At 40.0% G+C, this 288,358-nt stretch overlaps 1 protein-coding gene and 1 long non-coding RNA gene across 2 annotated transcripts; one reads left to right on the top strand and one right to left on the bottom strand.

Moving 5' to 3' along the window:
- Positions 1-69,616: 69,616 nt before the first annotated feature.
- LOC142144321 (uncharacterized) lies at positions 69,617-73,515 on the bottom strand. The gene is made up of 3 exons (XR_012689684.1): positions 71,890-73,515; positions 70,585-70,839; positions 69,617-70,341 (listed from the first exon to the last, which is right to left on the bottom strand). It is a non-coding gene; the product is annotated as an uncharacterized LOC142144321 (long non-coding RNA).
- On the top strand, positions 73,332-273,373 carry TBC1D32 (TBC1 domain family member 32). The gene is made up of 34 exons (XM_075202997.1): positions 73,332-73,719; positions 74,410-74,603; positions 105,471-105,632; positions 110,470-110,647; positions 110,921-110,992; positions 111,414-111,539; positions 113,850-113,928; positions 114,717-114,820; positions 114,930-114,991; positions 117,995-118,130; positions 121,162-121,221; positions 121,507-121,606; positions 135,381-135,518; positions 136,191-136,283; positions 140,713-140,855; positions 152,605-152,729; positions 156,103-156,304; positions 168,886-168,968; positions 179,694-179,832; positions 181,290-181,377; positions 183,575-183,693; positions 183,924-184,043; positions 189,658-189,746; positions 203,078-203,194; positions 207,190-207,298; positions 208,579-208,672; positions 215,886-216,008; positions 218,164-218,247; positions 230,014-230,080; positions 231,991-232,106; positions 233,436-233,590; positions 238,119-238,259; positions 255,134-255,322; positions 272,946-273,373. The coding sequence occupies exons 2-34, from the start codon at positions 74,446-74,448 to the stop codon at positions 273,057-273,059; spliced, it is 3,885 nt and encodes a 1,294-aa protein (XP_075059098.1). The 5' UTR covers positions 73,332-73,719; positions 74,410-74,445; the 3' UTR covers positions 273,060-273,373.
- The last annotated feature ends 14,985 nt before the right edge of the window (positions 273,374-288,358 follow it).

Below are 288,358 nucleotides of genomic sequence, written 5' to 3'. Positions count from 1 at the left end.
TAGGACGGTAGCTGGGGCAACAGGTCGGGTCCTTGTTAGGTTTAGGAATCACCACTATAGTGGAGCGCGTGGATTCCGTATGGAATTTACCCCCCATCATAATGGAATTAAACAGATGCGTCAAATGAGGGACTAGTTCTTTGGAGAATGTTTTATAATAAAGCATCATAAAGCCATCAGGGCCGGGGGCTTTGGAGTTCTTCTGTGACTTTAGTGCAAGGAATACTTCTTCATTGGAGATAGCCTCGTTAAGAGTAGAAGCCTGGCGGGAGGATAGGGAAGGAAGAGAACAATTATCTAAGTAGGTATTGATGGCTTGAGGGGGGGCTTTAAATGAAGTTTGGTCCTTATGAAGGTTATACAGATTTTCATAATATTTGTGGAATGTTTCATTTATGGTCCTAGGATCGTAAGATAGGTCCCCTTTTTGTTTCTAATTGAATTGATTATTTGGGAGCCCCATTTGGCTCTCAGTCTCCTGGCCAACAGAGAATCGGCCTTGTTGCCTTTTTCAAAAAATGTTTGATTAAGTCATCTAAGCTGGCGTTCTGTTCTCTCTGCGAGAATTGACTGAATTTTGCCCCTAGTCTTTTGGATTTCTTTCAAAACTGAATGGGAGTTAGACTCCTTATGTGTTGTTTCTAAATTTTTAAGTTGATGAGTAAGTTTATCAAGCGTTGCGTTACGTTCTTTTTTCCTGCGGGAGGCAAACTGAATGGTCCCCCCCCCGAATGACTGCCTTGTGGGCTTCCCATATAGTGGAGATCTGAATCTCTGGGTCTGAATTGATTTCAAAGTATTTTGTGATAGAATCAGATATGAGATCTTTAAACCCGGGGAGTTTAAGAAGAGTCTCGTTCAATTTCCAGGAGGTTCTGCCCCGAGGGTTCTGAAAAAGGTCAACCGTTAATGATAATATAGAGTGGTCTGACCACGTATTGGAAACTATATCAGCCCTAGTTATATGTTGGAAGATGTTTGAGCAGCTCATAAACATGTCAATCCGGGAGTAGGTTTGGTGGGGAAAGGAGTAGAATGTGTAGTCCCTTGAAGAGGGATATAACGCTCGCCAGATATCAAATAGGCCGGCCTCAGTCACTTGTTTTTGCAGATGTTTTGTATGTGAACATGGGGGGGAGGTGTGCCTAGAAACGGATCTGTCTTGAAGGGGGGACATAACAGTGTTAAAGTCACCCCCGAGTAAAAGCAAACCCTTACGGAAATGGTGTAGTTCCGAGAAAAAGTGTGTGAAAAAATCTGTCTGACCTGTATTTGGCGCATAAACGTTGGCAAAGGTTATATCTAGATGACCAATTTTTCCCGACAGAAAGAGAAACCGGCCCTCAGGGTCGTCCTTAACTGCTGACACGACAAACGGAACTGAACTGCGGAGAAGAATGGCAACACCATTCCTCTTTGTTGAATGAGAGGAATAGTAGGCATCAGGATATCCTCTTGAGGACAGGGAAGGATGGCCACCCGCTTAGAAATGAGTCTCCTGTAAAAAAATTATATCACCATTAAGTTTTCGTAACGTATGGAATAACATAGAGCGCTTTTGAGGTGTGTTTAACCCTTTAACATTAAAGGAGAGAGTTGTAAGAGTCATGATTGGTATTCTTAGGAGAAACACAAAAAATAAAGATGTTATCCCTCGAACTTGAGTACAAGGGTGGAGGGGTTGGGGGGAGGGGAGCAGGGAGTGGGAAGGGAAGGGAAAGAAGAGTAAAGGAAGGAGGAGTTATGAAAGAAGAAAGGCAAGGGTGTAGGTTCAGGCCTCAATAGCAGAGGAGAGACCTACTAGGACAGTGCCTAAAAAGCTATATTAACTTAAAAAACAAGGCAAAGTTTGCCTATTCAATTATCAGAACCAAGGCACAGAGTTCGGGAGTGCGTGTAAAATATAAACTACCAGATAAACTGCTAAGAAAATCCCAAGGTATGCGGGTGCGTAGCTAGGAGGACAGGATACGTCCCCCGCCCGTACATAAATAACATAATAAGGTTAAACCGAAGCTAAACTTGTAACCAGAGACAACAATATCTACGGTAATTATGAGAGCAACATGAAAATATTGACATTTGTTAGAAGAATAAAAGAAGATACAAACAGAGCAAGGAAAGGCACAATATTACTTCACGTCTCCTCTAACAGAGACATAGATTTACAAATCAAGGAGGTTGTTGCGAGGAGCTCTGGGCATCGCCACCCACGATCCTGTCAAGACGGAAGAGATGGAGCCTGCGGAGTAAGTCTTTTCCTTCGTTCAGTGTTCGGATTGACTCTTGACGGCCCTCAACTTCAATTATCAAACGAAAAGGGAAACCCCAGCGGTATTTGTATCCATTTTCTATAAGGATGCTGGTAACCTCCCTGAGGTCGCGTCTCTTGGCTATCGTTGAAAGGCCAAGATCTTGAAAAACTTGGATACGGGACCCTTCGTAAAGAGTATAAGAAGAATTCCGAACCGCTTTGATAATAAGTTCCTTGGTCTTAAAGGATAGTAGTCTCAATATCGCATCACGAGGGGGTTCGAAATCTTTCGGGCGTGGTCTCAAGGCCCTATGAACCCGTTCGATCTGCATTGGGTGATTGGATAAGGCAGAGTCCAGAGAAGAGAAGAACCTACTCACATAGTCCTCCAGATCCGTAGGTTCCACTGATTTGGGGATGTTGCGTAATCTGAGGTTATTGCGACGTTCCCTGTTCTCCACATCTTCCAGCTTGTCCCTCATGAAATCGTTGTCCTTTAGCAGGAAATCTATATCTTTTGAGGCTTCATTTTTGAATGTAAGTGACGACTCCATCTTGTTTTCCAGAACCGAGGTTCTTTTGGAGATTGCGACCATTTCTGTTTTGAGATCGCCTATAGCATTCTGAAGATCAACGGAAAAGGCGTTAGTGCGCTCCACGATTAAATTTCGTAATTCAGCAAAGTCCGCCTTGGTTGAGGGAGAAGCAGTGGTAGGAAGGTCTCGGTCGCTCTGGGACTCCGAGGGTGAGTTAGGAGAAGATGAAGTATGTGCTTTGTCCTGACGGGAGAAGTGCTGAGTTATCTCTACTGGTGCGCCTTTGCGGCCTTTACCCGTAGATTTATTCATGTTAAGTGCAGAATCTCTGGGAAACCGTTTGCTAATATTGAGTATGAGGCAGACGGGCGGGGAACAAACCCATGTGGGTTAAGTGGACATAGTAAGTTGTGGGACAGTTAAGCAGAGGGGTAGTATCTACCCTAGTTCCCTGCTGTTAGTTTTCTCTCTGGATGGTCTGGTGACTCTAATATGACTCCAGGAGAGCCTACCAACAAATTTTACTGTGAGGCTGGAGTGCGATGGTCTTCTATGGGGTGACTTGCAGTATACAGCGGTTGAGAGGGATCAAAGACTCCTTTATGGTGTTCCACACCTGACTTAGAAACCCAACAAGAGGTGGGTACGGCTGAGACCACCAGTGTTTGGGGGACTTCTACTACAGCAGTTCGGAAAGCATGTAGGGAGACTAAACAGCGGGGGGGCCAGAAACATCAGGCACTCACCCGGATACAGCATAGGGCAAGCGGGCCCCTAGGACAGAGGTGGCCAGTGGGCTTGTAGCACAAAAAAAACGACAGGCTGTTGGAGCAGGCAAGCGGGTCACCACAAGGGGGAGTACATCCGTCGCTTCTAACTCCTCTCTGAGTTCCTCCTCCTTCCCAGCAGGCACCTCTTCCTGTTGAGTTCCGGAAGTGAAGGGGGTAATGGCGGCCGCGACTTCCGGATTAGCATGGCCGGGACCTTGAGTGGGGATTCGTCGCCAGGCGTTTCACAGGACGCGAGCCGGGAAGCCTTCAGGAACAGCACTCCAGACCAACAGTGTCGCCGGAGCCGGGCTGAAGCCGCGGGGTGGTCGGGGACAGCGCTGGACAGGCGGGAATTCTCTTGGTTTGTAGGATGACGCGCCGGCAGAGCGGCGAAGCAGACGTTGAGCGGGGGGGGACAGCACCCCTTGGGCTGCAGGAGAGAGCCTCCAAAGCGGGAGTCCGCCTGGGCTGCAGGGTCCAACGAAGGCAGCGGGGATCGCTACGCGGAAGCTGATAAGGCTGGATCAGGTAAGAGTGTTACCTCCGATCGAGGAGGGTTTTCTAATACCTCACCGGGGAGACAAAAACGGGTCTTGGAGGGTAAATTTAGACCGTTATTGGGATATGTCTCAGGAGCTCCACAAGAACGTGTCCTCTCACTTTGGCATCCAAGCCACGCCCCCCTGCCTGGGTGATTTTGAACCTTGGATAGGTACTGGTTAGGCCAGCTCTGAGGCGCAGAAGGTTACATTAAACCCGGTATCATCACAGCTACCAATAGTCCTCTGTCATACCAACAGTAAAGCATCCTGAAACCATTCATGTGTGGGGTTGCTCCTCAGCCAAAAGAGTGGTCTCACTCACAAATTTGCCTAAGAACACAGCCATGAATAAAGAATGGTACCAAAACATCCTCCAAGTGCAACTTCTACCAAACATCCAAGAACAGTTTGGTGGCGAACAATGCCTTTTCCAGCATGATGGAGTACCTTGCCATAAGGCAAAAGTGATAACTAAGTGGCTCGGGGATTAAAACATTGAAATTTTGAGTCCATGGCCAGGAAAGTCCCCAGACCTTAATCCCATTGAGAATTTGTGGTGAATCCTTAAGAGACGGGTGGACAAATAAAAACCTACAAATTCTGACAAACTCCAAGCATTGATTAGGCAAGAATGGGTGGCCATCAGTCAGTTTGTGGCTCAGAAGTTGTTTGACACCATGCAAGGGGAATTGCAGAGGTCTTCAAAAAGAAGGGTCAACACTGCAAATACTGACTCTTTGCATAAACTTAATTTAGTTGTCAATAAAAGCCTTTGACAATTATATTAAGTTTGTGGAAACCAGTATTTGTGTCATTCTCAAAACTTTTGGCCATGACTGTATATATATCGATCAGACACAACATTAAAACCACCTGCGTAATATTGTGTAGGCCCCACTCGTGCCTCCAAAACAACTCTGAACCTTCGAGGCATGGACTCCACAAGACCTCTGAAGGTGTCCTGTGGCATCTGACACCAAGACGTTAGCAGCCGATCCTTTAAGTCCTGTTAATTGCGAGTTGGGGTCTCCATGGCTCGGACTTGTTTTTCCAACACATTCCACATATGCTCGATAGGATTGAGATCTGGTGAATTTGGAGGCCAAATCAACACCCTGAACTCTTTGTCATATTCCTTAAACCCTTACTGAACAATTTTTACAGTGTGGCAGGGTGTATTATCCTACTGAAAGAGGCCACTGCCATCAGGGAATACCGTTGCCATGAAGGGGTGTACTTGGTCTACAACATTGTTTAGTTAAGTGCAATGTGTCAAAGTAATATTCACATGAATGCCAGGACCCAAGGTTTCCAAGCAGAACATTAACCAGAGCATCACACTGCCTCTGTCTGCATTCCTTCTACCATAGTGCATCCTGGTGCCATCTCTTTCCTATGTAAACAACGCACATGTGCTCGGCTGTTCACATGGTGTAAATGAAAATGTGATTGATCAGACCAGACCACCTTCTTCCATTGCTCCATGGTCCTGTTGTGACGCTCATGTGCCCATGGTAGGCACTTTTGGTCGTGGACTGGGGTTAACATGGGCACTCTGACTGGTCTGCGTCTTCGCAGCCCCATTTGCAGAAAACTGTGATGCACTGTGTTTTTTTAAACCTTTCTATCATAGTCAGCATTAACTTTTTTAGCAATTTGTGATTCAGTACCTCTTCTGTAGCAGAAAAGTCACACAAGTCCAAGGTTTTGGTACAATAGGCCTCAGCCAGTTTTATTAAGCAGAAAAAATAAAGAAAACAATAATAAATACCTTGCCTGTCTGGCACTAACTAAACGCACAAGCACACCCTCTTTCCTGTAAAGGACCTTGTGTCCCACACACATACAAAGACTAACAACTGGTCACAATTTGCAGTGCCTCTTAGGAGGCATCCAACTTCCTCTGCAGGTTTGAGAGAGCCTGAGACTGCTCTGATGACTTTTAAACATATCTTTCAGTTACAACAATAAATTGGTCTGCTGTTAAAGCCATCTGCATTTTAAGTTTCCCCTGCAAAGTCGACGACTAGCAAAATCTGCTATTTTAATACATTTACCCCTCTCCCCTCGTGCACCCTTCCCCCCCCCCCCCCCCCTCCGGACTGGGCCTTGTAAATGGAATCCACTCTTCTCTCTACATTTACACCCAAGGGAACCTTACCAGTTTTTCCAAAATCATAACATAGTCTTTGGGATGCTTTTCCCAAACACCAGCAATCTCCCTGGGGTTTAAAAGCATATAAGACAGATAGCCTGGGACATACATACCTGTTATAAATTAAAAATGTAGGTGTTATCTATTGCTGATTAATTTCTATAAAACAAAGTCACACCTGTACCAATTATATAAAAAAAATAATGTGTTGCAAAACAAACGTAATGCACAATAATATTAGTGTACTAATACATCTCACACAAAAGTAATTAGAGAATTAATATATTAAAATGAACTAAAACATTCCCTCCGGAAATGTAATGTATGACCCAGTGGGGATAGTAAGAGAATTTAGGGACTTCTACTCTTTTATTTACAATCTTGATGCTCCCCCCCCCCCCCTCGTCTGGATCCCCTGACCCCTACTTTATCTGATTACCTTTCATATACGCTCCTTCCTAGAATTACCACCACACAGCAATCTCATCTGAATGCAGATATTACTCTGCCTGAGGTTATGGCAGTGATCAAGTCTCTGAAGTCTTCTTCAGCTCCTGGCCCTGATGGCCTTACCCCCCAGTACTATAAAAAGTTTGCCAAGGTCCTCGGCCCTCACCTGACCAAATTTTTCAACGAGATACTTGGGGAGCCTCCTTTGATTCCGCCACTACTAGGGCAAACATAACCGTTATTCCTAAACCGGGGAAAGATCACTCCCTTTGTGCTAGTTATAGGCCCATCTCATTACTGAATGTAGACCTGAAAATATTTGCAAAGATTTTGGCCTCTAGGTTGAACCCACTGCTCCCAGAACTTGTCCATCCTAACCAGGTGGGCTTTATCCCAGGGTGTGAAGCCCCTGATAACACTAGAAGGATAATCGACTTAATTCATACAATAAATAACAATGGTCTTCCTTCTCTCATCATGTCACTCGACGCCGAAAAGGTGTTTGACCGCATCTCTTGGTCATTCATGGAGGGAGTGCTTCGAGCGATGGGATTTACAGATAGATTTTTGACAGGTATTTTAGCCCTCTATCAGTCCCCGTCAGCTACTGTGTCTGCTAATTGCCTGACCTCGACGCCCTTTCAGATCACGAATGGCACTCGCCAGGGATGTCCCCTCACCCCACTTATATTCGCTCTTGTTATTGAGCCTCTGGCCGCTAGAATCCGAAATAATCGCGAAATATGAGGCATTTAGGTGTGCCCCTCTATGCATAAGATCGCTCTGTATGCGGACGACGTCCTACTGTCTATTACTAACCCCAATACGTCGGTGCCCCCTCTCTTAGATGAGTTGGACCTTTATGGCTATTTTTCAGGCTATAGGATTAATCCAGACAAGACAGAGGTTCTGGACTTTAACATAATGGCTACAGACAAGCTGCTGCTGGAGCGCTCCTTCCCTTTTCAATGGGGTCGCCACAAAATCAAATACCTGGGTGTCTTTATCACTAAACACTATCGACATCTTTTTCAAGCTAATTTTCCCCACCCACTCCACCAAGTAAAAACAGACCTTACATTGTGGTCTCAGCTCTATATCTCCTGGATTGGCCATATTAATGCTGTCAAAATGAATATCCTTCCAAGGCTGCTGTACTTTTTTCAGACTCTTACCATCTGCATCCCACCATATGTTTTTAAATTTCTGCAATTTCACGTCTCTAGATTTGTCTGGTCGGGTAGACGGCCCTGAGTCCGACTCAAGGTGCTACAGAGGTCCCCGCGGGGAGGAGGCTTGGGGATTCCTGACTTCCGAAGATATTATCTCTCTGCCCAACTCGCTCGATGTGTCTTGTGGTCCAGTCCGACAGAAGCCAGAGTTTGGTCCAAAATTGAGGCTGAGGGTCTGGGATTGCTCTCTTTATCTTCTCTCCTATGGCTCCCAAGATCCCGTCGCTCTAAACGATTGTTGCTTCATCCAGTAGTCGCACATTCTCTATCCACTTGGGATTCATCATCCCAGAAATTTGCTTTGTCTCCCCATCCCTCCCCGGTTATTTCGCTATTCAACTCTCCGATATTTCCCCCAGGTCTTCATAACAGCGCATTCCAGCCGTGGTACTCGCGGGGAGTCACTTACCTTAATGATTTATCCACATCTGCAACTTTTCCTCAGTTTTCTGAAATCACATATCCACATTTCCTCAAAACACTTCTATCAGTTCTTGCAACTCCGCCACTTTCTGTTACGAGCCGCGGCAGTGCCCAGCCACCGCGACTCACTCACCTGCGTTCCGGCTGTCGCTATGGTGACCGGGACGTCATTTCCGGCCATGACCAGGCCGTTGCCGGGGCAACGGGCAGACGCCTCAACGTTGCGTCCCGGCGATGAGGAAGCCGGGCGCATGCGCTCATTGTAGATTCTAGCCTGTGGGCTGATTATCCTGCTCATTAGCTAGGCAGGGGGCTGTATCTAAATTCAGAGCTAGGCTCTGATTGGTGGCCATTAGTACTTAAGGCAATGAGGTCTGCTGCCTCATTGCCGGTTATAGCTTCTGTGCTCCAGTCTGCTGACCTGCTTGTTCCTGCTCTAGTCTTCTGAGACCACTTCTGATTTACCGTGTATTACCTTTGGCTTTGAACTGACTCTGCTTGTGTATCCTGTGACCCTGATCCCTGGCCTGTTTACAATTTCTGCTATCCGCCTGTGACCCCTGACTCCAGCTTGTTTACTGATACCGCTGTCTGCTTCCGGCCCTTGACCTCTGCGTGGACCTGACTCCACTTGCCTGGGTTCTCCCCAGCCGGTACACACTTCACGACCCTCTGTCGGTCTGCAGCCCAGTCTGTCCCCACCATCAGGGGCTCCAGTGAACACCTGACTGGCAGAGTAGATTGCGGGTTGTGTTGTGCCGGCTGGAGGGGTTCCTAACACTTTCATAGTATTGTTAAAGATCGTCTCCTATCCCGACCTCTCTCCACATTTGAAGCCCTCTGTCTACGCCAATCCTCAACCAAAGGACTAATTTCAACACTCTACTATGAACTTGCTCCTTCCTCTTCAACTTCTAGGGCCTCTCATGAACTGGCTTGGGAGCTGGACCTTGGTGAGGAGCTCTCGGAGGAGGAATGGTCTGAGATATACGAAAATGCTGCCTCTAGTTCCATCTGCGTTAGAATCAAGGAGAACGTCTATAAAGTGTTATACCGATGGTACTATGTGCCTTCGCGTTTAAGCAGAATTCTCCATGACTCATCTGATCGGTGTTGGCGAAGGTGCTCCCAAGAAGTCACATTCCTCCACATATGGTGGTTGTGCCCAAAATTATCGGGCTTCTGTGTTGAGATTAGAAGACTGATTAATGCAATTCTTCAGGTGGACATTCCCCTAGAGCCCAAATTCTTTCTACTCCCTCTGGGGGCTCCCTCGGCACACCGACATCAGAACAAACTGATTTGGCATATTGTTTTGGCAACTACCTACCAAATAGCGGCAGCCTGGTGTATGCAATCCCCTCCCGCATGCAGTCTATAATTAATAGAGTCTGGCAGTCTCAACGGATGGAGTATATGAGCAGCATTATTCGGAACACTTCGAGAGCTTTCACCAAGGTTTGGGACCTATGGTTAGCCTTTTTTCAGGCGTGCCCACCCTTTACTTAACCCAGTTCTAATACCTCACTTCTTTTTTGGACTTCTCCCCTTCTACAATGGATCTAGTCACCTCTTTCCTTTCTTCCTTTTCTACCTTCTCTCTCGCTCCTTTCTTCCTCTATACCCTCTCTTTCCTTTTCTCTTTCAACAAAAACTTTGGGTCATTCGCTACTACTACATTTAAAGGTTCGTTTGACTTAGTGTTTCGCATGTTCAATGCTGAACATTGATTTGATTACTTCTTGTCTCTTTGTTATAACTGTATTCACTTTGTCAATCGTCTCTTGTTGTTATATTGACCTTGCAAAATAAAACTTTAAAAAAATAAATTAAAAAAAAATGAACTAAAACACCATTAATAAAATTGGTCAAAGGGATTCTGTAAAAGTCTCTCAATGGTGCAGCAAAACAAAAAATGATGACTTCAGAAGTGTACCAAATGTGAAGAGAATAAAAGCACAAAAGAACATAGTGCTCATTGTCTTGAATTAGAACAATAAAATCGTAATAGTTAAAACACTTACCACCTCTTTGAGGTTTATACTCAGTGTAAATGATTAAACTGTGATCTACTTTGAAAGCTCCCAGGATATAAAAGAACTATTTCTCAATGCCAACTCAATGAATGATGAGAGGTTCATGGCCACTTTGACTGTCAATGACAACCAGAGCAGCTCTGATATGTTCTTAACTCCACACACATTTTTTTTATTTTTTTTGTGTTGTGTGTGTGTTTAACATCAATAATTTTATTAGATTTTTAGTGTTTCAGGGGAGAGGGTACATAAATAAAAACTCTGTACCCCTCCACACACATTTCTTGACAAAGTCACCTCCAATGAGACAAAACATTCAAACTACAAACAGTTTTTGGGAAGCCCTGGGCTTCCATATTTCTGTCACGGTTTAGGAATTTGGATCCTAGGTTTGCCTAGATTAGCACTACTCCAGTGAGACGGTTTTCACTAGAGGCCGCCGAAAGGCGGTTTGATCTTAGCTGTGTCTATCCCGCAGGTCGCACCCCTCACTGAGAGTACCAGGCTAAACCCTACCGATGAGAAGCGATTAATTAATAATCAGAGGTTTCAACAAGGAACCATGGAAGAAATTGGAAATATGGAGGGAGGCAGGTTATCGTAATTTAAAACAGACAGGATAAATAACTCAGGAAATAGTGTAAGGGCCAATAAACTGAGGAGCCAACTTCATACAAAGAACCTTGAGATGTATATCCTTGGTGGACAACCACACCCTATCTCAAAGCTTTGAGACGGGAAGTACCCGTCGCTTCTTATCTGCTGACTGTCACGGTCACTAAGATTCTTGACCCAGAATTCTGCCAGTATTTGTCACTACCCTCGAGGCGCGGAGTCCAACGCAGCAGCTGGTCTTCTCCAGGGACCCCCTCAGGAGGGTTTGGGTTTTAGCAGCACCACTGCGCAGGTCGCGGCCCTCAAGCGAGTGCGGCAGAGCAACGGAATACAGCAGAGGAATAGGAGGATAGGACAATCTGCACAATGGTACGTGATAAGGCGTACAGGAGACGTGGATAAAACTTAAGAGCAGCGGAGAGGTGCAGATGGCTGACAGGAGGTTGATATCACCGATGTAGAGATAAGGTCTGGCCAATAGGAGATGTGAATAAGTTCAATGAACGGCAGGTATTTCCCACAGTGGTGTCAATAATTATCCGGCCAGTAGAAGAGATAACTGGGGGTGTAATTATACTCAGCGAATGGCTGGGATTTACCACGGAGGTGGCGATGATTATCCGGCCAGTGGATGAGATAATAAGAGATGTGTCACACTGTAGGCCTATGAAGGCTGAAGATAATTAGACACTAACCGGTATTGGCGTAACTGGTCAAACAGGCGCGGAGTCTAACGTACCCCTGGTGTTCACCAGGGACCCCCGCAAGGAGGTTTGGACTTCGCAGCCGAGAGCACGCAGGTCGCGGTCCTATTAGCCAGTTACCAGTGTAGCGTAGAGAGGTCAGACGGTTCCGGGTCACAGCAATCAGGAATATCAGGTACAAAGGGTAATCCAATGGAATAGTCGCCAAGCCGAAGTCACAGTACAGAATGGGTCACACAGAAGAGTAGAATGGTCGCCAAGCTGGGGTCACAACAGGTAATCAGGAATCAGAATACTCAGGAGTATGGAGAATAAGGAAGCCAGGAACACTGGTGGTGAACCTGTTACTCTGGCACCCTAATGGCGCCAGAGACAGGTTTAAATAGAGGGCTGACTGTAGTGATTGGCGGAGAGGAGGAGGCGGAACTGGTAGGAAAAGCGGCGTCCCGTTGCCTAGCAACGGGACTGAGAACAGGGCGCATGCGCCTGTCAGAGATGACCTTAACGGGTCCTTTCTCCTGAACTCCGGCTGCTATACCTTGTGGGTATCGATCGATAGAGAGACAGACAACTTCAGATGTTAGGCTGAAAATGTATCTGGAGATGAACAAGAGGATGGGTTGCACTATCTTGATATGTTTAAAGCAGCCAAAGATTAGAACCTGCAAATGGACAGGAGGGAATCCCTACCCTCCCAAAAAGGGTTGATACGTAGTATATCGGGTTCTGGGCGCTAGAAGTAAAGCATGTGTGGCGAAAAGGAGAGTTAATGTTATTTATTAAACATATTGTAAAAAATGGATGCTCCGGCCGGAGCCAATGTTGATGTAGCAAAGACAATATGATGACAGTACAAAGATCAAACAAGTATATACATATATGGACAAATGGTGAAATAAAATCAGTCCGTGCACATAAATGTCCACTGGGTTTGTAAACCCGTGTTGCAGATTGTCCAATTTGTCAATAGACAGATGCCCTTTCAGCCCTGTTAAAAGAGATGTTGAATCAAATGTTCCAAAAGGTACTAACATTAATTGAGTGCACTAAGCGGACCTGGAGGTCATATCCATGGAGGTTTGCATGAAAAGAAAAAGAAAAATGTCCCAAAACAATCTGTGTGGAAATCCAGGGTAACTTACTTGATGTCGCTCGGTGGAAGATGTACGCTGAGCGGGGGTCCCTCCTATGGACTCACAGTGTCTCCTGTCTATAGTATATACAGCAGTACAAGGTGCAGACACAAAGCCTGTGTTTTACCGGAGGTAGCGTATGCACGCTAGATGAATCCCTCGCAGACAGCTGTTCAGTGGGTTGAAGTTGATGTTACTTAATAGTTGATGTGCGCTGAGTGGGGGTCCCTCCTGCAGACTGATAGCGTCTCCTACCTTCAGTTTATGTGATGATGCAGGGCGCAGACACACAGCCTGTGTGTAACGGAGGTGGCGTATGCACGCTCTAAGTATCCCTCGCGGACAGCGGTTCGGCAAGATGAAATAAGCAATCTAGCATGCTAGAATGAGGAGAATGAATGAGTAAGGCACTTAACAGTGCTATATGGATAGGTGTGGGTGTAATCAACCAATGCGTTTCGCTCGTGGCCAAAAAAGGCAGTGTAACAATCCCTGAGGAAGCTTACTGCCTTTTTTGGCCACGAGCGAAACGCGTTGGTTGATTACACCCACACCTATCCATATAGCACTGTTAAGTGCCTTACTCATTCATTCTCCTCATTCTAGCATGCTAGATTGCTTATTTCATCTTGCCGAACCGCTGTCCGCGAGGGATACTTAGAGCGTGCATACGCCACCTCCGTTACACACAGGCTGTGTGTCTGCGCCCTGCATCATCACATAAACTGAAGGCAGGAGACGCTATCAGTCTGCAGGAGGGACCCCCGCTCAGCGCACATCAACTATTAAGTAACATCAACTTCAACCCACTGAACAGCTGTCTGCGAGGGATTCATCTAGCGTGCATACGCTACCTCCGGTAAAACACAGGCTTTGTGTCTGCACCTTGTACTGCTGTATATACTATAGACAGGAGACACTGTGAGTCCATAGAAGGGACCCCCGCTCAGCGTACATCTTCCACCGAGCGACATCAAGTAAGTTACCCTGGATTTCCACACAGATTGTTTTGGGACATTTTTCTTTTTCTTTTTCTTTTCATGCAAACCTCCATGGATATGACCTCCAGGTCCGCTTAGTGCACTCAATTAATGTTAGTACCTTTTGGGACATTTGATTCAACATCTCTTTTAACAGGGCTGAAAGGGCATCTGTCTATTGACAAATTGGACAATCTGCAACACGGGTTTACAAACCCAGTGGACATTTATGTGCACGGATTGATTTTATTTCACCATTTGTCCATATATGTATATACTTGTTTGATCTTTGTACTGTCATCATATTGTCTTTGCTACATCAACATTGGCTCCGGCCGGAGCATCCATTTTTTACAATATGTTTAATAAATAACATTAACTCTCCTTTTCGCCACACATGCTTTACTTCTAGCGCCCAGAACCCGATATACTACGTATGAAAATGTATCTGGTTCTGACAAGCCCTAAGTCAGAGTAGCTTTATTTATACATAGTTACACAGAAAAAGGGAGATAAGGAATACAAGGTTTATGAAGGCAACTTGTCCATGTCAGCAGTTTGTGGGCATGACGAAAAGCAGATGGTCTTATCTCAGTCACGTAGGCCTCAAGTGGGGGTCGTGGGCTCCTGGTACAGAGGCTGCTGGATGTGCACATTCTTGAGATGAGACATGTTGACGAAGAGAAAAGAATGTAAGGCAAAGTTCATAGAGAATAATCTGCAAGCTGCAGATTATTCTTCCTTCAGCAGTAATTATACAAAATGCATTACTTTAAGAAGTTCATAAAATGTATATCTCTCACATAAACCCCTCTTTTTATCATTTTTATAATTGCCCTGCCTATACTTTTGGTGTGCATGAAGCACTCCTGCACCCGACCTACTTCATTCAATTCAATGGAACCTCTAATAGGCCCTTAGAGGATGGTAAAGGTACATTCAATCAGGTCTATGGTTCATGTACACCTAATTCTTAAAAATAAAAAAAAAGAAAATGGGAAAGACTGAGGGGGGGAGAGTACAAAAGGGCCTTAAAGCTCAGAGAGGACGAGGTAAACCTCTGATACCGGTTTGGGCTTCACATGTCTTTTAAGAGACTTTTTATTCAGAATGAGATCATTTTTGCACCTTTTCAAACAGCATTGGAAAAAAACATAAGCTTAGTTTAGAAATGACATATAGCAACAACAATAAAGCGAATATCTTAGCTATCCATATTAAAATGCCTGAAATCCATGTGAAAATACCTGTGCCCCAATTGCTAGGATTTAACCATGAGAAGGCTGATGTCCACCAGCCATCATTTACTGTATCGGGGTCAAAATTTTCTTTCCTGAAATTCTCCTTATTGAAACAGTATTTTGGTCTGACTCCATTCGTGCCTAGTTTTACTACTGTGTATCTGGTGGTTTTATACTTGTGGCTGACCATGCGTCCACATGAGAAGTTTCCCTCTCTCATTTTAGTCAGCTCTTCACTACTCAAAGGTATGGGAACCAGGGCTATATTTTTACTGATGGAAGGAGTACGAGAACATACCCAGCAGTTGCTGGTATTGGTTATTTGACTGATGGCGTTGTGCAAGTGTGCTATAACATTCTCTGGCTCTTCTAAATTAGAAAAGGCTGTAGGAAAACATAGAAAAAGAACAATTTTTAAAAGGACCTTACTCCCCTTCATGGTTTTTCCTGGGTCACCGTAGCCTTTTTGCAGTGGCTGGCGTGGATCCAAGGATCCTTCCCTTCAAGTTTCACAGAAGTGGGTGTAGTCAACAGAACTTGATATGGCCCCTCAAATCGTGGTTCCAGAGACCTCCTCACGTGTCTTTTTACGAAGACGTAATCTCCTGGCACCAGGGCATGTGTTCCAGTGCAATCCTCTGGATCTGGGATTGAAGAGAAAACTCGAGAATGTATGTTAGTGAGGGACTTCTGTAGTTCTTTCACATAACTAGTCAGTTCACCTTGGTGTTTCACTAGAGATTGTGGAAAATAACACCCTGTCTTTGGCGGCCCCCCAAACAGTATTTCATAGGGGCTCAGCCTGTGTTTCTTATTAGGTGTTGTCCTGACTGAGTATAGGGTGAGGGGAAGGCATTGCAGCCAGGGCATCCCTGTGCTTTTCATGGCTTTCTGTATTTTGAGCTTGAGAGTGCCATTTAGCCTTTCTACCTTGCCACTACTCTGCGGGTGGTAGGGGGTATGGAATGCTTGAGCAATCCCCAAGTCTGACATGATAGATGTCATCACTTCTCCTGTAAAAGTAGTACCTCTGTCTGATTCAATCACCTCTGGAACCCCGTATCTACATACTACCTCAGATAGCAGCTTCTTGGCTGTATTTTTCGCTGTGGCTTTGGATACCGCCCACGCTTCCGGCCAATTAGAGAATAGATCAGTAGCTACTAGGATATATTCATATATTCCACATTTGGGTAGCTGAATGTAATCTATCTGTATGCGCTGAAAGGGGTAGAGGGGTTTAGGTGTCACCCTGGGAGGTACTGTTACTGTGTGACCAGGGTTGTGTGTGTTACAGATGGCGCAGGCCTTTACCAGATTACTGGCAGCTGTGCTGAAGCCTGGCACGATCCAGTGTCTGAATACAGTGTTAATTATTGCGTCTTTTGAGACATGGGAAGGCCCATGCACTAGAGCAGCCAGTGTAGGAAAAAGGACTCTAGGGAGACAGTGTCTGTCTGTTGTGGCCCATATGCCCTCTATGTGTTCCGCCCCCCCTCTTTTTCCACTCCTCTCTTTCAGATACAGCTGCTTGCTTTTGGAGGATTTTTAGCATTTCCAGATCTATAGGGAGGGTGGGGGGTGTGGTGGACACTAAATAGTGTTGTACTAGCGGTAAGTCTGCTGCAGCTCTTGCAGCCTGGTCTGCTAGTCTGTTCCCTCTTACTTCCATAGTCTGCTCTCTGGTGTGTGCTTTTACCTTTATGACTGCCACTTCCTTGGGCAGTTCTAATGCAGCAAACAACCTCAAAATGATTTCTGCATTTTTAATGGGTTTACCATTAGAGGCCATAAAGTGTCTGTTCTTCCAAATACTTTGGTAGTCATGTGCAACCCCAAAGGCATATCTGGAGTCAGTGTAAATGTTAGCTGTTCTCCCTTCTGCATACTGACATGCACTTATAAGTGCTTCTAATTCAGCTTGCTGTGCTGATTGACTTGGAGGGAGGGGTTGCTGGAGTACAATGTCTGTTTCTATTGTAACTGCATAACCTGTTTTGGGAGAGCCCTCCTCATAGTACCTGGACCCATCTACAAACAGAAGTAGATCAGGGTTGCTAAGAGGTGTCTCTTTAACATCCCCGGGAGGTTTAGTTTCCAGATCCATTAAGGCTAGACAGTCATGATCACAGAGAAAATTTTTTTGTTGTGTTTCCTGCTTTGTCACAGCCTCAACACTCTCTGTATTGTCTGTGTCTTCAGCAACACTTCCTGTACTGTCTGTGTTTGCAGCATCTGTACTGTTACTGTCTGTGTCTGCAGCATCTATACTGTTACTCCCCTCTTTTATATCCATGCAACTTGGGAACAATGTTGCTGGATTTAAAACTGTGCATCTTTTTAGTGTAACGTTTGAGGGTGTCAGCAGTGCTACTTCATATTTAGTTAATCTAGCCACTGAGATGTGTTTTGTTCTGGCTTGATTTAGTATTTCCATGACTGAGTGTGGTACCTGAATGGTGAGAGGGTGATCCAGCACTATGTCTGCAACTTTTTGTAGCAATAAAGCGGCTGCTGCTACTGCTTTTATACATGAAGCTGAACCTCTGATTACAGGGTCTAGTTTTCCTCAGTAATACCCCAAAGGTCGTTGTTTACCACCATGCTCTTGAGTTAATACACTGTGTGCAAAGCCCTTCTTGTTCATGGCAGAACAAGTTAAACGGGAGTTCATAGTTGGGGAGCCCAAGGGCTGGGGCACTTGTGATTAATTCTTTAATCATTTCAAAGGCTGCTTGTTGTTCAGCTGTTCACCAAAATATATTGCAATCTTCTATTCATTGGAAGTTGGATCAATGCAATCTGGATTGCCTAAATGGTCTCTTTTTTTTTTTTTTTTTTTCCTCCAGGAGATCTGTGAAGAAAAAACTTTTGCATAGAGATTAACATTTTTTCCACTAGGAATTACAGTAACTGTTATTAATTCACATTGAACAGCTGCTAATACGACACTTGTTTAAAAGTTTCTCTTTGTAGCTTAACTGTGACGCTATGCGTTCCATGCAATGAAAAACTGATTTCCTCAAAGAGGCAGTCCCCAATATCACAAACAGGGAATGTCAAAGTGACGAGACCTGGGCCGATTCACCCCTATTTCCAGATTCTGTGATTTCCATGTTTAAAGTACAAATATATATTCACGCTCACAGACGACATTTTATCTCGTAACAATTCTTTATGGGCATAACAAACCCTCCTGATTTCTGAGAACATTTATCAGCGCCATTTTACACAGATAAAAACAGCTTGTAATATCTCTCCATGTAAAGCTCACTCCCACAATTCTCAACTTCATTAAAGAGAAAGCTATTTTTCTCAAAAAAAAAAAAAAATTACTTTGTTCAAATATAGAAACGGCTTGTTGGACCCCAGCCAACTTTGTTCTGAAACCAGTAATAGTGATAATGTACATTATTTACAGTCTTGTTACGGACCAAAGACTTTAAAACTTCTTTTGCATCTCTTCAAAAACATTACATTTACAACTGTACAGCTTTTTCAACCTTGAAACATGTCTCTTGTAAAACGGTCAAGACAGACAAACACGGATCTCCCTCACACACAGTAAGAAGGAGATAAAACTCACATACAGAGAAAGAAAAATTAACTGCTATCTTCCAGCCTACTGCTGTGGAACTACAAGTCCCAGCATTAGACTAAATACACATTAGCTTCAACATGTTACTATCAATCAGCACTCCGGACATATTTTTCCCTCTTGAAATATTGAAGCAATGTTACATACATTTTCAGATAACAAAAAAACAGCGTGCTTCTTATCTCAACACACTGAAATCTTTTACACAGACTAAGGGAGGGGCACATCTCACTCTTCAGCTGTGCAGCATTAAACATACATTTTTAGCACACAAAACCTACTTGATTCATTGTTTTAGTCATTATATCATTTAGCTTGTGATACATTTTCTATTTCATCAGTGTCACTTAAATTTGTTAACTGTAACATATCACAACAATCATTGTCATTCTCTAATTCTTCTGACATTTTACACCATGCAACACATCTGTCAAAATAACCTTTTTCTTTCAGTGCTTTCTCATTGTCTTTAATTAGTTGTTTCCAAAATGGAACCTTTAATGTACCGGTTTCAGACACCCCTGCAGCTTTGAACAGTTTTCTCATTCTTTTTGTGAAATCCTTGCCTTTATGCTTTCGCATATATTCTATGGGGTCTAGATCCCCGTACTTTTTCGGATTTCTGTCCTGTCTTGGACCCTTTATTTCCCATGATGGGATTACCTTATGGTCCAATATATTTTAAATGAGAAAACTTTTATTTGTTCCTGTCTTGCCTTACAACAAGTTTGCAGCGGGTCTGACTTTCTGAATGTTCCTGACTACTTTCACTAAAATCCAACAAAAAACACAATCACGTATACAATCAAGATTATTTGCAGGGTCAACTGTGTGATCTGACTGAGTTCTGTGGTGTTATTCATGTGTATAGATGTATCAGGTATATGGTATAAAGAAGACAATATATCAATACATGTAACAATACAAGACAGATTACACACAAGTACCTTGATACTCTTAATAGTATCTGTTGCCAGAGTTCAGGGATCTCCGTCAATCAGACTGCAGTACCCTCGAGCTGGGATAACTCCCCCTCCACAGAGACAGCTCTAAGAGCAAAAATAAAGCTTTTTACTTACCAGCGCTGGATAAACGTCTGTCTGTCTGGAAAGGGAGAACCCCGTTGTCGGGAGGTCTGATGTATTGGAGATCCCGGACGAGCACCACTGAAACTGTCAGAGATGACCTAAACGGGTCCTTTCTCCTGAACTCCGGCTGCTATACCTTGATGTATACCTTGATGTATACCAGATGTTAGGCTGAAAATGTATCTGGTTCTGACCAGCCCTAAGTCAGAGTAGCTTTATTTATACATAGTTACACAGAAAAAGGGAGATAAGGAATACAAGGTTTATGAAGGCAACTTGTCCATGTCAGCAGTTTGTGGGCATGACGAAAAGCAGATGGTCTTATCTCAGTCACGTAGGCCTCAAGTGGGGGTCGTGGGCTCCTGGTACAGAGGCTGCTGGATGTGCACATTCTTGAGATGAGACATGTTGACGAAGAGAAAAGAATGTAAGGCAAAGTTCATAGAGAATAATCTGCAAGCTGCAGATTATTCTTCCTTCAGCAGTAATTATACAAAATGCAATACTTTAAGAAGTTCATAAAATGTATATCTCTCACACGCCCGAGTACCCGGAAGCGGAGTCCCGTGGCAGCTGACAGGAAAGTCAGACGTCCGTTCCCCTGTATGACAGGGGATCAGCGGTGACGGCGTCTGACAGTACACCCTCCCCTCCTCTCTCTCGGAGAAGGATTAACTTTCCTCAGAAATTTTGCAAGGAGACGAGGAGCATGAAGGTCGGCTTCCGAGACCCACGATCTCTCCTCCGGACCGTAACCTTTCCAGTGTATTAGATACTGAGGTTTGCGCTGGAAGAAACGTCTCTTCAGGATCCTCTCAATCTCGAATTCCTCCCCTAGAGATGTTTTAATAGGTGGAGGAGGAGCAGGTTCTCTGAAGAATTCGTTGAGAATCAGTGGTTTCAGCAATGAAATATGAAATGTGTTATGGATTCTAAGAGACGGAGGTAATGCAAGTTTAAAGGAAACAGGATTAATGACTTCTGCTATGGAAAAGGGACCAATGAACTTAGGAGCCAATTTCATGGATGGGACCTGAAGTCGAAGGTTTCGCGTAGACAACCAAACACGGTCTCCTACCCTCAGGACTGGAGCAACTCTTCTATGAAGATCAGCCGCTCTCTTCTGTCTCTGTACTGAAGTAGACAGTGCTTCTTTGGTTTGAGACCAGATTTGAGAGAAGACATGGATGAGAGTATCAGCCGCTGGTACTAGAGAAGAAGGAGCTTCGGATAAGAGAGGAGGAGTGGGATGTCTGCCGTAGATAATGAAAAATGGAGAACGCCCAGAGGAGGAATGTAGAAGATTGTTGTGGGCGAATTCGGCCCAATATAGAAGATCATTCCATATTGTTTGATGATCAGAAGCAAAACACCGTAGGAAACACTCCAAGTCTTGATTCACTCGTTCTGTTTGTCCGTTAGTCTGGGGGTGATATCCGGAAGAAAATTTGAGACTGACTCCAATCTTATTACAAAAAGCTCTCCAGAACTTAGCGACAAATTGTACTCCTCTGTCAGAGATGATCTCTCGAGGACATCCATGAAGACGGAAGATGTTCTTTAGAAACAAATCTGCGAACTTAGGGGCTGAAGGAAGACCTTTACAAGGAGTGAAGTGTGACATTTTTGAAAAGCGGTCTACCACGACCCAGATGGTATTGTAGCCATTGCTTAAAGGGAGGTCGGTGATGAAGTCCATAGTAATGCTGGTCCAGAGAGAATCCGGAATAGGCAGAGGAAGGAGAAGACCAGGAGGGCTCTGTCTTGGCACCTTGTGGCGAGCACAAACCGAACATGCAGATACGAATTTTTGAACATCTAAAGCCAGTTTAGGCCACCAATAATATCTGGAGAGGAATTCTTTGGTTCTCTTGTAACCGGCATGGCTGGCAAATTTGGACTCGTGAGCCCAAGATAGTAGTTTAGAGTGGAGATGAGGTTCCACAAATGAATGCCCTGGAGGGGGAGAGGTCACTGAAGAATTGGTTATGGCCACTGTTTGTATTGGGTTTAGAATCATTTTGTTGTCTAAACAAGTGAGAATACCATCATTATCAAAGGACCTGGAGAGAGCATCGGCCTTGGAGTTTTTGGAACCGGGACGAAAGGTGAGAATGAGTTGGAACCTGGCAAAGAAAAGAGACCAGCGAGCTTGACGGGGGTTAAGACATTGTGCTTCCTGGAGATAAGTAAGATTTTTATGATCTGTCATGACCGTGACGGGATGTAAGGCACCTTCTAGTAAGTGACGCCACTCCTCAAGGGCAATCTTGATGGCTAATAATTCCTTGTCACCGATTCCATAATTTCAGTGCTAGAGAATTTCTTAGACAGGAATCCACAAGTCTCTAATGTTCCTGAAGCAGATTTCTGGGAAAGTATTGCTCCAATCCCGACTGAAGAAGCGTCCACTTCAATAAAAAACGGTCTCCCCTGGTCTGGCTGTTTGAGTATAGGGGCCGAAAGAAATGCTTCTTTAAGATTTTTGAAAGCCAATATGGCTTCGACAGGCCATAGTTTGCTGCAGGCACCTTTTCGAGTTAAAGCTGTAATAGGACAAATAATGGATGAAAAGCCTTTAATGAACTGGCGGTAATAATTGGCAAAGCCGATAAAGCGTTGGGTAGCTTTGAGACCAATAGGTAATGGCCAGTTGACAATGGCCTTCACTCTCTGCGGATCCATCAGCAGGCCGGTGCCTGAAACTATGTATCCTAGAAATGAAACTTGTGAACGCTCAAAAAGGCATTTCTCCAGTTTGCAATATAAGGAATGTTTCCGGAGACGAGAAAGAACAGTCTTGACATGGAGACGATGAACATGTAAGTCAGATGAAAATATCAAAATATCGTCCAGGTAGACAATCACAAATTGATACAAAAGATCCCTGAAGATCTCGTTGACAAAATCTTGAAACACTGCTGGGGCATTGCAAAGTCCAAACGGCATGACTAAGTACTCATAGTGCCCGTCACGGGTGTTAAATGCCGTTTTCCACTCATCGCCCTTTCGAATGCGGATTAAGTTGTAGGCCCCTCTGAGATCTAATTTAGAGAAGATTTTGGCTCCTCTAATCCGGTCAAACAGTTCTGTGATCAATGGGAGCGGATAGCGGTTCTTGATGGTAATATCATTAAGATGGCGGTAGTCTATGCACGGTCTAAATGAGCCGTCTTTTTTTTTTACAAAAAAGAATCCAGCTCCTGCTGGCGAGGTAGACTTTCTGATGAATCCTCTTTGAAGGTTGTCTGATATATATAAAGACATCGCCTTTGTCTCAGGCAGAGCCAGAGGATAGACTCTACCTTTGGGAATAGTTTTGCCGGGAATTAGCTCAATAGGACAATCCCATGCTCGATGTGGAGGGAGAGTCTCTGCAGTGGTCTTGCTAAACACATCAATGAAGTCTAAATATGGCTCTGGTAGTTTGAGGTGGGAGTCCAGAGAGATACAAGGAAGTTGGTTAGGAGGAAGTATTTTCAAGAGACATTGATTGAAGCATGAGGAGCCCCAGGAGGTAACTTGAGCGTGAGCCCAATCGAATTGTGGTGAATGTTTTCTGAGCCATGGTAGCCCTAAAATGATGGAGTTAACGGACTGTGGGATAACCAGGAACTGAATCCACTCTTGATGGAGAACCTCTACCTGCAACTGAACTGGAGCAGTAGTGTCAGTGATGGAACCGTTGCTGACATGGTTACCGTCAACTGCAGTAAGAACCAGAGGTTGCGGCAATGGAGTGCAGGGTATGTGAAGCTTCGACACCAGAGTGGCAGAGATGAAGTTTCCTGCAGATCCGGAATCCACAAAAGCAGAACAATTTAGGGAAGAGTCCGAAAATGTGAGGGTGACAGGCATCAGAAATCTGTTTTCTTTAGAAGGAGAGGGAGAATGGAGACATGAACCTAGAACAACCTCCCTGGTGTTGCCTAGGTGGTGAAGTTTTCCGGCCTCTTAGGACAGGAAGATAGCAGATGGCCGGATTCTCCACAGTACAAACACAGATGATTCTTGATCCTGCGTTCTCTCTCATCCCGTGACAGGCGAGAGTGTCCAATTTGCATCGGCTCTTCCACCGGGAGAGCTGGGGATTGAAAACGAGGAGCCAAACGCACAGTGCGACGACCTTGGACCCTCTCCTGAGAACGCTCTTGAAGGCGAATGTCTACCTTGACACACAGAGAGACCAAGTCGTCAAGCTTGGATGGAAGCTCTTGCGAAGCCAGTGCGTCCTTGATCGGATCTGACAGGCCTTGCTAATAGGTGGCGGAGAGAGCTTCATCATTCCAGCCTAATTCTGAGGCTAAGGTACGAAACTGAACAGCGTATTGACCTGCAGTTAAGGAACCTTGGCGAAGAGCTAACAAACTGGATGCAGCGGAAGACACACGACCAGGTTCATCAAATACCCTCCGGAAGTTCTCAATGAAAGTATCAGAATGAAGGAGGGATCCATCTCTTCGTTCCCACAGTGGCGAGGCCCAAGCTAGGGCTTGTCCCGTCAGGAGGGAAATAATATAGGCTACCTTAGCTCTCTCAGATGCGAAGTTTTCCGGTGAAAGTTCAAACTGGATGGAACACTGATTCAGGAATCCACGGCATCCTTTGGGATTACCGTCGTATTTCACTGGGGTTGGAATCCGTAGTGTTCTAGAGGTAGCAAGTACTGCGCTTGGTGGTGCAGCGGCCGGAGCAGGATCAGGAACTGGGGCTGCTGCCTGAGAAGTGCTCAGGGCATCCAAGCGGGAAATCACTCCTTGTAAACACTGCAAGAGTTGTGCTTGGTTGGCCTCCTGGCGTTCTACCCGTACTCCTAAATGGATGAGGAGGTCTCGGGATGAGGGTTCTCCGGTACCGTCAGTCATAGCCAGAGTAAACTGTCACGCTGTAGGCCTATGAAGGCTGAAGATAATTAGACACTAACCGGTATTGGCGTAACTGGTCAAACAGGCGCGGAGTCTAACGTACCCCTGGTGTTCACCAGGGACCCCCGCAAGGAGGTTTGGACTTCGCAGCAGAGAGCACGCAGGTCGCAGTCCTATTAGCCAGTTACCAGTGTAGCGTAGAGAGGTCAGACGGTGCCGGGTCACAGCAATCAGGAATATCAGGTACAAAGGGTAATCCAAGGGAATCGTCGCCAAGCCGAAGTCACAGTACAGAATGGGTCACACAGAAGAGTAGAATGGTCGCCAAGCCGGGGTCACAACAGGTAATCAGGGATCAGAATACTCAGGAGTATGGAGAATAAGGAAGCCAGGAACACTGGTGGTGAACCTGTTACTCTGGCACCCTAATGGCGCCAGAGACAGGTTTAAATAGAGGGCTGACTGTAGTGATTGGCGGAGAGGAGGAGGCGGAACTGGTAGGAGAAGCGGCGTCCCGTTGCCTAGCAACGGGACTGAGAACAGGGCGCATGCGCCCGAGTACCCGGAAGCGGAGTCCCGCAGCAGCTGACAGGAAAGTCAGACGTCCGTTCCCCGTCTGACAGGGCATCAGCGGGGACGGCGTCTGACAAGATGTATATTCTTCAGCGGATGGCTGGGATTTACCACAGAGGTGGCGATGATTATCCAGCCAGTAGATGAGATAATAAGAGATGTAGTTATACTCTGCAGATGGCTGGAATTTACCACGGAGGTGGCGATGATTATCTGGCCAGTGGATGAGATAATAGTAGGTGTAGTTATATTCAGTGGGTGGCTGGAATTTAACACAGAGGTGGCGATGAATTATCTGGCCAACAGGTGAGAGAGAGCAGGTACTGCGATGATCAGCGAGAGGCAGATATACCACGGACGTGGCTGTGAGTTATCCGGCCAGCAGGTGAGGGGCAGCAGGAGCTGCGATGAAAAGTGAGAGGTAGGTTTACCACGGACGTGGCTGTGAGTTATCCGTCCAGCAGGTGAGAGGTAGCAGGCGCTGCGATGAACAGTGAGAGGCAGGTTCACCACGGATGTGACTGTGAGTTATCTGGCCAGCAGGTAAGAGGTAGCAGGAACCACAGGAGAGTAGATCACGGCTACTACAGCAAAGTGAGGATCAAGAACAGACAATTAGGAAGGGGTCACAGGTGCCTTAAATAGGGGAAGGCTAACGGGTAACCAATACGGAGTGAGGAAAGGTTATAAAGTTCCCTCTGATCTGCACATGAGCAGAAGTACTCTCAAAATGGTGGACGGCTGCGGCGCTGTACAGGCGCCGGCAGAGTGGTGAGTGGCCTGGATCTAGGTTCAGAGATCCGGCGAGTGACACTGACAGCTTGTAGCGACTGGAGGATTTCTTTAGACAAGACCTTACTTGAGTCCAGATGGTGGGAAAACTCCAGTGTAAGGTATCAGCAGCAGGGACCAGGTTGGAGGAAGGTAAGAGAATTTTGGAAGCGGAGGATGGTGTCCATAGAAAACAAGAAAAGGAGAAGCAGTGGTAGACTCATTAAAGGCATTGTTGTGAGTGAAATCAGCCCAGGGTAAGAGGTCAACCCAATTGTCTTGGTTGACAGATGGAAAAGTCCGGAGGTAAGTCTCCAAATCCTGGTTCACGTGTTCGGTCTGTCCGTTGGATTGAGGATAGCAGGAGGAGGAAAGATTTACTTTGAATCCCAGAAGTTTACAGAGAGATCTCCAGAACTTAGAGAAGAACTGGACGCCCCGGTCATCTCGGTATTTCCGAGGGACAGCCATGTAAACGAAATGAAAGATCTCCTTAATGAAATGACATGCCAACATCGGAGAGGGGAGGCCTGCAAGAGGGATAAAATGGGCCATTTTAGAAAACCGATCCACCACAACCCATATGGTGTTACATTTCTTGCTGGGGGGAAGCTCCGTAATAAAGTCCATACTGATATGGGTCCAAGGTTCCCATGGAATAGGCAATGGGAGTAACTGGCCAGAGGGAGATTGGAGAGCCGACTTGTGTTGGGCGCAAATACTACAGGAGGAAACAAATTTCTTAACATCTGATTGTATACCTGGCCACCAGTAGCTCATGAAAAACGAGTTCGGTAGTCTTACGGGCCCCAGTGTGACCGGAAAAAAGAGTAGAATAGAAGTATTTCAGGAGCCTTTTGTGGAGGCTGGGAGAAATGAAAACCTTCCCAGGTGGAGAAGTAGGAGATTTGAACTCAGTGGAGAGTAAGAGACTTTTGGGATCCAGGATAGGACAGGAAGAAACGTCCTGCAATACAGTGTTCGAAGGAATCGCACAAGATAGTGCATCAGCTCTCTTATTCTTCTTCCATGGTTTGAAGGTGATGCGAAGATCAAAGCGAGAAAAGAAGAGCGACTACCGGGCTTGTCTGGGGTTCAGACATTGTACTGAATGGAGGTATAACAGGCATTTATGGTCGGTAAAATGGTAACAGGGTGTCAAGCTCCCTCCAAGAGATAGCACCATTCAGTAAGTGCGTCCTTGATAGCAAGCAGCTCCTTATCTCCAATGGCATAGTTCCTTTCTGCAGGGTAGAGTAGAAGGCACAAGGGTGCAACTGATTTTGAGGTGACTTCTGCGAAAGGACTGCTCCAACACCTACATTAGAAGCATCAATCTCCAGGAAGAACGGTAAGGGGGTATCGGTCTGCCAGAGGACCGGTGCTGAAAAGAAGGTATTTTTGAGAAACTCGAAGGCCTCCGAGGCAGCTGTAGACCAAGACTTGGGATTAGAACCCTTTCGGGTAAGTGCCACAATGGGGGCCACAATGGTGGAATAGCCTCTGATGAATCACCTGTAATAGTTCGCGAACCACAGGAAGCGCTGGATGGGTTTGAGACCGAGTGGAAGAGGTCAATCCAGGATTCCACTAACTTTATCAGGGTCCAATTCGCAATCCAGAACCAGCCACAATGTAATCAAGGAAAGGCATCTGAGGAAGTTCGAAGAAGCATTTTCTCAAGTTTACAAAAGAGTTGATTTTGGTGTAACCTGGAATCACCTCAGCTACATGAAGGCGATGAGAGAGAGATGTCTTGGGAAAAGATCAAAATGTCGTTAAGGTACACAACTACACATACATAAAGGAGATGTCAGGGTTCCCAAAGTAAGACCACAGAGAGAAAGAAGGTGAACTAAGTGGTTTCATTAGAGACGCAGGTAATACAGGTTCAGGATGCAATAACTGGTAACGCAGTAATATCACCAAAGATCTTAACAGCAAAATAGGCAATACTGTAAAGCAATGGTGAGAAGCAGTAGTCAGCAGGTTACAGGGTGTAAACCTCAGGAAGAAGAGGAGAGATAAGTAGCCTGCGGATTGCAGGATTAGATACCTCTGGAAAAGTGGGGAGATGGTTAGCCTACAGATTGCAGGGTCAGATACCTCTGGAAAGGTGGAAAAATGACTAACCTGCAGAATGCAGGGTTGGATACCTCAATAAAGATGATGAGACGAGTAGCCTCTGGGTTACAGGGTTGGATACCACTGAAAAGGTGGAGAGATGAGTAGCCTGCAGGTTGCAGGGTTTTATACCTCTGAAAAGTTGGAGAGATGAGTAGTCTGCGGGTTGCAGGGTTGGATACCTCTTGAAAGGTGAAGAGATGTGTAGCCTACGGGTTGCAGGGTTGGATACCTCTGAAAAGGTGGAGAGTGGAGTAGCCTGCGGGTTGCAGGGTTGGATACCTCTGAAAAGGTGGAGACATGAGTAGCTTCAGGTTGCAGGGTTGGATACCTCTAAAAAGGTGGTGAGACGAGTAGCCTGGAGGTTGGATACCTTTGGAAAGGTGGAGAGATGTGTAGACTGCGGTTTACAGGGTTGGATACGTCTGGAAAGGTTGTGAAATGTATAGCCTGTGGGTTGCAGGGTTGGATACCTCTGGAAAGGTGGTGAGACGAGTAGCCTGGTAATGCTGAAATACTTGAGAGCAGACAGCAGGTAAAGGCAAAAGTAAGCTGAGCAGGTTACCCTGAGAGGCAATGAACTGCAGAGAGCAAAAGCATAGAGATCCACATAGGTGAATAACTTAGGAACAGGGTAGATTAGCTGTGTCTGTGGCACTGGAATGAACAGCAAAAACACAAAGCCAGGTACATGGGTAAGTATAACCAGGAACAGGAGTCAAAGGTGAATGCTTCCTATCAGGTTGAGTGACATGATGATCTGGCCCCGACTGCTCGACGAGGCTGTCTTTTTTTTTTTTTTTAAACTCTTTATTTATGCAAAAAGCAGAAGTTCCACATAACAGATAATAACAAAAAAAGAAAAACATTTGAACGTAAGGGCCAAAACATGTCCATTGAGAAACGAGAAGTCAGGCAATTGACATATTGTTACACAGATTCCTAAACATAAAAAGAAGCAGTAAGTAAACCCATAGAAAGGAAATAGGCTGATCCAACCAAGGATGGTGGAGGACTCAACTGCCTTGGAACTCTATGTCGATGCTTGAGAGCAGACAGCAGGTAAAGGCAAAAGTAAGCTGAGCAGGTTACCCTGAGAGGCAATGAACTGCAGAGAGCAAAAGCATAGAGATCCACATAGGTGAATAACTTAGGAACAGGGTAGATTAGCTGTGTCTGTGGCACTGGAATGAACAGCAAAAACACAAAGCCAGGTACATGGGTAAGTATAACCAGGAACAGGAGTCAAAGGTGAATGCTTCCTATCAGGTTGAGTGACATGATGATCTGGCCCCGACTGCTCGACGAGGCTGTCTTTTTTTTTTTTTTTTAAACTCTTTATTTATGCAAAAAGCAGAAGTTCCACATAACAGATAATAACAAAAAAAGAAAAACATTTGAACGTAAGGGCCAAAACATGTCCATTGAGAAACGAGAAGTCAGGCAATTGACATATTGTTACACAGATTCCTAAACATAAAAAGAAGCAGTAAGTAAACCCATAGAAAGGAAATAGGCTGATCCAACCAAGGATGGTGGAGGACTCAACTGCCTTGGAACTCTATGTCGATGCTGCTTTTATTTTTTATTATTTAGAGAAAGAGATATAGGAGAAAAAGAGGAGGAAAAAGGGGAGGGGGGGTGAGGGGTGGGACCTGGTAAGGGCTTCTGAAGAAATAGCCTTTTAGGTAGCGGGCATATTTGCTTGGTGAAAAGAGTACCAAAAATTCCACACCTTTTTGAAATTTATAATTTTGTCGTGGAGGAGGCTGGTGATGTATTCCATAGTGGCCATGTACCACACACGAGTGACTACACTTTGGAGGCTGGGTGAATGAAGGGACTTCCACTCCTTCGCTATCTGTAGGCGAGTAGCAGCACAGATGTGTTGAACTAGTCTATCTGCCTGTTTAGTTAGGCCTTTGACCCGGGAGCAGAGCAGCATAACCATTGGGTCGGGTGACAACAAAATGTCTAAGATTCTTGTCATTAGGTCAGCCACCTGGGACCACAAATTTGAAACACTAGGGCATGTCCACCAGAATGAGCCCACCTCCCCGCATCCTCTCCAACATGAATCTGAAGTGCCAGGATATATTATATGAAGCTTTGCATGCGCTAGCTACCATATTGTATATACTTTAAATGTATTTTCTCGTATTAAAGTGTTAATGGAGATTTTGGAGATTCTCAACCTTAGCCGGGACCATCCCTCCTGATCCAGAACTCTACCAGTATCCCGAAGCCATGCCGCCTCAAACGATTCCGCAGTGTCAGTTTTTGGTTCCAGTAAATTATGATATACCAAAGATATTAGTCCTGAAGCTCCTGGCCTATACACACAGCTCCTCTCAAAAGGAGTAAGGCTACGTAGCTTGGAAGATCTACAGAGTGATTGAGTAAAGCCTCGGATTTGAGTGTAAGCAAAGTGTAAGGACGAAGGAACGCCCTTTTTTTCTCTTAGATCCGGGAAAGTGCGGGGAGCAAGATCTCCCATAGTGTGAGAAAACTGAGTGATACCAGCCTCTTGCCAGGGGCGCGAGAATGACCGCATGTTTCCTGCTGGAAAATCCGGGTGATGCCACAATGGTGTAAGAGGAGAACGAAATGAGGTGAGCTCCCACTTTCTATGGAGCTTGTCCCACAAGTTGAGTGTGAACTGTATGGAGGGGTGCGAGTAAACTGAGGCCGGCGTTTGAGCTCTGGGAAGCCAGGGGAGCGAATTCAGGCTGTGATCTGGTGTATGTGCGTTCTCTAGGTCGACCCATCTCTTGATCCCCGGAGCAGACTGCCAGGAAATGATATGACTAAGGTTAACTGCATGATAGTAGCGATCAAAGAGCGGTAGCCCGTATCCCCCTGACTGAGTAGATTTAGCTAAGCAAGACCTTTTGAGTCTCGATTTTTTTCCCTTGCCAGATAAATGTACCGCATAAAGATTGCAGGTTCGCTAGGTAAGTACCTGGGATTTGGATTGGTAAAGTCTGGAAAAGGTATAAGACTCTAGGCAGAACGTTCATTTTTCTAACACTAATCCTACCAAACCAGGAGACAAAAAGCGAGTCCCATCTGGCCAGGTCTCTTTTTATTGAATCAAATAAGGGGGTGTAGTTGGCGTGGAATAGTTGTTTGTATTCTTTTGTGATCTGAACCCCTAAATATCATAGCGCCTTTGGGCGCCACTGAAAATCGAACGAAGATTCGAGTATATTTTTGGTGACACTAAGGACTTGGAGCGAAAGGGCTCCCGATTTGAAGTTATTTATTTTATAGTTTGATAAGGATCCATATTCTTTAAGTTCTTTAAGAAGATTTGGGAGCGAAATAAGGGGGTTTGCGAATGTTAGTAGTACATCATCAGCGAATAAGGAAATTTTAAAATGGCGAGGACCAATTCGAATCCCTGATATGTCCGGGTTTCTTCTGATAGCGGCAGCTAAAGGTTCTATGCATAGAGCGTATAAGAGGGGGGACAAGGGACACCCCTGTCTAGTGCCATTGCCTAATGGAAAAGCCTGGGATAGGACCCCATTGGTCAGTACCGATGAGGTGGGGCGGTGATATAGAGCTTGAATGGCCGAGAGAAAGGCCCCGTTTAAACCAAAATGACTTAACATGCTGAACATGAAAGGCCATGAGAGTCTATCAAAGGCTTTTTCGGCGTCTAATGCCAAAACCACTGACGGGATCTTGTTCTGGTTAATATGGGCGATGATGTCTATAGTGCGTCTAGTGTTGTCTAAAGCCTGCCTGGTGGGGACAAAACCTACTTGGTCTGGGAAGACCAGTGTTGGTAAATAGGCGTTTAAACGATTTGCCAAAATTTTGCCAAAAGGTTTAATGTCAGCGTTGATTAGTGAAATAGGTCGGTAGCTGGGGCAACAGGTCGGGTCCTTGTTAGGTTTAGGAATCACCACTATAGTGGAGCACATGGATTCCGTATGAAATTGACCCCCCGTCATAATGTAATTAAACAGATGCGTCAGATGGGGGACTAGTTCTTTGGAGAATGTTTTATAATAAAGCATCATAAAGCCATCAGGGCCGGGGGCTTTGGAGTTCTTCTGTGACTTTAATGCCAGGGTTACTTCTTCGCTGGAGATAGCCTCGTTAAGAGTAGAAGCTTGGCTGGAGGATAGGGAAGGAAGAGAACAGTTATCTAGGTAGGTATTGATAGCTTGAGGGGAGGCTTTAAGTGAGGTTTGGTCCTTATGAAGATTATACAGATTTTTATAATATTTGTGGAATGTTTCGTTTATGGTCCTAGGGTCATAAGATAGGTCCCCTCTTTTGTTTCTAATTGAATTAATTATTTGGGAGCCCCGTTTGGCTCTCAGTCTCCTGGCCAAAAGAGAATCGGCCTTGTTGCCTTTTTCAAAAAATGTTTGATTAAGCCATCTAAGCTGGCGTTCCGTTCTCTCTGCGAGGATTGACTGAATTTCGCCTCTAGTCTTTTGGATTTCCTTAAAAACTGAGTGGGAGTTAGACTCCTTATGTGTTGTTTCTAAATTTTTGAGTTGAAGAGTAAGTTTATCAAGCTCATTACGTTCTTTTTTCCTGCGGGAGGCAAACTGAATGATATCCCCCCGTATGACTGCCTTATGGGCTTCCCATATAGTGGAGATCTGAATCTCTGGGTCTGAATTGATTTCAAAATATTTTATGATAGAATCAGATATGAGATCTTTAAACCCGGGGAGTTTAAGAAGAGTCTTGTTCAGTTTCCAGGAGGTTCTACCCCGAGGGTTCTGAAAAAGGTCAACCGTTAAGGATAATATAGAGTGGTCTGACCACGTGTTGGGAACTATATCAGCCCTAGTTATATGTTGGAAGATGTTTGAGCAACCCATAAACATATCAATTCGAGAATAGGTCTGGTGGGGAAAAGAGTAAAATGTGTAATCCCTCGCTGAGGGATATAACGCTCGCCAGATATCAAATAGGCCGGCCACAGTCACTTGTTTTTGCAGATGTTTTGTATGTGAAGATGGGGGGAGGTGTGCCTAGAAGCTGATCTGTCTAGGAGGGGGGACTTTACGGTGTTAAAGTCACCCCCGAGTAAAAGCAAACCCTTACGGAAATTATGTAGTACCGAGAAAAAGTGTGTGAAAAAAGCTGTCTGACCTGTATTTGGCGCGTAAACGTTGGCAAAGGTTATATCTAGATGACCAATCTTTCCTGTCAAGAAGAGAAACTGACCCTCAGGGTCGTCCTTAACTGCTGACACGTCAAACGGAACTGAACTGCGGAGAAGAATGGCAACACCATTCCTCTTTGTAGAATGAGAGGAATAATAGGCATCAGGGTATCTTCTTGAGGACAGGGAGGGATGGCCACCCGCCTTGAAATGAGTCTCCTGCAAAAAAATTATATCACCATTAAGTTTTCGTAACGTGTGGAATAACATAGACCGCTTTTGAGGTGTGTTTAACCCTTTAACATTAAGGGAGAGTGTTGTAAAGGTCATGATCGATATTCTAAGGAGAAACACAAAGAATAAAAATGTTAACCCTCAGACTGAAGTACCAGGGGGGAGGGGTTGGGAGGTCGGGAACAGGGAGTGAAAAGGGAAGGGAAAGAAGAATAAAGGAAAGAAGAATAAAGAAGAGAGGAAAGGGAGTAGGTTAGAGCCTCAAAGGCTGAGGAGAAACCTACTAGGAAAGTGCCTAAAAAAACTTGTGTAAGTTAAAAAAAAAAAAAAAACTGGGCCAATTATACCTATTCTAGTATCTAAGCTAAGGCATAGAGTTCGGGAGTGCGAAAAATATTAAAACTTAAAGATAAACAACTAAGTGAATCTCAGTATATGTGGGTGCGTGGCCGAGAGGACAGAAAGTGTCCCCCGCCCATCTATGGATAAAAAATAAGAATGAAACATCAGCTAAACATGTAACCAGAAACAACTAATTGAAAGGTGTACAAGAAAACAACATAAGTATGTGAACTTTTGTTAAGAAGTTAAGGTAGTATATAAGCATTTGAAGATTGAGAGAGGACAAAACAAATAAATATAAGTACAATGTTACTTTAAGTATTTACAATCAAAGATACAACTTTAAAAAATCATGGAGGTTGTTGCAAAGAGCTCTGGGAATCTCCTCCAACGGTCCTGTCTAGACGGAAGAGGTGGAGCCTTTGAAGTAAGATCTTTCCTTCATTAGGGGAACGAATCGATTCTTGGCGACCTTCCACTTCGATTATCAGGCAGAAAGGAAACCCCCATCGATATTTGTAGCCATTCTCTCTGAGGATGTGTCTTACCTCCCTGAGATCCCGCCTCTTGGCTATCGTTGAGGGAGCAAGGTCTTGGAATATTTGAATACAAGTTCCTTCCAAGAGAGTGTAAGGGGAATTCCTGACCGCATTAGATATAAGCTCTTTGGTTTTGAATGTTAACAACCGCAAAATCACGTCTCGAGGGGGATCAGCATCCTTCGGCTTAGGTCTCAGAGCCCTATGTTCTCGCTTAATCTCAAACGGATGGTTGGAAAGTGTGGAGTTTAGAGAGGAGAAGAATCTGGTCACGTATTCCTCCAGGTCTTTAGGTTCGACTGATTCAGGGATATTGCGCAGTCTGAGATTATTACAGCACTCCCTGTTCTCCACATCCTCAAGCTTATCTCTCATGAAGTCGTTTTCCTTGAGTAGAAAATCCAGATCCTTTGAGGCCTCATTTTGAAAGGTGAGTGACGACTCCATTTTGTTTTCCAGAGCCGATGTTCTCTTGGAAATTACAACCATTTCTGCTTTAAGATCCCCTATAGCATTCTGAAGATCCATGGAGAAAGCGTTGGTCCGCTCAACAATCAGGTTCCGTAATTCAGCAAAGTCTGCCTTAGTTGAGGGGATGGTTGTGGATGGAGGGTCCTGTTCGCCGAGGTTCCCTGAGGGTGAATGAGGAGGAGATGAAGTAGAAGCTTTATCTTGGCGGCAGAAATGCTGAGTAATCTCTCCTGTCGTGCCCCTACGACCTCTTCCTGCGGGTTTATTCATGTTGGATGCAAACCCGCTAAAGAGCTGTACACTGATGTTTGAGTAAAAAACAGACGGATGGGGGACAAATCCACGTGGTCTAGGTGGACATAACTCCGGTCTCCGCTATAGAAACGTTTCCAAACACAGGTGTATCAGAGCTGAGTGCTTAGGTAGTCAGTGATATGTCAGGAAGACAGTAGATAGGAGTTACTACAACTGTGTGTAGTAGTTGTAGGGAATTTCAGTGGCCCCTAGATGGCAATATAGCTCCACGGAGACACAAAACAGAACAGAGCAACCAGATGATAAAGTGCTGATTGTTAGATAACCAAAAGGACTCCAAAGGGTGGTAAGTGGGGCCACTGATACAGCATAGATGGTGAGCGGGCAGTGGACCCCTCTACACAAACCACACAGCTCAGCTGAGTGGGAGGAATATGGTGGGGAGTGTTACTCACTGCGCTGCAGAACGTCAGGGGACCTCCAAGTGATGCCCTCACCCTGTGGGGTTAGTGCTGAGACTCAGCTGCAAGCAGTGGGGGGGACCCCAATGAAGGAGCAGGATACAGCAGCCGCCAGCTTGAGTGGCTGATTTTCTGGCAGGGAGAACGCACTGCCTTTAGACTCCGCCCACCACCCGAAGTTAGGGTTGCCCTGAAACTTTAGTACGGGGATGCCACCGGAAGTAGGCCCCGAAATCGCGGGCCAGAGCGGGTCCGTCCGGGACCAAAACCGAGGCCCAGCACCTCCACAGCCGACTCCAGAACAGACCCTCCGCGTGGCGATGACGACCAACCGCAGGCCAGACGTAGACCACGGGGCCCAGGTGGAAGGTAAGCGGCAGAGAGGAAGCTCAAGGAGCCAGGAGGTGTCCCGGGGGATGTGCTGAGCGGGAACAGCCGGCCAGATGGAGGGGGAGGCTCCGAGAGGGTTTAACGATGGCCCAACCTCAATCGGGCGAACACGTGGGTCCGCACTGACGGCTCTTTCAGCTCCCCGATTCCTCCTATTAATAAGTTGGGTTTTTTTAACGGGGGGCTGTTGAAGTCGTATAATTGGATGAACGAAAGTATATTGGTTTAATATTGGTTTGCCGTGCATATTGCGAAGCGTACGCCACGTGTTACGTGACGTGGTGCGTTCGCACGGTAAAATACGCACGCACACACTCGCATTACAACAGTTAGTTATTTATATCATTTCATATTGGTTCTGTTACACTGTAATTCAGGAGCAGATAGTATTCGGTTTATTATTAGTCTATATATATATATATATATATATATATATATATATATAGTGATTATATGTACATTGTAGTGTTATTAAAGGTTTAGGTAATAGGAAAGGTGTCATGCCTGATATCATATTGAAGCCCTAATCATCAGCAGCTGTCCGGTGCAATCGGCGAAGAGATCGCACATTGCATACTTTAGTTATTGATATTAGAGAGTAAAACCTTTGTATGATACTGGCTATGAAAAGGAGCAGACCCCCTGGAGAGAAGACCCCCACCTTTGGATTCCTTAGATTGAATCAACCTATTACCTGTCTGGCCTGGACCCACCCAACGTCTGGACCTATAGAAACAATCTACGTCATCTCTATTGTTCACAATGAAACACTGACTGTATATATATTAGCTGCATCTCACTGGGGCTCAGTCAACTCTGACACAATATTCTATACAGAATATTGTCCATCGGGTCCCGTGGTTGCGCAGCGTGCGCAAGCGATTGCAGCGGTATGTATGTATTATCTTTTGGTATTGGCTGTGCTGTACTGTATTTTATCATGATATAATAATGTATTGAATTGTTGACCATTTACCTCCGTTAAAAATAAATTACTTTGTGCTTTGGACACACATTCAATTGATTGGGCAATGCTTATTTTAAAACGATAGAATTACTTTAATAATTTGGGGGCTCGTGAGCTTTGGAGGTTTCGTTGCCGATGATACGCAAGACCAACGGATTTCGGTTCCTCAACAAAGGGTGGAGACGCGTCATAAACGGGTAAGAACGCATTGTGTTCAAAACCTGAATTTTACTCTGTGTTGTGAAACCGAATGTCCGTTTTGCATTATCTAGGGCACGCTAACTAGAACCTAGGGACAAAAGAGAAAACTGTTTCTTTTTTCTGTCATTGTGCGTTTTAACTGTATTGCATTGCTTAGCGTATGTGTATTTCCTGCTGTGCGTACGCGAACTTCCGGTAGACTTGCCACGTGGTTAAACAATCGTTTTGATAGTTATTGTACGTGTATAGTATAATTACTTGTGAAAGCCTCTGAGGTATTATTACTGTTGTTGGGAACTTTTGATTTTCTGCGCAGAAAAGGTGTATAGTGTGTGATGTTGTAACGTAGATACACTGTTTTATTGTTGAGGTGCTCAGTTGCTGTCTGACGAGGCGGATTACCCAACTGAAGGACGGTATACAGGGCAGGTATACCGAATGCGAAAACGAAGTTTTCGCAAAAGCGCTACCAATAGATCGCAAGGTTTGCTAATAATTAGTATTGGTAGGCAGTGCGATCCGATCGCACCGTTAGTGCGAATTGGTGAAGCAGCTAGGAGGAATTATACTGGAAAGGCAGGTTGATTGTATTAACTTGCGCTCCCAGCGATAATAAACTCAGCAGATTTTTGTGGTTGAGCCAGGCTATCGAGGAGCTGATAGCCCTTGGGGCCCACAGTGATATTTCTGTATTAGGGATCCTCGCCAGGGGCGAGAAAAGCGAGTGAATGCGGCTAAAGGAAATACGTTCACCGAGCATTATAGATCTCTAGCGGTGAGTATAGCAACAGAGTTGAAATTATTTAGTGGAAAGAACAGAGCATTGCGGTGTGTCTGTGTTTCACATTTGGCCGGAAGGAACAGAGCATTGCGGTGTGTCTGTGTTCCGGGTAGAAAGTATATTGTGCAACATGGGTGCTAGGCATACGCTAGAGATTACCAATTTACTGCCTAAGGAAGGTCTTATTGAGTCAGCAAGATTTCTCAGGTGTGCAAAATATGGTGCATACGCAACTGTGTATTGTGACACGTGGGTCGAAATGACCAAAGATTGTGATAGGCCTTTCCCAACAACAGGGAGTTTTAATGCAGAGGTGCTAAATACCGTAAAAGATAAAGTACGGTTGATTAAGTCAACGAAAGTGAGAAATGCACATAATCATTGTTTAAAATCGTGGCAAATGGAAGGTAACACGTGGCAGAGCAGCGAACGCACAGCGGAAGTGAGTGTAAGGAAAAACACGTGTTCAGCGGAAACAAGCATTCCGGAAGTGTGCGTTGCAAAGCGTGGCGAACTGAGCGCAAACACGCCCCCGATAAATTCGGTCGGGGCGGGAAGTACAGCCAATACCAAAAATGTAAAAACTATAACTAGTAACTTGTATGTTGTTTTAAGTAACGTTAAAAGTAATGTTTCAGGACAAAGAAGAGGAACGGTCCCACCAGCAGGGGCAGCTGCTGAAAGTGGTGAGAGTAATGAAAAGGTTAACACAGGGGGAGACATCCATTTTACTGCAGCAGCAATTTCAGCAACTAGTTTCAGTGATTTGGTAGACTTACATCCTGTCTGCACAGCAGCAGTTCCCAATGGGAAAGCAGACAGGAATAGTGATGTTCCCTTAAAACATGTAGCAAAGCATGATCCATGCACTAGGTCTGAAACATTTTCAATTTTGTCTGATTTCCCTGATCCTAGGAAAGATTTGACCAAATGTCAGCAGTTTATTAGATATTATGGTAATGTGTATGAGCCAACTAATAACGATTGGCGAGTATTATTGAAGACCTGTCTTCCTCTCAATACTGACATACAAAAGTTCATTAAGGATTGTATGTTGGAGGAGGATGAATCCTTAACCGAGGATGATAATCAGGACAATATTAGACATATAATCACACAGTTGGCCACATATTTCCCAGTGATAGTGGACTGGAGTAAAATTTTTAGTATCCGGCAAAAAGATAGTGAAAATGCAGCAGACTATTTTTGCAGAGCTTTGATAGCAATGGGCAAATATACTGGGGTACCAGACATAAAAGATAATCTATATTACAGAGAGGTTGCTGTTAAAGTTCTAATGGATGGCCTCAGGGAAAACTTGAAAAGAAGGGTGCAAACTTCATTACCATACTGGAAAGGAACCACTGTAAGTGCTCTCAGGGAGTCAGCTATAGAACATGATAAAAGTATAAACGGAAAGAGACACTAAGTGATAGGGTAATGATGGTAAGTATCCCAGCACTAGAGGGACTGCACACACGACCACCAGCATACAACCCACATAATAAGAAACATATAAAAATCAGGTGTTTTAAGTGTAACGAAGAAGGCCATTTCGCAAGAGATTGTAAAAAAGAAGAGAAACAACACGAGTTGAGGAAGTGTTTTCAAGGCAATAAAATAGGACACCTAGCAAAACATTGTGCAGACATGACAGGGACGTGCTTCTACTGCCATAAGAAGGGACACATGAGTAGGAACTGTGTAGAGAGAAGAATGAATACCTGGGTTGGAAATCACATAGACATCCACAAAGGAGGCGTACACTTCTCTCAGAGGTTCCCCTTTAATTGATTGCACACTCTGTAACAACTAATATTCTGGGGGAGAAATATAGCCGACTCTAGAGTTAATCTGTGGTAAGCATTAAGGTGCAAAATGTAGAAAGAAACTTATTTTTTTTGAAAGTAATCTTTGTTGATTTTGTTTGTTTGTTTTATGTTGTCACATGTTTGTTTTCCTAAATCGCTAGCCGACGGCAAAGAATAGAAATGTTTGTTTTGTTTGCTGTTTTAAGATAACTATCTTGTTTTTCTTTTCACAGATAAAAGGGACACAAAAGAAGTATAGACAAGTGTTTAAAAGGGGTGAGATAGAGAAATAGAAGAATTACTCTTGAAAGACTAATTAACAATAGACAATTGGAACACTCTTTTGTTTTAGGCTGCAGTGACTCATGATAATTTGTTTGGCTGAGAATCATTATCCAACAATGAAGTATGTACATACTTTGCTCCAAAATATCGTTTTATGTATTTCAGAGAAAATAAGAGTCACTAAGAGTACATTTTTTTTCATTTCTCTATCGTAAATTAGAAAAGTCCGTTGAAAAGGTATGTAGTCAGATACCGAGTTCTTAATGAACAAATGACGGATGACACTGGATTGCACTGTTAAGAACCCCTAGTCAAGTATGGGGAGGGGTCATAGTTAGCAAATAGCTAAGGGGAACAGTGGAATGAATACAGCCATTTCCCCATAGAGTCAGAGTCCAATCCAGCTGTCATTTTGTTGTAAAAATCTCCCTTTCTACATGTATGTTTGTATTCAAACCTTTGTATTCCCATCATTCATTGCTTTCCTATTTCTCATTCTTTATACAAACGCTAGTCTCCCTCTCTCTCTCTCTCCCTCTCTCTCTCTCTACCTCTCTCTCTCTCTCTCTCTCTCCCGCTCTCTCTCTCTCTCTCTCTACCTCTCTCTCTCTCTCTCTCTCTCTCTCTCTACCTCTCTCTCTCTCTCTCTCTCTCTCTCTCTCTCTCTCTCTCTGCTCTGGTAGAGATAAAATTACACAGTCTCAACAATGGGGCTAAAACATATTTTTATATTTTTACATAAGACAAATTCAGAGATACACACACTAGATTGACATAAGTTACAGAAACAGTCAGGGGTTTTGTTTTCATGTGTATAGAAACTGCTGATTTTTTTTTAAGCAGAAAGGTTCTGTTGTGGAAATACGATTCATGTTTTATAGATTGCATATCTGTTTTGTTTTTTGTTTTTTTGTTTTGGTTCGTGCCTCCTGTACAAAAATGTGCCTTTTTATGGATGCACAAAGGGTGGAGACAGGAGATTGCTACAGATATGCATCTCTGTGTAGAACATTGGAGTAGGATTTTTACCACAAGATACGACATAATGTGAAACCCTAGAAAATGTAGAATTTTCATGTTTTATAATTTTCACTGTTAGACAGGCATGTACTGGATACTGTTATATTTGAAGAAAGTGTTATAGAAAGAGACCTCTTTGCCTTTCCCACTTAGTCAAGTAGCTGAATATGAGGTACTGAGAATGACATGTGAGTTGGCAGAGGGAAAATCGATTGATATACATTGGTCTTTAGCATTTTTCTAGTCTAGAGGGCGATGTTGAGGTGACTGAGAAATCGTTTTATAGCAATACCAGCACATGATTAGGACACTACATAGAGGACTTTATACAGTGACACAGTTACCAACTGAAGTAGCTGCTAGTAAGGTCCACACTTACACGCACAACCATACATGGCTGTCACACCAGGGAGAACATAGCTGTCAAATAGACAGCAGGGTTTTATGTGACAGCTAACAAATCTATGTTTTGTTTTTGTTTTTCGTTGTATTGTTTTAGTTTTAAAAAGGTGAACACACACACATGCACGCATACACATATTGGTTAATATAGGAAGATTTGTGTTACCCGAGGGATAAACTGTCTGGAAGGTGAAGAGATGTGGTGAGGAGTCTGGTGGACTCTGGAGAGATGGACAAGGTAGACCAATAGAGCCATCCCATATCCCTCCTGCTGATGGGTTTTCCTCCAGGTAAAACAAATACACGTCATCCAATTACCACCATGCAGGATCCTCAAGTATACACAGGTGTACCAATGAAATATGTCTAGGTAGAGGTGTATTGAAATGTGTCTAATGTATTACTGTTTCATACTCAAAGCTTTTGTTATTTAATGTGATAGTCCTAGAGTTATAATAGATGATAGGGGTATTCATGTTATTGATAATAGATGTATAATGTATGAGTAGTGGTAACAAATCACATACTTTCAGTTAGCCATAAACCAGTGTGAACATAAAGTAGTGGTACTCGGTAGAATGAATTGAATAGAATAAGAGTTGGAACTTGATTGAAGTGCCACTAGTCCTTTCCCGCTACTAAAAGATCACCCCTGGGCAGACTCCTAACCTGTCGGTTTTTGAAATGTTCTTGACCCCTCGTGAGATGAGATTGTAACTGGGAGGCTAGGTTAGACCTTGAGAGAAGGTAAATAGTGAGACAGTAACCGAGAACGTCCAAAACACTGTTTCCTGAAAGGTCACACTAACTGTCAGGATGTTGGATCGGGAGAGTAAGTTGTGGAGCAGAAATCTCTTAAGCTTAGGTTATTTGCCAGACAGGTACCAGGTGTAGGCTACCAGCCTCACGGCTTCAAGGGTAGCAGAGACACACTGGTGCCCATACCACCCACTGCAGAGGGGCCAACACTCAGAGAAGGGTCCAAGGGCACTCATGAGTTTGTACTGGAAGGCCTCGAATGCAGTTAGTAGCACCTGAGCCAAAGGCTAAGACTGTTGTCCAGCATGAAGTTGTAGTTTTTCCTGTTTTGTGTTCTCTCATTTCACTCTCTTCTCAGGACGGTTGATTCTTTTGATTATTAGCAGGTGACAGAGACTGGTTCGGGTAATGATAAGGAGGTGTTGGGGAGGAAGAAGTTAGTAGCATAATCAGTCCGGCCAATTACTCTATTCAATTCAGGGGTAAAGGAAAATTTGGAAACCTTGGAGCTTGGAGAAAGTGCGAGGGGCTATTGTCTGAGTAGCATTACGTCCGTAAGTACGGCGACCCCATGGTTAGAAAAGAGACACACCCAGCGATGCCAGTCCAGTAATATTCGGACTTGAGCAGGCATCCTTGAGAATGATTATCATTCTTGGGAGGGTAAGGTTTTAGACCAAACAAAGTGCTGGGCGTGCTCACACGTGCCTCAGTGATTATATCAAGTAGGATTAGTTCTCTTTCCACTAAATATTCTTGAGGTACCTGAACTATGGGTGGGAGGTCACTAGGGGAAAAAGTAGGACACCTAGGTCCCTTAGTCTGAAGTCTCCCAATGCTTTGCAAGCCGATCACTGTTAAATCTGAGCATTGAGAGACTGGGAAGAACGAACAGACAATAGCCCGCCCACAAGGGTTGATGAAAAGAACTGGTGACATTATTAGATGTGTGTATATTAACGCAAGCTGAAGGAGATTGCATATGACATTATTGATAGACATAGGATGATGCTATTGATGAACATGAAGTGTTTAAATGTATTCTGAGCTTAAAGACATGCGTTGGACAGAAGAACCTGTTAAACTTGAAGAACTGTAGTAGAGAATTCTGTATAGCTGATACACGTTCTACTGTACCATGTACCTTTCCAAATAATGTATTAAGTGTTTTATTGCACCCTTGAAGGGCATACAAAAAGTTATCTCCAAGCTCCAGAAGTGTACGGTTTATAGTAAAAGAAGAAGTCGTTTAGAGGATTAAGACTCTCTCTTATGATAACTTGTTTAGATCTACAAACAGTGTGGACATACACCAAAGGGGATTTGTATTACATAACAATGAAACGTGGTACTGAGATCCTGCTTATAACATCTTTAAGGTGATAGTTTATTGTACTATCAAAGGGTGGACTGTTGACGTCGTATAATTGGATGAACGAAAGTATATTGGTTTAATATTGGTTTGCCGTGCGTATTGCGAAGCGTACGCCACGTGTTACGTGATGTGGTGCGTTCGCACGGTAAAATACGCACGCACACACTCGCATTACAACAGTTAGTTATTTATATCATTTCATATTGGTTCTGTTACACTGTAATTCAGGAGCAGATAGTATTCGGTTTATTATTAGTCTATATATATATATATATATATATATATATATATATATATATAGTGATTATATGTACATTGTAGTGTTATTAAAGGTTTAGGTAATAGGAAAGGTGTCATGCCTGATATCATATTGAAGCCCTAATCATCAGCAGCTGTCCGGTGCAATCGGCGAAGAGATCGCACATTGCATACTTTAGTTATTGATATTAGAGAGTAAAACCTTTGTATGATACTGGCTATGAAAAGGAGCAGACCCCCTGGAGAGAAGACCCCCACCTTTGGATTCCTTAGATTGAATCAACCTATTACCTGTCTGGCCTGGACCCACCCAACTTCTGGACCTATAGAAACAATCTACGTCATCTCTATTGTTCACAATGAAACACTGACTGTATATATATTAGCTGCATCTCACTGGGGCTCAGTCAACTCTGACACAATATTCTATACAGAATATTGTCCATCGGGTCCCGTGGTTGCGCAGCGTGCGCAAGCGATTGCAGCGGTATGTATGTATTATCTTTTGGTATTGGCTGTGCTGTACTGTATTTTATCATGATATAATAATGTATTGAATTGTTGACCATTTACCTCCGTTAAAAATAAATCACTTTGTGCTTTGGACACACATTCAATTGATTGGGCAATGCTTATTTTAAAACGATAGAATTACTTTAATAGGGCACACAGATGAGGGTCTCTTTCAGGCACTTTAAGGGCTTGATGGACGGAGCTCCAACAAAACGTGTCCGTCCAATATGGCCTCCAAGCCACGCCCCCGGCGAGGCTGTCTTTTAAGGAGTAGCGGCAGGTGTATCCTGAGAAAATGAGCTTAGTTCAACAAAAAGGGAAACAGTTCAAGTGCCACATTGGCCCCTTTGGAGGCATGGTGGTACTGCAGACTATATATATCCAGAAAGTCCAACATAGCTCCTGGCAAACAAGAGCTGCAGGAGGCAGACCATGACAGTACCCCACCTTTTAAAGGACGGATTCCAGATGGCCAACAGACAGGAATCTTAGGATCGATCAAAGAAATCACAGTTGTAGTCTAGAATTGGGGTCCTGTTGGAGAAGTCCTCATCTAAGGATGGGATAGTGGTGGAGTTCATAGATGAGTGTCAACTCTACAGACAAGAGGTTACTGCAGGAACGATGGAAAGTCAGCACAGCAGACAAGAGGTTACTGCAGGATACAATGCAAAGAACAAAAAACACCCAGCAGGAGCAATGGAGCCAAGTCTAGTACCTAGCAGTTAACTTGAAAAACAGGCATCAGACGCCAGGAGGAGGTACCTTTTGAAATTGGAGCCCAAAATGTGTCAACCAATAGAAGCAAGCAGAGGAGATGAATTTATGCGCAGATCCGAAACGGAGATGGCAGCGGCCGGGAGAGGGGGCGAGCTGTCAGCGGGGACCAGGTAAGTGCGTCGGGCATTGGGTAGGCAGCCCGACTGCCCGGCGTGTGACAATTTCTATATAGCTACTAGCAACTAGATTCCTCTGACTGGCTAGTAGAAAGATGCAACATGAGAAAACCACGAAAAGGAGATTACCAACATCTCCCTCCATCTCACCACTGTGGCACCAGATAGCAGGGAATGTAGGCTGATCTAGAAACTAGAAATGTGCTTTTACCCTCGTGTTTCGGTTTTGAAACCGGTGTCGGTTCTAATCCAACTTCGTGTTTTGACTTTGCTACCGGTTTTGTCGAACTTTCAGGAAAGGTTTCAGTTTTGGATCTGAATTTCATTTAAAATTGTGAAAAATAGGTTAAATAATGTGATTTTGAGCTGTTTTTGTTCGTATTACTATTTATAGCAGTAACATTCATTTCCAGTCCTTTTTCTAATGATCCCTTCACAATGCTCCCAATTTTCAATTGTCTTACGGATTTTTAACTTTGCCATCATTGCATTTGCTTTTTCTGATTCAATTTAAACAAGAATAAACTGAATAGTGTTGATATCTCCCTTTCATTGCACGAAAACCTCCTTTGCATGTTCAGACTTACTATTAGTGTAATTGAATAAATAAATAACCACACTGACACCAATGTAAATTTGGGAAAAGGTCAATGTGACTGGATCACTTATGGATAACTTATGGTATAAATTTATGTAAAGGAAATAGCATCTTAAATTTCTGAGACCAGGGGGAGAAAATTAGTTTTGATCTGTTTTAACCTTTCTCTCTTTAACCTTTATATATATATATATATATATATATATATATATATATATATATATATATATATACATATATATATATATATATATATATATATATATATATATATATATATATATATATATATATATATATCTGATACAATAAGCCTTTGTTTAGAAAGCCTTTTGTCTATCTTGGTGTAAGGAAATGTCTTGTTTGGGTTTTGCAACTTTTCTTGGGGATTTCTTTTCTTTGGAGGAATGTGTATTCTGCAAATATTGGAAGAAAAGACTCAAGCTAATTGGACCCTTTGATGTGTGAGGGTCATAGGAAGATGTAATTAAGACTTGCTGTCAGATGTCCACTGTGTCCAAATTAAGGTGCAAGATATCACAGCAAGGTTTTAAGATATCACAGATAAGCGTAAATATTGTTAGCTTTGCAACACATTTAAATCTATGTTTTGGTAAACAGGTTACATCCTGATTCTAAAAATAGCCTGTAAGGCTGTGACGAAAATAGTATAAAAGGGGAGCCCTTGTAAACTGAAATGTATCATTCTGATGTTCCATCTGACCTGACCACTGATACCTTTAATCAGTGGAACTGTCCTTGTCAGGACATTGAGCAATAAACATCACTCTACTTCAAGCCCCTGCTTGACAACTTCTTCAATATTGCTGTAATCCTGTGACCTAGAGATTAGACCCTAAATATAATCCGTTCTCCGGCTGTTTCTGAGGTTTGGACTCAGCTCTCCAGTACCACTGCTCTGTCACTACCCAGCAGCTTTGGCCAGTGTGATAGGCCAGGGGGGATCCATCCACAGAACCCTGATCCATAGTAAGCGATCAGGGGTACCAGCCCAAGTGTACCAGCACGGGAGTACACTAGCAGCGACAGTTACCCAGAAGGAACGTGGTTCTAGGCGCCATAAACGAGTCCAGTGGTGGCAGCAGGCTCCTCCTACTGCGGCAGAAGGGGCGAATTCTGAATAATGAAAGGGGACGGTGGCAAAGTAAGCCCAGCCGTTTCCCAGCAACAACAGACAGGGTGGCATAAGCGGTCCATCCTAACACAGATTTCTGGTGGCAAATGGTGGGATAACCGCAGGCGGCTTTTCGTGAACCAATCAGGAGAGCCGACTTATTCAGGAGAGCAATAACCGCAGCCAGGAGAACACACAGGGGGGTATATGTATTAAAGTGCGATTTTGCAACTCCAGCGATTTTCTCGGGAGAGTTGAAACTCGCCGATGTATGAAGCTGAGATTTCATGCAAAATCGCCAGAGTTGTGCTTCTGTCAAAATCGCTATTTGCAAAATCGCCAGAGATCAAACTCCCGACTGTTTGCCACTGCAGCTATACAGCTCTCAAATGTATGAAGCTGCGAGTTAGCAAACTCAGGAGAGTTTGCTTCAAAACACGCCAGATACAACACGCTGCTTGATAGCAGCGTGTTGTATAAACACATCAATGTTACACTGCCCTAGCAGTGTTAAAACTGTAAAGAAAAAAAAGCGTGGGGTCCCCCCTCTTTTCCAGCTTAACCCTAGTGCTGCCTGACTAATGCTGGTCCCGTGAAAATCAGGGAAAAAATTTGCGTGGGGTCCCCCCGATTTTCACTTTACCAGCACTAGGCAAACCAGCCAGGGTTGGCGGCACTATAGCAGGGTCCCCCTGCCATAATGACTAACCAACCCTAGACTGTTCAGCGCTGGGCTGGATTCCCTAGGGAGTGGGGTCCGCCGAAAAAAAACGAGCGGGCCCCCTCCCTAGAAAGAACCAGCCCAGTGCTGATAGCACTAGGGCTCTTCCTACTACCCCTGGGCTGTGGGTAGTAAGGTAATACGTCGATAAAGAATGAAAAAAATAAATGGACGCCATTTTGTTTTGTGGAACTACAAGTCCTAGCCAGCCAGGTTGCCAAAAACAGTGCGGCCATGCTGCTGCTTGTATAACTACAAGCACCAGCATACCCACGGCAGCCAGGGCATGTTGGCACTTGGAGAACCACAAGTGCCAACATGCCCTGACATCCCTGGCTTGCTGGGACCTGTAGTTCCACAAAAAAAATGTTAAATAAACAACAGCACCCTAGTAAACACCACATCTATTTATTAAAAATAAAAAACCCACAATAAATACACTAACCACCCTCATTTAAACCACATCTATTTATTAAAAATAAAAACACCACAAATACTCACCAAAGATGTCTTCTTTCTTCTTCCAAAGGTCCGTGCTTGCCCCAGTCCCTTAATAATTATACTTCAAAAATGGCTTGAATAATATCTTTATCACTTCACCCAGAAGGGGCCCCTTGTTGATTAAAGTCTTCTTTGTACATCCCACGACACTATAATCTTGATTGAAGAAAAATAAAAAAACCTCTGGAGCCGCCGCTAACACCTCCTACTAGGCAAGAGGGCCGGTACGCAATGAACTTACGTTCGTTGCGTAAGCTATAACTACTGTATTATGTGATTTTCCCACGCTAGTAACGTAGCTCATTGCGCATGCGCTACGCTACTTGCGTAAGCTATAATACTGTAGACCCCCTCTGGATCCCCCGCTGCCCCTGTATAAGACGCACCCCGTTTTTAGACCCTAAATTTTTTGAAAAAAGGTGCGTCTTATACATGGGGAAATACGGTAACTCAACATAGTAGAAGCTTATGAGCAGGAGATAAGAGAAATGGGGACAAGAGCATGCCCCCCATCCCACGTCTATTGAGAATGCAGAAATAAGTTAATTTAAAAAGCCGCATGGCCCGGCTGTCTGTTACCAGCCAGGAAGCAGCCCTAGCATCAGAGTGAGTACACCACATCTGCTACAAGTCTCAGACAGTTCTCTTTACCCCGGGGTTGAACGAAGCTTACCCTGGGACAATGATTTTTCTGCCCTCCCTCCCACATAAATGTTTACAAGTTCCCTAGTTTAATTCAGAAGTGCAGAATTACGGCACAGAAAATATAAGGAAGACAAGGTAGGAAAGCTCTGCTCTTGGCGATCGATGAATGCTCTGGCAATGTATTGTGTACCTAATCTTTTAATTTTTGTAGTATGGATGCAGGACACTTTTGTCTATTTTCCAAAATGTCTAACGCTATTCATTCATACCAGTGACTATCCAATTACCTCTAACTGTTAATTTAATTACAGCTGCGCACCCGGCTGTCTGTCACTAGCCGAGATGCACCTCGCAGTATGGGGTTTCAAGGTGCCTCGTGCCCCCTGAGTAACCTGCAGTCCTGACACCTGCGACTCACGCCTACAAAGTAACCTGCAGTCTTGACATCTGTGACTCACCCAGTGCCTCGTGCCTCCCGAGTAACCTGCAGTCCTGAGACCCATGACTCATCCAGTGCCTCATGCCTCCAGAGCAAACAAGGTATTCTGACACCCGTGGTTTCTCAGTAGTGCCATACCCTGCTGACTTGTATTAGATGCCTTACCATTTATTGCATCACATCCCAAACCTGTGTAATATATAAACCACTTTGTTCCACTTACACTCTTTCAGTGGTCTTCATATTGGGAATCCTAACAGTAAACATTATTAATTTTAAATTGGACTGGTTGGGGAATAAGCATATTTATTAAATGTGAATGCTACTGATTTAATTTTTGGGCTGGTTGGGGGGGATTGGTGTAATTATTAAATGAGGGTGTTATTGATTTCATGTCGGGCTGGTTGGGGTGAGGGAGGACTAGTCTGTTTATTGATTGTTCTGCCACAGGAGGTGAATAGTATCTCTTTTACAAACATGGCCCAACATTTCAGGACCAGGCTAGGCAGCAAACTAGCTTTAGACATAAGCAGCAGCGCCAGATGGTCAAAGCTGCAAGAACAGGTAGTAGAGAGCGGCACAGGATTGTAGAGCGGTCTAGTGCTTGTAAAGGAATGAGCACACCCCAACAGTAAGATGACCAAAATAATGCAGCAATTGGAGGTATAATTCCTTGTAAATTATGTCTGGATCCTTTTCCCCTGCTTCGTAATGCACTAGGCCTTTAAAGTCTCAGTGAATCAGCTGTTCTAAATGTCACGCAATGATCTGGCCACTTCCTTAGGGAAATATATAATATTTTTTTATTTTTTTTTTAAAGTATATTTTATTGACAATTTTGTAGTTTCAACAGCATACAGGTTAGATTGCAAAACAAATAATTTGTTAATAAAAGTTAACTATCAAGAACATTGTTATAATGTTCAACATCAAATGAATTGAGGGTGGGAAGAAAAAAAAAAGGGGGAAAAGAGGGGGGGAAGGGTAGGAGGGAAACTCAGCCTGGCATCCTGTTGTCAACTAGATGTTTAGGAAATCCCTCTGCAATCGACATCATAATATCCTTTTTATCATTTAACTAAGACTTTGACTTTGATCAGTCCTTGACTGACCCGTTCCATAGATAGTCAGCCAAGGTTGCCAGGTATTTTGAAATTTAATGGGTTTATCAATGATTATACTAGTAATATGTTCACAACGATAAGTCTGCCAAATTCTGCTTAAAGTGGGGGGTTCTGCTTTTTTCCAGATTGCTGCCACTGCAGTTTTAGCTGCGTTAAGAATATGGCCCACAAGCACTGCCGTTTGTTTACTAGTATCAGGTTCAGTTCTATGTAGGAGTGTGTAAGAAGGGCAAGGGGGTAATTGTAGCTTAGTGACTCTGTGTATTAGATTATGAACTTTTTGCCAGATTCCCACCATTTTAGGGCATGACCACCATATGTGATGGAAGGAGCCCTCTTGCCCACAGTTCCTCCAACATAAGTTAGAAGAATCGGGATAAATGGCTTTTAGGCGAGTGGGGACCAAATACCACCTATACAACAATTTATAAGCATTCTCCTTAGTCTTCACACATATAGAGCTCTTGGCGACACATGTTCTGATCCTAGCCCATTCCTCCACCTCTAATACCTCCCCAAGGTCTTCCTCCCACTCAAGCTCATACCGATCCTTGTCAGGTTGACGGAATTCCACCAGGATGCTGTAAAATGTCGAGATTAAGCCAGTAGGGAGGGATTTCCTTACGCAAAAAGTTTCTAAGGGTGTAAGGTAGTAAATGGTCTTAAATGCTGGAATTGAATGATACAGGTGTCTTAGCTGTAGGTATTGGTAAAACCGGTTATGTGGGATACCGTGACGACGTTGGAGGTCCGCAAACTCAGGAAAGATACTTAAGCGGGCTATGTCTCTTAAAAACCTGAATCCACATGAAGACCAGAACTGATAAAAGGATTGTTGTTGACCAGGGGGGAAATCGGGGTTATTCCATAATGGAAACATAATTTCATGGTGCGTTACCAAGTGGAATGTTCGGGTACAGTAGTCCCATATCTGGAGTGAGAAACGGGTAGTAGGTAGGAGTGAGGAGAGGGGCGGTCGGTGTTTGATCGAGATCCATAAAAGGGTGTAAGGCGAGAGAATATGCATAAGGTTGGCCTCTATGTCAACCCATAACCTCGTGCCAAGAGGAGAATGGAACAGGACTAATTGAGTTAGGTGTGCTGCAATGTAGTACTTAGAAATATTTGGGAGGCCCATCCCTCCTTCCGAGGTTCGACGATAAAGCACGCGGGCTTGTACGCGAGGCCGTTTCCCCGCCCAAATTAATCGGGAGACCTGCTTCTGTAAGGTCTTTAGTGCAAGTGAAGGGACTCGAATAGGTAACGCCTGAAATAGATAAGGGATTCGTGGTAGTAAATTCATTTTAACCGCCGCTATGCGACCTAGCTACGACATATAAGTTGTCCCATTTCTCGAGATCTCTTTTAAGTATATTCAAGAGCCGGGGGAAGTTGGCCGCATAGAGCTGATTATATTGTCTCGTTAAGTAGATCCCCAGATATTTAAGTTTATCCGGCTGCCATCTGAAGGACGAGTGACGTTTGAGGGAATCTAATAAATGAGGAGATATATTAAGGGGAAGGATTTCAGATTTATCCATGTTAATTTTAAAGTTAGAGACTTCTCCGTATTTGTCTAGCTCTTTCTGTAAAGGGGGAAGAGAATCGAGAGGGTTGGTGATTGTCAATAAAGTATCATCCGCGTACATGGAGATTTTATAGTCATTTACATCCGTCTGAATCCCTACTATCCTTGGGTTATTGCGAATTCGGGATGCTAGTGGCTCCATTGTTAGAGCAAACAGCAAAGGGGAAAGTGGGCAGCCCTGACGGGTACCGTTCGCTATCTGAAATGGTTGCGATGCAGCGCCATTAGCCCACACTGCTGCCGTGGGGTTATGGTATAGAGAGGCTAGCGCACACATAAATTGTCCTCTGAATCCCATTTTTTTGAGGGTAGCTCTCATGAACGACCATGACACCCTGTCGAAAGCCTTTTCCGCATCAAGAGACACCACCAGGGCGGGGGTTCGCGACTGGTTAGCAGCCTCAATCAGAACAATTGCACGCCTCGTGTTGTCTGTTCCCTGGCGGGCTGGAATAAAGCCCACCTGATCAGGATGGACCAGCGCGGGTATCACTTGAGCTAATCTGTTCACTAATATCTTGGCAAATAGCTTTAGATCTACATTCAGCAGAGATATTGGTCGGTAGCTCTCACAGTGGCTAGGATCTCGCCCATCTTTGGCAATGACAATAATGTCCGCCCTGGTGGTGTCCCTTTCAAATTTTTTACCATTCAAGATTGCATTGAAAAGGGAAACTAGCATGGGTGCCAGTTCAGTTCTAAACTTTTTATAATATAATACTGTAAGGACATCTGGACCCGGTGCTGCTGAATTTCTAAGGGATTTAATGGTTACTTTAACCTCCTTTGTTGTAATATCAGCATTTAGTATTGCTATTTGTGCTTCTGTTAGACGAGAAAGAGAACATGTTCGGAGGTATTCAACAGTTCGTGTATGCCTAGTACCTAGAGGATCTTCAGACACAGGGAGGTTATATAATGTATTATAATAAGTTCTAAATCTATCCGCTATGGCCTGTGGGTCGTATAATAGTTGTTGTGTCTGATCCCTAATAGCGACAATGCGGTTACGGGTACGTTGATTCTGTAGCCTACGAGCCAGTAGTGTGTCGGCCTTGTCACCCTTTTCATAGAAACGCTGCTGGAGCCATTGAAGGGTCTTAGCAGCCTTCGCGGAGATTAGTTTGCCTAATTGTCCTTCCAGAGCCAGTATTTTAAGGTAAGTTGTACGTTTAGGATACTTCTGGTGTCGAAGAGTATGTGTTTGTATTGGGGACTCTAATTTAAAATATATATTTTTATAATATTTCTTATATTTTGATTCCAAGCAGAATGTAATCAAAATATAGTTGGTATAGTATAGAAAAGGGTTGTCCAACCCGCGGCCCAGCACGCCTGTAAATGTGGCCCAGAAGGAGTTTTGGTTGTGGCAAGGGGGCAGCACTCTTAATGGAAAAAAAAATCCTGCAAAAAAAAGAAAAGAAAATACTTACCTTGCGGTCACGTCAGCTGGTTCTCCGGCTCCCTCCCTTGTCTCCTCCTCCGTGCGGTGCTCGCAGTGAATGTCGGGCGTGATGTCACGCCCAACATCCATTGCGGAGTGCAGCACAGAGGAGTCACCCGCGCGAGAAAAACAATCAGCAGCACAGAATTGGAGAAAAGAAGAGAAGAGGACAGGAGAACAAGCCGATTAAAAGGTAAGTTAAGGGGGATTTTTTTTATTATTTCAAGGGATGCTGACCAGTGAATAAAAGTCACCTGGTCCTGGAGCATCATGGACCTTATCTCCCTGCTACATACTTCTACTTGTAATGCTAATGGGGCATTATATATTATTCTTTTTGGCCCATTATAAGTTGTTATCCCTTAACTAACATAGTGGTGTAATTAGCAAAACAGGTCACAATTTGGGGTCACAGTGGTGTATATGTCAGGTACCGCAGGCCTGGTCAGGGCACCCTGATATTCAATGCCTGGCTTAAATGCACTTTATTGATATTGCATCGAAACAATACAAAAAGTGATTATAGTATAATAACTAGAGAGGATTTTTTGAACAGGGCGATTGAAAGATAAGTATAGGGGGATTTGAAAAAAAAGTGATATATATATATATATATATATATATATATATATCACATCACTTTTTTTCTCATATATATATGTTAACTATGTTTTCTATGGTTTTTTGGATGATCAGCTATCGTTATTGTTAGTGTATCTTATGTGCGGCCCAAACCAACTCGTCGTCTTCCAATGTGGCCCAGGGAAGCTAAAAGGTTGGACACCCCTGGTATAGAACATAAAGCCTCTATACGTAAAAAACCTAAACAGAGTAAAAAATAAATTGATTTTTAAGGTGGTTCATATAACCTTCTACGTAATAAATTGGTATAATGCTGCTAAAGCCGCAGTCCCTGCTAATATGCTTGGTTGCTTTCTCAAATGGTCTTAGCAGTTCTGCATCACTAGTCATTGCCTTAGGTTAAAAAATAATATTTCCAAAGAAATGTAGAATTTTGCATTATTTATTTATTGAAAGCATTTTTTTTTATCTATGCAATTTTTCACATATAACCATGATCATATCATAGGAGTGATGGTGAGAAATAACTGTCTCTTTCTAAGGTTTAAGGAGTGTTGTTTATATTATTTATATGACCTGTTGAATTGTGCATGGAATTTCCTTGACATGGCCACAATTACTCCCCTAACTGCAAGCACAAATTGCATCCACTAAAAAAGCCACAAACATAGACATATGCAAAGCTGCACCTATTGCAAGATATGTTCAGATCTACAACAGTAGCATATGCGCCCGGTTTACGCCAGGCATATGTCACGTACCATTTTTTGCTCAACCAAACCCTTACTTTACTTGGCTAACATTATTTTATTGACAATTACATTACGTTTATGCAAAGAGTCAATATTTAGAGTGTTGACCCTTTTTTATGAAGACCTCTGCAATTCGCCTTGGCATGCTGTCAATCAACTTCTGGGCCACATATTGACTGATGGCTGCCCACTCTTGCCCAATGAATGCTTGGAGTTTGTCAGAAAATGTAGGTTTTTGTTTGTCTATCCGCCACTTAAGGGTTGACCACAAGTTCTCAATGGGATTAAGGTCTGGGGAGTTTCCTGGCCATGGACCCAAACTTTTGATGTTTTGACCCCCGAGCCACTTAGTTATCGGTTTCGCCTCATGCAAGGTGCTCCATCATGCTGGAACAGGCATTAGTCGCCACCAAACTGTTCTTGGATGAATGGGAGAAGTTGCTCTTGGAGGATGTTTTGGTACCATTCTTTATTTATGTTTTTAGACAAAATTGTGAGTGAGCTCACTCCCTTGTCTAAGAAGCAACCCCACACATGAATGGTCTCAGGATGCTTTACTGTTTTTATGACACAGGACTGATGGTAGCACTCACCTTTCCTTTTCGGACAAGCGTTTTTCCAGATGCCCCGAACAATCTGAAAGTGGATTCATCAGAGAAAATGACTTTACCCTAGTCCTCAGCAGTCCAATCCCTGTACCTTTTACAGAATATCATTCTGTCCATTTTTCCTGGAGAGAAATGGCTTTTTTGCTGGCCTTCTTGACACCAGGCCATCCTCCAAAAGTCTTCGCCTCACTGTGCGTGCAGATGCACTCACACCTGCCTGCTGCCATTTCTGAGCAAGCTCTGAACTGGTGGTGCCCCGATCCCGCAGCTGAATCAACTTTTGGAGACGGTCTTGGCGCTTGCTGGACGTTCTTGTGTGTCCTCAAGTCTTCTTCACGACTATTGATCTTTTCTTCTTGAAGTTCTTAATGATCTGATAAATGATTGCTTTAGGTGCAATCTTACTAGCAGCAATATCCTTGCCTGTGAAGTCATTTTTGTGCAAAGCACTGATGACTGCATGTGTTTACTTGTAGGACACCATGGTTAACAGAGGAAGAACAATGATTTCAAGTACCACTCTCCTTTTTAAGCTTCCAGTCTGTTATTGTAACTCAATCAGCATGACAGAGTGATCTCCAGCCTTGTCCTCGTCAACACTCTCACCTGTGTTAACGAGAGAATCACTGACCTGATGTCAGCTGGTCCTTTTGTGGCAGGGCTGAAATGCAGAGTAAATGTTGTTTTTGGAATAAAGTTCATTGTCATGGCAAAGAAGGACTTTGAAATTAATTGCAATTCATCTGATCACTCTTCATAACATTCTGGAGTATATGCAAATTGCCATCATAAAAACTGAGGCAGCAGACTTTGTGAAAAATAATATTTGTGCCTTTTTTAACATTTTTGGCCATGGCTGTACATATGCAAGCTAGAACAAGTGTTTGCAATCAACAGCGATTATAAAAATGCATTTTATGTACAGCTGACATTAATAACATCATAATAAATGTTTTTCATTTGGGGGGAATGAATAGCAATTTTTTTTAAAAAAATTAAAATTAAAATTTTTACAATTTTTCATTAATGACTATATTAGTTACAGGTGATATTAAATAGTTTATTTTTCTGTGTGTTCTGCTGGGACTTTATATTCCACATATGTATTGTACATATCATGCAGTATATTATCATACTCCGCGGCCCCCGATTCTGCGGTTGGGTCCCGACTTCACTGGCCCCCCACCGGTTTCCGTGGGTCCTGGTCGGTGCGCATTCCGTTACCCGTCTCCTAGGCTTACCAGCTAATGGGATGAATTGAGTGGAGTAATGGTATTTCATGCTGAGTGTGTGAAATGTGCCCAGTTTTGCTGACCTATGCAAAAATGTGATGTGGTTTTGCGGAGAGTGCACATTTCTAGTGGTGTTCCTTACTTTGCTGAAGGGCTTGCAGTTATTCCAAATTAAAAAAAAAAGACTTGTGTTGAAGTGAAATGTCTATATAATTTGTAAAAACACACTGTTTGCTAGCCCCCTCTATAGCAGAATAACAATATTACATTTTCAGTCATTTTATGTATTTTATTGCGTATGGGCTAAGCATTGCTTGTTGCTGAGAAAAACATATTGTATCTTATTAGTTGCAGCTGTTGTATAGGTTCTGAATCCAAATAGACTGAATATAAGCCTATGATTCATGGATAACATCAGATGGGCCTAATTATGAAAAAAAATTGTAGCTAGATCAGTCCCAACATTAATCTGGCAAACCAAAACATCATAGGAGAATGCAGGGTCATGAACTTGTAGATGATAAAATTCAAAATCACAGCTAAGCATGGAATATCAGAAAATATATTTTAGCACATTCTGTCAGTTGTAATAAGGGATCATAAATAATTTGACCTTTATAACATTAAAGGGGAGCTAACATGAAACATTAGCTGAAACATGTTGTCGGGCGAATGTTAAATAGACCATTTTCTTTACTGAGCCTCTGCTAAGCAATATAAGCTTTTGCAAAGCATTCTAGTCTGCATGATTTTGGCTCATAAGTGTGGACTAAATAAGTATACCAAGTGATCTACTATAGGATAAAGGCATTCAAGTCTAATTCAACCTATAAGTTCAACTTAGCTAACATTTGCCCCCAAATAACATAATTTTGGGATTCACTCTATATTGCAGAACATTAAAAATCTAATCACTATGCCAGTTTCTAACACATGCATCAACTGTATATAGTTCACTGTTCATCGGCGTGTAGCGCTGTGTATGATGCCTTGTTGTCCTGTAGAAGGACTTTGAAACTTTGGCATCATTGCATTTGCTTTCTCTGATTCAATAAAAATAAAATAAACTGAAAAGCGTTGATATCTGCTTTTCATTGCACCCAAACATGTTCAGACTTATTATTACTGTAATTGAGTAAATAAATAACCACAGGGACAGAAATGTAAATTTGGCAAAAGGTCACAGTTTTTATATAAACAAAAATGGTGGCATAGAGAGCAATGTGAGTCAGCTAACAACTAGTAGCAAAACCAAACAGTGGAAGGTCAGATTGCTATTACACCAATGGTCCCAGGATATAATCCTTTACAATGTTAGGGCTTCCTAGTAACGGTCATAAGCTTTTAGAACTAGCAGGAGAGGTCTTCACCTATAGCAGCCTCCTTACCAGTAGAGTTGGATGCACTCACAGGTACTTGGATGCCCCTAAGACAGGCTTGGCTAACCTGTGGCACTCCAGGTGTTGTGAAACCTCAAGCCCCAGCATGCTTTGCCAATATATAGCAGCTTATTGCTGGAAGAGCATGCTGATGTAGTTTCACAACACCTGGGGGTAAATGTATTAATGTCCGGATTCTTCAACTCCGGCGTGTTCAGCGTCTTCGGCGATTAAATTTAAAGCGGCGCTGCCTTGTAAAGGGAAACTTCCCTTTACAAGGCAGCGCCACTTTAAATTTAAGCGCTGAAGACTCCGATCTCGCCGGAGTTGAAGAATCCGGACATTGATACATTTACCCCCTGGAGTGCCACAGGTTAGCCAAGCCTGCTCTAGGACTTAACTCAATGTAGAAAAAGCTTATGAGCAGGAATCGGTAGCACAGAGATAGGAGAAATAGGGACAAAAGCGCTAAGTATACTCAAGAGGCGATAACTTAATTACAGCTGCGCACCCTGGCTGTTTGTCACTAGCTGGGGAACAGCAGCAGTGTAAGGCTTCCCAGTTGCCCTGGCATCAGAGTGAGTACACCTTTCTTGTGGACCACCTCTACTGCAAATCTCAGGCAGTCCGTTACCCACGGGCAATGATTCCCCCCAACGTAAATATTTATGACTCCCCTAGTTTATTTCAGAAGGCCAGCATTACGGCACAGATGTACCTTACTCCAAGGACAATGTTATCTTTAACTGCACCATTTAACATGGTGCCCTGTCATCATCTTTTAAATGTATATTAATGCCACTGTCCATAGCTGTCCACTGTTTTCTTAAGGAAGGATTTTGTAAATCTGCCACCCGTGCATTTGCTTTCTCCAATTCAATTCTAAAAATAATTAACCATATTTTACGGTTCTCTAAGTCCATCAGATAGCATAAATCATCATCATCCATCATATCTCAGTTTATAAATGTATTCTTCTTTACCAGGTCAAAATGTGTCCTTTTAGTTTCTCTGAATGTGGACTTTCTAATACATTGTCAAGACATGTTTTGGACAACAAAATCTGCATCAATGTAAGTATTACACATACCTGCATGTGTGAGAAAGGCTATCTTTTTATCTCTTTTACATATTTCTTACAAGTCACTAATAGAACATATAAATATAATTTTTATACATTCCATTTTTATATACATGGGTCTTGGTGACCAGCTCCACTGCAAATCTAGGGCAGTCCCCTTTACCCCGGGGTTGAACATTGCTTAACCCAGGGAAATGATTTTCCTCTCTCCCTCCCATAAATATACACAAGTCCCCTAGTTTTATTCAGAAGGGCAGCATTATGGCACAGAGCATATAAAGTTAAAGTAGTTAAACGAGGGAATGAAAGCCATGTTTTTGGTAACTAATGAATTCTCTGGCAATGTGTTGTGTTACTAATCTTTCAATTGTTGTACTAAGTGTGCAGGACATATTTGGCTCTCAGTATCCTCATTTATTTATATAGCGGCAAGGTATTGAAAACCATGCTCTTGGCAACTGATGAATACTCTGGCAATGTATTGTGTGGCTAATCTTTCAATTGTTATAGTAGGGGTGCAGGCCACATTTATCTCTTAGGATTCTCATTTATTTATATAGTGGCAAGGTATTGAAAGGCATGCTCTTGACAACCGATGAAAACTCTGGCAATGTATTGTGTGGCTAATCGTTCAATTGCTGTAGTAGGGGTGCAGGCTACATTTATCTCTCAGCATTTTCATTTATATACATAGCGGAAACAAATTCGGTAGCTCTTTACAATTGTGAATCTATTTGTGTAAATATCTACTGATGCCTCTGTCAATCTAATGACCCTCCATAATGCCTGTATAAAGTTTTCAAATGTAGTGTTTGAGCAGCATTAAGCTTTTTTTTTTAATTTAATTTATTCAGTGGGCTTGCTTCAGTTGGTGGCATTGCAGATGACATTTTCTTTTGCAGTCGCTGCAATGTTCTACATGTGGTCAGGGGAGGGCTGGCAAAGTTTAGCCCGGGGGGGCAAAACTTAGCTTAGCAGGCTATTTTAAAGGAAGCAAAATTCAGGTGGTCCAGTGACCCAGCCCAAGGTAGTCCACTATTGGACAGGCCCTGGGGTCAGATGCCCCCCTGCCCCCCAGCCCAGCCTGCCCCTGCATGCGGTCATTGAATGTTGAAAATGCCCAGAAAAATCCCTCTACCAAAAACTCCCTTTTTAAATATATATTTCACTGAATGGCCCTTCCTAAATATAAATGTATTGGGAAATAGACAATATTACAATGTATAGCCTTTTTTGGGGGGGTCTAGCTGCGTGTTGACCTTGACTAACAGCCTTCCTTAAATATAGATTTCACTAAATGATTCTTCCAAAATAAAAAAGAATTGAAAAATACATAACAGTAGAATATATAGCCCTTTTTTGGAGTGTGCTCCTTTGTACTGACCCTGACAAGCACCCTTCTTTATATGTAGATTTCAGTGAACCCTTCCAAAATATAAAAGTATTGAAAAATTGAAAAGATTAGAATATATAGAGTTTTATTGGGGTGTGCAACTGCTGCTGAATCTCACATGCAAACACCCAGTTTTTTTCTAAATTATTTCAGTTGTCACTGCCACACACAAGATTACTTTCACTAGAAAAACTTTCAAGTTTAGAAGAAATCTGTTTTTTTTTTTGGTAATTATGCTGTTAATAGACTGACAACAAAATCACACTGTTTTTCTCGAAGAAATAAATATATACTAGTTAGTCCAGAATGACATCTATTAAACGCTGTATGTATAATGTCTAGTACTATTATATATGCAATGCATTAACAACAACCAGTAGCCACCAGATTATGTAAAGTGTATTTAAACTAGAAATTAAAAGAAATTGATCAGAAAACTATTGTAGCTGACTATTCTCTACAAAACTGCTTTACAATGTTACAGGATTCTATTGCTTTCTACATCCCTCTATCTAACCCTGAATGCTATATACAGAGCAGAGCACTGAAGCTAACCTCCTCCCTACACGCTGTCTGTTCTAAAATGACACTCAAGAAAAAGAGGATGGACTTGGATATATTTTTGTGCCGTGTATATATGTGTTTGTGTGTATATATATATATATATATATATATATATATAAAGCAAAAGTAAGAGACTAAACAATGAATCTGCTAAGGTGCACACACAGATAAGTATTGCACAGTATTAAAAGGGTGACAAAATATTCTTTAGATACATATGTGAAGGGAGAAAATTTTAAAATAATATTGGGTCTAAAAACTGAAAGGCTAGATATGTTGAAGGAGACAAACATGCACTATTTGTTGAAAATTCTAAGGTATCAACTAGACTAAAGAAAAAAAATATAGCCCACGGTAATGTATATATAAATACTATATAGTTTCTACAGAAGAGGTAGTACTTGAACTCTAAAAATGAAAAGTATTAATGAATGTCATTCCCCGTCTCTTATATCTCATACAGACCTTACCAATTCATGTTCCAAACTCTTGGTTTCAGGGCATCCAACGAACGGTGCGCGATTTTGTATGGTGTGGGAGACGCCCTAGATTTAAGTATGAGATACTATTTAGACGTAGACACTTGGGGGGCTTGCAACTCCTGCACTTCTCTTCTTACTATGATGCAGCAATTTTGGTTAGAATAATGGAGATGTCTGGTCTGATCATGTTTTAGAAAATCTCTTTTAAAATTTATTATCTCGGCAGCAAAGGCAGTAATTCCAGTGAAATGGAGATCCACCATGCCTCCGAGTATTCGGGACTGGTCTAATAGATTGGAACACTATAGGGTCATGGACGAGATGCACCTGTCAACCACAGACTTGTTTGAAATGTATTACGCTATCTGGGGCCCATGGATAAACCTTCTAGACTCTCCCGAGTCCCCGATCTCAAATTTGACTGATTGAGTGGTTGTGTTTCCACTTTTGCATATGAGGGTTGGCTTGGTTGGGTGGTCCATCTGGGGTTTGTATTGTACCAGGCAGATACACAACCTACTAGGGTAACAGAGCTTTAAACTAAATTGAAGTGTAAAGTGAGGATTTCTGCTAGACCTCCTCCCCCAAATGTGGTTTGCCCTTCCCTTTTTTCCCTTTGTTTGTATGTTATTTGTAATATTGTTACTAGTAGATTTGTGTATGGTATGGCATATCTCTTTTACAGGTTTTTGAGTACATTTTTGGACTGGAGCCAGGATGTCATGCTTTCAGTATTAATAGCCTACCATGCAAATTTGTTGATTGTGCATCTATAACCCGTCTATGTTGTTAAAACCCAATAAAAACTTAATTCATAAAAAAAAAAAAGTATTCACTGGGTCCAAATGGCTAAGAGAAGTGCTTGCAGTGACATTAACTCAACTTTTTTTGCTAACAGGTATAATGACAGGTAATTGTAGATTGCCAAATGTAGCTCCATTACATAAAAAAAAAGTCAGTTTGGAAGAATATGATAATTAAACACCTCAGAATCTCACATCAACAGTAAGAAAATTAATTGAATTACTTAAGAAATAATTGTTGACTATTTAGTGTTATAGCTTATTTTTTACCAATCATTATGAAGACAAAGACATAAGCCACAAGATCCAATTGTTCATTTTTTTATTTCATGCAAGCATGGGTGCAGCACTCTAACAAGAGTGTGAACAATAAACAATGCATTTGAACAATCTTATATACCTTTACTGTTGCTGGCCAGATTTAGACCAACATCGGGTGTGTTTTAGCACTACCTAATTCGAATTCGTCTTTGGAGGGGCTCACTAACATCTAGTTTAACCTAGTCTTTTTGTACCTTGGTACAGACAAACACGAAGAATGTGCCTTATCTCTTTCTTTGAACATACTATTCTTCCCTGCAGAATATTAACTTGTATTAACTATTTAAAGCATAAGCACATATATATAGACTACTTGAATTCATGCAAATTCCATTCATTAAATTTATAACAAGTCAAACAAATTACAATATCCAAGACAGTATGTATTTGACCCTAGGATAGTTTTGATAAATAGATCAGGGGGTAAATGTATCAAGTTGAGAGTTTTCCGGCGGGTTTGAAAAACCAATCAGAATCTAGCTATCATTTATTAAGTATATTCTACAGAATGACAGCTAGAATCTGATTGGTTGCTATAGGCAACATCTCCACTTTTCAAACCCGCCGGAAAACTCTCAGCTTGATACATTTACCCCCAGGTTGGATAAGTGGAAACTGCTTCTTTAGATTTTAGCAAGGTATTTTATACAGGATCCCACAATCAATTAATTTAGAAACTAAAATAATCATTGGATCTGCCTCAAAGTTAGAGGAATGGATAATGTTTGCCTAAAAGACATGATACAAATGATTGTAGTGAATGGTATGGAACACTCTAAGTGACTATATCCAGTGCAGTACCAGAGGGATCAGTAGTTGATCCTGTTTTCATTAATGCATGTATTAGTGATTCGACTTATGGCAGATGGTATAAAATGAATACATAGATCTTTAAACAAAATAGAGGAATGAACTAAATAGTGTCTTAAATTGAATACATCAACAATTAAAATAATGCCTACGAGACACAGACATCCTAAAATACAATAGAGAATGAATTGCAATGTAATTAGTAATGATGTCTTGTGATTCTCTATTATATGTTAATTTAAACTCCCCACAATCCAGCGTGCCTGACACATGGTTCTCGGGGTCCGGGAACACATGAGTTATGGTAATAGCACAAAAACATATAAATGCGCAAATAGTGCAGGAAATAAGCAAATTATTTGTAAAGATTTCACTTTTGCCAATGTAAACATACTAGTTCGGATTATTAAATGTAATGATTGTGTTTCCATAGTCCTCAATGAAATGCTGCCATCTTGTGTTGAAAATTTAATTTGAAAAACACTGCGCAGCACACACAAAATACAGTACACACTGCTCTACATTTTGTATAACCAGGAATTGAATAAAACTGTGTTTGGAAAGAAAATATGCTCATTAAAATGTTGATTGCAATAACTAACAGACAGGAAAACATTTTGGTCATAACAAAACAGACCTAACTATGCGAAAAGGCAAATAATTTGTTTTTATGTTCAGTGGAGATTTGAATCGAGGATCTCTGTGCTGTCTAGCATCAAAAGCACAATGGCAAATGCAATTCAACTTTTTTAATTGTTACATGAAGTGCACATAGTAATCCTTTGTATTCCAGGGTGTAAATGTATCAAGAGGCAATGTTTTTTAAGCGATTTAAAATTGCTGCAAATCGCGAGAGATCACCTGCGTTTTATTGTGCAAAGTCGCCATATGTTTTAACCTGCGATTTTGACATTGCAAAATCAAATCTCTGGCGATTTTAAAACAGCTATCCCGCCCGTGTTTTAGTCAAACTCGCTGGAGATTTAACACAAACTCTCTCAAGTTTCAACAGAAACTGAAATTCTCTCAAGAGTTAACAGCAAAAAAGCATGCTGTTTAAGCTATCTGGCCAATGTTAACACAACAGGAGACACAATACACGTTTTAAATATGAGGGTAATCATGATTTTTGTTTTAGAGGGGCAGAAATAATTATTATCTTACAGGGGACAAATTCTTTCATGATTAAATCAGTGGGCTAAATTTCCCTATTGATTATATGCAAGGGATTATTTATTTTAATTATATTAAAGTGGCTTACTATTTCATTACCAGTGGGGCAATAATTATAATTTTATGGTGTGACAACACTTACTATTTCCAGATGGTGACATCATATAAAGTACATAGTTGTGGCACTACAAGTGGCAGCATGCACGTGAGCACAAGTGAATGCTACCACTTGTAGTGTCACAACGTTTTATACTGAATCTTTATCGATTATTATGCTTGCTTAAATACGTTTTTGTGTATTTGGAGTAGTTATCTATGAAAGTCACAAATTACTTGTTTTCATTTGGATTGACTTGACCTCAAATCTAATGAATGAATGTCACAAACTGTAACAGATGTGCTGGCATCAGTGGCTCAGAAGCCTAGAGTTGCTTATATAATTAAGTGGGCACTATATAAGAAGTTTACTAGAAGTTAGTGTTTAGACATTTGCTAGATTGGCTGTAAGTCTAACACAAAGAAGAGTTAATATTGTGTGTGTGCCGGGTGCATTCTTACAGCATTAAGATCCAGTCCGTGCAAGGATACCTTGACAAGTGTCACAGATTTAGGGTATTTGCTTACTGATTTTTGCACTACTCACCCAAGAGGTGCGGAGTCTAACGTGTTCCTGGTTTTCACCAGGGACCCCCGCAAGGAAGTGTGGTCCTAGCTGCGGGAACACGCAGGTCGCGGTCCTCTAAGGGAGTAATCAGTGAAGCAGTAAATGAAAGCGGTGTCGTACAGGCCCAGTCCAAACCGTGAATTCAGGAGATGTCCAAGGGAAAGTTCAAAGCCGTAGTCAGGATAGCCGGGTCGAGGTCAGAAGCACAGGAGGAAGAGTCAAATATCAAGCCGAGGTCAAGTTCACAGGGAGCACAGAACAGGGGTAGTAAGTAACAAGCCGGGTAATACACAGGAAGCGCTGGAAACGGTACACAGGAACGCTCGAGCTAGGATGAGACCTAATACTCTGGCACTCTCCATGTGCCAGAGTGAGGCTTTTATACAGGTGCAGTCCAATCACTGGCGGTGGTGACGCTAAACACCACTGCCGGAGTTACTAGGAAGCGTTCCATTGCCTAGCAACGGAACGCGAGACCGCTGACCCGGAAGTACGCTCGGTTGCCTGGCAACCGAGCGCTCTGTCACAGAAGCAGACGTCCGTCTCTGTGCGGCAGGCATAGCACGGAGACGGCGTCTGACAACAAGTTATTAAGTCTTCTTGACCAGTTTCCAGTGTACCTGTTTCCTGTGTATTGACTTGGCTTAGTTTTGACCTCCATTGTTTGCTGCATATCATAAAGACCTTGATATTCATTCATGCATCATCATCACCTCGCAGCCAAGCACCACACTCGCAGCTTATAATAATGACATTGAGGAGCAGCAACCAACAGCTTCACATGTAAGATGCTGCAGGCTTCTTCTCCATGTCAGCTGCCAGCTGTCAATGTAGGGATGCCGCTGGAGCATTAGAAACACTGGATGAGTGACACTATCCAGTGTTTTAGGTGTCCACAAACCACTGGCACGCTAGGCAACTGCGTAGGGTCGCCTAATGATAACACTGACACATGGTTGAAGGTGTCCCTAAAGTTCTTCAACAAATACAATAATTTCAAAGGCTCACATACATTACATTGTAACCTGTTGCCTATAGCAATTCAAAATCTGCTTTATTTTTCACCTCTTTGGACCTTGCCTGTAAATCTTCATGAAAATATATCAGTAGAGAATTTACAAAAGTTTTACTATAGTCATGTTTGTTTTTTTAAACAAAATAAGAGTTTAGTATTTCCTCAGCATATAAGTTTACCAGCTGTGTGCAGTACAGGCTTAATAAATTATGATGCTTGTTGTCAGTAGAACATTTATTTTAAATTAAACATGCACTGATTTTTGTATGTTAAGGGGTATATCTATCAAGCTTAGTTTCCAGAAGGTTTGAAAAGTGGAGATGCTGCCTATAGCAACCAATCCGATTCTAGCTATCAGTTTGTAGAATGAACTAAATAAATGTTAACTACAATATGGTTGGTTTCTATAGGCAACATCTCCACTTTTCAAACCTGCCAGAAACTCTCAGCTTCATACATTTACTCCTTAGTATACAAAAAGCAATGCATGTTTAATTTACAATACATTTTCTACTGACTACAAGCATTTACCCCTAGGTATTTATTATTATATTTTTAAGTAATTTAACAGGCTTGTTTCCTAGTAAATTATAGACATGTCAATAGCCTCCTCTTACTTTAAGCCAATCTTTTTTTTTTAATAGTGTAAAGAGCTGTAGACATTTTTGCAATGACTACTGTATTTCAGAAACAAAAACTCAAGTTGTCAAACAAGGCAATGTCAATCTTAAATGGTTCACAGTGAGTGTCTTGTGGAAATAGCATTATGCAGTGATCTGAATGGTAATGCTGTGGATTCAATTTTTCAATTGGTTTGGTAAATGTGAAAGTTAAGATGGCATATCAGTGTAAAAATACAGTCAGTTCTAGAATTGGATATATTTTGAGTTTACATTGCATATAAATGTTTCTAGTAAATTACATTTTATTCATATAATAATCTTCTGAAATTGTTATAATATGCAACTCTTATTTTTTATAAATAATGGCCATTTCTTCCAACTTAGCCAAATCCATTGATTTTAGAGAACAGGTTTCTCTGTGTCCTCGTCCCTCTATTTGCTAGGACCCTTTAAATGTCTGTGAACTTGTCTTCGTCCCTTCCCCTCCTATTGTCCTTGTTAATGGAACCTGTGCTGTTTTCTTTATATTACTTGTCTAACGTGAACATAGTTTTCAATATATATATATATATATATATATATATATATATATATATATATATATATTTATTTGGCAGTGCTGTCCAACTTCCTTTATGTGGAGGGATTTTTTTATTTTGTAGCGCCAGATAGTATGGCTTATGCTTATCCTTTGTTGTATATCCTCCAAATATCTACCAATCAGCAGGTTTATTTCCTTTCTTTACATAGAATGTGTTTTTCCCCTTTAAATAGAATCATAATTCACCACAATTTGCCCAGTCTTTCTACATTTTTACTCCCTCGGGTGGAGACTCTTTGCTTCTACATTGAGAAGAGTGACATCCATGCTTTTCAGCATGACAGTGTCATCTTATTCTTGATAGCGTAACTGTCATGCTAATTATGTGTCTCTTGCCAGAGTCGCTTGCATATGCCAGAAGGCAAAATAAATAATTTAGTCATGAAAATAGTAACATACTAATTTAAAAAGTAATTGTGTCATAGCACTTTCTTACCAAACTCCCGGGTCAGACACGGATAATGAACACGGCTTCAACACATGTTGAAACCCAAACACTGCACTTTGGACCTGAGTATATCCCAAATCACCGCCTTTCACACTGGACCTTTGTCTGCCCTGCATTATCAAGCAGAACCATTAAAAGGGGACAGCAGAGGCTCATATATAGATGACATACCAGCGTCCTAAAGATGAATCATAAAAAGTGGTCAGTGACTGCATTGCTGTAATCATGCCCTACAAGAGCTATCAGCAGCTACTGTGCAGTATGGAGTTCCTGTATTATGGTGGATTCCTTCTCTTTATGGATGCAAATGACAGCTGAATGCATCTGGTTACAGTCTGTAATCTGGCCCAGTGTTATTTCTGCACATGAAGGGAAGAATTTTTGATTGAGGGCTAAAACTCAATGCCAATACTTAAAAAGAAGAGCCTTTATCTTGTCCACAATTGGCACCATACTCAAATTCAGTACTGCGACAAACAGAAGAATGTGGGTCAGAGAACAAAGTCATGGACAAGCTTTCTGGTCTACTGTGGAAGGTTTTCATGACGAGTACAGTATGGCGCACTTTCCCATGTCACGTGTAACATTTAACTATTTATTAAATCATCAACCCAGCTCTAGCAAAACAAACGACAAACTACAGAAAAAACATTGAACCAAGTAGGAGACTAGCCGTTGTGTTGTGCTGGTATGCAATCCCGAGAGAAAACCGCACAATTTTTATGTTTGTATGGGATGTCCACTGTTTGCACTCTAGTGCACAAAGTGACTACAGCATTAGTAAAAAAGCTGCACCACCGTTTCATCTGCATAGATGGGACACACATCCCAGTTACTACACCCAGAGACAACCCGGCATACTACAACCGAAAAAGCTGGCATTCAATTATTCTACAGGCTGTAGTTGACCACAATTTCTAGTAAGCATATTATGTTCTTGATGTGTAGGCTAAAATATAGCAAATACGTACTCTCATGTACTGTTATATATGTATACTACCTAAAACATATTCTTTTCAGTTTCACAGATGTTTACATTGGCTGGCCTGTTCGTGCACACAATGCCAGAGTTCTTTCCAATTTTAACCCATACCAAATTGCAGAGGAGCAACATGATGGCTGGCTTTTCCCACCTATACCTAGATCTACCAGGATGGTGGTTGAAAATCCATTTGGATGACTAAAAGGATGTTGGCGTTGTTTGTTACAGAGGAATGACATTGTTATCAATCTAATGCCAGATGTAGTTGCTGGTTGTTGCATTTTACATAATATATGTGAAATACAAAAAGAGCAGTTTCTTCCAGAGTGGAATATAGAGGAGGCTGTATGTTATCCCCGTGTTTGCGTGGGTTTCCTCCGGGTGCTCCGGTTTCCTCCCACACTTCAAAAACATACTGCTAGGTTAATTGGCTGCTAACAAATTGACCCTAGTGACTGTGTGTTAGGGAATTTAGACTGTAAGCCCCAACGGTTTAGGGACTGATGTGAGTTCTCTGTACAGCGCTGCGGAATTAGTGGCACTATATAAATAAATGGTGATGATGATGAGGCTGAACTGCCTGACAGTCAGTTAGATGCAGTCACCTATGAGGGAGAACGACCTAACAGTGCTGAACTCAACCGGAACATTATTACTGTAACATGACAGAAATGCTGGACACATAGACGTCATTAAGAATGACTGCTAAGGCACATTGTTTAGTATTTGCAAACCTTTTTTTTTATTATTGCTATCAAGTTACAACTGTGCAAAATTGCACTTCATATCGGTGTAGATCATTTATATTAACAAAGTTTACTTGGAAAACAGTAATGTGTTTAATTGTAAATATGCTTATGTACACAATACCCTATGTACCATGTGTTTCAAATAAGAAATGTTTTTAAAATACAAAACATTTGGAATGATTTCCACAATTGCAAATCACCAATATTTTTATAAAAAAATAAAACTATTGAAACTGCCGATACATCTTTACATGAGTATTGGGAGGAGTGTCCATTGTGCCGAGTTCAAAAGAACTTGGGCCTCCATCGTAATTGGAATAACTTGCCGCAGAATACTGTTGGGAAGGGTGTGGATGTAGTGTGGTGCCTTGCACTCTAGTAATCAAATGATCTAGGAAAGACATCTGACGCTCTCTATATTCTCTGCTGATACGCTCATTCATGATTATAAGTTGAGCCATAAAATTGCTTTGTTACTCCCGTTCATGCTCCAAGAACTTCTTCAGATAGGCATCTTTTTACGCCTACATAGCCAAATCCATCTCCCTTGGCTGCTCCAACATGGTAGACATTGCTTTAGTGGCTTGTTCCATCTCTGTGTTTTTCTTTTTCCTTGGTGGAACAGTATAGACCAGAGGATCCCAAATTTTCTCAGTTTGAGGCACCCTCAGGGTCTCCTTAATTTTTCCAAACCACCCTGAAGGTAAAATAATTACCGGGTAGTAACGTATTTAAGAAGTTGGGTCAAAATAACGTAAGAAGTATTTAGGCCCCTTCATCATACCACTGCGCCCCTTCACCATATAACACTGTGTCCCTTTGCCATAACACACTGCACCCCTTCACAATATCACAATGTACCCACTCAAAATATCACAGTGTCCCCCCTTCACCAGATCACACAGTGTCCCCCAAAGCTGTTTTTCTTTCCTTTACTTACTGTGCCCACTGACCTTCTTTCCTCTTTTTCTTCTGTCTTCTTTCTTGTTGTTCCCCTCTGCTGCTGGTCCTCACTAACACTGTCGGAGATGATGACGTCACGCCCGACAGTCAGTGAGAAGAGAACAGTGAGGAGGGAGGAGGATGATCCGGCGCCGCTGGATTAGTAATTTTTTTTTTCCCTCCGTCTTTTGCCGGTGGACAAGAAGCCCTGGCCGCGGTACCCCTGTGACACTTCGGGAACCACTGGTGTAGACTGAAAAAAAATTAAAACAACAATATTAATAATAACACAGAAAATCTGCAGTTAGGGTAACGCTAGGGAGGCATGTGCATGGTCAGTTTCAAGTCCTCCAAAAACGCTAACACTTATACCGCTTTCATACTGCCGCCCCGGCAATATCCCGGGTTTTTCAAGCCGGGTTTCGGAGCGTCCCAGCTCAGAAACACCATTCATACTGCACCTCGGACCCGGGAATTTCCCGGGTTGACCCCATTCATACTGCACAAGTCTGTGCCCTGGCAATTTGTGGGAGTCATCACAAGAGCAGTTTTCATTGGCTGAAAAATGAAGACTGGATGCTGATCCAGTGTTTAAATCCTGGCAGAAAAACCTGAACTTTGCTTCCTTTCACACAACTAGTATTTCCCAGACTTTGTACCTCTGTAATGTGGGATATCAGCTACATCAGACACCCAAATAAATACACAGCACTGCACTTTAATCAGGACAAGTAACCTTTAAAGGGAAATATACTCTATCTATTAGCATGATTTATATATATAAAAAAGTACAATAGTGATGGTATGCCTTCTCTATATATCTCCAATCATGTATACCCAATGTTATATTTATGTATGTAATAGCCATTAATAAAATTTCTGTAAACTGCCCTTCTTTTCATATACATTCTTTGTATTCTCCTGCTTTAAATCCTCCAGAGACAGGCAGACAGCCAATCATCTTGTTTTCTGTGCAACCCGGGTCGAAAAACCCGGGTTGCACCATTCATAGTGCAGGCAACCCGGGTCCGACCCGGAAATTACCCCTCGATAAATTCCGGGTTGAAGACAGGGTTTTTAGACCCGGGATTTTTGATTTGTACCATTCATACTGCACCAAGACCCGGGTCGTTTGAGCTCGCCCCGGGAAAAACCCGGGATTTTGGTGCAGTATGAATGGGGTATATCTATATAGCGTGGATATTTTCATTATGATTGAAAATATCCAGTGCAAAACGTATCACAAATAAGAACAACAGTGAAGCCATTATTAATACGTAGGCCTCAAAGGGAGTTAACTTACTGTTAGAATGCAAAGACTGTGTATCGGTCTGTTCCGCTGCTTCTTCAATACTACTCCCTAGGTCTTCATTAATATAGGAATCATGTTCACTATTATATACTGTCTCTCTTCAGCCACCATCTCTGACGAGGGCCAGCCAGCACAGCTGCTTTCAGGGGTTACACTAATGTTAGCACAGCTTGATGAAGAAAGGCAAATAGGGTTGGATAGGGCTGAGTTGCCAAATACAACGTTGCACAAATCATAATATGGCCACTCCATGCGGCCATTGCCAATTTTCTTTTTGTTGTGGTCATGCACTTCGCTGTATTGCATTCCGACGGCCTTGAGCTTGTTGACAATTTGCGCTGTGAGCACTTCATCCCCTGGTCTCTCATTATCTGTGCAATGTTCCCATAAATAGTTGCATCTTTCACTGTGACAGTAATTTGCTTTTTTATATCCTCCTCCCCTCTGACAGGCAGTATTTCTCTCTGCGTCCTGCCAATTCAACACCCCTTCCTTTCTGTCTTTCTGCAGTATGTAGAATGCGTTATTAAAAAGTGTTTCCACCCTGCCAATGAGCTTCTAATAACTGAACCCGGGAACACCTTTCATACCGCAGCATATCCAGCTCCAACCCGGGAATAACCCTGGTTGCGGACCCGGGTCGCATGACCCAGGTTGCCGCATTCACAGATATATGATCTGCGTTATTCCCAGGTCCATGCCTCTGTGTGAAAGGGGTATTACATATGCATGTCTAAATTGGTATTAAATAATGTTTGTGGATTTATGTTTCTTTTGCTTTTCTACAGTGTAGGGAGGATTATTAGACAAATACATTTCCCACCTTTGCAAAATTCCTGCTAATTGTGTTTTTGATCACTCTGAATGTAAAGGTAAGATGCATACTTACCCCATGTCTGCATGGTTTCCTCCAAGTGATCCGGTTTCCTCCCACACTCCAAAAACATACTAGGTTAATTGGTTGCTATTAAAATTGACCTTAATCTCTCAGTCTGTGTGTGTATGTTAGGGAGTTTAGACTGTAAGCGCCAGAGTGGCAGGAACTAATGTGAGTCCTCTGTACAGCGCTGTGGAATTAGTGGCGCTATATAAATAGCTGCTGCTGCTGATGAATATCCTCACTTATTAGCGAGTGTAAACAAATATTAAGTTCTCATTAGTCTCAGCATTGTAACTGCTAAGGTAAGAGCTACCACTCTAGTTTTTTTTATTTACTGAGGATTTAACAATATTTTAGAATAAAGGAGTTTTTCTATGTAAAAGGGACATTTTTATGAAAATCAAGTAACATAAGTGTAGTGTATTATCTTTAAAGCTTCTCACTTTAAAACTGTACTGACATGAACGGTTTATTCACACCCATCTCTTATAGTTAGTAGTTACGTTATTCTAATCTCCCGGCCGGCAGCCACCACTCCCGCTGGAGCCCTGGGAATCCTGCTCCAGGTGTTCCGCCCACGTCACACCAATGGGAACAGTTACTATACCAGGGGCGTGGCATGGGCACTCACACTGCCTCCAGGAGCTGGCAGCAGTGCGGGGGTGTTGGTACCCGACGCTTATTAACGAAAGTAAGCCGCACAGAACACCAGCTGTCAGAGACTGACAGTCAGTGTGGTTAATGGTTCCGGCACAGGGCTCTACTTCCGGGTGCCGGCGGTGGAGGGGGCGCCTCCTGTCACAGTTACTATGGTGTTACCATAGTAACTGCTGACTGGAACCTGGACACGGACTGCTGGCTTGCAATGTATTCTATGTTTATGATCGATATATGGATCTGGTAATATATTGGTTATAAACATCATTTTGAGGACAGAAGAGGTACATATTCATGATTCTCTTCATAGGCATTTCTCAGTTTAGACCTGATTTAAATGGTGTGATCTCCTAATGCATAAGTGTCTGCATGATTGCCATAATCAGAAGAAGTTTAACTACGATTTTGTTGTGCATTATGTATGGAGTTTTAAAATTACCAGCCATTCGTAAATCTATATGTGAAAGGTTTAGGAGATTATCGGAACTGAAGATATTAGCAGTAAAGGAGATATTTTCATACACACAGTAGTAAACCTTTCCTCAGACTTAAATGGATGATAAATATATGTGTATTTGTATGCGTGATTTAAATAGATATGCCTTTTAATTCAGTTCAGCATTAATTCAGCTCAGGTGGCAGAGCTAGCATTCTGCTCACTTTTTATGTCAACGTTTTTTATTGTATATATTAACAATTTATTATTTGCCTATTATTAATGCTTGCATTAGTTCGGATTTTTTTTGTTTAGCGCAAACCGCTTCAACTATTAAACTTTCCCAGTGCATTTACATCCACATTATCGCTTGTGACACTTAAGTAATGTACTTGCTCATGCTACAAGTATCACTAATCAATATAATGTTCTGTAAATTATATTGCATGTTTGGACGAAGCTGTAACCACGAAACAAATGTTTTCTATGAAACTGTCTCACAATTAATTATTCTTTTATGCATTTTTATACCCTGCAGCTTCCAGCCATATATGTGTGTGAAGACAGGTTGTGAATGATGGCTAGTTTTTCAGCTGAGGATGAAATCTCACTCCAGTCAATGGTTAAACAGCTGCTGCAGAGTGTAAAAGAAAGATTGACCAATGCACCATCTGCTGAATGTGCTGAGGAGATCCTGCTACATCTTGAGGAAACTGATGAACATTTTCACAAGTAATTAGATTGTTCACAAGTGTTAATGGTGTGCATGATTTTCATTATAAATTACCATTATATAGATAGTTACCATATATAGGGCCTCCAATTTAGTATGTTTTCTGTATGTGGTACTGAGTTGCATACAGATTGTTGTATGGAATTTTCATACTTAAAAGCAAAAATTCTCATTGGGAGACAGACATTGCTTATAAAATTTTGCTTGCAGGATCTTTGAACCATATACCAACATGTATATACTGTTCACATGGGAAGTAATGTGAAACATTGCTCAGAACAAAACATGACAAAATAACACTTGTCCAGTGAACTGAATTGTCTGGGCCATGTTTGACATTTTGTTCCACGAAAGTAACATAAAAGTATAAACAGTGATCAATGTGATTGTGTATCTGCAACATTTGTTTACATGTCTGTGTTCTGGAAGGAATGTGGCTCCTGAAGACTTGTAAAAGCACTTTCTGGAAGGTACACTTTAAATGGAATAGTAATACAAAGATGTTGAAAGCTATTTTGGCCCAAAAGGCAACAATGCCAAATAGGGCTCCCTGCTTATGTAGTTATACCAGCTTGTAAAACTGTTAAACCTTCAGTCTCTGCCAAGACATTCATTATGTAATGCTTCATAAAGGTATGAGATTATAACCAAACTGCCAAGTTGCTAGAGGTATGAAGTGTTGGTTATGTTGGTTGCAGAAATGGTTGCAAAAAAACCAAATTGACTTGAGAGACAACCAGCTTATTGGACTTTATTCTGCTGGTTCAGTGGCGTTTGTGTTACTACTAGTTACACTGGAAAAAGAAAGTTAACTTGTATCAAAGTCCTTAAAGGACTGAAAGGGTGAAATCCAAAGTGCTTCAGGCATTTATGCTGCAATCTACAATATGGATGCATGATGCACTTTGATTAACTTGCCATAGACCCTCAACTAGGTAAGAAACACTTACCTAGTTGAGAGACAGTGCGATGCGTGTCAGTCATTTCCTATCACAAGCTGGGTCTCAGTATATGATGCATGATACATGGGAATTCTCATCTTTTATTGGTGGAGGATCAGTCATTAATAAATGTTCCATTGGGAAAATATACTACCGAACTTGTAAATGCAGCTTATGCTATCTTTAATATTTGTACTTGCTTGATCTATTCAAGCTCGTTAATCTCCTTTTTGTGACTGTGCCTTCTAATTTCATATCCAACTAGAGGAAGAATCAATTGAAATTCTTTATTTTAATTGTTTGCCTTTCAAATGTATTATACCACTATAGAAATGTCAAATGCTGGAGGCATACTGCTAAAGGTAAGATATAGAAAAACCTAATATTTATTACGTGTATCAAAAAATGTGAAAAAAGTGTCTTAAAAGCATTTAAAATGACATTAGACTAGATATAAATATCAAACTGAAAAGTGCGAAAAACAGATAATTTGTATTGTCGGAGATCAATGTTAACTTTCGCTAACATCATGCTCTACCAAAATATAACGCATGATCAAAGTATGCCAATAGTAATAACTGGAGTTTTAGTAAAGTGCACTGTGAAAGCAGTTATGCAAGTACAGACCTACAGTCATAATCCATGTGCCACAGTAAAGAGCACAGTGCTACAAACTAACCAAAAGCAAAATGTTATGATCACATTACTGAATTAAACAAGCTTGAATATAGTGGGAGATTTAATACTGTGTCACTAACTAAGAGACACTAAGTCAAAGGTCCATTTGTTATAGTGACTATCTCAGTTCATTAAATATGCAGCACAAGTAAATAAGGTATTGAATTACAGACCAAATAATCAAAGTGCGCCTTCTTCCAAAATCCTCAACCAGCTCCAGCTCTAGACTGCTTGAGCTAGTTTCCACTGTAACAGGGAAACCACAACCATGGCGTACCCCTGCTATAATGAAAATCGGCACCAGGCTGGCGAAGGCCCACTCCTTGAGGCTAGGCACACAGCAGGACCCAAGATGCATTTGCATTGAAGAACTGTAATTTTGTAAGTTACATGGAAACTTTTAGTTTTTAATTGTAAATGTAGCAGCCATGTGGCCAAGAGTCATGCAGAATGGTACAAGTAACTTTTGGTATCTATTAATAGGGGTCTCAATGATGCCAGAACATTCGTGGGTATACAGTCTCCGTCTTTATTGGTATATTTAATTGACCATTTCACATATATTGTCTCTTGAATGGTGTCTCGGTACGAAGGTGTTGCTAAAGCGCACAATGTTACAAAAAAATCAAACAGGAAGATGATCTCTCGCCTCAGATCACAGTTAATGAATTTAAGCAGATAAGAACATAGTACAAAATACATAATTCAAATACTTGCTTGTTTCATTGTGTGTGTATATATATATATATATATATATATATATATATATATATATATAAAAAAATGAGTTGTATTTTACTGGCTTAATGTCTGTTCCAGTAACTGATAATTATTACCGTATATACTCGTGTATAAGCCGAGTTTTTCAGCACAATTTTTATGCTGAAAAAGCCCCCCCTCGGCTTATACTCGAGTCAATAAGTTTTCCCATTTTTTTGTGGTAAAATTAGGTGCCTCGGCTTATATTCGGGTCGGCTTATACTCGAGTATATATGGTATATAGAGTCAGCATTGAATTTTCCAAAGGAAATATCACACCTTTTAAATGGTTTTTAAGCATACATTATTTCCACTAGTTGTTTTTGATGTAAGATACATATGTAATATCTTACTTTTAACAGTGTGTCTCCAGTATTGCATGTTATTTTTTACATTGTTACTTGAGTGGCTCTTTTGTCAATAACCGTGTTCATGTAGGCAACCAATGTGGAACAGTAATTTGTGTGTATTTTTTGGCACTACAGTACTGAAAGATTTGGGGGTGGCTGATTTGCATTACGGAAGATTAAATGCATCAAAAAAAGTTTCCAGCTAAACTTGCCCCATTCATCAACAAGTGTAAAAAAAAATATGTGTTAATTGGTTAACTATTCTGCTGATTTACATCTTTGATTCAGATATTCCACTTTCATACTGAGGTAACCCTGACAAAATCTTGCTGATAGTTTTAAGATCTGTTTCTCTGTCTACATGGCATGTTGTTAGACTTGTACAACACTACTTTGAAGGTCTCCTTGCTTGTTATATACTTGACCACTGCCTGGTTACCTGATTTTGTTTTGAATCTTTTAATTCTTGGATTAAAAGTGCAACCACCAGTTATTTTGTGCAAAAGGTGATTTGATAACATAATTGCTTGTCTTTGAGGTCACACACATGTTCATTATTTCACATGTCTGACTGACCTCAATAGGCAGGCAGTATTCATGTTCTGTCATCTGTTTGATAATGATCGTGAAGATTGAATGCGTTCACTACAGGGATCAGTGACCCCTATCTTTACATTTTTCAAGCTGCATTCTGCACATAGTGAACCAATGCACAAGACCAAACCCCGGATGCAGTTTTTTGCAGTCGTGTTTCATTTAAGTATTGTAAGTGATGTGCCTAGCCTCAAATAGCTCTGATTCTGTCACTACCTAAATGTCATTAATATGGCCATATTTTCTGTTTTCGTTCTTCGTGTTTCGAGTTGTCTAAAATATTGTGTTTTAGGAGATGAAAATGGATTATAGTCCACTTCATAGGAAGATAGGTTACTAGCAGCTTCCTTAAACCCTGCTGATGAGATTTAGTTGAAGCAAATTATTAGTATCTAAATTATTGGGACATTAGAAGGTAAATTTTATCCCTCTTATATACTTTAAGACTTGTTGACTTCTTAATTCTTTAATTGTTAATATATAATCCACGGTGATGCTAAAATGTTTTAACTGTAATGTTGTGCATTGATCACCATTTTGTCACTGACGGAAACATAAATTTGAATGTCCTGTATTGTAAATCGGGCCAGTAAGATAATTTTTCTCAAAATGTTTAAAGTGCAGTGTTTATATCAAAATATAAGACTTATAGTGGTAGTCATTTTATTTTTTTTGTAAATGATAAAATTATAGGTACCACTGATAACTGCCATTTTTTAGCTCCACCTCCATCATTAAATGCAAAGCAAACATTGATGAGATAAACAGTTTTCTTCTTACTATGGCTTGAAATTCTATAAAGCAATTATGGAAACTATTGTGTACAATGGTCTTTGATAACTCGAGCAGTTTAAAAGTTCTTTAATCTGCCTCTTTTGACTGCTGAGCTGGTACTTCTTATTTATTATATGCTGTTGATTTATCCTACAAAAAGACAGATGTTGTTAGTACTTGTCCTGTGTATAGCTAGCAAAATCAAAACATGGGTTATTGGTTCATACAACAAAACATTTAAGCCTGCATTCCAGTGTTAAGGGCGCCTCACTTTAACTGACCTATATGCTTTAAGCACAATTAAAATGCAGTTAAAATCTGATGCACTCACCTCCCAGGTATAGGGGCTAACTTTTGATTTACCTTGCCTAGAATTTGTAACGGACTTACCTGATCCCCGCCGCTCCGTTCAGAAGCCGCACTTCCGCATCCAGGACCACGTGACCGCACCCGGAGGCGGTCACATGACCACAACCCAGAGGCGGGGATTTTGAATCCCCTTCAGCATAAAAACCTCACTCTGGCACTCGCTGAGTGTCAGAGCAACACTTACCTGTTCCTGGCTCCTGTTCTTCGTGGATTGCAGTGTCTTCCAGTTTTCAGTGTCTTCCTGTGTGCTGATCTCTGCCTGTTTGACTTCCCTGGTTCTCCTATCCCTGTGTACCGACCCGGCTTGCTGACCATTCTCCTATTCTTGTGACCCGTGTACCGAACCTGGCTTGTTGACTCCGAGTTGCCTTCTGATTCTGCCTGACTCCATTCCTGTGTACCGAACCGGCTTGTTTAACTCCGCTACCTCCGCTGTACTACATCTTGGGGCGAACCTGGGGACCGTGACCTGCGACTCCTGGCAGCGAAGCCCACCCCGCCTTGCGGCGATTCTTGGTGAACACCGGGGAGATCGTTAGACTCCGCACCTCAGGTAAGCCAGCGCTAATCAAGATTAGTAATATAGTATCCAGAATCTGTTACAGTTTGCTCTGACCATGGATACCACAGCTAAAGATCTGTTGGAGCATTTAGTAGGAAGGATGGATAAGCAAGAAGCTAACCAAGAGCAACTTTTAAAATTTCTCAATAGTTTATCTACTTGGTTGGATGTTGTCCTGAACACCCTAGTGGCTGGTGGATCACCTGGGGCGGCAGTGGCCCCTGTACCTCAGGCCACAGCAGCAGCTTCTTCCTCACAGTTACGGTTACCTAACCCACCCAAGTTCGATGGAGACCCCAAGTATTGCAGAGGATTTTTAAATCAATGCTCCATACAATTCGAGCTTTTACCAGGGAACTTCCCTTCCGAAAAAACAAAAGTGGCCTATGTGATTTCGTTATTGTCCGGTCAAGCCTTAGCATGGGCTTCCCCCTTATGGGAGAGGGACGACCCCATTCTACATAACTTCAGCGTCTTTTTGTCCACTTTCAAGAAAATATTTGATGAGCCAGGAAGGGTGTCCAATGCCGCTTCCGGCTTATTACGTCTCCGCCAGGGAAACCAGTCTGCGGGACAGTATGCGGTCCACTTCAGAACTATGGCCTCTGAACTTAGCTGGAACGATGAAGCCCTAGTAGCTACGTTCTGGCAGGGCCTTTCAGCCCGAATCAAAGACGAGCTGGTATCTCAGGAACTCCCTACGTCTCTGGACGATATTATCTCCCTCTGTGTCAAAGTTGATTTGCGTTTCAAGGAACGTAATTCCGAGAAGGAACAGTCTCGGCGTAGTATGATTCGTTTGGCCCCCAACTTCCAAACCCCTGTTCTTCCTCCTGAAGAGCCCATGCAACTGGGGAGGACCCGCCTGTCAGCCGAAGAAAGGGAGAGGAGATTTCGAAACAAGTTGTGTTTATATTGTGGAGAGAGCAACCATCTTCTGAGTTCTTGTTCTAAACGCTCGGGAAACGACAGCGCCTAACAAGTTCAGGAGCTGTATCGTTGGGGCTCTTTTCTCAGTGTCAGTCAGTTCCCAGTAGTAATGATTGCCTGTCTATTCCCATTTCCCTTCAGTTAGGACAAAAGACTTTCCCGCAGTCGGCTCTTCTTGATTCCGGAGCCGCAGGAAATTTCATCTCGGCCGCGGTAGTTAAACAATTTGCTATTCCCACACAAGCTTTGGAACAACCCATCTCTCTAATGGCCATTGATGGGGAAAGAATTCCTGAGGGGTCCATTCTGGTGCGCACTATTCCCCTACTGCTTCAGGTAGGAGCGCTTCATCGGGAGAATATTTCTTTCCTAGTAATTCAAAGATCTACCAACCCAGTCATCCTAGGACTTCCATGGCTTCGTCTCCACTCCCCCACCTTGGACTGGAAATCAGGTCACATATTGTCCTGGGGACAGTCCTGCTTCTCTCACTGCCTACAGAGAGTGGTTCCTCCGAATAGTCCCAGACGTTCCCAAGAATTTCCTGTGACTCTTTTGCCTGAACCATACCAAACCTTCTCTGATGTTTTTTGTCAACAAGAAGCCACTAGACTTCCCCCTCACAGAATCTGGGATTGTGGCATTGATCTGATACCTGGTAAACCCATTCCCAGGGGCCGTGTTTACCCCCTTTCCCTCCCAGAGTCTAAGGCTATGGAGGAGTACATCCAAGAAAATCTAAACAGGGGCTTCATCCGCAAGTCTGCCTCCCCAGCTGGGGCTGGCTTCTTCTTCGTAAAAAAGAAAGATGGGGGCCTCCGCCCTTGCATTGATTACAGAGGCCTGAATCCCATTACCGTTAAAAATCGGTATCCACTGCCACTGATTTCCGAATTATTTGACCGGATTAAGGGTGCCACCATCTTTTCTAAACTTGACCTCAGAGGAGCGTATAACCTCATACGCATTAAGGAGGGGGATGAATGGAAGACAGCGTTTAACACCCGAGATGGCCACTTTGAATACTTGGTCATGCCCTTCGGGTTATGCAATGCCCCGGCCATCTTTCAGGGTTTTATGAATGAGCTGTTTCAAGACCTCTTGTACCAATCCGTAGTCATCTACTTGGACGACATTCTCATCTTTTCTCAAGATCTAGTATCCCATCGCACTCATGTATTGGAGATCCTCTCTCGTATCTGAGAAAATCATCTATTTTGCAAATTGGAGAAATGCACCTTCGAGCAGAAACAAACTCCCTTCCTGGGATATATTATTTCGGGCACCGGTCTACAGATGGATCCCACGAAATTGGAAGCCATACTTGACTGGCCCCAACCTTCAGGCCTTAAGGCCACTCAACGCTTCCTAGGATTCTCCAACTATTATCGTCAGTTTATCAAAGGGTACTCTTCTCTTGTGGCTCCCATCACAGCATTGACCCGTAAATCTGCTGATGCTGGTATTTGGTCCACTGAGGCTATCCAAGCCTTTATATTATTAAAGTCTCTTTTTTCATCTGCACCCATTCTTCAACAGCCAGATTGTTCACGTCCTTTTGTCCTGGAGGTGAATGCCTCTTCTGTTGGCACAGGAGCTATACTATCACAGCGATGCCCTTCTGGAAAACTTCATCCCTGCGGATTCTTTTCCCGTTGCTTTTTACCTGCTGAGAGGAATTATGGGATTGGCGACAAAGAGCTCCTGGCCATCAAGTTGGCTCTCTCCGAATGGAGACATCTGCTAGAAGGAGTGCAATTTCCTATCACCATATATACCGACCATAAGAATTTGCTTTACTTACGCACTGCTCGATGTCTAAACCCTCGACAAGCAAGGTGGTCCTTATTCTTCTCACGTTTTGATTTCAACATCACTTTTCACTCAGGATCCAAGAATACGAAGGCAGATGCCTTATCTCGCTCTTTTGATCCAGCTGACATGGAATCCTCGGAAGATAATAAATTCATTGTAAATCAATGTCAAGTATTGGCAGCCACACACCTGAAAAAGGGTTGTCCTCCGGGCAAAACATTCATCTTGCCACATCTACGCACCCGGCTCCTTAACTGGGCTCATCACTCACTCTTCTCTGGGCATGCCGGCATTCGCAAGACCTGGGACTTATTGTCCCGAAGTTACTGGTGGCCTTCCTTGCTGGAAGATGTGAAGAGATTTGTTGCTGCTTGTTCCAAATGTGCTCAACACAAGACCTCTAGGAAGAAGCCTTATGGATGCTTGCTCCCATTACCCATTCCTGATTACCCATGGTCACAGATCTCCATGGATTTTATCACGGACCTTCCTCCTTCCAAATCCTGTACTGTGGTGCTTGTGGTCACGGATCGCTTCTCTAAAACAGCTCACTTTATTGCTCTTAAAGGCCTTCCTTCTTCCTCCTCCTTAGCCAATATTTTTATTAAAGAAATATTTCGCCTCCACGGCTGTCCTCAACATATTGTCTCCGATAGGGGATCACAATTCATATCAAAATTTTGGCGGTCTTTTTGCAATAAATCCGGGATTAAGCTTGACTTCTCTTCCGCATATCATCCCCAGTCCAATGGAGCTACTGAGAGAACCAACCAAGAATTAGAGAAGTTTCTAAGAATATTTATCTCAAGTAACCAAGACAACTGGGTGGACCTTCTCCCTTGGGCCGAGTTCGCCCATAACAACCATTTCCATGAGGCCATCTCTAACTCCCCCTTTTTTGTTCTTTATGGCTGCCATCCTAGACTACCCACCTTCTCTCAAATCTCATCTTCGGAAGTTCCGGCGGTGGACTCTCGGTTTCGTAACTTCTCCGCTATTTGGGAACAGACCAAGATAAATTTAAAGAAAGCAACCACTCGTTCCAAGAAATTCTATGATAAAAGGAGAAGAATGACTCCCAAGTTTTTCAGTCGGTGACAGGGTATGGCTATCCACCCAGAACATTCGTTTAAAGGTTCCCAGTAAAAAATTTGCTCCCAAGTTTATTGGCCTATTCGCTATTTCTGAGATTATTAATCCCGTAGCCTTTAGATTGAGTCTGCCTCCCTCTTTACGCATACCCAATGTCTTTCATGTCTCCTTGTTAAAACCGATGGTAACCAACAGATTCTCCACCTCGTCCAGAACTCCTCCTCCTGTTGTGGATCGGGATCAAGTCGAATACGAGATTAAAACTATCCTAGATTCTCGTAAAGTTCAAGATGCCATACAGTTCTTGGTGGATTGGAAGGGTTACGGCCCTGAGGAGCGCTCATGGGTAAGAGCCATTGATCTGCATGCTCCCCGTCTGCTTAAATTCTTCCATAAAAAATTTCCTTTGAAACCCTATTAGGTGTACGGAGTCCACCTTTATGGCAGGGGGTACTGTAATGGACTTACCTGATCCCCGCCGCTCCATTCAGAAGCCGCACTTCCGCATCCAGGACCACGTGACCGCACCCGGAGGCGGTCACATGACCACAACCCAGAGGCGGGGATTTTGAATCCCCTTCAGCATAAAAACCTCACTCTGGCACTCGCTGAGTGTCAGAGCAACACTTACCTGTTCCTGGCTCCTGTTCTTCGTGGATTGCAGTGTCTTCCAGTTTCCAGTGTCTTCCTGTGTGCTGATCTCTGCCTGTTTGACTTCCCTGGTTCTCCTATCCCTGTGTACCGACCCGGCTTGCTGACCATTCTCCTATTCTTGTGACCCGTGTACCGAACCTGGCTTGTTGACTCCGAGTTGCCTTCTGATTCCGCCTGACTCCATTCCTGTGTACCGAACCGGCTTGTTTGACTCCGCTACCTCCGCTTCACTCCACTGTACTACATCTTGGGGCGAACCTGGGGACCGTGACCTGCGACTACTGGCAGCGAAGCCCACCCAGCCTTGCGGCGGTTCTTGGTGAACACCGGGGAGATCGTTAGACTCCGCACCTCAGGTAAGCCAGCGCTAATCAAGATTAGTAATATAGTATCCAGAATCTGTTACAGAATTCCTTTCAAATGTACATTTCACCTTGCCTCCAATAGGATTTTTAAATATTCACAGTTCTGCATTTTGGTTTTCCTAAAGGATTGCTTAATTTTAATTTTTAGGGTTTAGATGTTTTATATCCTTTTTATCATTATAACATACTTTTAGCTGACATTAGTATCTTCAAAAGAAGAACTTGGTCTCTGTTATGCTGGATACACACGACAATGTTTTCAGCTGATTATCGGGCCAATCGTACTATAAACAACTGTTTTTATCTCAATTTATACACTAAAACAATGAACAATTGATGTTCCAAAGTGCATCTTATCATTTCATTTGATTTTTAAACCGGGCTAGACATCTTGTTCTTCTGTGGAACAACGTTGTTCCAATCTTGCAGTGTGTATGTCCTCCCGTCCAATTGCCTGACAAACTGCAGATAGTTCCTCCAACAGCGACGCCTTTCTGGGCATGTATATTTAAATTTATGATGTTGTCTCTACATCATGCAAATGGAAATAGTGTTCTTTTACTAGAGAAGCAATAAGAAACCTGCTTTACATGCTCCATATGTCATTTATGTGTTCCTGTATGCAATTGTATACAACATACATTATCACATGTGAAAATGCATATTCTCATTAAAGTACCATGTATTTACTGATGTGACGTATCCATCTGATCGTGTCTACTTTTATAATTGTACCTGTTGTGACCATTAATACGTCTGTGTATTTGATTTTCTTAACATAATGGCAGAGTATGAATACATTTTTATATATGTGTATTGATATGTCTACTTTTCTAATTGTACCTATTATGCCCATTAAAACCCCTGTGTATTTGATTCTCTTAACATAATGGCAGATTAGGAAAATAAATATATGGACAAAAGTATTCAGATGCTTGACAATTACACAAACAGGGACTATAATGACATCGTATTCAATATTTAAATACATATACTGTAATATGGAGTTAGTCCCCCTTTTGCAGCGAAAATACATTCCACTCTTCTTGGAAGGCTTTCCACATGATGTTGGTGTGTTTCTGTGGTTATTTGTGCCCATGCTTTTAGTAGAGCATTTATGAGGTCAGGCACTGATTTTGGATGAGGAGGCCTGGCTTGCATTCCATTCCAGTTCATCCCCTGTTCGATGGGGTTGAGGTCAGGACTCTGTGCGGGCCAGTTAAGTTCATCCACACTAAATTCATCAAACCATGTCTTTGTAGTCCTTGCTTTGTGCACTGGGGCACAGTTATGTTGGAGTAGAAAAGGTCCTTCCCCAACTGTTGCCACAAAGTTGGAACATAGTATTTTCCAAAATGGCTTGGTATGCTGAAGCATTAAGATTGATCTTCACTGGAGATAAGGGGCTAGCCCAAACCCTGAAAAAACAGCCCCATACCATTATCCCTCCTCCACCAAACTTCACAGTTGGCATTATGCAATCAGACAGGTAACGTTCTCCCGGCATCCGCCAAACCCAGACTTGCCCATCTGACTGCCAAACAGAGAAGCGTGATTCGTCACTCCACAGAACATGTTTCCAATGCTCTACAGTCCAGTATCGGTGTGCTTTACACCACTCCATCCGATGCTTAGCATTGATCTTGGTGATGTGAGGCTTGCATGCAGCTGCTCGGCCATGGAAACGCATTCCATTAAGCACAGTTTTGTACTTACATTAATGCCAGTGGAAGCTCAGAACTTTTCAGCTATGGAATCAGCAGAGTTGGCAACTTTTATGCACCATGTGCCTTAACAATCTGTACCCTGCTCTGTGTATTCACGTGGCCTTCCACTTTATGGCTGAGTTGCTGTTATTCGTAAATGCTTCCACTTTCTAATAATATCACTTACAGCTGACCATAGAATATCCAGCAGGGATGAAATTTCACAAACCGTCTTTTTGCAAAGGTGGCATCCTATCACAGTACTACATCCATATAGTATACAGTATTGTGTGTTTGTATATATGTGCCAGATATGTATAAAATCAAGCGCCTAGCAATTCAGTCTCCATTTGCAATTATTTGCACCCATTATGGACACCTGCGTCCATCCTTTGTCTGTACCAAAGAAAATGTTCTCTGGTTTCGCCGTTATTTCAGGCCTAGCTATCTAGCAAGCACATCCAATAAACCGGAAAGTTGTTTACAGTATATTTTATTTGTAAACATTATTCACACTTATTTAAACTGGATGTAAAAAATAAATAACAAACAAAAATAACAAAAATAAAAAACAAAATTGCAGAAAATCTTAAGCTTAATGTAGTCAATAAAATATTGTAAACTTCTGTAATTATTATTTTAACAGTTAATCTGGGTACAGGCTTCAAACATTACTTTCTCATACATGTAAAACAATTCCAGGTTATTTTTCTCCTGTGTGGACCTTTTTCTTCACATCATTTATGTTAGCCCTCTATTCTTTAAAATATTTGTTCAGCTTTTCCATCATCTCTACCACATTTTTTCCATCAGTCTGACCTCTTCTCTCCTTACGAACTTTCGTCAGAAATGGTGATGATATCTAAAGGAAGAAAGGAAAAATATTTTAATTATGTTTAACACATCATTGTTTAGAATGGGACTTCTACCATTTGCTCACCTTGGACACTGCTTGAAATCTCTTTATGCTGATGTCCTTCCTGGGTGTGTCCAGGCATGCTGTTGTGCTGGTTCATACCAACTGAAATATAGATGCCATTTTTAATATAATATTTTTACCCTTTTCAATGATGTTTAATTACCTTCTTTTGGTTCCTGTTTTATTTTTGAAATTTCTATGTCACTGATTTTTTTTTTTATAGTTGCTACAGCATCTTCAGTTTTTATTTTCAGGTTAGCTACGCAGCACATTGCATCGCACATTTTTCTTTCTGTAAATAGATTTCAAAGTTTTACCGATAAAACCAATTGTTATTGTTATTTTATAATTATGAACACTGTTTACTAACTAGTTCTACAAAGTTTTAATAACCGCTTTTAATACTCACTTTTTTTTTTTTTTTATTGTTCGCCCTGATTTTCCTCAGCCTTCTTTGCTCCTTATTCTTTAGGTCGGACCACCTTTTTTTGAATCTGAAACTTTGTTCTATTTTTACCTGTATAGTTAGATCATTTTGGTTATTGACTTTTTTCAATATTTCTTCTTTTGACAAGTGGGACAAAGTCCTAAATCTGTGCATGGTTGCCCACAAGTATTCTCACTCCACTGGTCGCATCCAGCGACACAACCATGGCCCCATCTCCATGCCATCGGTATATGGGTAAACAGTCATCTTAGATTTATGGCTATAGATTTCCTGGACATAAAGCCTGTTTGGTCTCAGTGAATCAGCTGGGAGATGATCGTTTTCAAGCGCATAGCGAGCACTTTAGCTAGAATTTTGACGTCTGCTGTCAGAAGTGAGATAGGCCTATAGGACTCGGGCAACAGCAGGACCTTACCCGCCTTAGGGATAACAGCTATCATTATCTCTGACATGGATGGTGCCAAGGCGTCCGCTTCAAAGAATTTGTTGTAATTGTCCAGAAGCATGGGAATAAAGAAATTGCTGAATATTTTGTACAGCTGAATGAGCAGTTCATCAACACTCGGTTCATTATTGGAGGGGGAAGCTCAAGCTCCTCTACAGTAATGGAAGCCTTCCACACCTCCAGGGAGAGCCTGGGGAGACTCATCTGGGCCAAATAGTGGTGCAGTTGAGGTGTGGAGTAGCCTGCCCTGGAGGTGTACAAATTACAGTAATAATCGCTGAACACAAAAGCAATTTACTCAGTTTGAAAGTGGGTATTACCTGAACATTCAGAGGTGGCAGAGACTGTGTTTTTTTTGCAATTCTGTCCTGGCAAGATATGCCATAAGACAACCATTGTTTGCCTCTATATCCATACACAGCGTGCCTGGAGAAGAGGAGCTAGTGGGTGGACCTGTGTAATAGATGGTCGGCCCATGCCTTCTGCACATGTAGCCAGTGATCAGGTGTTTGCACAGAGTGACAGGTTTGCTCCAGATCTTGACGGGTCTATTCCAGACTAGACTCCTCCTCCCTAGAGAACCTCTTATGGCCTTCCACTCGATTACCAGGGTACCTAAGAGAAAAGCCTCAAAGGCATTCCGGAGGCCAAGCGGTCTAACTGTAGTGACGTTTATAGAAAAGAACATCTTCCAGTCTGCTACTAGGTCACTACCTTGCCTCATTAGGGTGAGCCAGAACAGGTTGAGTTTCCAGAATCAAATGCTCGTTTTTGGGGTAAGGGCAGCGTCCAGCAGCCCCTTGGAAAATAGCTAACCTCTCTAATTAGTGGGGCGAGTGGAGATCAAAACTAGGTCTATGCGGGGGAAAAAGCATGATTGGATAGGGAGTGACAAGAGAAAATCTGCTCTGAGGGAAGGCCAGCCTCCCAAATATCAATCGGTTCCATGTCTGCTTCTAGGCTACTAGTTTGACAAAGGGGGAAGGGCACTTGCTCACCACTGGAAACGTCTCCCGCCACCTATCAATGACGGCATCCATGACTGCGTTAAAGTCACACTACATGTGGTGAGATTTCAATAAATTTGGAGGACTTCTTGAGCACCTTGGAGTTGAAGGATGGAGGGATATAGACGGCCAGGAGTGTAGCAGGAGAGATATCTATCAAGGCTCAGAGAAACACATAGAAACCATATGGGTCCAATTGCAACTGCTCGAGCACGAACTGCAAATTCTTCACCACCAGTACCGACGCCCCTCGAGTGCACAGAATGGTAGGCCCATCCACCCAGGACTTTTTAGGAGCCAATACTCGACCTCTCGCCAAGCGAGTCTACACCAGGCACGCTATGTCAGGATAGTATTTTATGGTCTGCGCAAGTACCAGGGATCTTTTAACTCTGTCATTAAGACCCCTTCCTTTCTGAGAAAGTAGCCGAAGGGCCCCCTGCCCCACCCCTATTTGAACCCTATATCTATATCATAGCACGGTGGCTAAGTGGTTAGCACTTCTGCCTTATAGCACTGGGGTCATGAGTTCAATTCCCGACTATGGCCTTATCTGTGAGGAGTTTGTATGTTCTCCCCTTGTTTGCGTGGGTTTTCCTCCGGCTGCTCCGGTTTCCTTCCACACTCCAAAAACATACTAGTAGGTTAATTGGCTGCTAACAAAAATTGACCTTAGTCTGTGTTTGTTTGTTAGGGAACTTAGACTGTAAGCCCCAATGCAGCAGGGACTGATGTGAGTGAGTTCTCTGTACAGCGCTGCAGAATTAGTGGCGCTATATAAATAAATGGTAATAATAATAATAGCATGTGTGAAGGACCTTGCATTGAGAGTTACAGTTGGACATATAGAACAAGCCATAAATGTTGGAAACATATCACCACAAAAATGTACACGTAAAATATTAGAAACTTAAAAGACTATGGGCTAGATTTACTATCAGGCGTGTTTGTAAACCCTCCGACTTTCGGCGGGTTTGGCGGCGGTTTAGCCATCGCCGGATTTACTAAGGCTAAACCCGCCGTCCAAACGGCCAGAAATTATGTTTCCAAACCCGCCTCTGTATAAAGCGCCATGACTGTTTCAACAATGTTCAACATACAAACAGCCGGATTTACTATTAGGGGGTTTATCAAGCCGCTGGAAAACCGCCATTCAATAGACCAAAATGAAAGCGCTGCTTGTGAGCGGCGAGATTGCTCAAACAGTGTGCTGTTTGAACTATTTAGCCATTTTTAACATAAGAGAGCCATTTTGTGCAAAGTTTCCTCCTTTAGGATTGTATATGGGAAATGGGCAAACTGTCATGTAATTTGAGGGTACTTATTTTTTTTTTTTTTTTCCACCCAGTATTATTGCATCCTATTTACTGATGTAAAGGATTATTTTTTTTGGTTTGCCAGTTGCAACAAATCCTCAAAAATACTGTTGTTTTTTCAAAATCAGGATGCACAAAATGTCATTACACTTTACCTTTACTTTAATGGTAATGCAATCCAAAAGTTACAAAATCAAAAAGGTGTTTCTGCCTGAATAAATCACAGTCAATGACAGTCTAGCGGCCAGCAGTTAATCAGGTGTGGGTTTTTTGGAGAATGGCATTTGCGGCGAATGTGGTGCATTCTGGACAGTGTATGTTTGCAGCTTTTTACCTGATGGAGGCAGTAAGTGCATACTATAAAGAACATATATTGTTGTTGTTTTTTTATGTCAGTGCAATGGTTTTTTTTATGGAATTTTTTAATAAAATTGGACCCTTTAAACAGAGGATAGTGTGTACTCCGGATGTTGTAATTGTGAAAATCCCTGGAAAGTGACAGTCAGAGGTCAATGTGTACGTAAAATTAGTGCATCGTTTTAAAGAAAACAGTATACTCTTGTTTAATGTGCAGAAAAGAAAGACTGATACCAATGAAATATAACTGCATTTATTGCATTACAACACAATAAAAGAAAAAGTATAACGCTTACAAATACATAACAAAACATTACCCAATAATACAATTTTTGCCCTAGCGCCGCCTTTTCGCTGGCATATCACTATGTTTTGCCCCACTCTCTACCCTCCCTCGCCCACCCCTGGTGCGAGCACCTCTCCTTGGGGGAGTACTATATGCCGATCTGCTTGGCGTACTAGCAGTACTGGTGGAGGCTGATGAAAAAGGTGCCGGCAAGCGGGCAATGAGTTCCTGCTGTAGTTGGCCTGCCAGCCGGATAACATTTGCATTCCCCTCGCGAACGGAGGAATGCAAGGCATCCACAGCCCCAGTCATTTGGGCCAGCTGCACGTTGGTTTGCTCCAAAGCGTTTGCCAGCCGGTTTATTCCAGCAGGGATTTGGCTATTGGAGCGGTGTATCCGCCTCAACTGGGCCGCGATTTGGGACATGTGCCGAGTTTGGCTGTCCATAAACTGACAATGCTGTACCTGAAAATTAGCTATGGATTGGGCCATTTCTCGCCCTGTATCCATCTGAGGAGCTGCAGCTTGTTGCTCGGATGACTATTCCGCAGGGCCAGGTGCTTGTTCCTGGCGCATAAACACGGGGACATCTACCATCTCTAAAGTGATGACTGTGTCTCCTTGTGGGTCATCAGTAGGTGACATCTGCACAGACTGGCGCTGGCCTTGCAGAGATGCTGAGGTTCCTGTGGTGAAATAACCAAGGTAAGTATATAGGAAATAACATGTTTGTAAATTGCATTCTGGTCAATGTACCCAAAAAAAAAACATTTAACAACCTAAGAATGGTTACCAATGTCTACCTTCAAGATTAGTTGTCCTCTGCGACCTGATGAAGGATGCTACTCATATGTTTTAGGAGTAAAATCTCATTTTGCCTATGCGTTACAGTGATGGGTTCAAAATGTCAAAAAAAAATTATGCTAACATTGAGGGTGTTTGTATCAAAATGCTGCAAGACCGTGCTTTGGGGTAAGCGAATACTATTTTAGGTCTCCCTCTGTGTAGTACATGATGGGGGATATAGACTAAACTGCGAGTTTGAAAATGTGGAGATGTTGCCTATAGCAATCATATCATATAACAATCAGATTTTAGCTGACATTTTGAAGAACGCAATAAATAAATTATTTTTAAAATCTGATAGGTTGCTATAGGCAACATCTCTAGGTTTCCAAACCCTCAGTTTAGTAAATGTTGCCCTTTGTTCTCATTGTAAACCATATAAAAATCACTAAATATAACATGAACACCAACATTTGTACACAAAAACATCCAAGTCCATTATTTCTCCCCCAAACAGAGAACACGCACCTGCTTGCTCTTCAGAGCCAGAATCTCTTGCTGAAGGTGGAGGTGTAGACCTTGGACTGGGAGTAAACTGGCGTCCTGGCGAATCTGGATGTATTAGACAAAGCATACAATGTATTTGCAGCAAAAAGCAATTTACAAAGAAATTTTTTTTCGAAAAAATGTGTTTGCAAATTTAAAAACAGTTCAAAAACCATTTTTTGCCCTTTACATACTGATTGTCTAAAAATGCCACTTTTAAGAAAAAAAACAAATTTTTTTAAAAAAAAAACATGTTTAAAATAAAAAAAGGCACTTTTAAGAAAAAAAAACACTTTTAATATTGTTATCGTAAAAACGACAAATAACTCACCAACTCCTTGGGCAAACGAGGGTGAATCTGTGTCTTGCACATTAATTCCCTCCACAATTTCACGGGGCATTATCTGCCGCAGCTCCTCCTCATAACTGGTGTATTCAATGCGAAGTGGGGGGCCACCACCCGTGTGTCTTGTGGACCTCCTTTCCTGGGCCATCTTCTCTTTAAGCCTCCTCTTGATGTCTGAGAAGCGCTTTCGGCAGTGAGCCACTGTACTCTTTAGTGGGCCCACCGCGTTCACAGCATCGCACACTCTCCCCCACAGTTGGTGACACCGCCTTAGAGGAGTCCGGGCTGCCAGGTTTCCTAGGATGACCTCATAGCAGGGAACTATGTGGTGCACCAGAACACAATTTTCGTCGTGGGAGAATCGGACATTTCTCCCTGTCTTCGTCTTCCTGCCCTCTCCTGACTCCTCAACCTCTCCCTCTCCCTCCTCTGCCCCCTCAACCTCCAGCTCCCTCTCCTCAGCCTGTTCTCCCCTCCTATCTCTGGTCATAATGACAAATAAATGCCAAACACAGAAAACACAGAAAGACTTACAAACACAAAGGACAAACTACACGAAATACAGACACACTCTCCATACAGGCACACACAAGTAACACAGACAAAGGACAAGTCAAATACAAAAAATACAAGACAGAAAATAAAAGAGAAAATAAATGTACAAAACAGAAAAATACCACAGGACTACTCACACTTCAATCAGATATCGCTCGCCAATCCACCAAACTCCAACTCTCACCAACTGTCACCAAAGCTCAAACCAACTAACTCCTCTCTCAAAACTCCTCAAAACCCTATCGGAGAAAAAAGTGTCAGGCCAGTGGTTTATATAGGGCTTGTGATGTCAAATCTCCTGACTTTGAAAATAGCCAATAGTAACAGGCCAGGAGACAGGTGTAATTTTCAAAAAAACCGCCTTTACACAAAAGCGCCGTCATTTCAAGCAAAAGCGCCATGTTCTATTCAAAGCCGCCGGCGGCTTTGAGCATTACATCCCGCCGTGACATCGCCGGCGGCTTCAAATTGAAGCTGAAATGCGCCCATTAATAAATCCGGCTGTTTGCAATGCAAACCCGCTGCGATGCATGGCGGCTTCAAGCCGCCATGCATCACGCCTGTTAGTAAATCTAGTCCTATATGTTGCATGAAAAGGAAAGATGACGGGGCTGTTCCTTGCACATGGTAGAGTAAAATGCATTAAAATAGCAAACCGTGATTTTGGAACTACTTCTAACAGCCTGGTGTTCCCCATAGTGAAAAATGGAGTGGCAGGAGAGTAGTTGTGGGGACACCTACATTTGCCCCAGGAGAATTAGATGACATGTTTTTCTGCACAACAGGAAGGGATTCACCAGCGGAGTTTGATAAACTATATATAAAGAGCACAGAAATTAGCACCACAGTATTGCACATTGCCACAAGATGGCAGTACAGCTCCACACCCACTTTCCACTGGATCTTATGGAGAATAAAAATGTATATAAGTCAAAGTCTGCGTCTAATAGGTGGCCTTCAGCAACTGGCTGAATTGTTGGGGCCCCCAAGTCGGTGGAATGGGGGCGGGGGACAGTGGTGAATGAGCACGCTGCAGAGGTAACAAGGTGTTCAGTCTATCTACAGACGCCACTTGCGAGCTCTCTATCGGGGTCTTTCGGGAGTCAGTGAGGAGACACAAGCACTGAGGATAATCAAGGCTGGAGCTTATTAATATTGAACAGTGCTGCTGATTCCGTCACAAGAAGGACAGGCACTCTCTCCCTGCATCTCGTCTCAGCTGTTTCAGTTGCCAGCCACACATGGAAAGGGGGTAGGTCTGGCATTCAGGATATTAGTGCCAGGGTGGAGTGCTGCAGGTAATGAGGGTAAAACTTTTGTAACACTGCCTACCTGGCCTTGGTCGTAGCAGGTCCACTTCCTCCAGCAGCATGGTAAAATATCCATCTACCGCCCTGCAAGCCAGCAGACTTGGGCATCGGAGGAACCCACAGACAACTGCATCAGTGATATGGCAGGGCCCTTGCAGTGATTCATGTGGTGACAAGCACCAGCCAGCAGCAATACGCAATGCAGAACCTGAGGGCTCCAGATAAGGTAAGAGGCCGTATCCACTCCTAGCTGAGCCACGCAGCAGCAGCACACAGCTCCACATTCAAGTCACAGTCAGCATACAGCTCAGACATAGCCCCAAGGAGATCAGGGTGATGTAAGGATCAAACAGGGCAAACTTTGGGAAACTTGCGGTAGGCACAGGATGTGGAGCCGGATAGAATAACAAGATAACTGTGGAAGAGCTAGCGCCATGCGACTTACTCCATGTCCTGTAAAGCTATGCCCCAGTAGGATCCACTTTTTTGAGGCTGACATAATTCTCACATATTTGCCATGTGTGGCACCACCACATTTAGGAAAATTCTAAAGTTTTTCAAAATCTTGTACAATAAATTGCCATTTCTCAACCATTGAAGAAATCTGTAAGAGAAAGATTGTTATAATGTTAAATCAATACAAGCATGTATTAACTAGTTTACATTTTGTTTTTAGTACACAGCTATCTGTTTTATCTGAAGCTGGATTCAGTGATGTGACAGAGCAATTTGGAACAACACCACATCTCACCCAGCTGACAGAAGACAGCCAGGAGAGTACAGACATATCCACTCGGCTTACCACAGATGGACCCACACAGGACACTTAAAGCCAGCCCGCCACAAGGAGATCAAACTGGCAGAAGGGAGACCATGAACAAAGTGACGTGTTACTAGAAAAATTATAGAGTCTGCGACCCAGTTAATGTAAAAGGAAGCAGAGGAATGCTTGGGGCAGCACTGGCAAAAAAAAATTAAAAAATGAGAATGTTGCTTATTGAGATGCGAATAGAGAAATAACGTTTAGTTAATGGGTAGACGACAGAAGCCAGACGAGTACCTCTCTTGCATACCTCTCTTCTACACCAATGGGAAGCACGAGTATGCATAATACACAGAAAGTTCATCATACTTGGAATAGTGAACATTACCATAATGAATAGCTATGACAACAATGATGGGATTCTTTTAATACTAAAGTTGTTTTTTAAAGTTTTTAGATGGTTTTTTCTGCTCTGTTTTTCTTAAAATATTATTTTTGCTTTCTCCAACCCATCTCTGCGGATCAGCACTTCCACTGCATTCTGCCATACATTGAAAGTGCATGTTTGCCCTCAATTCTCATAAATATTTGTTTTAGCTTTCCCATTTTTAACCCATCTCTGATGTGCAGAGATGGGTTCCATACCCCTCCTGCCCATAGGCCCAAATCGGTACTTCTACTGTATGTTGTTATACAAGTGCTTACTGCTTGTACAATGTATATATTTTGTTTGTGGTTTTTTTTTCAATATGTTGATATGTTCTGTTTCTAATTAAATTAAAAAAAGTTTGTTTTAAAATCAGACTATTTCTATCACCAACTTTTCATATATTGTCCATGCAGAATTTGTACGATTGCCTCACAGATCTTAGGTATAATCAAACCCATAGCTTGAGATGAGATAGTTGTGCTGTATTTGAGATCAGCTAGTGTCCTTCCTATGACCAAAAACCGTAGGGAAGCAGCCAGTCTTTGCTCTGCAGATATGGGTCTCCTTAAATGAATGTCCTCCTTCTGGATGAGTGGGGTGACAAGCTGGAGCAGCTCCTGGAGTGTGGAATCAATCATCCGCAGGAAATTCCTGAAATCATCTGGGTTGTTGTCCTGATTCTCCTGTAGCACGAGCATATGTAAAAAAGAGTCTCCAATAGAACCACTTCTTCTAATAAGTCTGAAATCACTGAATGTCCAGAAAAGAAGTCTGAAGTAATGACGGTTCACTTCATAATAAAAGATTAATAATAGCAGCAAGTAAAACATCCATCTTACTGAATGAGATTATACATCTCTGTTGTCTTCAGTCCAAAAGCTCTTCACTCCATTCTTCACACTTGATATTTATGGGTTACAAGTTACAGAACTAATTACATATTCATGATATTCTAACACGTACATTCCAATTTCTAAGAAAACACAAGATATCTTAAAGGAGAATCCTTCTATTCTCATAGTCCAGATGTATCAGTTACATCCTGGTGCTCGATCTTCATTGGTTGATTCCATTTCAAATTCAAAGAATAACTCCTCTTGCTTCATTTGAGTATTAGCATACTGAAAGCTACTTTCATTGTGTCAGCCCTTGTCTATATCAAAATGCCCAATCAGATACTTAAAGCAGTCCCTCTGGTTGCTATAGGATTACAACTCAGCACAATAGTTAGAACATACAATCTTGATAACACATTGCTGGTTAAGCTGTGAATGGCAGATTCTAGCATATGCAGTGTCATCCTTAATTCTAATACAGGTTGATACAATTTGAGCACTTCCAACAAGTCTGATACATTATTCTTCTTTCCCTCAGAGTAAGTTTGCAGTGTTCTTGCCATAGCGGGAAGCAACAAAGCACAAGCTTTTTGTTTGTTTATTGTGGCCATTATATTAAAATAAATTGTAGCAATTCTGCAGTTGCGGACAGAGTACAGTATCCTCAAAGATATCCAATAGATTGAATGGTTATGATGTATTTCCTTTTCCTGAATCTTTGATTGTGGGTGTTGTGTCCTCTAAAGTTCAGTCTTTTATTTAAATTTATTTAGCATATTGCTACTGGGAGGTCATATATCTGCACAGTGTATACAGAGTCAGCCGTTCGATGGTTATGAAAGATTAAATCATGTAAAAATCCATTTAAAACGTCTATATATATATTTGCATGCTAATCGGAACGTCAGTCATTGGTAAAATCGCTTATGATATTGCATTGTTTTAAATTTTCTGCAGTGTATACCCAGCTTTAGACTAGTGTTGCAGTTGTATCACTTAATTCTTGAAAAAGGACAAACTTTGTATCTCTGACTCTTATCCTCAAGGCCTCACTAAACAAATAGTAGCAGTAACAGATTCATAGGTTGCTGCTGCTACTTTAACTATCTTAAGAGGTTTTTCCTCATGTCTTCCTCAAATTGTCCTTACAGTACCACCACATTAGGTTCATTAATGAGGTTATTTACAGTCCTCTATGGTTTCACCAAATTTCTATAGAAAATAATGATACAGAAGAAAACTGGCGCCCATCTCATGGCATCACTGGTCACGAGCATCTTCTGTAGGATCAGTATCAAAATATTTTCTTGAAGATTCCTTATTGTCATTTACTTATATTAGAGTTTCTCAAAACCATCAGGACCCTTAACAGTGCAGGTTTTCCAGGTGACAAGGAAAATAATTATAACACCTGTGGATTTGTTACAGTGTGTCAATCCGTAATGAATATACCTGTGATAAAGGAAGAACTAGGTTTAAGAAACACTGACCTAGATCATGGCTTTTTAGATGCTCAGGCTCGGTTCCCCGAGAACCAAACATACCTGAACTTAGCAGATCCGAGTACCGGGTCGGACAGACTGGGTACTTTGACACTTTTTTGTAATTGAAAATGAGGCAAAACGTCATTGTTACGTCGTCGGATCTTGTGAGTTTTGGATTCTATAAGTACCGCCCTCCATGGTGATCCAGCGCCATTTCACAGAGGGACACAGAAGGGGTAGCACAGTCTGTAGAGCAGTTGGGCAGCAACACAGGTAGAATAGAAATAGGAGGGGGTAGCAGTGTTCTTCAAAAGTCTACAGTGACATTCAGGAGAGCTTCATTGCTAATTGTCATTGCTGAAATAGAATTAATAGGGCAGGCTTGGTCTTGTAAATCTGCAGTCCTATAATGTACAGTGTTATTTAGGTAACACACAAAGAGGAGAGCTCCATTGCTAATTGTCATTGCTGAAATACAAATACTAGGGCTGGCAGGCTTTTTTTATGAATTTGCAGTCAAAAGTGTTATCAAAATGGATTCACAGCAGTACACAGAAGAGCAGGAGCATCAAGCAGCTGCTGCCACCAGTCCTGATGATAGTAATCCCTCTACGTCATCTGGTAAAGCCTATGTAAAAGTGCATAGTGTTTTTAAGTCAGGGAAAGAAAAATGTAAAAAAAAACACCTTTAACTTGGTCAAGAAAAAAAAGACATGTAATCCAGGCAAAGTTATCTGCAGAAAAAAATAAAATTGCCAACATGCCATTCTACACACGCAGTGGCAAAGAAAGATTGATACCTTCGCCTTTCTCTATGAGTGCGAGTTCTGCAACTGTCACTGAGACATCTTCTTGTAAGGTCAGTCATGACCAAGCAAGACCTTGTCATTCGGACTACAAAAGTAATGTCCAAATACTTTTACATGTAAAAGCCGAGCTGGAAGAAAACACTAAGGCATTAGAGGAAAATGTATGTTCAGATTCAGAAATTACACAAATCCCTGTGTAGAGTCTATCCACGAGTGCTATGTGTAATCCTAACCATTCTGATAGTGTACCCATAAAGAAGGCCCCTTTCAGCATTTCTGCAGATGTGTGCCTGAACAGCCCAAGTGTAGCCAGTGATACACCAATTGAGGATGCCACTTTGGAATTGCAACAGGATGAGGGGGATATTTGTGTAGCCAATGGGGGCGCTAATGAGGATGTTGATGAGGATGATGTTGTTTCTGTAAGTCCTGGACCGGTGGAAGCTGGTTTGACACGTGATAATAAGAAGGCCATTGTCCTGCCTGGACATAAGAACAAAATATCCACTTTTTATGTGTGGAATTATTTTTACCCAAATCCTGACAACAGTTGTCTAGCCAATTGTAGCATATGTAAAGCCACAGTCAGTCGATGTAGGCACCTTAACCATCTAGAAACCTCATCCATGTTACGCCATTTTGAAGCAAGTTCATGGCAAGCTGTTGGGAAAATCAGAAACTTATGCTAAAAAAATAACAAGCAGTCCATCATCAGCTAGGACCCTTCTCTCATCTACATCCTGACGCCTGCAATCTACACCCACAACAGTGTCCTCATCAATATCCTCAGTAGCAATCGAAGTTAGTCCTGCATCCAAGTTGCTAAGGCTAGATGACGCCTCCACTATCCTGGATTCCTCAGAATAATTCTTGCGCATTAGTCCTACTGCTGCTGCTGCTGGGGGTGAATATTCATCCCAGAAGAAGACCAAGAAAAAGACTACTAGTAGTTTACAACAAGTGACTGTTAAACAATCCTTTGCAAGAGGAAACAAGTATGAAAGCTCTCACCCAGTTGCAAAGTGGACTACAGACGCCATGGCGACTATGCTAGTATTTGATCTGCGTCCAAAATACACTATAATGCAGCTGGTTTTAGACAGTTACTTGAGGTCTTCTGTCCCCGTTACCAAATTCCATCACGACACCATTTCAGTAGAAAAGCTATTCCTCATCTCTACCAGAAGGTTTATAAAAATGTAATTATTGGGCTACAAAATGCCATTCTACCCACTGTACACTTAACCACAGCTATGTGGACAAGCGGAACTGGGCAAACTAAAGATTATATGACTGTGACAGCCCACTGGGTTGGTGATTCGCCTTCACCAGCACGAACAGCAGCAGCAGCATGTACCCAAGTACGTCACATTTGACAGAGGCAGGCTACTCTGTGTATCACTGGCTTCACTAAGAGGCATACAGATGACAATCTGTTACAAAAACTAAGGGATGTCATTGCAACATGGCTTGTCCCGCTGAGACTCTCCTCAGAATATGTCATTTCTGATAATGCCACCAATATTGTGAGAGCATTACAGCTTGGTGAATTCCATCACATTGCCTATTTTGCTCACACAATAAACTTGGTGGTGCAGAGCTTTTTAAAACTTGACAGGGACGTGCAGGAGATTCTGTCTGTGGCCCATAAAATATCTGGACATTTCCGGCTTTCGACAACAGCGTGTAGGAGATTGCAGCAGCTTCAACAGCAATTTAATTTGCCCTGCCACCAACTTTAGCAAGGTGTAGTGACATGGTGGAATTCCACCCTGTATATGCTTCTGCGGATGGTGGAATAGCAAAAAGCCATCCACGCTTACTCCACAAGCCATGACATTGGGAAAGGAAGGGGGATGTATTTTAGTCAAGCACACTGGAGAATACTTTCCGTGTTGTGCAAGGTGCTGAAACCATTCGAAGTAGTCATCTTTGAAGTGAGTTCAGACACTGCTATCTTGAATCAAGTGATTCCCTTAATTAGACTTTGGAAATGCAGTTTGAGAAACTGAAGGAGGAGATGAAACAAAGCAATTACGCTAAGTATGTCGGACTTGTAGATCAAGTACTTTATTCGCTTCACCAGGATCCAAGAGTTATCAAAATCTTGAAATTAGATCACTACATTTTGGCGACTTTGCTTGATCCTCTGTTAAAGAGCTATGTCTTCTCTTTGTTTCCAACTGACTCAGATGTGAAGAGATGCAAATAGCTCCTGGTGAGCAAGATGACAGCTCAAGTGTTACGTAACAGGACGGCGTCTCCTCCTTCAGTTTCTCATTCAGCTGCTGCTACAAAAAACTTAGCTTTCCCAAGAGACCCAGCGATAATGCAGATGACTCGGCAGCAAATTTTGACATCTGGTCAGGTCTAAAATAATTGACCGAAAAACGTGACACCTCTGCCATAACTCCACTTGATCCTACTATCAGCATCCAAAGGATGGTGGAGTATTATTTTCACAATGGCATAGACACATCAGACGGTCCCTTTACATACTGGGAGCAAAAAAAGGGAATTTGGAGACCCATGTACCAACTTGCTTCGCACTGCCTAAGCTGCCCACCCTGCAATGTGTACTCGGAAAGAGTTTTCAGCACAGCTGGGAACCTTGTCAGCGATCCTCTTTGGAGGCTACTTCCTTAAAATGTGGAAAAAATGAAGTTCATAAAAATGGAAGGCCTTTCCCGTCAATTACATCAAAATACTGAGACTTCTGTAATGGTGGATTCCAGCGATGATGAGTTAATAATGTGTGGAGGATGATTTACAAACTGATGAGGTTGAAGATGAGGCTGAGGATGATTGCAATAACATTTTGCCACAGTAGAGTTCATTAACAGCACTTACCTTAGGTGCCTTAAACCCATTGTTAACTTGTTTTGTGAGGGCCCAAGTACACCAAGCGCTTCAGCCACTTTTGTTAAAGTGTGCATGTCTTTTTTAAGATTGTGAGAATGCCGGGTTTAACGTAACCTTCTGGGCCGCCTACCCGGTACCTATCCAAGGTTCAAAATCACCCAGACAAATATCCGAAATAAAACAAACAAGTTTATTTAACAAAAATGGTAGCAATAAACAGATTTAAATTATAACTTGCAACAAATAACACTACACTACAGTCTGGCACAGACAACATACAGGGTATAATGAAAACACCTCACCAGTATCCTTGTCACTTTCAGGGGCTGCTGCCTCTCTCCTTTAAGAGTACCAGCAAATGTAGTGGCCCAAAGTAGCTGTCACTCCGCTTTCGGTGGACACACAGCTCCCCAAGACCTGGAGAGGTAGATCGGGCAACAGCAGTACTCCAGGGACCGATTGTCACTTTCTTGTCAGGAGGCAGAGATTAATATATCTCAACGGCAACCTGACCTCAGCTATCACTCTGTAGTGAATGCCAATTTGCTGTCTTCTCTAGCCGTCTTTTAAGCCCAGAAATGACCTCATCAGCAATTCCTGGATCGGCTTGATTGGTCCTTTTTCTATGTTTACCTTTTCACAAGTAAACATACATGCAAGGAGATAACAGATGATTAACTCCTGATTTAATTAGGACAGGTATTTTTATGCGACTATACAGCAGGAAAGACACTCCAGACACACTTACATTTGAATACACAATGCCTTCTTCTGTAATTAAACATAGAGCTCAGTTTGTGGACCCATTTCCTATGCTCCCACACATAGATCAAAAGCTAAAGAAAGACAGTAGACCCCCTGGTGTGATGTCCATTCATACAGGACTGGTGGACAATAAACCTTTTTGCCTAGACTGAAACAATGAACTAGTCTGCATGTTAATGATACAGAGTGGCAGTTACTTCAAAACAGAATATACACAAGCTTAAATATGAGGGAACCAGAGGGCTAGAAAAGTATATGTTTGATAGTCCGCAGTCACTTCACAAAGATCCAACATAAGGGTGGGTGAGAGGGCCCAAGGACAATTCCATCTTGCACCATTTTTCGTTTCAGCTACCGCTGTGAGCCAATGTTACCTACATGTGCTATATACTGTTGTGTGCTTAGCAAAAATCTTAGACACCCATTGATGATGCAGATGACTCAGCACAACATTTTGACACAATAGACAACGTCTTGTCTATTGTGAAATAATTGACCATAATTAGTGACACCTCTGCTGTAACTCCACCTGATCCTACTATCAACTATCAATATCCAAAGAATGGTGGAGGATTATTTTTAATTTTGTTGAACAGTATAAAGACAACAGTTTTATTAACAAAGAACAATGTTGTTTGCAGAAGTAATGTAAGCATGGATGTCTAAATAGACTTGTATATGTATTACCTTCCACTTTGCTGCTGTTTGATCAAGTGTTTGTAATCTGCACTTTACATCAAAGGTACCTAACTAGATTATAATTTTGTGGGAATTGGGGCTGATTCGAAGCTCAGCGACGACCTCGCTTTTTGTTAGGATTTAAATTGGCTCTTTTTAGTGCATTGTCTGGCACCCTGGATTGGTGTGGGCCTGATAAAAGCACGCATCCCGGGGGGTCAGCACTCGTTGCCATCTATTAGCTGTAGAAATACCTCAGTTATCCAAGAAACACATGGAGCGATGAAATGAACCATAACTGGTTTCCTGATCCAAGGACAATTCCATCTTGTACCACTTTTCTTTTCTGCCACTGCTGTGTGCCAATGTTTCCTAGATGTGCTAGGAACTGTCGTGTGTCTGAGTCATTGCTCTGTCGCCTAGCATCAAGCCAGGTCGCTGCAGTATTTGTCCGAAAATGTATGAAAATAATATTGTGATCTGTGAGGTGGTCAAAATTGACTGCAAGTGACTTTAAATTAGTGTTATTGAGGTTAATAATAATGTAGGAACAAAAAAGGAGCAACATTCTGTGATTTTAGCATATTTTAGGAATTACTCTAAAAAATAGTGATCCAAAACCAAAACACATGAGGGTGGTTTTCCAAAACCAAAGTCAAAACACGTTGCTATCCCAGATCCAAAACCAAAATCAGTTCACGGGGGTCAGCGAGCATCTCTACTTTTTATGCAATCAGTACCACGAACTGCGTCTGTTAAAATCTCATCAAGTTAAACCAATTTTGCTTTCTAAAGCTTGCACAAAGGTAGAATATGACACATCACCTTGATTCACCGCATGATTCACAATATGAGGCTACAAAATAGAACATTTTAGAAAATGCAGTGGCAGTTGTTCCTGATTATTGGTGCCATCTACAGAATCCACAGAATGTTAATATGTTTTATAGTGATGCAGTCTAATCATGCATTCTCTTCATTTACTGCATTTCCTTCTAGAATTACCATTTCCATCAGCTCCTTTAGATGGACAGTGGGATTATAATAGATGAAAATCATCTAAGACCTAGACAGCGACCTTCTCAATGTCCTCATTATACATAGAGTAGACTTGTATGTATTTCTCTTTACAATTTGCAGTGACATTAGCCAATGATAAAATATAGTAGATAACCAAGGTTACTTTCAGCAATATCAGGATCATAAAGTTGCTCCTCGGGTGGTTCTTAGCACTGGCACCATTCAGAATCGAAAAACATAATTTTGTAGGTATAATAAATGCTCTGGCTGGAACCTTTTGTCAAGATTGTGCAGCTGCACTGGATTGCCTAAGACAACTTACACCTTTGGTCGGGGTGGAGAAGTCAGTAAACCCCCTTGGAAGTAAATGGAGCATGCAGCATATAAAAGACTCTGCAGTGCTGCCACCACTACCGACTGGGCAGGTGCAGCAGTGGGTAAGGGTTTCCACCCCCATAATTATTTTAATGCTTTTACTGGCGTTGTAAACCGCTAGTAAAATTGTGCTTTTTAACAGCAGTGACCTTAATCGCAGCAAACACGTCTTAAATACATATGCCTCCAAAACATCCCAGGCCACTACTTGAGAATGTAGTTAAAGAATTACTGCATATTTAATCTGGCCCATTGTTAATACCATGCTTTATCCGACTTTCAGAAGCAAAAGTACACAGATTGCTAGAAAGATTTAATAATATAAGTACATAAGAGTTTCTTGAATTTTTATGTTACTGAATACTGGAATACGAAAGTAACTTACATATTGTTTACTCATTGCACGGCAGTGGATTATATTTACTATTGTCAAATGATTTACAGGATGCCACGGTGAAGCAGCAGACATCCTGCTTTTGTATGGACATGGCGTTTAGACTAAAGGACGACCGGTCCAGTGCCATTTCAGATTGTCAGTCATCCTTCCATAATATAGTATTTTCTAAATCTTTCTTAAGTTTTTATCATTTAACAAAATCTGTCCAGCAATTATTAAAGTTGTGTTGTAATTACCTGCTCCTCTTTGCAGTCATATTTCAATTACTTTACTAGTAAAAATCTGAAAATGTAAATTGTACTATGATAAATGTTGGCAAATATGTATTATCTATATGTATGATTTCTAAATTCTTATATTTTCTGAATACACCAGTAGATGGCACTACAAGCTCAATCATGAAATCAGCTACTATGTGCTTCAAACTGACTAATTGTTTCCCCACAACCATGCAATGTAAATCTTGTCTTTCTGAGGGCCATTTTTTATCTGAGATACATTATTATCATTATTTAACAATTTGTTGCATTTTTACAGCTATGAGCTGGTGAAGTACCTGAGACATTACATCAAGAGCTGTCTGGGATCTGTGATAGAGGATGAAACCGAGAGATGTACCATTGCTCAGAACCAGGGAGAGGGCTCCGGATATGACACCCTTGTACATCGTGTTACCAAACGCACACGTGAATCTGAAGAGTGAGTGCAGCATTGTTTGCCACCAAATTAAACATGTGTTTGATTCAATTTATTTGTTAATTATCATGTGTTTAAATGAAGGTGAATGCAAAAGTAACATTTACTAACAGTGCATGAGATGCAACATCTGCACTAAACTATAGAACCAATTAGACATCGCTTTCATTGTCTAACTTTCACTAAATTGATAAAAACTGCTGATTGGTTGTTGTTATTCTGTGCAAGTTTTGCACCTAAATGTTATGTTAGTAAATAAATATTTTATGGGGTTTTTTGGTTTTGTTTTTGTTTTATTAGATTTTGACCATAAAGTAATACAACGCTGTCAATTGATGTGATCACATAAGTCAGTGTAACCAAAAGGAGAAGTTTTGATGTATGTACTATTTATAGCGATGTGGATCAGGTCTTGTAAAATTGCAGTTTCAGATTTTTATTATTATTATTATATTATCAATCTTAAGAAGCACATGTAGGCTGGAACATGTATAATTTACTATATTAACTTTTACACATTTCTTATGATGTCACGACGTATAAATAGCTTCCTAAACATTGATGACCTGTGCCTTAAATACCTTTTGATGAGGCTTAAAATTAAGCTAAACTCTAATTAAAACTTTTTTTTTAGTGCTGTTTATGAGGCATTTCTACAAACATGTAAAAGCGATTAATGGTACTTTTATGCAGATTTAGATTATGTGGGCAGCACAGTGGCCTAGTGGTTAGCACTTCTGCCTCACAGCACTGGGGTCATGAGTTTCATTCCCGACCATGACTTTTTCTGCATGGGTTTCCTCTGGGTGCTCCGTTTCCTCCCACACTCCAAAAACATACTGGTAGGTTAATTGGCTGGTATCAAAATTGACCCTAGACTCTCTCTCTCTCTGTCTGTCTGTGTGTGTATGTTAGGGAATTTAGACTGTAAGCTCCAGTGGAGCAGGGACTGATGTGAATGAGTTCTCTGTACAGCTTGCAGAGTTAGTGGCGCTATATAAATAACTGATGATGATGATGATGTCTATAATCTCATCTTTTGCTAATAGGTAGCTGCTAAAGTTTTGCCTTCCAAAATCAAGCATTTTTGGAATTCATTCAGTTTTCTTTGACACAACCTTAATGCACATGCACAATATATAATTAAATACATATACTACAGTTTTCCTCTGTTTACAGCAATGCACCAAAGGCAAGGCTACATTATAATGTGTGTGGGCACTTGGCCAGTTTGGTCGTCTTTTTTTTGGAGCAACCCAAAGCTAGTGTAGAAAGTTTTTACAAGATACTGTAGGAGTATATCAGGCCATTTAAGGATGATGCCATCAAATGCAGTACATGTGCATACTTGAATTTGCCCTAAAAAAAAAAATACATTTACATGTAATATGTAAATAGGAATGTATTCAATTTAATATATAAAGTGATATAGGGCAAGATATTGAGACTTAATCCTGTGCTTGTGAATTTTTAAATGGCCCCAAACATCCAGTTCTCAACTAGTTAATAGGGGTCTGTTCACATATTAGCAATGTATAAAAACGAATAATAATTAGGATAAATAGCTTGTTAGTTCTTGGTTTTTGTGCAGGCTTGTATGGCTAGGAAGATTTGCATCAATTTGGGTATATATACAATGATCTGTTATTATAGTTTTGGTTAATCCATATTACACTTTACAGATTAGTATCTAAACTGTGTTTGCCGTTTTAAACTGTATACAAAACAGCTTCTGCAGAATAGTTAACTTTTTTTTTTCATTTTTATGTTTTCTTCCCTGTGTTTTTGCAAAAATGCTTAAAGTTATCTTCTTAAATTGAAAACACCTGTCTGCAGACTTTACATAAATGTTGAAGAACAAATGTAAACATCCAATTAGTTTGGAAAATAGTGGAAACACCAAAGAGAATAGAGCAGTTTGAGTGGTTTAAGAAAACATATGCTGTGTGCTTTAGGAGATGTACTTCAAATAGCAAGCAAAGAGAAATATTTAGGCCTTTTGCTGTCATCATAATGCATTTTTTTCTGATTTTAAATATTTCTAGATATATATATAAAAAAAAAGAAAGGAACTAGAAACCTAACCAGCATTGAGACCTTCAGGCTTTTCATCCTTAATAAACAGAAGGTCTCTGACTGAATTGGTTCCAGTAATAATTTATTATCTCGAGATTTTAGAAGTGCTAACGAGTGGCTCTGAACAAGTAATTTGCCTGCTTTGGACTTAGCTCTCCTGGCTCAGTGTTAATATTCTGCAAATAGCATCACTTTCTTTAAGTGCATTCATTATGAATGCTAAATTAGTGGTCATACTTTAAGCATCAAAGCAATAGTGGTGTTTTACTTCTTGATTTAAATAAAAAATGTATCTTGCATTAACTTTATTTTTCACTTGACGCTGAATTTAACGTACAAGCTAGTTCTACAGAACATCTTGTAGCATAGACAAGAATGATATAATATTTGGTGCTTGTTTATTTCACAACTAATTACACAGCATTGTAAGCCACAGATTGTGTCAGCAGGGACTATATGAAATGTTTGTAAATAGGCAATAGGTGAAAAACAAGAGAAGCACAAAATAATATGATTAAAGTTATGTGGTGGTAACGCCTTTCCTGCATCATTCATCCCAGTGTATAAACTCAGTGGTTTCCTCCATGTCACCAGCATCTTATGTACTTATTTGTGTAATTTAATTCTAGTGAAACAGTTAACTGAATTGCATTAATGCAGAAGTCTGGCGTCAAGAAGTTGCTGTGATGAGAAGTTCTGTTATTTTGTGAACTTCAAGATGACTTTGGCAAATAAATGTTATGGCTTCATTCCTTATTTATTGAATGTAACATCAATAATGTTAAAATATTGTTTTACATGAAGAAGTTAGGAGGCTCCATATAAAATGACAAACTAGTAATAGCTGCACTATTTATTTGGACACCCTTTGTTTATGTAGCCCAAAACAATTAGCTAGAGAAATAAGAGCTAATGTAGAAGTTGTTCTTTTTTCCTCTGATTGACCACTGGATACGTAGTGACATCCATGTTGTGTGTCTAACAACTGTAATATCAGGTTAGGGACTGCATACACTGCACTCATCGCATGACCTTTGTTGAGACTGGATGAGCAGCTCATCTTGTTGTAGAATAGTCTCCAGAATGCGGCTCTACATTGTATACTAGTCACCAGAACGGGAGATTACTTTGTATAGTGGTCAACAGGTAGGGCTCTGTATTGTCACCAAAATGTGGCTGTAAATTGAACATTTATTCACTAGTTTGAAGCTCAGCATTACATTGAAGTCGCCAACATAAGCATGTACAGTGTATAGAAATAACCAGAATGGGATTTTTGCATTATATACTAGTCACTGGACCATACTGGATGCTTGGTTCTAGACAGCCTGTGAAATTTCTGAATATGTAAAATTAATTGATAGTCATTAATATAAATGTATGCTATAACAATTTAAACTGAGTCTGGTAATGTAGGTTCATCAAGAGTATAAACTCTTAACTACTTTTCGTAAAGGTGACATAAGTCTCTAGTTATACTAAGACTTTGAAAAAGGGTGTACACTTCTAACCAAGTGATTTGCATTCATTTTGTATGGGCCCAAACATATGTTTACCGATACAACATGGCACCTGTGAGCTTAAGCAGTTTGATAGGGGAGGGGCAAATACTATTTAGTGCAACTTTTATGCTTGCAATGCATCATGGTAGATGTAGTTTTCTACCTCAATCATTGCACATAGAGCTGTGATGTCAGAGCAGGCTGCACTTACTCTACTAGGACTACATTTCGAAAAGCTACAAAACCAGAAAACTTACTAGGTTTATAAAAATTCCTGAAAAAAGTGTTTTTTTTAAGGCACAATAAGAAACATACATTTCCTGAGCAATTATTAGCTTTATTACATTTAATATTTAAATATGGAATTGCACTTCTAAATTACTGTTTTTTTTTTATCAGGAATGCTTGGAAAATAAGATTTCCTGGGAGCACCATATCTAAATATATAATAGTTTACTTTCATCATCATCATCATCATCATCATCATCAGATATTTATATAGCGCCACTAATTCTGCAGCAAAATGATCCCTGTATTTCCCCTTACTGTCCTTGCATTTCTCTCTTGTTTAGCGCTTAGAACAGTGACTTTATGTGGAGAAACTTTAAGATTATGTGTGTATGACATTATCACTGAGCAGCACTTTTTATTTATTTTTTTTCTTCTCTGGTTCCATAACTTTCTGTATAACATATTTCAGACAATAGACCCCATACCTGTATTTTGAAAATGTTAAATTAATTATTTTGTAAAAATAAATATACCAAATATATGCAATTTGTGGTTTACATATGTTTGGTGGTTAATATTTTTTCCATATTAAATGATTGTTCCTTTTACACCACACTGTTCTTGCATGAGTGTGACTGTGGTCTCTAATCCTTGAGAAACTTGTTCTGCAGATGCTATTTCATGCCGACACTATTTTAGAATGCACAAGTGGATATATGTCCCCAAAATGACATTTTTGTACTTGTTATTTGTCCAGAATGTATATTGATCTACACTGAGCACCTAAGGTTTGTGTAGTTTATGGCAGATGTCCCCGTAGGCTTCATTAGTTCTACTTGGTACAAACACAAGGTCTCAGCTCTTTACCTCAAGAACTGTATTCAGGGAAGTACACTAATCAGATAAACAGATTGTTAGACATAAAAAAGAATACAAAGTCATTTGGTTGTATGATTCTCTTTGAATAACTTTGCATTGTATAATTTTGAAATTGTAATTAACATCAAGTATACATCTTGATCTATTTTAAGGTACACTGAGATGATGCTTTCACTCAAGACTGTTATGATGGCTGTCATAGAGACTCTACTTAATAAGTTTGAAGAAGATCAGGCTAAAAATAGAGAAATGCAGAAAAAAGCTTTGCATGAGCAACACAGCAGTAGATACACCGATAACTGCTCTGACAGCGATTCATCCTTCAATCAGGTAGGGGGACTTTCTCATTTTTGTGTACACTTGACCCGGATAAGAACATCTGCAGTGCACTTGCTAGATACATATATAATAATATGACACAATATTGCTCATGGAAGCCCCGCACAAACAGGGGGCTCTGGGTACAGACTAATCACGCTCACCCAAAGTCACCCCTGTTTAAACAATTGTCAGACATACCCCATACTACACTACTTATTACTGTAATTATTGAATGATGCATTATTTTTCTGTATTCCAATATACTGTTTTTTTTCTTTTTAGAGTTATACGTTTATGAATCAAGAACAATTGCAACTTATTGCTGAACAGTTAGACCCAAGTCAACCTGAGGAGGTATTGGTTGTTATTACTTTTTATCCTCATAATAAATGATGTCTGAGCATTATGGGAGATGCCATGTGACAGAAGTTGCCTATCCTAGTTTTATGTTTACTTATCTTTGAACGATCATTTGTTCTGTCATTTTGTTCTACACAGTGTTAATTAATGAATCCCTTATTTGTATATATACATTGTATTCACATTCTGAAATGTTCTGATTTATAGTGTAAAGATGCATTCATGAGTTTAGATTCCTTGTTACTTTTGTTGGCAGTTAGAATTTGTCTATTAGATTCTAGCTGACCAGGCAATATTTTCAAATACTCCGCCTACCTACTGATACCTAAAAATTATTATTGTTATTATTTTCTTTTTGTCTTCTTTTTTTTTTTTTGCTTTTCTTCTGTAAGTAGTATGTTTTCTTTCTCCAAAGGTACGGAAAGAGGCAATGCAAACATTATGTTTAGCTCCCCCATCTGATGTTCTGAACTGTGAGTGCTGGCATGTTCTTCATAAAAACCTCACTCTGTCGCTGGCCAACCCAGACTCTACATTCACCGTAAGAATAATGTTTTTACTTTATATTCCGACTGGATACTGGTTTCCCACCGGCAGTTGCTGCTGACCTCTAGCCACAGATCTACTAGCATTGTTTTCTTTGGCATTAAATGTTTTGTATTTATTTTTGTTAAAGAAATCAGCTAAGCAAACTGTGTACACTTTACAACCACTATCTTACACTATATGGAAATCTCATGTGTCCCATTTTGGTGTGTCTTTTATTGGAAGCTCTTGTTATAATAAATCTCAGAGCAAAGGTCGAACAGCAATGTGTGTATGCTGATACTCTTGAGAAATATAAGTTTTGTCTTAGATTTGCATCTCTAATATGAAATATTCTGTCATGTACAGCTGTAACCGGTCTGATACCTTTATCATATAGTCTTGTTCTTGTGTGAGTGTAGCATAAGCATTGTCAATATAAATATTCATATAATAACCTTTGCAGATTTGGGATCTATTATCCTGAAGGTGGCGACTTGGGTTTACTGGGTGATGGGTTTTCTTTCCTTTATTTGAAGCACCAAGACTATAAAATATAGTACAATTACATATAAAAATGACCCTTGCTTTTCCACACATTGCCCTTGGCATTCCTTCACAATCTCATTAAATTGTTCAGCAGTATTCCTAATGATGGCTGAATAAAAAAAAATACTTTGTGATCATGCCAGTGTATAGGACGAACTCACTGACGTCAATAATTTACTTTCTTTCATTTCTGGTTTTAGGGACTCTCAAGATAACTGGTTTTCAGATCAGAGATCCCATACATGTATAATACACAGCCCAATACAGCTAAGGATATTTGAACGAAGTTAGGGTATTTGGTGGTTGCTGAATTGAAAAATGAAAATAGTTTTTTCGAATTGGCTCTAGTTCTTGAGATAATGGATACCTTCATTTAATAGGGAACTTAGCCATAGCACGTGCATATGGGAATCTACCAGAACATTCTAGAAGGTGAGATAGGTGAATATTCTAGGTGTTCACTCCTCGACCATTCTAGAATATTCCCCCTCCCTGTATAAGTGATCGGTCACTCAACCAGCAGTCAGTTGGCAGTTGAACGATTTGCTTTGTCTATTGTGTTTTTCCTGTTTCTCATCCATGTAATATATTTCTATTCATGTAATTAGTGTAAATAAATTAAGTTTTATACGGAGTGATTGTAGTGACAATTTGTATATACAGAGTTTTTAAAGTAAGAATAAAGTCAGTTGGTTGGCAGGAAAAAAATCATTTTCCCACCTTTCCATATCAAGCTGGGACTAATAAAACAATTTGTTAAGAACTTGAAAAAAGATGGTGATTGCTTCAAAATAATTTTTTGGGCTAAGTATGGAAAAACTAAAAGCAGGAATCTTTGATGACCCTCAAATTAGTAAACTTATCAAGGATTCTAATTTTACAAAATGTATGAATGGTGTTGAAGCTTCTGCCTGGTGCAGTTATATCTCAGTTGTCAGGAACTTCTTGGGTAGCCACAAAGCAGACAATTATGAAGAACTGGTGCAAAACATGCCAACAAACTTTAAAAATGTGGGTATGAATGATCATAAGGTACACTTTCTCCATAGCCACTTACACAGATTTCGGGATAATTTTAGTGAGGAACAAGGGTAGAGGTTTCATCAAGATATAAAGGTGATGACGGAAATGTATCAAGGCATATGGGACAGACACGTGTTTACTTTTGTATGATTTGAGACAAGTTCAATGTGATTTGTAAGTAGGGTCTCCCTGACATTACATTTTTAGCATTTGTATGTTTTTCAATGGGGTTCCAATTATCTAAAAAATTTGAGCCAATCTAGCAAAACTGATGTACTATTCGGAATCAGCACCACAAAGTTACTCCAATATCACTTTATTATGATTTGCAATAAAATGAATGTTGACTAGTGTTATATATTGTGCTAGAATAAAATCCATCTGATATTATACTGTATCCTAACAATTCTGTATCCCTGCTTTATTAATTGCGGTAGTGACCACCTATTGCTGGCTTGCCTATCTATGCAGTTCCTTGTGAAGCTCCAGTAAGCGCTCAGCATGTTTCAGATTAGAACAGCATTTTCCAAGATTCGTTAGCTATAGAAATGTGGCTGAGCTTGCTGATTAAAATGAATACTTATTTATATATTTATTACATGTGTTTGAGTATGGGGCCATGCAATTTTTTTTTGTTTATGCATTGTTTGATTTTTTTTTTTTTTTTTTTTAAGCAGAATGATTTATTTCAGATAACTTTACAGTTTCATATTTCTAGTACCAAAATGTATAATATATTTTTGCTTGTTTGTAGGAAAAGATTTTGCGCTTTTATGCAAAAACGTTTTCTTCATCACCCCTGAATATGGCGAGAGAAGTCTACACAAGCTTGGGTATATATATATATATATATATATATATATATATATATATATATATATATATATATATATATATATATATATATATATATATTTTTAAACTTTCCTTATTCCCTTTACATTTTATATACATTTAAAAGGAACTGATTATGCATTAGGACTCCATCCCTAAATATTGTTAACAGTGAACTCCAGCATATTAATTAATATACTACATAGCTCTGTTTCCATGCAGCACAGAATGTTGATTATCTATAGTCATATGCTCATGTACATGCTGGCAGATTAGGGCATATAGTGCTGGATATGGGGGTTCCTTAAAGAGATGTATTTTATTTAACATTGCCCATGGCAGATCTTATTTTCTATGCATGGTAGCAGATGCACTAATGTAATTGTATCAGGTAGTTAATAATGTTTAGAACCACACTTGGCAAAGTAAACATGATTTTTAAAAGTTTGTTCTTTAAGATATATTATCTGTAACTTATTCTAGAAAAACTTGTCTCACAATTCATAGCACACTTAGCAATCTCCTACTTTAAACCGCATGCTAGGTAGTCAGATTTAATTGAATTTTACAGTGCGTAATAAGTCATTCTGCACACAGCAGAAGGATTTGACCCCTGAGGCTGTAGAAGCCCAAAATGTTGAATAATTCACATGTGCAGAGCTGCAGTTGTGTATATTACTTTTTTACTTAAAACAATAGGTTTCTGTACCTTATTACTCAAGGTATGTAGAACACAGATAAACAGTATGGTTTTTTTTGTTTTGTTTTTTTTTGTGTTGTTTTTCAGCCAAACATTTGGAATTGTCATTTGTTTCTAAGGAAGGTCACAAACCAATATTAGTAACAGGTGTAGACATCAACAATCCAGAAGTAGTCCGTACATTAAAAAAGGTAACACAGATCCTTGTTTGCCTTTATTTTTCTTTGCTGTTTATTAGCTTGCTTTATTTATTTGTCATTGTATTTTTTAAAATGAATAATTGTATGTTTGCTTCTTTAGATTCGGCTCTTAAATGATTACCAGAAGGAAGTTCCATCTTTCTGGATTCGACATCCAGAAAAGTAGTGTATCCAGAGTTATTATGTTTTACAAATTACCAAATTTATGTGTGTTTTATAAATGTGTTAATATACTTTTGTATTACATATCTTGTTTCTTGTGAAGTAATGCCTTAAATTAATATTCTGGCACTTTGCTACTTCATTACTAGCTTATTTTATGTTAAGACAACATTTAAAATGAAAACTTGTATACTCTGTAATACTGCTTTAGCCTGTAAGTATTCCCATTTGATGCAGTATGTATACAAGAATTAATAGTGTCAACCGGTGTACATCTTGTGCTATGTATTAACATTTGGAACAGCCATTCATGAGTGTATACTGCTGTGTACGATGTAAGCTAGTTTCTCATCTCAAGGTCCAGCTTCTGAACCTAAAAAAGTCACTGACAACACTGAAGTCTATGATAACATGAAAAGGAGGCAGCGGCTCCAGTTATCACAGGTTGGGGTCAGTGTAGAGGGGGGTTGAACATTGGGGAGCAGGATCCTGATGTAGGTATATGGGTCACAGAAGAAGGGGTAGAGGGAAGAATGTCAGGGAGCTTAGACGTGATCTGACAAAACCCAGTAAATATACCAAACTGGCTGATATTGGAGATGTTATCAGGCGTAGTATTGCTGCAGCAGTATACTTCTCCATGCAGTCTAGGACTGGCTGATCCAGCAAGGATTGATACAGAAATGCAGTGAAGACCGCTCACAGTTTTTTAGAATGTGTGCTGCTCATTGTATGCATTTACCTGTACCCACAAGGCATTGTGAAAGTGGCCGGTGTGTTATGTTTCAGCTAGTGACACACAGACTTCTGGCTAGATCACAATCCAAGAGAGCTTGAAAAGGTAGCAAAGCAGAATGAGGTTCTTACCTTGGTGCATTGTAACTACCCAGCTATGAATTTGGACATTAAGGGGTAAATGTATGAACATGCAGGTTCTTCAACACCCGTGTGTTCAGCGTGTTCGGCGATTAAATTTCAAGCGGCGCTGCATTGTAAAGGGAAACTTCCCTTTACAATGCAGCGCTGCTTGAAATTTAATCGCCGAACACGCGGGTGTTGAAGAACCCACATGTTCATACATTTACCCATAAATCTAGTGTTTCTGGTAGAGGAAACCAATATTTATCAATATTAAATAACAATTGCCTTCCACTGATGATGGGGGAACCAACTAGAGGCAGAGCATTGTGGGGCTTATTTACTAATAGAAAGGATATTATATCTAATGTACACTTAAAGTGGCAATTAGGTATTAGTGATAATAACATTTGACCTGTGTTTTAAAAAGATGTAGGAGGGCTACAAATACCGCACATTTCAGAAAAGCTAGATATGAAGCGATCTATTAAAGCTCATAGACTGGAATAGTGTCCTCTAAAACAGAGTTCAAATTACAAATTTTTATAAAACAAATTAAACAAGTACTGTTACAGGTATAGTATATGCCTTTATATCAAAAAAGCACTAGGGCTAAAAAGAAACCTATGTGGCTAAATAAGAAAGCATCATAAGCGATATGCAAAAAAAAGAGCATTTATAGTGTTAAATCTAGAAAGGACTATAGGGCATTGGGTAAATACAGGGAAAGCAGTAAAATATGTAAAACAAATCAGAATAGCAGTTATAGAAACTGTAAAAATGATTGCTAAATTAAGTAAGACTAACCCGAACATGTTTTCAAGCCGATAAATAGCAAAACAGTAAATAAATTGATAGTACCGGGCATTGTCAGATTGGGGCTTAAAGGTCCCACAGTGGAAATGCAATGACAGAGTCCTATAAAATATGACTTATCTCTGTAGGCATGTGGGGGCCTACTGGCATTGGGGACCACCAGTGACTCCCCCGTTATCATGGTGGGCCAGTCCAAAACAGCTACCAGGCCACTAAGATATAGACTGGGGAGATTGGTTGAATAAGATAAAGAAAAAACTGATCAGAATCTGAGACAGTATGTTATAGATAGGTAATCCAGAATTCAGTTGTTGGTAAAATATTTTAACGGACAATCTTGTTTGCGATGCTGTTCAACTTGATTTGTGCAGTTACACATAAAAAGCAATGCACATAAGTTATGACATGAAATCGGTTCAAAGCAGGATAAAAATAATGAACCATGAAACGGAACTATCACTTCAGTAATCCTCCATAATAATTTAGTCCTATATTTATCCTCCATAATAATGTTAGTGCATGCCAGCTTTCTTTGTGGTGCCTCATTCATTTTTTTTTAAATTTTGCTACATTCAATTATTTTTTGGCTCCAAAGCTGTTTATGTTCAAATTCCGTTTTGGATATTGGTGGTAAAGAACCAGACTATTGTAATTTGTAAAACACTTCTAACATACATACCCTAAGCAAAGGGGTGAGTTCTTATTTTCACAATATTAGTTTGTACAACAATATACCTGCAAAGGGAAACTGATTTAGTATGCAGCTATGCCCTTAGTGCTCGTTGTTGTTGAGTGTGATGGGAAACAACAAGGGTGTGCTCTAGTATATGACAACATTTTTTGGCCCATGCTAAAATAGCATATTATAGGAATACCAACTGATTGCTAGAAGACTGACAATCTATTTCAACTTTTAGTTGGTTAGTTTCTGGGCAAACTTGAAGTGTACTTGCTGCCTACATACTTGGACTTAACCAATATTAATGGGAAAGCAGCCTGTCCGTTTACTGGGGGACCAGTAGCATCATGGAAGAAGAGGGCACATAGGGTTCATTCCACAAAATAGCTACCTCCACTGTGTGTATTCTGTAAGTACACTTTAATGATGTGAATTATATTTGGCGTCTTGGAGACCCCCATCCCGCACACTTCACATGGACGTGCACAGGATGCGGGAGAATGGGCTGCTCTCCTGGGAGAGTGGGCAAATAGGATGTGAATCCAATCAAAACAAAAGAGAAAACTAAAGATTAAAGATAGGGACTTTATATGGAAGAAAATGTATTTCCTAATTTTCAAAAGTTTAATAACATTTTTCTCACCAATTAGGTACATGGAAGAAATTGTAGAGAGCACATTGTCCCTCTTATCAGTAACTCAAGACTCCACATCACAAATGCTATTGGATCCAGTGTTTTACTTGTCAATGATTGATACCAAGGCCTTGTGGTTCAAGAAATGGATGGTAATGCAAATAATATTATCTTTTATTTATAAAAGCATAACATTACATAAAGCTGTACATTGAGGGGATCATGATACAAATAAATTGCATACAATTATACAATTACATGAAAAAGATGTTGTTATAATCTCTTGTATGGAACCTTTTTTGTTTTCTTTGTTTGTTTTTTTTTTAACTTCAAGGCAGTAAGGTTATTTAAAAACTGATACGGATCCAGAATGCTTTTTTTTATCTGCACAAGTGCTCCTGTTTCTCTGGCTTAAAGGTTTTAATGCCAGCTTCCTGATCCTTAGAATTGCCCCTGGGAAATCAGTCTACACATAGTTCTGGATAACCTAAAAATGTACATGCAGAAAGAGTGAAACGTCATTTCAAAGTCCATACTATAACCACTTTAACTCCACTCCCTTTTGTTCATTTGGACTTCCATTTTTATCTGAATATACTACACTGTTTAACTTTGTTTATTAATTTAGTTAATATTTAAATTGAGGGAACTTTGGGATGGTATTTATGTTTGTCAGTTTTGTGTATTTAAATTTGTATTATAGTGTTCAAAGTGTGCCTAAAAATGCACTTTTCCACAGTGCATCTGGAAGGTGCGAAATTCCTGCTATTACAAGTAAAGGAGGACTTTTGATCTTTGGCTCCTCTGAGTCCTTTTGCGTAGTCGCAACGCCTGTGTACTCTCCTGCATAAAAGGGATTTCTCCTGAATGCACCCTCTTTGCAACTTTATCTTATTTAAATAATATCTTCCCGCAAAACAGTGTCATTTTTGCATGTGGCTGCAAAAGTAGGTGCACTTATACCCCTAACTCATACTCATCAAAGAATACAACGGAACTGTTTAACTTGACCATTTGGATGGTGATAACTTTTGCCTATCTGGGCCCATAAATTCATGCACTACTATTTACTGGCTGCAAAAGTAGGGGTATTCTAAGCCATATTCGGCAAAGAATGCTCTTTATCCAACTAACTCCACTTTTTGGATGGTGGAAACTTTTTCCAATCTCTGAACACAAGTTCATGCAAATCCACATAAAATGGGTTTATTTCTGCAAAAGTAGGCACATGACAATGCCTAAATGGAATATAATAATTTACCGCTCAAGTCACATGAATCCCTCTTGTTATGAAGTATAATGTGACTTGAAACTTAGAGCCTGGATAACTCCTTATACCCAACAGCCATCAAATAATAACTAGTACAGCGACTTGTAGCACTGCTAATATTTTATATATATACATGTAAATGCCTAAGAGAGCACTTGCGCTGCAGGTTTTTTAAGCAGTCGTAAATGAGCCTTAATCGCTTAGTTTGAATTGGGGATGAATTATATTGCTCTCTGCAGCACACAGAACAGTATGTACTACATGTTGCTTTTCCAAAACATTGTATGTGTTTATTTGGTCAATGGCATGACTACTTACTAAACAGGTCATAACTAGTCAAGTGTAGCTTTCTTCATAAAAGGTAAAAGAGCGGAGAGGTTGATGATTGTCACATAGACAATTATATTGTATATATGAGATTTGTGTTGTTCAAATATTTTCAGTCCTATAACCTGTTTTTCTCTGTTCAGTCAATAGTTCTCAGTCATTAGTTCATCTTCATGATGTTTCATGATTCTCTGAAAAATCTAACCTTTGTGTCAGCAGAAAGTCTGAATGGGTAATTACAGTTTTAACAGAGGCAGGTTATGTTTGCTGTAGGTCAGAATGCAGTAGCTGAAACATCCCCTAGTATTTACTTGCTGGTTTAAAGTGATTCAAACATAAAACTTTTCAGCAACGTGCATGTTTCACTTGACACCTATATTGATCAAAATACTTTTTTAATTTGTGATGGTAGTTGCCTCTTTAACAGTAATCATTTTTCTATTTGCAAGTAACCCTGTTATCATTATAATTGTTACCTGTTATTAAACATTGTTGGGGGGCATTTGAAGAATTAATCATGTATATTACCATATTGCTTAAAGGACCACTAAACTCCAAGTGGTCTATCCCCTGAGAGCTGAATTCATCCAGACAGGAGTTCAGGAGAGTCCTGTACTACAAAAAGAAAAGTTGAAGGCCCAGATCTAGGACCTAATTGTTGCCCAGTTTGAAGATATGACTGAAAGAGTAGCAGCTTTTGACTGCATGTATATCCATCTATCCTTTATTAATCTGACAAAACAGAATGCAGAAAAATCAGATTACATTGTTAATATCAACACTGTGTCACAATGAATATTTATAGGAGTGGAGTGGATTGTGTGTACAGGTAACTGGCGGTTTTCCTGGTTTACAGTGTGTTGGTGAATGCTTTATTGTAACAACCATCAATATCCAACAGAGCCATAAAATTTAGAATTTATTGGTAGAGGTCATTTTGTTTTCTTGTTGACTACCATAACATTGTTTGAAACGTGGCTCACAATTAAGAGCGCTGTAACTTGCAGGGGAGGAGGACAGGAAGATATGGATGAAAGGTTAAGAACTTGAAATGTGGACACAACCAACACCTATCTAAGGCAGTAAAACTCTTGTCAGTTGAATTAGCGAAGTGGAAAGGGCTAAAATGTTACATACTATAAAGATAGGTAATGAAAGGGAAACAGCATTTGCCTTATAGGTGTTTTTGTGCAGTGTACTTCACTTTCTCCTGTTTAATCAAGTACGAGAAGAAACAGGTTAGAGGCTAAGAACACTGATTGTATATTAATGGCATTGAGAGATCTGCTTGATACTCTTGTTTCAAAACCAGCATTAGTTTACTTTGACTTTAGATAAGAACAATTTTACAGCATGGACTACAATTGCATGTGCTCTGTAAAAATACAAAATAAATATTTATATTATGCACACTATACCTGTTATAATGTGTCAGATAATAACAGTATATATTATTCTGAAACATTCTATGTCAGAACAATGATCTTATAGCATGAGATATATTGGTAATTAACACAATTTTGGATTATGTCTTTTATCTTTTAATGCTATTTTATCTCTTGTTTGGTTTGCTGTGTATCTTCTAGCACGCCTATTACAGCAGGACTGTGGTGTTACGCCTTCTTGAAAAGAAATATAAATCTTTGGTGAGTAATTTTACAGAATTGGAGAAATACATGCTCTATCACATTAGTAACATACATTTTAAACCAACCAATAAAGCAAATGCATTTAACATTAGGCTTCAAACAAGAACACCCCTACATAAAACTACAGTTACTGGAGGTTTAGGACAAATTCTCAGCTACAGTGAAAAACTTTATTGTTGTCAAATGAAGGAAATAAATGAATTGAATTACCTAAAACTGTTTGTGTTTCTGCAAGCAAAAGAGGATAATTCTGATCTTTGGAATTGTTGTGGTGTCTTCCAGATTATTGCAGCTATTGAGCAGTGTTTCTATTATTATGAATCATCACAGTCAGGAGTCGATGAAAACACTAAAACAACAGCGTCCTCCCAGCCGTATCCTGGTGTGTATAATGCAGATTTGTTGATTTGTATAACCATATATATAAATAGAATACTCCTGTTTGTTTTCTATAAAATATCCAGGGATGGTAATTAGTTGTGTTGGATTAGCTAACAAAGCTTTTCACTTTTTAACCTGTGCCCACATCTTCATGTAGATATACTTCATTGTGTAAGGGGGCTTAGTGTACTATGATATGCAACTGGTGGAAAGAAATGGAACTTGTTCCCAGTCAAAACATGTCTGCTTTATAGCATAGTGTTCATGGCAAAATTTGGTAATTGAGGAGCCAGGGGACCTAGATGTTGGAATATAAAGTGCTCCATCTGCAGTTGAAGAAAACTTTTCTAGTTGTACTGAAACTGTACATCTGCATCAGCGAGACACACACACACACACATTTATATTCTTTTAAATATGTTGACACATTTTATGTCACATAGGCATTCACGAATTACATGAAAAGGTTACATGAATTATGTATTGTAGTATGAAATATAGTTGTTGTATATAGATTGGATAGGAAAGCGTAAGACCTTGTCAGTAGGAATGTTGAATCTTAGCATAAATTATTATGTAGAATAAGGTTAGTGGTGTATGACAGGGTATGGGGCTATGCCAGTGAAAACAACTTATCTATTTTAAGCATTCAGTACACAGAAATGGATTTGCACATAAGTATACCCCCTGGAACTTATCGGACATGGGCCCCTGTACCTTTTCATTTAGCCTTTTCATTGAACTGCACTTAGCCTTTCCAGATTGCAAACTTTAATTACCTACCATGCATTTTACACCGTGTGTTAATCTCCTTTTTCCCCCCTTTCCCCTTGTCATATAATTTAAATCTAAAATAGACAGAGTTAGAATGAGAAGCCCTACCTCTCGGCTTTATAAATATAATTGCTCACCTAATCATCAACTGTTTTATAAATGGTAACTGTATGCTGTCTGATGTCATTTTGATATAATGTTTTACTGCTTTTTTATTTTCCTATCTTTCGGTATCTATGAATAAAGATTTTTTTTTTTTAAATAAAATAAATTCAGGACTGGCCTTAAAAAGATATTTCTCTTTCAGCCAGTCGGGGGGACACTGCTAGCATGGGGTTGTATAAGGGGACCAGGAGGAGGATAGTTAATTAACTGTTTATTGTAACTTGCTGGCAGAACTCTCCTCCCCCCCCCTCTGCTTCTCAGTGTTTTTTAAGTACCCAAGGAGTTGGGCTTATTTATTACTGTACTGCTCTGCTCTTTTTTTACTTTTTTTTTTATTTCAGCTTTATTTTATTTTTTTGGGGTATGTGTGCTTCTTTGCAGCACACATCGTCTGAGCAGGGTCTACTGGGGAGTTTGTGAATGTCCACTTCCGGCCCTCCTCTGTCAGTCAGAATGAGAGCCACGAGGCTCTCCCTAACTGTGCATGTGATGAGTGATCATCCCCTTTTTAAGCCGCTGTTCTTCTATGCGGATTGGCGCTGCCATTCGACAGAGAGCGCTGTGATTCTAAGATGGCGGCCGCCATTTTCTTGGCTCATAGCAAATCCCCCAATCAGTATATGAGAGGGGGACTTGATTAGTACACTCCCTGTAAGGAAATAGCTGTCAGGAAATGCCCTGAGAGCGGCTTAACATTGATCTCATAGCAAACAACCTCACTGGCATTGCCAGCACACAGGGTGAAGCAGGAATGTCCTCTGCGGAATTAGAGGCACTATATAAATAGTTGATGATGCTGATGATTAATTATAGTTTTGTACATAGGAACGGTGGTTGTGAAATCAAACAGGGATATGGTGAAGTACTATTCTGGCTACATCCAGGTATAAGTTAGTATCTTCTGTTGGATTACACCCTCAAACCTTATGTCCTGTGGACGAAAAATAGTAGAATCTGTGTGACTGTTTGTTTTTGCGTTTTATTCAACCTGCTGGGTTTGTTAGTACTGTGGACCCTGTTAATGTCCGACAAGGGAAAGGCACCTCGGGTAAAATCTTTCACCTCTTCTAAGTGTAAGGCGAAACTTCCCAGTGGACAGTAGCACTGTGCATACTGTGAGGCTTGGGCCCGAGGTGAGCGGGTCCAAAATAGTGCATCACCGCAGGTGGAAGAACCTGTGTGAGCAACTACAATGGCGCAGTCGGTAGTGGCACTTGTTCAGCTACTAAGCAATCCTGCAGAGATTCCTGCACTCGCCGCAAATATCCCTCCTGCTCCTGTTCCACTGATCCCTTTTGGAACTGTCCTGATACCAGGTGCTTCTGAGGAGGTTAGACTGGGCCCCGCTGGCTCATCGTTTTTCCCAGTCTCCAGGGTATGCCTCAGGAGAAGCCCTCTTTGTCCACCTCATTGGTTAGGGGTCTGGACTGGTTAAATTGGTTCCTGGACTTCACCATACATCAGACACCATGCACACACCATGGGTTCCACCCATCTTCTTCTTACAGCCTCGGACTCAGAGGGTTTGTTTAAGGAAGAGGGTGAACTGATTGAGGACTCTGACTCCCCTTAGGTTGGGGACTTGGAAAAATCTGCCAGAAGTCAAAGCTTAGAAGATCTGGTCCTGGTGGTGCATTAGGCCTTAGACTTTTTAGATTTAAACGAACCTCAGGCAGCTAAGCCGGCTGACCCGGGTCATCTGTTTTACACTGCTGGCAGAACTTACACATCTAGTTTGAGTCGGCTTGGAAACAGCCAGATCGAAAATTTGTCTGGCCTTTAGCCAAAGGATTGAGACGACCCAATAGAAACAGGTGCCTGTAGCTAAATTTGCTCGCCATACAACTCATCCAGTGCTTGGTTTGGCGGCTCTTAAATATGACACCGACCGCAAGGTAGAGGACTTTCTCAAGTCCATTTATGTGGTGGCGGGCACTAGGGCGATGGAGACCTGGTCTGACCAGGTGGCAGAGAGTTTGCAGGACTTACTTCATCTGGCTCTGCACTTAAAAGAGGCATTGGGCTATCTTTATGAGGTGGCTCAAAATGCGGCCTGTTCTATCTCATCCATTGTATACCTGGGAAACGGATGCTGAGTCAGTCTTCACTATTTGGGCTCAGTCTTCTTTTTGCCAGAATTGGATACCATGTTCTCTCTGGCCATGGTAGGTAAGAGCACCTTCCTAATGGTGAATACCCCAAATCCTGTGTCCCTAGAATTTGGTCCTTCTGCAAGCCTTTTCGCAGTGACTCGTCCACCAGGGGTCCTGGAGGTAGATCTTTTGTGGCCAGGGGTCACTCCCCGAGGGGCAGGTCTTCATTTTCAGTAGGGCATCTGGAGCTTCATTTCTGATAAGCCTGTAGCCTGACAATGTACCTCCCCTTCTTGTGGCCCTGGGGAGTTGTGGGAATCCTGCTGTTCAGAGACAAATGGGCAGCTTCCTCCCAGGATCGATGGATTTTGGGGATCATGCAAAGAGGTTACATGATAGATCTTCTCGGTTCGGCCTCCCACCACTTTTTTGCCACTACTTTTACATCAGTGATTCTCCAACTGGTCACTTCATTTCTTTCAGCAGGTGTCATCTGCTGGGTCCCGGTGTGGCAAAAGGGCTGTCACGGGCACTAGGAGTCTTTACCCAGGGATCACCAGGTGGTAGGCTTACCAGAGCAATGTAGATGGTAATAGGGTACTCTGGTAGCTGGGTGATCACGGAACAGGAAACAGCAGATGATGAGATGCTCAGGAAAGTCTATGACTAGCAGCACTGGTAATATGGAGGTAATAGTACACGAGGAACTGTAGGACAAGGACACGTGAAGGTAGTCAGTGGTCTGCGATAGCAAGTTGTACCACTGCTATAGTGAGGGGGAATGTCCAACAGAAACGAGGAGGCGATGAGAGTCAGCGGTCTGCGGATAGCAAGTGGTACCGCTGTCTGAGTGAAGGAATGGAATCCAAGTGGAGGTATCCGGAGAGTCAGTGGTCTGCGATAGCAAGTTGTACCACTGCTATGTGAGAGGATACTGGAACAGGTGATACTGGAAGCAGGGATCAGTGGTCTGCTACTAGCAAGTTGTACCACTGAATATATATGTGAGGAGGTGCACGGGGAGAGACGGCAACACAGGATATACACAGGCACCTTATACACGATCCACAGTAACATGCACAATATATATAAATGACTGAACAGGTCTGCAAATATAGAAAGTCTCTTGAAGTAGTCCAGCACAAGTTAACACAGTCAATGATGGCAATAGACTCAGCGGATAGCAGACTCCAGAGGAGAACCAACACAGTCCAGCAAGATATGCAATACACCAGCACAGTCAATGAGAAGTATGCATACCGTGGTTCAGTAGCAGGCAGTCAGATAGGAGTGCAGCGATACCTGAGCGGCAGGAGGCCGGCTGGATGAAAAGTCCCAGGATAGATGAGACAGCGGTCTAGTAGGTGCAGCGCACAGATAAGAGACCAACAGGGACACGAATCCACAGGAATCAGTAACACGTGGAACTGGACTCAAGGAGGACCCAGGAGAGAGAAGATGATCCAGCAGCGGAGTAGTTGCTGAGATATAAATCCAATGCTGACAGGAGAGTAGACCAGCGGGACACGTGAAGGCGTGGAGAGCGGGTCAGCGGTAGATGGGTGATAGCGCGGTCAGCAGCAGCAGGACTCTGCGGTACACGGAGGTAACCAGTAGCAACCAATAGGTGTCAGTAGCGATGGAACACGGGAGAGCAGAGTAGACCAGGAGCTGTTGATCACGGAGAGTAGCGAATGGCAATGAGAGCAGCAGTCTCGAGGAAACACAGGAGAGCTGAGAAGAGACTGCAGTGCACAAGGGCAGCGGATAGGAATCAGCTAACTTGTCACGATGATGAACACAGGCGAGTTGTAGGCTGGAGGCTGTAGTGCACGGAAGCAGCAGATAGACATCAGCTAACAGTCACGATGATGAACACAGGCGAGTTGTAGGCTGGAGGCTGTAGTGCACGGAAGCAGCGGATAGACATCAGCTAACAGTCACGATAATGAACACAGGCGAGTAGTAGGCTGGAGGCTGTAGTGCACGGAGGCAGCGGATAGGAATCAGCTCACGGACTTGATGAGGAACAGGTGAGTGGATGTAAAGTAAAGGTTGGAGTGCACAGAGGCAGCGGGTAGGAACCAGCAAACAGTCACAGTGAAATATAATAGCGTGATGTGGATTAGAGGACTGTAGTGCACGGAGGCAGCGGATAGGAATCAGCAAACAGTCACAATGATATGTAATAGCGTTGAAGTGGTTTGGAAGACTGTAGTGCACGGAGGCAGCGGATAGGAATCAGCAAACAGTCACGATGATACAGATGATGGTAGAAGTGGTATGGGAACCACAGTAGTAAAAGTGGTTTGGAAACCACAGCGGTAGAAGTGGTTTGGAAACCACAGGAATCAGCAGCGCTGAAAACACGAGGAATACAGGAACACCTTCAGAGACTCATAGGGAATGAGACTCCAAGATCAGGCAACATGGTATTGACCACAGGTGCTTAATATAGGGAGTGTTGCCTGATCTGCCAATTGAGTTAAAGGGACATACACTGAAGTATAGGAAAGGGCTGCGCATGCGCAGACCCTCAGGATGGAGGACGGCCACGGTTCCTAAATGTCCGGGAAGAGGCACTCACGGTCCGGTGAGTGACAAGGGCCTGAGGTTCTACTCCAACCCATTTCTGGTCCCCAAGTTAGATGGAACTTTTTGACCTCTCCTCAATCCCAAGGCTCTCAATCTGCACCTTTGGGTGGACAAGTTCCGCATGGAATCACTACGATTGGTGATAAACGAGTTAGAGCCACACAAGTTCCTGGCCTTCATTGATATTCGCAATGCTTACCTTCATGTGCCCATCTGGGAGGGCCATCAGTTCCTTCTCCGGTTCACAGTGGGGAACTCACACTATCGGTTTTAAACACTTCCATTTGGCCTTTCCACGGTGCCAATGGTCTTCACAAAGATCATGGCAGTCATGGCTGCTCGGTTGCACTCTCAGGGGGTGAGCATTTTCTCTTACCTGGACAATTTATTGATCAAGGCAGACTTAGATCAGCTCCTGAGACAACATCAGAGTAATGAAACAACATGGATGGATCATGAATCTTGCAAAGTCCCACTTGGTTCCCTTTCAACGCATGGTATTTCTGAGTTTTATCCTGGATACAAAGGTAAAGGAGATCTTTCTCGCAGTCAACAAGGTGCACTCTTTTTAAATCACGATGAGGAGCATTCTTGCTGTCCATCTCCCTTCCATGCTCCTCTGCATGTGACTTCTCGAGCTGATGGTCTCTTCCTTCGAGATGCTCCACTATGCTGGCCCTTCAGGGAGCTCAGTCATTCCTTCAGGGTTCTGCGCTCCAGTTACAGACAGGTGGCTTTCCAGATATTGATTTTGGTGAAGCTCTTTGTCCTGGCAATATTCACAGTTTTCATTCCCGGTGTGAACAATTGAGAGGCTGACTATCGCAGCAGACATGCAGTAGTGCGGGATGAGTGCTCTCTACCTCTGGAGATCTATCAGGAGTTGTTCCACACATGGGGCCTTAAGCAAGTTCCGCCCGAGAACCATGGAACCCTTGGTGGTTGCTATGGACATCATGACCATGCGGTGGGCGTTCCATTTGGGATTCCTCTTTCCTCCCATTCCGATGATTCTTTGAGTTCTTCACTGGGTCAGATGGGACAGGCTTTGAGTGATACTAGTGGCTCCCAATTGGTCCCGACGTATTTGATACGCCTACATCCTACACATGACCTCCATGTGCAGGGTTCATTTTAACACCAGGACCTGTCTCGGCTGACTTGGCTGTTGAGATCAGTCCCTGGCGGTCCAAGTAGTTGTCCACCAGAGTAGTGGGCACTGTGCTGTGGGCCAGGACACCATCTGACTCTTTGCCTGCATTGACCACAGAGTGTGGTGTACCTACATAAAATGGTGTGAGAATAGGGCCTGCCACATGGCTTTCTTTTGGCTGTCCCGGTTCCTAGCTTTCCTACAAGTTGGTTTGGATGCAGTTCCCTGAAGGTACAGATGTTGGGTCTCTCTTTTTTTCCAAAAGTGACTGGCAGATTTTCCTAAAGTACAGACTTTCCTTCAAGGGGTTATATGGAATGGACATCTGCCATTCGACAGACTTACTTTCTGTTTGTTCTGTTTGGTGCACATAAACATGGCTGGCAGGCTACAAAGCAGACCATCGCCAGGTTGATCATGTCCACTATCAGGCAGGCCAATGTGACTGTCGATCGGCCTGTGCCTTGTCGTATTGCTTGGCATTCCACCCGCAACGGGGCCTTGGCGGCACAGCTCTGCCGGGCGACCACCTGGTTCTCTGTCCACACCTTTACAAAGTTGTATCCCTTCAATGTTTTTATGTCTTTGGACGCCAGTTTTGGATGTAAGCAAAAAGAGGATTTTTATACATACGATAATGTCACAGATTTAGGGTATTTGCTTACTGGTTTTTGCACTACTCACCAAAGAAGCGCGGAGTCTAACGTGTTCCTGGTCTTCACCAGGGACCCCCGCAAGGAAGTGTGGTCTTAGCTGCGGGAACACGCAGGTCGTGGTCCTCCAATTGTGTAATCAGTGAAGCAGTAGATGAAAGTGGTGTCGTACAGGCCGGGTCCAAACCGTGAATTCAGGAGATGTCCAAGGGAAAGTTCAAAGCCGTAGTCAGGGTAGCCGGGTCGGGGTCAGAAGCACAGGAGGAAGAATCAAATATCAAGCCGAAGTCAAGTTCACAGGGAGCACAGAACAGGAGTAGTAAGTAACAATACACAGGAAGCGCTGGAAACGGTACACAGGAACGCTGGAGCTAGGATGAGACCTAATACTCTGGCACTCTCCATGTGCCAGAGTGAGGCTTTTATACAGCTGCAGTCCAATCATTGGCGGTGGTGACGCTAAACACCAGTTACTGGGAAGCGTTCCGTTGCCAACGGAACGCGCGACCGCTGACCCGGAAGTATGCCCGGTTGCCTGGCAACCGAGCGCTCTATAACAGAAGCAGACGTCCGTCTCTGTGCGGCAGACATAGCACGGAGACGGCGTCTGACAGTACATCCTCCCTTACTTTGTTGGATAGATCTTTGTTCGAGGAACTGTTTTAATAGCCGTGGGGCGTGGAGATCTTCTCTTTGCACCCAGGATCTCTCTTCTGGCCCAAAGCCTTTCCAATGTACTAAGAATTGGTGTCGTCCATGGAGGATACGGGAATCCAGGATGCTTCATCTTCCGTAGTACGTACAGGAGCTGGACGATGAGGCGACTGATGAAATTTATTGAGTACAAGTGGTTTGAGAAGAGAGACATGAAAGACATTGTGGATCTTGAGGGAAGGAGGTAACCGGAGTCTGTAGGTTACTGCATTGATCACATGTGTTATGGAAAAGGGGCCAATATAACGGGGAGCCAATTTTTGAGAAGGTACTCTCAACTTAAGGTTACGTGTGGATAACCATACTTTGTCGTGAACCTGTAAAAGAGGGACCAGTCTCCGATGGCGGTCTGCTGCTTGCTTATAGCGTTGGGAAGTCTCTTGGAGTCTAGTTTTCGTATTAGACCAAATCTGAGAAAGGTTCCGCATGACATCCTCCACTGCGGGAACTGACGAGGAACCTTGGCTGGAAAAATCTGGGAGGGTGAGTTGGGAACCATAAACAATAAAAAATGGAGAGGCACCAGTAGACTCGTGATGATGAATATTGTGAGAAAACTTAGCCCATTCTGCTTGGTTATCTGAAGAAAAACATCGTAAGAAGACTTCAAGATCTTGGTTAACCCGTTCCGTTTGACTATTGGTTTGCGGATGATAACCTGATGAGAACTTGAGGTCAGACCCAAGTATTTTACAAAAGGCCCTCCAGAATTTGGAAACGAATTGCACTCCACGGTCAGAGATGATCTCACGAGGACATCCATGAAGTCTAAATATTTCTTTAATGAAGATAGAAGCTAACTGAGAAGCAGATGGTAGAGCAGACAAAGGTAAAAAGTGGGCCATTTTAGAAAATCTGTCCACAACAACCCAAATAGTGGTGCATCCATTGCTGGTGGGAAGATCCGTGATGAAATCCATGGATATGCTTTGCCAAGGGAAATCTGGAATGGGAAGTGGTTGAAGGAGCCCAGAAGGGGCCATTCTGGGGTTCTTACAACGGGCACATGTATCACAAGAAGCCACAAAACTTTGTACATCTGAATGTAGTGTCGGCCACCAATATCTCCGACGAAGAAATTCATAAGTTTTCTTAACACCGGTGTGTCCTGCCAATTTGGAGGAATGTGCCCACCGGAGAGCTTTGATTCGTAAATTAAGCTCTAAAAAGGAACAGCCACTCGGGGGTGTCTTGGCCGTGGTTTTGGTAAGGGCGATAACCCTGGTCGGATTTAGAATGGGTAGGGGTTCCAGGGGAGTACAGAGATCTGTGTTGTAAAAAGATTGAGATAGAGCATCAGCTCGGATGTTCTTGGATCCTGGGTGGTAGGTCAGGATGATGTTAAAGCGTGCGAAGAACGATGCCCATCGAGCTTGGCGTGGATTGAGGCATCGAGCCTCGCTGATATAAAGCAGGTTCTTATGATCGGTAAGAACTGTTACTGGATGACGTGAACCTTCAAGTAAGTGTCGCCACTCCTCTAGGGCAGCCTTGATTGCTAGTAACTCTTTGTCACCAATTCCATAATTCTTCTCGTGAGATAAAAAATTTTTGGAAAAGAACCCGCAAGGTAGATGAGAACCGTTTTTGGATTTTTGGAAGAGTACTGCCCCAACACCTATAGCAGAGGCGTCAATTTCTAGAAAAAAGGGTTCAGATTGATCCGGTTGAGAAAGGGCTGGAGCGGATGAAAAGGCCTGTTTCAGAAGATTAAATGCCTTTAGGGCGTCCGAAGACCAATTCCTGGGGTTGGCTGATTGTCGTGTCAGCGCAGTTATTGGTGCAATAATGGAAGAGAACCCTTTAACAAATTGTCTGTAATAATTAGCGACTCCAATAAACCTTTGGATGGCCTTGGTGCCCTGGGGAAGAGGCCAGTTGGTAATGGCAGACACCTTTTGTGGGTCCATGCTTAATCCTGCTCCGGAAACAATGTACCCAAGGAAAGAGATTTGTTCCACTTCAAAGATACACTTTTCTAATTTGCAGAAGAGTTGGTTAGTTCGTAATCGGAGTAAGACTTCCTTAACGTGGTGTCGATGGGAGGCAATGTCTTGGGAAAAGATTAGGATGTCGTCCAAATAGACAACGACGAAGTGATATAAACAGTCTTGGAAGATCTCATTAACGAAGGATTGGAATACTGCGGGGGCATTACTAAGCCCGAATGGCATAACTAGATATTCAAAATGTCCGTCCCACGTGTTAAACGCTGTCTTCCACTCGTCTCCTTGACGGATCCGTACTAAATTATATGCTCCTCTGAGATCTAGTTTGGTAAAGATGCGGGCTCCACTAATCTTGTCGAAAAGGTCCATAATAAGGGGTAATGGATAACGGTTCTTAATAGTAATTTTATTTAGTTGCCGATAATCAATACAAGGGCGTTAGGATCCGTCTTTTTTTTTTACAAAGAAGAATCCTGCTCCGGCTGGAGAAGATGATTTTCTAATTAACCCTCGGGCTAGGTTTTCAGATATGTATTGTGACATAGCTTGGGTCTCTGGTAAGGACAGGAGATAAGTCCTACCACGAGGAATCTGTTTTCCCGGAAATAATTCAATCGGACAGTCCCACGGGCGATGGGGTGGAAGAATCTCTGATCTTTGCTTGGAGAAGACGTCCTTAAAGGCTAGATAGACCGAAGGTAATGTACAGGTTTTAGAATTCGTCTGAGTATGACAGACTTGAAAGCGTGGTGAGGAGATACATTGCTTATGACACTGCGGGCCCCAGGAAATAACTTCCGCACGAACCCAGTCAAATTGAGGAGAATGGTTCCGGAGCCAAGGAAGACCCAGTATCAGTGGGTTAATTGACTGCGGTAACACTAGGAATTGGATCCACTCTTGATGTTAGGCTCCTACCAACAATTGAACCGCACTCGTGATGCTGGAGATGACACTGTTGCTGACACGGTTACCATCCACGGCAGTGAGGGTAAGCGGTTGGGGCAGATCTTGGATGGTCAATTGGAGCTCTGAAGCAAGAGAGGCCGAAATAAAATTTCCTGCGGCACCGGAGTCCATGAAGGCAGAGGTTCGTTGGGGTCCTTTAGTGGTCAAAAGCTGGACAGGCATGAGAAACTCGAGATTGGAGGTGGAGTAGGGAGTGGAAACGGTGACTCCTAAGACGGCCTCCCTCTTACCGTCTAGGAGGAGGCGTTTCCCGGTCTCTTGGGACAGAGACTTAGAACATGACCAGACTCCCCACAATATAGACATAATCTCTGCTTGAACCGTCTCTCACATTCTTCAGACGTTAGTCTAGAGCGGCCAAGCTGCATAGGTTCTTCTGTGGAAGATATGGGATTTTGAAATTGGGGAGCCAAACGGGGAGTCCGTCTTGTAGAGGACCTTTCTGAAATTCTCTCTCTGAAACGAAGATCGATCCTGATACATAATGAAATGAGGGAGTCCAACTCCGAGAGGAGTTCTCTGGTAGCCAGTTCGTTCTTGATTTGGTCGGTAAGACCCTGCCAGAAGGAAGCAATGAGTGCTTCATTGTGCCATCGAAGCTCAGAAGAGAGGGTCCGAAATTTAACGGCATACTGCCCGACAGACATAGAACCTTGTCGCAGGGTTAAGAGGCTAGATGCAGCAGATGAGACTCTGCCCGGTTCGTCGAAAACCTACCGGAACATGTCAATAAAAGCCGCGGAGTCCTCCAGCAAAGGGTCATTGTGCTCCCATAACGGGGAGGCCCAGGCCAGGGCTTGCCCACTAAGTATCGAAATTATGAAGGCTACCTTGGTACGTTCCGAGGAGAATGCTGAGGAGTTACACTCAAAGTGAATGGCACACTGGTTAAGGAACCCTCTACATCTTTTTGGATCCCCGTCAAACTTATCTGGGGAAGGTATTCTCAGTCCAGTAGTGGCGGCTGGAGGGGCAGCAGGAGCCACGGGAGCCGCCGCAGATGGTTTCGTAGGAGGAGTTTGTTCCGCCCGTAGAGAGTCCAGGCGAGATAGAATTCCCTGCACACACTGGAGTAAACGAGCCTGGTCTGCCTCCTGCTGTTCCACTCGGCGACCCAGGTGGATAATGAGATCCCGAGTTGTAGGTTCACCTTTTCCATCTGACGTCATGGCCAGAGTATACTGTCACAGATTTAGGGTATTTGCTTACTGGTTTTTGCACTACTCACCAAAGCGGCGCGGAGTCTAACGTGTTCCTGGTCTTCACCAGGGACCCCCGCAAGGAAGTGTGGTCTTAGCTGCGGGAACACGCAGGTCGCGGTCCTCCAAAGGAGTAATCAGTGAAGCAGTAGATGAAAGCGGTGTCACACAGGCCGGGTCCAAACCGTGAATTCAGGAGATGTCCAAGGGAAAGTTCAAAGCCGTAGTCAGGGTAGCCGGGTCGGGGTCAGAAGCACAGGAGAAAGAATCAAATATCAAGCCGAAGTCAAGTTCACAGGGAGCACAGAACAGGAGTAGTAAGTAACAATACACAGGAAGCGCTGGAAACGGTACACAGGAACGCTGGAGCTAGGATAAGACCTAATACTCTGGCACTCTCCATGTGCCAGAGTGAGGCTTTTATACAGCTGCAGTCCAATCATTGGCGGTGGTGACGCTAAACACCACCACCGGAGTTACTGGGAAGCGTTCCGTTGCCTAGCAACGGAACGCGCGACCGCTGACCCGGAAGTACGCCCGGTTGCCTGGCAACCGAGCGCTCTGTAACAGAAGCAGACGTCCGTCTCTGTGCGGCAGACATAGCACGGAGACGGCGTCTGACAGATAAATCCGTTTCTCTGATTCCATCTGAGGGACACTACGTTCCCTCCCGTCCACTCTTCTGCTGTTTTCTGGTTGCTGGTTTTGTTCCTTTCCTTGGGGCTTTTTAATTACACAGAGCATCTTCAGGAGGTTGCCGAGGGGAGGAGTTCTGTCAGCAAGTTACATTATCAAATAGAAATGGATTTATTGTAAGTGTAAAAATTCTCTTATTGTCTTTATTTGTAGTATACCTAATATTGTAATGGGAGTGCCAAACAGTGTGTAAGGCTTAGGCAACCTGTAACTTATAGTTTTATAAAAGTGGGAGAGATTTCCTGTATATTTCCTTTAAATGATTATGTCCTATACAGCAGTATGTAGTTGTTTTAATAGATAGCGTAGAAAAGCCATTGAGGGTCTCTGACAACCAGTTTGGCAGCCTTGCATTATACACAATATAGTTTAAGTATGTTAGAGCTGCAATGTCACAGCCCATGACATTTTAACAGGATTTTGAAGTTATACATCAGTTTAGTATTTAGCATTTGCTCAGGAACAGTGTTCTACACAATTTACTAAGGTAAAATTGCTGCATGAAAATGTAAATGCATACTGTGGATTAGTTAATCAGTTAAGTCAATATTCTATTCCTTGAAACTCTTTCTGGGGTTCTGTTGACTTGTGTGTACATTTGTCCCTTGGAGCAGTATACATGATGGCTGGTAGGGAATATTTATTAATCCCATGTTCAGTTAGACTGGTAATTTTGAGCAAGACTACGATCTTATTTGACAGAGAGTGAAAAATCTATAATTCTCTGTGCTGTTGATGTCAGTCAGAAGGAATGTCACATTTTCATGTGCATTTAAAGAACCTTAATTATGTGTCTTTCTCCTGTTTCTCTCCAGGCACTAAACAGAAGACGTTTTACTCCAGAAGAGAATTGCATTATTTATACTTTGTTCATTCACTTAGTCTTCTTGGAAGACTACTGATATATAAGCATGGCAGAAAACTGTTTCCCATAAAACTTAAACACCGAAAAGGTAATTAGATATTAGGCAATGATACAGTAAATATCACAGTAATAATAATTTCTTTAATTGCTTTCTATACATTCGATAATATGTATGTACATTATGGGGTGGTGGTGGGGCTTAATGGCACAATTAAGTCCCGCCCCCACCATTCAATGCCGTTAATTTCGGCAAATGCGGGAGGTTTGCCTACCCTTCCGGGAGGACTCCCCGACATTCAGGAGCCTCCCGGCAATTCTTGGAGAGTAGGCAAGTGTGTGTGTGTTGTAAATTTGATAAATATTAACCTAATCAATCTACTGAGTACTATCCTTTAAAAAGGAAATTTTGTGTGATAAAGCAAACTTAACATAAATATACGCATTATTATCCCTTACCCATACCTGCAGACCCACCCTTTGCGTCCTTTCCCTATAATTATATTTTTATATATACGTTGCTGTGACATCACTGCCTGGCCGTGTGAGTGACTAAACCAATCCATACAGTGTATTATTGTAAAGCACATCTACAATGCTGTTAACCTTCTGCATAAGAATAACAGAGAATATGATGGATTTATTAAGTTAACTATAAACTCTTGATTTAGTTCAGGTATATTATTCAGCTCAGCAATACATAGTCTTTGATATATGTTAATGTCAAATTGTGACTTTACTTGCACTTCAATATGTGTTTCAGAAATGGTTTCTCTGTCTGACCTGGTAGTGTTGTTTATACATATTATGTTGTATTGCCCAAATGGTCAGAAGAGGACTCTTGGAGCATATGCAGGTAAGTTTTGGTTTACAATTTATACATTGCAGACTAGAGATACATTTTTGTTGAGCTTACACCTCGAATGAATAAATGGAAACACAAATCTAGTTATTTTGGTTAATCTTGTTCTTTTGTCAATGTACTTTGAAAACAATTGTCGTTTTTGGTGTACTGAAAACAATCCATAGACAGATAGTGGCTAAGGGTTCCTCTTTGGGAAGTTTACATATTTCGCCAAGTACTTCAGAGTGAACCAAGACAGATGTTAAATAATAATATTGAACAATATTTTCATTTCCTTTATATTAACACTAAATTAATAGCAGTCAATTGAATTAAATTTCGTTCTATTGCAGGTCTGCTTAAATAGCTATTTATCAGGGTATACAGTAGATCAGATGTTGAGGATGTACCGATTCAAACAGTACTGTGAAATAACGTGCTTGTATATTTAGTGGAGCATTTTGTGGCCTTGGATGCTGGGGATGTGCTTATCTATCAAAGAACATGTATAAATTTGTAGACCAACTTAAAGCTGTATTACCAACTGGAGCTCATTAGCTCCTTCCTTACCCTGGAACCCCAAGGGTTGCTCCATGCATCCTTTTTTCAGAGGACACTGTGGTCCATCTCACAGCCTCAGACAAAAATGGACATTGCAGCTACTGCTCACACCCTCCTTCCAAAGCCATTTTAAAATGGTGAACAGAAATGTACATCACATGTATTTTAGGAATCTGTAAAAATGTGGCTACAAAGTATTTTCTTAATTTTTTTTCTAAATGTGTCTATTTCTGCGCCGTTCTCACAACGGTTCACATCACTATTCTGATTTTGGAAAGTGTTGCATTGGTAATGTAAATGGCGGCTATAAAATCATTTCAAGTCCTGCCTTCTATCACTTTTGGTGTACCATACTACCTTACTTAATTTCAATTTATTTCACTAAAATACTGCGTTAATATTTTTAATAACCAAAAAAGGGTCAGCATAATTATCTGTACAATTTAATATCTTTATTACATTTGCAATCATGCAGATAAAAATGTGCTTCTCCATGTAAAGTTTGTTTGGTTGGTGATAAATCTATGAAACAAAAGTAAAAATACAGAGAAACAAATTAAAGGCCAACGCAACTTAATAAAAAAGAGTGAACCCCTCCCCCTAAAATCAGTGTCTAACACCGGTGCTATAGACTAGACTGATTTCTGCTAAAGTAGTGAGAAAATGAGCCTTTGTCATAATATGAATCCAGATCCTGCCCTATCCCTCTATTACCACATTATTAGTCTCCTAATTCGATAAGGAATCTTCTTTCTGTGGCCATGAATTAGGCCACATATATCATGGATTAATTTAATTAACCTTAATGAGACTATACACGAACAGCCGAAAAGAGTGGTTTTCCCATGCTCCAGCCAATTATATGCAAGCTGCTCTTTATTCTAATAAATATGCATGCTGATGATCATCATATTCAGCACATATCTTTTACACCAGACCTTTAGGAGCCACATCAGATACACCCAAGTGGTTTACCTGGAGATATGGTCTACTGTAAATAGGCAACATCTACAGGTGGTATACTGCACTTACGTGTGCACGCTCCTACTGTACATAGCTTGAGATTGCACGTCACTTTCCAGCTTCTCTAGCTACATGGAACTCAAGATTTTGCTTTTGTTTATCTTACATGTGCTGTAAAATAAAGTTAATTTTACGCACCCACTGTTAAACTTCCACTTCTCAATCAAGTGTAGCTGCTTGACAGATGTGTCCGTGTGTATGCAGGTGGTAATTGAGGCTCACCTGGTGTCAGGGCTGCCATCAGAAACTGTGGGGCCCAGTACTAATTAATCTGGCAGCCCCCCCCCCTCCCCATACATGTGCCCCCCTCTTTTTTTCTCCATATGTGCGCCCCCTACCCCTCATCACAGTACATGCCTTCCCCCAGTCTCTCATCACAGTATATGTCCCCCACCCCATCACAGTAAATGTCCCCCTCTTCCCTCCCCGCAATCACAGGAAATGTTCCCCACCCCTCCCCCCCAAGTAAATGTTCCCCTCTACCCTCCCCGCAATCACAGCAAATGTTCGCCCCTCCCCTCCCCCTAAAATAAATGTTCCCCTCTCCCCTCCCCGCGATCACAGCAAATGTTCCCCTCTCCCCAAAAAGTGAATGTTCCCCTCTCCCCCCCACACTCACAGTAGATGTCCCCCTCTCCCCTCCCCGCAATCACAGCAAATGTTCCCCTCCCCCTAAAGTAAATGTTCCCCTCTCCCCTCCCCACGATCACAGCAAGTGTTTCCCTCTCCCCAAAGTAAATATTCCCCTCTACCTAAAGTGAATGTTCCCCTCTCCCTCCACAATCGCAGTAAATGTCCCCCTCACCCCTCCCCGCAATCACAGCAAATGTTCCCCCCTCTCCTTCCCCCCAAAGTAAATGTTCCCCTCTCCCCTCACCGCAATCACAGCAAATGTTCCCCTCTCTCCTCCCCGCTACTCACAGACTGGGAGCACGGCTCACCGAGATGACTATCAGAGCCTGGGAGCTGCAGCATCGCGAAGGAGAAGAGGCAGCACATCAGTCAGATTGAGGGGCCCGGGCAGTCCAGGGAGCCCGGAACAGACGGAAAGACCTGTCCGGGCCCTGTAGTCTGCCCGGGCCCCTCACAGCTATACTGGCCATACCCCCCTGATGGCGGCCCTACCTAGTGTATTAGCTGTACAGAGTATATGCTACTGTACTGCGAGATACGCATGTAATGTTGTGACAGAGATTGTTGGTAAAGAAACTTGTCCAGCAAGGGGAGATGCAATTAAGAGAGACTGTATGCAGTCAAGTAAGTACTTATTGGAAAAATAAAGGCCTTTATGTTACTTGTATGCATGTATGTTCCAATTAATACTTACATACTTATCATCTCACTTTACAGTAGCATATGCTCAGTTAGTACATCTGGTGAGTTTCCTTTTCCATTTTCTTATATGGGGACGTTTATATAATGTCAACCAACTACACTTTATGACACTACCTTGCTTTTTTCATTTAGTTTTATATGTTTCCATTGCAACTAATTATGATGACGGGTACAAGACATTTTTTTCTGCTGCACTCATTTTGTGCGCAACATAGTACAAGTGAGTCCCCAATTGTGAACATATTGGTAATTTTTCATCTCCATTTGGTACATGTCTGCATCCCACTCCTTTGTTTGCTCTTTTACTGTGGTTGATGATTTTTGTGCTTTTTTGTTCAAAGCATAGACTGTATATATACTATAGTGCTAAATCTCTGCCACTACTGAGGATGTTTAAAGTGGAGGTCTTTTGTGTGTGTAAAAAAGATCTGCCTCTCACTAAACCAGGAATGCCCCTAAATGTGCCTAAATGAACACCCTTTTTTGACGCACTATTAACCATCTTGTTCTCAAAAGAACTAAAAAAAAATTGACTTTTGACATTCTAAAACAGCATTTGCAGTGCGGGTGTCACTCCGCAGTCCAAGTGACCCGACGGCTCCCCCCTCTGTCACTTACCTCCTCCGCTGCTCTGGCAGTCGCCGCGGCTCTCCTCTCCAGGCACCATCTTGCTGTTTCTTCTACACTTGCGCGGACCCGGTGGCTGTCATTTATCCATTCATTTACCTTGTCTGACCTATCAGCTTTGCTGTTTAAAGCGCCTCCTGCATACTCTGGGTGCCAGATCTTCAAGTATCTTCTCCTGATCAGACGTTTGCTACTATGGCTCCACTTCTCCCTGTGTCTGCAGAGCATTCCTACCTGTCCTGCTTCCAGTTCCCTGGGTGAGCATTCCTCCTTCCAGCTGCAGATCATAGCACCCCTCAGTGATCCTTATTCTAGGGGCTTCAAGCTCCCCAGGACCTCTGCATCAACTACAGTTGCAGAGTCAACACCCATCCATGTGAACCTTATTCTAGGGGCTTCCCAGCTCCCTAGCCTTCTTGTCATTCCTAACCGACTGGCAATCTCTCCTTCAGCAAGATCCTTTCTCCTGTTTCCTTGTTGTCACCTCGGTTTCACTCGTCACCCTCCGTGAGAACAGCGACCTGCGGTTAGGGAGCCGCAAAGTACAAACTCCCTTGCGGGGGTCCCTGGCGAATACCTCCCTCTCCGTTAGAGTCCGCGCCTCTTGGAGTAGCGCCAATTCGAGCAGACCGTACGGGTATTTTCCAGACCCTTTGAGTGTGACATTGGGGAATGTTGTTTTACAGTTTCTTAAATCATTTTTCTTAGGCACATAACGCGATACTAAATCAAATTTGAGAACTAATGTTTGCTATGTGAGTATCAATTCTTGTGAAATGCTTAGAAAATGTATTTATTGATTTACCTACATTTGTTGACACATCATAAACAGACGCCTCCAAAACATGTCTATTACAATGGTTTAATCATATATTTCCTGATATTTTACTCATAGACAGTTTTGCTCCAGCGAGTTTGGCTATGGAGGTCCTCAGAATGCTTTGTGACCGCAAAGAATGTGCCAGTGAATGTTTGTACACTGGGGCTATTATAGCGGCCCTAATTTCTCCAATACAAAAACTGCTGAAAGGAAAGAAGGTCAGTAACTGAATGTTTTAATGCAGTTATGTTCTGATACTGTACATATGAACATCATGATTAATTGATAATCCTAGCAATTTAAACCTGTCATTCCATAAAAGTTGGCTTGAGTGCAATAACAGTGTCAAAGTGCACCTGTCGCCTACAAACAGTGTATACAGCCATTGTTTAGACTGTCCAGTAATAATGAGAAGGCAGTTAATAATTCACAATATTCACAAGGCACTGGTTCCTTGTGAATTGAGATGCTGCATTCTCGTGAATATTGGTTCGACCCAAAAAATGTCTGCCTATACTGTTTGTAATAAAATATGATCAAAATGCAATATTTTAGTATGTTATCTAACATTATATAAAATTTAACCTTTTCAGTTTTTTTATTACATTTTTGTATTTTATGTATTTTTAATGATACATCCAAGTGGTGCAGCTACTTCCACAGCAGGAATTGTTACCCCTATGGAGTCCGCCAAAGCCAGGTTACCTCCCACGCAAAGAACCTCTCTGATCCCTCCAAGTCGAGCCTTTATAAAGCATGCACCGGACCCACTCATGCTCAGATTGGGACCTACTCTGCACTTTTGAGAGCAGTGCAGATACCTGGGAGGCTAGTGCAATATAATGATGTTAACTGAACACCATGTTCTATTGAAAATAACACCACTGTCATTTTCAGTTTAGAGACACAACCCTAAACCAATTCAAATTAGACATGTGAGTTTTGAGATTACAACATAAACAACACAATCCCTATATACAACATATATTAATGAGGACTGTCCACAGACGTTTTAGAACGCACTGGAAATAAGGAGTCCTATAATAACCTTGCTTCTGGAATTTAGAGTAGGGTATCTCTTACAACTTTCTATAGAGTTCCTGGCTCCCCCATTAACATGTATGTACTTCATACTTGCCTACTATGGCTCCCGAATTTCGGGGAGTCCTCACGGACTCCCGGAAGAGTAGGCCAAGCTCCCGCATTTGCCGAAATTCACGGCAGTGAATGGAGGGGGCGGGGCTTCACCACATCATTAAGCTCTGCCCCCTCCATTCAATGCTGTGAATTACAGCTTTCTATAGTGGGGGCGTGGCTATGGTGAAGTAACACTTGCCCTCCTCCTACCCCATGTCACATGACTTCTCCCCCAATCTCCCGGGGGAGAAATCTTAAAAGTTGGCATGTATGATGTACTTTGTCCTCTTGACACCTAGGGCCTCAATTAGAGTTTTGAGCAAATCCAGCTAAAGGGTACAAATTTGCACTCAGACGAACAATGTTGCAATGCTAGGGGCGAAATGCAAACTTTCTTGTATGCAGGCATGTTTAATAAATATTACCTTTGTGCTAATTTGTGCGAATAAACAGAAATGGAGAAAAAAATATAAAAAGCTATTCCAAAATAGAAATGTAGTAGTGTGTGCCTCTTTTCATACAATTAAGGTTAAGCTGACAAATAAACAAGTCGTTGACCACAAAAAAGCTTTTTGAAATAATGTTATTTCAGAAAACAACTTTTCTCCTTCATCCTATCTGGGGGACACTGCTACCATGGGGTTGTATGAGAGAACATGAGTTAGGCACTCAAATAGTTAACTAATTTAACTTCCTGCCGACAGGCTATATTTCCTCTGTAACCCCCTGCAAACCTCTGTGTGTTTTGAGTGCCAGAGGCATATGACCTCTGGTGTACTCTTCTTGCAAAGATAGGCTTTTTGTTTAGCTGATAGTTTAATTTATTTTATTTGTTTTTAATAGCGGTTCTGGAACAAGCACACTACTCACAGTTTTCAGCTGAGTAGTAGCAGTCACAGTGAGAACAGCAGAGGCTTTCACTGACTGCATTTTTTTCTTCCCTAGAGATGATGTCGAGTAGAACCTGTGGTCATATTGTTCTGAGGACTGGCGCTGCTCTGTAGGGCATAGAGTGCCGGAATCCAGCATGTACTGATGCTGATGAGCGGCACAAAGGCCCGTGGTCACATAATTTCTGAGGACCAGCACTGCTCTGTCGGGCATAGAGCGCTGGAATCCAGCTTGTGCTGATACTGATGGGCGGCACAAAGGCCTGCGGTCACATAATTTCTGAGGTCCGGCGCTGCTCTGTAGGGCATAGAGTGCCGGCACTCGGCATGTTTGCAAGTGCCATCTTGGGAATGTTCCAAGTCCCCTCCTCAAGTGGGGGATGGGGGAGGAATGGATCTAGAGCACAAGACACAATTAGGGGGGAGAGAGAAAATTTACTACTGTTTGCGGGCTTAGCTCTGAAAGCCCTGCAGAACAGAGGGTATTTTAAGAATGAAAGAAATCTAGGCAAGGTAGACTGACAGGGAGGAGTTAATAGGGAGCTCCACCTGCCTTCATCAGCATTTTGGTTTCTTCTGGAGGCACCAATCCATTGCTGAGCACGGAGGAATCTTTGCAGTCAAACCAAACACATATTGGCTGCTGTCGGATTCCCTCCTGTCTGCTAGTGTTAGCAGGAAGCTAAGTATCTTCTTCTTTGCCTTTCTATCTCACATTGTACTTGCTGCCTTGTATGAAAAGGGGAAGTATATTGTGTACTATAGAGATTATAGTGAAGTTGATACATGTATAATACATTGAGGTTGACTCACTACATTCTTTTTTTGGAGGGGGTGGGGGTTGTGTGTTTATATTAATAAAGAAAAGAAAAAAAGCAGACCAACTGGTTTATTAGAGAGAAGCCTGCATTTGGTCAGCATTCTCAGACTGCCAAGGAGGAAAGAAGCAGTCCAGTGGAGTGAAAAGATATAGAAATCTCCCGCTTTTCTGCAGCAGATTGTATGTTCCCAAGAGGGAAATACAATCGAGGCAGCCAAGGCTATAATTCAGACTGGACATTACTGCACAGGTTTTTCTCCTCTCCAAATCATTTTGAGCTGGTCCATGGCCATCTAGGAGGGCTAAGTACCTTTTTCTATCATTATTTACACATTATAAAAGAAAATATGCACAGTGTTTATATTGTGATAGTGGATATATGTATGCAGTTGTTTGGAATAAATATTGTGCCACATAAACACATTTTGTACCTAGGTTGCTAAAATACAGAGTATACGTTGGGACATATGTGCATGGGTGTAAGCTTCCTAGTGGACAGTCAGACACAGGGGTGGTTTGTGCAGGCTGTGGTGCAGGGACCGGGGGTGAACAGGCCCAGGTTACTGCTCCACAGTAGTTGGAGGACCGACATGGGCAGTCACACTGGCGCAATCCGTGTCGGCACTGACTCAGATGCTTGCCAGCAGAGATCCCAGCATTCGCTGAGGTACTGCCCCCGGCTCCCACCCCTTTAGCTCCGTCTGCTGCACCATTTCCACCAGCAGGTGAACCTGAGCCTTCTTGGTCAGTCATCCACCTCCTCTTTCAAAGGCCCCTCTCAGGGAGAGCCTGCTGGTACACTTCCTTAGTTAAAGGCCTGGATAGGTTAAATTGGTTTCTGGACACTCCCAGAACCCAAGCATGACACTGCAAGCGTCATAGGTCTACTCATCCTCTCCTCGCACTTTCTGATTCAGAAGAGTCTTCGGTGGAGGAAGGTGAGCTTCTTGAGGATTCGGATTTCCCCCTGGTGGGTGATATGGCTGAACCCTCAGGGAGTCAGGACATTGAGGATCTGGTACTGGCAGTTCGCCAGATATTGAATCTATTGGATCTAGAGGAACCTTGGTCAGACCTAGGTCTCTTTAAGCGCAGGAAATGTCATGTCTGTTTTCCAGCATCAGTGGAGCTTACAGAGATAGCTGAGTCAGCTTGGAAGTAGCCAGATCATAAGTTTGTTATACCACACAGATTTCCAGTCCTTTATTCCCTGCAGGCGTTAAAAACGGGCCGCTGGGAACAGGTTCCAAATGTGGATATGCCAGTGGCCAGGCTGACCTGCCATACTACTCTTCCAGTGCCGGGTTCTGCGGCACTCCCTGATGCCACTGACCGCAGAGTGGAGGATTTTCTTAAATCCATCTTCCTGGTGGCAGGCGCCTCACTAAGACCTATGCTGTCTTCAGCATGGGTCGCCAGGCAATGGTGACCTGGGCTGACCAGCTAGTAGCAGGGTTACAAGACTCAGATCTTCTTCCCTTGACTCTACATTTAAAGGAGGCCTCTGGTTACCTGTATGAGGCTGCTCAAAATGCAGCCTCAGTTTCCTCAACTATCTCGGCATCGGCAATAGTGGCCCGTAGGACTCTCTGGTTCAGGTCCTAGGATCCCGATGCAGAGTCAAGAAATCACTATAGGGAGAGTTGGAGGGCAGCCAAGCACTCTCTACAATTATAGCCATGTCCCCATGCATGCTGGTCACGCCCACTGGCGGCATGGTGTGGAAACACCCCTCTGCAAATCCTGCATTTGCGCCTGGGGGGGCGTCCATTGTTGAGAAGCCAGACCATTAGGAGCAGGTCCTCTGTAGCCAGAGGTCATTCCCAGAGAGGTAGAGCCCTATTCTCAACAAAACATCCAGACCCCAGGCTCCTAGACAATCGAGCAGCCTGACTGGGCCCTTCCCCTCTCTGTGACCGCAGGGGTAGAGGGACGCCTGCTGTGGGTCAGAATTCTTGGAGCGTCATTCTCCCAGAACTTGAATAGAGGGGTGATCATTCAGGGGGTCAGCATAGCTGTTTTTCTAGGGTTGCCCCCCCCCTTGTTCTTTTCACATAATGATGACACTAAATTGAAGCCAGGTTGTCTCTTTGCTTCCTTCAGCAGAAGTCATCTGCCGGAATATGTCCAGGAGAAGGTTCCCTTCACTCCCTTAGCCCCTCAGACCTTTCCTCAAGAGATGGCTGGGCATGAAAGTTTACACTCTTCAGATGCAAATCCCCTGGGGGGTGGGCCTAGTCTCTCTACTTCCTGTAGGGCCCCTTGAGCAGGCAGAGGGACTTTCCTTCCCTCACAGAGCCCCAGAAGTTGCGGCCTTTCTAGTGCAGCTCCTGGTGAGCCTGAGGGTTCCCGATTGTCCCCATCGGGTCCACAGACATTGTAAAGGTAGCAGTTCCAAGAAGGTTTCTGCTCTGTTGAGGCCACCTGTTAAGGCAGGGCCTGGTTCTTTACCAGCACTTACCTCTGTGAGTTTTGATGGCATGGTCTTTGAGGCCATACTCTGGCGGTCCAGAGGGCTTTCCTCCAGAAAGGGATTTATCGTAAGTATAAAAATCCTCTTTATAATTAGAACATATTTAAAAACACAAAAAATTTAATATTTGATCATAAAACACACTTTCATGAAATTTCACACTACATTTATACTACTTTAATAATTGGCCATACCTTTCTCCATATCTTCAAACAGTCTTAGTGGTATATTTACTAAACTGCAGGTTTGAAAAAGTGGAGATGTTGCCTATAGCAACCAATCAGATTCGAGTTATCATTTATTTAATACACTTTACAAAATGACATGTAGAATCTGATTGGTTGCTATACCCTAGGCAGCATCTCCACTTTTTCAAACCAACAGTTTAGCAAATATACCCATAAGACGTCTCTCTTTTAGGCAAGTCACTTTTTTTTTTTATCTTTCTTGTTTTTGTCATTGTATGCCATTTGTATGCCACAGTGCTGTGTAATATGTTGACTCTCTTTAAACATAATACCTTTATAAAGCACCTTACAAAAAGAACCTGAAGACAAAGTAATATGCAGTTATTATAAAATAGGCTAAAACAGCAAAAAAGAAAATTATACCATTACACAATATTTATTCTCTCTCTCTTTCTCTCTCTCCCGTTTCTATTAAGCTATATGTAATTTAGATTTCCTGATAAACTGAAGACAATAGCAACAATTACATATGACAATGTTTCTTTCTCTGCCTTCTTTACTACTAATAGAATAACCCCTATTATTGTAGACATCAAGCATCTTTTGGTTAATATCCCATGCAGCTCTTATTCTTATCTCATCCCTTGTAACAGCCTTGAAGGAAAATGTGTTTCACAGTGACAGAGCAGACATTCAGTTCTATAGCATGTCTAACATGCAGGGCTGATCCCCACTGTGAAGTGGTTTATGTACCTGAGCTCTGCTTTACTGTTGACATCCACCACTGTGCTTGGAAAGGACAAGGTTCCGTGCTGACTTTGAAGGCATGAGTCCTTTTAAGCTGCAATGAATTAAAAAGGCATGGAGTGGCTTGTACCCTGCAATGCATTATATTTGACAAGCAAAATGATATAGGAGAATAGTTAGGCATTTCTATTCACTCAAACTGTAAGGTTGGCCTCATTTGTATTGATAATAGCACTTGATATTTAAAGATTACCTACCAGCTTTTGAATAAGATTTTCTACATTAAAAACTGTACTTCCTTTACCCCCTGCACCTGACATTAAGACTTTTTTCTGCCCTTGCAAAAGTGTAAACCTGCAGCAAAACTATTTCTTTTGTGTGTTACTTTGGGGATTTAGCACGTAAGTGTAAGTAAGTGTAATTGTTTGGATTCGCAGAGCACAAGATGGAGTGTGGGTTTTGCAAATGTTTGAATGGTCTGATGTAAGGAGTTGGGTTGATCAGGGATGTTCCTTACTGGATGCTGATTAAATGCACGAGTAGGCTGTCTTATACACCCATATGTTTTGCTGGACAAGATTATTTAACTGAGATAAAGTGGTAGAGAAAGCACATTAGGGGTAGTTCCCTGCATTATATATGGGCCTTCCAGTAGCACTTACAGAAAAGTGCATTTCTAGGTGCAATATGAACAAAAAAGCATTCAAATAATGTAATTAGAAAAGGGAAGAGTACTTAAAAATGAGCAATAATATGCTGGAGGCTGCTGAAATGATACACAATGATTATGATTACTATCAGCAACACTAGCTAGCCGCTTCAGATCAGCTTATTGCGACTTGAACCATCTAGCTGATTCATTAGTGGCTGCTATATTTGATAAAGTAGTGCCTGTCTATTCGCATTACTTAATTGATATTTTCATATGTTCTTTAGCAGGAAAGAAGATTCACAAATGATTTTTATATGGGGAGCCAACAGATTTGTGTACTTAATTTGTATTTGTATTTTTTGTGTTTTGTAGTTATTTATATGTTGTATAGTAATTGTGACTTGTGAAGAATATTCTCTCTTGTATATTTGACACTTCGTTACATTATTAGATTGTGTAAAAATAGGGTAATGTGAAAGTCGCATTTACCAATAACCCTATAAAGCCACATCTCTGTGCTTTCTCTATACTACAATGTTATGTAGTTCTACACACTTGTTTCTCCTGATGTAAACATGGCGAATATGCTAGTGATGTATACCTGGACACATCGTGAGATGGGACAATTTGAACATATTTATGTAAATGCCCTTTTTCATTTGTGCATCTATTCCTGCTTATGTTCAAGGATCAAATGTAGTAAAGCAAAAAATAACAGCACCTGATTATAAATGAAGATAAATAAGGCAGTGTTTTAGGAGAAACTTGGAAAGGCTAAAATTAATCAATAGGTTGGTCTGAATGAATTAGTAAGTTTGACTTTGAAGGATGTTTCACTCCAATACATATTTTCAGTTGGATCCATAAGGTTTGTGTAGATTAGTTTTAGAGCACCAAAAAGTGGCACTCTGAAACTGCTACAAACCGGCAGACATGTGCAAATAAAGAATTAGTGCTAGTAAGTATTTTTGGCAGGTTATAAATTACCTTTATTTGCTTAATCTCCAGTGATCTATTTACAAGGTGATCCCTTGGGTCATGATGATGGACTCTCTTGCTTTGCTAAGTGTTGCTCTTCTCTCATGAGAATATGTACGAGGAAACATTCTCCATCTTACTTCAGGGGGTAAATGTATCAGGCTGCAACACCTATCTCTCCCAAGTTGTACAGTCATGGCCAAAAGTTTTGACACAAGTATTGGTTTTCACAAAGTTTGCTGCTTCAGTGTTTTTAGACCTTTTTGTTAGATGTTGCTTTGGTAAAATTACAAGCATTTCATAAGTGTCAATTGCTTTTATTGACAATTACATAAAGTTTATGCAAAGAGTCAAAATTTGCAGTGTTGACCCTTCTTTTTGAAGACCTCTACAACTTGCCCTGGCATGCTGTCAATCAACTTTTGGGCCACATACTGACTGATGACCATTCTTGCCTAATCAGTTTTTGGAGTTTGTCAGAATTTGTAGGTTTTTGTTTGTCCACCCGCCTCTTCAGGCTTGACCACAAGTTCTCAACGGGATTAAGGTCTGGAGAGTTTCCTGGCCATGGACTCAAAAATCCACTTATATATCACTTATGCCTTTTGACAAGGTGCTTCATCATGCTGGAAAAGGCATTGTTTGTAACCAAACTGTTCTTGGATGGTTGGGGGCAGTTGCTTTTGGAGGATGTTTTGGTACCAATCTTTGTTCATGGCTGTGTTCTTAGGCAAAATTGTGAGTGAGCCCACTCCCTTGGCTGAGAAGCACCCCCACACATGAATGGTCTCAGGATGCTTTACTGTTGGCATGACACAGGACTGATGGTAGCGCTCACCTTTCCCTGTCCGGATAAGCGTATTTCCAAATGCCCCAAACAATCTGAAAGGGGATTCATCAGAGAAAATTACTTTACCCCAGTCCTCAGCAGTCCAATCCAGTCTTTTGCAGATTATCAGTCTGTCCCTGCTGTTTTTCCCAGAGAGAAGTGGCTTCTTTGCTGGCCTCTAAAAGTCTTTGTCTCACTATGCGTGCAGATGAACTCGCAGCTGCCTGCTGCTATTCCTGACCAAGCTCTGTACTGGTGGTGACCCGATCCTGAAGCTGAATCAACTTTTGGAGACGGTCCTGGTGCTTGCTGGACATTCTTGGGCACCTTGAAGCTTTCTACACAACTATTGAACCTCTCTCCTCGAAGGTTTTGATAATCCGATAAATGGTTGATTTAGGTGCAATCTTACTAGCAGCATCCTTGCCTGTGAAGCCTTTTTGTGCAAAGCAATGATGACTGTACGTGTTTCCTTGCAGATAACCATGTTTACCAGAGGAAGAACAATGATTTCGAGCACTACCCTCCTTTTAATGCTTCCAGTCTGTTATTCTAACTCAATCAGCATGACAGAGTGATCTGCAGCCTTGTTATCGTCAACACTCTCACCTGTGTTAACGAGAGAATCGCTGACCTGATGTCAGCTGGTCCTTTTGTGGAAGGGCTGAAGTACAGACCAAGGGCTAAATGTATGAACCTCCAATTTCTGGATATCGGCGACTTTGCAGGTAAAATTTAAAGCGGCGATGGCTTGTAAAGTCAAGTTTGCCTTTACAAATTTAAATTTTACCTGCAAAGTCGCCGATTTCCGGCGACTTGCAGAAATCGGAGGTTCATACATTTACCCCTAAATGTTGTTTTTGGGATAAAGTTCATTGTCATGGCAAAGAGGGACTTTGAAATCAATTGCAATTCATCTGATCGCTCTTCATTTCATTCTGGAGTATATGCAAATTGCCATCATAAAAACTATGCCAGCAGACTTTGTGAAAAATATTTGTGTCAATGTCAAAACTTTTGGCCATGACTAGTCAAACTCGCCCGAGTTTCAACAAAAACTGAAACTCGCCCGAGATTTAACAGAAATAAAAGCATGTTGTTTGAGCTATCTGGTCAATGTAATAACAGGAGGCAAAATGGAAGTTTAAATAAAGTATGTTTTTTGTTGAGGAGGGGCAAAAATGATTATTATTTTTCTTATGGGGATTTAATTAATGATTATATGTAAGGGATTTTTTTTAAAGTAAATTATTATATTGCAGTGGCTTAATATTTCATCACCAGTGGGGCAATATTTTTATTTTGATGATGTGGCAACACTTAATATTTCCTGATGGGGACACCATTAAAAGTACATACTTGTGGCACTAGAAGTGTTAGCATGCACATGAGCACTTGTTGTGTCACAAGTATGTAGTTTAAATGGTGTCCCCATTAGGAAATATTAGTGTCATGAGAAAAGAAAAATCTTACCCCACTGGCAATTAGATAGTAAGCCAATATATTTAAAAAAAATAAAAAAAAATACATATATTCATTACAGAAATTTACACTCATCACGTGTAGGCGTTGAATTTAACTTTGGTAAGGAACATATTTCATTGATAAGTATATGTCAAAATAAGATGCATCTCAAGGGGAAGGGTTGTTTAATGTGCATCTAATGTCCCATACTATACTATAATGTATTTTCACCTGAGTGCCCGTTATCTGCCTCTTGAAGTGCAAGAGGCTGCTGGTGTTGGATATATGCATCTTAAAGTAATTTTGCAATTTGGGCATATGAACAGTGCAACGCATTTTATAAAATGTTCAAAAGTACAACATTCTAAAGCATTTACATCTAATGCTAAATTAAACAAATGTAAATAGTTAGTTGCATACAGATGTTGCACAGAAATGCCAGCATTCAATGCCTGTTTTTGTCAGAGGATAATAATGCAGATGGCTAAGAATAGCCACAGGCACTTTACTCACCCTCAGCTACAATAGTTATCCTGCTACCTTAAATATTAACTGTTCTCCACACCTCTTTTTTATTGTAAACATTTGGCCAGGCTCATCGTTACCTTCTGTTCCATTTCATTGCAATTCATTTTTTTGTGTCATGTTCTCTTCAATGTACATTACTACGTAATATGTTGGTGCTTTATAACTAAAAGATAATAATAATGTAGCACATACTGTAGACTGATTAAAAAACATTACAGAAATGTGCACAACTAGTTTATTCGTAAAACAATTTGTCCCCCGTAAGCTAATTTATAAACAATTTTGTCCCTCTAAAACATAAATCATGATTTACTTAAACTCCCATTGTGCCTTCTGTTATATTAACATTGCCCAGCAGTGTAACAGTGATGTGTTTGGAAATCTCGCCTATAGAAAGCAGCATGCTGTTTCTGGAGATTTTCAATTCAAGCTCAAGTTTGCAAAATTGCTTCATACATTTGGCGATTTGTATAGCTAGAGTGGCCAAAAATTCGGTAATGTGGTTTGTAGTAATTTTAAGAATCGAGTTCAGGCTTCAAGATAAGTACCAACAGTGTTGTTTTTAATGCATCTTGTAGATCAGGCCTGTCCAACCTGCGGCCCTCCAGATGTTGTGAAACTACAAGCCCCAGCATTCTTTGCTGGTAGACAAGCAGTTGATAGCTGGAAGGGCATGCTGGGACTTGTAGTTTCACAACATCTGGAGGGCCACAGGTTGGACAGGCCTGTTGTAGATAGTCCTTGTTTATTCTGAAAAAATTATCTTGACATGGCATAAGATTGTATTCTTGCAGCTTCCAAAAGATGCTAATGTAAAGTTAAATTAATTTGTCTTTTTAAATGTGGTTTTAAATATTTTTAAAAGCTAATTGAAAATATTTGTTTTTTGGGGGAACATCCTGTTTTTTGCAAAAAAAAATCCCTGTTTCTGACGGAGTTTGAAGTGTGTGTTTGTGTCCTTTTTCGGTGTTGGTTCAGTACCTTATTTTAAGCGATTTCATGTTTATTTCTGAATACAGCGCTGATGCAGTAATATGCTCTTCCCATATGTTTTCTAGCTATAAACTTTATTTACAGAGATTGTTATTCCTTTTTATCACATTTTTCTTTCTAAGGCAGTATAATAGCTAAAGCTGCTTTTGAACATGTCATTCCTGCTCTTAATGAATGTGTTATTCTATAAACAGTGCGTCTGTTTCTATTTTGTTTGATGCTAGTTTCTAATACACTTTCAATTGATGTCTTACTGTTTTGTTCTTAGGTTCACTTGAACTGTGACGGAACTACACTATCCTTCATTGCTGATATTTTAGCAAGGATTGCTTCTAGTGAAGCAGGGCTTTCCCTTCTTCTCTATGGAGAAAAAGCAGATTATGTCAAAGACTGGTATGGTTTTGGAATTTTATGCTAGAAACATAAAGCAATAAAATAAAATTTTGGGGTTTGATGATGCTGTAATTTTGCATGGGTGAATGGCGTGTTCATTGATGAACGGTGGTATTAAAGGAAGGATCTCTCCACGTCACTCATACTAACCTGCTGAAGTTTGAATATTTGTTCAGTTAAAATGTAAAATTTACTCATTCAAATCTGTGAGTGGTCAGGTTTTCATGATCAGTTCACATTCAACCGGTGCTGGAGGAACACAGGATTATTGATCTAAAATAAAAATTCTTGGGTTAGTCCTTGTAAGATGCCGCACTTTCTGTAAGGAGTATATGTTTAGGCACATATCCCTTACCTCTCTCTCTGTGTTCTGTTTTAAATCTGGCTGCGTATTGGTTTCATGCCTGTCAGCAGGCACTGGATTTAAGTACATTTTGTGCGTGTTGGTGTGTCCGAACAGCAGGCTCTCTATTGTTATAGACCTGGTGTTTCTGCCCCTACCTCTCTGCACATGATATTTACCTTCAGCATGTATTTTAAACTTGCACCCATAATGAATGCCTGGCCTATAACTCACTATGTCTTTTCTCCTCCTAATATTATTCTTGTTCTTGCTCTGTGGTCAGTGTAATTAGTCTGGGATCCTTTATCTTTAGGTTACTGTTAGTGAATTCCATCACCTCTTGGTGGGTGTCCTGGTTAAAGACCAATCACCCATTAATCTCTGTGCCATATGTGAGCCATCATAAACTTACAGTCTGTGTGCAATGTAGATGATTAGATCTGGTGCTAATCCAGATTGGCGCTGGTCAATTAGAGGTGCGGAGTCTGATGCACTTAGCTGCCGAGAGCTTGCAGGTCGCATTCCACTGGTCTGCCCCAAGATGTAGCACTGTAGGAGGAGAATGGCAGTAATAGTAGTAGAAAGTGAAAAAGTATTCGTGTAGTCAGACAAGCCGAATTTGGTACACAATCGGTAGGTGGTCTCAGAGTGGGAGTGATCTGAGTTCGGTACACGATCGGGTGGCAAAATCACAAGGGCAAAATCACAAGGCAGAGTACAAGGTCTAGATAGTCTGGTACAAGGAGTCAGCAGTGGATAGTCAACAAGCCGGAGTAGTTCACAAAACGCAGGAGAACAAGAATGGTCAGACATTCAGCACTGGTACACCGGAGTCAGGCAAGGAACTAAGTAGCACAAGGAATCCACAAAGAGGATGAAGCCAGGAAGCAAACAAGTGAAGTTTTAAAAACCCTAGCAAGTTTGAATTCCCCCTCCTGGGTTGCGGTTATGTGACCGCCAATACCCAGAATTTTGACTCGAACAGCAGAGAGACCAGGGCTGGAGTGTGGAGCGGTAAGTCTGTAACACCGTGACAGTTTATTTTCCTAGTATTAGATAGAGGAGGGCTAAGTGGATAACCAGTTACTCTGGGGTTTCAGATCTTTTTTTTAATTTATTTTATTATAGTTTTGCCTGTTTTATTTTTTACTTTTTTGATGTGTTTGTTTTACTTGTTTTCAGTGCCACCTCCTCCAATATTCCTAGAGAGGCACTCTTATGTTGGTTGGCACTGCAGTTTTTCATCTGGGATTTCCTTTACATAGTAAAATAGTTCTAGGTGAACTATGATGACCCCAATACATAGTACAGCCACTTGTATTAAGAGGTCATCCCCTCTAATTGGCAAGGATCCCTGATAAATAAAAACACGTGGTTCCCTCTTTAAGCCAATGATAGCTGCTAATCGACAAAATTGCAATATAATCAAGCTGGCTGTACTGTTTATGCAATATAGCCATTTCTTGCTCTGTGTGACAGGGTCCAGAGATTAAATTCCCTAAAGCCCACCTTGTTAGCTCCGAGCTGGGTTTGATCTAGACTTTTTTTAGGGGTTGGTTTACCATGAACCTCGTAAGAAAAATAAATCTCTTTTAAAAACATATTTGAAATTAAATTTGGTAGTAATTAATCTATGATTAGCATTGTAACTTTCAACCATATGTGAAATGTTTTCTTTAATCTTCTTCCTGTCTGTGTCTCCTGTCTTACTCCCTGTCTCTCTCCCTGTCTTACTTAACTATCTAATTTCTTCTACATGCTAGATCTGTTTATTTTCATCATCCCTGCTGCAGTGCAAATCAAATCCTGTCTTACCCTGGGTTAAATTCCATAGATTCTTTCATGCAGTGAATAGTGTTTTAGAGTATTGCTTCCTTGCAGGAAGTAGCACTAGGGGATTGCACTCCAAGGTTGAAAAGGAGCTGTGTAAAATACAGGGGAACAGATTATCAGAAGATGATGGAAAATTTAGAAAAAGTTGAAGGGGGTTTAGGGAAGCATAATAACACAAAGACTTCATTTAGTAGATACCAGTGCTGAGAAAGGGGTGGGGACTATGACTGAAACTGTGTGTGGTGTGTCCATTCGTTTATAACGTCGATTTATCAGCAACAACAAAAAGAACACTTCAAACTTACACAGCACTTATTTAAAAGGTGCTGAATTGGTTTTTTGGAGCTTCTTGCAATTGATGGGTCATCTGTGGGAAGCAAAAATGGATTAAATTCATGGCATTAATAGTTAAAATCACTTTGATTAAGAAAATAAACAATGCCTGAAAACTTTTTACAAAAGTACTAATAGAGCTATTGTAACACTTCTGCCTTATGATCCATCTGGCTTCTCAATGGAGAAGTAACCTCTGTATTTCCTTTGTAGCTTTGAGGGGGGTGAGTTTGGTAAGTATTGTAGGTGTGAATAATGTTCTAATCTGTTTTGCAACATACCTCAATAAAGTACGGACACTGTAAGCCATTTTCAGCAATGCTTAAATGTGTGATTATTTATGTGTCAGTACGTGATGTTCAACTTTTGCATCAAGGTGGTGAGTTGTCCATATTTTCTTGCACTGACACGTGAAAATTCTGTTGCCCACTGTCTTTAACGGTGACTTACACTAGTTGAAATTAGTTTACATGGTTGCATTTTCCCCTTTAATAAATGACCATGCAAAAATGTGCTTATAATTTGCAAAATATAGTCAACAAATAATAAAGCCAATATTATTAGGTATGTTTTCACTTGACAAGTACTTTTCACTCACGAACTTGCTTACTTAACCAATATTTCTATGGATAGCTGCAATAGCAAAATTCACCTCATTCATTTTAGAGTCAATCACTCTAAACTTGCCCTCTCTCATGATGTCATTTTGAAAATCCACCTATTGAGAAAAAAAAATACACTTTAGGAAAGGTACACTTTCTTTCTCCCTATGAGGTTTATTTAATCTTATTATAAAGATCTGCCTTTTCTTTGCGTTAGAGTTTATATTGTTAATCTTACCTGTGGACAATTATGTTATTTCAGTAATGCAGGTGCTCATGTAATCGCCCACTTTTCCAAGAAGCTTCTCAATGAAGATATTCCTGTCTTAACTGAATCAGACTTGTTACCTGTGCTGAAAGGATCATTCATATTTGTGTGTCGCCAAATGTACCATACATGTGAAGGACTCCAAGTTTTAACTCCTTATCAGCTACATGAATGCATAGCTGGGGCCTGGAAAAAGGTAATTCATTAAATTAGCCATGTTCTCTAAATATCCCAGTTTCTGTTTGTAAATGATTCCACAGCATTTCTTCAGTTCATAGTACCAGACTTGAGCTTGCTACTTTGCTTACTTCCATATGCAAGAATAGTGTAGCAGCAGACATTTCTTTGTGATGTATCTATATTCTATGTAGGCTATAAAGGAACACACAGGGCCTGATTCATTTTCAGACATACATCCATTTTCATAGTGTATCTTGTGTTAAATAGATCTGTGCATGCTCAGAAAGAGACATTATGCCAATGAACGCAATTGCATGCAGTTCATGTCCAAACACAACTGACAATTATGGCTGCCTACGACTTGAGGGGCGGAACAGGGGAAGGAAGGAAGATGCGTACTAACATAGGCCACGTACAGTAAGGACGTTCTGTTTAATGTACACCCTTACAGGGCAGGTATAAGTGCCAACTGATAGTGATGACTGGTGTGGCATAATCTTTGGTTTAAAAACTACACATATGGGTGTAGCTAGCTAGCACAGAACATGTGTATGCAAGTAAGATAGAGTATAAAAAACACATATGTGAAAGTATCTTGATTTATGTACTGAATGTAAAATAAAAGAAAAAATTGTTGAAAACCCATGTTTGTATTAATGATTATACTGTTAAGTTATTTATTTTATAATATATTTTTATATGCATTCTGACGTGACCGTATATTGCACAGTCGCTTGTGCATATACTGCAGTCTGTCTATGTAAGTCAAGTACCATTTATACACAGCGTACTTACACTCAGATTCAAATCAAATCACATTCTGAAATCCGATTGGATTTGAATACTGTTGGAGCTACACTAAAGTTCTGTGCTCTTTTTTTAAAAACGAAAATTGCGCCCGAACATGAATCATGCCCAATATGTTTTCAGGACAAAATAAATTCCTGTCATCACATCTTCCTCATTAAGTGTAGGGCAGTTGTACCGCACGTCTTTGTCACTGTTCTGCTCAACTGTTATCAACCTGTCATCACTACAGTCTTTCCTGCAATATTGAACAGGACCTTTTATTTACGAGAAAACAATTAATATGGCGGTCCCTTCGACAAATGTTTTACTCACTGGTTACTCTTGCATATATTGTGAGCTTTTAATGTTTCTATAACTTCCACTTTTTCATTGTGTTTCTCTCTATAGTGCTTCATACGCTAAGCATAAGAACCCTAGCCTAAACTGATGAGCACTAAATAGGGCAGTTTACATTTGTAGGTGAAATTCTTGGTTAACCATTGTCTGTGCTTTATCTAAAATATGCAATGATTATTGCAAAGATCAGATTAGTGAGTCCCCATACCCATTTACAAAACACAAAGATAATTTGCGGCTTCATACCAAAAATGCAATGTATCAGTTTTGCTGAAGAGAGTAGTTAAAAAAAAAAAAAAAAAAAATATGTGACAGATTATTTTACATTATTACAATTTTGGAAAGCAAGATTTACATCTTGAACTAAGATTATATCATAAGATTAAGGCTTGGTTAATATTATGGTGATACGAGTTAGGATTGCAACTACTTACTATATTATTATTATTATTATTGCTACTATTAATGTACATTTTATTATTTGATCCACAATATCATACATCAAAATAATTTTCGTTATTGAACACCCATGAAGTCGTGAAATACTCGGGGGGGGGGGGGGGGGGGGGGTGTTGTGTGTGCTGAGAAAAAAATTAATTTAGGTTCTCTTCCACTTAATTACTAGGAATTCTCTAAGAGGGAGGGGGGATTCAAATAGCCGCAAAGTGTCTCACGGCCATTCTGGAGACACTTTGCGGGGAAGATTTTGATAGAAATCTCCGCTCAAAAATCTGCTGAGATTCTACCATAGTTACTGACAAACTGCAAAGCTAATTTAATTCCCCCCTAAAAAAAACCTTATTAAAACTACGAAGTATTTATTAATACATATACCATTTAAATGAAATAAGATATGGAAGTGGTACACAAAGCTTCTAGGGCTAGACACCATCCCTGGAAGCTCCATTCCCTCCCTTCCCCTTACTTTTCTTGCTCCTCTCCTCCGAGTGAAATTTCATTTAGGAGCCCTAGAATGCCAGCTTGTGTACACAGCATTCTGTGACTTCAAGTGCCTTGCCGTGTCAGTAGTCACGCGTTCAATAAATTCCCAGCTGAGTGTGGACACCACACTAGATGGGAGCAGCATCGGTGGCAACTTCGTGGGGTCTAGCAGCTAAGTCGATGTCTCAGCTGATGGGCCCAGGTGCAGCTGCTCCTACTCTAGTTACACCAGTGTTTGCTATATCTCTTGCAGTTTTTGAAGACCGCACATAACTTACTGTATTGTCACAACACAATTATTTTACCTTGAAATTGTGGGGTTCTGTATTCCTTTCAACTGAGAAGTAACAGATGTTAAGAGCGCTGAACATATAACAATAACGTTGGGAGGCGTGACGGAAATACTGGCAGCATCTCTTATTCTCTTATTCAGTGTCCCAAACACCAGCAATAGATTTGATTAGGAGTAGAAACCATGACCGTTAAATTGTAAGAAACAGTAAATAATTAAATGCATTATTAACAAGGAATTGTTTGGAAATCAATTTTTGTAATAGTCTGCTTAAGTTTGCTCTTTTGAATGTGCGATAAACCTGTCTACTCTCTTTCATTACATAGAACGTATCTGTCATTAGACAAAGCTTTTTCATTATATGCATTTTACTGTTATGTCTGGGTTGGTTTTTTTGCTTTTTTCTAAGCTATTCTCGTAACTGATTATTTGTAATGGTTGCTATTTACATGTTTCCCATGTTCCCATGCTTTAGTAAAAAGTGATAAATCAACTGGATAATCATTAAAATCCAGCATTAGTCAATAGATGTCATCCTTTTGAATTACATGGCATCATCTTTTGTACTGAGAAACACTGAAGATGTTCTGAATTCAGCTATTGAAGTGTCAAGATAATATTTGCATTTGTTAAAATGTATTGTGTTCTATGTACACATCATTTTAAAGAATACATTTAAAGAACACGTTGCTATTTAATATATTCAGTATTAATAGCTCAATATTTGGCAGTAAATATTGATGTCCTATAAATAAGTTGGGACAGTGAATTATGAGGCGTTTAATGTGCTGGAGTAATGAAGAGAGACTTTAAAGTACCAAATTTGCCTGCATTTTACATATCTAATTTACAGTAAAAGATAAATTATTATTTGTCTTTAAACATAACTTGCATGGCTAAACAGCATTTATCTTATACTGTTACATATGATTAATTGATTTTCTATTGGAGAATAGCTTTTGTTGAAATTTTACATTACTTAAGTGAGAAAGTAATTGTGTTTGGAAAACGTAGTGAGAAAGGACATGATTGCTCATTTGCATTAAAGTTAAATTGGTATTTTAACATGCCCACAGCTTGCTTTTCTATATATATGAGATATGTGGAAATAATTCTTATTGCATAGTATACATTTTATTAATGGACAATTTGAAAGACATGTAAGAAATTGAGTTATTTTATAGACTGAAAAACATGTAGCGACATAGCACTTTTCTTACATACAGTATATGTTCCAGGCTTTAAAAAGTATCTGTGTAGATGGTTTGTTAGACATTTTGTGGGCTTGCAGTCCATCATTCGAATTCATATGTTGGCAACAGAATTAATTGTGTCCTGTGTAAGGTGACTTCATGTTTATTTTTGTTTCATGCGTTACTTTGGTATATTCGTAAATTGCCTTTTATTGAATTTTTATGAAATTGTTGTTTACAATATGACATTTTATTCTAAAGACAATGTTAGCATGACTGTCCCTGCTGATGAGACAAGATGAGTTTCCAACTTTTTTTTATTACTCTTTCAATCATACTAATGATAAATCATGCTGTACATTTCAGGTTCTTACCTTAGTCCACGGAAGACTTACTGCATAATTTAATATACTGCTATAAGTTTTCATTATTTTAATAAACATATCTGCTTGAAATGGCCTCCTTGTTTTACAAGTAGAGCTTCCATATGTATTGGGTCTTCTTACGACGATCATGGTTTCAGATGGGCATTGAAAGTGAAGCTAGGACAATCTTTAGGGAAGTGCTAAACACCATGCCAAATTGGTATCCTATTTTTCTTTTTAATGTATAATCTATAATCCCCTAATTCATGAGCTCTGGAATGCTTGACGAGGACACAAGTTTAAATACTGCTTTCCCATGTAAAATGTACATAGGGGAAAAAGATCCAAGAAAACATTTTTTTCAAGTTCAAATAACAAAATGTCATTCCAAAAATATGTTGTTTTTTTTTTTTCACCATACACAGCATAATGTAAGCTCAGTAGATATTTTACTTTGCCAGTGCCTTCATTAATTTGTTGGCCTTTTAACACCATGTTACTTAGAAACAGATAAATGATTTTATATTAGGCGTTTTATACATAAAATTTAAAATTACTTTCCACTGCTCCTTCCCTAGATGAGTGGGTTAACGAGTGCATATACCAATAGGTCAGCAAAGTGTTTTAATTAAAAATGGCTAAGCTCCAAGAACATGCTAAAGCTGACAATTATTAGTGAGCTACTGGCTTTATCTGAATTCCATAGTCTTTGTGAAATTGCTATTCAAATTACATTTTTCTGATATTACTTTATTGAATTAAAACAAGCTAATTGTTTCACACTGAAGACATAGTCAAATCAGTATTGCCATTGTTGTCTTAGCTGACTGATTTTTACCCCACCACACACACACACACTTTTTTTTTGTCCAAATATTAAATTAGTGAATTGTAATAATGCACTATATGTACTGGATTAGTACACAATTGTACTACATTTTGGGTACGACAACCAATATCAAGTTGCAAAATTGTAAGAATATAAACATGTTTAGCATTATGCAGTCCTGCAAACCAGCTACACTGTTTGTAAAAAGTGATCCAGTATCATGTAAATCACCGGTTACTTCTCTATAAAGTTTCTAGAGTTGTTTATAATCTATAAATAGAGTTGTGGCATGATGATAGACATTCATTCAACTATGGGCTGTAGGACCGGAAACACTTGACACCAATTTTTTCAAGGAAACCATGCAAAATTACACAGCCAAATGTAGAATGAGGTGAATATTTTGCTGAATAATAAACATTTCACTCATCTCTGCTGGTTATAAGGAAGTAGTCTTGACTAAGGTTACATAATTTTGGGGGGCAGTAAGGTTCAGGTCTTACGTGCATCATGCTCTCATGGTGAGACTTAAGTATGGGGATGGGAGTACCTTTGCCAGGGGCCCACTGTGCACATACACAGGCGAACCTTCGCAATCTGCTTTAAAAAACCCTAAATGTGCAATGTCCATCTCATGAAGCTCATTTGAATATCTCATCCTCCCAACAAAAAGTATTTTTTTTTTCATCACTGCACATCCACATTCACTCTGTTTAACATTTTGTGGTTTTAATGCCTAATAGGAATGCTGATGTTGGCAAAAGTAAAAATAGCAGATCTTGCCTACTATGTTTTTTTGTACCACTTCTTCATTAATTTTTTTTTACTATTAAAATATTGCTTGTTCGAGCTTTGCTTGTGGCGTAATCCAGTAATGAGAGTAAAGGAACATTGAGATTGTTTTCATGTATCACATTTATACATTTCAGTTACATTGGTTTGCTTACTCCTATAAATGCCACTTCCCATATAAACTATGCTTAGCACAAAAAAAACACCTAATTAAATGACACCCCCAAACCATTGTCAGCTCAGCAGGTTTGAAAATCAAGTTGTCTTGTATGTCCAGTTTGTAAATTTGGTAACGCCTTCCAAAATATTTTTACACCAAACAAACTCTTGTGTATACAGTTAGACACAGATTCAGGTTCATTAATAACTTTAATTCTTTATGGATTTCTCCAATCCTTACCTACACGGTGAGCCTCCAATTAGAAAGAGCTAAATTTTGCTTCATGTTCTCCTCATATACACATGCTAACCCTATACGTATTGTAAAAATTGGCACAAAAATAAGACACACAATTTTAGCTTCTTAACTACCCTATTATCCACATTCCTTATTACCTTTTTGGACTATATTTTTAGTGCTGATCCTGCAACTTTATTATACATTGTTTAATTGTTGGCTTCATTTAACATGTTCCTGAATTGTGTGCCATGACTTGGCTCTTACATCAACCCTGCACCATCCAGCCAGCAACCCTTCCTTTACTATGTACATTATGTGTCAATCACAAGAGCTGAGAAGGTGGTAACATTTCACAAGCCTTTTGTTAGTCCAGTAATGTTATAAATACATTTCCTTTTTGTACAAAAATAGATGTAAAACATAGACAATGCACAAACAATACATATTGTTATCCCTTGTACCTAATATGCTTAATGTTATGTTACAGAATTGGTTGAGATTGTACTTAAAATTCATTGGGTAGCCATTAAGTTAATGATTGTTTATTTTATTCCAGGGAAGAGTAAGCATTCTAATTTTGAGCCTAGGGTAGGCCAGGAAAATTTTTAAAATCTGTTACTAAAATGTTCACATTAATTGATATCATTAACCTGATATGTCCCAAATTCTTCCTAACTTGTATCTCTCTTTTGCCTTCTCAAAACATAATTCTTTTTATACCTTGTTCTGTTATTTAGCGTCACTATCACTGTACATGCCCAAATGTGTGAAGACACAGCATGCACTACAGTCTCACACAGCTTGGCTGAACCATATCACTGTTTATTGGCAGTTGTCAGGATGGCTTAAACCGTTTCAGCAATGGTTACAGCACACATTTCCAGTAAAGCATCACAATTCTCCCACAACCATACATACTGGCAAAACAGTAGTTCCCTCACTACTAGCCGTCCACTAACTGGCATCCGTGGCCCCGCCCACAAACAGTGTTTTTATCATCCACCCAAGCACTGCAAACCAACCATAGCAAACAACAAACCAATTAGACCCATGTGAACACCTGTGTGAGGAGCCCAGGGAAAATTTAACCCTGTCTGCAGCCTGCTCCTGCAGACTAGCTGGGTTTTTACCCATTTCCCAATAGGAGAAGTGTGGCAAATAAGCCTCTTTGCCACAAATATAATTTAGACCCAAGAGCCTGAATTCTATAAAAATTAATGCTATTACAAGCAGTTCCTACACCCACTGTAGGTATGCATTTAATATTTTGTACTATTGCAAAGTGTAAAAAGTATGTAAGGTACATCATTTTAATATGTATATATGGAACATGTTATCATGCAATGTTACACTGCATTTCTATACTGCATCTCTGTTTAAATGTAGATTTTATGGTTCAACTTTTGCAAACTTGATAATTCATAGCTGCTACTGATAGTACTAATGGGCCTCAGTCATGCCGGAAGAGATCAGCGTGTGGCCCAATTGACCATCTGTCCTGCTGACTGGAAGGCCTACTTTATGCTTAAAACTTGTGCTGATTTATTGTCCTATTTCATAATGAAATGAATCCAAACTAATCAAATTAATACAAAGTAGAGAAGCTTTGTCCCACGAACTGAATTTGCATTTCCAAAAACATAGCCGTCAATTAACCTACTAGTATCAATATTGTATTATAGGATTAAAAAAGTAGAGGAATACTTTTTTAATCCTATAATACAATATTCATATATAATCGCACAGCTCTGCATACCCTGCAGGCGATCAGAAATGGAGTCTTTGTTCTATTAATAAAAACACTACATAAAATTGCTTGTGGCCAGTATCTGAGACTATTTTACGATTAAATCTTGCAAATATCCATTATAAGCCCCCCCGCAAGGAAGCCAGCCAGTGAAGTCATGCCGGGAGATATGCAAGGGAGGAGCTGCTGCGACCGCGCATGCGCAGCAGCTCCATTTCGCCGATGGGGAGTTGTACAGCAGCCGCGGCGCTGTCAAAGAAGTGTCCGCGGCTGTGCTGTATAAAGAAAATGTTTGGCATGGTTAAAACAGGCAGTTTGACTGTCACGCCTGACGTGTCAGTCAAAATGCCTCGGCGTGTCACGAGTGACATGCGTGTACATAGGTTAGCCATCACGGCCCTAGACACTCTCTCTCTCTCTGTCTGTGTGTGTGCATGTTAGGGATTTTATACTGTACGCTCCAATGGGGCAGGGAATGATGTGAGTGAGTTCTCTGTACAGTGGTGTGGAATTAGTAGCGCTATATTAAAAGCTGATGATGATGAAGTGAGTTTAGAGCCAAACAAGGAAACCGGTAGCATAGTGAAGAAGCTTGGTATTTTTTATTCCGTCACAGATGGTTAAATTCTGTGTGATAGAAATGTAGAATAGATGATTGAAACCAATAGCTATTATTGTATGGCAGTGACAGTATGCCCTTTCATTTGCTTTGGCTTGTTGTAAAGGGCATGCAGTTGTAGCAAAAGATGGGCAGTATGGATTTGGGTTGTTAAACCGCTAGCAGGCTGAGGTCATTCTATATTCCCTACTTAAATTATGTGGTTTCCCAGTGCCATAGCCTTCAGATATGAGGAGGTATGCTGGCCTGCAAGAACGTTATTGGACTTTCGATGAGAGTAAAGGTTTGCACAATTTGCTCTCCATGTCAACATTCCCCAAGAAGAATCTAGGGAAACTGTAAGCCATGCACCATGTGCTCAAACCACACATGATCCACATATGCAACTCCTATTGTGCCACATTTACAACTTTTTAGGTGCTGGAAATTGGTGCTGTAGACACGTATGGTATTGGTATGTTTTGTTGGGTGCTGGATGCTAGGCCTTCTCCTTGCATTAGAGGCACTCTTCTCTTTATTTAGAGCTAGACATGCATTTTTGTGTTTTATGTTTTATTTATGATTTTCTAAAATTGCAAGCTGTGAATCAAACTTTTGCAGTTAGTGCAATGATTGCAGACCTGTGTGACTGCTGCTGTAACCACAATCCTATAACTTCAGACATTTACAAAAAATATAACATTCTTTGTAGTATCTTAAAGACAGCCACTTGCTTTTTTAGCATAGCTGTGGCCAAAAGTATTGGAAACCCTTACAGTGCTTTCTAATAATGTAGCATGTCTTCCAGAGAATAGTTCAAATTAAAAAAACATGTTGATATGCACATTTTTTTTTTGTTTGCAGTGGAATAAAACACATAAAGAAGAAACAATAACTAAGTTGTAGCTTAATCTATGTAGAAAGCCTTAAATGGTCACCTTTTTAGCCTGCTGTATAAAAAATTCACTCATTAAATGAGCTTGAATAGAAAAGAGGACTATTTTGCCTGTTAAATGTCACTGTGTGTACTGCAATGAACATGGAGAAAAGAAAGAAAACCAGAGATTTGTCCATGTTTGGCTACAACCTTCTGTCTGATTTGTATCCTTGAGATTGTCTGAGGAGGTCAATCCCCAGAGACTTTGATGTTCCTATTTCCACTGGAATGCTATTAAGAAGTTTAAGATCCATGGCACTTTAGTCAATCTCCCTGGAAAGAAAAAAACATTAAAACTGCAGCACATTATTGTTGAAATGGTGGAGAAAGCTCCTCAATCAACTTGCATACAGATTTAGGCTGATCTTCAGACACGACATACGACTGTTTCAACTTGCACCATCTGTCACCAATTCAATGAAATCAGGGTAATAAGGTCTTGGGTCTTCCAGAAGGACAATGACCCTAAACACACTTAAAAAAGCACCCAGAAATGGTACAAAAGGCCGGGCTGATCTGAAGTGGCTGAACTGTTCTGATGTGACTTACAATGAGTCCAGATCTAAATCTCATAGAAAGCCCGAGATCTGGGGCAAGGTACCCTTCAAATTTGGGAGAACTGGAACAGTTTGCTCAAGAATAGTGGACCAAACTGCCAGTAGAGAAGTGGAGGAAGCTCATCCATGGCTATAGGAACCTGTTGATTGCAGTTATTTTGACCAAAGGCTGTGCTACCAAATAGTCTAGTCTAGGTTGCCAATCATTTTGTCAGTATCATTTATTTGCCATTTTCTGATTTTAAGGATTTACAGTATTAAATTCACAATCAAAAAGAAAGGTTATGTATTATTAACATAGAAAGTATAGTGGAGACAAAATATTATAGTTAATTTCACCATATGTTTAGAGGAAATTGTGAGTGTCGAAGTCGTATAATTGGATGAACGAAAGTATATTGGTTAATATTGTTTTGCCGTGCGATTGCGATCCGTACGCCACGTAACACAGATGCGTACGCCACGTAACACAGATGCGTACGCCACGTAACACGTGGCATGGTGCGATCGCACGGTAAAATACGCACGCACACACTCGCATTACAACATTTAGTTATTTATATAATTCATATTCATATTGGTTCCGTTACACTGTAATTTATGAGCAGATAGTATTTGGTTTATTATTAGTCTATATATATATATATATATATATATATATATATATATATATATATATATATATATATAATGATTATATGTACACTTCAGTGATATTCAAGGTTCAGGTTATAGGAAAGGTATCATGCCTAATATCAAACCCTAATCATCAGCAGCTGTCCGGTGCAGTCGGCGAAGAGATCGCACATTGCATACTTTAGTTATTGATATTAGGGAATAAACCTTTGTATGATGTTGGCTATAAAATGCTAATTGTAACTGAAGCATTGGTGGGAAGAAAGGAGCTCATCCCCTGGAGAGACGACCCCCACCTTTGGATTCCTTAGATTGAATCAGCCTATGACCTGTTTAGCCTGGACCCATGTGATGTCTGGACCTATAGAAGCAAGCCACGTCATTTGCATTGTTCTCTGTAACACTGACTGTGTATATATGATCATAGCTGTGCACCCAGCTCTCAGTCTTCACTGATCACAGTATTCTAACAGATATACTGTCCACCGGGTCCCGTGGGTGCGCAGCGAGCGCATGCAATAGCAGCGGTATGTATTTATCTTTTGGTATTGGCTGTACTGTACTGTATCATAATATAACAAGGTTTTGAATTGTTGACTATTTACATCTGCTAAAATAAAATCACTTTGTGCGTTAGAAACACAATACAATCGCCTATGCAATGCTTATTTGGAAAAGATAGAATTACTTTAATATGAGTTATTTGAAAAAAGTGTAAAGGTGCCAGTTTTTTTGGCCACAGCTTTACATGTATGGTTTATGCTTGTTTACTTTGTTTAATAATTACAATGTCATTGTTCAATCTCTGCACTAGGTGCCTTTGTTTTGTCTGCATTTCTTTTAGTCTCAGTGGCACTATTCCAGAATAGCACAATATTAATTTTTAATAAATAGATTTCATAGCCGATTAAAAATTAATTGAACATAAACAAAAATCATTAAAAAGATAAATGGTAATTTGCTTCTAGAGATGTTGGTAAATAGATTCATCATTAGAGGTAATAGTTATTTTTCCTTTTTTGTTAGTACGGAGAACCCGAGGGACCAATAACAAGACTCACATTTAACCGTTACGTTCTGATTTTACAATACAAATGTAATCTATAACAATTCTAAAATGAATCTTTGAACATTAAGGGACTCTATTTAGTGTTGAATCTATGTGAATTTGCATCATGTATCAATGCGTCTTGCATGAAATTTGTCGCGCTGCACATGCACACAACTTGCACACTTCGTTTTGAGTTGAGCACATCTTATACTTGCATCCAGTTGTGCTTTGCAGGTCAGGGACATTCATGTGTAAGTTCAGTATAGTAGGGGTTTGGAGACAAAGTCGACCATGCCTCTTCGCGTCCAATCTTGACTTACACGTAGCTTTAAGATGCACCTTTTAGGAAACATATATTTGTATGTCCCACAGGTCTCTGCAAGTTTCCAATTTGATGATGATGACAGTCACATTTTTGGCCTGGATGTATCTCATACCTCAGAACTTCCTTAAGTAAATCCTAATATTTGCTGGACTGAACATATGCTGAGAACTGCTTATAGAAATAATTTTTGTTATTGTTTTATAACAGGACACTTACAATTCGACAGTTGTGAAATCATACCTTGTTTATTAATTGGAAACACTTGTAGCCTGTATTACAAGGAATAAGATATGGAAAATCTCAAGTGAACTCAGACTTTATGGGGCATATTCAGTTGTTGGAGTTATAGCCAAAATTCTTGTGGCGCGCACACTATAGTGCGCATAAATACCGTTATTACGGTAGTTTTCTCGCTGGATTTCAGCTCGTGGCTCAGGAAGCTGCAAACTGAAATCCAGCTTACTAGTACCGTAATAACGGTAATAGTTTTAACTCCGCGGGGAGTTCAAACAATTGAATATGCCCCTTTGACTTGCATTGCAATACTCTGCTTTTGCAAAGATGTGCAATATCCATTTCAATATACTTTTAAAGTAGTTACCTCATGCATTTACCACATACCGAAAAACAGTGCTTACTGTACTAGATATCAAACCTTTATTAGCATATCAATATCTTCCTATGTAAACATTTGTCTTGCACATGTGGAGATAATAGGTGTACATACAGAATTGATAATATTTAAACATGTTTTCAGCTGTCACCTTTTTTTTTTTTGTATTCTTAGACAATTTTTCTTTCTGAAAGAATCCCAACACCTGTAGCTGGAGCTGCGTCTCTTTCATCCGGGAGTCAAGATTCACAGGGGGCGTAAGTCTTACTTCTCTAATGTAAACGTCTACTTGTATCTTCTATAAATGAGCTGTATTTGTAGTGCAGGGATGGAATTTGAGCTGACGGTAACATAACAAGTATTTATAGTATGAATAAAATACACCAAACTGGTTAACTTTATATATGAGCTAATAATAATGTTACCAGGTTAATGCTATAAAAATCATGGAACCCTACAAGAAACATTTTTTTATGTAAAGATAGTTAATCTTTAACTGCTAAAGGGTGAATTGGACAACCCTACAATATGCTTTTATACTGTATTACAATATTGTAGTGGTAGATAGGGTTAAAGTCTGTAAGTAAGTGTTAAGTAAAAAGTACTATAGCGGAGATTGTAGGGTTAAGTAGATAGCGATTATGATATGGAACCTGCAGGGTTAAAGGGTGATTACGTTGTTCAAATTATGTAGATTGCAGAGTTATTACAGATAAAATATATAGATTGCAGTGTAATTGTAGATATAGATTGTAGATTTAGCTTAGGGAAGAAATACCTGGAAGTTTGCTGTAGCCTGGAAGCAGGTAAGTGTTGCTGTAATGTAGTGCTCACAGAGGACATTTAAGGATGTGACTTGGGCTTATAAAGGTTAAGTCCCATGCTCCCGTCGCTCCCTGCGATCACGTGTGGGCGTTGAGTTTTTCACCCACAAATGGACACTTTGTGTGTGTCCTCAGACTGGATGGAAGCCAGTTCATATACTGCCTAGGACATGTTCTGATCTGAAGTATGTGTAAGACATAGATGGCTCATTGACGCACCATTCTAGCAAGTGCACAGGTCTCCCAGTCCGACGTTTATAGGAGAAATTGCTCCTTCAGTAACTCTTATCTTATCTATCATATACATGTAAAATTATCAGATGCCTTAAACTTCTAGGAAAGGTCTGCTAAACCTAAAATACACTACTACTACTGACATTCACATAATACATATTATCTATGTGTGTAAACGTTCTTGATGTAACTTGAGGTGTTTCACAGTTTATTTGCACTTGTATTATTAGGCATTACATATATGGTATTTTATGCAAAAGGTAGTTAAAAATTGCTATATACAATGAATGTCATTTGAGAAGCGAGTGGGGTGTTAACTGCAAATAATTTTTATTTTTATTTTGCGCAAGTGTGCTCATCTTGCGCATCCAGCACACATCATGTACATGAATACTTTCCAGTGCTGAAGATGCTTTAGCAAACTATTGTACACCTAGGTTTGCACATAATTGTAAAATCTGAAATAGTAAACATCACTTCAAAGCCCAACCTACCACTGTTTTAGAACCACCCTCTTCATTAATTTAGACTTTTCCATTGTTCTCCTAAAATACTGTTCAGTTTTGTCTCAATTTTGTAAGTTTTTTGTTACATTAGTTGAATTGCGCATATAAGGGTGATTCTCCACTGAAATACTATTGTAAGGTATAAAATGTTATCACATTAATAGTATAGTACAAGCTCTCAGCAGGTGCAAAATTCTCATATTTTAGCAGAATGGAAGTGAGCTCTCCCATAGGGTTGCCAAGGGAAATCTGCGATGTTGCTGTACCGTATTGGCATAAAAAATGCGTAGCAGCGATGTCCGCGGCTAATTACATATACCCCTTTATGCCTTAATTGCAGCATAAACATATAAGAATCTTGTCAGATAATGGTAGCCTTCATAAACAGACAAGGAGGACCAGGAGCAAACACATGATGGCAGAAATATTAGCAATCTTATCACGGGTAGAAAAAAATCTGAAGTCTTTCTCAGCACTTCACAGTTAGGACAACAGGAACGGATAACACGATGGCAGATTATCTCAGCTTGCATTAGATCCATCCAGGAGAATGGGCATTGAACAGAGAAGTGTTTTGCTAATAATAGAGAAGTTTGGGATCCCACAGATAGATTTGATGGCAAGTCAAAACTCCAAAGTAAGGGAACACAAGGCCTCAAACAGAGTGAACATATGCTCTGTTAGACCCTTGGAAGTTCATCTTATTACATGTACATTGAAAAAAATAGTTGTATCAAATTGGAGCCTATTTTTCCTGATGTTGACTTTTTTCCTACTGATGAGCAAAAATATTGCTTTTTGACTGTCATTTTACTGGCGGTTGATATCCTTGGCCCAACGATGGCTAAAGCAATTGTTGTGACCTGACACACATATGCATGTGGACAAGTAGTCACAGTCTGGCAGAAGCAAATTTGTTTTGTATGTAACAATAAATATAAAAATGTGCTGAGTAACCATCAGGTAGCTGTCCGGTCAGACCATAGTTTTGGCTGGCATTGCCATGGTTTGGGTCTTGGTCTCCATACTCCATCATTTACGTGCTGTAGACAAAGCTAAGTATTATAAGTAGTACAAAATAGCTTTCACAATTTCAGTCTTTTATGACCTTGGATTTTTATCCAGAAAATAATTTAGTATCAATAATGAATGTTCAAAGTTTTAAACCCTTCTTAAAATCCTCTTTCAATATTAAATCTCTCTAGATAAGTATTACAATGTCTGATTTCAGAGATGACTGGCATTGCAAATTGTTTTGTTATTGTTTTTATTATTGATATTCATTTTATACCATAATGACAACTAATCATCTAGACCGACAGTGTACTTTTAATTAAGCAGAGATATATAAATATATATATAAATATATTGAACTTGAGAACTTGAGAAAGTGAGAAGCGTATAAGTTAAGGCTTAAGCTAGTTATTCAGTTGCATTATTAAATACCCTGGAGACTTAAGTTTCTGCAAAATGGATCAGTGAGATTTGCATTTCTTACTGTGTGCTTCTGCTTTTACAATAAAACATTGTCTGCTGAATATATCATTCTACAGTTACTGTCAATGAAAATGGATATGTGAAAGTTTAATCTGAGATTCCTAATTGAAGGAGCTCAAGCTTGAAGCAATAGCAATGATACAATTTCTGTTTATTCTAGTTTGAGCAATCAGATTTTGGGATCGGACCTAAAGCTCTCTATTCGGTCTTCCATTTCAGTGAAAGAAATGGCAGTTTTTTCAGCTGCCTTTGTATTGGAAGTTTACTGTCGTCTATTAGTTTTGATAAGCTGCAGTAAGTAATATTGAACACAGTTTTAAAATTTAATGTTTATCCTTTTGCATCTCACATTTTACCTACCATTGTTGTAAGGCATATTTATTCTATACCTAATATATGATATAATTTAGATATTGAGAAAATTATACAGAATGTGTAAACATGTTTATTTTATGAAAGAGTGCTCTATAAAATATATTGAAAAATATATGTGCAAGAATTTCAAAACGTGACAGGCCTCAGTTGGGTATGAGTGACCTGTGGTTGTGAAAGAGCGAATTACAACAAAACCACCTGATCTATCTAAAAATGACTAAAATTCCCCATAAATATCTCTCTCACTCACTAGTAATAACCCAGTTGTGCCACCATTAAGATTTCTTTCAAAAGCTGACACTCTTTGGAAGTCAGATTCAAAAAGGAGAAAGATGTTTTTTTGGTATTGCAAAAAACTGTCCCATCAGTTTTATCATAATGCTGGATTATGTCATTAGTTACAATTAAAATCAACTTTGTTTCATGGTATTTAAAACAAATTATTTAAACCACTGAAAAAATAGTGATAAATAAATGTCAATTAAAGCACTCTTTGGAAATCTTCATTTACTCCCTCACTTATCTAAAAATCCACCTACTTGGCAATGGAAGTCTCAATGCTTATTGTAAAAAAACGGATAACACTTTGACATACACAAATATGATGGCAAAACAGTTTCTTAAAATAAACAGACATAAAAACATAAACAGAAAACTCACATGCTTTTCGTGTAACTGCTGCTTGAGGAAAATGGACAACTGCTCCGTAGCAGCCCCAAAACTAACAAGTTTTAACGATTTTCATTATCATTTTATCTTTATACATTTCACTCTGGTACACCCTCACAACTGCTCCAATTCTGAATCATACTACCTCCAGATTGTAAGCTCTCTCATGAGCAGCACCCTTCCTACCCTTTCTTTTGATGCCTGCATTTATTTTGTATACCTTGTATGTCCCTGTTTTCTCCACCGTCCCGCGCTAAGGAGGACTGTGGCACCTTACAAATCAATGACATTAAGCATTTAATTGTGTGTTGAAATAAATAGGACATCTCACTGGTTTACAGGCAGACATGACTGTTTCTAACCAATGATATTCTTTTTGGAGACTTTCATTGTGATTTTGCAAATCACTCTTGAATGGACTACCCTGCACCACATGTCGTAATATAGAAATCGATGATTTCTGTGTTTGTGAGATGTATGTAGAGTATAATTTTTTCTGAGGTTTTAAAAATGGAAGCTTTACATGGAGATTTTCCTTTAGTAGATTAATTTAATTTGCAAATCACCATATATTTATTTTTTTATTTTACTTTTTAAAAAAAGGACTGTCAAAAACAACCTTTGATAAATGATAAGTGATATTAGAACACTGAACCTTAGTATCAGGCAGGGAAGAAACAGAACAGTGTACAAAAAACTTTAAGGATTAACCCTCTATTAGTATGTAGCGATAGCAAGACACACACTGTGAGAATGTTGTTCTCTGTTTAGTTTTTTGTAGCAGCCAAGTTTTGTTTGTGTTTTGAGACATTAGCCCAATGACCATGTTTAGCAGAGTAACTAGAGATACCTGACTGCTTTTCCTGATTCTGTTCAATTTAAAGTCTCCCAGTTGTCTGATATGTTCCTAACAGTCACAAAGCTTTGTAAACACAGGCATGAGCTTATTGCTTTCTACTTCTTTAACACTCTGAAAATAACCCATGTTTTTGCTAATTTCTTAGAGTTCACAGTCCTAAGGGTGTCTCCTAATTTAGGAATTATGTCTGCAAGACATTTATCTTTGTTAACAGCAGTAATGTCGCTAGAATCTGGGATCAAGGATATTCCTTGAATACAGCAAGAAAGCTGAGGTAAAACAATCCCCCAACTCTTCCTTTTTCTTAAATGTGGTTGTAACATTAGTCCAGTAAATGGGGTTGGTAAATCAGTAGTCTCATGTTTATGTTGTTGTTTGTAAGTGGACAGATTGATATTTTGATTTTCTGCATTTGGTGAGATTTCAGTGCTGTGTTAAGGAAAGACTCTGTATCAATAAACGTGCAATTATAGCTTCCCACTGGATGTCTTGGTTTTCCCACTAGTGCCCTAGCATTTTGGTCACTGTCTGGGAAAATAGTCCACAAAGCCTCAGTTGTAGGGCAGTTGAGATGGTATTATGTTACTGTATCATCATCAGGACATGGTGTGATGAATTAATCTGCTATTAATGACTATAGACCAGTATTTTACTACAACCTTTTGGTAACATTTTCATGTGCATGATCTTTTTGCAAAGATCTTTAGGGGTGTGACGGGTTGGGTACTAAAGGCCAACACTGAAATGTAGGCAGTTTACATATCGACATGAAAATATCGTCAGGCTAAATGCTGACCATTCCATTCTCTGGACAGCTTGAAAATGTCAACAGTGTGAATGTCAACATTCACCGGCCTTGGTCTTTTAATGTCGGCATTGTGATAGTTGACATTCACAATGTCGACAATTGCACTGTCAACATTTTCAAGCTGTCCCCAGAATGGAAGTGTCGGCATTTAGCCTACCAACAATGTTCATGTCAACAGATTAACTACTTTTCTTTTCTTCAATTTTAAGTAGTGACAGTGCTAAGAATGAATTTTCTGTTTCTATTTGCAAGTTTTAACACATCACATTTTACAGTTTTACAAAAATGGTACTTTTCAGGGACCAGAATATATAACCCTTATGTTTTCTCATAGACACAGAATCTACATATTTACAGTACCACTGTAGGTATCTTGAATAAATTAACTTGCCTCTGCTTCTCCTTATCTCCCTCTTCTTTTCAGCATCATTGCCCATTGTGTTTGTACAGCCACATACCTCCTACTTATACAGCCACATACCTCCTACTTATAGGTCATATGCAAAAAAACTTTTATTTTATGGTTCCTGCTATAGTGGGTGAGACATGTTATGAAAGGGAATATAAGTGATTCAAACAGAAAAATAAACCATCTCAATATAAAGCACTAGTTTGGGCTGGCCTGGAACATACTATGACAGTAAAATCCACTGTTTGGGGTCCCCCTGTCACAAAAGAACACAGTTCCAGCCTGCTCAACACAGGGCTATATTCACTGGAGGAATCAGGTTCAAAAATAAAAATGACGGCACCCTGTCACTAAAAAAAACAAAAACAGCCCCATGCTGATAGTACTGGTGTTCCTGCCACCACACCTGGGTGGTGTGTGTTGGGGTGGCAAAGTTTAAGTAAAAAATAGCATTTTCATATGTGGCACTACTGGTCCTGACAGCCATAAACTGCTTGGTTATGCAGGCTCTTGGACATAGCATGCTTATGCTTGTAGAGTCTAATGGGCCCTGTAGTGCCACATAGGAATATAAAAATATAAAAACACGTTTGACACGATTGAAAGTTCTTTAATAAAAATAAATACCCAATCCCTTGCTCACCACTTAATGAATGCCTAATTCCAAGCGGAATCTCTTCTTTCTTCTTCTTTTCCTGGTAAATCTAAGGGATATAAATAAAACGTTAAAGCTAAATTGTTCCATGCAGAGTCCTAACACGAATGACATGCCAGGAGGCTTGACCTCAACTATCTAAACCAGAGCACAACAAAGCCATTCTGATTGGTTAGTCACGTCTAGACCCAGGGCCGTAACTAGGGCTGTGCGAGAGGGGCGACCGCCCAGGGCGCAATGCTGAAGGGGGGCGCAATTTAGGAATATTTTGGGTTAATTTGGTTAAAATTGAGTGCTAGTGGGCGGCATTTATCTTTCTCGCCCCAGGCACTAGAATTCTAAGTTACGGCTCTGTCTAGACCTCATGGGAGGTTTCGATCACTGTTTTCTTATTTGTTTCTTTAACAAGCAGAATAGATAGCTTGTAGAAGTTGAGGAACTCTGGCATAGTTAAAGTATGAAATTATTTGCTTCTTAAAAATCCAAGCATTATGATTGATTTTCAGATGTAAGAAATTGTACAGTATTCAAACATTCATACAGATGGCTCAAGTTTAATTCAAATGATTAACCAAGGCCATTCAAGTTTGCCATACTGGCATACATAGTTGTGAGCTAGTGGTACTAATTCAGCATAACACAGGACATTTACTCCACACATTGCACTTGTTTCCATTGAACCTGCATAAGTTACGTCTCCATTAATCAATTATACAAACCGTGTAGGAAAGAAAACACACAGCTTCTCCTTTTAACATTTTGTTTCCAAAAAAAACAATGTTAGCTTTACAATTTAGCATTACTCTAATGAAAGGTATCTCTAAAATACATTACACTATATAGCGGAAATTTCAATTTCGGTATGTATACTATAATTCCACATAATCCCATTTAAGCTGTATTGTTTTCTATCAAGTATTCTCTACACCACTGCATTAAAAAATCCACACAAATATTATAAAGAGAAAAAACTAATTACTTAACAGATTGCGCTTTGAATGCAAGCAAAGAAATATTTAGATGGAAATTACAGCACGCCTAGATAAGACAGGAAATTACTTTTCTGCCGCAGTAGAAATGTTGATGTTATAAATATCTAATTTAAAACTGCGTTGAAAATGCTAATAGTAATCATAGCAAAGGGGAAATTATTCTTGTCTTGCTTGGCACACATTACAAGTATAAATGAGACTGTAAGTTATGGCTTATATGCAGTACATGAATCTGAAATTCCTTTTGAACAATGTAACATATAAAAATATCAGCCTTTTTTAGGCATGAATTTCAGAAGTATATTATGTACAGTATATATAACTAGGTTCCACCTAGACAATTGATTGGTGGGCATAACAAAATTGGACATAAGAATAGAAGAAGCACAAGGAAGAGTGAACTTGGTGGGAGATGGGTTTGCTAGGGAGAAGACCATAGTTTCCAACATTTTCAACTCGTGTCCCTGGAGGTCCGGGGGGCAGGTGGGTGTGTGGGGGCGGGGATCGAAGAATTGTGCCATTAGCCCCGCCCCCAATGCGGTCATCACACTTTTGACCAATAAAACTAGGGGGCGGGGCCACAATGACGCGTCCATTACGCCAATAAGGCCCCTCCGCCCCCTCCGTTTACTTCTCCACAGCCTGTCGGGAATCGGGAGAATTGCCCTCTCTCCCGGGAGTCCGGGAGTCTCACGGATATTCCGGGAGAGTTGGCAAGTATGGAGAAGACAGGTCGAGGGAAGCTGGAGAGGGCTGTGATCGTCCGGAGGGAAGTGCAAGGGAGACTAATGTAGGGCAGAGTGTAGAAAGTGAAAATGTATTCTGTACTGTGTTTAGTGTATTGTGTAGGGACAGTATTGTAGATTTACGTGTAAGAAATAGAATGAGGTTCTGTTTGCGTTCACTGTGTAGTAAAAGTTTAATATGCAATGGTTTTACATAGAGAGGATTCAGTTCAATCTTGTAAACTTGTTATTTGTTCTTAATATGGCAAATTTGAAGTGGTTCTCTAGTTGCTGTTTAATCTTTGAATACAGTGGGCCTCATTTACAAAGTTAACAATTGCAATGCTGCAAAAATTCATTTTCGCAAACTAACACACCTCAGTTTGTACCTGTGCATTTAGATTTATGCAAGTGTGAATTAATTTGCTGATGGCACCATTTGTGTATCTGCACACTTTTTTTTCAGGAGAAATTAAAAAAACAGGTTTATTTTGTGACCTATGGGTATGAGGGTGTAAAAATCGCACTTAGTGGCGTTTTTTTTTAAACTGCCATACATTGCTGGTGGTTTAATGCTCCAAAACTTGTTCTAAACCGCCATTAAAAGTGCCATAAAACAGTGGGGGTTTTTTGTTGTTTTTTTTTGTTTTTTTTAAACATACTTTTGATTGGCTTGATAGCTCGAAAGAGTTATTTGAGCTATCTTGCCATGCAGAACATAAGTGGAGGCATCATTGATTTATAAATTATAGGGGCAATCATTTATTAATTAAGGGGTAAAATAATGTTGGGGGTAAATTGTTTTTCATTATGTTAATGACTGATGTGACTGTTGCACAGTGTACCTGTTCAGATTTTTTTTCTCCTCTCCATAAACTTAGGTGCACTTTAAGTCTGTGTATGTGTCTTCTGAGAGCACATATCCAAATCAGTTTCTGCTGTGCAACCAATATCTTTTGTAAATAAGGTCTTATGCTTTTCCTTTTTTAAGCAACTTCATGTTTGGCTACTCCTAATTTTTTTATTTTATTTGCATTTAAGATCAAGAGAAAAATCTATTTATTGTTTAGTGATATAAATAATCAAATATTTTTATATCTCAAATATCTTAGCAGAGGCCAGGCCAACCTGTGGCTCCCTGGTGTTGTGAAGCTACTAGCCCCAGAATGCTTTGTCAGTAGATAGCAAGCTGATAGCTGGCAATGCATGCTGTTACTAGTTTCACAACACCTGGAGAGCCACAGCATGATGATTTTCTAAACCCATATATGGTTAGGGTTAGGTTTCTTTGTCTGCTTATCACAGCTTGGCAAATGTCGTCTTTTGATTTTTCTTGTTCTTCATTTCCATTTGTATTTCAGGTACAATAGCATAGATTCCCTCACTCTGAACATAAATGCCACTTCTGCTTGTCTTCACCATTTAGGGAATCTTGGTTTCAAGCTCTATAATTCTCTGCACACGTTTATACATTATGGGACTCATTTAGAGTTTGGTGTATGTTATTTTTCACGTATATTTTCATACTGCACCTACGCACCAAAAATGTGTATGTATACATCTGTATATAGATTTTTGCATAACATTGACTTGCTTTCGCTTACATTTAGAGAGGAGGCACAGGGTCAGGCAGGGACGGGCAAACATAAGCTGAATACAGTCATGTCAATGCAACATAACTAGACATGGACATGTTCCCTCATACCCCGTTTACAATTTGTACTGGACACAATTGCAACGATATGCAGAAATGCAATGATGACTATCGGTAGCATTATCCAGCCACTTCCGATTGCGCATCGATAGCTCATAGTACTTAAATAATTAACATCACGGCTATGCTATATCAACTTGTGACTGTATATTTGCATTACTTTCTTAACATTTGTATTTGGACTAATGCATGAAAGAAGATGTTTGCATTTAATTACATTATACAAGGATAATGTGACTTTTACATTTATCAATAAAGACAATGTTCTCTGTTGTGCATATTTCCCTTCATTGCATTATTATATTGTAAACAAATAGGGTAATGCAGCGGTTAACCCTTATTATTAACACTATCAGGCTACAGCTCTACGCTATTGTGGGGCTTAAATATATACACGTTTACACTTCCGGTAAGTCTAGTATAAAATGCTGCTATTTCTGAGCTGGATGCTTCCAACTAAACATACATGTAAATATGATTTTTTTTTGCATCTTTTCCTTTGTATGTTTTGTGCACAAATGCGTCCAACTCCAAATGAACCTCTATATAATTTACCCCATTAAAAGAGTATCATAAGATTATTATGGGTATTTCCATTTAATGTTACTTGTGTTTGCCAACAAGGTTTGTCTGAAACATGGTATGATGGTTGTTGTACCTCTGATCTTGCAAAACATAGATGTAATTACCTCCTGGATTTTGTTTTATTTCATAGAATAGTATGGGAGGAATCATTACTTGATAGCTTGTTGAACTTTGCTGCTACACCAAGGGGACTTCTACTTCTCCAACAAACTGGAGCCATCAATGAATGTGTTACTTACATGTTTAGCCGATTTACAAAAAAACTCCAGGTAGGTTTAGATATAAATACTAGAATTAAAGAAATAAATTAATGTTGCATTTTTATTAAACTTATTATATCTATATCCTGTATTGTCCTAATACATGTAATCTCCATGCAGGACACAATAAAATGACAACAAACTCTGACTTTCCCTCAACATTGTACCTCTACTACTTAATTTTTTTTTTATTAAAGGTGGTTAGCTTTTGAAGCTCAAGAATACAGTACACTTTCATACCAACTCACATAAACAGTGTGCAAATTATTATTATATATTATCTTTTATGTGTTGCTTTTGGGTTGGTTGAGATAGATGTGAAGATGAACCAGTGGCTTTTTGTTTTGTCAAGGCCGGACTCATCCATAGCTTGACACTTAGTGCTATTACATTTAATTTGCTATTACATTTAATTTGCAAGGTTACATTTAATTTGTCTGTTCTACACTCCATTTTTTCTGCCAATGGACAATCTGGATAAACAGGGCTAACACCAATGCTAGGTATGATTAATTCTATAAGTATAGGTAGTTTTCTAGCATATGGGCATCTTCTCCTAGAACTGTGGACAGCAGTAACAGTGCATGACCTTGACAAGATGATTTTGCACATCTCCTGTGCGGCGAAGTTCTAGTTATCTCGCAATTGGAAAGAAAGCAGTCCTCATTCACGTCAGGAGGTAGTCAACTGCATCTGGTTTGTGTCCCGTATGGAATATACCACTAGTCTCCAGAACAACAAAGTGACTTCCTTTCATAAAATCTTTACTTATACCCCCAGGCACTCCCCTCCCGCCCTTAACCTCACCCCATGGCATCGTCACACCTGGTTTGACGCAAGTTACACGTCCTATACCGGCTCCCTCCTTTTTCAGACTATTGTACTAACCTGACATGCCACCTCAGGTGACGTACCTGTTAAGCTGTGCCGTTTTGTTTCAAATATGTCTTCCATACCTTGAAAATATATTGTACTGTCATGACTATTGTTAAACTTCATATTTCAAAATGAACTTTAAAAAAAAAAAAAAAAAAAAGTGCATGATCTTTTATTTCTTATCCACACTCATTCCGTGTTATGTAAAGCCCCACTCAACGAAAACTAATGTGTAATCAGTGACCATTAATGTACCTCTACCTCTCTTTTGTATAAAAATAACGGAACTCCGTGCAGGTGGTTAAAAAAAAACACCTGTGTGCACTTAGCTTTAGGTCTGTGTTAACCTGAATCCTCAAAGGCCTCACAGTGTTTACATCTTTTAAATATAGGTGTGTAAGTTGGTCTGTTGTGCGCTCTAGCACAGCATACAGATGAAACAGTAGCCACTTGCTCACATCTGATACAAATGAATGGATTTAGTCCGCAACCAGTGGAGCTAAATCCTAATGGTGTTTGATGCTTTAAATATATACTTGATAATTAGCCAAATTCTTAACATGTATATTGTAAAATCAATTTCATTGCAGGTTAGCAGATGTGAAAAATTTGGCTATGGACTTATGGTTACACAAGTGGCAGCAATCGCCCCGGGTGCAGTAGCCCTGCAAAAGTCAGGTAAATATTAATGTCTAAACTGATGGAATCTTTTTATTTTATGGTTATTAATTATTATTTGTTTTTTTACATGTTGGTGCTATCTATCCTATATGATTTGTTCTTAGGTGTTTTTTTGCAAAAGACTTTTTGACCATCTTCACTTGATAAACATGCCACTGCCATGTTGGTGTGAATGAATGATTTGGGGAAGATAGACTTAACCTTTTCACATGGCTTTTTATACCTTGGAAACGTGAAAATATAAAATATAACATTTAAAAATCAATATTTGCAGTGTCATTTTACGCCCATCCTCAAGTAGCATGTTCGCACCGACCAGTAAATATGGTATGGATCATACCAACATGTTGTTCCATATTAAGAGAAGTATAAAATCTAATGATGTAAAATACCATTGAATTAGCTATGATGTAAATAAAGCGGCACATACTGGTATATGTTCTGTGACAGTTCTACATCAGTGCGGTTCCTGATTATCGTCACATGACTGCAATCCTGGTAGTTCTTGGTTAGTAAAAGACAAAGATTACCATTTTGCTGACAAGAATAAGTTAGATGGCACTTTACGCAACAGTTAGCATACTCATAGACAAAAATTAATACTTGCAATTTTGGCAGGATAAATGACATACTATTTTGATGTTAAATTGCTGTTGTTTGGATTTATTCCCCTAATGGCAAGTGAATAACTGAATTGTATTTATTAATGCTATTTTACAATGCAAGCAAAATGTGTAAACTGGGAAAAGGACTGAAGTGACCATTGAAAATGATTTGCATAGCAATAAAGACATAGGGATTTATAGAGGTTCATGAATATAGTCATGAATATAGTGCTGATGACACTCAACTCTACCTTTCCTCTCCTGATCTCTCTCCCTCCCTTCTTTCCAGGGTATCCGCATGCCTCTCTGCCATCTCCTCATGGATGTCCTCTAGATTTCTTAAACTCAATCTTGCTAAAACTGAACTCATTGTCTTTCCTCCCTCTCGTACCTCCTTCCCCTCTGACCTCTCCATCACTGTTGACAACTCATCTATCTCCCCTGTTCCCCAACTCCGCTGCCTAGGTGTCATCCTCGACTCCTCTCTCTTCTTTGCCCCTCACATTCACTCTCTCGCCAAATCCTGCCGTTTCCAGCTTTGCAACATTGCCCGTATTCGGCCCTTCCTCTCCCAGGATGCCACCAAATCTCTCGTCCACTCTCTGATTATCTCCCGCTTGGACTACTGCAACCTTCTCCTTATCGGCCTCCCCCTCTCTCATCTCGCTCCCCTTAGATCTGTACTTAACGCCGCTGCTAGGCTTATTTTTATCTCTCTCGCCGTTCCACCTCTGTATCCCCACTCTACCAAGCCCTTCACTGGCTCCCCTTCCCCTACAGAATCCTTTTCAAGCTCCTCACTCTCACTTACAAGGCCCTCGCCAACTCCACTGCTCCCTACATCTCTAACCTTATCTCTATTCACACTCCCTCCCGCTCACTGCGATCGTCCAACGATCGTCGCCTCTCTTCCCCTCTGATTACCTCCTCTCACACATGTATCCAAGACTTCTCCCGCGCCGCTCCCCTCCATTGGAACAAGCTCCCCCGCTCCATCAGAACTTCCCCTAATCTGTCCTCTTTCAAACGAACATTAAAAACCCACCTTTTCCTTAAAGCCTTCCAGTCTCATGCCTAAACTCCCACCGGTCGGCTACCTCTCTTTCTCATCCCTTCTTCCCTTCTCCCCCTTCCTCCCGTCTCTCCGTCTCATCCATGTGTCTGTCTGTCTTCCCCTCCCTTTAGATTGTTCGCTCCTTTGAGCAGGGCTCTCCTACCTTCTGTTTCCATCACTTTTAACTGCGCTCTCCAGCTACTCAGCTCACCTCCTCTCAGTCCCTCTGCCCTCTGTCTCCTCTCGCTTCTCTCCGCTCCCCTCAGTGACTCTCAACCTGTCATCCGTGCCCACCCTCTTGGGCCATAGATACCTGCCTGTACTCACTTTTCCCCTCCCTCCCTCTCTTTCATGCTGTGCCTGAGCCCCCAGAGTTATAGTGCTTACTGTTACTTGTACTGTGCTGTTTCACCTTGTACTGTGCCATTGTTTGTCCTTGTACGGCGCTACGGATACTTTGTGGCGCCCTATAAATAAAAATTAATAATAATAATAATAATAGTTGATTCAGAATGGCCGTAAATGTTTCTTGTAGGCTTTATTCAGGCTCTTGTCACTGATTTGTGGGCTGCCCTAGAATGTGGAAGAGATGATGTCCGGGTTATGCATCCAAAACCCACCCCAGTGGATCCCATAGACAGAAGCTGTCAAAAGGTACATTAGCATTGTAACCAGTGAAAATTTTTTTGCCGTTTGTTGTTATATTTATCTACTAAAATTCCAGCTGACAATGTCTACAAAGCAATATTTTATATATGCTAACTGTTTTTAATATTTTATATATGCTAACTGTTTTTAATAGTTAATTGATTCAGCTGCTGCCCAAATATTTACTGCTAAGGAGAACACAATCTACTTTTGTGTAATGTTTGGGAAATTTCTAGTCTTTTCTAGCTTTGTTGAACTTACTATCATCCTACCCAGCTGTTTATGAGCTACTTGGCAAGCAAGATTTGCCATCAAAAGATGAATACTCTCTCCGTGAAGTCCCTACTTCCTTTGTTGTAAGTATTTTATGTAGATGTCTATTTTTCAATATTCATCCCCAAATTAAAAGCGACAATCATATACCACTGTAATTTCTCTGAAATAATATGAGATGAATCATGCATCTATGTAAAAATAGTTCACAAGAATATAATTGCAATAAGACAAATGTCTGTGTCAATCTTCATACAAATAAAAAAGATGTTAAGCTTTTGATTACAAATTTAGTTAAACTAAATATCAACTGTTAACCCTTACTTGCCTCATCATTCCCACCTTTGGTTACAACCACATTAATTAATAATTTAACAATTCAAAAACATAGAAACTGAACAAGATTGTATGTTTTATAAGAAGGATCTAATTGTACCCAGTATCACCATTGCTACAATAAGCATAAACTTTAATTTTGTTTTCTATACTTTAAAACCATCAAAACAATGTCCAACCATCATCCTGTGTCATCTTTCTCTGTAACTCTTTGAAATCCTGCACTCTCTGTTCAGCAGATTTGTAAAGGAATTCTGAAACAATCTAATCTTTTAAACTATAGACACATGTCTAAGAACCTTCTTGTTCTCTTCTCACAAATTTAGTTATGTTGGTATGTGTTGAGACCTAGGTCAGTTGAACAAGCTAATACAGTCCTGTAGATTATGCAAGGTAATATTAATATGCAGTTAAGCCACATACATAAAATAGCCCTTTCAATATGAATAATAATAATAAATCAGATTTTTCTTGTGGTACTATAGTTATGTTGATCCAAACTGTTGAGCTGTTTAATGTTTTTTTGTCGCATACACTATCATCCACCAGGATTGTTAAAGGCCATTTCTACTACTTTCAGAATTTATTTTATTTTCTGATACGCTTTCTTTCCTCCTTTATGTGTTTCCAATAACGTAGGAACATATTTTGTCTGTTGAAGCAAAGTTACCAGCAGTAAATATACCTTCTCTGTTAGGCTGATCTGTAGACACACGAACAGGTCTGATGTGTTTTTCATACACTGATGAATGGTGCTGCACACAATGCTGTTCTGCTTGCAGCAGCTACTGCCAGTTCTAAGAAGGCACAAACCTGTTCATTGTTCTTTAGACCTTGTCCAAGGGAAGGTTCTAAATATTTTCTAGGACAGTGTAAGAGGGGGAATTATTATGTCTGAAGAAAGCCCTAGAGAGTATAATAGAGAGCCTCCCCATCCCTTTTCTTTTCGAGTTACTGGTGGTGGTGCAGTTGCAGGGAGAGAGACGCTAAAGAGGATGTTGAATCCTTGTCCTCAAGTTTTGGAACCATCTTGCAGTATGAACAACTACACCTTCATTGCATGACTGTTGTTGCTATGGTCAGAAGCATGTGATATTGCCTTCTCTACCTTATGGCGAGTGCCATCTTTCTTTGGTGAACCTTTGTCTTTATCCAGTCTCTGGGCTGTAGATTGTGAATTTCACCCTCTTTGGACATGGTTGGGCCTCTTTCAATTCAGTTGATGAACATAATCCAAAGGCTTAGTGAGCAACTTGTAAAAGTCTATTATTAAATCCTCAGTCATTTGAAGATTTTGATTGTTCAATGTATTTAGACCGATGTGCATGGGTTTTCCAAAAAAGATATCATGTTTTCATCGTTTAGTTTCACCAAAAGGGGTGTTAGCAATGTTAATTTTCAATGGACTATTTACGCTCTCAAACTTACTCTATATATGCAGGTGATAATTAGTATGTAACTGTTGTGTGATCACTAATGCTTTATATACCTGACTCATAACCTCACCTGTGAAATGTGTAAACCTATCTAATGTTATAATGATTGGTCACTGAAAGCTACTTAATTATGTCATCAGTTTTTTGTGGTCTTGTCAAACTTCACACAGTGGCAGGCCTCTACCCAACAAAAAATATAATTCATCTCACACAAATGCATATTCAAACAATTGACATTTAGACATTTGTATAATATCAATTTGCCAATTCCAAAACTGTGTTTCTGTTATTAGCATATGTTACTTTTGCTCATTTTTCCAGTATGTTGTTGGTGGCAAATTACACATGATTTGCAGTAATCTGCAGCCATTCACAATGAGTTTATAAAAGAAAATAAAAAAAAATGTTTCTGTATGATGGCCTACCTTCCCCTACACCCCACTTCCTTCTTGCTTACATGGGACAAGTTGTGTGTCATGCAATCAAGATAGAGGAGCAGCTAAGACATGGCAACAAGTCTGCCCCAGAGTTACTTGAGTCAGATTTAAAGGGTACCAAATCTGATTGATTTAAACTCAAAATAACATTAACTTTAATATGTAAGTTATGGGACAAAAAAAACAAAAACATTTAAAGTAAAATAATGGTATTATTTTACACACTTGCCTTCATAAATTGTTACTTACCCAAATATCAATAAATGTTTGCTAAGAATAAATTTACACACTTGTAATAAGTCAATAAACAGTAAGGGCTATATGGCGTATGTCATAAGTGGGTATATGATACAATTATCATTAGCACGTTTGCTTTCACCAACCTTTACGGACTCCTAAGAGGTGTAGCTGGAGGTTTGGCCAATTCTAAATAAGCCATATCTCCAGAAAGCATGATACAATTAAATGTGCCTGCCCGTAGTATAAGTAACCTGCACCCCACCTCCCCCAATCTGCCTCTCCAGGTTCAAGTGGTTGCAAGTATAAGTTACACTCAACTCAAAATGTAACTTTATTTCACTGCACAGTGATTGCAGTGAGTTACTTAATGGTTAGTTAACTTTTATTGTATGTCAGTCTTTTCATTTATCAGTGTTTCCCTTCCCCCTTTTAACTGCATGCTTTTATGCCTTTGTTGCCTTATCAAACACATATTCCACTTTCTTGCATTGCAAAATGCTCAAACAGTAATGTTTGAGCATTTTTGTATAGGATGAGTTGGCATTTGTAATTCATGGTGCCTACTGCATTGTTTAGTACTAGCTTTATGTAATGCTGACACAAAATTCAGATGCAGAGCACACTTGCGCTCAGCAGAGCAGACCGGCACCACTGAGTTATAGGCTTCATCTGAAAAGAAAATCATAACATTGTGAAATCTCTCATTCCTTCTGTGGAGGAGAAATCACTTTCAGAGAGAACACATAAATTAGACCATGTAGACAATCTCTGGATTAAATATAAATGTAATATAAAGATAGAATCTCATTCTGCAGTATCATTTTGTATAAATGAATATGTTAATATTGTTAGTCTGATATATTATCAGGGTTTGAAATGTTTACAGCTCTGTAATAAATGTATATTTTAGTGTGGAATAAAACAGTTTTTTATTTATTAAATCTTCACAAATAATTCATAATTATTTGAAGATTAGATAATATGACTATGCCCTACTCCCCATTGTGTTGATAAAGTGGAAAGGATGAGATGGAAAAACTATTTTTGAGAGTAAAGAGATTGGGCTTAATGTCTTGTGCGAAGCCACTTCTGCAGAGTGAGTTTTACATAATGATCTTTAACAAAATTAAATAAATCTACCAGTCACAATATCCATAATGCTGTAAAACAAGCTGAATTTATTAACTTGCATAACTTCCCAATCAATTTAAGGGGAGTCTGTACTCTGTGCTGTTGCAGACCCTGCTAATTCCATTATATAACACTTTCTGACTCAGATTGTGGATTTCTGGTTATTGCCATTCCCATATTCACATCATGGCACTGTCTCTTTCACACAGAGCCCACTACTGTAATTACACAAGTAGACAGATTGCAGCCTCCACAAATGACTTATGTCTTGATGAGTTTGGTGGCCAAATTAACCCCGAATAGACATTGCACAGGCAGTGCCATATTATCATTGCTGCAGTGGATTAACTGCTCTTGCCCCTACACCTTTAGAGGCTTCCATTCTCCACTTCCAAGTGGGAGGGCTGGTCTGCATGGGTGCTCAGTTATCCATGTTCCCCATTATCTGTCCTTGGCCAGCTGCTTTTGTCCTGGTTCTTACTCTGGGGGTGATGGCCGACAGTCTGGCAACTAATCAGAATGAATCCGCTGCACTCTGATTTGTTGCCACACTATCAGAACTGTACTGAAGTGCTCTTTGTCTTGCAAGTGAGACATGATCAAAGTCTCATAAGATAAGTTTTACACCTAGAGCTACCCTGTTGTGTTGCAGTCTTTTTTGCTTCTCCCTCCTAACCCTGAGAGCCACCTCATCCAGATCTGACCCCTCTCCAGTCACCTCTGATAAGTAGTATATTATACATGTAAAAAAAAAAGGGAATTAGCTGTTAATCGGTGACTGGAGGTCAGAGAGTCAATAAAGTCAGTTGGAGGAATAATTAAAGTAGGGCAGACAGACTGTGATATGACATGAGGGAGAATGGATTGGGGGGTTCAGCCATGACCTTGGGAGAATGTGTTTGGGGTGGGGGGGGGGGTGGGTAAGCCTTTAAATGCAGTGGAAACAATTGGGGTAGTGTGTCATTAACTTGTAAACAGTCAAAATAATTCAATGGGATCATACATAAATCTGGGGAAAAAACATATCAGGAGGAGTAACATGGAGGGAAATCAATACAGGTAAGAACCAGAGGAGAATAGATACAGGGAGTTTCCTGGGATGTTTTTATTCAGGGGGTATGGTCTGGGGGAGAACCTCTACATGGAGTGTAACATATTTGAGAAATGATAAGGGAGCATGAGCTTGGAGTATAATCTATACTTGATGTATGGCCTGTGGGAGAATACATAAAGAAGCATGACCTGGAGAAGTTCCCTCCCAAGCATTTTTATGGGTGGTTGCTGAGATGTAGCTAGGAGCTAAAACATCCATCTTTCGATTCAGAACATTTTACTTTTTCACTGCTTTTTAGGTGAATATAGTGTCCTATACATTTAACCTTTCAGGTTATTATCATGAAAATGAACTATTTTTTTTACTGTGTGGTAGTGGGGTGGTGGTGCTCAGGTTTGGGGCATGTGATGGTGAGCCTGGGACTTCTTAAAATAGCTGATCAATACCATGGGCACCCTTAATCTGGTCCTGTACAGATTTGATTGTGTGATGTTGCTCAAGAAAGCATAGACACAGTACAGAAAGGCATCAGAGAGGCATGTACAAGTACATTACAAATCTAAAGGCTAAAATGCAAAACAAGAATGCATTCTATGGGAAAGGAAAATCTAAAATTGGTCTGAATAAGATGGAAGAGTGGGTGTGATTATTTTATTTCTAGTGGGAATGGATGTTGAGATTGATGTTGATAAAGAAATATAACAAAACAATAGTATATCAGATACAAGGGGGAGATTAATGTAATGATTGAGGTTGCGGTCATTTGCAAGGTAATTCAAGTTTGATATAAAAATATGCACCATATAAATGTCATCACTTCTGCTACCAGGGGAGTCTTCAGCAGGGCACTCTAGTAGCAGATGAACAGCCCGAGGAATTCTTGCTTGGTTATAGCACTAAATATTTCTTTCTATGCTCGGCCAGCAATTATATAAGTGACTACAAGAAAATTATGTAGACAGGTCTTATGCCAAACAAATAGTAAGATTGAAAGTTCAATCACTGTGATTGTATAAATTAAATGTTTTATGGTACTTATTAATGCTCTTGTTTGTTATTTCAGGATATCTTTGATCGGCTTGTGATTGTAGATTCAGTTGCTAAAATAAATTCATTATTTAACTATGACCAGTCACATATTTTTGGATTACGGTAAGAATAAAATCCATAGCTGTCCTTTTGCCTTTCTTAAAGCTTTGCTGTCATTACATGACACAATAATGGTGAAATGTTGCAGTTGGAAACATAATTTGCATTTAAAATTAGGGATGTGCACCGGCGACTTTTGAGGTCTCGTGTTTTGTGTTTTGGATCCGGATTTTCGTTATTTTTGAGGTTCGGATTTGTCTCGCAAAACACTTGACGAAAGGTCTCGGTTCGGATTTAAGGTATTGGATTCGGATTTTTTTTGAAAAAAACATAAAAAGTTTAAAAATCAAGTTTTTGGGCTTATTTTCACTCCTAGGCTATTATTAACCTCAATAACATTCAATAACAAGCATTTCCACTAATTTACAGTGTATTCTGAACACCTCACAATATAGTTATTAGTCCAAAACGTTGCAAAAAGGTATCTTTCTGGACTGCGTAGAGGAGTGGGTCACCACAATATCTTAAAAACCCTGAACTTTTATGATTCGCACCAATAAATGTACCTGGACTGCGTAGAGGAGTGGGTCACCACAATATATATAATAAGAAAACCATCAACTTGTTTGATTCGCACCAATAAATGTACCTGGACTGCGTAGAGGAGTGGGTCACCACAATATCTTAAAAACCCTGAACTTTTATGAATCGCACCAATAAATGTACCTGGACTGCGTAGAGGAGTGGGTCACCACAATATATATAATAAGAAAACCATCAACTTGTTTGATTCGCACCAATAAATGTACCTGGACTGCGTAGAGGAGTGGGTCACCACAATATCTTAAAAACCCTGAACTTTTATGAATCGCACCAATAAATGTACCTGGACTGCGTAGAGGAGTGGGTCACCACAATATATTAAAAACCCTGAACTTTTATGAATCGCACCAATAAATGTACCTGGACTGCGTAGAGGAGTGGGTCACCACAATATCTTAAAAACCCTGAACTTTTAAGAATCGCACCAATAAATGTACCTGGACTGCGTAGAGGAGTGGGTCACCACAATATATATAATAAGAAAACCATCAACTTGTTTGATTCGCACCAATAAATGTACCTGGACTGCGTAGAGGAGTGGGTCACCACAATATCTTAAAAACCCTGAACTTTTATGAATCGCACCAATAAATGTACCTGGACTGCGTAGAGGAGTGGGTCACCACAATATATATAATAAGAAAACCATCAACTTGTTTGATTCGCACCAATAAATGTACCTGGACTGCGTAGAGGAGTGGGTCACCACAATATATTAAAAACCCTGAACTTTTATGAATCGCACCAATAAATGTACCTGGACTGCGTAGAGGAGTGGGTCACCACAATATCTTAAAAACCCTGAACTTTTAAGAATCGCACCAATAAATGTACCTGGACTGCGTAGAGGAGTGGGTCACCACAATATCTTAAAAACCCTGAACTTTTATGAATCGCACCAATAAATGTACCTGGACTGCGTAGAGGAGTGGGTCACCACAATATCTTAAAAACCCTGAACTTTTATGAATCGCACCAATAAATGTACCTGGACTGCGTAGAGGAGTGGGCACTGGGCACCACAATAAAATATATAAAAAACCTTCAACAGGTCTGCATTACACTACACATACGGCTGCTCCTCCATCCTCTCCATCATATACATGTTGGAGTTTTAGCGTGTGACAACCTCTTGTTTTTGATAATGTCAGTGCATTTTGAATATTTTTCAATTTGCCCCACACCACTGAATGTACTTTATCTATGATACGCATCTATCTATCTTGACTGCGTAGTGTGGTGGCCCCGGTACACAATTTGGTACCGAGGCCACAATATAATTAAAAAACCCTCCACGTGTCAGAATTCCACCAAACAAGTATCTGGACTGCGTAGTGGGGTGGCCCCGGTACCCAACTTGATACCGGGGCCACAATACCTCCTCCAAACATGCTACAGACAATTCGTCATTGAGATCCCATTAAGTATGTTAAAGACAGACAGGGTCCAAGTGTTATTAGTTGACTTTGTAAAAAAACTGTCCCTGTTGCACATAGTCATGCAATGAAGACTTACTTTTTCATTTAAAGGCACGATCTTTCAAGTGTAGTGTTTGTAAGTCTAAGTCATATTATACTTTTGGTAAAATTGGTTATTTTTGTTCCTCTTTATGTTAATTAATTAGTAATAGAATTAAAGTAGGAAATAGAATTAAATAGAATTAAAGTAGGAAATAGAGTGGTATAGAGTTGTAGTGTGGTATAGATAGAGTGGTCCACACAATATAATAATAAAACCCTCAACTGGTCTGAATTCCACCAAACAAGTATCTTGACTGCGTAGTGTGGTGGCCCCGGTACACAATTTGGTACCGAGGCCACAATATAATTAAAAAACCCTCCACGTGTCGGAATTCCACCAAACAAGTATCTGGACTGCATAGTGGGGTGGCCCCGGTACCCAATTTGATACCGGGGCCACAATACCTCCTCAAAACATGCTCCAGACAATTCGTCATTGACAGACCCCAGACAGACAGGGTCGTAGTGTTATTGTTTGACTTTGTAAACCCAAAAAAATGTCCCTGTTGCACTTGCACATAGTCGTGCAATGAAGACTGACTTTTTCATTTAAAGGCACGATCTTTAAAGTGTCAGAAAGAGAGAGAAGACACAGGAGAGGAGAGTTGTAGCTGGGGACCTGGGGTGGAAGCTCCCAGGCTCCCCCAGCATTGCCTGGAAGTCTGAGCGTGGTGACTGAGCCAGGGCAAGGAATGTGTGCCCTGGATGAGGGGGAGAACTCCATGCCACTATAGTGAACCCAAGAGAGAGGGGGACACTGCACATGGAAGAGGCCCTGGAGTGAGGGCTGCTACAAGAGGCATGGTAGCTGTAGTGTCAGATCCTGAGGCTGAGAGTACACAGAGTGACGTGTCAGAGCACAGGAGACATTATCCCCGCAGAGGAGGGATGAGCTGCAGTTGAGAGGTCTGCTGTTGAAATAGGACATGCACACTTTAACAAACCAATCATTTCAGCGACAGGGCCTACCAAACAACTTTGACTGAAATGATTGGTTTGTTTGGGCCCCCACACCAAAAAAGCTATTCATCTCTCCCTGTACAGACTAAACAGGCTCTACTGAGGCAAGATGTCGTCCTCATCCTCAACCTCTGATTCCTCTCCCCCTACAGTGTGTACTTCCTCCTCATCACACATTATCAATTCGTCCCCGCTGGACTCCACAACCACAGGTCCCTCTGTAGTATCTGGAGGGCAGTGCTGTACTTCATTGAGGAATTGATTATTCATTTTTATAAACATCATTTTTTCAACGTTGTGAGGAAGCAACCTCCTTCGCCGCTCACTGACCAGGTTCCCCGCTGCACTAAAAACTCTTTCCGAGTACACACTGGAGGGGGGACAACTCAGGTAAAATAGAGCCAGTTTGTACAGGGGCTTCCAAACTGCCTTTTTTTCCTGCCAGTAACAATATGGACTGTCTGACATGTCTACTTGGATGGTGTCAGCAAAGTAATCATCCACAATTTTTTCTATTGTGACAGCATCCAATGCAGCGAGAGTAGACATGTCTGCAATGGTTGGCAGGTCCTTCAGTCCGGACCAGATGTTATCAGCATCCCCGCCAGTGCCTCTTTTGGGAAAACTGAGCTTTTTCCTCGCAGCCATAGATGTGGAAGAAAATGAGGGTGGAGCTGTTGGCATGTCACGGTCCTCTTCAGAGGACAATCTCCTGACCAGCAGGTCTTTGCACCGCTGTAGATTTGTGTCCGCCGGAAACAGAGACACAACATACGCTTTAAACCGAGGATCGAGCACGGTGGCCAGAATGTATTCCTCTGACTTTAAAAGAGTGACCACCCTCGGATCCTGGCAAAGCGTACGAAGGGCTACATCCACAAGAGCTACATGCTTGCTGTAATCGCAATGGCTTACCAGCTCCTCCCTCACTTTCTCCAGCTGCTTCTGCAACAGCCTGATCAGGGGAATGACCTGACTCAAGCTGGCAGTGTCGGAACTGACTTCTCGTGTGGCAAGTTCAAATGGCTGCAGAACCTTGCACAACACGGAAATCAGTCTCCACTGCGCTTGACTCAGGCGCATCCCCACTCCTTTGCCTATGTCGTAGGTGGCTGTGTAGGCCTGAATGGCCTTTTGCTGCTCCTCCATCCTCTGCAGCATATAGAGGGTGGAGTTCCAGCGCGTCACAACCTCTTGTTTGAGGTGATGGCAGGGCAGGTTCAAGCTTTTTTGATGTGCCTCTAGTCTGCGGTAGGCACTGGCTGAATGCCGAAAGTGTCCAGCAATTTTGCGGGCCACCGCAAGCATCTCCTGCACACCCCTGTCACTCTTGAGGTAATGCTGCACCACCAAATTAATGGTGTGGGCAAAACATGGGACGTGCTGGAAATTGCCCATATTTAATGCCCGCACAATGTTACTGGCATTGTCTGACACCACAAATCCCCATGAGAGTCTAAGTGGGGTAAGCCACTGGGAGATAATTTCCCTCATTTTCTCTAATATGTTGGCAGCGTTGTGCCTCTTATTAAAGCCTGTAATGCACAATGTTGCCTGCCTTTGCATGAGCAGCCATTTTGTAGATGCTGCTACTGATGCAGCTGTTGCTGTTGCTGCGGAAGGGGATGCATCTACCCAGTGGGCTGTCACAGTCATATAGTCCTTCGTTTGCCCAGAACCACTTGTCCACATGTCCGTGGTTAAGTGGACAGTGGGTACAACCGCATTTTTAAGAGCACTGAGGACACTTGATCGTACTTCTCTGTACATTTTTGGTATCGCCTGCCTAGTGAAGTGGAATCTCGAGGGGATTTGGTACCGGGGACACAATACCTCCATCAACCCTCTAAATCCCACTCCACTGATGGCGGACACCGGGCGCACGTCTAACACCAACATTGCAGTTACAGCCGCAGTTATACGCTTTGCAATAGGGTGACTACTATCGTATTTGGTGGTCATGGCAAACGACTGTTGGACGGTCAATTGTTTGGTGAAAGACTTAGCGGTCTTACGACTTCCCCTCTGGGAAGATGACCGACTAACAGCAGCAACAGCAGCAGTGGCAGTAGTAGGCGTACCGCTGCAGGATTCCTCGGATGAATCCCGTATTGAGGAGGACTCAGTCTGGCTGGTGACTTGGGCTGCAGGACTGAATCTGATGGAGATTGTGGAGGAAGTTGACGAGGAGGGTGTTGCTGGTGTGTATCCAACTGGACCACGGGATTTAGGTGTCCCTGTACCAATGAGGGTCCTAGCCCCAGTTCCTGAACTAACCACTGAACTATGAAGGTTATTCAGGTGACGTATAAGGGAGGATGTTCCTAGGTGGGCAAGATCCTTACCCCTGCTTATTTGAGCTTTACATAAGCTACATATTGCCATACATTGGTTGTCTGGATTTGGATAAAAATAACTCCAGACCGAAGAGGTGCATTTTTTGGTCTTCTGACCAGGCATGACGATGGGCTTTTTCATCCCATGGACATCAGCTGTTTCCCCCCCTGGTGCCTCATTTACAATAACCACATCACCATCCTCATCATCAAGTTCCTCCACAGCGCCAGCTACATCATCAATAGCCTCCTCCCGAGCCACCTCTTCCCGTACAGTGATGGGAAGGTCAGGCTTGACAACCACCAACACCCTTGGACTCGCCTTGGGGATTTGTGATAATTTCTCTTTAGAAGGCAGAGTTGTTTGCTGTTTTGTTGCTGACAGCATAACTCTCTTCAATTTTTTGTAGGGGGGGGGAGGAGGAGGAGGGCTAAGATCCGTGGGTGAAGCTGAACCACTAGTCATGAACACGGGCCAGGGCCTAAGCCGTTCCTTGCCACTCCGTGTCGTAAATGGCATATTGGCAACTTTACGTTTCTCCTCAGATGATTTTAAGTTTCTCTTTTTGCTACTTTTTCTTAACTTGGGCTTTTTGGATTTTACATGCCCGGTACTACGAGATTGGGCATCGGGCTTGGAAGACGACGTTGATGGCATTTCATCGTCTATGTCATGACTAGTGGCAGCAGCTTCAGCATTAGGAGGAAGTGGGTCTTGATCTTTCCCTACTTTATCCTCCAAATTTTTGGTCTCCATTATATGTAGCACAAGATACTGCAGAATGTGTGAACTTGGTAATATTGCAGTACCAATGGACTTATAATGCTGGATTGGTTTTGCAAATTTGGTTATAATTATTATATATATTTTTTTTTTTTTTAATTTTTTATTTTTTTTTACTTTTTTTTTATTTTTTACAAACTTGGGAATAATGGGGAAATAACTATGCCCTTAGAAGCACAGAGCACAGGACACAGCACCACTGGACTGAACAGGACACGGCACAGGACCCAGCAGCACTACGGAACTCAGCAGGACAGAGCACAGGACACAGCACCACTGGACTGATACTGCAGAATGTGTAAACTTTGTAATATTGCAGTACCACTGGACTTTTACTGCTGAATGTGTGAACTTGGTAATATTGCAGTACCAATGGACTTATAATGCTGGATTGGTTTTGCAAATTTGGTTATAATTATTATATATTTTTTTTTTTATTTAATTTTTTATTTTTTTTTACTTTTTTTTTATTTTTTACAAACTTGGGAATAATGGGGAAATAACTATGCCCTTAGAAGCACAGAGCACAGGACACAGCACCACTGGACTGAACAGGACACGGCACAGGACCCAGCAGCACTACGGAACTCAGCAGGACAGAGCACAGGACACAGCACCACTGGACTGATACTGCAGAATGTGTAAACTTTGTAATATTGCAGTACCACTGGACTTTTACTGCTGAATGTGTGAACTTGGTAATATTGCAGTACCAATGGACTTATAATGCTGGATTGGTTTTGCAAATTTGGTTATAATTATTATATATTTTTTTTTTTTTTAAATTTTTAATTTTTTTTTACTTTTTTTTTATTTTTTACAAACTTGGGAATAATGGGGAAATAACTATGCCCTTAGAAGCACAGAGCACAGGACACAGCACCACTGGACTGAACAGGACACGGCACAGGACCCAGCAGCACTACGGAACTCAGCAGGACAGAGCACAGGACACAGCACCACTGGACTGATACTGCAGAATGTGTAAACTTTGTAATATTGCAGTACCACTGGACTTTTACTGCTGAATGTGTGAACTTGGTAATATTGCAGTACCAATGGGCTTATACTGCAGGATTGGTTGTGAAAATTTTGTGGTAATTAAAAAATATTAAAGTAGTTTTTGGTATTTTATAAAAAAAACTTTTTTTTATTTTTTTAAACACAGGGGAATATTGGGGAAATAACTATGCCCTTAGAAGCACAGAGCACAGGACACAGCACCACTGGACTGAACAGGACACAGCACAGGACCCAGCAGCACCACTGACCTCAGAAGGACAGAGCACAGCACACAGCACCACTGGACTGATACTGCAGAACACAGCACAGCACAGCACAGCACAGCACAGCACAGCACTAAACAGCACAGAACTAAACAGCACAGAACTAAACAGCACAGAACTAAACAGCACAGAGGACCACCTAACACACCCTCCCTCTACCCTGATCAATGCCCGAGTGAAGATGGCGGCGACTAGCGGGGAATTTATAGGATCCGAGTATCGCGAGATCCGACAACGGGATTATGAGTCAGAGCCTCAGTTTCACTTTTGAATTTGGCGCCAATACCCGGATCTGTCTCGGATCCGACTCGGATCCGCAACGTTCGGGTGGGCTCGGATTTCAGAAATCCGAGCGCGCTCATCCCTATTTAAAATATTATCATCTTAAGTTTTATACAGTACTGAGTAAGTAACAATAAACAAGTCAGGAAGTATTTTACCTCAACATGCAAACAAACAAGAAAGTTACAGCGTTCGAAAAGTGTGTAGCTGTGATCTTGAAAGCAGGTTAATGTTGCTACTTTTGCAATATCTTTTTTAACTTTTGACATTTTTGTGTAGAAGTTATCTGAACAGGGGCGGATCCAGAACTTAATTGTACCGGGGGCGATTTAGGGGGGGCGATTTAGCCCCGCCCCCTTTTTGACACCTAAGTCTGCCGACGGCTGCACACTATGTGCAGGTCCGTTCGGCAGAGAGAGTTAGGGAGAGAGTCCTGCCCGGCTGCTCTGATTGGGCAGAACTCTCTCCCTAACTCTCTCTGCCGAACGGACCTGCACATAGTGTGCAGCTGCCGGCAGCAAGCCCCTGCTAGGGGGTGCGATCGGGGCCCCTGGATCCGCCACTGCATCTGAATAGGTTTGTCATATTCTTCAGGAAAACATCTTGGCATGCAGAGACTTTTTTTAAAGGGGGAGGAGATTTAAAATTTGAGTGAATGGAGGTATCTATTCATTTAACAAATTATCACTACCAAAAATCCACACTCGTTAGCAATGTCAATGCTTGGAAATGGCTTCAGGTCAGAGGATCATATTGACATGTTTTATTATATATGACAAAAAAGCCTTGGGATATTACTAACACTTATACTCTTAATGAAAAGTCAGTATAAAGATTAATATTTGTAGTAATATAAGACGTCAGCGATAAAATATTATAGTAATGTATATCATCTGCAACTGTTCTATCTGCAAATAAAAACAATATTTTCAATGTATTTGGATGCCTTTTGGATATAAGGTATAACTTGTAATCATGTTTTATTGTTATTGCTATTCTTGTTTGATATATATATATATATATATATATATATATATATATATATATATATATATATATATATATTGCTTTTTTCTGTACCTATATGCACAATATTTTCATTTAGGCATAAAGTCCTTCATAAATATTCACAATATGTAACTAATTGGCAATTGTGGCTAGATAATGGGGCCACAAAGTTCAACCTAAACTTTCCAATAATGAATTTGAGCAGGTAATGGAGAGCAGTACGGTGTTACAATGTCATCAAAATTCTCCTGCTCTAATTAATGAAATGTAATCCTAAAATTTAGAAAAATGGTCACATATTAAGTGAAGGAGAAGGTACCCAGTGAGATGTTTTATCTGTATAATAAACTGCAAAAAAAGGGTTTATTAAAAGCATAGAGAAAAGTTTTAACAACTAATTGCAGACACCCTAACATTCCCAATTCCCATAGACCGGATCATTGGATACCTAAAACAGACTTGAAGATATTTATAATTATTATTTTCCACAATCTTGCAGTGTGAAAGTATTTTCTGTTTAATTAATCTGTCCACCGTGATTTCCTTTCTTTTCCTATACCCAGTCCTACATATTTACAGTAGTACATTAAACCCATTGGAATCCCAATAATTAACTTATCTTTATGATCTCGTATCACAGATCTCAATTCAATATCTTTGAAACTGAAAACATAAACAAACATTTTTCAGCTATAAAATGGTCACACTGCATTACTAGAAGAAAAATGTTTCTAGTGCAGCCTAATGTTCACTTTTATTAACACTTAATTGTTGAAAGCATCAGTAAAAGGCGTTGGGAACATATACTATAGATAATTAATCTGGGGTACACATTTAATATTTGAGATTTTTCTTAAATATCTACAGGAAACCTCTGTAAAATGTCATTTGCATCTGTCTCTGAAAAATGTGCCATTGTATTTTTACTTTTTTTTACTACTGCTTTTTTGGGAAAGAAGTGGTTATCTGAAACTGTCCTTGCTGCTGTGTTTTGTACAGTATATAAAAAATAGTAACTGAGAAACACTGAACTACTATATTTTACTGACCTACTGCTAGGAAATGATTTCACAAACTGATGGTTCCCTTTAAAGGAATGCTTGCAGTGCATTGAAGGCTAGATGCATTTTTCAATTAAAATATAATGTAATAGGTTTACTGCAAATTGATTGCACTGCTGATCATGAAGAAAATGAATGCCTACTACAACTTCATGCTGGCTGACCTGGAGGCAGTCATTCACATTTCCACGAAATAGTTCTGCAGTAAACAGGGGTAAATACACTTTCATAGAGCTACCAGAGAGGAAAAAGGAAGACCTTTTAGAAAAACATCATATTTTTTTGTTTACACTTTCGAAATTCAATTAAGGCAGTAAAATCTTCAACATAACTAAGTAGAATTTTTTTTTTACCCATTTGCTGAAATGTATGCAGTAGTATATCATAAAGAATAATCTATTATAATTTTATGAGCCTAAACAAATTACATACACAATTTTTAATTAGGGAAAAGTTTTTCATGCAGAATAAGTTACATTCAAAACACAAAAATGCATTGCATCTAAGACAGTCACTTCTATTGCTGCTCACTGCTGGACATTGTCATTTCAGTGCCCAAATTGGGGCTCAGGCTGAGTTGAGTGTACGCTCATTTGCTTGGCATAAAATATGCAAGTTTTGTACTACATATGCTCGCACAAAAAGCATTCACCTATGTCTGTCTACAGATTTGACATTTACATTTCTTTATACTTGGAGGGTGGAATTGGGGAGGGGATGGGGCATGCAAACACAGCCAAATTACAGGAAGGTCGTGTCTGTGTAATTGCAAACTGAGGCAATTCTGCAAAGTGATGCATATACACCTGTCAGTATCCATATCACCTGTGGGCCAGTGCAAATACACACTGATGATAACTGTAGCCAGCACAAGCTAGCCGTTTCTAATTGGCTGATTGTGGATTTAACGCTGTAGCTTTTTTCATGCATCGTGTCTATATGATTTTTTTGGGCATATTTTAAAAATTATTTTTTGCTTCTTTCATTCATACCCAATAAGGAAGCTCATACCTGCTATTTTATAGACGTTTTCATTAATTTAAACCAAACATAATGGCAAAACTAAAAGACAATTGGCAGCACTTATCCTTTACACGGCATATCTGTGTGTATCTAGCAAAAGGAAAACATGAGGTATTGGTTCAAATTTTGATCAAAACATTTAAGCATGCATCCCAGCTTCAAGGGCACCTCATTATATGCAGGTCCTAAATTGACCTATATGCTTTAACATTAAAATGCAGTTAAAATCAGATGCACAATATATCCACATTATATATGGTACCAGCTGCGTGGAAATATAAATGCCCGTATATGTATACAAAACAAAAAGACAATTGTCAGTGCTTGTCCTTACAATATACCATATATAATATGGGATATACACAGCGCGGGCTTGTTTTTTCCCTGGTTTTGTTTCAAAATATTGCCTTATTGTCATCAAACCTATTTAAGGCGCATTTGGTGTGGCTCACTTATATTGCCAAGCAGCTGGTACCATATGGGATATACCGAGCGCGGGCTTGTTTTTTCTCTGGTATTGTTTCAAAACATAATAGCACATTCATCAAAACAAAAGTTAACTTTTTTTTGTGCTTATGACTTTGTTAGGTGTAATTTTACCTAGGTATCAGTATGACTGGCATACTCCTGGTTCATATGCTACTGGTGCAGAGCTGGATGCATCTTGAGATGCCTCAGTTTCTGTATATGGGAGTAAATTCACTATTTCATGTGAGTCTTTTTAGATGTTCTTATGCATCCAACTCAGCATGAGCACCAGCACAACAATAATGGTGTACAGGTTAGGAGCATGCTTTATGAGGTCAATAATGAGCTGTAGTGGAAGGCAGTTTGTGTACTTAGATCTATTTTAATATTAAATGTATGCTCTTCTTTAGTCTGAACTGATGGAATACCATGATCTCGTTTGTTAGCGGTGCATCATTGCAGAATGTTTTTTTTTATTAAAATGCTAAACCCAAATGGTTTACTCTCTGTGCTTCACAAGCGATCACTTTTTTTTTCAGTTGCTATATGTTTAGTACACTCAACATGGGTGAGAAGTGCATATATCAGTGATATGCGAAAACAGTGAGTCTATCAAAGTTTAATAAAACTACTATAACCATGTATTAGTTCTCCAAAAAATCATATAAATGCTACGAATACAATATGATTAATCTGAATTTATTCCATTCAGGAATAATTTAGGATTATTTTAAAGCTAAGTAGCATTAGAACAGGTAAGAACTGCACATGAATAGTTGTCTGGTAAAGGAGGAGACATATGGTAAAACTTGAGATCTATAGTATGAAAGGCAAGCATTGTAATTAGCACATGAACATCGGAATAGCATGTACCTTTATAGACTTTCTTATTTCATTGCACCAGTTTAGATTGCCTTCATATGTACTATTTTATGTGAGCCTTGGGCCCTCTTGTCTAGATGTAATGTTCAAGGTCACCTATAAAGGACTTGTGTGCGACATGTTCATAACTCTGCACAGCCAATACAGTTGTTAGCACTACATTCCAAGATAAATGGCAGAGAGGCAGGAGTCAGAACTGAAATATGGGTAATTTTGTTTCAGGATCATTTCCTCTATGACTGCTTGCTGTAATAAAACAACTGTCATAGTCATTTTGTGTTGTTTTAGTGCAGTACAGCACTACTACATTATTTGGGACTATATCCAAGTATGCACAGTTTTACGACTTAACAGTTTATTTGCCTTCATGCATCTAGAACGGTTTTAAAATCTCAACAGTCTAGTTGTGTTACAGTGACATTTATTTAAGTGTGCATTTACTTCGAATCGCATGACATTTGCTTAAAAAATATACACATTTCAATCCACAGATATATTTTAGTAAACCAACCCCTGTTTGGTTTACATTAAAATACATCTACTTGTATTGCTACTTAAACTGTTGACAATTCTAAGCAACTGCTATTACTGCTCTCATTTTGTAGGCTGGTACCTTGATTTAGATTCAGGACTTTTGCTGATATTGTATAAATTAAGTGTGATTGTGAGGTTAAAACCCTCATATGCAGGATGGTCACTAGTTTCAACTACCCCTGCTCCTCTTTCCTTTGAAACTGTTCCTCTTTTGGGTGATAATCATAACATGTCAACATGCATCTTAAATTTTAGCATTTTTCCCTGTTCCGTTGTGAGATTAACTGTGATGTTTGTAGCTGTGTAAAGTGCAATGTTTTCATGTAAATTTGTACATGAGAATCTAAAAGAATTGTGTGTGAGCATGTTTGTGAATACAAAGCAATGTACCTGGTTATATTAATAAAACTAGACCCTTAGCCATATGGGCAGGGTAGTCAACAGCATACTTGGTAAAGTGGTCTTATTTTGATAGCAGCTTTTTTGCCCATTAGTTCATTGTGTGGTGAACTGTAGCTCTTCCTCATGCTGTATTGAACTGTATTTACACCTATAAACGGTTGGAATTTAGAACGAGATATGATGCAGGTTTCTCTAGATACATTTAATGTAACACATGTTTGTGCTTTGTCCTTATTTTTTTTCAGATTGCTGAGTGTTTTATGCTGTAATCTTGACACTCTATTACTTCTAGAATCCCAATACAAAGTATGTGATATGCTTTTAAATGCTCAAAGGGAAAATGAATCTTCAACCGATTTGGGGTGAGTTTTGCTACCACATTACTTGAACATGACAGCATTTTTGAAATCTTCTAACAGCAATCCTGCTATATATTTGATTGTGACCAAATTGATATTGAAACCATATCATAAGTGATATCATCATCAAATAGTGAACTGATATGAGGCTTAAGGTAGAAAGGATCCTGTCTGTGAGCTTACAGTCTAGAGGAGGGTGGTGGGGTGCAGAGAGACAGTATGATGAAGTGAGGCAGTCTAATTTGCTATATCGACCAGGTGATGGCTAAGAGTGGCAAGACTTGGAAAGTAGTCGGTGAAGTAGGATTACATAGTAAGGCATTAAGCATAAGTTCCATGATTGCATGGCAGTAGGTCAGACAGATGGAGTCCAAGAAGAAAGACGTGATGGAGTAGATTGTGGAGAGGAAGGGCCCAGAGGGTAAGGTAGGATGGGGAGTAGGGGAAGATATGGAGATAGTTTGCAGAAGTGGATACTTATCAGACCAAGTGGGAAAGGCTACAGGTGAATGTAAAGTGGCCTGCCATTTAAGCCAAAAGTAAAGAGAACATTAGATTGGTTAGGGGAACGAGACACAACTACTCACTCTCCTTTTTCCTTGCATACTCAGAAATTGGTACTCCAGAAAAGGGGTGGCATTTTTTGTCTCTAGGGTCTGAAATTTCATGAAACTCTTCTGAGTTTGTTTCATTGTTTCAGTGAGGTTGCCTTTACTGACTCATTCATTAGTTTTCCGGCAGGCCTTACTATATTAGCAAAGCTGAGTTATAGGCGAAGCAAAAAAGGAACTAGCTTTATTTCATGAGCCCTCCTGTGCTGTCAGTCACTGCTACAATAGCATCTAATTCCCTTTCATGTTAAGGATGTTCCAATGTCACTGTGATATTATCATGACTACTCCAGTCACATGGTACAGAGATTGCAGTGAGGTGGAAGTTATTTTGGGCACAAACAGGTAAGAAGAGAGGCACGTGGGGCACAGATTAGTGAGGAAAGGGACATGTGGAATGTAAGCGGAGATTGGAGCAATTGGGTCACAGTCTGTTATGTAAAAGGGGCATACTGGTTTAAAGCAGGTGCACAGGGGGCATGTGTGTGGCACAAACCAATCAAGAGTGGGTATGTAGGGCACAATTAGGAAAGGGAATTTGTGGCACAAGCTCATTAGAGATGGGCCTCTCAGACACAACCTAGTGAGGAGGGGAACTTAGGGCTGTGGATGGGCATTGTAAAAGTAATACTCTATAGTAATACTGCAGAAATAAAAATAGTCTATGGATTATTTTTATTGCAGCAGTATTGGTAAATTTTGTTAATGTTTAAGACTTTTTTTGCTGTTTCATTATTGTCATTTATTTGTGATTGTAAAAATAATAAATAAATTGTTTTTGAACATGCATTTAGTGTGTGTTTGTTTTTGATCGTGGTTGGAATTGGGGTTGGTAATGACGGCAAGGTACTTCATGCACTTTTTTTTTGGACTCAAGCACTGGTCCCCGTAATTTGTAACCTCCTTGCCATTGAGCATCTGCCACCATACTCATGGTCTGGCAGCACAGCGTGCACTGTTCCCAGGGAGATGTTCATGTCCTCTGCCCATTGTTCCAACAGGAACTGACAGCATTAAATAACAGAAAGTCAGTGCAGTTTTTGCCTGACCTATGTTGGTGTGGATTTACTTTTGACTTTTAACTTCATATATTTGTTTACTTTTAGCAACTGCAGAAAACAAAAAAAAACTTTATATATTTTTCACACTAGTTAAAACAACACTTAACTGTTTACAATTCGTGCTACATTATATGCTGTGACTGCTGCTGTGTTTCTGTTCTTTATTGTTTCTATAACTCACCTATGCTTAAAACGCCTATTTAGGCTTCATACAGACTGACATAATTTTTGTACTAATTGTCCTAGCCTTTTTAAAGTTATGATAATGCACAAAACAGGTGTGAAAAAAAGGAACCATTGTTTCCAATGATACCAATCCAAACTCACAATGGTAGTTGCATTCAGAAACACAGTTTACAGGTTCATTGCTTTTAATACAGATGACCTTTAATGGCTTTCTGAATGCAAGTAAAACTGCATGTCAAATGTGTTTGCATTTGACATGCAGTTTCTCTGGTGTTTGAACTTGCATTTTTAAAAGTAAATCAAATGCCAGTGGGTACCTGACCTTATTCTTATGCTGCAAGGGCTATTTTAAAATTAAGATGGGTGTTGGGGCACCATTTTTTTTTTGTCCATGCCCTGTCATTTTAACTTGATACTGGCATGCTTTAGCACAGTACACTGTGTATACAAAACTTGAATGTAGCATAGTTTGGTAGGAGATGAGGGCATAAATACTCCTATTGATTTGAGTCTTTAGCTATACTGTTTTTGTGCAATGATTTAATAGGCTTCATTCTTTATTTAGCATCACTGGTTCTTACAAGTGTGAAACATTAGAATGTGTAACAGAATTAAGAGCAGCAAAACAAATTAGAATACTAGAGGACCAATACATACCCTATAGCCAATTTGTTGTGTATTTGAAAGAACATGTTGTACAGTTCCATTTAGCTACTCCTTTTAAAAGTTAAATGCCTGCTTATGTCAGATAATAATAATCTCTAGAAAACATGCCTAACCCACTTACCTAATTTTATTCAACAATCAAGCAATTTACTTACCCATGTAGCTCACCGAACCAATATTGGGTCCAGCATTGCTTCAACAATAATGTTAACCTGAAGTCTCAGCAGAAAAGTAGAGACTATTGAAAATATGGTTTTACAAATATATTCTTTCACTGTTTATCTGAAAGCTTCAGTCATTTTGTTATCTGACAAGTTTAAACATGTTTTTCCCTTTAATTTATACCTTTTTTGTTACTTGCTTTAGGTGTAAATATGAAAAAGCTGACCAGAGCTTAAACCTTATATCCTGGTTTCTTTAATGTTTTTTTTATACTGTGATGTTGGGTGTTAGATGAACAGAGATAGAGCTCATTACATTGTGAAATTCTCTTTTCACATACTTCACTAGTAATTCAAGTCTGGCGCTTATTAATGTTGAATCCTCTGCTATACCATCATGATTCCAAAACACTGATTTGTGTCATTGTTTTACTTCTTCACTAGGTATTTATACCAGTTTGATTGCAAATAATTTGTCCTTATTTCAGAATAAAACTCACTGATTCATGAATAGAATGTTACACAATATGGGTGACTGGGATTAAGGACATCTATTAAATTACTCCTGCTGCTGTCTTCTGCCTATGTAATGATTTCATGTACAGAAAAAGCTATGACAACAATGAAACCGTACTATGGAAAGTAAATGTAATTATTTAGAGGGGAATGATTGTGAAAAGGCTTTAATATAACATAGTGTCCCAAAACACTTCACAAATATCTATTACTGCAGTTGTGCAACTAAAGCAACAATAAATGTGCTACACAGCATGAGTAGTTAGAAGTATAAAATAAATGTGCTACACAGAGCTGGGGACATGAGTTTAAATCCAACCAGGGCCCTGTGTGGAGGTTATATGTTCTCCCAGTGTTTGCATCCTCCAAGCACTTCACAGTCCATAAACATAATGATACGTTAATTGGCTTCTGACTGTAATGGACCCTAGTGTGTTTGTGTGTTAGGGAATTTAGACTGTAAGTGCCAATGCATAATATGATGGTGATATTTAAATTAATGATAATAATACATAAAAATTTGCTTAAATTTATTTTATTTTATTATATAATTTAACCTATACAGTGGACCTCTCTCCTCTCTGGCATGTTGTTGTTTTTTTTGTTTGTTTTTTTTGCTAGGCCCTTTATACCCCAATTCAATCTCCCCACCATTATAGCGTCAAAATTTGTGTGACTGGAGTCTGATGTCGCCATTAGCATCTCTATTTCACTCATCCCAACACATATTTAATATACAGTTTCCTCTTTAACGTGTCTTGTATAAGTCTACTCATAACATTTGCATGTATCTGCAGGGGTGTCATTATTGATGGTCTGTCTGTGGAACGAAACCATATTCTTGTTCGAATGAATGTCCTTGGAGGACCACATGAGCGTGTCTTGCCTCCTAGAATTTTGCTCCAGGTAGTAATACACTTTTAATGCATTTTAAAAACAATGGTAATTTAAATGCTAACTTGAAATATAGTAAGTGTTAAAATATGCAAATTTAAACATGGCAAGTAAAGATTTTGCAACATTTGGTAAATAAAGCATATGTAAATAAAGTATTGTTTTGAAGGGAATCAAAAATTATAGTATCTCAAAAAGACTAATTCCTCAATAGGGACCTGATTCATTAAGGATCTTACCTGAAGAAACTTCTTATTTCAGTCTCCTGGACAAAACCATGGTACAATGCAAGGGGTGCAAATTAGCATTCTGTTTTGCACATAAGTTAAATACTGACTGTTTTTTCATGTTGCACACAAATATCAACTTTAAATTTCAGTGTACAAATAAGCTATCAAGTATTTGTGTGCTACATGAAAAAACATCCAGTATTTAACTTATGTGCACAACAGAATGCTAATAAGAAGTCTCTTCAGTTAAGATCCTTAATGAATCAGGCCCTAGATCACTATGTTTACAATTTTACAAAAAATCTAGTTGCAGTGACCAGCTCTCAGAACAGGGACACTATTGTAATTAACAGTTGAATGACTTGTTGCACACGGAAAGTGTAAAGCACAATGTTATTAAGTCAATGGCCCTCCAGACAGTCTAATGGCCTATGAAATTAGTTGCTTACAGCCAATTTGCCGGAGCTATAGTAAAGTGCTATATATATTTATATTCATATATATTATGATATTAAATATTTTTTGACAGCTGTGGCACATTTCATTTGCATTATACCTGCGGTAAATCTAATCTACAGTACTATGAAATGCCTATTGAATTCAGTCTGCATTTCACAGCTTGTAGTGTTCATTAGACAGGTTCTTTTGTTAAGTGCCACACTTCTCTCTACATGCTGTCAGTCTTCAATTGATTAGATGAAAATTGCTCTCAAAAAGAGAACACAAGATTGATATGAAAAATTGTCTTTAGAAAGCTGTTACTTTCACATTAATGGGAAAAATTAAGGAAAAAAGAAACTGATAAACACTAGTTTCTAAAGTTACTTGTTATAAATATTCAATCTATTACACCTTTAAGACTTAGTTCCATTAGCTCTTGTTTTAATCTTGGCAAAGAGTATCATTAAACCATATAACTCAATGTGATTTAAATATGAAAGCAATAATTTTGACAGTTATATGAGACAGATGTTGCTGGAATAATTATATTGGTTTCTCACCTTTCTATTCTAAAAAAAACTATTAATTTGCTCATTTCATGTATGTGATTTCTTTGCCTAGAGTAATGATCCATATCCTTGGCCAATGTTTTCATCCTATCCCTTGCCAAAGTGCTACAATCCAGAGATTCCGGTGACTGATGACCCTAAACAAGGTGAGGGGCAACAGGCAACTTGTATGTCTAATTTAATAATGTATGTTGCAGTAATCATTCTGGAAACAGAGAAGACAAAGGAAACACTCACTGTATTGCTTAGTACTCAATAGGAAAACACATTTCATCACTGTCGGACAAATGGCACAGGTTCCAAATTATATTCAAACTAATAGCTCCGCGTAATTCTCAAACATGATTGCAAATGATATGCAGCAAATATAGATAAGCAAGGTCTCAGTAATGTCTTGCAACCATAGAATCAACAGAAGTCCTCAAAAATAGTATTCTGATGACCAAGGGCATTTAATAAATAGCAGAAGCATAGCAAAAGCATAAGTAACCCCCAAACCACAGGATAAAATTATGCAAGAAATCATAACCAAATATATCAGCGATACATCCTGTGGGGCTGATGCAGAGTTGAACACAAGTCGCACACAAAGTACTTTTGTAGAATATGTGCATAAAATGTGCGTATATGTGCAGGGCATGTAGAATCACAAGCAACAAAGAACACATTTAATTCTGCATATGCTGCAAGATACACCAGGGAGTAAATGTATTAAGCATCGGTTTCTGCAAAACTTGCCTTGAAAGCCATTACCGCTTTAAAATTCCCCTGCAAAGTCGCCGATATCCCCAGGTATTTGTCATGTAATGTTTTGCATATTGTGCAGCTGGATGCAGAGTGGAAACAATACACAATGCTCTCAATGGCCCGTATATGTTCCATATGTATTTATAGTGTAAATACTCTCAAACCTGATCAGTACGCAAATGCATTTACAGCCCAGTTAATCTCATCAGACATGAAACTCCCAGGTAGCAATTAGCTACTTTTAACCCTCATAACAGATTTCTCCAGCTTTTAAAGTACCAGAAGTACTCTCATATACAAATGATCTGTTTTATGATACACATACCATGTGTACAATTTTATCTTACTAGGTTTTGCTTGTGCTGCTATGTTGCACCATCTTTTCCCTTAAGCCTTTTATTGTTTTATATACCACCATTATACATGCATGGAATCACCGCATGAATTTGAGCTGAGAGGCAAAAAAAATATGTGCATATTTTGCCACAAAGATATCTTAGGTTCCAATGAGACACTTCAAAAAGTTACAAATGTAAAGCAATCCATTATTTGGGGAAGGGAGTTACTTGGAAAGTGATTTGTGAATACTAGAAGCGTGCAACGTCTTTTGCCCAGAAGCTGCATCAGGGGACTTTTCATAATGATCACATATCTACGTGTTGTGATGTCACTGATTGAAGATCGTGCTCACAGGAACATGGTAGAGAGAAAGTCAGTGAGCATCTTAGTTAAAAGTGTCATGTGCGCCCAATTGGTAGGAAATTAAAATAAACCATAGTAAAACAAAAATGCAAATCTAGATGACAGTATGAAGCTGACTTAACTATCAATGAACCTAGTCAGATTGTACTCTAAAAGGAGTGTTATACAGCCAATCTATAAATGAGAAGGGGAGGATAAATACACCACTCTAATTAAATAGTGTTTAATGCACCAATCAACAGTATTATGAATGGATCTTGCCTATTAATCATTAGTGTATTATTGTTGCATTATGTTTGTAGATTCCCCTAAATGGAAAGAATGGATAATATATTAAAATATCCAATTATTACACTATTAAATATGTGCTTATATTAAACTGCAAAAATAATATAATTTCATATTGAATGCCGTAACAACACAAGAAAGGGTAGATCAACAATGATTGCACTGTTAAGTGTATGTGCAGATATTGGATCATGACAAAGTAAATAAATCCCATTAAAAAAAAAAAAATTTCCAGTGTAAAGCTCAATCCTTTGGGGAGTACAGTCTGAAAATAATATATCCAATAATGTGTTTCTGACTCCCCGCCTAACTGATCTTTTGCTTTTCTAAGACTGCTGTATGAGCTGTTATGTTGTCTCAAAAAAATGGTGGTAGTATATAGCAGAGACCATTGTGCGATAGAAGTGTAAACTTATTGGCTGGATTTAGTGGTGTCTCTAATTAGTGGTGATATAATGTCTATATTCCAAGCTTTCCTCAGGCTTTGATGAATAAACAATTGACCATAGCCCCTTTTCTTGAAAAAAAAAAAAGGTTGACATTCCTTCACATCTGTCTCAGGATATTTCATCACTTGACATGTCCGAAGCAAGTGACCAATGGGAATTGCTTGTATTAAAAATGTAGTGAAGGGTAGCATGCAATATATTGTTATTGGTCTCCTTATGAAGGAGATCCTTAGAAATACCCACATCATCATCATCAATAAAAACATGCAAGTCTCGGAAGGAAATGGATGTAGTCGACATGGTATGTGAAAGTCTCATGTTCAGCCGAGTTAAAAACTGTTCACAATGAGCTTCAGTACCCTCTCAAAAGAAAATCTATCTTATCCATATTGGTATATGTTCAGTAAATGCAGCATGTTGATCACTAAATACAGTTACCTTGTATGTAGATATTGGAAGAGGAGGAGCGTTAAGTCATATTCTATACTCTATATCAGGGTTTCTCAATCCAGTCCTCAGGGCTAATAGTGCAAGTTTTCCAGGTCATAAGTGAAACAATTGTTCCACCTGTGGATCTTTTAAATTGTGACAGTCTTTAACTTACACACCAACAAAGAGATATGGTAAACATGTACTGTTAGAACTGGATTTCAGAAAGCCTGCCCTATACATTTCTTTCTTGATGTTACTATTTGTTGTAACATGTTGCTTTCTAGTCTAGTGGTGAGTTCATTTATAAAACCTATTTTGGCCACAGTCTATGGTATCTCTCAAAAACGTCATTCTCTTAAAACTCAAAATACTTTTTCAAATTGAATTGGGATACGTTTTGATTTGAATCTCAAACTCTATCTGGGGTTACTTATGTACAGAAATTTGTATATAATTTTGCATTTAGCCTTGTATGTTTCATCTTGCATTTCAAGAAAAGTTGAATCGTAAGCCATCCCTATATCATCTTTAGAGCAAGATACTTGCAAATTCCACTAAGTTTTAGCACAATTAAAATATCTCCCAAATCTTTTAGTGAAGGATTGTTTAATTCATTCTTCTTTAAAAATAGACATCTGTGTTATCAATCAAACATAAAATGTCGTCATCATTTTTGCTCCTCCGCCATATCCAGATCATCAAACTTCTCTACTCCAATTCTTGGATCTACTATATTAAACCAAAGTAACGTTCACCACAACTGTTACCTAAAAAAATGGAAATCAAATATGGATCATCCACAAAATTAGGATGCCACTGTATTTCCAGGATTACTTTTCTTTTGTGTCAGGTGTCAGGAATAACAAACCTCAGCACTCACTACCTTTAACAACTGCATAGCCACATCTTACTGAGTTGATTTAAAAAAAAAAAAATGCTTTTAAAGACAGTGTATAATGAAAGTGTAGTGGTATCACATTTACAGTGCAAAACAGTATTATTTACCATTGCATAGATTTGTATTGTGCACAGTGTATTATTTATATATATTATCACTTAGAATAAGCCACTGCTAGGATGTCACAATATAGATTCATTTTACAAGGTGTCTTAAAGCAAAATGTGTGTTGGCAGTTGCTGTAGCTAAAGTTGACCTTGTCATCGAGGTTCAACTACCTGTGGAAATAAAGGAGGCAATATTTTTTTTATTATTTTTATAAATGCCAACTTCTGCCTCAGAGCTGTACTGAGGGATAGCAATTAAAATGCATTCAGAAACAACAAAACTGATGACACTGCTCGCAAAAGCTTACAATGTAACATAATAAAGGGGATTGAAACATGAGGTGTGGGAAACCTGTGAAGAGTCATACATGTTGAGTGTAAGTGCATATGCTATACCTCAGATGTTGGATACATACTGTCCTTTTCTGGGTAGATCTGATTTTCAGGACAACATGGCTGCTTATCCCTCTACACTTTGGAAGAGAGAACCAGTTAAGACCATTGGTCGCTTTTTAAATAAAGATACTAAAAAGCCTCTGAATTTTGCCTAAACATGGCTTTTTTTTACAAGCTCAACATTACACTAGTAGTGTAGTGAAGAAATTATAACAGAATGATTGGAATAACCCTTTAAATAAGCTACTATCTAACCAAATACAAAGGTTTAAAGCAATTTCAATTATTTACCATTTCATTGCAATTTTTTACATGATCAATTTGACTATGAAAACTCAAAATCAGTAATAGCACAGTGGGCAGAACATTTCCCAAAGTTTCCAGTTAATAATTTACTCCGATCCTTGGCGGAATCAGTTAGGACATTGTCACATATGTCACTGCAGGGAATGTCCTTAAATATCTTTCACAGTGTTTATTTGTCGCCCTACCACCGCTAACAAATAGGTTTGACCAGTTCTGTTTGAAGTGTGGATCACCAAGTGTAGACCTTGTTTAGGACTGCCCTTTGATTAGACAATACTGGGCACATGTTTGGAGATTTACTAATGGTTATGTAGTCAATTACCTCATTTTAACTGCAGAGTGGGCAATAGTTAGAATTTTACCAAATTACTTCAAAGTTTCAAAAAGGCGTATAAAGTTCTTAAAGGCAGTTTCGGCAGCAGCAAGGAAAAGTGTCCTCTAGATGTTGCCACAGAATTGTTCAGAGAGGAGCTCTTCCATGTGTTCCGCCTCTTTACAAAAGTTTTTTTTGGGAAAGCTTTATCAGATCTGTGAAAACACAGATCTGGAAATATTTTTGTCATGCCTCATGCTCTGAAACTCGCATGTGTGTATATGACCCACCAATCTTGTTGGCAATGGATTGGGGGAGACCCACATTTCTTGACAGTGACTCCTGCTAGAACAAAAGGAATGTAGCTTATTAATCATATTATTATAGTAATCCATGAAAATGAGTACATTTGGGTGTCATTATATTGAAGGTTGTGTTGAGCTATTGCACTGATATAATTTATTGTTCTGCTTAGCACTATGTATTACATATGTTTGCTAGCAGGGCACTCTTACCTTTGTTTGTCTGTATTTATTTAATATTGTTTTATTACTGTGTTACAGTTGTAAAGCGCTGCAGAATTTGCTGGCTCTATGTAAATAAATGTCGATGATGATGGTGATAGTATTTATGTACGCAATATCATATGCTCCAATAAAAAATCCCCAAATGACCTCCTCATTCCCACATCACTAAAAATGCTTCCACATGCCTCTCGGAGCTTCCACATAGCACCCAGACTTCCTCCCCCATTTTATTTTAAAAGGGAGACTACATGGTGCAAACTGCACCGCACTCTCTCTTCCTTTGACTAATTGTGCTGCATGACCTCCCTCGTTCTGCAAATGAGGCCACATGAGGTTGAGAAAGCAGACTGGCCCCATCACATTCAGTGCTATTCTCTGCTTTATGACATAAGTCATATTAAGGACATGGCGATGTCGTCCGCAGGTAAGGGCTCACTGGTTGCCTGTTGTCTCGCTGTTCTATAGCAATTGCTCTGGAGCATGTTGAGAATGTTTGCTTATTACTGCCAGATAATCAGTTGCATGCATACAAAGACGCATGAGACAGATTACAAGGATTGATAGGGTGTTGCAAGATGTGTGTGCATGTGTTAAAAAGATCTCTGGTCATATTTAGCTGTATCCACTTTTTTTTAAAAGTACTTGACACATTAACTTTTTTATTTTTTTCAGAGTAAACAAAGTGTGGTAAAACAGCTGAAAGTAAAAATAATCAAAAATTAATTTAAACAGAGGTTGCTAAATAGTCTGAGTCCCGCATAATTCTGCTAGAACTATATCTATCAATACATCTATATATTTTTTCTTAATTTTCTTAAAAGTATCATGATTATAAGGTTATGACACTTTACACCTGAGGGCATATTATCATCATTATCAGAATTCATCTTAATTGCAATGCCTACTACTGTAGCAAATGAAACACTGCACACTCTCCCTTTTTTTAAAAACTTTTTATTTATAACAGCAGATATGTATAAAGCACAACAATACAGGTCATGCATAATTTCCAAGTACCAGGATTGCAAAATATAAAGATTACTGGTGAGAAAAGTAAAAAACTTAGAAGAACCACAGAAAAGATATAAATATATTTTTCACATCCAAGTACATTCTAAGAGGGAGTTAGTTATGATCTGCAGAGTGAATATTGAGATAGAATTTTTTTTCCCCCCAATTCCAAATGTGCACCTTGTACCATTGTACCTATCCAGCGAATATAACAAAGTGCAATAATTTTTTTATTTTTGGGGAAGGTACGGGGGGAAGGAAGGAAGGGGAAGGGGCAAAGGGGGATAGGTGGTTAGAGGGAACCCCACACTCTCCCTTTTTATTGATTTAAAAAATATTTCCTGTCTACTATTCCTCACTCGGTCAACACTCTACCACATGCTTAGTGCTATGAAACATATCTTATGCAACAGTCATCTTCTATTCTTTATGCTCTTTTAGTGATGCTGTGCCAATCATTACTTTAATACCACCTGTGTATCAATTTATGTAATATATTTTACAATGAGAAAAATACATGTGTAGACATTGACTTATTGATACAGTATCTGGTAACTATAAACTTTAATATAAAAGAGAAGCCAAAATGTAGACTGTAGCCTTAGATAAAAAAAATCAGTAACTACATCCTACATTAAATACATTTTCAATCTGTATTAATAAAACATAAGCATGTTTCTCACTCTGAAGCTTCTAATTTTCTCTCTTATTTTTTATTTACTATGCCATCTAAATATAAGTAATTGTATTACTTACCTCCTAATGATAACTTCATTATAAATACAACTTGTTTTTCTCCAAATCACACTAGAGTAGACTCTTAATCTATCTTCTGCCAAGTCTGGTAATTATTTTGCATTTGTGCTCTTTGTGCTAATAAATATGAATATGCAGAAAGTATTTACTTTGAGAGGAAAAAGCATAAACAAAGTGTTGTTCTGTATTAGAAGAGAGTGTGATGTTGAGGTGTTTGAGAATTCTATACCTCTTGCTAGTACTTTGTAGCTCCATGATAAATGATGGTGTTTATTAGTGCACACATTTTAATTATGTCATGAACTTAGTAAGCATGGATGAGTACTAATGTATAATCTGGGAATAAAAGTTAGTTTAAAGTTATTATTTGTAAATGATAAGTAATCCAAAACGATGCACTGACCAGTGGACTCCTTTATTTTCATAGACCACGAGCTCTTGAAGTTCCTCTCTTTTGGAAACACAGATTCAAAAGCAAGTTGGCTAGAGAACTGCAAGAGACTGTTCTGCAAGACTATTACATCTAAACCTGGAGCTTTAAGAGGAGCAGGTAAATATTGTATATCTTTAATTCATCTATGCAAAAGACACAGACATACTTGCAATGACAGGCTATGGGAAGCACATTATTGTTGTTCTTCCAAGTCAGAAACTGATATGTAGAACACCTGTTGGTCTGCTACTGGCAAGACAATGGTATGAGCACAAGGTTTTTTATAACATTGTCTTGAAACAGGGACCTTATTTATGTCTCGCTCCATAATCCCTTTCCCCCCAAAGCCATAGCTCTCAATGATTCCAACCCTCACTGCATATATTAATAATGCATCACTTCTGAACCCATGGTTAAATTAATATAATATCTAAGCAGTTAACTATTAATGTAGAGAATAAAAAATAAATAAAAACAATAATGTGAAGATCAAATATATTGTCTTCCCTGCCACCCTAGGACCATGATATGTGACCTTTCCAAAATCCAGGCCTGCACAATAACTGATGTTTTCACCATGCCGTTACAAGGTAGCATCTAAGCATCTCTAATGATGTTAGTACTGGCATAACCAATGTGTACTAGATGGTCAAATAACTAAGAAAGTCTTGTATGGTAATCTTCTCCTAATTGAATGTACATACATGATAGATGACACTTTTCTGCACTTCCCTGCTGTCTCCTCGCAGCCAAGCACCACACTCCCAGCTTAACAATGACATTGAGGAGCAGCAACCAACAAATTCACAAGTAAGATGCTGCAGGCTTCTTCTCCTTCATATTAGTGACCAGATGTCCATGTAGGGTTTCCTCTGGGTCATTAAAGCACTGAATGAGTGACATAATGTTGAAGGTGTCCCTAAGGTTCTGCAACAACTGCATTAATTTCATAGGCTCACATAGGCAATCTGTTGCCTACAGTAATGTAAAATCTGTTTTGTTGGTCATGTGCCTGTCAGTCTTCATGGAAATATCTCAGCACAGAATTAAGAAAAAGTTTTACTATAATTATCTTTTGTTTCTAAGCAAAGTAAGCGTTTAGTATTTTCTCATCATTTCAGTTCACCAGCACTGTGCAGTGCAGGGTTAATAAATTATGATGCTTGTAGTCAGTATACAAAAAAACAGTGCACATGTAGCTTAAAAAAATGTTCTACTATGTTTTTATTATTATTTTTTTAAGTGATTTAGCAGGCTTTTTTCCTAGCAAATTATAGTCATGCCATTAAACTACTCTTACTTTAAGACAATATTTTTATTTCATGATATTAGGAGCTGTAGAAATATTTGCAATGAATACTGTAATTCAGAAGCAAAAGATCATGGTGTTAAACAAGGCAATGTCAATCTTAAATTGTTCACACTGAGTGTCTTGTGGAAATAACATTATGCTGTGATCTGCAATTGTTCTCCTAGTTTCATTGAATGGTTATGCTGTGCATTCAATTTTTCAATTGGTTTGGTAAATTTGAAAGCTAAAATGGTATATCAGTGTAAAAAATATAGATTCAGTTCATAAGAAAAATAGAAGTATGTGAGTATAGTTTGAGTCCATACAGTGAAAATAATATTTCTTGTAAAAGACTTCATTTTAGTCATGTTAAGAAATTGTTATAATATACAATATGCAACTTCCTTTATGTTTAGGGACCTTTTTATTTTGGAGGGCCAGACAGTATGGCTTATGTATAAAAAGTTAGCATAGAACCCTTAAATGGATTTAACTCTTTTATGCCTAGTTTCATGCCCACCATATACCTGTTCCAATCAATAGAGGCTTATTCCCACTAAAGACATGTCAACATAACAGCCCCATGCTCCTGTCCTCTTTGTTGGACATCCCCTAAATATTTATCAACTAGCCGTTGTTTTTTTGTTTGTTAAATAAATTCATATTTCTCCACATTTTTCTCAGTCTTTCTACATCTTTATTATTTTTGGCTGAATATTAGTGCGCTCCACATTAAGAAAGGGTGACATTCATGGTTTTCAGCATGACAGTGTCATCTTGTCCTCGATAGCGTAATTGTCATGCTAATTATGTGTCTCTTGCCAGGATTACTTGCACATTCCAGAAGACAAAATTAATAATTTAGCCATGAAAGTAGTAAAATGCTAATTTCAAAAGAAATTGTGAGTGTTACATATGCATGCCTAAATTGGTATTAATTAATTATGTTTGTGGATTTGTATTTCTTTTGCTTTTCTGCAGTGTATGGAGAATTATTAGACAAATACATTTCCCACCTTTGTGAAATTCCTGCTAATTGTGTATTTGATCGCTCTGAATGTAAAGGTAAGATGAATACTTTTTTTATTCTAATTGCATCGTAATAAAATATCATCAGACTTATTAAAGGAAATTTTGGAAACAGATATTGAGTTCTTATTAGTCTTATTTAATAAAGGATATTAATGTAATATTTATTAAAACAGCAAAATGAAAACAAACAGAACTACAATGCATTGTAATTGCTAACATAAGAGCTACAGTTCTAAAACATTTCACATTTTTTAATGTGCATTTAACAAGATTTTACAATAAAGGCATTCCTGTGACATTTCCAACGAAAATCAAGTAACAGAGTTGTAGTGTATAATCTTTAAAGGTTCTCATTTGAAAAACTGTACTGACAGGGGGGCATAAGAGGAGGAGTCATAAAAGCACATTTTGTTCACGTTACTTACCTTAATGAAATGTTGCAGCACAAATACCAGATTGCATCCAGCACTTGTGTTGAAGTGAACAATGGTTTATTCACACCCAACTATTATAGCAACGCCACTCTAATTTATGAGCTTGTATGCAATACATTTCATTCTTCATGGCTAACATGAGTTATTGTGTAACCACAATCCATCATTCTTAAAAAGTAATGATTGATACCAGGGAACCTAACAGTTCCACACTCTCCATCAGCACCACAATGCTTCTTGATAACAGATCGAGAACCTAGAGAAAAGGCGGTTCAAACCACAATATGTCAATTTCTAAAGCTGATGATGACTGTACATAGCTGCACCTTTGTCCATTAAGTGCCAGTGTTAGAAACGGACACAGAATAGCTTGAGTGTAAACTTTTCTTGTGTGGCAGTGCTGGTATAAGAAGCCATTGCAGCACTGAAAGTTTGCAAACTGGGTGGGTTCTGCTAGATCATTCCTGGCCAACCTGTGGCTCTCCAGGTGTTGTGAAACTATAAGTGCCAGCATGTCATGTCAGCTATCTACTGGCAAATGCATGCTGGGACTTGTAGTTTCACAGTGCCTGCAGAGCCACAGGTTGGCCAGGCATTGGCTAAATGAGTGTAGGCTAACCTGTGACACTCCAGGTGTTGTGAAACTACAAGTCCCAGCATACCCTCCCAGCAATAAGCTGCTAAATATTGGAAAAGCCTGCTGGAACTTGTAGTTTCACAACACCTGGAGTGTCACAGATTAGCCAACACTGCGCTAGACTGTGAAAGGAATATGTAAGTTAGGTAAATTTTAGATGACTTATAAAGGAATTAGAATTAGAATTCTCTTTGCTTAAAGAGTAAATCCACAGTTGGCCAGGAGACACTAAGGCAACAGATTTTCCTGCCCAAAGAGACTGCTACATCCCTGGATGTGGGTGTCACGTGATCTCCTCAGATCAATTCACGGGACAACCATGAAATACACTGTTATAGCTAGAATTTACCTAACATTATAAAGTTATAAAGCATAAGCCAAAGATCCAAATGTTAGTTCCTTTATTCAGACATACAGCATGGGGTCAGCACTCTAACAATGCATTTTAAACAGTCTTATATATACCTTTCTTGTTACTGGTCAGATTTTAGTAACATACCCTTTTTCGGACTCCTCCCTAAACAGAGCTTGACTTTGCAGAGGTCCACATTGCATCTGGCTTCATTTGGTTTTCTCAAAGATGGTACTGTCAGGCACAAGCAAAACAAGAATGTGTCTTATCTCCCTCTTTGTTAGAAACCAACTTGAGCAGACTATTCCTTCTACATACTATTAACTCTTTAAGAATAAGTAGATGTACACATTTATTTGAATACATCCAAGTTTCATAAAAACATTCATAACAATCTTTACAACCATACTAATACAATTGTTTAGGGGTAATCCAAACGCATTAAGTGCAGAGACTCCCAGACTTAAAACATTAACTGCAAAATATAACACGCATTATGCATTGTACATAATACAGAGGCATGGCAATTGTCAACCATTCATGAGACACTTTTAGTAATGCTAAATTTAGCACAATTTTATATATTTAACTGCATTTTGTTATATGGTTGTATTGTAAACTATGCTAATAATCTGTTACCTGTTAAAGAAATGATTTGTCTACTCCTTAAAAAGCAATGGTTATGTTAATCTTGCAGACTTTCAGACCCTGAGGAATGTTAAAATTAGAATAACAAAGTGTTCCATCTGCTTCGTATTCCAATGGGAGTACATAATAAAATTTGGGGGGAAAGTAAATTACTGTAGTGCTCTGTTACCCTTAAGCATGAAACATGGCAGAAATCTGAAACTCTCACAATATACGTTGTTGAATATAGGAAAAATTGAGCAGATTGATGAACATGTGTAGTCCTCGTTCTATACACAGTGCATGACATATTCATTCTTCACCTTGGAAAACAATAAGAACATGTTTAAATTAGATGAGTAAAATGCTTAATATGTTACAGAGATATATGAATAAAAATAATAAAAAATAACCTAAACATATCCATATAAGATGAAGAAATGATTAATATTTGCAGTAGACAACTAACTAGTTGTTGTTTATTATGTGTAATAACATGCTTTTAAAATATCACACAAATAAAGATGCTTTAGATGCAATACAAATATGCATTAATTATGGTTAAAAAGTATTACTGCTGAAAATTAATTCAGGTGTTCATGCAGTATTTTAATACATCTGCAACCTATGTTTCCCATTTAATACATTTTATGGCATTATGACAACTTATCTTTTGTTAAACATGTGACACATGACACTGATGCTCTCATATATGCAGAAGTTGCCTTTGGTAAATGTGGTTTATTGTAGTCTTACAAATTCAGAGCTAGAATAAGTTCCCACTTGAAGGATTTTCCGTTAAAAGGTTTATCAGATAATTACTTTGCAATTTCATTGACACTGATAGTGTATGAATGTGAGAAAGTGGAATCATTTTCAAGCTAAGCTAGAGCATATATACGTTTGATTAAATCAGTCTTAAATGTATACTTCCAACAATAAAAGCTTTCATTTTTATTTTTTTTACCAAGCATTTGTTCGATGTGACAGCTTTCCAAAATCTTATCATTATGCTATGTGCCACTTTACAGCAAACTGTTTTCGAGCTAAGAAATCTTTAAGTATTAAAATCACTGATTATAATAATTGAGATAAAAAAAATGTTTTTTTTATAATAGCATCATTCATAAAGTCAATCTGTGATTGAGGCCTAGAGAAGTGTTGTTATTTCCTCTATGGTATTTGTAAGCATAGTTGAGTTGTGGTAATATATATAAAAGTGCACACAGATGCAGGCTTTTTATTCGTTAACTATAGGATACATCCATAAAAAGCCTCTTCATTCACTTGAATGGGATTCTATAAATGGGAGCCTGTTTTTACATACTTCCAACAAAGCCTATAGTATTTTCAAAATAGGACAAAAAGGGCATTTCTGAACATAACCTTAAAAGGGTTCAAAGTTATTTTCTGTGATTTAAGTTTAATTTTTCTAGCACAGTTTTTTGAAAAATAACACATAAGCCATTTTTGTTGCGGCATATATGTAGGTGAGAACAGTGAGTTAAGAGTTTCAGCTACTCAGGTACTATACATAGGATCTGATAAGGAAAATAATTACAATTGTTCCTTTCGCTTTCTAATTGATTTAAAGATTTTATAAAAGTAATCAGATTGATTAGGATGGCATTATATTTAATTTGTATATAGATTTATTGAAGCAGCATATTTTTAAAATATTTTGGATTGTACATGTATTCTTAACTAATAAAAATAATATTTAATTTACTCTTTTGCTCTCCTGTGCTAATATTAAATGTTTCCTCTTTTGTTGAATATGTCATGAACCCTTTTGGAACAAAATGGGGCATATTCCATTGTCGGCGTAAACGTCGAAAATCTCGCGCTCCGCGCACAATTACCGGTATTACGGTAATAGTGTGCGAAAAAAAACGTTATTACGGTAGTTTTCTCGCTGGATTTCAGCTCGCAGCTCCCTGAGCCGCGAGCTGAAATCCAGCTAACTATTACCGTAATAACGGTAGTAGTTTTAACGCGGCGGGGAATCTGAAGAATTTAATATGCCCCAATAGGTGTTATTCTGTGAAAATAACAAAAACTAGAAATGGAATAAAAATGTTGGAAATATTTCTTGGAGTAATAATCACATCATATTTTATAAAACATCTGTAATTATTTTAGTATAAGTTAGATTTTTTAGATTTTTTTTTGTTGTTGCATAACATCTCTGTAATTGTTGTCAAATTCTATTAATGAAAAATTAAAGATGCCATGAAAAAATATTTTTAAAATGTTTTCAATATGCAATGTAACTTAGAAATTAATTGTAGTTATCTGAAATTTATTATGAAATTTGCTTGAAAACTTTTTTTTTGTAATAAAAACTATTTCAGTGTTTACCTGCAAAACAATAAAACCCAGCAAGTTCAATACAACATTTGTTAATTTTTTTCTCATTTTGATGCTTTGAATTACAAAAAAGAAATGTTAACAGTATTTTCAACTGTGAATGCTACTTTTATTATGGAGTATTGTTATTAGCGTTAAGCGAAACAAATACCTACCAACATTTCAATTTTGTAATTCAGGACAGGCTATGCAGCAGCATGCCACTGTAGAGGATCATGGTTATATCATGCTGGGGGGTGTGGACATGTTACATTGGTGTAGGCCACATAACATAGGTGCATACCTATCCAGGGAAATATATAGAGGGATACTCTGCACTTCTGCGCGCCACCAGAAGGGTATGTCCAGAACCGTCTAGGGGTGGGGGTGAGGTGTAGAAGTGATCTCCGTTCATGTTATGCCACCCAGTAATACTCCCAGTTCATATTATGCCACGTGGTAGTGCCTCCAGTTCGTATTATGCCACACGGTAGTACCTCCAGTTCATATTATGCCACGTGGTAATGCCCCCAGTTCATATTATGCCACACAGTAGTGCACACACATTATGATTAAAGACATATATTAATGAAGCATATGTATGTAGAAGAGTCTTTTTCCCTAAGTGTGACTCGCCTATGGAGTCTGCAAAGAAACACGGAAGGAATTGCTGCGGCTGGGCTTGCACAGCAGCTCTGTTTTGGACATCTATTATGTATTGTGGCTGCCTGATTAAAGCAGCCATTGTGTTTCCCTGTTGTAGTCATTACTTCCATTAAATGGACCACCTTTGCCCACACCTTAATCTGTGCACCCTCTACACAGGCTTATGCACATAAATCAAGGGCATGCCTAAAACATTTGAAGTGCTAGACCACACCCAACCCCTTTCATCTTTCCTAAAAAAAAAAACCCTTCATTGCCTTGCACACAAATATCAGTTGGCATCCTACCTGCTCATTGCAGTGATGGGGTCAACCTCCCAGAAGTCAGGATGGTAGGAGTTCACTGGAATTAGAGGTATTTAAACACTCCTATTTAATGTCAGCATACATATACAACTTATTTCTATAAAAAAAAGTACACAATTAAAGCTAAAATAACTCTTTAATTCACTTTTACTTCATTGCAGGTCTGGTAGTTATGTAGAATGATCTTTTTGTTTGATGTTTTGTACCATTCGTAACATTCCTCAGCTTGGTCTGACAAATTGCTTTTTTTCTCTGTATAACAGTGGTGGAAGTGGAGATGTACACCATATCACCATTTCTCCTACAGCCTTCATTGTAAAACTTTAAAATTCCATTCACTTACATTTACATTACATTTTTCATACAGCCACTTCTGAATTTCCATACTACCACTTCTACATTTCCAATTCGACCACTGCTGTATAGCCATCTATATTATAATGTAAATGTCAAACTTTTATCACATCCTTCAGCAAAACATACTAGTGATGGAATTTTCCCATTCCAACATTCCCTATCAAAACCGCTTTCATAGACTGGTAAACATTTTCACATTTTATTTTCGTTCGTTTGTGTAGTATGTCATTGGTTTTATTTTACTTGTTATAGACTTTGTGGTTCTTTTTTTCCTTACTGTATGTGTAACATATTGCCGGTAAATGACAGCTCAGAAATGGCTTCCTTTTGCCAGCCAAGAAAAACTGGCTTTCAGTTGTTTAGAAGATTAATATGTCACAGCTTTTGTCTTGAATACTGTTGTATATCAAAGCTGCAAAATGTGTCATGAGCCATCAATATATTTCTAAAGTTTTGAGCTAAAAAATAGCATTAAATTGAACATTCGTGCCAGAAGACTACTAGCTTGATTATAATAAATCAAATCCTTTTTCTTCATGTAGCGGTACTAATGTAGCTGTCCATTTATGGCCTAATAAACATCACTCTACTGTGTTCATGAGCACAAATGTAGAGATAAATAAGCCCCTTCTGTTTTAAAGTCACAGATGGCTGACTTATTTGTACTCTTGAGTACCTAGAAATCATTTTCCCATTTTATTTTTTACCATACGCTGGAAATTAAGACTGAAGAAGGTTTTAGACATGTGAATGTAATGTTTGATGTCCTAAGGCACAGCAGACCCTGCTTTAGTTAGCCAGTCAAATTACATTCCTTAACTTGGTCACTGCTGCTACTTTTTGTTATTGTACTTCAAAACTTTTTAACACTATTATTTGCTGGTCACTGTCCTACACCAGTGTTCAATGTTCATATCTACATATTTTTTTGAGAAGGCCACATACTTTCTGGTCTAATTGGTTGTGGTTGGTCCCTGATATATGTATTATTTACATCTAGAAGAAGTAAGAAACTTGGTAGAAGCGATTAGAAAACTTCTGTTTTCCTCCACCTTCAGTGGTGTACATTTCAGATCCTTTTAGCCCCTTAAGATACTGTCTTGTGTCTACACAGTCTAAACTTCTCTGGCCCGAAAAACTACAATCTGATTGGAACATGTCACCATTGTGACATATTTTCATATCTAAATTAGCTGTCCCTAGAGTCCAGATGTAGAGTATACTTTGTATGTTTATCTTTAAAAAGCTTTAAAAAGCTTTCTGGACAATATGCCCAAATCCCTGAATATATTTGTTACCCCAGCACTTTACTCATACCTCCCAACTGTCCCAATCGTTGGGAAAGTTGATAAGTATTGTCTTGCGCTGCATGGCAGACCAGCAATGGCAGCTATGAAGGTGTGTGGATGGGAGAGAATCCAGGCATGGCTTGTGTTGTGGTCATGCCCCATTAGTGTGTGGATACTCTCACCTTGTGATGTGACCAAGTCCCCTGTCCCGATGCCGTCTACCCAAATGTTGGGAGGTATGGTTTACTGCATTTATCAATGAAGACAGACTTTCCTTCTGCTTTCTCATACCAGCCTCCCCATTTCTGGAACAACCTATCGCTAACTCAATTAAAACTACCACCTGATTAAGAGCTTTCAAAATGTTTTTCACTCTGTTCCATAAGCATGTTTGTGATTGTTATGCTTAATGCCTTCTGTGTATAACAAGGTCTCAAATGTATTTGATGTATCAAGGAAATACTTGCAAATAAGAGGTAATTGTCAATGTATTTCTTCCTGATTTGCATACTTTTTAAATTAATAAAAGGTTCCTGCATTGCATTACAAAATCAGGTATTCCATAAAGTATTTTCAGTCTGCACCATCTCCCATAATTTAAACCCCACATCCTACAAAGCTGACTTCGTTTCAGGATAGACCTATGTTTTTCCCAAGAATGTGCTTTTTTTATCTCCCAAACAAACTACACTTTTAGTAATTGATTATCTTATATACATTTTAAAGTTGAACAATTGTGATCACAATGATGTATAACGTGTAGAAGAAAAATACATAAGGAAATTAATTACTGCCATTACATTAAAGCTAATCTAAGAGCTTACATCCTTGAGGGAGTGTAAACAGACAGGAGGCACAAAGGGAGTTAGAGGAGGAAATCAAGCCCAAGAGAGGGGGGAAAGAGAGGGTAAGGTAATCAAGTATGGATAGAAGATTAGGAGGTGGCTGGTAGGCTTTGAGGAAAAAATTAGTTTTGAGTGCCTGTTTGAAGGAGCCCAAATTAGGGAACAGTCGGATGGAGCAAGGGAGGTCGCCCCAATGAAGAGGGGCAGCACGGGAGAAGTCTTGGATTCTGGAGTGGTATGAGGTGATCAGGGTGGAGGAGAAGCGACGGTCATTGGCCGACCGCCAATATGGTTATAACCGATTAGGCCCTGGTGCGATTACATTTTAGATCAAGGACAGTAACATTGCTGATCTGTATTAGGCTAGCTACACAATCACATGATAGACGACCGTTAGGTTCAATATTGCATTAGTGTGTACCCTCCCGCTATCATGTTTTAGCATTCCAAAGCTCATTGTCTAGATTTGATATATTAAAAAAGGACTAAAAATCTCTATAAATGATGGAACAATGTCGGGCAAATTCTGAAGTGTGTGTGCACTCATGACCATCAGTGTTGGCAGATCTCCATAGAGTTTACAGTGTAACTATTTTCTCGGCCGATGGTTATGACAGATGAAGAGCACAGATCTGAAGGTAAAACATATATAGTGTTTACACATCGGCTTGCTGATCTGGACTTTCAGTCGTTCGTAAAATCATTAACGATTTTGCATGTGGTGAAATTTTCTGTGTGTGTACCCAGACTTAGGGCTAGATTTACTAAGCTGCGGGTTTGAAAAATTGGGAATGTTGCCTATAGCAACCAATCAGATTCTAGCTTTCATTTATTTAGTACCTTCTACAAAATGACAGCTAGAATCTGATTGGTTGCTATAGGCAACATCCCCACTTTTTCAAACCCGCAGCTTAGTAAATCTAGCCCTTAATGTTCTAATGTGACATGAAGTGTGCTCATTTGACACAAGTCATCTCATTCTTGCTTTAGGTGCCAAACATATTAACATACATATAGAAATTTCTTAGTTTGATTTTTGATTTAAAAAAATAAATATTTTGCAGCTTAAAGGTTTTCAGGGTGAAAATCCAGGACTACACTGTGAACGCAGGACACATTTGAAAGTATTTAGTATATTTTGATCTGCAGCTCTGTTGCTACAATTAATCCTACAATTACCAAACTTATTTGTTTATTTGCAGTAAATAGAATTTGTTAAAATTCTCTGTGGCTTATAGTTATGCTGCTATTGTGTCACTAAATTAATGTTAATGATTTGTATATTTCTGTATTGGCCTAATAATGTTATTATCAGCTTTAATGTAATGCCAGCAGTTTATTTTTTTATGTGTTTTAAAATCCCTTTTTCTTCCAAAAGTCATTCATCATTGTGACCACAATTGACCTACTCTTAAATGTGTCTCATATTTATAAAATATATAATATAGTTTCTGACACACAAAGTAATGTCTTGCTTTTGATGGAAATGCAAGGGGACAGAGAATAAATTATTTGTGTGCAAACATTTAAGGGAACATTGGGGAAATGTCAGCCATCTAGAATAAAGAATGTGAGAGGAATGCAAAGGTGATTTCTGCAAAATGAATCTATTTAGCTTGGACAATGAAAATCTTTACATGTAACACTACCCTTAATAATAAAATAGATTCATTTACTATTAAAAGTTGAAGCATCAATGAAAGATGAATTACATTATATATATATATATATATATATATATATATATATATATATATATATATATATATATATATATATATATATATAAGACAAACATCTTTTTCAAAAAGTTAAAATAGTACAGCTGTGTGTGTGTGTGTGTGTATCTATTTATCGGTGATGATGTTTTAGTAACAATGTGCTACTTTGAAAATTAAGGCTAGAAAAACACCCTGAACACATTTCAATATTTGTCTTTCACACATTAACACACATGTCATATTCTCTGCATTTGAATACTTATGTGTCTGTTGCAGGCAGGATCCCATAGTGAAAAAAGAAAAATTGGCTACACTTGCACTTAATAAAACATAACTATCATAGGGGCATATTCAATTAGCTATGTTACTCGTAAAAGTAACGCGGCGTTAAAAGTATTACCGTTATTACCGGATTTCAGCTTGCTCCCTGAGCTGCGAGCAGAAAGCTGGCGTTAAAGGTACCGTAATAACGGTAATTACGCGCAAGCTGCGTTACTTTTGACAGTAACGCGGCCAATTGAATATGCCCCACAGAATCTAATAATAGCAATTTATTTCAAAGCATGCATAAATAAAAATGTATATTACACATACATATACAAAACCAGCTGGTAATTAAAGATATCAAGCTAGTTTTAAACGCACCTTTATAGGCTTATTTTGAACATTGATACCAGATTGTTAGGTGTTAATGAAATTGTTAGGGATTTCACAGGTATACTATGCGATCTTATAAAATCACGAACAGCCATTTAACTTTCTCCTATAAGTCAGAGTGGCAAAGAGAATATCCAAACACTTGTAGTGTCCAGACAACAGTCTCACCTTTTTTTCACCAGTCTACAAATCAGTCTGTGATTAGGAAGAAGCATATCCCAATAGTGCAAGTAAAGAAACCCAAAGTTTAGCTGACCATGGCCTTATCTGTGAGGAGTTTGTATGGTCTCACTCTCCATCAGGGTCGGTACTGCAAGAATCTGTACAGTTCAAGTGCTACTGTAGTGCTAGAAATGATATTGTAGCAATAACATTGTTACCATTATTAGCATTAAAGAGTTGCTTGTGCTATATGCTCTTTGCATTGTAGTGTGATATATAAACTTTTACAGTGCATTAAATCTTCTGTAAGCTTTTCTCCATATTGTACTGTTTTGTTTTGTTTTGTTTTTTCTGTTTTTTTTTACTTTCTAAAAACACATTTTGTTAGGTATTTCTAAAATAGAGAGAGGATTTAGGTCTTAATAATCCTCTCTGAACTTATATAAGTGAGGATTTGCTGGTGTTTGTTAAGAAGCTTTTTCTAGTTTTTAACCAATTGTATATATTAAACATTTTTTATTGTCCCTAGTGCCTTTTTGAGGGGGAGGGGGCTAATTGTTGGTGCTTCTTAATGCACTTTGACACCTTTGTCATCTAGTCGCTGATATTCAGTGCTGGGTCATTCCATGTCAGTTCAACCAGGGGTGTCCACCACCCATCTCAGATTTGTTCGAAATTTTTTTCGTTAAGAGAGGATGTCAAAACAACTATTTCTGCCAAATATCTCGACTGTCTGACAATTAGTTGATTAAATATTGATTTTTCAATTTATTAAATAATTTACTAATCACGGCTTCTTTATCCAGTTTATTTGAAGTATCACAGGTATTTATTAAGGAATCACCACAAAATTTGGACCCCTAAGGTAACTCTTCCTCCCGCATCCAAAAATCCAAACCAAATTACTTTATCTGCCATATGTTTTGCGTTACGGCAAAATCGCACGTTTTTCTAATAGAATTAAAAACGCTGGGTTCAATCAACATCAGGGATCCCATTTTTCTTTTTTTTCTTTTTTTTTGGAGGGGGGGGGCTTTAAAAAAGGTATACATTACTACCACAAAAAAATCAGCAGGGTACTCTGTTTCATAGTGGAGAAAAAAAATAATGAAGTTGATGCTCGATTACTGTTGTATTACAGTTGTACTGTTGGTTCCATCTTGGCAGGCGATCTGGGTGAACAAAAGGAGTAAAAAAAGTACTCCTGCCTAAAGTCCATTTCTTGTGTGTAACGAGGCACGGCATTGTTAGAGAGAAGTTAACCACTTCTTTCATCACACCATATGCAGACAAAACCATCACAGTTTAGTGATAATAGAGAACAATATTTGTGACTAACAGCACAATTTGCCATGTCTTGACGAGTAAAACTCTAAAACCTTTTTTATTTTTCTCTAGATGCACAGATAATACAGAATGAAAGTCTCTTTCCATTCCAGCAACTAGGTGTACAAATGGTTATTAGGTAAATATAATATCAAATGGTTTTGTATTTTTTTCTCATTACATGCCTCACAACTTTAGAAAAAGAGAGGGGTTTAATGCTAGAGTGCTTACAGTTGGTAAAAATAACATTTTAACCACAAGAGAAATGCTGTGCAGAATCTTAAAAACATATTTATGTATCTTGTTATAATGTGCTGTGGAGAGCCTCAAAACCATGTACAAGAGGGAATTGCCTACGACTTGCTAAGAAAATGTTCAAGAAGCCTGCAAATGTTGGTGATCTAAAGAATTGTAGAAAATGCAAAGACATAACAGGCAATTAGTTTGCTTTCATTTTTAAAACTGCACAATTGACTACTATTTATACAGGTACAAAACTTACAAACTATCTACTAATACTACTATTACTAATATCTCTAATCAAGAGGTACATAATAGATGTGCTGTTCTGTCAGGTCACATACTGGCTAGATAATGAAGTCTTAGAACATGTGAACAGTAGGATTGACTTCAAAGGTACAAGTGGCAATTGGGGGCTTGTGGGTAAAAATATACAGTCACTCATTACAATTCGATTCCTTATTCTATAACCAATACAGTTGATTTCCACTGTCATAAGACCTTAAGTTATTGGTTTGTCCATTCCCACCTGCACCTTTTATGAAATACAAGTTAACCCGCGCATGATACTCATGCATTCTAGTCAAATCAAGCTACTTAAGGTGTTAGAAAGGTTCTTGTCATGCATTTGGGCCTAGCCCATGCCTCCTCAGGGGAAGAGCGTTACTTCCCGACGCAAGCTCCCTTTTTTAACGTGGTTTTGTCCACATGTCACCACCTCATCATTTTTCTCCATCACCTCATTCTTCATCTTCATCGCCACATCCCTCATCAAGCTAATTAAGGTGCTAAAAACTCCCCACTGTCACCCCCGGCAACCACCAACCACTCCCAACTGTCACTTCTCCTTCAAGAAATATATAGGTCAGTGTATAACTCTGCCCAGCTTGGTTTTTGTTTTTTTTTCACACACGCCACTAGGCATTTATATAGTAGAAATTGCTTTGTTTTCATTTCATATATATATATATATATATATATATATATATATATATATATATCTATATCTATATCTATAATATAAATGCTTAGTGGCGTGTGTTAGTCTGTCTGTGTGTGTGTGTGTGTAAAAAATAAAACCAAGCTGCAGCGCCACCTGGTGGGCGGAGTTATACACTGACCTACTAAATTCTTAGTGTGTGTGAGAAAAAAAAATTCAGAAAGGGGTGAAATTTGGTATACTAAGATGTTTTTAATTTGTTAATTTAATTTGTTAATTGTTAAAAGTGTTTATAAAGATTTAAAAAATATATATATATATTTCTTGAAGGAGAAGTGACAGTTGGGAGTGGTTGGTGGTTGCCGGGGGTGACAGTGGGGAGTGGTTGCCGGGGGTGACAGAGTGAGAGGAGTGTGATACTCAGGACCGCTGAAAGAGATCCCTGTGTCTGGATAGACATCTGGATAGATGTGGCGATGAAAATGAAGGATGAGGTGATGAAGAAGAATGATGAGGTGGTGACATGTGGACAAAACCACGTTAAAAAAGGGCGCTTACGTCGGGAAGTAACGCTCTTCCCCTGAGGAGGCCTGGGCTATGGCCCAAATGCATGACAAGAACCTTTTTAACACCTTAAGTAGCTTGATTTGACTAGAATGCATGAGTATCATGCACGGGTTAACTTATATATATATATATATATATATATATATATATATAAAACAAAGCACAGATTTGTTCTATGCGTTCCATACTTTTGCATTGTGTCAAATCCAAGGGCAATACTAGAAAACCAATATACATGTTTTTGGAAAGTCATCATCCTATCATCTATAATACTATGTATAATTGTTTCTGTTTTTTCCCAGGTATGGTAGACATCTAAGTATTTTAACCAGCAACAGTGAACAAGATCTAATTCAGCTCCTTAAACAGTGTGAGAATTTTCTTAAACAGCAGCAAGTGCCTGTCAGCTCTCCGTTGCGTATCCTTTTGGTTTCTTTTGTTTGTTTGATTCATTTATTTAAACTTAAAACTTCAGAATTACATCACCTAACTCAATTCTACCCAACTTTTTTTTTAGTAAAAAAAACACTTTAGAGCTTTCCCTGTTTGTCATTTCTTGGTTTACCAGCAGGAGAATATCATCCATAAAACAAGCCATGTGACAGATGTTGAGTGATTACACTTTAAGTGCATTGATAACTGATTTCTTGGGTGGCTGCTTGACTGCTAGATTCATTCAGGCTGTCACACTCAATATTAAATATATTTTATGTGACAGCTACATGACGAATCAATGCCTTTATTGTGCATTTACCTACTGGTGATTTTACAGACGTTAGAAACATCATCTGGCTTTACATCAGACGGTCCCATCTTTTTTTTCTTGTCCTATTAGTGGCCATGTCCAATATGTTTTATTTTGAAATTGGACTTCTATGTCTCTTAATCTGTTTATTTACTTGTCCTATTAATTTTTAAGGTATTGTATGATGCGGTTTTGATAAAGCACCAACAGATTATGTTCCACTGTATAAGCAGTAAAAGGTACACAATTATTGCATACAAATTGAAAACAAGGTTTGAGATAGCCCTGCTTAAGACAGCTTCCAAATAGATTAGCATATCTATTGAGTCAAGGTGAGGACCTCAACTCTGGTGTTATCATATAAGGAGACGATAAGAGACTGCACGGACTCATACATGCTAAGTGTCATGTCTCTGAGCTTCAAAAGATACCTATTACTAATGTTCATCTTACTGGGAATTACTACTGATGCTAATATAACTAGAAAATAACTATTACTGCTAAGCGCATTACCTATTATTACATCTGTTACGCATATTACTGTGTGTATAATTACAACTGCTGGGCTCATTAACGAACACCTGTAATTTTAAATGATGATACTAAAGGATCTAATCTCATAGTCTACCTCAGGCAGCAGAAGGGGTAAAATCAATTGTTTCTTACAAACCTAAAGTCGTACATTTATTAGTCCACTTGTTATTAAAACAGGTTGAGTGGTATTTGGAAAAATGTTTTTATTTGAACAAACCATTTTTCAAGATATGCAAAAATATTTTTGTTTGATTCTTTCTGGTTTTACTTTATATTTGATTTTTTGTTTTGTTGTTTTATACTTAGTTTTACAGATGTGACTTTATCACAATATTTTACTAGTAATATTTAATAAGTATACTGGAGCCTCAGCTGGTTTAGACACAATTCTTAACAAATGCTAAACAGTTTGCTGTCAGCAAAAATCCAAATTCAGTCTAAAACTTCCTTGACTGCTTTTGCACCCAGGGTATTTACAAGGAAGCTATTCTGGTCATGACTGGTTTGCATCTTCTGTGTTCCTGATAATGTCAGGAGACAGTGAAAAAACATTAACATTTCTACAGAAATTGTCTAGTCTCCTAGTCTCAGCATATCTCTGGCTTCCACGGCTTCACATTTCTGTGAGTATTATAGTAAACATTGGCAAGAAAAATATGAAATTCATTGTGTTTAGTTATATTTAAAATTACTTTTCTTAAAAGCAGTTCTGCTAAATTGCTTATACTGTATTTTTTTATATCTATTGTATTCATATATGCTGAAAATCTATAGATGCTGCTGACATTATCCAGTGTATCCTGGCTAATTTATGAATGTGTTGGATTAAGTAGAAGGGTTTTTATTTGCATTGGCAAATTACTAAATGTCTGATTGGACAATAATGATTGAAGAAAGTATGATGTTACTCTAATTTTTCTTGCCTTGTTGCAAAGGTGTAATATTGCAAATCTCTGTTTAAACTGGCAGCGCTTTACACATACATTTACATGCTGTGACAGGATGGCCCGCCTATGCCACCCTCTCTGTTGTTGCTGGGAACCGGCTGGGCTTACTTTGCCACTGTTCCCTTTCTTTATCCCAATTGCGCCCTCTAACAGCAGTAGGAGAGGCTTAAGCTGCTGCCACCACTGGACTCTTTAATGGCATTCACAACTGCGTTCCTTTTGGGTAACTGACACTACTAGTGTACCCCCTTGCTGGTGTACCTGGGCTGGTACCTCTGACCTCTTCCTATAGATCAAGGTTGCTGTGGATGGATGCTCCCTGGCCAAAGCTGATGGGTAGCGGGCAGAGCGGTGGTACTGGAAAGCTGGGTCCAAACCTCAGAACAGCCGAAAACGGATTCGATTTGGGTCTAATCTGTAGGTCACAAGAAATACAGCAGGGAAAAAGTTGTCAAAGCAGGATCTTGAAGCAAGTGATGTTTATTCACGCAAGTGTCCTGATAAGGACAGTGCACACTGGTTGAAGGTACCAGTGGTCAGAAAGTCAAATGGAACAATAATGATACATTTCAGTACAAACCAGTGCTGTTTTGGGCCTAGCAGGGGGTAAGCCAGCTCCCCGAGCGCTTTGCTGGCCCCAAGAAGTCTGCGTTATTTTTAGTACCAGGATGCAATATGTTTCCCCCAACATGGATTTAAATGCAATTTATATGTAACAAAATTTACACTTATCTATGATATCCTACATCACGTGCGGTTTACAATGTTCAAACATGTTCTAACATTCTGGTCAAAAGGCCACTCAGTAATAACAGTAATGACCTGCTATGGTGCATTTAGACTAAAAAGGACATATTGGTTACTCTCATGAATAGACATTTAGCCTTAATGAGGACTTCCTCTTGATGGTACACAACATTCTCCTCAAACAAATGCTTATTGCATCAGACATATGCCTCAGAAAATAATGCATTTCCTATGCAAAGTGCCCAGAACCACGTTCCTTCTGGGTAACTGTCACTACTAGTGTACTTCCATGTTGGTTCACTTGCTGGTACCCCTGATCAGGTTGCTGTGGATGGATCCCCATGGCCTATCACACTGGCCAGCTGCTGGGTAGCGGCAGAGCGGTGGTACTGTAGAGCTGGGTCCAACCTCAGAAACAGCCAGAAGACGGATTAGATTTAGGGTCTAATCTGTATTTCCATATTTTATGTTATTACAATATCTGTTTTCCATTGTTACATGTTTTATTAGGCTATATCCCTTTTTTTTTAACAGGATTTGTTTACTATAAGGATACAATTTAAATTGTTTAATGCAGTGATGGGCAATCTGACACATTTCCGGGGCTGCATGGGCTTGCTTGTAACTGTCAAAACAGCCACACATTACTCTTAATCTCAATAATAACTTAAAACAGGACATTTAGTCAAATAAAGATATACCTATCTGCAATAACATATCAGCAGGCATTTTAATGTAAAATAATCGAGGGTTATAAATTCTAACAAACAAATCTGACAATAAAGTGGGAAGAAGCTGTGGGCCACAGATGGAGGCTTGGAAGGTTCAGGTAGCTGCATTTAGCTGCATGCAGCCCTAGAGCTAGCGGTTTCCCATTACTGGTCTGATGGTAGGAGATTAGAAAAATTGTTCTTTCAGACACGGCAGTCAGTACTGTATGGATACTCTGTATAGTACTAAATAAACTTGTAGGTTTATTAATGTACTAGAGATTACGCGTTCAGGTATTTTAAGTATACTAAACAATGAATTAATAAAATCTCAAGATAAATATAAAAATTGATTTATGACTGCAACTTATAATGAAAATTTTATTTTGACAAATCATGGCCAATTCATCATTGATTGTTGACTTAAAGAAGAAATAGAACTATATTTTTAAATCCATGCCTATACCTGTCTCCAAAATGGGCACAAGTAGTAGTTTACAACCTTTTGAGCTAATGCTTTGCTCATTGGATTTTTAGAGCATGCCATGGGCTATTGCTGAAGTATAATTTTCTAATACAAACAGATATCTTCCTCTGATAAGTTCTAATGAGGGAATAGAGAAGATTTCTGCTCAGCATGTGAAGCACCATACAAAACAGTGTAATACAGGCAATAACAAGAGATCTGGAGATTTATTTTAAAACACAACCATATGAATAATAGACAAATAACCCAATTGATCAGGACAGTGTTGTGAGTAATGTATGCAGTGTCAGACTGGGGCATAAAGGGCCAAACAAGGGAATTCATTAGTAGGGGGCCCCCGAAAAAGTGTGTGCTGTCACATAGTTGCAGCGTGGCGCGGAAGGTACTTGCCAGCAGCCAGAGTTGCATGGCCACCCACTAGAGGGTGTAGAAGGAAACAAGAATAACCTGTACCTACACAAGTGATTCTTCTTTCCTTCTGTCACAGTGTGTGTGGTTTGTGCTTATTCTTTTAGCAAATGTGATGCCTCTCTCGAACCCCTTCCCATCCACTTGACATACATGGGCAATGCTGTGTGCACTACTGTGAGATAGGGTAAAACCAGGACAATTGGCAGATTGTCCTGCTTTCTTTTACCTATTCTTGCAGATTTACTTAGGCACATGAAATATGGAAAGTCTAGCAAGGAGTAAGCTCTCTCTCCCAAAGCATCCTCAATGTTAAATCAATGGCAGCCATGTTTACTAAATAGGACCCCCTAACTTCAATAAACCCTGTCATTAAATTAATAATATGCACATTTAATAAATAGACCTATTTCTTCTCAACCTGTCCTAACATTAAATTAACAGTGTTCACATTTAATAAATTACCCCATTTCTCCCCAAATAGCTATTTAATAAATACCCCTCCTCCTTCTCAAGCTCAGACCACTTTCAATTATTAGCCTCAAACCATCCGAGCATTAAATAAATAGTCCCATCACCCCACTATAATTTAAGAGGCACTACCATGATCCCCTTATTAAATTAAGTAGCCCGCACATTAAATAAACTCTCCACATCGCCCTCTCAATAATAAATTAATAACTTCCCCTCGGTGTCAAATGACTTGCCCTTACCTACAACATTAAATAAATAGCCCACTCACCCTATGCACATTATATAAAGAGCCTTTCTTCTCCCCTATACTTACATTCTTCCATTCACCAAATCCCACAAATCTCAAATCTTGCAATGTCATGGCCTAATGATGTCACAATGCTGATGCCGTCAATCTTTGGGGACAGGAAGCAGCACATGGACTCCCCCAACCCCACCCAACCCAGGGTTGGGAGTGGGACCTTTGAATGATGGGGCCCACTGGGATTTCCTTGGTATTTCCTTGAATTTCTTTATGTACCACTTATATAAATTAAACACACAGTAAAATGTCCTAGGAATCCTGCACTAGTAAATAGATAATAAAGACCCACAACCTTATGCTAATGTAAAATTATTTCAGTTTAGCACAAGCTACAGAAACATGTAACAGTGAGCACTATATAAACTCCAGGTGTCCCTGTTTTGTTGTCAGTTTGTGGTCAGCTCTCGTTGTGAACTTATGGGGGCATATTCAATTGTCCGTGTTACTCGCAAAAGTAACGCAGCTTGCGCACTATTACCGTTATTACGGTAATAGTGCGCGTAATTACCCTTATTTTGGTACCTTTAACACCAGGTTTCAGCTAAAATCCAGGTTAGAATTACTGTAATAACGGTAATACTTTCAACGCCGTGTTACTTTAGAGAGTAACCCGGACAATTGAATATGCCTCATAGTATCAACAGTATCTGTTAATTGAATTCTATAGGTATGCCTGAATGACCGTTTTCTATCTTCTACAATAAAGTAATAATCTTATTCTGAATTAGAAGAAAATATACTTTCAAACTGGTTCACATCCTCAGAATTTTAATGATATTTCATACAGCATAAAGTGGTTGTTAATATTTTTATATCTGTATTGATAATAAAGTGTATATTTATTTTATTTTCACTCTGTTGGTACTTTAATATTTAAAAGTTTGGCCATCCTCGGCACTGTGGGTTTTTTGTATTCAAGTATTGCCTTTGGCAAGTCAGGGCCATGCACTATTCCCTGCAGTAGTGAGGCTGGTCCAATCTTTGTAGCATATTTTGTGTGAATTAAGGGGAAAAAAAATGTTTGCTTTTTTTATATGGTTCAAATCTTATGTATTCCTTTTCCATGCTTTTCAGAAGCACTTGCCTGTTGACATAGTGCAGGCCGGAATCCATCCAATATATTTTTGCACTACTCATTACATTGAGATGCTGATGAAGGCAGAGGTTCCACTTGTTTTTTCAGCGTTCCGCATGTCTGGCTTCACTCCCTCCCAGGTAATCTTTGACATATTCATTTCTTCTCTGATTATTATTGTTTCACATTGAACATGACTTTTGTAGCTTTGATTAGTGCTGGCAATGGAAGTGAAACTAAGAAAATAATATCAGAAAATGTTAGAGTGATTCAAATAATTACATTTTGACTTCATGACTGCTTACATTTTAATTAAAATATCTTCCTATTCCTACTCTCCTAAAATCAGTGATACGCATTGTAATGATTACAATTAGTATTGTGCAATATTCATTTTATATGCACTCACATTGGTAAAGTAATAGCTTTTGGCATAGGTACAAGCATCATTATGGGGAATTTTGGAACTAAGCGTAATTGGGAAGTTCATCTATTGAATTTATTGATGAATGATTCGTGACAAAGTCCAAGTGATGACACTAGTGGCTAGTACATTAGTATTCTGCATTCAAGTACCTAAGGGAAACCCAGAACCTGAATTGACCACATCTGCATTGAAACACCCTCAGAACCGACCATGGCCTTATCTGTGAGGAGTTTGTATGTTCTCCCCGTGTTCGGTGGGTTTCCTCCAGGTGTTTCGGTTTCCTCCCACACTCCAAAAACATAGTGGTAGATTAATTGGCTGCTAACAAATTGACCCTAGTCTGTGTGTCTGTCTGCGTGTTTGTGTTGGTGGCGAGTCTGGTTGAGTGGGGCAGGGAGTTCCATATGTGGGGAGCTGCATGTTCAAACTCCTGAAGGCGGCAATGTGAGGTGGTGTCATGTAGGAGGGAGAGGCGTTAAAGAGGGCTTTATAAGTGAGAGTAGGCAGCTTGAATTGTATTCTGGAGGGAATGGGGAGACAATGGAGGAATTTGCAGAGAGGTACATGTAAAAGGAATGTCAGGAGAAGAAGATTGTTCGCGGCACCACATTCCGGACAGATTTTAGGGGATGCGGCAGACGTTTGTCAGGCAAGCCAGAGAGGAGAAGAATCCGCTATCATGAAACAGAATTTATCTGTATATTTATGGAGGTACAATTATAGGATTGGACATGGTTGGCACAAGGCAATGTACTCTGAGCATGCCTTAAAGAATAGCTTGAACGTCTCCACTTTCCCCGTGGTCAGCAATTGTGAATGTAAAACAAACCTAAATCTCACTTTGACATAATTTTAAGGGGTTTAAAAAAAAACTAAAAATAGAAATGTCTTAACAATAGACGAATGTAAGCATTTGGAAAACGGTGAGTACTATATTATGATTATTAAAGGATCACTAAAACCCATAATTGACATTTTCAGATATGAACTATGAAGGTAAAACATATTGTTTAGAGTTACTCTGACATTCCACTGCAATCTGGTTTACCAGCCTATTTCATTACAGACATTTGAAGTCCCTTCTGCATCTTTAGAATGTGCTAATGGGATCTGATACGGGTCATAATCTGAGACTGTTGCCATTTGAACTGGTGTGACAGCAGTGGCCCTTTGCATCTATCAATCCATGCTGCAGTTTTGTAGAACAAGCTTACAGGCTGTGATACACTCTCTGTCTGCTCTGTTAGAGAAGCATTTCCCTCCTAACATGTCAACCTGCTACAGAAGACTAAAATAGTGCAGTAGATATATTTAGTTATTTCATGTATATTACTCAACTCCGTAATACACAACCTTTGACACTGTGTCTATAAATGTCGAATAGTGGCTTCATTTTCTTTTTTAACATAAATTTTAGGGCTTACTTATGTTTTACGGAAAACATTACTGGTAGGCAGATGCTTGTACTCAAATCAACAATGGTGCACTATGTGACAATACAGAAATGCAACATGCTCTCTACTCCGAACAGAAAGCAAGGATACAAAAGAGGAAAACATGTAATATGAGGGCACTCGGTGATTGTAGATTTGTATTAAAACATACATTTTATTATATAATTTAAAATTGGTTTGATGTTGACCCTAATATGGTACCTTGGTACAAGGTACCATATTAGGGTCAACATCAAACCAATTTTAAATTATATAATAAAATGTATGTTTTAATACAAATCTACAATCACCGAGTGCCCTCATATTACATGTTTTCCTCTTTTGTATCCTTGCTTTCTGTTCAGATTAGATTTGCATGTGAGAGGTGCACCGCCCTGGTTATGAGATAACTATATGAGTGAAATATATTAACTGGGTGGTGATTACCTAGTGCGAGGTATTAACACTTTTCTCATGCTCTCTCCTCCAACACACATGATGTTGCACTGGATGTAATTAAAATACAGGTGAAATTTAATTTATGCCACAAATTTCATCCTGGTGAAAACTGAACATATCCAACTGCATATTACTAAATACTGTTTTTCAGTGTCTACCCTTTGTAGTGTTTTAAGTGTGTTCTTGTTTTTGGTTTTTTTTATATTTGTGTTATTGCTCCTTCACTGATGACGCTTTTTGTACCACTGTGCCAAGCCTATTTTGGCACTCAGGTTGGTCACATTCCAACATCAGTATCAGTAATTTTTTATGCAGTACCAACAGAAATTATGCCATGTTTTTTTTGTTTTTGTTTGTTCAGAAGACTTTATATTTTTATAAAATATTATTAGTTTGCTTATACCTCCTGACATGGCAAAGAAATGATATCCCTCCCCAGTGGCTGAGTGTCTCGTGCTCAGTGATATCATTGCGCACCAGTGTAGTGATATCATAAGTGGGACCCCACTCGTCCTTAGCACTGAAGATGTTAAACAATAACTACATTAAAGTATGTATTATTTTGCTTTACTTTTTATTTTTTTTAAATTTCTTGATGGTTGCCCTTTAAATAAGTAGATTTTGGAGTGTTTATGTAATTCCCTGTCTGTACAGTGTGAAAAACATGTGTGTACACCAATACTGCAAGGTAATCCAACCATGTGAAATTCATCAACAAATCCTTTTCAACCAAAGCGTGAACATTTCCATGCATCTAATCATGTTGCTTCTCAAGTTATTCTTTTTTGGTGCCAAAAGCAGAAAACATATTTAATGTGTTCTTTAATGCAATTATATAAAGATGCAAGAACATGCATTCTATACTAAATTAAAAAGTATTTTAGCTTTTAAGGTTTTGTATTTCATTATCATTTTGGAAAACAGTATTAGAGTTAAATTGGTTTTGCATGTTTTAAAAGTTTTAAATGTTGAACAAATTTAAAAAGAATCAGAAAAGTGAGTCCAGTCCGAATGCAGAAATTTGGCACCTGACCTGAGATTTCCATAACTCCCCTTTACATATACATAATTTGCCATTTCAGTTTACAATACTGGAAGGGAAAGTGTTGTGCTGTCGATTTATTACTTGGTGTTTACCACTGGCCTTGACCTCTTCAACTCTGTCAAGAAAAATCTTTTTTTTTTCTTGACATCTTTTATTGAGCTCAATAAACTCCAAAGCAACCTGTGGGAACAAGTGACAGGCGCAAGAGAGGAGAGTTTGGAAGGGGTATTCTATTGATTTTGTATCTCTTCCTAAAAACAGAGAGTAATTGGTAGCAACTTCTCAACTGCCTGTCATTCTGCAATAATTTTCTTGTCTCTTCCAAATAACTATACTTAATAAATTTTAGGTTATTAAGATACTTTATTTCTATAGCACCAAAATTTTAAGTAGTTCAGTTAGAGAACTTTATTCAGGCACATAACCATTGTGCCAACATAGCGCTACAAATATCACGTACATGAATTTTTTGCTGAAGTTTATTGCAATAAAAAGGTTATGTGCCCAAAATTATTACTATTGTTGTTATAATAATAATAGTTATCATCATTTTACAGTATTAGCTTATATTCCATTTTTTGAAATTCACTTCCGTAAAAGTGCAAAAAAAGCTTCAACATTGTGTGTTGCAGAACGGAATATGATTGAATTTAGTTAGTACCGAGCGGACAATTATATTAGTAAAGTATATTTTATTTAGCTGCATAACACATTAGGAATATACTTGCCACACAGATCGTGGCAAAGACAAGGAGTAACTTGTGGATTTGCTGTGAAATTCAGAATAAGAGGTCTATTTTTCAAGACCTGTCGTTAATTAAGATTATACAGTAAGCGGCAATAGAAAATCTTTCATTCCATTTCTCATTTTGTTACTATAACATTCAGTTTTCTTACCCCCAATTTCAAATTGTGCTTTCTTATTCTAAAAATCCTCTTATTTATAAATACAGCCTTTTTGAACTATTAATACTTTTTGATAATTTAACGGTTCTGTGATATCACCTCTGTCCCTTCTTTCTCTGGCCTAGCCTGGTGCCGGTCTCCACTTTAGCACGTGGATCCCATACTTGCTCTCCCCCTGCTTTAGTGGAAACCAGCCCAGGCTGGTTAAAAATTTTAGGGAGTGTCATTTTATTAATGTATACAAAACAAAACCACACAGATAAACACCCACCCACTTTTATCATGCAGTTTGGCTTTAAAAACTCTACCGTCTAACTCTAAATGATGCTATTTATTGCAACCTCCCTTTTTATACAGATATGTTTTTTTAAATTCTGAAGTACTGTTTTGCAGGCATTTTTTATATACAGAAAAATTACCTATTAGAGCAATGGTAAAACAAATACACAAAGTGGAACAAGCCTTTTTAGAAGTAAAAATAGAATTATTGGCAAATGAGCAATAATTAAGCTGGCTCACACCATCACTTTTACTTCTTGCTTCTTAAGCTTTGTCCAAAGTATGAAATATTGAAAGTAGACTTTATCAAGTTACCAGTATGAAGCTGTTCAATTCCCAACTAATATGTTCCTAGACTCAGGGATATCTTTTTTAATGGGGATTTTTTTGCTGATTTCTTTTATACATAAATACACTTGTGTAGGTAGCTGGCATTTACAACCGTGAACCCCCCACAGCTAAATTTGTCACTGCAGTGGACGTGCTGTGAACTGCTATTGAAAATTTATTAATATACAACTTCAATTAACTTTGAATACAGCTGAAATATGTGAATTACATGCTGAGGAAATTAAAAGCCTCGTTTCTGTTATATTTCAATTCCTGCCTTCTTTAATGTGAACTAAATATATTCAAGCAGCAGCACCAATCTTGCAAAGTATAAGTAGTCCTTGTGTTGAGATAATCAAACATATGAATAAAATGTTCCTACAGTATTTTTCCAGAGAAAAAATAATTTACCAGTAGAAAGTGGGGAGTGCAGCTTTGTGATGCATTGTGCTGTTTCTGCTGATGGTACAGCTTATAGAAACATGTGATTGACTTTCATAATAGGCAGAATTTTAGTTTGTGCAGAGTCATTACCATGAAAATCTCATGCAGTTTCCGTAAAGTAGCTTGTCACATTTCACAAGGTTAGGATGCATTGCAGGTTACAACTTTTCTGGTTAAAGGTGATGTTTCGTATAAAGGGGTCTGTTTATGAAAGTGCGATCCACCGTAAAACCGGAGATAACAGCTCTTTTCTCCTGCGAATGGCTATCGCACAATCTTTGAAGGGGTTAACGCAGGAAAAAGCAGAGATTTCTCCTGCATTAACGTACTTTTTTTTGGGTTTCCGCAGTCCATAGATCTCTATGGGGACTGCGATGCTAGTAATTTACTAAGCAGCAAAAAACATTACTTTTCGCAGAAACTAAAGCCATCTCAGAATGGCGTTATCTTACTTGTCTCTGTTGGGTCCACTGAAACCAGAAAGGCTTTGCATGATCCTCTGCTGGGTTAAATCCTATGCGCATGCTCAAACTTTAGCCGCACATGCACATATCAGATTCAACATTCATTAGGTTACTGGCGGAGACCTCAAGAACTCCCTGAATAGCCCCGGATTTGTAAATAGCAGCGGTACTGCGTTATATATTGCTGCAATTTGCAGCAATACATAGTGAGCGGTGCTGCTGCACATTAATAAAACGACCCCCTAAAGCTCCATTCTCTCTATGCCTTAATTTACAGAGCTCTATTTAGCTTATAGATAACCAGGCACATGTCAGGGGCAGCACTGTTTGAGATGCAGCATAGAAAATGTTTATTTACATATATTATATTGTATAATATATTATATATTTATTTTTCTCTTACCTCCACCTGAGGGACCCTGCTTACCATGGGGTTGTATGAGGGAACTTGGAGTAGACACTCTAATAGTTAACTGGCTATATCCCCTCTGCAACCCCGTGTGAACTTCAGTGTATGTTTGAGTGCCAGAGGAGTAGGACCTCTGGCGTGCTGTGCTGAAGCCATTTTCTTTTTAAATATTACTTATTACCTTTTTAGAAGGTGTATGAGCTATAGGCAGCATATACACAGCTTATGTAGGTGTTTCAGCTTGATATACTGGAGCGTAACAGCCTCGGACAAGAGGAGGCTTCTGCAGGGATGTTTTTGGTAACAGCACCGAGTAAGGAGACTGCTGTTATCCTGGGCCATTCAGAAACTGGCAATGCCTTCTGGCAGTGAGCACCACGTCTCTCTGTGTTGGGCGCCATTTTGGAATATACCAAGTCCCTGCTGTATTTAAGGGGGGCACTTGGCTCTGACCAAAAAAACGGAGCAGCTGCTATTGGAAAACCTATGGCTATAGATAAGAGGCCAGCAGGGTTATGCTAACAAAAACCCATGTTTGGCCTGTTTGCTCAGGCTGTCTGAGAGTGGAGGGAGCGATATAAAAGGAACTCCCTGTTTGTTGCAACAATTTGGTATGTTCCAACCCAGGAAATACAAGGAAGGCACCTATCTACAGTCAGGGGACTGGAAAAAAAGGCTGCAATTCAGAGACTGGCTCCACTCCTTTGCAATCGTTTGAACTGGTTCTTGGCCAGCAGGAGGGCTAAGTACCCTCACACTGTACACAGTATTGTTATAGTGGATATATGTATGCTGTTGTTTGGAGTAAATATTATGCCACATAGATCACAATTTCTGTACCTAGGTGTGCTATAGGAGTATAGGCTGGAACCTAGGTGCATGTGTGGGCGGCCACCTGGTCCTCTGTCCATACCTTCTCTAGGTTTTATCAATTTAATGTGTTTGCGTCCCTGGATGCCAGTTTTGGCTGCACAGTGTTGCTGACCGGACTGTCAGAGCGGTCCCACCCTTAGAGTGCTGCTTTGATAAGGCCCCAGGGTAAGTAGGGTCCCTCAGGTGGTGGTAAGAGAAAAGAGGATTTTTTACTCATGTTAAATCCATTTCTTAAGTCCATCTGGGGGACACTGCGTTCCCTCCCTTCTGCTCTTCTGTGGGGTTTTTTTTGGTCTTGTGGTTCCCATCCTTCGGGCTTTTGTATTACACACTGAAGTTCACATGGGGTTGCAAAGGGTATATAGCCTGTCAGCAGAAAAATTAACTGTTTGAGTGCCTACTGCCACGTTCTCTCATACAACTCCATGGTAAGCAGTGTCCCCAAGATGGACTCAGAGAAATGGATTTAACGTGAGTATAATATCCTCTTTTCTGGTCCATTTTCTTAACCAACTATCTTTTTTTCAAGAAGAAATAATGAAGCTGTATTATTTTGCATAGTGTATTTATTAAATTATGCTATATTCACTCAAACTGCTTAGCGCAGTGTCACCTGTAAATACTCTTGTAGAAAAATAATCTAGTCAGACTAGTATTTTTTTCTAGTAAATCTGTTTACCTTAAGTGTAAATTTTTATAAATCTGTCACACACTCACTGTGGACTGTTGTATTTTGCAAGGACGCATGATATCATGATCCTGCTTCCAGTGTTCAATTTCCAGTAGTAATTTAATGATAACACATTGTTCATATTTAGAATCTTGCTAGACATCAAAGCGCAATGGAATCTGCTGGCGCTATATAAATAAATGTAGATGACATCAGCAGTTTGTAGAGCGCTTTATTGTCAACTGCATCCCCCAAAAAATCTTAATAAACCATACACAAATTTAGCACATACACATGTAAAACAAATAAAGAAAAATTCAAATGCTCCTATCAACCCAAAAAAATGATACTTACATTTTATCGGTGCTTGCAGTTCTTTCTCCCCAGATTTTCTCAATTATGATGTATAAAAAAACAGGGAAAAAAACGTGAAATTTCTTTACTAAGAACTATTCAATCAGAATCAGACTTTCCAAGCATGGCGTTCCCCTCAAAGTGAAGAAATACATTTTCTGTTATCCTTAAAATGGTAATCTTTGTGAAGACACTTTCCACACGTGTGGGAAGACCTACTGGAAGCCGCTCATTGCTTGTCACTCATCATTTCTCATACTCGCTCTTCACACATTATACTTTTTTTTGATTCTTATGAATGATGATGATTGTTTCTCACAAATGATGAATTCCATTTTTATTCTGAATTCTTTATTGTTTTAATAATTCTAAAAAGTATTTCCTATATTGAAACCTGTACTTTTAAACTCCTGTTGGTAAGTAGCAGTAACCGATATCAGCAACATCATCATTTATTAATATAGTGCCACCAATTCCACAGCGCAAACAATGCAAGAGAATAGGTTTCAGCAACCACGGATGAGAAACCGCTTAGCTCTTCTCAGTTCTTGTTTGCTTCTCCCCTTCTTCCTATGGTCATTGTTAACACCTTCAATGCAGGGTGCAGAACAGTAATGACAGAAAACTTCTTAAACTAAAAAGCAAAGGGACTTTAAAGGTTGAATGGGGTTAAAACTCTTCTTAGCTTAGAGCAGTGGTTCCCAAACTTTTGCAGTTCGCGGCACCCTTAGAGTCTCCATCATTTTTTCAAGACACCCCTTCAAAATAATTAGCGAGCAGTCCTGTTTTATAAATAGTTAAAAAAATGTAATAAGTATTTAGTTCAGGACAGAAATACTTATTTAGTTGTATGCAAAAATAATACACATAAATCAAAGGGAAAAGAATATTTTTATATATTTTTTTCAATTATATTTCTGTCAAAGAATAATTTACAACTAACACACACTGCACCCTCCTTCATATACACACACTGTGTGCAACCCTGCATGCACACACTCTGTACCCCCTGCATGCACACACTCTGTGCCCCCTGCATGCACACACTCTGTGCCCCCTGCATCCACACACACTGTGCCCCCTGCATCCACACACACTGTGCCCCCTGCATCCACACACTCTGTATCAGCGCTCTGCCCACTCTGTATCCTGCCGTGGACAGGAAGAAAACTTACAAATCCTGCGGTGTCCGGGACTCAGCATCCTTTGTCCTGCCGCTTCTCACTGAATATGTTGGGCGTGGTGACGTCACGCGGCCGGTATTTAGTGAGAAGCGAGGAGGGAGGAGGATGCTGGGACCCGGCCACTGCTGCATTGGTAAGTTTTTTTTGTTTTTTTTCTTCTTCCTGTCCACGGCACCCCTGTGACAGCGCCGGGGCACCCCTGGGAGCCGCAGCACACAGTTTGGGAACCTAGGGCTTAGAGGATTCCACCGACCCCATTCTCTGTGTCATATGTGCTTGTTCTCCAGTATCTTATTGTATTTTGGCAATACTTGTTCTGTAACCACCATCTCAGGATGGTGTTGACACATTAATGCCATTTATTCAATGTTTTATTTTTTGAATAAAGCATTTCACAGTAAATTAAGTTTTTTTTTAATAAAAATAAATGTTATCTATTTTTTTTTTTACATTTAAAAGATTTATTTTTATTTTTAGAGACATACACACAAAAGGGGGAGACACAAAGGTACAGAAATACAAAAATGAGAGACAGATATATGCACGCACACAAGGGAGGGCAGAGGCTTACTTTGATAGAAAGAGAGAGGTACACATTCAGAATTGGTGACAGACAAATGCAAAGGGGAAAAAGTGATAGCGTAAGATGATATATAGAGAAAACACACTGGTGGAGGGCACAAGAAACACACAGAACGAACACAAATATGGGGGGGAGGAGTTAGGTGTGGGCAGAGGAGATAAATGTGAGTCGTGTTCAATGGCCAGGATCACAGTGAGAGGCCAGTCGAGGAAACGGGACAAAGAGAAATGCTCAGGTGCCACTTACCTGAGTGTAGTTGGGGGCAAGTACGGGCGAATTGTGAACTTAATGTGCCCTCATGTTAGCGGGACCAGATCAACTGTAGGCAGGGCCAATACAAAATTAGACATTGTTAGCAAACCATTATCCCTAGCCTCACTGGTGGTAGGCAAGGCCAACGCAAAACACAATGGTAGGCAGAGTCACAACAGCGGCAGGTGTTTTGGGACCTCTATACAAGGCAGGCATTTTAGAAATCTATATATGATATAGGAAACATTCCAGAGATTGATATACAATACAGAGAGCATCCCAGTGACCAATATACAATATAGAGAGCCTCCCAGATATCGATATACAAAACAGCATCCTGGTAACCACCATACAATACAGGGAGCATCCCAGTACTAAAATACCACAGAAAGCATGCAAGTGACTGCCATACAATACACTTTACATATACACCAGGGACAGGGTGAGTGACTAAGGTGCCCGTATATTCATGTATATATTGAGTAGGGTCTTGGTCTCTGAGATGTCTGTTGGTGTCAGTGATACAGATCTCGGTAAACATACTCATCAGAGTTTCGTAGGAAGACATCACCCTCCAATCAAATAGTTAACTGAGGCAGAGGTCATGCAGATGCTGATGTCCTTGTTTTCCTTTTCTTCTCGAGGCCTAGTTGTATAGTGGCGATGGGTGAGGCCCCAATGTTACTGAGGGTCAGGTTTTAACTAAGCAACCTGTTGGCGAGAGCTAATTCCCTGCTGGAACATTTCCCCTTTGGACTGCTGGACAGGAGGAGGAAAGGGGGACTCTGCGACTCAGAGATTCTTCCGTGGAAGAGGTGATGCTGGTGTGGGAGGAAAAGGAAGCCAATTTTCACGTCACCATGGTTTGTGGCTGGTGTAGGGAGGGTTGGCGCGGGAATGATGTTCCTGTGCAGTCTTCCTCCGGAGATTTTCAGCAGTGGCAAGTAAGAGTGTCTCTCTTAGTTCTCAGACTGCCTCTTTCATAGCTGTCTAACAGCTCTCATCCTGCCTCTCTCTAACAGTTCTTAGCTCATTTCAGCCTGTTTCTCTAACAGGGGTATCGCTCTCTCAGCCTCATTCTCTTGCTCAACATGTTTTTTTCACAGCTCTCAGCTATTCTCTCTCAGCCTATCTATCACAGCTGTCTCTCTGTAAGCTCTAAGTCTGTTTATCTTTTATCCCTCTCAACCTGTCTCTCTCAGCCTGTCTATTAGAGCTACCTCTCATCCTGCCTCTCTCTAAAATCTCAACCTGTGTCTCTTTTATCTCTTACCCTGTCTCTCTCATAGCTGCCTGTCTCTCACTGCCTGTTTGTCTGTCACAGCCGTCTCTCTAAGCTCTAATACTGTCTTTCTCAGCCTGTTTCTTTTTTACCTCTCAGGGCTAGATTTACTAAATTGCGGGTTTGAAGAAGTGGAGATGTTGCCAATAGAAACCAATCAGATTCTAGCTTTCATTTTGTAGAATGCACTAAATAAATGACAGCTAGAATCTGATTGGTTGCTGTAGGCAACATCTCCACTTTTTCAAACCCGCCGTTTAGTAAATATACCCCTCAGTCTGTCTGTCTCATAGCTTCCTTTTACAGCCTGTCTGCTTCTGTGCTCTCAGCAGGAGTTGACCAGGCAAAGCTGCTCAAACCTAGAGAAATGCATCCAGCATGAAGCCTTCCTCAGACACATAGGGGGGAATTCATTCAGCTGCGACGTTCCTCCGCAACTGTGCATTTTGAAAGTTACTATGGTAAAATCTACACTCATAGATGTACGTGGAAAACTTATTGTAGATTTCTTTTAAATTCCCGGGGCCACGATGTTCTGAGGAACATCACGGCTAATTGAATTCCCCCATAACCAATAAAAGCTAAAAATTGATTACAGGACCTGCAGGGCCTGCTGCAGTTCACTGTATGCACGCCTGTCACTCCTGTCATTGGATCACTGTCTCCAGACAGCCTTATAAAGCCATCTGCCTACTGGGAAAAGTCCAGGGGGTACATGTATCAAGTAGTGATTTTTCAAATCGCTGATAATAATAAATACCTAAATAATAGCTAGAAATAAAAAGAGATAAAGTATGAATCATAGAATTACCATGTCAGTGAGCCAGTCTCCACATGCTATCCTAATAATTTCTGGCTCGGCACAACATGTTAGAAAGTGGGGCTGTGTACTGCAGTGATAGGTTGCACACAGGGTTGCCAAATATCGGGGCTCAAGCCTTTCTGGGGGTCCTGGCCTGTCTGTGTTGTGGGAGGAGTCACAAACCTGGTGTAGCCCCACTGCCTTCAGTGGCTATCGATGGGGCCCCAAAATGTACACGGGACCCAAATGTCTCTTGGCTGCCCTGGTTTTACGGCCCCTACCTACAGGGTCAGTGAAACAGGAGGGGCTCCTTCACTTCCCTGGTGCCTACAAGAAGACCTCCAGTGAGGTGAGTTATGTGCGTCGATATACTGCACATGCCTAGTTCTTTGGAGGTTGTGATTTGAGCATATCAAGAAAGTTTCTGAGCAACTGAAAACCCCCTCTAAGTGTGTGTCTGAGTAGTAATTAAAAGCCATACAATTTCCTTGGCTATACATGCCAGGATCTAACCTGTCTTCAGTGTTACGGGTTTGCTACTTCTTTACTGAAGTTCGTCAAACTAATAAAACTTTTATTTTCCAAGTAATAAATGACATAATTTTCAAAGCATGCTTAAACCAGTTTTATTGCCAATGAAAGACCTGAAGCTGCTACATTATAAGATGCTGTTTGTATTGTTTGTTTATTGTTGGTTCATTATTGTATACTGTAGCTTAACCAATATACTTATATTAGATAGCTTTGTTTGTTAGTGTTTATTTTTTTCACCACTTGATCATGGTATAACAAGGAATGAATATTTCTAATTGCTAATCAAAGCTGTTCCAATATAAAAATCTATTCAGTATAATTTGAATGGCACACAGGATTAAAGTATATATAGGTACAAAAGACTTTTAATAAGATTCTTCAGTACCAAGGTGCATATATTCTTTTTTTACAGATGTCATTGTGTCAGTGCGTAATTGTTCTGGTCCATAAAAGGATGTGTTCCCTATAGAATGTATTGTCATTCTGACAATCAGGATACCGCAAAAACAGATTCTGGGGCTTGATTTGCAGTTCTGACCCACAGGTTTTACACCTTTTTAGTGCATTTTGTATAGTAGTATTTATTAAAACATTTATGATATTTGTATCTTTACAGCAATGTCCTAAAACTGTGGTATAAGGACTTTTGTTTGCTTTATGTTTTATAATGACTTTGGCGAAATATCTCTTTGAATTTAATACCATAATAAGCAAGTTAGATTTAAACATGTAACACTAGTATGTACTAAGACTTCAAATATGGTGTAGTGACAGAAATCCCAGAACAATGGTAGTTGTCTTACATGAGAAGTACACTTAATGAAGTGGGTAGTCCAGAGTGATTTGGATACTTTGGGGTATATTTACTAAACGGCGGGTTTGAAAAAGTGGAGATGTTGCCTATAGTAACCAATCATATTCTAGCTATCATTTATTTAGTGCATTCTACAAAATGAAAGCTAGAATCTGATTGGTTGCTATAGACAACATCTCCACTTCTTGAAACCCGCAGTTTAGTAAATCTAGCCCTTTGACTTTAACTATTCAATTGTTGCTGAAGCCTCATTGTTTGTGCTTAATGAAGAGAATAGGTTTGTTAATTTAGAATATACGGTAGTACCAAGTTTTAGTGCTGTGCTAGAGGTACTAAAATAATTACTGTCAAGCATAGAGAAGGCCTGTCAGCAGCAGTCAGCGAGAGATTGGCTGACTTTACCTAGATCAGTGGTTCCCAAACTTTTTCAGTTCGCAGCACCCTTGGAGTCTCCATAATTTTTTCAAGGCACCCCTCCAAAATAATTAAAGAGCAGTCTCGTTTTATAAGTAGTTGTGTCAAAATAACGTAGTAAGTATTTAGGTCAGGACAGAAATACTTAGTAAGTTGTTTGCAAAAATAATACACATAAATCCAAGGGAAAAGAATATTTTTATATATATTTTTTCAATTATATTTCTGTCAAAGAATAATTTACAGCTAACAGTAAGAGGAATAGGATCAAACTAAGTAAAACAGGTACAAAAATCATTACACTGTACCCCATCATCCTCACACTCTGTGCGCCCCTTCATCCTCACACTCTGTGCACCCCTTCATTCTCACACATTGTGCCCTCCTTCAATTTTTTGCCCCTCCATTGCTGTTTCCTATCCCAATTTCCCCTCCGTTTCTTTACTTACCATACCTGGACTTCTTTCTTCTGTTTCTTCTGTCTTCTCTTCTGAATTCTTTCTTCCGGCTCCTCTCTCCTGCCGCTGCTCACTGAATATGTCAGAGGTAATGACGCAACGCCCGACATTCAGTGAGAAGCATGGAGGGAAGAGGATGCTGGGTCCCGGGCACCGTCGGCTTGGTAAGTTTCTTTTTGGTTTTTTTGTTTTTGTTTTTATTTCCCCTGTCCACGGCACCCCTTTGACAGCGCCGCGGCACCCTTGGGAGCCGCGGTGCACACTTTGGGAACCGTTGCCCTAGATGCACTTTTTCATCCAAATCAGTTGGCGATTACAAATAGCAATTATATTCTCCTTGGTCCTACCATGATATCTGCCACTGTGTAATCTTTTTGTAGACTTCTTAATCTCATTCTGCATAAGAGGATCCAATGGAATTGGGATGTAATGGTTTAACACCGGAGGAACTTACATTTCCACCATATACTAGGTCTTGTTTGTACTATAGAGGGTAAGAACTTTCACTTAGAAATTACAATAATGCAGGAAACTTCCAAACCTTGGTGAGGTGCTGGAGACATTCTTAGACCTTCTTAAATGAATGCTTGTTTCTCAGACATCTCCTAGCATTTTCTCGTTGATTATGGTTTGTCATCTACACTTTATTTGCATGGACATGTGCCCATCTTTATAATTTTTCCACTGGTATGTTTCCCTTCCATAATATCTATGCAATGCCATTTCCTGATGTTGGAGACTTCTAACTTTCACTGCCCACTTATACACTTAATTTTATTTGTGACAGCTCCTATTTTGCTCAGATAGGAAGTGAACACACTTCCACTCTGAGCACGGGATTGTATAACCCCTCCGAGGGGACTGTACAGTCAGATTAGCCTCAAGCATTTCAATATAATAACTTTCTCAGGGGCCGCAATAATAGCCAGTGGAATGTATAGTGAGCAGCGCTAGTCTAAAGCATTCATAACCTTTTTCTGATGGGGCCCATGTTTTGCAGACTAGAAAAATAAATATTTAGTTAAAAGTTGGTCACTGCAGAAAAGCTACTGCCAGATCTTTTAAAATCTGAAGTATAAAATATATATTTTAATATGTAGTATAAGTGAAATAAAATAGAAATGTTTAAAGAAAAATATAAATTATCTTTAAAATATTAGCACAAATATAAGTATCTATTAAAATACAATTATGATAGATAACAATTTTGCATGAAATTGCTTTGCACAAACCCAGAATAGTGAGTGTTTGCAAATGCACCTATGCGTGATTCTGGCACTTAGGCTAAACTGCACCAGTAGAGAAGTGACGGGGAGGCAGGAGGTGGACTAACTAGGGCATGTACAGTAGGAAAGCATTTACACCTGATAAATATAGTTTTAGCTGGTGGTCAAGGGCAGGTGCAAATAGCGGATGCTGACTATCCCGGGCCTTCATCAGGGGGGTACAGGAGTACATCAGTACGGGACCCTGCCAGTTCCGAAACAGATGAATTCCACAGTGAATTAAGGGAGAGATAGCGCACTCCATTTTTAGGCAGCAGCTGCTCCTGAGATGTGAGGGGTGTGACGGGGAGGAGGACTCTGCACTGAACTAAGGAATGCAGCAGAGCCAGCAATAAGAAGCAGATAGTCATAAGTAAACTACTGCAGGGGTTAGATATAACCAGGGATGGAGGGTGATCGGAGAGAATGGGGGGAAGGCATATGTTTAATAGAAGATATTTTAAAAATGAGAGGGTGGGTTGAGAGAAGGAAGAAGACCCTGTCTGTACTGAGCCTCTCAATTTCTGATGCCAGTCCTGATGACTGTCGCTATCAGTAATGAACCCCTTGTGTTCAAATGTCTTTATTGAGGAGGGTTGTTTATGCTGCATTTTTTTAAATGCATTGATGCCTATTAGAGAATGCAACTGTTGCAAACTAAATAAATTTCAAAACACATGGGCGTAAGTGTATGTGACATATGCCTGCTGTAAACCAGGTGCATATGCTACTGGTGCTGATTTGCAAGCATCTTGCGATAATTGCAGCTTTTTGCACTTGCGGGCACAATTGTGTCCAACTCTGCATCAGCCCCTTTATATCTTACATATGTCATTGTTGTTTCTCTTTTTCACAGGTTTAATATATATTTTTGTTATATTTAAAGTGGACATGTCAACAGTTTGTTTATTTTTTTGTATTTTTAAAAAAGTATATGAGAAATTTTTGTTCTGCCACTACTCCTCCATTAAAGGGCCCTAAAGCAAGCATGCCCAGTATGTGTAAAACTGTACAGCGTCTGTGCAGGAGACAAGTAGTCCCAAAGACACATTTCTGCTTAGCAACGACTAATGAGAATTTAGCGCATGAGATTTCTTGGTGAGCATAACTGTGTCTCTCCAAACCCCTCACTCTTGGATGTCACTGCTCTTAGCCTTCCTTACTGGTCTTTATATAGTGCAGAGAGCACTGATGTTCAGGATAGTAGGTGGCATTGAAGAGGCAGATAGGGCCTAGCTTAGCATGCTCATATACTGGCGAGCTCACTTCAGAATTTTCTTCCATAGGAAATTTCATTTCTTTTCATTGAATAATTTACTTTTATGTGTTTCAGATTTGTCAACATTGGCTAAGTCAGTGTTTCTGGAATTACCTGGACTGGTTGGAGATCTGTCATTACATTGCTGTATGTATCCTTCTGGGGGTGGATTACCAGGTGTACCTGTGCATAGCTATATTCAAACACCTGCAGCAAGACATCCTGCAGCACACACAAACCCAAGATCTACAAGTCTTCCTGAAGGTAAGTCTATCTCAGAAGATATTATTTACAATTCTATATAGTATCCTTAATGTGTCTCTGTTACAATTCATCAATTGCTCAAAAAAAGAAAAGGAAAGAAAGTAATGTAAACGGAAAGCACTAGCTATAACATATTGACCCTAAAGGTGCAATTGAGGGGAAATAATAATAGACTAAAGGTGATTGTTAAAAACTCACAACCACAGATCTAATATTAGTCACTTTTTTCTATAACTTTATAATCAGCAATAATACTTTGCTTTCTTTTATATTTTGCTGTCTTGAAACTCTGGTCATAAATAGGTATCTTTATTTGTTGGCAAAAGCTATATTTTAGATTAAAATATTATAGATAGTGCCTTCTGTTTAAATTACTTTCTGTCCTTTTTTACTTTTTTTGAGCATAAACAAAATAGTCATGAGGAAAGGCACCTTCCCTTAGGTAATAATAATATAAAAAGTATATGAATTATGGTGCAGTATTTTTCCCTCTCTTTTTTTTTTTTTTCTTCCATTTTCTTCTTTTTTGTCCTCTCCCCTTTGCACTATTGGGACAATTTATCAAATATGATTTTTCTTTTTTTCCTATTTATTTATTTTTAGATCTTCACCCCCACCTCTACCATCTTATTTTAAGACCATACACATAATTTCCTTGTGTCAGAGGTTAAACACTGACTGGTATCACTTTACAGCTCCCAGCCTATGTCTAAGATGGTATACTTAAAGCATTTGACAAAATTCCCCGATTCCAGCCCTACCACACTCTCCTGACAGCTGTAAGTGATACTGTAATCTGCTATACTATAATGTTCAAGGGCATGGGACCTATTCTTATAGATTAGTTTTAGCTGTGTCAAACATCAGATAAGTATGGATATTGTCTTGTAATAAAACAAGTTGCTCTTGAAGAGGGAGGTTTAGAGACATAAAACGTTAATGTTCTGTGTCTGTTACATGGCCTCAGGGAAAATTACAGTTTGGATGATGGTTCATCAGTGGAGTCAGGTAATTCATACGTTTCTTTTTGTTTTATTAAAAGTGGCCCTTTGTCATTTGTGTTAGAGCAATGTGCTCCCAATTGCTGCTTTATGTTTTTATTGCTCAAAACCCAAATGTTCGAACTGTGCACCATTTTATATATAGTCTTTTATTAGAAAGTTTTCACAAATGTAACAGGTGCTTAGACAAGTAAAAAAAATAGAAATGTATTTTATCAGTATTTCTACAGCATAACATAAACTATGGGTGGTGAGAGCATTTAATGAAAGCTAGAATAAGAATACATGTGCATACAGGCAGTAACCACATATGGTAAATGAACATTAGGCCACATGACATAATGCCCACATTTTTAAAAAGATAAATATGTCATTTCTGACAGTGTACTCGGGACCATATCCCCGTAAGAAATATCTGTAAATAACCCCTTTAAAGCCCTATACTCTGGTGTTTATTTGAACATTAGCCAATGAATCCATGTTTTTATCTTCATTAATTATTTTTATTGAAACATTTTAAAGAATATAGTGGTACAGAAAGCAAAAAAGGAGAAAGGGGGGTAAGAGGGCAACAAGGGGAACAATTTAAGGGGCATATTCAATTAGCTTTTGGATTCGCGGTAACGCGCCGGAACAGCCGCGAAACGTAATACACGGTACCGCAATAATGTGGATTTTCGTTCGCAGCCCATAGGGTTGCGAACGAAAATCCGCGTTAATGCGGTACCGTAATACCCGCAAGAACGCGCACTTTTCGCGTCAACGCGCGTTACCGCGAATCCAAAAGCTAATTGAATATGCCCCTAAATGTCAGGGTGAGGTGTATTGGACACATTGTAACATTAAAACACATAGGGGCATATTCAATTAGCTTTTGGATTCGCGGTAACGCGCTTTGCCGCGAAAAGTGCGCGTTCTTGCGGGTATTACGGTACCGCATTAATGCGGATTTTCGTTCGCAACCCTATGGGCTGCGAACGAAAATCCACGTTATTGCGGTACCGTGTATTACGTTTCGCGGCTGTTCCGGCGCGTTACCGCGAATCCAAAAGCTAATTGAATATGCCCCATAGAGTTTTTGGTAATACTTGAGGAATAATTGGAGAATTTAATTATTAAATAAGCATATAAAATGCTCATCACGGGGTGGTCTTATATGCATCAATAAAGAAACTTTGAATTGCATACTAGCCAGTATATAAATAGGCTAAGAAAATTATACATGGGACAAATATCATGAAACGTAAGGGATGTAATAATTAATTTGTAGCCACTGTGTAATAATTTTATTTAATTTTTTAGTTTTTTTTATTATACACTGGGCTAAGCAGTTTTACAGTGCCAAAAAAAATGTATCTACTCATCCGATATATTACAAAAATGAAGTTAAACCACAACCTTAATTTAACCCATTGATGTATAAAGTGTTGAGTGTAAGTTTACCTTTGAACAAGCTTGAACAACCTATAACTTCTTTTTGGGTGCATATGGACTAACTCAGTCTCTCTGAACCTTAGTCCAAATGTATATGTCTCAAGTATATGTATATATATATATATATATATATATATATATATATATATGTGTGTGTGTGTGTGTGTGTATTGTGATAAAGTACTGGCTTCACTGGAGCCTCACACAGCTTTGCTGAGCCATTTCACTGTTTGTTAGCAGTTGTCAGGATGGCTAATCAGTTTCAGCAATGGTACAGCTGTCATATCCAGCAAATGTATCACAGAATTTCCCACCACCTACAACTGGCTAAACCAGTGCTTCCCAAACTTTTTTAGTTTGTGACACCATTAGAGTCTCCATAAATTGTTCAAGGCACCCCTCCAAAATAATTACAGAGCAGTCCCTTTTTATAAGTAGTTGGATTAAAATAAGGTAATAAGTATTTAGGTCAGGACAGAAATACTTAGTAAGTTGTTTGCAAAAATAATACACATATTCCAAGGGAAAAGAATATTTTTATACATTTTTTTCAATTATATTTCTGTCAAAGAATAATTTGCAGCTAACAGTAAGAGGAATAAGATCAAAGTAAAACAACATGTACAAAAATCATTGCACTGTGCTCCTTCATCCTCATACTCTGTGCGTCCCTTCATCCTCATACTCTGTGCGTCCCTTCATCCTCACACTCTCATTTTTTTGCCCCTCGATTGCTGTTTCCTATCACCATTTCCCCTCCGTTTCTTTATTTACCATACCTGGCCTTCTTTCTTCTATTTCTTCTGTCTTCTCTTCTGCCTTCTTTCTTCTGGCTCCTCTCTCCTGACGCTGATCACTGAATATGTTGGACTTAATGACATCACGCCCGGTAACTTTTTTTAGTTTTTGTTTTGCTTTTTTTCCCTGGCCACAGGGCCCTGTGACAGCGCCGTGGCGGCGCACACTTTGGGAACTGCTGGGCTGAACAGTAGTTCCTTGACCACTAGCCAACCACTTACGGGCATCGGTGGTCCAGCCCACAAATACAATCAGTGTTTTTTTATCCTGCACCCAAGCACTACAAACAAATCACAGCAAAACAAACCAATTCCACCCATGTGGAACACCTGTGTGTGTGTGTGCTGAAAGAAGATCCCATGGAAAATGTAACCCTGTCTGCCGCCTGCTGCTGCAGACAAGCTGTGTTTTAACCTATTTTTTTTATAGGGGAACTGTGACAAATATGCCTCTTTGCTACATACCCCTCCCCTTAGCGTCACCAACATTGGTGTCGCTGACACTGTGGAGAGCGAATCTCGGCCAGAAAGGGCGTCTGTATTTTTGTGCAGACTCCCTGGCCTATGCTGCAGTGCTAGGAACCACCTAGTTACCCGGGCATTCACCTCCTTGTTCCTGTGTATCCACTTCAGTGGTGCGTGGTCAGTGACCAAGGTGAATTGTCTACCCAGGAGGTAGTACCTGAGAGCCTTGCTGGCCCATTTGATGGCTTGGCACTCCTGTTCCACTTTCTTCTCCCTGGGCAGAAGTTTGCGGCTCAGATAGAGAATGGGTTTCTCTGTCCCATCAAACCTCAGCGAGAACACGGAACCCAAACCTACTCAAGAGGCATCCGTTTGGAGATATAATCTCCTGCTGAAATCCTGTGCTTGGAGTTTTGGTGCTGAACACAGAACCACACGAAGATCCTGCCAGGCAGCCTCCGCTGTTTCCGACCAGACCAACTTGTCTGGACAAGCTTTTTTTTAGGAGCTCGGTAAGAAGAGCAGCCCTAGGCGCAAAATTAGCCTTAAACCAGCGATAGTCCCCAACTAGACCCAGAAAGGTTCTCGGCTGGGTCTTCCGCACAGGCTTAGGCCAATCTCTGACAGCCTTTACTTTGTCAACTTGGGGTTTGACCTGACCTTGTCCCACAACATACCCCAAGTATTTGGCCTTGCGCATGGCCAATGCGCATTTCTCCGGATTGACGGTTAGACCTGCCTCTCTGAGTGAGGCTTATACTTCCTCCACTTTGGGTAGATGTGTCTCCCAGTCCTGGGAGTGGATGACTATATCATCTAAGTGTGCAGCTGCATACTCCTGGTGTGGTTTTAAGAGACGATTCATGGCTCTTTGGAAGGTGGCGGGGAGCCCCATGTAGCCCGAAAGACAGATGTTTGTACTGGAATAACCCATCTGGGGTTGAAAAGGCTGTCTTAGCCTTTGCAGATGGCGTTAGGGGAATCTGTCAGTAGCCTTTGGTTAGATCTAACGTTGTGAGGTACCGACTATTGGCTAAGGTTTTCACTAATTCATCAATTCGGGGTATCAGATATGTGTCGAAATGGGAGACTTCATTTAATTTCCTAAAATCGTTGCAAAAATGAATACTCCCGTTTGGCTTGGCCACTAATACAATGGGGCTTTTCCAGTTGCTATTGGAATCCTCAATTATCTCCAAGGTCCAACATATTTTTAATCTTCTGTTTCACAGCTACACGTCTAGCTTTAGGAATGCGGTATAGTCTTACTCTCACCACCACCCCTGGAGGTGTAACTGTGTCGTGTTCTATGAGCGTGGTACGGCCTGATATCTCAGAAAGCACGTCAAGGTTGCTCTGAACCTCAGTCTGTCGTCTCCGCCCTGGTGACAGATCGTCCCTTATGGGAACTTTGTTTTCCTACACAACTGTGTTTACCAACACGGCTTGTGGCTCCTCCCTATCATGCCAAGGTTTCAGCAAGTTGACATGATATGTCTGAACAGATTTTCTCCTGCTGTCCTGCCTGACTTTATAATTAACAGGCCCCTGCCAATGGGTGAAGAGCTTACTCTCTTGTGTGGATACCAGGACCAGATCTTTGTCACCTGGTTGGAAAGCCCTAATTACAGCTGACTTATCATAGTATCTATTTTGTCTCGCCTGTGCCTCATGTATATGTTGTTGTACCAACGGGGTGATCTTTCCCAACCTGCCATACAACTGAGACACATATTGGATCACATTTGGTTATTTTGGACTCTGTTGCTCCTATTCCTCCTTGAAAACATCCAAAATGTCCCTTGGCTGCCTGCCATACAACAATTTGAAGGGGCTGATCTCTGTGGATGCTTGAGGCACCTCCCTCACTCCGAACAATCCAGTCCCGTTTTTCCTGCGCCACTGCCTTTCTTACCATGTGTTTGAGTGTCCTATTAAAACATTCCACTAACCCATCAGTCTGCGGGTGATATACTGATGTGTGTAACGTTTCTACTCCTAACAACCGGCATAGCTCTTTCATTAGATGGGACATAAAGGTAGTACACTGATCAGTCAAAATTTTCTTTGGGGATACCCAACCGGGTACAATACAGAAGGAGTTCTTTTGCTATTGTACTGGACTTTTTATTACACAAAGGTATAGCCTTGGGATACCTGGTGGCATAGTCCACTATGACCAATACATACTGATGGTCGCCGGCCGACTTCTCTAATGGGCCTACCAAATCCATACCAATACGCGGGGGTCTACACCACAGGGATGGGAACTAGCGGGGCCCGATATTCTGGCTTCGGACATGTTCTTTGACATACTGTCCAGCAAAACATTTTTTTTTCCTTTGTATACTCTCGGCCAATAGAACTTGAGCAATATCTGCTCCCATGTTTTATCTTCCCCCAAGTGTCCCCCACACATGTATGTGCTGCTTTGAAAACAAGTGGTGTATGGATTTGTGGCACTAACAATTGCTCTACAGTTCTATCCTGTACATTAGCAACTCTATACAACAGATCATTCTTTACCATATAATAGGCAATACCTTCTGCAGGCTTATTCGACTTCTCTACCCCATTAATCTCAACTACATTCTTATATACATTAGCTAAGGCAACATCTCCAAGTTGGTCTTTGGCAAAGTCTCTCAGTGAAAACAAGTTAGAAAATCCTGCCCAGTCTGAGTCCTCATTGGGAAGCGTAGCCGCTTCACCCGAGGTCTCGCCAACGAACGATTCCAGGAACCGGTTCTGTGTTGGCACTTTTGCAGCTCTCCTTTGACTATGCTCAACCTTTTAGGGGGTGTATTTTTCTGAACTGTCTGGTTCCGGTTTCGTGGTAGATCATGGCACTTTTTATTTTTCGTTCCCTCAAGCTCCTCCATCAAGGCTGGACTTTTGGCCGGTGCTTCAATTGCTGACGTGTCCGGCTGGATTCGCTCCTGGAGGATCTGCTTGAACAGCGGAAAGTCTCTGCCCAGGATTAAAAGGTATGGCAGTTTTGGGGCAACGGCTGCTACCGTTGTTACTGCCTGTCCGTTCACAGTAACAGGCAAAAGAGTCCTGTTATATTTGCAACAGAAGTCCCAAAGATCTTTTCTCCAACGGGACCATAGATAGCAAGGATTGAAGAGGCATCGTTTTTGCTATCTATGGTCCCGTTGGAGAAAAGATCTTTGGGACGTCTGTTGTTCAGATAAACTGTTTTATATATGTTTTAATATACGGGCATTTAATTGCTTTTGTACCCGGATGGGTAATTAAACCTTTTAAAATTGATACATGGACGTATTACACTATGTCATTATCCTTTGAGTTCTAGTGCATCTGTGAACCTGCTATCTCTCGAGGAGGATCTGAAATTGGATCAATAACCAGATAAGCCTGATATATTTATATATTTGGTACGCGGCTTATGAAGCACATTGTCTTATGTTACATAATTTTATGGTTTTACACTATGTCTGGCGCTGTTTATCTAGGTTATCTGCATCTGCAATTGATGCTTTTGGAGTTGGAGCAGCCTACTGTATGTGTATTTGTTTACATTTGAGCACTTTAAGCACTTTTTGGTGATATACACTGAGCGCCTGTTTAATCACTATATATATATATATATATATATATATATATATATATTATAACAAAGGGAGGCATTTAGCTGACAATATGCAGAGAAAGTGTGCAAGCAGAGTAAAACATTGGTTCAGTTATGCACCTAGATTGATGATAAACCAGGAAAAGACTTATGTGTAACAAACAATAGTTTAAAGTTTGGTTAACTCACATGGTTTGAAAGCTTCTTCCTCTCAACAAACAGACAGGGTGTGTCTGTTAGTGCAAACAGAACCACTGATGGGAGTTTCCTCTTAAAGGGAAGGTGGGTGTGTCACCTGCCCATCAAGCTAAGGCTGGGGGAGGAGTATCATGTATAAAAGCTTACTTGTATCATTTGTTCAGTGAGACCAACGCTGGGAAAGCTGGCTGGTCCTTAGAGAGCTGGTCTATGTCTAGCTAGCGTGTAGGGACTCCAGAATTGCTGTGAAATTCATATGGTGTCAAATACATTTTTCCATCCTGACAATAAAGCTGCATAAAAAGAAGTTGTTCGCGTGTGCTTCAGCAGTAGCGGGCTCCTGCCACAATATATATATATATATATATATATATATATATATATATATATATATATATATATATATATATCAGTTATCTCTGTGTGTCTACACTTGAGGCCACAAGAGGAACAATTCAAGAGGGAGAATAGTTGTAGCATTATACAGACCATATGCTGAATTTTGTTGATTTTTGCACTTCAGCATTTTAGCTTAGTTTACAGTTGCTGGAAGCAATAAAAACCCATACACATTCAGCCACAAGCATTTCAATTCATAAATTTTGCATTTATTCCTTCAGAGCTGAAAGGCTTTTACTTTAATGTTTTCAACATGTTGTATGAAGAGTAAAGTCATAAACTAAATATTTACTACATTAATTAAAATAGATTATATCGTGAAAATGTTGTAGGTCATCTTTAGACAAAAATAATGAACGTAAATGGACACACTGCATACGTAGGTCTTTAAGACTGCACCTTTTTGCATATGTAAATTACAATTTTATTTAATGGTTATCTGCATTTCAGCAACATGTGATAGGTGGTATATTTTCTACTATTATGATGTTGTTGCAGGTTTTTTATAGTAAGTGAGAATTGCAGTTTAAAAATGGGATCTAAGCCTTCAACATTAAGGCTGGCTTTATGCATTTTACAGAATATTTTTTAATCTCAGTTTGAGTTTCTATGATAATACAATTGCTTAACCTACTGGTTCTTTAGTATACAATATATTAACTGCTGCCAGTGCTTTAACTTGTAATAATAACAAAAAATTCAAACTGAAATTCATCCAGACACCACAGGCCAAGGAGCCAAATGTCGTTGTACAGTTTTAATAATCAATGTTTAAACTAATTTGGACATACCCTTTAAGTAATGTCTGCCATTTCATCATTCTTTTTTATGTGCATAAAATTGGCAAAACAAGCCTATAAGAATCAGCCATTTTACATAATTTGAACATTATGAAAAAATAGGGTTTAATAAAGTAGTCCTATTTGTACAAATTCCCTATAACCCTTAGCAAACAATCACAGTGGTATGATATACAGCATTTATTGGCAACAGGCGGCTCTAGGGCTCCTAACTGCTTTGTCAGATTTGTTTGTGATAGCTTGCAACACTTGTCTATCTTATATTAAAATGCCTAATTATATGTTATTGCAATTAAAAGGAGTTCTGTGATGTAATCAAATAGGACCTTCTTACAGACAAAATCTAAGCTAACAACTGGATTTAAACTACATAGTTGCATCAATGTACCTTCAATCTATTGCTTCATATCATTTAGAAGATACTCAGTTAGTGTTATCTGAAAATTGCTATGTAAATTATACTCATAAATTTCCCACAATTCAGTAGGTTCACTAATCATATGTCAGTCATTCTTATTTGTCCTATATTGGAAGTAATATCCTTCCAAGATATGTCATTGCAGCTGCTGTGAGAAATAGTCTGTGTTTTGTTTTGAATTTCACATTCACGGCCAGTCCATATTCCCGTACTTTGTAAATGCAGCTAACTCATTGCAGGGTGAACGTTATCATCTCTGAGCGATGTATATTCACCATCCTCTCACAGTCGTCCTACAGTCACCCTCAAATTCATCTCTCTTTAACACTGCCGAATCCGAGGGTGAAGGCGATCGGGGCAGTCACCCCCCATCCCCAGCACCAATCTTTATACCTTAAAATTGTTGCTGAGAGGTCTGATCATCAGGAAAGAAGGAGGTGGTGCCAACTGGGATCAACCAATCGTAGTGCTGGCTATGCAAATGCGCGTCCCCCCCCTAAATAAAGTCTAGGTCCGCCCCTGCTCTATAGGCATAGTATAAACTTAAGTTTTGTTCCACCAACAAAATTCTAGCCATCATCATCATCAACATTTATTTGTACTATATTAAAGTATAGTAAGTATATTAAACGGAACGAACTTGTTTCATTAACTGGAGACGATATGCGGCCTAGGAGGCTTTGTCAAAGGGTTATTATCCCTTTAACAAAGCTTCTCTGGTGAATCGTACGTTATAGTCCTGATGAATGTAAAGTTATGGATATAGTGGTTTTAATAATTTTTTGGACTGGAATGCCTTTGTCTATTCCACCCCATCTGACTGTATACAAATTTAGCAATAAAATATTATACAAGATATTGGAGGAAGGGTCCTGTCCTAGTGCAGTCCTACCTTTGTTTTTTGTAAACCAGGACTTAACAGATGTCTACATTGCCATGTGAAAACTGTGTAAGGTCCCTAAATTATGTACACACTGATTGGCAACCACATTTCAGGCATTTTGGGTTTCAAACAAAAACTCCAGGAAAGTCCACAGTTGGGATTTTCCCCTTAAATCCAGAATTGAATGTGAAGTTGCTTGTGCATGGGGGAGGGACTGGAGCAGATTCAGCAGCTGTGTACAGAAGATACCTTCCAACGTTCCCAGCCACGGGACAAACATGTTCATGGGAGGGACAGCAAGACATAGCCCCAAAATTGGGACTGTCCTGCCGAAATCAGGACAGTTGGGAAGTATGATTATACTATGCAGAGCTCTATAACAATTAGATTTAAGGATAAGAACCAGACACTAAGCAAGACCATTGTCAAAATTTAGTTTTGTGGAAAACATACTAATACCACTTCTCATTGTGTGACAATGGCATTTAAACTATAGGGTATATAGTATACATTTTACCCCAAGTAGCCATTACCTCTCCTAATGACTCATGCCCACTGTCATTTTGTTTTTCTCTGTTTCGAATATCTGGTTCTCCCAAATTATTGAAACGTCTCCACATCAATTTATAAGTGTTGAAAAGTGCTGTTTAATTTGTGATTTAGCCATATTTTTTTTCTAATTTTAACTAAAAAATGAGTACTGCAGTTTAGGTGTAATACAGAATACAATTGAAATCTGCACTGTAATAGTGCAGGGTCATATAGTGATACCTAACCACCTATCCCTTTCCACAACATTCCTACTCTCATGTGTTGCAGAATCATTTCTTGTTATTCAGCTTTTATCTATGGGTTTATTTGCCAGGTACATTACCAAAAAGACTTATTGTAATTTGGTGTTATTTTTCTGCATTATTCCAGTGGTTTTTTTTCAACAGAAGCAAATGTCTGCATAGTTTAAATAAGTAATTATGACTGCAAGTGTTCAAAGTTACTTGTCTTTTTAGTATAATCTAAAACAGTTTCCTGAACAACTAAAACTGATTAGGAAAACAAATGTAAATGCAAAATAAGAAACAAACTTGATGTTTCAGTCCCCAGGGAGTATGATGGATTAATGTTTCTATTCATCCCTGTAACAACAAGCCTGTAAGGCTCTAATTTATCTACTCTACCTCATATGGGTCTCTGAATATCTAATTATATGTTGTCTGTAATAATGTCTGTTTTGTTGAGCACTGTTTCAGAAGCTTTGCACCAGATGTATAGTGTGATTTCGGGTCATGGCAATAAAGGTCAGCAATGCTCCTGCCTGCAGCAGACATTTCTGTAGTAAGCAATGGTGTGCCATGTCATTTTGGTGAAATGGTGCCCTTCTTATCCCCATTTTGTATATGAGGACAAGATTGTGCTTTATAAGTATTATTAGATCTACCAACAGTTAAAATACTACTGCCATAAACCTCTCCATCAAGAAATTTAACTTTTTTTTTTTAATAAATCCCTGTGACAGCTGCCTCAGGTTGTGTTGTTATATGCAAACCCTTAGTTGTAAGCACCATCCATCTTGTAGCTGTAATGTCTGAAAAGCCAGAAACAATGATTGCTGAAGTTAGTTTGAATGTATAAAACTTTGAAGCAGTTAGTCAATTACACTTTGGGAACTCATTTCTATATACCAATGAAATATATGCATATATAGTAAAAAAAAAAAAAATATCTAATTTGAGACACAGACTCGCTACCTCTGTCTGCATATCTGCCTATATTTTGAATTCCCATAGAAGAATACCCCAGCAAGAATAACACCTGACCCTGAAAAGGAATAGACTGCATTTTAAATTGTAATAAGCCAAGCTAATATGATGTACTTCACCATATTAACATTTCAAAAGGAACATAAAACTAACCATATTTAAATGTACTTTACCTTGCATATACTAAAACTTTCCAAAATCTTGTTACTTCCTAACTTATACAACCTGGAAATCAATCACTTGTGACCAAAGTTAATAATAAGGGGTTTATTTATTAAGCTGCAATGAGTTGTTTTCTTCAGAGAATGGCTATCACAGCTCTCCTCTTAATTCATCAAAGGGTTAAAGCAGGATTTTTCTCTACTTTAACCTATTTTACGCTGGTTATTGAGATATGACCCAATTTATGAAATGGTGAAAATCTTTGCTTTTTGCCTATTGCCTTAACAATCCAGCATTATCTTAAGATGACGTAAGCTTACTTTTTTATTGGGGTCCAGTGATGGTAGCTGTGCATGCACAATAGCCACATTAGGATGCTGGTGAAGGGATTTTTTGTTAGTTTGTTAGTTTGTTATGTTATGACTTGAAATTTCGACAGGGCAACGATTGCTAAGGCATATGGTGCTTAAAAGGCACCAGTGCTCTGCTGATTCCTTAGCTCAGGAGTTCCGACCTTCCACTGGCTTTAATGTTAGCACAAAAATTGTGCGGCGGGAACTTAATGGAATGGGTTTCCATGGCCGAGTAGCTGCATGCAAGCCTCACATCACCAAGACCAATGCCAAATGTTGGATGGGGTGGTGTTAAACACACCGACACTGGTCTCTGGAGCAGTGGAAAGGTTCTGTGGAGTGACGAATCTTGCTTCTCTGTTTGGCATTTTAGAAGAGGAAAGAAAGAAAGTTATGTTGTAGGTGCACTGATACTTTCTGATGATCGTGTTTAATTATAAGATATAACTTTTATTAAGTATTGATTAAAATTGAGCGAAATATAGGTTAAAAAGAATAAAAATACTCGCTATCTGTTTATATATTCTCTATTAATATTAGGACTTATGCTGGTAGGATTAGTAGTAGCGTAGCGGTAATTATTTTATAAGATATGCTTATTGTTCATAGCCTCTCCTTGCTAGCATTCCCCTGATGTAAAGTTAGGCTATAGTATTGCTAGTCAATGCCAAATTTAATAATTAGCAGGTGAAATCTGATAGTCTTAGAGGAAATACATGATACGGGGAGTGGATTGCTAACTACCTATAGATACCACCGAACTAACTCTGGGTATATCGGGGTATAGTTACAGCTGCCAATATAAGAGATATCAGATGGACAGACAGCGAGGACGCCGACGCGCGTTTCGCTAAGGTCTGCTTCGTCCAAGGCAAACGTACCGTGGGTTTATTTACATAGGGATTTGCTAAAAGGACATGTTGACTACATACAAAATGGCTATACTGGAGGGTATACTTTGAGGTAGTGCGCACTCTATCTATTTTCTATGCAGGTATCATAATAATGAATGTTTATAGAGCACAACATATTCCGTAGCACTGGACAGTCACAATAAATATAATAACGAATGCAGGAATACAATTAAGCATAATACCTCATACATGGATAGTCATGAGCTAACAGTTACAGCTAGCAATGATACAGGTACAAATTGTATACATGTGAGTAAACAAATGTCATCATAAGACATGGCATCAAGGACATGCAAGACAAATGAATATGAGACAAAGGGTAGATTAAGAAGGGTATAATTACCATTCACAGTCCAATCATGGAGAAGCTCACCATGACTGGGCTGTGAAGAAATGGCTTGTACAGTGCAGAATGCAAGAGTTGGGTGGTCCAGTTAAGACTGGAAATGATACTCAATAAACAAGGAACTTGCTTACACATTACATCACTTAGAAAACAGAGAATTTGTTCCCATAGCGAAGTGATTCTATGTCATATTCACAAAGGATGCATATACTCAACAGTTAGAGGACTGCTGAGGGTAGCAGATTCCTATATTGAGTAGAAAACTGCCTCTGCAAAGGTGTGTACCAATTGTAAAAAAGATTTTGGAAAAGCAAACTTCTCTGCTTAAGATTGAAATGATTTCTTTACCCTGTTTAGAGAGTATGCTTTTACGAACTGCAGCATTTACTATACAGTGGTTAATGTCTGAAAGACAAAACCACCAGAAAAAAAGGTGTTTTTTTTAGAGCTGCTTCTGATAGGTCATAGCTCAAACATGGAAAGGAGAAGTAGAACTAAAGCTTGTGGTACAGTGTTAAAAGTCTGTGCAATAGAATTCACTATATCCACTAAAATACATCACAGTCGTGGCACCATATGTCCAGGGATAAACTGGAACCTGTAACAGGGTCAATGGACTAGATGTCCAGCGGCTCAGTGAATTGTTCAAGTCACCTGACACGTTTCTTCACCTGCCTGGTGATTTCTTCAGAGGAAGTTTCTTCACCTGCCTGGTGATTTCTTCAGAGGAAGTATCTTCCTCTGAAGAAATCACCAGGCAGGTGAAGAAACGCGTCAGGTGACTTGAACAATTCACTGAGCCGCTGGACATCTAGTCCATTGACCCTGTTACAGGTTCCAATTTATCCCTGGAGGTTGAATTATTTACAAACATCGATTGCCATCGACATATGGTGCCACGATTGTGTCAGCCGCTATTGAAGTTTCTCATTGAGATCAGAATTTTAAGCTACGGCTTTACCACGGGCTCTACGGAGTCTTACTACACTTTGAGGCGCATGCGCATACAGACCTTATTACGGGACTGAGCATCGGACCAGGTCTGTATTGCGCTAACTGCTTTAGGCAGTAAGTGACATTCATTCTTTACTAGGAGTGTGTTTTCATTCGGAACATACGGCATTCATCTACCTCCGGGATTTATGTGCAAGAATTATTGAAGTGGTGTTTATTTTTTCCACGGCGTTATTCATTTGTATATCATCAAGTGTGGCCACACGTATACATCTGATATTACTCCACTTCGTGCTCTTTACACTGGGTCACTGGACAATACTAGTTGCATATTGTGGAACATATAGTGTGTCACCTACCATTGAGTGACCAATTTGATTGCATGCCATTGCACGGCATGTTTTTTATTGGTACATCAGAATCATCTGTATTCAAAGATGTTTAGTTTTATACCCACTGGCCAGTGATGTTCATATATTTTATTGTTTGTTTTTATTATTAAAGTGCATTTTGTTCTACCTCACGGATCAACTAGTGTTATTTGTGTACCACAGTAGTCAGCGCTGTTTCTTGTTGTGTGGTTATCACCTTTTTGTCTGGCTGTTTTTCTGGCAGAGTTCCCAGCAGTTTGCAAAACGCAGTTTAGTAAATCTGAAAGATTTGTATTGGTATCATGTTAAATATCAGTATTGTGATTTGTAATATGGTGCTTTGTTAAAACTGTGATTGGCCTTTAATAAATCCTGCAGTCTTACAATTTCCTGAAAATCTGCCTCCCTAGTCTCAAGAGTTAATTTGGCTAAGGACAGTTTGAGATTATACCACAGTGAAGTATGTTCATCAAAGCCCCCCACCTATAATTCAGTAAAATGTACCTTTCACAAACCTTCAACACATGCCAACACTATGTGGTACTGGGCTGTTTCCTGGGGTGGTCCTGGCACTCATACGGTTTCTACAAATAGGGCTCAAAGTTTGTTAAGCCAGTAATATGGTATTCAGTTGATTACTAGTTGTGTAGAATAAACTGAGGCTGTTGTACAGTAGTATAGTGTTTGTATCCATTTAAAAAAAGTGAGAACAATACCAAACCAGACAACAACTCCCATAAATAAGGCCACTTGATGGAATCAAATGCTTTGGTTGTATCATTAAATCTGGCCAAGCTAGTGCCAGCCATTGAAGACATGTAGGTACTAAACAGTACATTACCATAAGTGAGCTTTGAAAATACAGCAAGTAAAGTTTACTGCAAAAGAAAATCTGGCTGTTTTTAAAACCCATGAAATCTGTAAAGGATTATTATGTTCAGTCTATTATGGAAAGTTTTAACTTAACTTGCTATAATTTTATTTCTGAGTTATATACTTAAAAAGTATATTATTACGTAGATTTGCCTACATATCTGTAAAGACTGGATTTTAAATTTGTACTGCCAGCCAAGACACAGATGCAGCGGTAGAGAGGTGAAACTCTTTGATGTAAAGCCAAAAGCCATGTTTTCTATGCAAAATCAATCCTATTTCAATCCATCAGATGTCTCCAGGAAAGTACCTTCTTACTGCTTTTCTATCAACATAAAAAGAACAGAACCATGATTAGTTTTTTGTTTTTTTTACTACTGTTTTTTTTTATTATTCTGTTTTTTTTAACTGTATGTATTGCCTATGGAGTAAAGTTTTTGTTCTGTAACAATGCTAAAGTTGCACATTTATGCTATGGTACTTTTGTCAAGCTGCCATAAAAATACAAAATGATCCCAAAATATTGTAAAAATATAGTTTGTCGTAGCTGTCTATGTACCTGTGTAGTTTGCTTTTTCACATAAACTGTAATTTTTCTTTTCACAAGAAATGAAAGTATACAAAAGAAAATTGTGAGCTTAACCTTTTATACCTGGTAGAACAATTTAATTTGCAGAGTGCATTTTAAATGAAAACATTTTTGGGAAATTTCAAATCACAAAATAAAGAATCTGATTATAGAATTGTAATAGGGTACTGAGTACATTAACATAATGCTTTTTCTCACACAATCTTTTGTCTATATATGATGTAGGCTAAAGACAAAGTCAAGCAGGAGATTATTGTGTTAAAATGTAAATTAGGTGTTAACACAGGCACATAGGTATTGGTACATGCAAAATGAAAGCAAATATTTAAATACTCAAAGAAAATAAGGTATATAAACGGTGATGCCTTTTAACTAGTTTTTTTTATGTATTTATAGTAGGATAAAGCCCAGAGTGGATAAAATAGAGGCAGCATTCAATAATAATTTAAATCTGAACACTTTTTTTTGTCATTAACCAGATTGACCCTACACTGCACTTGATGTATGAATAAATATGATTATTGTTCTTGAGGGCTGAAAATTGTGGTCTGTGGATAATCTCATTGAACTGTGTATATAGCCATCAACCGAATGACATTGGCTTGTTGCAGTTCTGCCCTGCAGATATTTGTCTCTATTGCATACCTCCCAACATTTAGAATCACAAAATCTTGACAAAAGCTCCGTCCCTGTTCCACCCAAACTCTATCCACAAATTTAGGTTAAACACACTTTTGTTTAAGCCCCACCTCTCTTAAAGCCCATGGATCAGGATGTCCAGCTAAAATTGGGACAGTTGAGAGGTATGATTTTGGCATCATGTGTGGCCACCTTAGCGTAGCTAAGCAACCCTATGCCGAAAACATTGAGGTCCAGAGTGTGTCAGGTAATTGGATATGCTGTGATCAAGTGATTTTCACACCCAGTCATGTTCTACCATTTTTTCCAGGAACACCACAATGCTTCAGCATTGTATTGACTGTTGTTTTCAGGATGGTTGAGAGGTTTCTATCGGTGCCCGTATTTAGCTCTCTCGAAAACTCCCAAAGCCTGTTTAACAAACTAATTATGCAGTTTGGATTATAAAATAAATTAGTACATTTATGAATACCATGAATAATATGATGGGAATTTGTATTGTCCAATAAAAATTGAAAATGCATTGTTTTTGAAAATGGTATATAATGGTAATAATGTATGCACTTCACATTAAAGTATGTGTTAATTACACATATGCTGCAAATTACTCTATACAAATAAAGGTTGATGAATTTTCTCAAAAACATTTTTGTTTCCTCTTATTTATCTATACAGGAAGAAGCAATCCATGGATTTAACATTGGTGATTATCTGGAGTACATGAAGAGCCTAGAACAGATCTACAGGCCTATGGTCTTAAAAGAAATGAGACATTTTACACTTAAATGAAAGATCAAGAACAAATATACCACTAATTAGAGACTGTCCTGAAATTTTTATATAAAAAGATTATAGGCAGAATACACATTGCTGTATGTGTACACTTGTACTAATACTGCAGTACTGTGTGCTAAATATTTAATATACTTTATATCTTACACATTAAATTCAGTTGTATTTTGGACATATTTCATAGTGATGCTTTATAATGTATAAGTAGTTAAGGGTAATTGCAATGGACTATACCATTTTTACTTGTACTGTTTAAGCCAGATCACCATAATAATTTTTAAAGAAATCAAATAAAATCTTTTCACAATTTGCATTGTGAGTTTGTCATGATCTGCCTCTGTTTGCAGCAGCATCTCCCCTGTGGATGCTGCTTTGTCTTCTGCAGATCCTGCTGCTAAGTGTTAAGCTTCCATTATTACATCAGGATCCTAATCACCTCTGTCTGGCCTTTAAGAGACTGCCTTTCCTTGCACACTGTGCCAGTTCATCAATTGTCTTTGCTGCTGCTGGTTCCTCAGTGTAACGTCTGTGTTCTGATCCTAACTAACTTCCTACTTTTGACCCCCTCTGTTCTGCACCTCATCTTATGACTCAGATACGGACGGTGAAGAAGATTATATATAATCTATTAGATCTGTACTATTTTCTTTCCTGTTAGCAATTCATGTGACAGCTGATTTCCTCCCCCATTTTAAGCATTTGTCTCTGTGAGGCCAAATACATTTACATTTGAAAAGAGTGGTTTCCAGGCAAGTACACCAGCCACTCCCACAGACGTTTTTATAATTAACTTCTGAAAACAAAAGTTTATTTTGGGGAGAGATCTGCTTACAATGACACACACAGGATGTCACGTCCACTAGGGTCAGAGGAATGCCTGTACAGTCTGTTCGAATAGGTACTACCTTCCAAAAGGTGCGTAGTCTAACGGAGAGGGAGATTTTCATCAGGGATTCCTGCAAGAGAGTTTGGACTTTGCAGCTCCCACACCGCAGGTCGCGGTTCTCTTTGGAGGTGATAAGCGAGACTGTGATGAGAACCAGGAATATAACGGAAAATACAACGGGGAAGTAAAATCAGAACAACTGAGGTCCTAGGAGGTTGTTCCCACGAGGGAGAGTGGAGTAGATACACTGGGTGTAATAGTCTGTAGAGCAGTATGCTGGAGACTCAAGGGGCTGGTAGCGATGGTCTGCAGAGCGTTTACCACAAAGATAGTGGAGGAGACACAGAGGCTGTGATGGTCTGCAGACCGATATGCTGGAGACTCAGGAGACAGGTTGCGATCAGGAGCCAGGGTACAGGACGCCTGAATCGGAGGTGAGAAATGAAGTTGTGGCAACTTACACAGGTAAGAGGTGTGATTAAATAGCGAAATCAGGCATCTGATAGGCTGGAAGGAATGAATGGAGAGAAGTGCCGGTTCGCGCATGCGCAGTTAACCTAACAAGATGGCGTCCCACCAGGAGAGCCGCAGAGTCCGTCCCAGAGACGTACGGCTGCCAGGAATAAGATGAGTAACAGCAGGGAGCCCGTTGATCAGCGGGTCTGATGTGACAGTGCCCCCCTTTTAAAGGTGGACACTGGACACCTAAGCATAGGTTTCTTAGGGTTTCTGGAATGGAACTTCTTCACTAGGACAGGAGCATGGACGTCAGAAGAATCATTCCAAGTGCGTTCCTCAGGACCAAAGCATTTCCAATTGTTTAGTGTAACACAGTAAGCATAGAGAGTGAAGTAGCAGTAGACATTGTACAATTATATATTGCTATTGTAGTAAATGTTAGTGTACTTAAAAAGTAGTAATGCAGTTTAAGTGTTTGAAATTAGTAATGCTTTAGGAGTTTGATTGTGACTGTACAATAGACCTTCATGTCCTTGCTGGACATGAAGGTGTTATGGAATTGTAATTGTATATTGGGACAACATGGAGGGCTGGTATCTTGGAGAGATCACATTTGATCAGTAATGATGCAGTGTTTGATTGGAATTGTTTTTGGCTTGTAGATATGTTTGTGGCTGTTATATTGTAGCATTGTAAATACATTGATTAAGTGATCGTAGATGGAAGTTGGCAAAAAGGTTGTTGTGGAAGAGAATATCTGTGTTGTAAGAAGACTGCAAAATGTTCTTTGTTAAAAATGGCAGACAGAGCCTACAGCCATGCGGTCTAACTTTTAAGAAGTGTTAGATTATAAATTATTGAATCAGGGCCGGATTTACCACTAGGCAACCTAGGCAATTGCCTAGGGCCCAGCGGTCCCCAGAGGGCCCTCCCAGGGCCGGCGGTGAGACCACCCTTTAAAAATGGGCCACTGCTTATGGGCCAGTGCTATATGCCCCCCCCCCCCCCTGGGTTAAAGTCTGCCAGCCAGCCCCCGAATAGGTGTATATGTTATGCTAAAAAAAAACAAAACTATAGTGCTATGGATTTTTTCAGGGAGAGGGCCCCAAACCAGTATCTTGCCTAGGGCCCCATGAGGTCTAAATCTGGCTCTGGATTGAATAATAAGAGATATTGTTTGATATTGTTATTTAAGAAGCCATAAGTTAAATAAGATTAGTTCAATAACATTGATTTGAGAATTCTTACTTGGGAAACATTGTTGCATTGTATTTGACTGTGTCTATAATATAGCTTGTGTTATAGACCTCCCACTAAGGGAGATTACTAGTCAGCGTGTAATGGCTGCTAGATAAATAGATGTGTGATAAGATAGGAAAGACTCTTGTATGAAATAAGTAATATTGTTTGGAAGTTAGCAAAAATACATTAATATATGTTGTAAGAAGATTGCAAAAGACATGCTTTGTTATACACAAGGCTAGAAATAGATGTCTTTGTACATAGTTTGTATTGAAATTGTTATTTGGATGTTTGTAGACATCCCCTTCCCCTGTGAGACCTAAGGGAAATTAGTGAACAATGTATAATGATTGCTAATATAGAGAGATATCTGTGATGGACTTGAAAATTTTGTGTTGTATTGTATTGCTGGAAATGTATTGCTAATACTGCTTGTGTAGTTTAAGACGTTAAGAACTGGGTCTATAAAGGTTTCATTGTTAGGAAATTGGCCACAAGGGGGCCAGATGCTGCTAGCGTGTGCTAGTAGCAAAGCATGGTGTTAGGTCAGCCATTTTGGGTGTTTGTACTGGGGTGATTTATAGACCACTAGCAAGTCAGGAAAAGGAACTGGACAGGAACCTATTGCCTTTGTATGAAAAGAGTTAGGAAAAGCACAAGGAAAAGGAAGCCAATGTGGTCTGCAAAAGAAATAAAAAAGTTGATCTAGGGAAAAAAATCCAGTAATTTATTGGTGAAATAAAAAATCTTTTTAATATTTAAAAGCAAAATAATAAACTAATATGCACCCCTTGCATTGTAACATTGTTTTGTCCAGGAGACTCAATTTTTTTACTTAACTTCCCTTAATGAATTAGGCCCATGGCCTTTAGGAAATATAAGCAGACACACAATAATGAAGACAAAGAGGTGTATTTTGTTACACAGAAGGAGACAAAGGTAATCAGATGTGCAAAGGCAAAAGATGAAGAGAGAATGGGCCCAGTCAGTAGGTAAAGGGGGCAAAACTTTTTTTAGGTATATAAATGAAAGGAGAAAAACAAAAGGAGGAATAATAAGACTAAAAGCAGAGAGTGGGAATCTTGTTGAGGTAGACAATTAATTATTTTTGCTCAGTGTCCACTATAGAAAGAGGAAGGAGCCACAGTTAAGTTGCAAGTATATTCATAAAAATGAGGTAGATACAAGTACATTTACAGCAGAGAATGTCCTAACAGATGTCTTTAAAACTGAAAATGGATAAATCAATGGGGCCAGATAGGTTACATCCAAGGATACTAAAGGAGCTTAAAGGGGTGCTGGTAACACCATTAACAGAATTATTGAAGCAGTCACTAGCTACAGGAGTAATTCAGAGGACTGGAAAAGAGCTAATGTAGTCCCACTGCACAAAAGTGGAAGCAAGCAACTACCGACCAGTGAGCCTTACATCAGTAGTAGAGAAATTGATGTAAACACTCTTAAAAGAAAGCTGTAGAATATCTCAAATCCAGTAATTTACAGGATCCCAAACAGCATAAATTTGATGTGTATAGATCATGTCTAACAAATCTTATTGACTTTTTTTTGACTACTGTAGGTGACTAAAGTAATAATAAAGGAGGGCCGTATATGTAGCTTAACTAGATTTTAGTATGGCTTTTGACACTTTCCCACATCGCAGACTGTTAAATAAACTAGAAAGCTTGGGATTGGATTCTAAAATTGTTGAATGGATAAGATCTTGGTTGTAGGATAGAAAATGGAGAGTTATAGTAAATGGAGTGCATTAACAAGGGGGAACGGTTACCAGTGGAGTACCTCAGGGATCTTTACTTGGACCAGTGCTTTTTAATATCTTTATTGGTGACGCTGCAAATGGTTTTGAAGGGAAAGTATGCCTTTTTGCAGATGCAACAAAGATATGCAACAGGGTACTCACACCAGGGGTAAAACAAATGATTGATGATCTAGGGAGACTAGAGGAATGGTGACGAGAGTGGCAACTACAGTTTAATGCCAAAAAATACAAAATCATGCACTTGGGTCTCAAAAGCCCAAAGGCTAAAAATAGTATTAATGCCACTATAATGGAAACTACTGAGGAGTAAAGTTATCTAGGAGTCACTATTTCAGGTGACGTAAAGGTAGTTAAGCAATGTAATAAAGCAATGAGGAAGGCAAGTCAGATGCTTGGTTGCATAGGGAGAGGAATCCGTAGCAGAAAGAAAGGTGTAATATTGCCACTGTATATGTCATTGGTGCGGCCTCATCTAGAATACTGCATTCAATTCTAGAGGCCATATCTCCAGAAGGATATAAATACATTAGAGACTGTACAAAAACCGGCAACTAAAATGGTGCATAGCCTACAGCACAAAACTTACCCAGAAAAACTAAAAGATCTTAATCTGTATAGTTTGGATCAGAGAAGGGAACGGGGGGGATATGATAGAAATTTTCAAATATATCAAGGGTTTTAACAAGGTACAGGAGGAAACATTCCTCAAAGGAAGCAAAATATTAGAACATGAAAACATGCTCTGAAATTGAAGGGAAGTAGGTTCAGAGGCAATATGAGGAAAAACTACTTCACAGAAAGGGTAGTGGATAAGTTGAATAGTCTCCCATCAGAGGTGGTTGACGCCTTTAAGGTAGAGCAATTTAAACATGTTTGGGATAGACATAAGGATATCCTTACAAAGATTAAAAGATCAAATAGAGTTTGAGGTTACCATAGGTTAAATATTGGGCAGACTAGATGGGCCAAGCGGTTCTTATCTGCCTTCAAAATCTATGTTTCTATGCATATAGGCAATGTACAGTAAGGGTGTGCGCATGGACATCCGTCCAATTCAAGCTCTGGGTATCTCTGAGATATGTGATTTTTAGCCATATCATTTCCACCACCTACAGGTCAGGTGTAAGTGCCAATTGATAGTGACGACTGTCGCATATGCATGCCAGAACACGTGTTTGCAATTAAGAGCAACTGGAAAATGCATGATATGGCTATACTCTATTTAACCTATCTTCCAGCTGTAAGTCAAAGATATAAGTGCCAGGCGAATACAACTGTACTGTGACACCAGTTTTTTAATACATTTAATGATTTTAGATAGCAAATGCTTTATGTGGGGGCATTGCCATGATAGATACCAGAATGTGCCGCCAGGGTCTCAACATTTCAGACAGTGAGTAGTCTGGTCCAATCTAAATTTAACCAAACTACAGGGCGTAAGGTACGCTCTGTGTATTATAGAAATCTGAATTTGCTGGAACTTCAGGGCAGTGGTCAAGCATCGGGAGATACACAGATTATCCCCCAGTCTTCTTCCTGGAGGGGCCCGAGATCCTCCTACCACCTCACCCTCAGTTGTATAAAATTATGGGTGGCAAAATCACTTAGTAAATAATATGTAAAGGAGGTTAGTTTTGTAATCTAATTGTTAAAACTGTTTTCATAGTGGCTTCCTTAAAGGAAGGGACTCCCTGCTCAAAATGGGCAATTAAAGCATGCCAATGTTGAAGGTAGCAATAAAACTTATTGTTGGGGGTTTCAAATTCCGCTCTAAGTTGTTCAAATAATTTAAGTCATATAATAGTCCCAAAGCCAATGTACCATGTCTCAGCTAGAGAGATCACCCGGTCTGTGATTTGAGTTCACTAAATTTAGCAAGACCCCTAAGAGGAGCACACAGATCCACACTTTCAACATGAAGCATGACATGTGCAGCATTCCAAATGTTAACAGCCTGTATGAGCTGATGAGCCAACTTTAGGGGCAAACACCAGATAGTAAAAACTATAGTGGAGTGTGACTACTGTCCGCCTGTCATAGTAATTCCCAATGGAGGTCATGATCATCCGGCTCTGACACCCAGAATTTCAAATGAACCATTTGGAAGTCGTAAAATGTAACCTAAGGTTCGGCAGGGTGAAACCACAAGATTACTTTGATTTATATAAAGCAATTTTATTTCCGCCCTTTTACCACCCCACACCAATGAAGAAAGTAATTGATCAATTTTATGAAATAAAGAGGAGAGCAGGGGAACTGTCACCTGTTGCAAAATATGAAGGAAAATAGGCCGTCTTATAGAAACCAAAGTCATTGACCAACAGAAGAAGAGTATCCGTGTAGCCCCAGGCCTCTGATAGAAAAAGCAACATACCATCTGCATAAAGGTCACCTTGTGCTCCCTATTCCTAATGACCTCAATAGTGTGGTTTTAGACTTGACTTTAGTATAGAGGAGTACAATTACTTCAAGGTGCAAAGGGTTGTTATACACGTCTAGTTGCTATCAAATAACGATTGTCGATTGCTGAAATGTGTTTCCAAAGCACAATGTGATTTAATAGCCAAAAATAGCAGAATAACAATCAGAATAAAATAACTATAGCCGTTAATTATTGCAGGTGCCCTGGATGCAGTGTACAGTCATTCAGGTCTGAAGGCTGTGGTCAAGTAAACTGTCCACTAAGTCCAGAGCCCCTGCTTATATACAGCCAGTGAATACAGTAAAACAATGCAGATGATGTGGCTTGCTTCTATAGGTCCAGGCTTCAGGAGGGTCCAGTGTAATGCAGGTCATAGGCCAGTTCAAACGGTGGGGGTCAGCTCTCCAGGGGATGCACTCCGATTTTCCCGCCAAGAATCCAATTTAAACTAGTCTATTTACATTACACAGACAGTATCATTTTAAACATTTATTCCCTATCATCGCTAACTAGAGTATACAATGTGCGATCTCTTCGGCGAATGAACCGGACAACTGAGGATACATAGGGGATTAAAATGATACTTAACATGCCATATTTCCTGTAACGTGAACCTTTGATTTCACTAACATGTATATAATTTATAATATTAACCGCAAATATTGCTACATTTTGACATAAATAACTATGTGTTGCAACTACAATTAATGTGTACTAATTACAAATGTGTATGTTCGTGTGAATGCGTGTAAATGTGTAAAACCTGTGATTTTCACGTGCTGCGGCTAGATACACTTCTCCATGCCGTAGCATGCTCTATGCATAATTTTCAGACAATGACGATCAAGTTTGCTAGATATTAATAGAAATGCATTTATCCAATTTGCTGACTTCGACAGGGTTGTTTTAATTTTTTTGTATAGTGCTCTAAATAAAATACTGTCTATAAAGATAGAGCAATATTATGTTAGAAAGGAATAAGGTATATGCCAGATTAGTTCCACCTGCACACATACAAGCCCATTCATTTCATTGATTTCTAAGGCACTACATTCATTTTGAGCACCGGACAGTGGGCAAAACAGAACATACATAAAACAATGACATATCAGGTAGACAAAATAAATGCAGACATTAAAGCAAAAGGTAGTGAGTACAATTTAAATGGAAAAGCTACGACAAGAGTGTGGCTCAGAATGGGAAGTTGTGAGGGTGCACTAATGTGAATAGTATAGGTCGGACTAGGGTAAAAAAGGATGGGTTTTCAGTTCAGGTATGGCAAGTAATTCCATAAGTGAGTAAAATGGGAGAAGTCTTGTGGGTAGGAGTGAAAGGTAGTTACCTGAGGTGAGGCCAAGGCCAGAGGTAAATTTAAGAGGGGGAAGGGAGAAGTATTTTGAGATGATTTTTGAAGAGGCATGTTGTTTAGGGCTTTGTGTCACTGCCGACGAGGACTATAGTAGCAGCATGTCTGTCCCCAGTCCTGACATACTGCTCCTTCGCCTGTCTTGCCTAGACTCTCCTCCACTGGAAGAAGCGTCTGGCTTCCTGAGTTGCCAAGCAACAATTGACAGCGGTCCTGAGCATGTGCAGAATTTGCCACTCATTTTTATTTCTTCTGAAATTTTCCTGCTGAGGCTATCAAGAAGCACCTACAGGTACTATAAAAGGGACCGTCTGTCATGCAGGCATTGCTAGGCAATTGTGCGAATATCTGGCCTCTGTATCTGATACTTACTTCTATGTTTTGACCCTGCTTTTGGACTTCTTGGACTCACTATTGTTTAACCCTTGGAACCTTGCTTTCTGGCATTGCTAGACCTAGCTCTGAATAAATGGACTTGCTACAGCTTAAACTCCTTGACTGTTATATTGGAAAGTTCTCTCCTGGAACCACCATCTCAGCAGCTTCTCAGATCACTTCCCAGTCAGCTTCATCAAGATCTCCTCTCTGGTTAGCCTGCTTCTAACCATCGGACTCCATCCACAGAGTAAGGTAACAGAATTTATTTTCTTACTGTTACCGTGACACTTTGTAGGTGAGGGTGAGTAATTGAGTAATTTGAATTGGATTCTGAAGTACATGGGAGCCAGTGTAAAGGTTTGCAGAGGGGAGCATTGCTAGAGGAATTTCAGCATTTAAGATGGTTTGATGCAGAGATAGATGGGTAAGGAGAATGCCAGATAGGAGGAGGTTGCAGTTGTCAAGGCAGGATGATGAGGAAATGAAAAAGAGTTCTTGGGTAAGAAACGGGTTTGTTCTGGCAATATTTCTAAGGTCTTGGTGACAGGACTGAGAGTCAGACTGAATATAAGGAATAAAGCGGAGGGTGGAGTCAAGTGTGACACCAAAGCTTAGGAGGAATTGTGATATTATTGACAGTGAGGAATATTTCAGGGGAGGTGGTGGCTTTAGGTGGAATGAAGATAAGCTGTGTTTTGAACAGGTTGAGCTTTAGGTAACATTGGGACATCCATGTGGAGATAGCACAAGAAAAGTTGGTCATATGAGATACATAAGGAAACTGGTTAGTGTAGACCAACTGAGCAAATTAGTATCCCAAGAGAAGATGTACAGAGACAAATGCAGAGCACCAAGAACAGAGCCTTGTGGTACCCTAACAGATAGTGGTGGGAGTGGAGGGGAGGATGTGTCATCTCCATGCGTTGCTGTAACAAACTCAGCCTGTAGACTTTAACCCTATGTGCATGTCCACAGGTACAACTTTGGCTTTTCGAGGTGGTCGTACAGCCTCAGGCAGTTTCTTTGATCCGGTATCCAGAGCAGCAGCCAACCCGCTCACCCAAGGTAACCTGTACACTAAACTGCTCTTCTTAGAGCTTTGCAGCAAAACCCTATTACATTGTTACCCATCCACCTAAGCATCCACATAGCACCCACAACATAACTCTTTACTGTTACCTTTAAACTCCCCACATATCTCTCCCCCTATCTACCTGAACATAACTACACACACCGCTTCTCCCTTTTAGAAGGGAACACTACTAAATTTATATTTAACCAAAGCTTGCTCCACCCCCTCACCCTCCAGCCACACACTACATTATTTTAGAGAAAGCAAGCATAAATACCAATTAGCAGATTTACTGCATAGCTTTTTCCCAAGCAGTTTGGAACCGGGCACCGTAATCCCACTGCCCGGCCCACCCCCAAGAGTTACTACTCTGCATACCCACATAGTCGCCCCAGTATACACGGCACTAGAGCTATAAACAAGGTAAAACAGCTATAAACATACTGCAAAAGGAGCTATAAACATCTCCCACTCTAGAAGAGCCCCCTGACGGCCGAATTCGTGTATACTGTCTCGCCTGTTCTGCCCCCCCCCCTTTCCCCCCTCCCCTCTCTATCCCCATCCTATCTCCCCACAGGTAGCGCCACGGAAAAAACAAAGAAACAACCAACAAAAACCGGAACTGGAACATCCGGAGCATCCGTCAAGGCAGCACCAACCCTCATAACAACGAAACAAAGCGCAGACGCCCCAGGTAAGCCCTTGCATAAGGGTCCCTACCACCCACTCCAAAACCTGAAGGTTCCAAAAGGACAGTCAGCTGCTACCACCCCCGAACATGGAACACATAAGACTCCTCAGAACACAGAAACTGAACAACATCTTCAACAACACACCTCAAGACACAACCCTAGTCACACCAATAGAAGAAAGTTTCTGTACCAAGTTCTTGAGACTAGAGAAACTACTATCAACCGAAATCAAACTCTGGTGGGACCAATCGACCCTAAGCAAATACTTGGAACAAGACAGAATACCAAGAGGTCTACGAATCCAAAAGAAACCCACCTTCACACCCTGCAGCACCCACTTCGAAAAAGAATGGAACAACACTCTAGATACATGCTCAAAAAAGCTTATAAAACTGATCATACAAGACAGGAAAGTGTCACTAGCAGGAATAGAAAGAGAGATCACAGGAATACAAGAAGAATTCACATCTCTAGCAAATCTAGAGGACTACAAAAAACTCCAGACACTCACCCAGAGCAAGCTCGACAAACTAGAGGACAACGTCATCATGATAAAACAGAAGAAATTCTACAGAGACTACAAAGATTACGAAGAAGGTCAAACACACAACCAACCTCCACAACACCAAGCACCATACACCGAAAGGAGAAGAAGAACACCGACCACAACACCTTACCCTACCCGCCAGAATACAGGAATACCACAAAGAAACATAAGACCACCACTTATCACAACACTACCAAAGAACAACAACCAAAGAAGACTCTACAAACCACCGAACGAAAGGAACTTCATCTACGGGACCCAGTACAGAGACATAGCAAGAAAACAATACAAAGAGGGAAAGAAAACATACGAAAACTCGGAAAAATCAGAACAAGAGATAATAATGAGCACAATTCAAAACCTGAACATCACAACCCACACAAGCCAGACTCAAGAAGTAGAAGAATCTCTGGAACATTTTTTAGAATTTCTCCAGAAACATCCAGATCCGCCGGACCATCCCAACCACACGCAAACAACAAAAAGGAAAGCATTATCCACAGACTCAGAAGAGGAAAGAGAGGAGGAGCCCTCGCAAAAAGAAGAACCAGGAAACGTACAGAAAAAGAAAAGATAAGACCAGAAGGAATATTCAACCTAAGCAGCCTACCCCTGACCAACCACATGATCACACTCCTGAACAAAGGCCTCAAGTTTGCACCAAAGAACAGAATTGACATCTTTGACACATACGTCGACCTCCACAGATTCACAAGAAAACTCTGCCTGAAAAAATTCTTCAACAAATGCAGCAGGGAAAACAATGAAGACAACACAACAACAAAAAAAGACCAAGAAAATACTCCCACATGCGTCCACACAAACCTCACCATCAAGTCAAACTTCTTCCCACACACATGAAAGGATCATACATCAAAACCTTTGAAACCCTAGTCGAGAAAGACCTCAACAAGCTAAAAGAAAAGAAGGTAAGATTACCTAACCTTTCTCCACAGGAAAAACAAGCTCTCAAAAATCTTAAAGAAAATAAGGACATCATACTCAAACCAGCCGACAAGGGAGGAGGAATAGTCATTCTGAACAAAACAGACTACCTGGAAGAAGCAACAAGACTCCTAAACGACGAAACAACATATAACAGAATGAAACACGATCCCACCAGCAAATACCAAAAGGACCTTCAAAAACTGCTTAACAGAGGCCTGAAAGACGGAATCCTCAACAAAAAAGAGCACAACTACATCTACAAAACACACCCTAGAATACCAGTATTCTATTACCTACCGAAGATCCACAAGAACTCAGAAAAACCACCTGGAAAACCGATAGTATCAGGAATTGAATCCCTCACAAGCAATCTCTCGGAATACATCGACAAATTCCTACAACCACTGGTGCACACACAAAGAAGCCACCTAAGGGACACAACACAGATCCTGAAGATTTTGAGCGAGATCGAATGGGAAAGCAACTATACCCTAGTAACATGCGACGTGACCTCCCTCTACACCATCATAGACCACAACAAAGGATGCGAGCACAGCAACCACTACCTAAGAAAAAACCCGGACATACCCAACACCCAGTCCAACTTCATCATAGAAGCCATCTCCTTCATCCTGGACCACAACTACTTCTGGTTCGAAGACAACTACTACAAACAAATCACAGGCACCGCGATGGGGACGAAATTCGCACCAAGTTACGCAAACCTCTACATGGCTAAATGGGAAGACGACAACATCTGGAACAACAACCCCCACCACAGAGACCTGGTCACCTGGAAAAGGTACATAGATGATGTCCTATTCATATGGAGAGGAAACGACACAGACCTGTGCTCCTTCTTACAACACATCAACACAAACAACCTCAATCTAAAGTTCACCTCTAACTCGAGTAAAACACAAGTAGAATTCCTGGACCTCATGATTTACGTGGAAAACAACAGAGTAAAGACTAGGACCTACATGAAACCAGTAGACTGCAACAGCTACATCCCAATCAGCAGCAATCACCACAGAACCTGGCTGAAAAACATCCCAGGAGGGCAATTCAGGAGAATAAGAAGAAACTGCTCCTCCATGGAAGTTTTTAAGGAACAAGCAGACACCATGAAGCAGAAGTTCCTGGAGAAGAAATACGACGAAACACTTCTAAATCAAGAAATCGAAAAAGTAGAGAAAACGGAAAGAGAAGAACTCCTTACCTACAAAAAGAAAACAACAAAAGAAGTAAATACACCACTTTTTATCACGAACTACCACAGCAACCACAGCAAATTTGAAAATATCCTGAAAAAACACTGGCACATCCTTCGAGAAGACGAACAAATGAAGGAATACCTACCGGAAAAACCACGGGTGATATACAGGAAAGCAAAGAATCTAAAGAACATACTTACGGCCAGTTTCATCCCAACAAACAGCAAAGAAAAGAGAAACAAAGAAACATGGATTAAAGAAGGCAAAAAAGGTTTCTACCACTGCAACCGATGCACGGCATGCAAAACCACAAGACACAGCTCCACAAAACCATCGACCAACTTCACCTCAAACTCAAACGACAGCAAACACAAGATAGAAGAGAAAATGACATGCGACTCCACGGGAATAATATATCTCCTAGAATGCCCCTGTGGGCTCCAATACGTAGGAAGAACCATCAGAAACCTCAAAACACGGATCCCAGAACACATAAGGAATATAAGAAAAGGAGTACAGAACCACAGCGTGTCTGAACACTTCAGAGTGACCCACGAGCAAGACCCTACAGGTTTGAAGTTCATGGGCATCAAACAAATCCCCAAACCATGGAGAGGAGGAGACTACATTAAACTCATCTCACAGGAAGAAGCAAGATGGATCCACAAACTAGGAACCATGACACCAAGAGGACTTAACATCGACTTCGACCTGGGAAGTTTCCTGTAAGTTTTAAATCCACTCATCCGCGAATCCCCAATTCTAACCTACCCATTCCCAACATATATATTGCCAACCCCCCCCCCCTATTAACCACTCAGAAACCTAAATCCTAGGTACTGAGCCTCCCACTTCAAAGCATATCAGACCCTGTTATCACCACCATAATACCCCTATTTAATCCAAAAGTGATATTCATTTAACAACCCTATATCCAAACACACATATATATATATGTATATACTTATATATATATATGTACAAATATCAACATTATTTTGCCCTCACATACCACAATTCAGCACTAATTTAAAGCCCAAAAGCCCTGCCCCATACCACCCATTAGTGCCCGTTTTAGCAATCCAGATATATATTTCAATCCCACCCAATCCCCTTCCATATGTTATATAATCCCCCTATACTCAAAAGACCCAAATTATGCCCCATCAACGTTTCCCATACCAAATCAACTATAGCCCCGTACCACCCATAAAAAGTAGCCCCGTCCCCGCAACGTACCCGCTACCTGAACGTGCTCAAAACAAAAATAATAAATAAATAGAATTCAAAACCACAGCATTAGACATTTTCCACTCCATACTGAACACCACATTAAATTTAAAGAAGAATCAATATCCTATATGCCTATATATATGTCTATATATATATAGTCATAATTTAACCCTCGCATACAAGATTGTCAGTACCTTTTTAGCGTACCACCACTAGTGCCCGTATTAGCACACCGCACAGATGCCATAGTCTTACTCATGCCCTTCCATATAATATCCCCTATATTTAAGAGCCCCAAAATATGCCCCATCAGCGCTACCCATACCATATCCCCCTCAGCCCCGCACCACCCATCATAATTAGCCCCGTCCCCGTCACGTACCCGCTACTAACCCGTGCAACAAAATATAATAAAACCACAGCACCAGACATTTTTAACTTCACAGTAAACACCAACAATAAATTAATACACATAATAAACAGCCTCAGATAATCCATTATCAACACCCGGAATCCCTCCCCCTTAACTCCCACAACGAATCCCATTGGCTGACACATTGAAGGACGCATATAAGAAGACCAAATCACAGAGACAAGACATATCCCTGACGAAGTCCGCCCGGACGAAACGCGTTGGATTGAACTACCCTACAACACCTACCTACACAGAAGTGCTTGCCTCCCGTCGAAGCTCCACCAAGCATCAAGACCCCAGGAGAAAGCAACTCCACACTGTAAGCAGGAACCTCACAAGCGGAGAATCAACCCCTGCAGTGGAACGCACAGGCGCCTGTGCGTTCCAGACGAAAACCGGAAGTGAGGCGTCTGGAGCGCTCCTGCATTCCAAGAACACAGGAAGGAAGACCCTGGGCCACAACCACCCCGACCGCCCGTCCAGCGCCACGATCCGGTATCCAGAGCAGCAGCCAACCCGCTCACCCAAGGTAACCTGTATACTAAACTGCTCTTCTTAGAGCTTTGCAGCAAAACGCTATTACATTGTTACCCATCCACCTAAGCATCCACATAGCACCCACAACATAACTCTTTACTG

Source organism: Mixophyes fleayi, chromosome 3 (genome assembly GCF_038048845.1).
Source record: "Mixophyes fleayi isolate aMixFle1 chromosome 3, aMixFle1.hap1, whole genome shotgun sequence".
Taxonomy (NCBI): Eukaryota; Metazoa; Chordata; class Amphibia; order Anura; family Limnodynastidae; genus Mixophyes; species Mixophyes fleayi.
Note: the sequence above shows the minus strand (reverse complement) of the source record. Positions and strands in the feature narration are given on the sequence as shown.

Excerpts from the sequence above, each read along its gene's own strand:
- TBC1D32 (XM_075202997.1), top strand. The coding sequence starts at position 74,446 with ATGATGGCTAGTTTTTCAGCTGAGGATGAAATCTCACTCCAGTCAATG. Across the intron at positions 110,993-111,413 it reads ACCCAAGTCAACCTGAGGAG|GTACGGAAAGAGGCAATGCA; the intron begins GTATTGGTTGTT and ends CTTTCTCCAAAG. Across the intron at positions 208,673-215,885 it reads GACTGATGACCCTAAACAAG|ACCACGAGCTCTTGAAGTTC; the intron begins GTGAGGGGCAAC and ends TTATTTTCATAG.